This window comes from Callorhinchus milii, unplaced genomic scaffold, assembly GCF_018977255.1.
Source record: "Callorhinchus milii isolate IMCB2004 unplaced genomic scaffold, IMCB_Cmil_1.0 Scaffold4, whole genome shotgun sequence".
Lineage (NCBI taxonomy): Eukaryota > Metazoa > Chordata > Chondrichthyes > Chimaeriformes > Callorhinchidae > Callorhinchus > Callorhinchus milii.
Window position 1 is genome coordinate 61,955,191 of NW_024704745.1, and position 259,989 is coordinate 62,215,179.

General features: G+C 40.6%; 1 protein-coding gene and 1 non-coding gene across 2 annotated transcripts; both read left to right on the top strand.

The window, feature by feature from the left end:
* Positions 1–23,505: 23,505 nt before the first annotated feature.
* Positions 23,506–224,159, top strand: LOC103173148 (PC3-like endoprotease variant B). Its single transcript, XM_042334413.1, has 14 exons — positions 23,506–23,554; positions 59,719–59,756; positions 65,967–66,049; positions 73,317–73,405; positions 75,931–76,103; positions 77,024–77,260; positions 93,004–93,104; positions 119,110–119,223; positions 203,128–203,238; positions 205,684–205,783; positions 211,696–211,881; positions 217,807–217,936; positions 223,835–223,998; positions 224,133–224,159. Exons 4-14 carry the CDS (start codon positions 73,348–73,350, stop codon positions 224,157–224,159), a joined length of 1,401 nt encoding a protein of 466 aa, XP_042190347.1. The 5' UTR covers positions 23,506–23,554; positions 59,719–59,756; positions 65,967–66,049; positions 73,317–73,347.
* trnat-cgu lies at positions 85,351–85,422 on the top strand. Its single transcript has one exon. It is a non-coding gene; the product is annotated as a tRNA-Thr (tRNA).
* Positions 224,160–259,989: the final 35,830 nt, after the last annotated feature.

A 259,989-nucleotide genomic window follows, 5' to 3' on the forward strand; every position in this document is an offset into this window, starting at 1 on the left:
GTATATTATTACCACTCGTTCTTCAAGCCGCCTCCATGTATTATACATTTGACAACAACAACTTGCATTTATACAGTGTCATTCATGCAGGATAGTGTCTCAAAACACGTAACAGCGGTGTGGACTGAACCCGGCACTATCAAAGAAAAAAGTCTTGAAGTGTGATTTGAAGACTGGCAAAGAGGGGGCAGAGGGAGAGATTGACGCAGGGTTTTCCAGAGCTTTGGGATGTAGTGGTTGAAAGCATGGCCACCAAGGTGGAGCAGAGGGGATGGACAATTTGCAGAAGACCTGGGCCAACTAGGAAGACCGGTGAGGAGTTCATTGGAAAAATCGGGGCGGGAAATGATGAAAGCGTGAATGAGGGTTTCAGCAGAGTTTGAAGTAAGATAGGGTTGAAGCCAGGTGGAGGAAGGCATTCCTAGTCAGAGACTAGGTAGAAAGGATAGCTGGAGATCAAACCTGACGCCAAGGTTATCTACAGGTTTGGCGAGTCTGAGGGATATTCTGTGGGGCGCTTTGAGATGTCTCGAAGATGTGATGAGGCGCTATATCAAATGTAAGGATTATTATTATTGATGGGAGTCCAGAAGGATGGATTCCCTTTTTTTCATGTTTAACTGCAGAAAGTTAGCATTCATCCAAACCTTGATGTCGGACAAACAGGCAAGAATAACAACAAATTACATTTCTATAGCGCCATTTACGTCAGGAAGATGACTCAAGGCAGTCAGAACATCGGTAGGACTGGAGTCATGACCAGAATAAGAAACATAGATTTGGGTGTCATCTGCATAAATGTGGAAGTTGATCCCACGTCTGTGGTTGATATCATCAAGAGGCAACATGTGAGTGAGAAAAAAGAGGTGTATACCATAGGTGACCATGCGAGAGTGGAAGGAGAAACCATACTATATTCACATAGGAAGTGACCTGATTCTAAATTCTACCTCTGCCACTCAAACTGTTCACAAGATGTTCTGAGTGACTCAGAATAGTTGTGAACTTAATGTGCTGGAAATCAAGGTTGTTAAATACCGGAGCTCTAGTGTACTTCACTACATCCCTGGGGGCAGCAACCTTTCACAATGTTTTGATGTTATAGGCACAATATAAATTTAAGAAGTATTATTATTACTTTGAACAGCTAAAGAAAGAATTGTGCAATACTGGGGTTTAAATACAATAGAACAGCCCAAACATCCCATTTGCGATCGCATCAAACAATGTCAATGAATCCAAACTTTTAAGGCTGAAATACTTGTTCTGTGCCCAGTGCAGGTCTGCTACAACTGGTACAAAGCTGAAGTGATTTGAAAAGTGACTCCTTCTACACTTCTCTTACACCAAATCAATCTCACAAAAGTGGAATTCTGCTGCAGATTTTGGATTGATTTAATGCAGTAACATAACTATCCTATAAACCTCTCTAGTTCCAATCAATCGTACAGATTCCAAGTTCCAACTTGAAAGGAATATAGGAGTGAAATTTTCATACATAATCCCTATAATAATCCCTTCAAAATAAATAAATAAAATAATAATAATAATTTGGTCACTCAATCCACGACTGTTTGTGGGACATTGCATTGGCTGCAGCGTTTCGCCCACAAAATATACAGTCAATTCACTTTACAGTATATTTTGTGAAGCACTTTAAAACATCTCAACGACATGATAAGGTGCAATATCAAATGCAATGATTATTATTATGATTATACTGTATGTAGCTCAGGTTTGGGCACCATACCTCAGGAAAGATGTACTGACAATTAGAGAGTGTGCAACACAGATTCTGCAGAATGGTACCTGAGCTGAAGGGATTAAATTAGGAGGCAAATCTGGGCTATGAACCATTGAGCTAAGAAGGTTTGAAAGGTGACCTGACTGAGGAGTTTAAAATATAAAAGGATTTGACAAGGCAGATGAAGAGAAATGGTTTTAGGTGAATCCAGAACAAGGAGACATTATCCTAAAATTAGAGCTAAACTAGTTGAGAGTGAAATCAGGAAACAATTTTTACTCCCAATAGAGTTGGGGAAATGTTGAATTCAAAAAGGTGTAGATGCCAGGTTGACTGAAATATTTAAGAGAAGCAGATGAATATTCAGTGGATAGGGATATCAAGGGATATGGCGAAAGGGCAGAGAAAAGGTATTAAGTTACAGATCAGTCGTGATCTAATAAAATGGGTGAAACGGGCTCTAAGGGCTAAATGGTCTACATCTGATCCTACACGGTCACTACACTTTACAGTAAATACTGCAAAACACTTTGAGACTGCCAACTCTTGAATTAAAAAGGTGCTATATAAATTGTATTGTATTATCTTATGGCCTCAAGTATTTCTTGTGCTAACACAATGAAAGTGTTATGAAATGCTCCGAAACTGTTTACCCCATATTGGATTGTTAATAGATTAAAATAGATTTTTTTTTAAAAAATTCAAGTACGTTTGTTCACTAATAATCTTGCCAAAACACAAATGCACTCATAATTCTACCATAACATTTCCTGTGCCATTTCTCAAAGACTTTTTAAAGATATTTAATATGTGAATCGTAGTAACCTTCTATTAACTGTTAAATTTGACTATTTTGTCAATTTTCATCCTGTACACTATATACTGATGAAATGTTAATGGATGTTCATACGTGTTATAACTGTGACTATGAACCTGAGTAAATATCATTTAAAGAGTTTGAAGATATCACAGAATTAGATTATGTGTGTAAATGGAGCTTATCTTAACAGTTTATTCAAAACAATTAAATCACGGTAATTGAATATTTCAAATAAAATTATAGTAATACAATGTTTTAAATATATATATATTATACCCTAGAACTGAAATGACAATCCTCAGGGGCTAGTATAACAATATATGTGAGCAAATATAGCTGTTTTCCACTGTTACAAACTGTGAGCAGTTTTATTCAGTGAGGGATGGAACAATAGAGTGGTTACTTATTGTAGATTACCATTATACATCCATTAAATAAATGCTGACAGAAAGCCAGAAACATGAGAATATATACCTATAGAAGTTAAATAATAATTGCATTTGTTCAACATATGTTGCCTCTGAGTCAAAAGTGTGTGGGTTCAAGCCCCACATTGGGACTTATAATCACACAGTCTAAGCTAACACTCTAGTGCAGTACTGAAGGTGTGCTGAATTGTCAGACATGCTGTCCTTCGGATGAGACGTTGAATTGCGGTCCCATTGTCTGATCAGGTGGATGTAAAAGATCCAAAAAGAGAATGGAGTTTTTCTCTCCTGGTGTCCTGGCCAACAATCCCCCAAATAAAATTGGTCACTCACCCCACTCACGTTCACAAAATACACAGACATTGCACTTTGCAGTATATCCTGTGAAGCACTTTGAGATGTCTTGATGATGTGTTAAGACACTATATCAAAAGCAAATATTATTATTAAGTACATTAACATGTGGTTAGAAGTAGCGCTTCCTGAGAATTCTGAATAATGGTAGTGGCCAAAACCAGATGAAATACCCCCCACCCCCTAAAAAAAAACTCCTCTCTGCAATGAGGCTATCAAACCTATTGGCACTTTTCTGTTCCTTGCACTGGGGTGAAAATTGTTGTTTATAATTGGTAACATACGGTGATAATTATCACAGCATTGAAAATAGGCTCAATGTGGTCAGTCATCAACTAAAGATGGTAACACCCTTCACCCTCATCTCCAAAACCAGCCTTTCATGTTATTAAACTTGCTGGCCCATAGATTGAGTATTGCAGAGCTAATTCAGTGGTAATTCATGCATTACAGGTGCCAATAGTTCTCCTGACAGTGAAGTGACCATGATAAAACTATAATTGTGACATTCTACAATATATTCAAAGCCACTTTCTTTGGAAAAATGTCCACATTGTAAAAATTCTCACACCTGCATTTGCCCCTTCAGTGCTATTTGCATATTGCATATGGTGTTTCTTTTCAACTATTTGCAAAATCTATGTAACTGTAAACTTCCTACTTCAATTCCTACCAGCTGAAAATCTATTTGACTGTGTTTCAACACCTTTGCTCCCACCCCCACCCCTTGGAGCTCAGGCTCCCACTCAATCCCTGTAAAGTGCTTTAATACATTCTCCTAACGAAAGGGACAAATTCTTGTTGTTCATCTTGGTTTTCATTTTTCAACTCTTCTTTGTCTCTGTTTATAGGCCATTACATTAGTTACATATTAAAATGATCATGTTGAGGGCAATGAAGATCTATTTTCGGTTTAATAAGTTTGACTTACTGTTTAAACAGTGACAGAAACTACCACGTTCTAGTTGTTGCCTCATTTAATATCCAAAAATCCTGCAAAAAATTTGTATAAATCTTCAATTAAAACACGGATCAGAATTCAAATCATTCATTGTGGTTAAATGTATCTGTAGCATGCACTCAGTTATAACCAAAGCTATTGAAGGGCAAAGCATAATTCACACCATGTATTATTTAACCAGGGTTAATCATCATTAACTGTTTCCCTAATTTGTGGCTGCACCTTGAGAGATAATCCTAACGCAATTTTAAACTTACAGTTTGAATATGATATAATTTAGATTTATATACCACCTTTCACATCGGGAAGAAATCTCAAAGTACTTGACAATGCTGGATGGGTACAGAGCTGAGTTTGGGAGCTGAGGGGGGAATGGGGAAAGATGACTAAAGATTGGTCAAATAGATTTGTTTTGAGACATGCCTAATTGGAGGAATATGGCACTGAGCCCAGATCAGCCAATGTACTTTCGACAGGGATGGTGTGGAACAGAAATTTGATTCCAAAACTGGAATTCTTTAATTTTGGATGTTGAATTGAAGAACACTTCCAGTTTCAGAATCCTTATGATACTAGTAGGAATTGAAATGTCATTACCACATATATTAGAGAGTTGGGCAACATTACAAATAGATATTGGGAGATGAGCATCTAAAGAGAATTTCTGACAAGTAGATAATAAAATACATGACACATTTGACTGTCCTTTAATTTTAGAATTGCAAATCAGAGCAGAATCATAGAATTTTACAGCACAGAAGCCTATTGTGCTTTTGTCTGCTCTCTGAAAGAGCTATCCTTTTAATTCCCTCCTGTGTCTTTCCCCATTCCCTTTTATATTCTTTTTCAAATATTTGTCCAATTCCCTTTTAATCATAAGATCCTGCTTCAACCACTGCTTTTTTGTAGGGAATTCCATAACTCTGTGTAAAAAAAAATATTTTCATCTTTCTCTTTACTTTTTGTTGGTGGTCTTAAATTTATGCCCTCTCAGTACTGACTTAGCAAACAGTTTTCTATTTATCTTATCAAAACCCACTTATAATTTTCACCACTATTAAATCTCCTCTCAACTTTCTCAGTTCTGATGAAAACTTGCATGGGAAAATGTTAATTTAACATCGCTGTGTCGAAAGTGGGTGATGCAAGCTCAGAGCTTCGGTTCATGTTTGAATGATTAAGATGCTGGTGGATTGTTAGGATAGTAGCTATACCCATATAGTAATGGACGTTGATCAGATCTCAACACAAATAAACACCAGAGTCTGCAGTAATCATTTCATAAGCACAGCACTTTTGTATGTGTAGTGGGAACATTACTGTCAATTGCTCAAATCTGTCTGTTGGTACAAAATAACCTTTACAGTATGTTCTCCACTTGAGCTTCATAATGTTTATGATAGTTGGCGTTGCATATTTATATGATATTCTTAAACGTTTCATTGGATGGAAGACATGTTGTGGGCTGGGAGCTGGAGAGTTGCATAACAAGCACAGCTAAACTATCATTGTGTCCCTTTTCCTATTGAATCATTTATTTAGGTCCTATCTGCTTTGTGATTCAGGTGGAAGTGAAGGGACCATCCCCCACAGACCGATCGCACGTTATAATTGCGGGTCGTACAAGCAGGGGTGAAGTTAATGTGCACTGTGAAAAGTGAAAGATTTAATTGGAAGGAACTGGATTTATGAGTCTGCAATACTTAGTATTCCATGACTAACATTGGTCCTGTCTGTTTCATCACTTCAACACAAGCCATATCCTGGTCACATCAAATCCACAAAGTGTAAAGTCACTCCACTTTACAGTATATCAGCGAACAACAACTTACATTTATATACATCAAATTTTCCTGCAATTTTCTGCAAAAAATTAAAATTTCCCCTCAAATTTTGGCAAATATTTCCGTATATTGGCTCAGGCTCTGAGCAATGATTGGAAGCTAGGGCTCTTCAATCTTGAGAGATGACTCAGAGAGATCCTATAAACAGAGCTTTTTTGTGAATAAGAAATAAGTTGAAATAAAATGAAAAACATTGTATAAAACAATATAAAATGAAAAAATCAAGCACAACCACCACCACAGTGGTTGTTGGGGAGGCACAGCAGTGCAAGCAGTTTCAGGAGATGAAGAAGCATCGACAAGAGAGGTATTAATGTACTTTTATCCATTAGAAATATTTCATTTCTTTTTATTACATTAGTGTAATAAATGTACACTACTTGGAGAGGTGTATAGAATTTTAAATGGGATTGGTAAACTAAACCCAGATCAATACTTTAGGGTGCACCAAAGCAGTAAAACAAGAAGATAAAGGTTTGGAGTTGCAAAGGGCAATTTTTGGATATATAACAGAAAGTTTTTTTTCAATCCAGTGGGTAATTAACACCTGAAACAGGTTGCCAAAAAAGGGTGGTTGAGACCAGGACACTGGACTTGTTTAAAAGTCAGCTTGATGCTATGGGGGAACAGTAGGATGGTATTTTAGAGGTGTGAGATCAGATGGGCGGAATACCTACTTCATCCAAACTTGTGATCTTGTAAAATATAATTTGAAATTAGGGTTCCCTTGCTCTAACATTGTGGCAAAACAGTGAGTAGGTGTGGAGGAGGGGCTATATTTTCACTCAGGAATCCCTGGAATATAGCTAGTAAAGTGAAAATAACCTTTGCAACTGTCAAGTGTGAAACCACAGTATCTCATAACATGACTGCAGGTGTGGAGCTCAAGAGGGCAATGTATTTGCATTAAATTCCACCGTTTTTGTTTAACTGTAATGGCTCTTTATGGATTTTAACAGAATTTCCAGAGATTGAATTTCAATGCAGTGTAAAATTCACTTTATGGTTTGATAACAAAATGCATGTTCAAAGTATTTTCTCTCCATAACTATAATTCATAAGGACTTGTCTTGAAAATACAGTAAAAAAAACTAGCCGTGGGAATACCTTAAGCTACAAAAAGCCTCTATTAGAGTTTTGGGCACAGGAGAGTAAACTGAGATCTCTTCATATTCATCAACTAGGATTCATAGAACTTTCTGTTTGTGTTGCCATTTCCTGGTGGAGTGGAGATATTTTATTTGGCTAGCTCACAGTGTATGCACAATTGGGAACATTTTTCTGATTGGAATAAATGTGAGCGAAGAATGTTTCTGTTTATTTTTCTGCCTCGCTTTGTTTGAAATACTGGAGGTCGAAACCACATCAGTTATTTACTGTGGTGCAGTAGACATAATTGATGGGATGCACAGCGGATGTGAAATGTGCACATTTTGTCCGATCCCCTCCCACCCCACAGAAAAGTCTTGGTTCCTCTCTGATGAGGTTCAGCAATTGCCTTCACAAGACATCAGGCTTTCATTTTTTGGTCTTTGAAAGTTTGATCAATACTGCAGCCATGTGCCCACACAACAATTCATTTTAATATTAAGAATAATAATGGTAACATTTAGGTAGGCGAGCTTTCAGGCACTTTGCCCCTGTTCTCTGGAACTCTCTTCCAAAATCCTCTCCGCTTTAACCCACATAGAAATCTAACTCTTGGAATGGACTTCATCCCTCCTACCTAGTGTGAGCTCCCACTCTGACTGAAAAGGTATTTAAGATCTTCTCCTAGATGAAAAGAGTTACATTTGTGTTTTACAGCAGCTCTCTTCTCGTACTGTTCATAACACGTCTTAGTGCATCTAGTCTTCCCTTCAAATACCACTGTCACTGTCAAATACCACTGGTTGTGGATTTCATCTCAAGCTGGGGAGTTTCACTGGATTGAAGAGACAGAGAGAATCGGATCATCATGATCATAATAAGCACTGTAATTAATAAAGTGCCTTTCATGTCAGGAGGATGTCTCAAAGCACTTCACAGGATTTACTATAAAATGCATTGAGTATATATTTTGCAGGTAAACGTAGCAGCTAACATGTGCACATTAATATCACACAAACAACATCATAAGTGTCAAAGGCAAGGATTGTCTGATCTGTCATTCATGGAGAGCCCAGTATCTTTGAGTGAAATAGCACTGAAAACATTGTGAGAAATCTATACCATGAGAAACATCTCTGGCTTGAATACTTGTGTCTTCTCTCCAGCTCACTGTGCACACCAATGGAGAAGGCCATCTGGTCTATAAAATTGCAGAACCTATTTGGGATCTAACATGCAGTTTAAATTTAGAAATTTTTAATGTATGGATTTAGTAATTACCCACATGTGCCAGGGACGGATCTCTTTGATTCCTTTTCCAAACTTTTCCAAACAAGGAGAGAGGACACAGTCTGAATCCACTTTTCCTGTAAAATAAAAGTTCATAAGAATAAAAACACCAGCCTTAACTGTGAGATTCACAAAAGGTTTTATAAATGTTGAATCTGGAACTATGATAGTGACCTCATTGAGACCCAAACGCATTACTTTAGTCCGTGGTTAAGATTGATATCTTAATTGATTGTGTGGAGTCCTGTAGCCCAGTGGTTAGAGCACTCGCCTCTCAAGCGAGAGACCTGGGTTCAATTCCTGGCAGGGCGAAATGTTGGGCAAGTTTCCCTACTCCACCCACCTCTGTTTACCAAGCAGTAAGTAGGAACCCAATTGTTAGTGGATTGGCGGATCGCTTTTCCAGGAGTAATAATTCCTTCCAAAAAATAAATTGGTCATTAAATTCACAACCGTGGGACACTGCTGTGCACAAATGGCTGCTGCATTTCTCCCACAAAATATACAGTTAATTCACTTTACAGTATATTCTGTGAAGGGCTTTCGGACATTTCGGAGACGTGATAAGGCACTATATCAAATGCAATGATTATTATTATAGCTGAGCAGAGTTCCGGGGATAAATGCAGGATTGCCTATTTACTAATCCTTTGGCAAATTTGCAATTTAGAACTTGTTGTTTGTGTGTCTCTCAATAATCCATTGGCCATTTTCAGATCTTAATACTTCCCAGTATTTTGTGTGAATATTGCTGTGAGCAAATTGGCTGTCGTGGTCACCTACAAAAACTTGGTCACATGCATTTCACCCAAACTTTGAAGTGCATTGAGAAATTCTCAATGTTATAGGTGCTATATGTATATCAAATGCAAGCATAATTATTTTTATCATAATTTTCATTATATTAAATGGAAAAACATTGTAGAAAACTAGAGGGTGAAGGACTGATATAAAAATAGTTCTCTTGTTTACCTATTAATAAGGCAATCAATCATTCCTTTACATCTTGTACTACAAACAGTAGTTTTAAACCCCAGTCAGGCTCAGGAACTGACTATCAAGACTGCCACAGACGGTAGACTCGATTCTGACAATCCATTGTGAAGTACGTCACCTTAGAGCCAGTTCAGCTGCAAGGATACCACACTACCACACTTATTCATGGTTTTCATGGTAGTTCAGCAATTTATTTTGACAATAGGTTCTTCTTTAGATAATATTCTGTCGAAATAACAACAACAACTTGGATTTACATTGCACCCTCCACGCCGGACGGCGTCTCAGAGCGCTTCACAGTAACGGATCCCGGGACCGAGCCAGGGGGAGGGGGTTGGAAGGTAACCAAAGTGCTGAATTATGATGAAAATCCTAAATAGCTTTACATTATTTTTGATTTCTCTTTTTATGTTAAACGCTCTATAATTTCACTAACTCTCTTTCACACTTCATGCAAAAAAAAAAATTCTTTTTGCTGGCTTTGAGTTTCAGAATGAGCCGAGTGACTGATCGTTCTATGTGCTTTCCAGAGCGAGAGAAAAATGATCACATCCCCACAGCAGTCTTCAAAGTATTGCAGTTGGAGAGTGAAATGGGAAATGAACTGCGGTTCAATGACCCAATGTGGCCTAAGCAGTGGGAGCTGGTAAGCATTGCATCACTAGTTATTCATTTTTGACTTTTAACCCTCTAAGCACAAGCTTCTCATACGTTCCTTTCTCCCATACAAACATGCACACAAAAAAGTGGGATCATCACAAAAAAGTGTAATCATAAATCAAAATAAATGTGTTATTCTACTATTGTTGCTTCTTATGTGATGAGTCTTAAATCGGTTTCCATTTTATCAAGCAAATGAGCAGTTTAATTTGGCACCTTCCTGCTTTATTTTGTCATTGTTAGCAGAAGAAAGGAATTGCCAATGGAGTTTCCTCTCCATGTTTGCATTACCCCCATTTCTAGAAACAATAAAATAATTGGGATATTTGTCGAATGACATTCTAAGCAGTTTTGTTAAATCAATTATCATGCAGAAATTCATATAAAATTGACTCAAATAACTTATCGATAATATCACACAGTTAAATCCACATTTACCAATATCTCACAGTTGCAATTCCCAGTTGCTTATATCTCACACAGATATAATCTATATTTATCAATATCTCATGAAGCTTACAATTCACATTTCACACAGTTACAATTTTCAGTTGCTAATTTCTCATGCAGGTACAATCGACATTTGTTAATATCTCATGCAGCTGCAATTCCCAGGTGCCAATATCTTTCAAAGTTACAATTTGCAGCATTTAATATCTCACTCAGTTACAATCCGGTATACCACGTCTAATGCAGTTACAATTCACAATTCTTAATATTTCACAGTTACAAATGGCAGGTGCTACTATCTCACACTTTTGCTGATATCTCCTACAAATTACAATTTGTTTGCTGATGTACCCATGCAGTTTATAATGCACATTTGCTGACATCATCGTGAAGTTTAGAAATCATGCTTGCTGAGATCTCTTGAGTTCAGATGTGTTTGCACTTTATAATACACTTTACCTTTGTGTCCAGGCAGTCTGTGATCTGCATTTGCTAATCTTGTATGGTTTTTCTCTCTTTTTCATGATTAGGTACATTTCAATGGGCAATTTTTGCCTTCTGGTCCCTCACTCTAGTGATCATTCTTCATGTGAGAGCATAGACATTGAAAGCTGAGAAGCTATTCCACCATGAAATCTGAGCCTGATCATTTTCTCGTCATGGATTATGACTGTGTGAGATATTAGTCCTGTACTTTCCAGAAAGGGTCAGTAAGCAGAAATAGGGAGTGAAAACCCTGGCTGATTATTGCAGTTTATAATCCAGAAGATCATTCTCAAAGAGTTCACAATGTGGGTCATCTGATATTCTTCCAGCAGGTTATTATCTGTGTATCATGTGGTTCTCATCTGAGACCCAAAATACCATCCAGTCTTAGACATGATCACACAGAATTGTGGAAAATTCTCTAATTCAGTCTTAATCTGGAAATTTGCTCATTTTAAGAGCTGCAATAAACTGGCTTTCCCAGTCTCCTGTTTCATTGAAATGTCAACCTAGACTTGAGCTCAAAGTCTTGACTTTGGTTTGAACCTACAATCTTCTAAGTGCAGAGACGAGAGTGCTACAAACTGAATCAGGCTGATACATAATGAAACAATGCCATATGATATTTTGATCCAGTTTGTCAAATCTGGTACTAATAACAGAGTGTATTAATAATAATAATAATAATAATAACGCTTCCATTTGATATAGCACCTTATCATGTCTTCAAGAAGTATCAAAGCACGTTACAGAATTTATTGTAAAATGAATTGACTGTGTATTTTGTGGGCAAAACGCAGCAGCCAATTGAGCACAGCAGTGTCTCACAAACAGTCGTGCATTGAGTGACCAAATTTTTTTAAAATTTTTTTTCTTTGAAGGGATAACCCCACTGAGAACATTTATTTCCCAGAATTTGTGCAGCTGCATACAAGTGTGGTATAAACTAATCAAGTCCAGTATATCATAAATAATATGAAGAAAGTCCATATGGAGCTAGACCAAAAATAATCCATATCTCTGGAGAAAGAAAATCACCCATGTCTTTGGGGAAGAAAAATCTTGAATAACACAAAACATAATCTACAATGCTAGTATCAGAATAAAATCAATAGCATGCCTAACCTGTTGTCATCAAGCTTTTTTTAAATTTATGTATCAAGGTAGTGAGGAGGTTAATCTGCATGGTAACGTGGGTTAATATCAGTGGAGGATCCTTGGCGTGGGGGGTGCGGAGGAAGGTCAGGGGCCCTTATGACACCGCAATCACTTTGAGGTCAGCCAAACCGTATGTCAATCATTCAAAACTGACCCCAAATAACTTAATTACCTAGAAATTCATGATCATTTGCCATTATGAATCTTGTGCGAAGGCAACATGGCATGAGAGGATTGTTAACCAGAACAAAAACAGAAACTCCCTTCTCTTTTTGAATTGTGCCATGGAATTTTTAAAATACACCTGAACTGGCAGACTGGACCTCAGTTTAACATCTCATGCAAAGGACGGCATCTCCGACAATGTAACACACACCAGCATTGCACTGGAGTGTCAGCTAAGACTATGTGAATTCAACTCTTGACGTGGGGCACAATGTTCTGAGTCAGAGGCAGGTGTGAGACCAGAATGTTGCAGGAATATCGGTTATAAAATCTTGGTTAAAACTACCTATGGGATCATTATCAATTTCTTCAGGTCACTGATGAAACTTGAGCAGTCCCAAGTTTCTTTGTCTGTCCCAACTTTCAGCTCGAGTCTCCTTCACCTGCTCTTCATGCGACCTGCTCTGTTACAGATACAGCTCAATTTATGCAGGTTGAAAAGGGATGCACAGTATATGCCACTGCATATTTTAGCCTTATTACTTCTTCGTACAAAATAGTTTGAGCTAGAATGTGTGAATATCAGAAGATTGCAATCTGACATTTAATACTGTTAAAGAATACAAATCAGATCAATTCTCCAGGCATTGTGTTAACCCTTTCCATTGAAACTCTTTACACTGAGCTTTAAATTAATTTCAACTCTATTTTCAGAGAATGTTGTCACATTATTAGCTGTTGCTTTAATAGATGCTGCAAATTCCGGAAATTGTTTTACTCTACCAATGGACAGTGTAATCAACGAGGGCTTAATTTCTCTTTAATTTTAGTTAATATACAGTATACTTCGAAAATGCAAAATAGTTAGTCTTTTGTAAATAAATAGTCTATTTCATATTATAACAATATAAATGTTTGTTAAACAAAGATGTTAATTTTCAATGGACAATATTGACATTTAATTTGCATTTATTTTGGGGCAAAATTTTATTTGATTTTTAGCAATCTTTTTGACTACAAAACCAGCCGACCTTTGGGTCATAATTTCACCATGGACATCACTTCAGTATGCTGATCATGAATGCAATCCCACTGACAATGGGCAAGCAATTTCACTTTCCACGTGCACTATTTGAGGTGCAGTCTTTATTGGCATGAATACATAGCAATACAATACAATTTCTACAGTGCCTTTCACATCAGGAGGACATCTCAAAGTGACAATGGTTGATGGGCACCCGAGCTGGGGTGGGAGCTAATGAGGGTGAGAAAGGAAAAGAATGACCAAAAGTGCGGTCAAAGAGGAACATTTTGAGATATCCCTTGAACGAGGGGAGAAAGGGATTTGCGGAAGTCTTCCTTGGATCTTTAAAATAATCATTCTAAAGATTTAGGGATGCTTGCTTAGAAACATATAGTCACTACACGTCACAGAAAAAAACAATTGGTGAAGAACTTTGAAACATTTTCATGATAAGTCACAAGATCAAATACAAGTGTTTTTTAATAGTATACATTTAGCTGCAGTGAGAAAGATCTAAAGGAATTGTATTGAATTCTGAGTTTGATTAATATTTTTGTATTTAAATTAAGTACTTGTACAATTGTCACTAAAAATAAACAAATATGAATAATTCATCAATTAGATGCTATTAAAACTTCAAATACTCCCACTTAAAAAGATACTAAATATAAAAGTGATCTCTATTGTGGTTTTACCCTCAGCATTGTAACTGATTATCTATGAACCATGAAAGTTTTAGACATGTGTAACTGCAGACTGATATTTATAAGAAGGGAAATTGCTCCGACACATTTGAATGTATTTAAAATTCAGAATGAATATTGTTCCATCATAACAGTTACTGCAACAAATATAATTGAATTTTTCATATTCAGCCCAGTCATCCAAGCACGTTATTCGTTTGAACATGATCTGTTGAGGAGCTATCCCTAGCAGACCATTGATGATACAACTTCCACTATCAATCTAAAATACCTAATGCAATAATTGCCATGGCTTTCTCTTTCTCGCTAATTCAAGTCTTAGCAAATTCCCATTGTGGACTGTCTGTGGTTGAAGGAAATAGCATCAATGTATTTCAGACGAAACTTGATACATACAACAATAACAACAAATTACACTTGTATAGCGTCCTTCACGTCGGAAAGACACAAGGGAGAAAAGAAATGGAGGAGTATAGGAGGGGTGGAGTCTCCTGTAGAAAATAAACACCGGCTGGACTGATTGGGCTGAATATTGTGTTTGTGTGCTATAATATTTTATGTATTTCTTATGGCAAATCTTTTATATTTACTGCATGGTCATAAAAACACGAAGGGCCGAATGGCTGCCTTCTGCGTTGTAAATTTCTATGGTTCTAAGATTCCAAACAAACATCTTATTTAAGCAATGTATGAACATAATACTAGTAAAGGTTAAAGCACCGGTATTGTCTATATTTAGGTTTGTCAATATCTGGTCAATGGACATTCATTGGGTTTTCTGATTTTCTCCAAATCAAGGAGTGCTCTTAAATTTGAAGACTATTGGATTAGAGTATTGTTCTTTTCTAACTTTGGATCCAGGCAAATGGACTGGAATGCCCTCTTCCTGTCTTGTTGGTTCCTACGTCATTTTTGGAATGTGGAAACCCCTGGAGAGGCAGAGTCTATTGTAAGCTTCAAGAGGGAAGTAGGCAGGTATAATAAAGGCTTGATGGGGATAAGGCAGGACAGTGAGATTGAATGAGCAGCTTGCTCTGAGAGTCGGTGACTCAATGGGCTGAAGGTCATCCTCCTGTGATGTATATTTCTATGTTCCCATATTAGCTGGGCAACATCTATTTGTGGTATCATTGTCGGCTGATGGCCTGGATGTTGGAGTAGGCAATTTTTCTGTTTGAATTCAATCCAGAGTGGCAGGCTGAAACAATAGCAACAACTTGCATTTAAATAACACCCTTCACATTGAATAGCATCTTGGAGTGCTGCACGTTGGTGTGGTTGGAGGCCAAGCAAGAGAGAAGGGAGAGGGGGAGGTGACAGTCGACTTGGTCAAAGAAGTAAGTCTTAAGATGTGATTTAAAGATAAATAGGAATCAAGACTGAGGGACTGAGGCAGGGAGTTTCAGAGGTTAGGAGCATAGTATGGAAGTCTTCTTTCACTGCTAACTACAACAACAACTTGCAAATATATAGCGCCCTTCACGGAGGGTAGCATCCCGGAGTGCCAGACAGTCGGCTGATGGCCTGAATATTGAAGTAGGAGAGTTTGACACTGAGCCAGGGGGAAATGGAGGGGGCGATGACCGCAAGCATGATCAAAAAGGAAGGTCTTTAGATGGGATTTGAAAGTGGGGTCGGGCAATGTTACAGAGGTGGGTAAAGGTGGAGGGAGTCATGGCCCGGATGTGGGGATGAAGGACAGTTGAGGGTAGAACAAGACACCGAGGTTCCATATTTGCTCCGTGAGGTGTAGAATACATCCATGGAGCAGATCGGATAGGTAGGGAGGTGTGAGGGCATGAAGGGATTTGAAAACGAGTGAGAGGATCTTGAAATCGATCCGTTTGGTAATTGGGAGCCAGTGGAGCCTGGCAAGAACTGGTGTGATAGGGGTACAGAATTTTGTGTGGATGAGTACCCGAGCAGTGGAGCTTTGAAATAATTGAACTAAGAATCTTAGGTGAAATTAATTTGGCCAGCCTCAATCTGGAACTGTCTGCATTTTGCAAAAATTGGCATAAATTCATAATTCTCACTTTTGTTCCTTTTACACTGCTGGAAGTGAAGTAATTTCCCTTCAAGCAGAGGAGCAAAGGGAAGCAGGAAGCCTGATTTTAGGTTTTCTGTTCCCATTGGCAAAGGACTCGAATGAGTTCTCACATGTGCAGAACTGCAATATCTGCAGTGACTTTACACCAATTACCTTTGAAACTCTTTGAGATGTTTTAACGTTAAAGGCACTATATCAAATGCTAGAATTTTTATGATTTGCCACAGTTTGGCCCAAATGCATAATTGATCAAGATCAACTTGAATGCTATTTACTCTCCTCGTCCTCACTTGCCCACATAGCTAAGAATCAGCACATTTTATAAGAGTACAAGAAGACATGCTCTTCTCCTAGTCACTGATGAATATCAAGAGAGCCAGAGCAGAAAAAATTCTAGTCGATATCCCAGAGGAAACATTTTTTATATCCATTATCATCTTCTACCTGACAAAAGCTGTTTGACAATAAAATTGTCTGCCAAGGATTTAGAAATAAAAAATCTATTGTTTCTATCGTTGTGATTACAAATAGAAGCCACTAGCTTAATAAATCAGCAGTATAAACCTTCTTGGAGAATGATGTGACAGATGTGGATGTGCAGACCAGATGAGGCATTCATGGCTGAATCTCTTTCTCCCACCCATTGGCTGTACCAAGCACTTCATAATAATCCTGATATTTTTTGCTTATATGTGGTATAGTGCCTTTCACATCGAGAGGACATCACTAAGGGCTTCACAGGATACTTGTAAAGTGTAGTGACTGTGTATTTTGTAGGCAAATTTGGGGTGAATGGTGGAGGTAGGTTTTTGAAACATCAATTCACTCCAAGGGCAGATCAAACTTAAAGGGGTTAAGCTATCAAAAGGGTTAATCAGTTCGACTGCAAGTAATTACCAATATCATTTCATCTCAATTAATTGTAATTGTTCAATTGGAATTTTCCCCTTTACGCTACGTTTAATGCAGTTGTTGTAAATAATTTAATTCATAGTTTCCAGATAAGACTACAATGTAACAATTATTGGAGTCCTGTAGCTCAGTGGTTAGAGCACTCGCTTTGCAAGCGAGAGACCTGAGTTCAATTCCAGGCAGTGCGAAACCTTGGGCAAGTTTCCTTACTCCACACAGAGCCTAATAATAATCCCTCCAAAACCAAAAACAATTATAAATTGGTCATTTTCAATATACGACTGTTTGTGGGACATTGCTGTGCACAATTGGCTGCCTCGTTCGCCCACAAATATACAGTCAATTCACGTTACAGTGTGTTCTGTGAAGCGCTTTGGGACGTCCTCCCGACGTGAAAAGCGCTATATCAAATGCAAGGATTATTATTATTATCAGTTTGAAACTATAATTTCATCAATGATGCAAAGCATGTAGTAGACATTACTTTGGTCTTCCACCACTTGTAGAAAATAGGATTTGCATTCAGTTTGTTCTGAGCAAAATGTTTGTTTTGAGATAAATGTATACTGAAACCCGGGCTATTTGAACGATTGGTTTGGTTCGTAATTCCTGGTGTTTTACTTCACGTTACTATGAATTAAATATTGCAATAGGTTATAATTAAAACGCGAAATACAAATCTCCACACATACACCCACACCAAGGTTCCTCAGAAATTTATTTTGTAATTTTTAGAATGGGTCATATAAAATAAATCAAATTCAAGACTTTTAGAAGGTTCATAAGAACTGTATTTTTTAAATAAGCTTTTTGTGGACAACCACCACACCAGAGGTCAGGGTTTTAAATACGAACACATGCTATGAAGGAAACCATGCAGGAATTTTTTTTTAAATCTTCCTTGTTTTGTTAGTTTAGATTCTGAAAGAAGCTTTTGTGTGTAAAGATGTAACTCGAACCCAGGCCTGGAGCTATGCCCTGTGGTACACAGACCACTATTTCTGCCCGGTACCAGCGCGAAAGAGACTAACAAGCCTCGTATCTCCAAAATGACACCAGCTTTTGTAAGGTTTAATTTAATTTAACCATGGTGATAAAAAGGGCTTTTGTGCCATTCCCCTGCTTGCACTTAACAGAAAGGATCGAAGACTTGACTTGCTGCTGTTATTAGAAGACGATCCATTTTAGAATATCACATTGGTTTGATTCCAGCGTTTAAAACCATATTCTTTGATTGTTGTCCAGAAATCGCCCGCTTCCGTTTTTCAGTCCCATCTGCTTCCCTCTTGATGCCTTTATTTGTTAATATTTCCCTAACCAGCTTCATTGATTGCTGGACCAAGCTGCCAGAACAATAATTAAATTGGTCGTTTATAGCTGAGGTAGAGGAGGAAATTCACTTTGGTGTGAAAAATTGAGGCTTTCCCAACAAAAGTTATGGAAAAGCTACTGAACATAGATTTGTTTTGTTATATGAAAAAAAACAGCAATGTCAGGAGAGCTATTAGATAGCTTATCTCTTTTTCTACCTTGGCACGTGAATACTCCCAGTTCAGCGTGCTGTGTGTCAAATCTATCATCTGATATGTCAGCTACCATTATTCCCACTTTTGTCACCAATTTTGACCAAAGGGTGAAAAATTGCTGTCAATACACTGGGAAAATTATTGCTGAAAAAGAGAAGCCTGTCTTTAGGTGTAAGCCAAGGTGAAAACACAGGAAAACTCTCCTTAGATTAGGTCTTGGCTAAGAGAATATTGATCTGTATGCTGAAAATTGTTGATCCCTGGGAACAGATGACAAATGGTGGCAAAGAAAAAAAATCAAGTCTCTCGAAGGACATTCCAGCTGTACTGTGTTCACTGAAAGTATCTGTTTAGTATTAGTGGAACTTGTTTCTTGTCCCCAGCAGGGATTGAACTTGGCTTCTGCCAAACCTATTTGTTTTTTTGCACAGTTTTCCATTTCAATCTATTTTACGTGTTTGAAGTGTTGGGTTTTATTTTACCCGAGATTCCCAGATTCTTTTCCATTGAATTGTATCACATTTGATGAATAAAAATAATAATTTTGTCACTCAATCCACGACTGTTTGTGGGATACTCCTGTGCGCAATTGGCTGCCATGTTTCGTCAACAAAACACACTGTCACTACACTTTACAGTATATTCTGTGAGCGCTTTGAGACATCTCTAAGACGTGATAAGGTGCTATATCAAATGCAAGGATTATTAATTAGAGCTGCAGTTCACCTACAAAATACAGTCACTAAACTTTACAGTAAAACCCTGTGAAGTGCTTTGAGATATCATCCTTAAGTGAAAGGCACTACATGAAGTGCAAAGATTATTGGGGTCCTGTAGTTCAGGGGTTAGAGCACGCGCCTTGAAAGTGAGACACCTGGGTTCAATTCTAGGCAGGGCGAAACCTTGGGCAAGTTTCCTTACTCCATATGCCTAATAATAATCCTTCCAAAAAACAAAACAATAATAAATTGGTCATTTTTAATCCACGATTGTTTGTGGGACACTGTTGTACGCAATTGGCTGCTGCATTTCGCCCACAAATATACGGTCAATTCACTTTACAGCATATTCTGTGAAGCACTTTGAGACGTCTAGAAGACGTGAAAAGCGCTATATCAAATGCAAGGATTATTATTATTATTATTTAAGATTGAGAAGGGAGAAATTGAGGTGTGTGTTTATTTAGTTGACACGGGGTTTCACAAAGAAACTCTAGAAATCTTTCTGTCATTGTAACTGTTAAGAGTGTTGTATAGTGTTTGGAACCAACTACAGCTGTTCACCTACAAATACAAAGTCACATCACAGTAAAAATCCTGTGAAGCGCTTTGAGACACCTCGATAACATGATAAGGTGCTACATCAAATGCAACGATTATTATTATTATGATGGGAGGTTTTTCTTTCTACATAATGCAGAATGATGATTTAAGCGCAGTGATTCTAAATTGTCACATTAAAATAATCAGCCACTATTATTGATTAATGATTCAGTACTCCAAAAGCAATTATCTTTCCACCAGGTTTTCTCTCTGTTTATTAATTTTAAATGCATATACGGTATAATTTTGTTTAATTTTGACCAGGTGCTTGATATAGATTTAAACAATGCTATTTTGACTGTATACATGTTGCACCAGGAATAATGTGAGAGGATTTTAACCATACAAGTGATGGATCATGGGGACCCCATGCATTCATTTGTGGTTACGTGTTCATGAATTCACATCTCATATGTGGAACTAACTGCAGCTGTAGTCAATTATGAATTGAATGATACAATCCCACCCCCTTTTTAAGTATTCTTTAAAAAGAAGTGGAATATTTGATGAAGAGATGCCTGTGAATGCTGAAAATATTTCTTTGCTTTGGAGGACATCAAGAAGGATCACTCCCATGATGGTTTCACTGGCAGAGGAGAGTGTAGCCAATTGTTCATGTTGTGTCAGTGACAATGATCTTAGACATCAATGTTATGTTGCATTCAAGATGTTTGTCTGGCAATAAGTTTCTCTGTAAATTTAATAATTCTTGCATTTGGTATATCGTTAAAAATGTCTCAAAGCACTTCATAGGATTTACACCAAAGTAAAGTGGCTGTGCATTTGTAAGTAAAGTAAATCTCTTTAATCCCCTGCCCCCACAATGCATGTTGTTCTGCAATTTGTTGTTTTAATGTACAGCTTTGTGTACCATTCAGAACTGAATATAACCATAAGCGCTTTGAGACAGCCCTTTGACATGAAAGGCGCTATATAAATGTAAATTATATTGTAAATACATTGTGTTGTATTGGTCAGGGGATAACTAGAGTTGAATTTCAGGGAGAGGGTGGTATTAGGATTTAAGAAGCTCTGAATGAGGGCTCCAAAGTCTCCGTCTATAAACCTACCAAGTTTTGATAAGTCCCCACCACCAAAAAGCAGTGTGTTTACCGAAAATGAAGAAGTCTTTTGAGTCACCACTGCTAGATTCAGGTCAATGGTAATTATTATATATAAAGCTTGCGTGCATGCATTTGTAGAAGGCACCAAGTGTAAACCATGTGTGAATGGTTTGGGACATCCTCCCGATGTGAAAGGCGCTCTATAAATGTAATTTTGTTGTTGTTGTGAATACACATGTACAGAGAGGTGCCCCTAATGATGTAATTTGCAACCAACCGCAATGTAGCGCTATCCCAGTAGAGTGTCAGCCTCAGCTACAAGCTCACATCCTTACGTGGAGGAGCTTGAACCTACAACCTTCTAACCTAGAGGCCCAGGTAATACCAGCTCAGTCAAGCTGGTACCCAAGACGTATGCTACGTGTCTCAGAATGAGTGTGGCACTAAAACCATGTCCATCCATGACTGCACTCATTTTAAAAAAAAAGGATTAATCAGATTAATTCCTTGTTACAACCCTTTGCTACAACCTATTCGATATTTACAGCAGTGTCAATAACCTCTTCCAGATTTAGTCTCGCCACTGAATATTAGGTAGAACTTCTTCTGAGCCTGAAGGTTTGTGGGTTCAAGCCCCACGTTGGGTCTCTGACCTCCCAAAATACAGACCTAGGCTGACACTTCAGGACAGTGCTGCAATATCAGATATGCCATCCTTCGGATGAGACGTTAAACCGGGGCCCTGTCTGCCTGTTCAGGTGGACATTAAAGATCCCATGGCACTATTCAAAAAGAGAAGGGAGTTTCTCCCAGTGTCCAACAATACCCCAGATAAAATTTCTCCTTCACTTTATGACTGCTTGTGGAACATTGCTGTGGGCAAATTGGCTGCCATATTTATGAACACAATACGGTCATTAATTTGACAGTAAGTCCTGTGAAGCACCCTAAGATGTCCCCCTGACATGAAAAACGCTATGTGAATTGTAAGGATTATTATTTTTAATTCAAGCACTAAAGATCCAGGGAACTCAGTTCATTTCAAATCAAGCTGATTCCCATACATCAATATCGATTTAGAGACACGATTTATGCCATTTCTCCACTAGCTCTCATCATAGACAATATCATATATTCTTAACTCCCCTAATACATTATATGGCATCATTAATCAGAAGCACCTAACACTAACACATTTCCTTACTTGTATCTCTCACAAATGTCTGTCACCCATTTTTCAGGGACCAGTTCTAGCTCTTCTGTATACTATACTCATGAATTCATGTAATTCCAAATTTAAAAAAAAGTACATCTTGTTAAGATACAGTGTAAATCTTGGCCTCTCAAATATGTTCATTATTACCATTGGCAATGATCATATTATAGATAAATAGTTATTTTAAATTTTAAGACAATATATTGCATTTTACATTTATAAAGCAACTTTCGCATTGGGAGGACGTCTCAAAGCGCTTGTCAGTTCTGAATGGGCACAGAAGGTTGTGGGTTTAAGCCCCACGTTGGGATTCAGAACTCAGTCTCGGCTGAAACTCCGAGAGATCACTGCATTTCTGGAAGGATCGTCATTTGATAAAACAGGTCCCATCTGTCTATTCTGATGGATGTTATAAAACTCATGGTACTATTCGAAAAATTGGATCATTCACTTCATGACTCTTTGCTACATTGCTGTGCACAAATTGGTCTCAGCATTTGCCTACACACTTTACAGTAAAATCCTAAGAAAAGATGTTTGGCATGTACTCCTGAAGTGAAAGGTACTATATCAACTGCAAGGGGGAAAGTTACGAGAGGTAAAGATGATGTAGAAAATAGAAGATTTATTTTTTCCCCATAGAGCAGTCAGTAACATTTAATTTTTGCTTGTAGAATTACTCTTTAAAGGATTTTCTCCAAGTTTCCTAATTATAAGTTACAGCCTTGCAGAACAGTTGATGTCTTTAGTTGTCGTCGGGGTAGAATTTTCAACTATATGTTAATTATCATATCACAGAGCCCAATTTTCACCCCCATCTTTCTAATTCACTGTATTGAATAAACAAAAGCCCTGATTGTCCTTTTGTAATATGATTGGTATTTCAGCTTGTGACAAAAGCTATGTAACAGTTGCGGTTAAGTCTTGTGCCATATTTCATTTGTGCTGGCAGCAAACTGGTAGAATATTGGATGAACTTTCTTTGATGCCTACCTCAGTGCTATTGTAGTTCTCATCAAATTCATTTCAAGCAGGTTGAAATCTGCTGCTTGCCTTGGGGAGGTTTTTGTTTTCAAATGAAATCATTGTTGTAGAGTTCTTGGCATTGCTTTGTCAAGCCTCCTGAGTCTGCTTTCACTGAAAACTATCTGTAGAATTCACATTCATCATTTTCCTTTGCAGTACAACAACGGTCAGACCAGCGGACCAAAGCGATTTGACCTCAACGTGATGCCAGCTTGGCAGAGACACATAACTGGCTCGGGTGTAGTTGTGACAGTCGTAGATGATGGTGAGTAAAATTCTCATTTTAAACTCAATAAAATCCGACCTTTTTCTTAAAGTCAGTAACAGGACACAGCTTCTGGATTGCAGCAGCACCTGCTGACATGAACACATCCATTCATAATAATCACTGGCCATTGCCCTTCAGTTTATAGGCCATAACATTTCAGTATTTGTCAAATGGTCTCAACGACCACCGGTCTGGTTCAGTCCCAAAAATAAACACTTGATATCATTGTCACTGCAGCAATAAATTATTATAACAATCTTCTGAAACACACTTCATGATCAGCACTTCCATTCAGCCAAAGGCTGAATCTAAGGCTTTGGAAAATCAATTTTCATTTTGAAATCTAGAATATTTGGGAATTGCAATATTTCATGTTTTATCATACCTGCTAGACAAATATATAGTGGAAAGATATTTCTGTTCAAACATCTTGTATGTATTTTGTATGCTGTTTATTTCACTACCCTGCTCAGCCGTGTAATCCTATCCTTGTTGAATGCTCCCTGTGTCAATTAACTATCTGACTGAACCTTTCATAAAAAATGGAATGGATTTATACGAAAACAAAAATAACAGATGTGCCAATCCCAAAACATGGAATGGAGCATATATTTTCACCATCACAAAATAATCATTGCTCAACTCATTTGATTCGCATAATAGTCCAGTTCTCCCATCAAAGTTCAAGGTCATCTCCACCATCTGCTTTTCCCCCAGATATATTTTTAATTTGTCAACCTGGTTCAGTTGGTCCCTGATGGTTAGGTTTAGGGTTAAGGTTATGAATTTGTCACTTCATGGCTGTTTGTGGGACACTGCTTTGTATCAAATGTAAGAATTATTTTATTATTTTGTGGAGTCCTGCAGCTTAGTGGTTAGAGCGCTCACTCCACAAGCGAGAGGACCTGGGTTTAATTCCCGGCAGGATGAAACAATGGACATGTTTACTTACTCAACACACCTCTGTTTACCTAGCAGCAAATAGGAAACCGGTTGTCAGTCGATTGGCAGATCGCTTTTCCAGGAATAATAATCCCTTCAAAAAATAATTAAAAATAAACAATAACAATAATTTGGTAACTCAATCCACGACTGTTTGTGGGACACTGCTGTGCGCAATTGACTGCCACATTTCGCCCACAAAACATATAGTATGTTATGTGAAGCGCTTTGAGACGTCTAGAAGATTTGATAAGGCGCTACATCAAATGTTATTCTGAGACAACTATTAGGACACAAACATACACATCCCATTATAAGTGCTCACCACCAAGAAGCAGTACATTTACTGACGAGGGGAAAATAATCCATGCTCTGCACTAAAAGGTCTTCAAATTTATCAACCAGAAAGGATAATCTCCTCAATGTTGGTTTCTGAACCCATTGCACCATTCTACAGTCCCATGAAGGTAGGATCTGTGTCTTCATTGGTGTGAGGCACAGTAATGGTACAAGACTAAATTGTTTCCTATTGCACTGATCTACAAAGTCGCAAGAAGTTCAGATGAAGAATACCCTTCAGATCATTTGATCACATCCTTCCAGGATATCAAAGATATTCACCCTCCCAGCTTTCCATCATAAAATCAAGCTATTTTTAATGATTCCAGTGTCTTGGCTTTCCTAGTGACCTGTTTCAGTTATTATTTGCCCTCTGGGTAAGGAAATACTTCCTGGTATTTGTACTGAAATTGCCATTTCAAATCCTAAACATGTGTGCTTTTGTCTGCTGTTTCAATACATCTAAAAGTATTGTTCTGAACTTACCTTCTCAGTCCTATTTAAAACCTTTTCCAACTCAAAAATGTCCTCTCTGAAACATGTCTTGATTTTTGAAAGCTGAAGAGCTCTAGCTTGTCTAATCGTTGCTCGTAGCTCATTCCTTTAACATTGAGGATCAAACTCTTTGCTCTCCTCTGCATCATTGGTCTTCATACTATGGACCAAATATTTATATTTTGGGTTGACAGAGAAGAGTCCCCCACAGCACATCATGGCATATTATGTCTCTTTTAATGAACACTATTTGAAGGCTGCATTGTCAGCTTGATATGATTGATTAGGAGGCAGATGCATTTCAATTTGCCAAAGAAAATGTACTGCATAAAGTGCATTGATTTACTTCACTGTTTTAACAGCTCAATTTTCTTTCCCCTGTACTTGCGAACTTATAAAATATTGGTAGTATATCAATTAACACTCTTTAAAGCTATTACTTCCATCTGCCTGGAAATTTAGAGGGTAAATATAAGTCTACAGTTGGTGTCATATTTAGCTTTAAATGCCTCAAGTTAAAAATTTCTGTCCATTGCTTAATTCTGGTCATCACTTACAGTCTGTTTAACAAAACATGCACTTACATATGACTGGAAATATACTACAAGCATCCCATGCATCTGCTTCCCCAAATTGATCTTCATAAATTTGAAGAATATGACTGTCAGCTTTGCAAATCCACAAATAATAATATAAATCAAAACAGAAGATGGTCTCCTGCAATTTCCTTTTGGTCATAGAATAAGGCACCAGATGTCCTTGGCATGCTGAAGAAGCTTTTCATCTCCTTCAGATTCTTCCAATGTCATAAAAATAAATGTAGCTTCTTTTTTGGAATCTTATTATATAATGTTTAGGTTTCCCACTGACCTGTGATGCCATCTGTGTAGCACTGATTCAGCTCCAGTGAAAGGCCTATTTATTCAGAGAAGGCAATGTTGTTTTAACAAGTGCACATGTGCCCAGAACCATGACTTGTTGGAGAATTGAGCACACAGGAACTGTGTCATTCTATAATATTAAGTTAGTCATTGAAATACATTATTCACTATCATAAAGTGGACTTTGCATTGGATTTTGTATGGTTTTTGTACATTCAAATATAAATGACACTCTTTGTTGCTTCTTAATTTTTTTTTCCCAACGCCATATCCAACCTTATAATCACTTACATCCCTGAGTCTTCTTTGTTAAAACCAAGACTCATCAAACAATCTCCTACTTCTATCTTTGCAAAACTCCTTCATCCTTCTCGAATAATCTGAGGTTTGTAAACCCGAGCTTGGCATTACCTAACCATTCCTTTTTTATTTATTTTGCTCTCATACTTATTTTGTTTCCATTTTGGGAGTGTTTAGCACTATGGTCTTGACCACTTATCTAGTTTCCTCAATTGATATTCACTGTTGTTGTGAAATTTCATTGGTTGGTCATGTTTTTGAGATCTTGCCATGTTCTTACAAGTGCCCTTTCTTCATTACAAGTGCATTCTGCTGTAATATAGGCTAATGCTCCAACATAGTCCTTGGGGTTTGCTGCATTGTTGGAGGTGCCACCATTTGGATGAGACATTAAACCAAGGGTCCCATCTTCCTGTTCAGATGGATGTTAAAGATTCCACAGCACTATTTGAAAAGAGATGGAAGTTTCTCCCAGAGTACTGGCCAACAATCCCACAAATAAATCGATTTTGCCCACAAAATATAAACTCAATTCAGTTAATTATTTATAATACAGCATATTCTAGTAAGCTTTTTGAGCTTTTTGATTTTGAGATAAGGCGCTATATCAAATGCAAGGATTATTATTATTATTCATTTCATGGAGGTTTGTGGGACATTGCTGTGCGCAGATTGGCTACTATATTTACCTACAAAATACAGTCGCTGTATATGCTTTGAGACATCCTCCTGACATGAAAGCCCTTTTACCAAATGTAAGCATTATTATCATTATTATTATGCCAGGTTCCATTAGAAATTAATTCAAGATACAGTAGTCTCAGTCACACTCTAACCACAAAAGAGACTGATGGGATATATTTCTGTTGACATCCTTGAGATATCTTTCATCACTGTGGAAAGTATCCAGAATCCAGTAATGTGAAGTGGATCTTGAGTCAGTGCATATATAAAAAGCGCAGGCAAAGGACATCTTTATTAATTATAGTTATCCTAGCATTTTGAACTTGAAGACATTTTCAATCTTCATCGGTCTCCACGTTATTATTAAAGCCATTCACGTAAATAGGAATTATCTTTGTACAAAAAGATTTCTATTTGACAAATACTTAATTGTTTGGAAAGAGAGAGGAGCCACAGGTCATCTTTAGAGTGATGTGACAGGTGAGTGATCCAGTGACAGAAATATAGAAATTCCAACTTGGGTCTAAATATATTCTATTTATGTAGCATTTTGGAGCATCCCGAATCTGGAAAATTGTTGAAAGCACATTCACCCACAGAATATACATGCATTCCACTTTACAGTATATACTGTGAAACATTTTGAGACATCCTCTTGATGTGAAAGGCATATTAAAATATAAGCATTATTATAATTCTTACAAATTTTAACTTTCAAGCCTTTTTTTCTGTTTATTGAAACTTACCGAAATACAGCTTCAAAATTAAGGCTGTATTCAAGAATTTGCTCCTAGGTGTAACATAGTGTAGTGGAGTCCTGTAGTGTATTGTTTAGAGCACTCACAAGCGAGAGGACTGGATTCGATTCCTAGCAGGGCGAAACATTGGGCAAGATTGCTTACTCCTCACGCCTCTGTTTACCTCGCAGTGAAGAGGAACCTGGATGTTAATCGATTGGCGGAACACTTTTCAGGGGGTAATAATCCCTTTAAAAAAATTTGGTCAATCAATCCACTACTGCTGTTTGCAATTAGCTGCCGCGTTTTGTCCACATAATATACAGTTAATTCACTTTACAATATATTCTGTGAGGCGCTTTGAAACATCTCAAAGATGTGATAAGGCGCTATATCAAGTGCAAGGATTATTATTATTATAAATAGGGTAATTCTGAACCTGAGTGGAATTTCTCCCCATTTATATTTCATGATTTGTACTGTACATTTGCTAACAAATGAAAACGTTTTCCAAATGCTTTACTTATGACTTGTGTTTCTTTAAATATAATGACATAAGATCATTGCACTTCGAAATGTGCAAAGTGGACAGTGCTGAGTAATGGGGTAAAGGATTTCAATTCATTTATGAATAATGAAGTTCTACTCCACATAGGAACAGGAGTAAACTATTCAACCCATCAAGCCTTTTTGCCCATTTTAGTAGTTCATGGCTTTTCTTTATCTTTCTGATCTTATTTCCCCACCTTTTCTCCATATCCCTTTGTTTCCCATTTCTCTATTGTTTTCTTTAGCACCTCAATTGATGTATTTTTTGCCTTCTAGAACAGCGCATCCCGTATTCCACACCCCACTGTTCTGAAATTTGTGTGGTCTTATTTCCTAGTTTCAGTAACCATACAGTGTGGATTCCAGTACTATTCCCGCATTATCTTAAATAACTAATTGGTATTGTTTCTTAAACTGAATATTTTTGCAACATTGATCAATTCTCCAACTACCTCCCTCCCTGGGCTACCAAGACCCTCATCCACAACTTTTTCATGTCCAGGCTTGATTATTTGAATGCTCTGCTTGCCAGATTCCCCAGTTCCTCCAAGCACAAGCTACAGACTATATCCACAAATCTGTTGACCACGTGCTCTTGCGCACCAGGCTCTATAAGCCTTTCACCCCTATCTTCATTCAAGTCCATTAACTCTCCATTTCCCAGTGGATCAAACCCAAATGCTTATCCTCACACTCAAATCCGTCATTGTGGCCTCCTGCAAACCAACCATCCCACTTACTCCCTCTGCTCAACTAACCACAAGCTGCTTCACGTCTCACACCCAATCTGTCCTATCACTGAATGAGCTTTCATCTATTATGTCCCCACCCTCTGGAACTCCATCCTACAGTCCCTCTGCCTTGCTCCCTCCCTCTCCAGTTTGGGTGACTAGTCAGCTATGTGAGACACATTGCGATGCCCACACAATGTAAAAGACACTATATAAAATGTAAATTGTAATTGCTGTTGTTTCATGTGAAAAATAAGTGATTAGCCAATTCGTATTGAATGGGTAAACTTCTTCTGATTGTCTATGCACATTTATCTTCCAGTATTTCAAAAACATTTTTGTTCTTTGGTCAGCTGGACATCCAACACATGCAGAAACCCACCGCCATGCTTAAAAGTCTCTAGACCAAACTATTGAGATTTCCACAAATGGAAGGTTTCCGTTTTAAAAGAAATAATAAGAGGGTTCTGAAGAAGCGTCAAGCCTAACAATGCAGCCCCTCTTTCTTACAGAGAAGCTGATTTTCCTGCTGTGAATTTCCAGCACCTCCTATTTTTATAATAATCGTTACATTTGGTATAGCGTCTTTTATGTCGAGAAGGCATCTCAAAGTGCTTCACTGGACATACTGCAAATTGGAGTCACTGTGTTTTGTGGGTGACACAGCAGCCAAATTGTACACAGCAGTCTCCCACAGACAGGCCAATGACCAATTTAATCCTTACAATTTAATCCTAACATTTTATAATCCTTGCCTTTTATGCTGGAAAGACGTCTTAAAACACTTCACAGGATTGTAGTGACCGACTGTGTATCTCTGTAGGCGAATGAAAGAAAGTTGCAGTCCTTGATCAAAGACACATTTCTTAAACATAATCAGCTCAACACCTTGGTTTGTGTGAAGCCAATTGAGTCTGTCCACAGTCATAGCCCAAACAATCTCTTTTTTTTGCAGCTTTACTTGTAATAACATCCATCATAGGGCCACACAGTGAGGTGTTGTTTAATTTGAATACTAAGAGGCACTTTAGGCCACAAAATGCTCTTTTTTCTTTCTCCTGTCTAACACAAAGGTGTAGCAGTGCTTTGGCAATTATTGCAGCTGAGCGAAGATAATGACGACTTTTACGACATATACATAAGCATCTGAACACTGATGGGAAATCAGTCTTGTTGCAGTCGGTGCTCAGTGAAATGACATACTTGCATCCAGCCTCTGATTTCAGGTCACCCACAAAACACACAGTCACTCCACTTTACAGTATATCCTGTGAATTGCTTTGAGACGTGCTCCTAATTGGAGAGGCGCTATACCAAATGTAAGGATGATATTCATGATGGGGTCTAAAATGCAGCTAATTTTGTTTTGGCCAGCTTGGTGTCTGACATATGCAGAAACCCATTATCATGCTTAAGAATATTCATACTAGATAGCATTCCACATATGTTTGCCACCTACACATGGAAATTTCTGTGTCTAGATTGGAAGGAGCACTTTCTCTCTCTCTGGAGGGATGCGTCCTGCTTACCTAGTTCCACAGCATATTAATTACAATTTAGCAAGAGCCAAGGCTTGGGGACCCAAGAGTGTGTGTTGGTGGTACTGCTAGAGTTTAACCAGCTAAAACTGCATAGTTTGCCAATTCGAACACTTGTCTGGCAAGTTTCCTGCTGCTTGTCCAACCAAGATCACCCTGCCTGTTAGGGCTTTGGTGTGCAGAGTTAACAGGAGTCGAGTTACAAAAATGCCTGCCCCAGTTTGTCCCTCCATGCCCTGCTGGCTGGTCTGTCATCAGCAGTGGCTTGGAATACTGAGACCTGCCTGGAACTCGACCATTTAGATCGCCATAGAGTTGACTCCATTCCAACATCCTGTGACAAAGCAAATCCCACAACTTTAGGCGCAAACTGAGAGCTTAATTTAATGTAATAAATTTGGTTTCTAAATATCACAAAATACTGTAAATTAATCCTTGCATTTGATACAGCGCCTTTCACATCTGGAAGAAGCCTCATAAAGGTTCACAGGATTTCACTGTAAAGTGCAGTGATGCTTTAACAGATATTCAAAGCAATAAAATAAGGTTGTTTCATTATTATTTATTATTTTATTAAAATGCAAAACTCAGTTCAATCAAGCAGCAAAGGGAGAGAAGGTGAGAACATTGTACAGAGATTTAGAACCTTAGGAGGCAAAGAGAAAACAAGCAGCCAACATTGTTTGCTGCTGTGTGGATCTCTGGACTTTGTCAATGCTCGCTGCTCATGTGAGACCTTGAAATGAACAGCAGGCCTGATGGGAGATGGCAAGCAGGAAATAAACACCTGGAGAAATTGACTTCAGTGGTGCCCAAGCCCTTGATAAATCACACACTGGGAGTTTGGAGAACTCTCACGTGGAAATCATCGTCTCTATCAAAGCCTGTGTAAAAATGAGCCCTCCTTTTGGATGGATGCCTGCAACTGCTCTTTAGAAACCATTAACTGAACATAAGTGGCAGATAGACATTGACTTCATTGCCAAAGCAAATACCAAGAGGAACTAGCTGATGTCTGTATTGCAGCTTCAATGGAAAGAGTCATACTTGTCATCTGAACAACAGGTTTTCTCTGACTCTACAGAGATGTTTACTGCAAACCAACATGCAGAGACATTATGGACTAAAATGCAACAATTGTAAACTGGATTTGACTCACTAATGCCGACTTCTGGTTTGTGAGATTCACTAAACACCAAAGTTCAATTCCCTAAACCAGCAAAGTCTGGGGTTTTGCTTGTTGGTCATTTTTTGGACTTTTGACAAATTGCAATGTGTCAGTTGTCACATTTGAGACCCATGCCCAAGTTACTTCCTAAGTTTCCTCTGCATTCTCTACTATAGGCATCCTGCATACTGAATTGGAAGGGAGCGTAAACCACTGTATTTGAAACAGTTTGTAAATAAATCTGTACTTATTCAGTCAGGACCACCCTGCCTACCTATTAGAGTTTCGGCTTGCAGGATGCTAATTGTAATTAAGGTTCTGATGAGAGAGAGAGGAAAAATCCTCTGCGGATAAGTAATTGTATGAATAAGTGATTGTGATCTGTAAATGAGAGGTTGGGCAAAACTAGCCATTTAAACCCATGGCATTGGCACGTAGAGAGAGCTGATAGATCTCAGTCATGACAAAGAGCAATATCTCTGCCAAGCCGGGTATATGAAGCCATGGAGCTGCAGTCAGTGGTCATATGGTTATTGTTTACTTGAGATTTGAAGATTAGTTTTTTTTATTACACTAATATTGGATCCTCTCTTCTTTCTTAAGACATCCTTCATAATATATGTAAGAGATATGGTTTTAATCTGATTTTTGAAATTTTCGAGTTTATTTAACTTCCTATCTATAATACAGAACAGATTCTGGCCGTTCAATTTAAACCAGACAGTGAAGAAGATTTGCTTATAAAGGTTACATTGCAGACTCCTATTCATATCACATTACATTATTCAAGGTGAGTATTCCACCACTATAAATATTGGTGCAACTGTAGTACCAATCACAAAATGCCTGTACCTCAAAGTCCTACATCAGTGTCACTTTTAGAAGCTTTTTATCAAATGTAAGGCTTTTACCATCTCCACCTGAGATCCACTATAAAAGAAAAATCTTTTTTTTAAAAAAATTGGCTATTAATAAACATCATAATGGAAAATACAATGGATTTAAAAAATTCAATGGTTCTTAACAGATTCCAAGTTATCAAATCTGCAACAAAACATTTGTCTCATTTTTCAACCCCTCCCCTCTCCCGTATAATGAATGTTAAATGCATTTAATACAGTTATTCAGATCTGTTCTGTTGATATTCAGAAACTACTTCAGCTTTCCTGTTATAGTTTGTAGTATTATCAACAGTTGAACTGCATTGCTTGCTATTATTCCTCATTGATTGATTAATGCATTTTAATCTCTGATAAAGGTGCAAGTATATTTGTATTTCCTTCTTTTATTTCAATTTTTTTTGCTCATTTACGTTCCCCAACAAAATACGCAATCAGTGGACTTCACAGTAAATCCTAGGCAGGTCTTCGAGATGTCCTCCCGACTTAAAAGGCACTATATTAGGTGCAAGGATTATTATTATTATGATTTTTATTATTACTTAAACTCCTCACAACAAATGTGTGAAAAAATTAACTCTGATAATTGAGACAATTTCAAAGCTTACATTTCGGAGTATGTTCAAAACGTTTTTAACAATAATCTCTTCTTTGTACTAATTTTTCTGTTTGCCCATTAAAGACAAGAGAAAAGCTGTGTAGAGTCCTCAGCGTCTATTTTCTGTAGAACCTTATTAATGTTTTCAGGCATCACAAAATAGGCGAGTCTGTGTTTGACTGAGAAAGATGCAGCACAGTCCTGTTGCTGTTCATTAACAACTGAACTATCTCAATTAAAAAGAGAAACAGTCACCTGCATACTTGTCCTCAAACTCTTGTGTGCACCTACCTTCAATATATGAGCAGTACAAAGGGTAATAATAGATGTCTATATAAAGTAACCAGTGAAACTCTACATTAGGCAAATCTGTCATCCATTTCCATTTTTTGAAAAGAGAAGCATAATCAAAAGCCTAAATCACAAAGACTTGACAGTAAGATTCTGTTGCAAATGATTCCTGAGTCGCCAGCCTGGGGAGAGGCTGAAGAAGTTCCCAGCAGACCTGATTAATTCCAGTTTCTCCAGCTGCCAGGGGAGCAGAGGCTAAGCAGTTTCACAGAAAGGAGCCTATTACCGCTACCAGGCTGAAATAGATCTAATCAACCAGCAGTAGCTCAAAAGGAAACTTTACAAGTTCAGCTCGCTGAGGCAGGGCTTTTAAAATGAGAGCTACAGAGAATCACACCAATTCCAGCATATTTCAGGAAAAAATGATTGTTTATGCCATTGTGAGCTTGCGTTAATTTACTCAATGTGACATAATTTTGTATTAAAAGTCCCTAATTCTGTTTGTTTTCCTTCCAGTCATGTTGCTGTGTATTTGCTTTAGGCTTGTGGCCATTTAGACGGGAACACAGTAAGTCAGGAATTTTAGTTTTGAGGCTTATTGGTTAGCTTCTAACTAGCTCTGTCCTTCAATTTACACTAACATAGTTGTGTCATTTGTCCTGGAAACTACAAAATGCTGAAAGGTGCGATTTGACATGAGCCCAATATTACTGAGTGTCAGTGTACTCCCAGGACTGTTAAAATGAAGGAAGTCAGCAATAAACTTCACAATTCTTTTAGATCACTGTTTATTGTATTTTTATATTCTTGTGAATTATTGTACCATCACCTACAAATGCACTGTCACTACACTTCACAGTAAAAATCCTGTGAAGCAGTTTCACAGTAAGAATTCTGTGATGCGCTTTGAGATGTTTTAACAAAGTGATATAGTGTTATGCCAAAGGCAAGGATTATCATCATCATTTGCCATTTATGCACCAATCGCTCCAAAATAATCTATTCATTAGTTGGTTTGAATGGGGTTTCCCATTATAAACATGTTGCAAAAAATCATAATTTTTAAGAAATGATGCATGTTAGAAATTTAGTGCTTAGTAATAGTGCAGTATCTGATTAGCAGGTAAAGCGTTAATTACATTTTAATCATTACGTGATCCTCTTCCTCCATATTGTTCTCAAGATTTTTGATCTTAAGAATCTTGAGAGATTACACTTTGTTTCTTTATTCCCTTTCAGTTTTCTGGCAGTTTTTACCCTATCTGAGGCCAATTGTAGCTTCACCCCCACAATCACCATGGCTGAGATAAGCTAACTCAATGCAGAGCAAGGAATTGAAATTGTCACCTTGTGCTCTGCTTGGCTCGCTTTCATACACCACCAGTGGCTCTACTGCGTAAGCCAACAGGCTCCATGGGGTGGGTGGGGGGTGGAGGTTGGAGAAGAGGTATATTGCACTATTTGAATTCCCAAGAGTGGCAGCAAATAGATTAGCCACTGCTTTCTGCTGATTATATATTAAGACAAGCACAGAAGTAAGGAAGAGTTAAAGCCAAAAGAACCCTTTAATGGTTTNAAAAAAGGATTAGCAAACGCTGTAATCAATTATATAACAATTGTCTTCTCCACCACGCTCCAATTGTTTCTTGGGTCAATGACTAATAAAGCAGTTGTAAATGTGTGGATATATATGGATTGTCTGGTTAGTCGTTTATAGTTAATCTTAAAAGCACAGTTGTGGGTGAAAAGTTCTATCATTGGATTCTACTAATGTTAGTTATGTTTCTTATGTTATACCAGTTTCATAGTAGCATTGAGATTTTCCAGTGAACATTTTCTCCCTATAATATTGCTGACCTCTCTGAAGAAGGTGACCCACGTTGAGGTCAGTGCCTGACAATGCTCAAGTGCTTCAACCAATTTACCAATCTTCGCCTGCTGGGTTACCAGCTATTTGACTAAGAGGAACTTCATAGCTTTTTATTTGAGACTTGAAGACTAGTCCTGCGAATTACACTAATATTCGATTCCCTCGTTTTTCTTGAGCACTGTATTGCATCGCACTCCATGATATTCCAAAAATGTGATGGAGTTGTGCTACATTGTCAGAGGTGCATCCTTCGATGAGACGTTAAACCACGGTTCATCTGTTCATCATTCAGCCGCATTTCCCTACAAATGCACAGTTACTACACTTCACAGCAAAATCCTGTGAAGCACATTGAGTTGTCTCGGTGATGTAATAAGGCAGTATATCAAATGCAAAGATTACTTATAAGTGGAAATCTGTTTTTTTAATTTTTCCATTTTATTTAATTTCCTACCTAAATATACAATAGAATCCAATCATGTTCTCTCCCACTGGCCTCGCATGTGAACTTTCCAATGGGGGGCAATATGTAGCGATCAGAAACCTGAAATTCCTGACAATCTAATAGCAGTAAAACACCTTTCATATTAAGTGTGAATTTAAGAATTTTCCAAAAATTCTTAAATTCAAAGGCAGTCATTTTAAGACTGAAACGAAGAGAAATCTCAGGACTTCGGAATAAGGAACCATGGCATTTCTTTCCCTCCTCCTAACTAGAGGACAATTAATTCTTAAATGCAAGTCAAACAGCCTTTTTATGTTTGAATAAATATTGAGGCAGACATGTAAGTTAGTACAAAAGAAACTCATTACTGTGAATGTCCATATAATCTGTATTTGGGTTGGATGTCAATTAATGTCCAGGCTAAACATGAATTTATTTTTTAAAAATAAAATAATGTGGTTGGACCTGCAACGGAAGTGATGTTCAATTATATTTTAAGTGCACTTACCAATACTTGGAGTTCACATCTTATATACTGCCTGTTACAAAGAGGCAGCTGAGTACAATAGACCCAGATAGAGAAACACTCTCCTTTCCTTTATTAAACTGGCAGCTCAGTGTCCTATTGAGCAAAATATGTTCCAGTTTAATACAAAAATAGAGTGGCTCATTTCCTTGCAAATTCCTTTAAAGTAATAAATTGCAGTCTGTGGCATAAGCAAACTTCAACAATGACCCCTCTTTGCTGAATCTCAGGCCGTGATTTACCGAGAAGCTGTATAATGCACGTTGTAATGTTTGTGAGACCCTGATGTGGGGAAAATAAAAACGAGTCTTTACACTGGTGAGAGCTTACACTGCGGCTGAGTGATGTTAGCAAGGAGTTTCCGAAGTGGGGTGGGAGAGAAAAAACATACATGTGAAATAGTTAATCTTCAAAACCAGAGCTGCTGCCCATCATAATCATTGGCAGTCAATGGTTACCTGTGTTCTTATTTTCACAATTGAAGACTGGCTATAACTCACTCATGGAACTGGAAAGAGTATTCTAACTTGAGACATTTAATACCCTCAGACTTGCTCAAAATGTGACACAGCATCGCTTTAGAAGGTGTAGGCTCACTTACGACCTCTGCTTATTTACTGAAGCAGGGTTGAGGAGCTCCATGAGAGAAGCTGTGACCAATGCAAAAGAACAGGCACTGGGAGCTGTAAGAATGACCTGGAACTGGTCAGCAATAAATACCACAGGGAGGAGAATGTAAGTCTTTGATCATCAAGTGGTGTTGCATTTGTTTCTTCATTTTTCGTTTTTCGACTGAAAGCATTTGACTCCTTTTCTCATGAAATCATCAGTGGAGTTGCATTGTGTTGTTTAAGGAACTGCCTGCACAGATTCTCGTGTGGCTAAGTTGCTCAGTTGTTAATAGTAAAGTGAACGATACAGGCCCCATGTTTAATCTCATGTTTAAGTTACATTCTAAGTTTGGATGCCACATTTGCACCACCTTAGCATCCTCTGAGCTAGAAAAATATCAGCCGGGAGTCTCTAACCTGAATGCGATTGAGTTAGATCAGGATGAATTCAACTGTGATGTTCTCCACAACTGAATAGGCTGACGATACTCACTATTTGGGTCACTTGGGTGAGGCTTTGCAGGGAAACCATATTTGAAGCATGTTAATCAGTGACTGGGCACAAAAGTCAGCAGAAGAGTTGAAGGGAAGTCACAGTGGTTGTGTCCCATTACTTTGGCAGACAACGGAAATTAGACCCAACTTCCCTTTGACTGCACTAGCTGTTGCCACGAGGCTTTCTAAGATCAGAAGGTTGCAAGTTCAAGGTTGCTGAGGTATTTGATGTGAGCTGGAGCAACATTTGGCCTCAGAACCTTTGTTTTAATGCAGGAGATTGGCTGGTTCCCCCCAGAAGCTGCAAGTGCACCACAGGGGCATCTGTGTTAAAAGCAAACCCTAAAGAAGTGCTTAAGAGAAGGCAGTTTCTCCTGGTGTCCTGGCCAATAAATCCCCTAAATAAAAATTGGTTAATCACTTTATGGCTGTTTGTGAGAATTTGCTATGCATAAATTGGTTGCTGTGTTTCACCCAGGAAATGCACTTTACAGTAAGATATTTAATTATGGTCTGGACTGATAACACAGATCAAGTCCACAGTCACAATACGTTGTATTATGTGAAGCACTTTGAGATGTCTCAACGATGTGATAAGGCTCTATATCAAATGTAAGGATTTTTATTTTGACATAGGGCATGAAAACATCAGCTTGGGTTCCTACTTTTGATTGCTATATGGAGACTACTGTTGAACTAGTGTGCTGTTTGGATGATGTGGGATTGGGCTCAGGTCTTGTATACTTCTAAGATAAGTCTGGGCTCATGTATTAAGCATGGTCACTTGTGTGAGGCAGTGGAGGGCAGGTGGCACTCTTGGAACAGGATCACTGCATAGAGAAATAGCGGAAAAAATAGTTTAAAAAAAGGTAAAAAGACAAAGTGATCTTGCATGCACCACCACCAGGGTTCTATGGACTTCATACTGTTGGTTGGCAGGAAATGCCTCAGATTTGTTCAACATTAACGTAACGCATAAAATCAAGCAGGGACTGCCTGAATCTATCTCAGCTTTTAATGGGTGCATCCTTTAAGTGACCTGTCAATGAATTGTTAGAAACAAAGGCTGCTGAAAAACATTCATTTGGCAACCTTTACAAAATATATTTGCAGCAATACTGGCCTTATTAACATGCAAGCATTTGCATTAGGTTTTGGGCCACATAAAAAGTAATATGCAGTGTCATCTTTGGAAGTTCTTTATTTGTACGGGATGATTAAGTTGGGGCCACTCATTTATCAGTACCGTTCATTTGTTGAAAACGATCACTTGTTATTAATTGATGTGATAGCAACACTGAGGTAAAATTAATGTATGTTCAGCAGAGGTCAGACTGTCGGTAGTGGGTAGCTATCAAATAGAAAGACGTGAGATAAATAGTAGCTGTGGTGCCACCATTGCACAAGAGATAACCAGGAAATATTAAGCGACACTATGGTGATATCTATCTTTATTGGCATGATTTAAAAAAAATTAATTCTGCACTATTGTGTAACTGGTGAACATCTGGTGTAAATATTAAATAATTTCATTGCATTATAACCTGCAATACTTGTTTAATCCTTGCCATTATTCTATTTGCAGAATTAATTTCTGGAATTTAGGTGACGGGTTTAAATTTTGGTCAGTCATACACTCTCTCACCCTTTGGCCTGCCTTGGATGTGCTAATCTTATTTGACTATGCCAAGCTGTTCTCTGTACCCTGTGAGTTGGTAATATACTCCCATCTCTCATATAGGCAGGCAGCAGAGGTAAAGAATGCACCAAGGCAACATGTTCTGTCTGCCTTGAACAGACTGTAATGAATTGCGCTTTCAGCAGTAAGACAGACAAATTTTTCTTTTAATCCAAGTATGCCAATGAGGAATTTGGTCCCCACACCTGTTTAATAATGACCGTGAAAATAAATTTGTCTATGTACGTCTGTTTACGGGTCACTGCAGAAACAGGGAGTGTAGTGCATTTTGCAGGCCTGATGTACATAATCAGGGTAATTGATATTTGGAGCAGCCAGTTTTCAGTAGCACAGGTTTGCTTCTCCCAGTGAGGCTATGATCTGTGTTATCAGTCCAGCCCATAATTAAATATCACTCTCTTACAATATGTTTCAGGTTCCTTAATGAGTCTGAACCAGAAGCAGTCACCTCTTTTCCCTCAGAGCTTTATTTGCTTGTTATTAAACAATATTATTGAGCTGATTGTATTCTCAGTTGTGTCGCTGTTTCCATAATCATATTTGATTTAAAGAATACTCAGTTACTGGCAGACTCGCCTTTTTACCTGAGGAAAGCTTTTTAGAGAAACAAAATAAAGGCATTTTAGTCCTTCCTAATTCCATTCGATTGCAAGATTTGTACCAAATGTAAAGGGGAAGGTTTTTTTCATGGTTGTTTTTCCATCACAAATCCCCCCACCCCACCACCATGCAGACTCCTGTGACTTTCATCATGACCTTGTGCTGTGTTGTTAAGGGTCCAATTTGCTCATTGTTCCATGCTTGCATAATTCCCAACCCCCCCCACCCACCTCCCTACACGCACAGACACGCGCGCACACACAGACACACACACAGACTTAAACCTTTGCTGTTTGGATCTGCTCATTTAAATTCTATGGGTAAGCGCTATTCATTTGAAGCTAGCAAGCTGTGTAGTTTCAGTAATTCATTCTAACCTCTTTCCACAGATTCCCCTCTCAACCCGCAATAAGCAATGTATTAAGTTTGCTCTGAAAAAAAATCCTTTCGCTTTCTGCCGTGTCACTTTTCCTCACAAGTTGCAGGCACGCCGCAGATTGGCCCTTTTTTTTTTCACATGCAGGTTGCCACGGTGAAGATTTACAATGCCAGTTATTCACACATCTGCCTTCCTTTTTTTCCTCCTCATTGTGAAATCCCCTGGGTGAAGGCAACCTTGATACCCAAACTCGTAAAATTCATGCAGGCTTATCGTCCTAATGCTGATGCTGTTTTCAGGCGCTCATTACCTTAACCAGCTGCTCTGGCACACACCCGCCAAGGCATGATGGGACCACAAGCCAATATGTAGACCGACAAATGCATTTCTCCCTGCAGTGATATCAGACGGAAATATCAAACATGGCAACATCAGGCATACCAGAGCCTTATTAAACAATACTCTCCCTCTCTGAACTGTAAGCCTTAAAATATTATTCTCAGGCAACAATAGTTTAACAAAAAAATATATTTTTGCTTTGAATAGAAAGTTTTAAATTGGGGGTCTCTCACTTCCAAACAATGAGCTAATTTCTTCCTGCAGTAACATATCATCAACTGGGAGGGCACTCTTGCAGCAATGCAGCCCAGTCGAGCACATGTAGTTGTTTCATGAACGAATACAAACTCTTCATCGGTGCATTGTTTTTCACGTCAGTACCCAACATTTTGAGAGCTAAACATCTGTTTGATGAATATTTTGCTTAAAAGAAATTTGCCCCAAGCAAGAAACTAAGAGCCTTGGCAAACACTGTCGTACACTGCAGCTTGTGCGTTTTAAAAGTATAAATCACCTGACAAACGTTGTGACGTGGTCAGTGACCGCACAGTATTTAACAGTTACCTGAGGCCACAAGTACTGCCTTGTTGCCCTGAGATCACAAACTATTCCTGCAACAAAAGCACTGTTCACCTGCAAAAGAGCTTGAAGAAAGCAAATCCTCGTTGTAAATCTGTTAAATGTAGGCCCATTTTGTTTAACATAGGGACTTCTGCAGAGGTTACCAGCAGCTTATGATTTGATGGTGAGACGCTCAAAAGCCTGGCAATGGTGACATGTAAACCTCATGGGGACAATACAATATACCTGTGTACCAGCATTAGCAACGACTTGTTTGCCAGAAAATCCTGTTTTATAAATTTTTATGCTGTATTAGCATTTGCCCAGAACCACCATTGGACTCTCTTCCTCTATGGTTTAGTTTTTATGGTTTTTTTTTGGTATCAATATCATTACTTCAGGAAGCTTCCTTTTCAGAGGAAAACAGTTCGCAACACATATCCTGTCCCCATTCTCTTTAAAGATGAGAATTACCATCTTGGACTTGATCCACAGGGAGATGGGGAGCCAATGGAGTCCAGCGAGAACCACAAAAAGCATCTGCTGCAGAAAAGTAAAATAATGTCATTCCAACAACGAGAGCTCCTCCAACCTGGGATTGCCTTTCCAACCCCAAAACAACTTCAAGGTGTTAAAATATGGGTTTGAGAGATGATGGGATACTGCAGCGATAGAACGGTAAAGAGAACAAAAGATAGAGCCAACGTTGAGGAGGAAGGGGGAAGAATTGGGAAACATTGTCAGCAAAGAAAAGGGTCACAGGTGGCGAATCAGAAACGTACAGAGGATTGCTACTTGCGGTCTATCTCAGTCCTGTCCTATATTTCTAAGAGAAAGATAAATCAAGCGAAACTGATGCCACATTGAAGAGGCAGGAAAAGCAAGGAAACTGAGAGAAAGAACCATTTTATCAGTAATTCAGAGAGAGAGGAAGGGTAAATGTAACCTCTGAGACAAGACATGCTGTGCACTGCACTGGCACTGATCCAGCTTGTTGACATTTTAACCTCTGTGTACAACAGTAGAATGTAAAATTCATTACTAAAGTACTGTACCAGGTTTCTGATCTGTGGAGCCAATGTATGGAAGTGAAATCACATAAAATATCCAGTCCTACATCCTCTTATTTGAACACTGGTTGAGTCTGTGATTCTGACTGTACTACAATAAACTCCTAATATCTCGACCCTGGCTTAATTTGTCACCACTACTAACTCATCCTGCTATCAATATCCTGGATGCATTTATTTTTTAATTTATGTATAATATGTATTATACTCCGGATAAATTGTCACTGAGCTTTATCAGGAGTTGATTATACATTTATACATGACAAATTTTATTATACAAAGAATCCATTGATCACTCCAAGACAGCGGAGTTCTGTGGCAACTTTGATGTTTAAACCCATAGTCAAATCACATAAGGGAACGTACAAACAGAGGCGAATGGAAACCATATGAAAATAGTCAAACAATTTAACAAAATAATAAATCATAACCAATTAAAAAGAAAAAAAATCATGATCCTCACAGTCACGGCTCTCAACAGATCTCCTCAGTGATGACACTCATCAGAACTCCACAGCATTGTTTCTTGTCAGATCTAATCAGTAATGGCTCTCATCAGATCTCCCATGGTCATGACTCTTCCATAGTTCCCTTGGCATTATTTGAAAAGGAAAGGGAGTTTCTCCCAGTGTCCTGGCCAACAGATTATTGGTCATTCACTTCATGGCTGTTTATGAGACATTGACATTGCTGTGTGTAAATTGTCTACCTGGTTCGCCTTCTGCCTTTTGGGTTTTAAGCAGGAAGTGTCAGAAAAGTTACCACAGGGATGAGTGACTTGTGGTGACCAAGTGTTCATAGTGAAGTTGTTTTTGATCCTTCAATGTCAGCTCTTCCTATCACTGTGAAGCAGAATTCACCAAGTGTTAGATTGTTCATCCACTAATAAGAAACGTCAGCTGGGTTTAGACCACAGTGAGACAGTTTACTGGTGATGTGTTGTTGCAGTAGTAATCAGCCACTGCACAGTCACTACACTTTATATAAATCCTGTGCACCAAACACTTTGAGACATCCTCCCAATTCTAAATCAAAGTTAAGGATTATTATTATAACCGATTTGACAAAGTGAAGAGCCAAAGGATTTAAGAACAGATATTACATTTTAAAACTCCCACATGCAGTTATTATAGGAGACTGCTTTAAACAAATTAATTCCCTTTTATAGAATTGAAAAATCAAAGCTGGAGAATCTTTACCTTCCATCATTCTTTCAGTCTCCTGGCTTTCTTGCTAAGTATATTTATAACGTTCTAAGTAATTTTTGTTGAAACAGTGACTATCATATTCAACAAGTGTGGCTCACAGTTTGTGTTGTCACTAGGCAACTGAGGATTTATTTTTCTGTAATTGGTTTTTAGATAGGATTGTTTTTGTGTTCAAGGTGAAGGGTCTCAGTGCTGGGAATGGAATTTCATTTTACACTTTTTGCACAGTGTCAGCACACTTCAAGGTCAGCTATGTGTCCAAGGTTGGAAGCTCCCTCTGCTCCACCCTCAGCAGTATGCCTTCAATCGCATGAAGAGTTTTATCTTATCAATCCTTTTGGATTCAAACCCAGGTCATGAGAGAAGAAGTCAGTGAAATCATCCCACACATGTACACAGAACAGGAATCTGTGCTCAGCCAGAAGGTCATCTCCTAAGTGCTACACTGTACTTTGATACAGTGTAGATGAGAGAGAGAAGAAATTCAATCTGCACAGGAAGTGATATGAGTGGTGGCCATTTTTTCAGGAAGTGGTGTCATCAATTGCGATTTTCCCCCAGGAAATGATGTTAGCATAATTTGGGGGGGGGGGGGGTAACAAATACAGAAATGCAGCCCACCTATTCCTGTTGTTCATACTTACCTGTTCACCTAGCTTTGAATCTGTTTAATACCCTGATTTACGCACTGACCAGATGTAAACCAATTAATCCTAAAATGATGTCATTTGTGTGAGTACTATTCTTGTTGAATTTTAAGGGCTGTACAGGACTGAAACAGGCCATTCAGTCCAATTGGATTGTGCCCATTGTTTATACTCTCATGTGAAGTTTCATCCTAATCCTCTTTCCCTTACCACTCCTTTCCCTTCTCCCCATGTAGGCAAATTATCTTTTTGTTGAACAATGAATAGAATAGTGCTCCATTAATATGTAAATGAAACCAGGATTTGTAGTAATAATCCTAATAGTAATCCTTACATTATTATTGAGCCTTCAGGTTGGCAGGACATCACAAAGCAGTTAACGTCCTCCCGACGTGAAAAGCGCTATATCAAATGCAAGGATTATTATTATTATTATTAACTACAAAGTGTAGTGAGTGTGTTTTTGTGGGCAAGCGTTGCAGATAATTTTGTCCACAGTAATGTCCCACAAACAGTCATGGAGTAAATTATTAATTTTATTTGGGGGATTGTTGGCTAGGACACCAGGAGAAACACCCTATTCTTTTTTTAATAGCGCAGAGGGATTTTTAACATCTGTCTGAATGGGCAAATGGGGCCTCGGGTTAAAATCTCATCCAAATGACAGCACCTCCAAAATTGCAGGATAACCCCAGTACTGCACTGGCATTTCAGCTTAGACTATATGGGTTCCATGGGGTTTGAACCCACAAACTTTTGACCAGGAAGTGAGAGTTCTACCAACTAAGCCAGGCTGAGATATCCTTACAGTATAAAGGGGATGTGGGGCAGGTGAGCCCGGAAACTCTGCAATAACCTCACACTGAGTTGTAATGCCAAAGAGGGACTTCTATGTAACTTTTTAGTTGACATTTAGAGGGCAAATATATCAAAGAAGAGATAGAATGATCTGTCAAGATACAAGGGATAAAGATTTTATTTAATTTTGTACAAATTCTGTCATTCCGTACAATAAACTAAAAGATTTTGAAGGTGAAAAGGACTAATGAGCTAAATATCTCCTTGCATCAGAAAAAAGATTTAAAGTGTATCTCCCCAGGGCTGTGTGCATCATGTCACCCACAAGAATACAGCTCCGCCCATTGCAAATGTTTGCAAATACCATTAAAGCCAATTTGAGGAAGTTTAATTTTGTCTCTGGGTTTTCAGGAGAGATCAGTTTCTGACATTTCCTGAGTGCTCAGAGGGTAAAGCAAGTCCTATATCGGTCCAGGACAGCGATTTCCTATAATTAGCCTGACATCTGATTGCATGTCTTGTTTTCCTCATCACGGCAACATTTTGTGCCAGGCCATACAAACCGATACTGTTTACACTTTCTTTAACATAAGTGCCATTCTATTATCTAATTGTACCTCACAAACCAGGCTGTATATTTTCTACTGTAGTCTCAATAAAGCTCAAGGGAACTTGATCTGATGCTATGTTTGCCTTCAAAATCAGTCACTAAACTTGACAGTAATTACTTCAGAAGCGCTTTATGTCATGGAATCTTTATACATCAAGTTGAACAGACAGATGGAACCTCAGTTAAAAGTCTCACCTGAAGGGCGGCACTTCCAACCATGCAGCTCACTTCCAGTACTGCCTTGAAGTGTCAACCTTGACTGTGAATTCGAAGTCCCAATGTGGGGCTTGTATATTTTCCATTGTGGTCATACCGTGGCTCAGGGGAACTTGATCTGAGGCTTTTGACCTATTGACTCGGAGGTGAGAGTACTACCAAATGAGTTAGGCTGACATACATGTGGCACTTAATACAATGAGGTACTTTTAACTCTAGTGACTGTTGTGATATCGGCGAATGCAGCAGCTGATGTTTGCCAGCAACATCTCAAAGAGGACAATGAGATCAATGATAAATGGATCTATTTATGCGGAATTTGAATGAGGGAAGATGAGGCCTCGGTCTACATTATGAGCTCAATTCCTGATCAAGGGATGGGATTGGGGGAGAGAGTTCCAACTTCCGGGAATTGTGGTTAAAAGCACAACTGCCACTGGTGGAGGGGAGGAGGGAGAAACAGGAGGCCAGAGCCAGCCAAGCAGAAGCAGTAGAGCGGGGAGAAAGCAGGTCAGAAATGTAGGAAAGTGCCAGGGCGTGAAGGGATTTGTAGATGAGTGAGAGGATCTTGAAATCAATCCGTCAGTTTTCTGACCAAAAGATTAAAATGCTACCAAGTGAGGCAAACTCACACTCAGAGCTCTGCAGTTATACTCTGTACTAATGGTGGGATGGAGAAAATCAGCCAGGATTCCTGATCTTGATGGTGATAGAATTCAGCAGGTAAGGAGAGGATCAGACTTTTTAAACTATTTCTCCCCTGGATGAATAGCCTGCACTCTCAAGGCTTACACTTAAAAATGGGCCATTGAAGCGAGGTACTAGAGTGTGCTTGTGGAACCATAGCCAAGTAGAAGTTAAAAGGAACCAAAAACTTTGAGGAAAGAAGAACACTGGAGGAAACTGGCGGAGATCAATTGCTAAATTTGGAACAAAATCAGGTTGCTCAGCGCAAAGCAGGAAGTTATGCTACAGGAAGTTTTTACAATGTCCATTTTGTACATTTCCTGTTAGAAATATACATCATGTCAACTTTGTCATGGCAAAAGGGTTTTATTTTCTCTTCAAATGGCTTGTGTTTGCTGCTCTTGGCAAGAAGCGGGAGCAGTTTCAGTGATGGTCAGTGATTTTCACAACACAAATTTGACAGAAGCTGGCGCTCTTTGTGCCCAGGAGCTGGTCTATAATATCTGAAGCTGTTTCTGCAATGCAACAGGACTGCAGCCATGCATGTTGAGCTCCTTAATTTCAAAAAGGATTGTTTTATTTAAGTGCCACATACACCACATTAGCTGGACTGCCACACACATCTTGCCAATGTTCTCTTGGCAGCAGCCCAAGGAAATGTCACATGGGATGATCACTGGGCAGAAACTGGGCATATTCATTCTTGCTGCCAAGCAAACAGATCCAACTTTAGCCAGAATAAGATTTAACAGTTGGTAGTACTCTAGCCTCTGAGTCCGGAGGTTATGAGTTGAAATCCCACATTAGGACTTGGAACCCATTTGTCTATGCTGACACTCCAGTACCTGGGGTGTGCTGCATTATTAGAGGTGCCTCGCCTAATGATTAGACGTTAAACCAAGGCTCCTCCTACCTATTCAGATAGATGTTAAATATGGCACAATTCGAAAAAGGAAGGGAGTTTTTCCTGGTGTTGTGGAGAAATCCTCCAGATAAAAAAATGATCATTTGGTTTATAACTGTTTTGGGGATATTGCTGTGCACTAAATTGACTATCACATTTGCCGACAAAGTACAGATACCACATTTTAAAGTAAATCCTGTGAAAGGCTTTAAGACATCCTCTGGACATGAAAGGTGCAGTATAAAATGTAAGGGTTATTATTATATAACAGCAGAAAGTTAGGAATCCAACAGCAACTTACATTTGATAGAGCAGGGTAGCGTCCCAGAGCACTTAATGATGTAGTTTGATGCTGAGCGGGGGTGTGGGAGGGTAGATCGCTGGAGGCATGTTCAAAGAGGAAAGTGTTTAGGTGCAAAAGGAGGGGGCAAGGCAGAGGGATTGGGGTAGGGAGTCCCAGAGGGTCGGGGCACAGTGGCTGAAGGCACAATCGCTAATCGTGGAGCCGAAGGCACGAGGGATGTTCAGAAAATCTGAACCGGCTGAGCAAGAGGAGTGGAGTGTGATTAGGTTGGATAGGTAGAGAGCTGCTAAGGCATGAGGTGATTAATAGGTGAGTGTGAGCATCTTGAAATTGGTCCGTTCAGTGGTAGAAGTTGGTGGTGCCTGGCACAGACTCGGGCGCTGGAAGTGTGGAGTCTGGTGAGGATACAGGCAGCAGAGTTCTGAATCGACCTATTAACAACTTACTGAGGAGAATTACATATAGTACAAGCAGCGTTGTTGCAAATATGTACATTATATATTTACATATAAATAGACGTAAACTTTACCCAGTTCCCAAAATAATATAAAAGGGTGTAATTTGCAATAGAAGGATTTGTAAACAGCAAACCCTGCAGGTACCCAGATGAGTCTCCACTTAGAGGCCAATCTTGGCTTCTACGTCTGTGAAATTGCAGCCTGAGGAGACTCTCGTTGCCCGGCAGGAGATCGGCATTGATTGTCTTCCGAGCAGAATTCCAGAGGATCGGCTTGACATGTATCCGCGTACCGGCAGGACCTGCTATTTACAAATCCCTTTTGCGGACACTGCGAATTAGACCCAAATGGAGGAAATTCCAGTAATTAATTCAAGCTGCAAATTCAGCGAAGAATCTTGCTAATTATTACACATAACTATAACCAGAAGTTTGTTCCTCTTTTACAATTCCACTGCACGATCCCAAAACTACCAGCAGTTGCCCCATGATATTCTACCCCTACTACTTAATCCCGTAAAATTATCCAACAAAAATACTTAGAAAAATAACAGTGTAGTAAGATAGGTAATAATAAACCTTGCATTTGATATTGTGCCTTATCATGTCTTTGAGACGTCTCAAAGCGCTTCACAGAATATACCATAAAGTGAATTGGCTGTATATTTTGAGGGCGATACGTGACAGCCAATTGCGCACAGCAGTGTCCCACAAACAGTTGTGGATTGAGTGACCAAATAATAATTTTTTTTGAAGGAATTATTACCCCTGGAAAAAGCGATCCGCCAATCAACTGACAACCGGGTTGCTATTTACTGCTAGGTAAACAAACACGTGTGGAGTAAGGAAACTTGCCTAGGTCCTCTCACTTGTGAGGCAAGTGCTCTAACCAATACATTACAGGACTCCACATAAATAATAATCATAATCCTCGCATTTGATATCGTGCCTTTCATGCCACAAAAGCATCTCAAAGTGCTTCACACAGTATACTGTAAAATGCAGCATATGTGGCAGCCAATTTGTGCGTTGCAAAGTCCCACAAGCAGCCATGAAGTGAATGACTAATTTTATTTCAATGCAGATTCAATCAAACTCCCAGGTACAGAACCTTTATATGACAACAGTAAGATTGACTAACTGTTGAACAACAAAGAAACGGATTGAGTCAAATGGGACTATCATTTATAATATATACGATTCAATGATCTAAAATTGGAAATGAATAATATATAGACTTCAATGATAGAACAGAATTCCCGCGGGAGAGGTGTTCATGATTACTGAACTGGCCAGAGGATTTTTTTTCATTACACCCAAACATTTCCTTTCGCCTCCAACCCCAAGGCAGGCCCAGGGCGTCTCCCTTTAGAGTGCAGAGTATGAAAGGCAAGGGGGCCACAGAGTTGGCTGTGCCCTGACCCACAGGGCCCTCCTGTCAATCATTTCCTACCCATCCCTGCTCCCTTTCACACCAGACAGCTGTCCCAATCGCTGTTAACCAGGTAACAACTCCCCAACAATAGAGGCCTCAATGCCTGGTCTAGACACTCTTTTAGCCACTTATTTGCTGTTCTTGGCAGCTGTTGAAGCATAAATAAGCAGTTTGCAATCAGAAAGCTGACATCATTGCAGCTCAGCTAAGAGAAATAATTGTGCCTATGCACTGAGCTGCTTTTGCCCCTATTTTATGACAACAGATTGGAGATGCAGATTGAGCAGCCTGGACTGGCCTCTGCTTTTATTTAGCAAAATACAATTGGAAAGGAAAAAAACCTTGCAGAGACTGAAAGTTCCAGGAAACTCATTTCTGCTCAGAGTAATATTTGAAGCTAAATATTTAGTGACTGATTTGCTGGTGTTCTTTTCAGTGAGACTGTCACATAACCTTGTTCCGATATTAACCCTGCTTTCAATTTAAGCGTAGCCAGGATGAGCAAGATAATTCCAATTGATTTTGATTTATTTCCAATTATTATTCAGCACTGCTATGCAGATCACAAATTAAAGGGGCAGCTGAGGTTTTGTGCAATGTTATGGCATTTGGACTGTCACAAAATACATTTGGCACTACAGGAGCTATATTGTGGTGTACAACCCAAATATTGTATTTTGATCCAGTACATTAGAATATAATAACAAATGGGCAAGTATTAATTTTTTTAAATCAGGACAAACGCATTTGAATTCCATCGTGGGAAAGAGTGGGTCGTTCTTATTTTCTTTTATCATTTAAAAAAAAACTTAATTTTTTTTAGTGCACACTGAGATCCAATTTGCAGATTGGGTTAACAGCCAATGTGCAAAATATGCATGTTAGGTTACCCATGTGCAAACACACACACAGGAGCTTGTATTGTTTGCACTGCACCTTATTCTGTCAGCTTGACTCAGTTGGTAGCAGTCACCTCTGAGTCAGAAGGTTGTGGATTCAAACTCCACTTTCGGGACTTTGAAGTCATAGTCTCGACTGCCACTCCAATGCAGTTCTGTGGGTGTGATCTATTGGTGGGAGGTGCTGTGTTTCAGTTGAAATGTTCAACCAAGGCGCTGTCTGCCTGTTCAGGTGGACTTTAAAGAGCCTGTGGCATTGCTCAAAGGAGTTTCTTCTGGTGATCTGGCCATCAATTAACCAGATAAAATCAGTCATTCACTTCATAGTTGTATGTGGGACAATGCTGTGCATAATTTGTCTGATTTGTTCGCCTACAAATACAGTCACTACATTTCACTGTAAAATCTTGTCCAGCGCTTTGAGACATCTCGATTGCGAGGATTATTATTATTATTGCTAAGCGCTGTGACACTAGGGTCTAATTTGTCTAATTTGAGATAAGAGTCCACGGGTAAAGTTTGCAGGTTGGGTTAACCATGTGCAAATGCATGTTTTACAGAGGGAACTCCAGGTTTCCCTGATATAAAATTGAAAAACAATAAAGATTTACATTGATTCTTTGTGTCCCTTGTATTGATTATTAGGGACATAGTTAAATTCACCTATGTGCATTACCCCAGAGCCTTGAGATGTCCTGATATGAAAGGCACTATATAAATGCAATTTGTTGTTGTTAACTCAATCCACAAATTAATAATAATCATCCTTTACAGCACCTTTTGCACCAGGAGAACATTTCAAAAAACTTCACAGGATATTATTAATAAATGTAGTGACTGCATTTTGTATGCGAACACAGCAATCAATTTGCATACAGCAATGTTCCTCAAACAGCCATGAGGTGAAACTCTGGAATACTCTTCCTCTTCAATTGTGCCTACAGTCACCTCTCCATTAGTTCTGGGACGATACCCTGTATGAGGGGCACTATATAAATGCAAATTGTTGTTGTTGTTGAATGATCAATTCTATCTGGGGGATTGTTGACCAGGACATTAGGAGTAATTCCCTTATCTTTACAAATAGTGATATGGATTCTTTAACATCTACCTGAACAGGCAGACATGTTTAACATCACATCTGAAGAACGACACCACCAAAAATGCAACAAACACTGTCATATCAACAACAACAACAAGATTCCATTTATAGAGCGCCTTTCACGTCAGGAGGACGTCACAAGGCGCTCTACAGTTGGGTCAGGACCCAAGCAAGGGGGAAATGGTCAGGGTGAGGGGAGGGAAGGGAGGGAGCGAGGAGGGGGTAGAGAGTCGAGAGGGGAGCTGAAGGCACGGTCAAAGAGAAAGGTCTTGAGACCGGCCTTGAAGGAGGAAAGGGAGGAAGCGGCGAAGGCACTGGGGGATAGAGTTCCAGAGCCTCGGGGCTGAGAGGCTGAAGGCCCAGCCACCGATGGTAGGGCGGTTGGGGCGGGGGATGTGGAGCAGACCGGAGCCAGAGGAACGGAGGGTGTGGGCAGGTAAGTAGGGGGATAGGAGGTCAGAGAGGTAGGAGGGAGCAAGGCCGTGAATGGCCTTGTAGGCGAGGATGAGGATCTTGAATTCGATCCTCTGGGGGATGGGGAGCCAGTGGAGGCGAGCGAGGGTGGGAGTGATGTGGTCGCGATGCCTGGTGCGGGACAGTACATGAGCTGCAGAGTTCTGAATGACCTGCAGCTTGTGGAGGGAGGTGCCGGGAAGGCCGGCGAGGAGAGAGTTCCCATAGTCCAGCCTTGAGGTGATAAAGGCGTGGACCAGAGTTTCAGCAGTGTGAGGGGTGAGGTAGTGCCGTAGTCTGGCGATGTTCCGGAGGTGATGGAAGGCGGTGCCAGTTGTGGTGCGGATATGAGGGAGAAAGGACAGCTCAGGGTCGAACAGAACCCCGAGGTTCCTGACTGGCTTTGAGAGGTGGAGAGTGCAGCCTTGGATGCTGATGCTGTCAGCCCCAGAGGTGCGGAGGCGCTGACGTGAGCCAATCAGGAGGGCCTCAGTTTTACGCACGTTGAGCTGAAGAAAGTTGTCTCTCGTCCAGGACTCAATGTCAGTCAGGCAGGCTGTCAGGACATCGGTGGTCGTGGAGTTGAGGGTAGAGGAGGAAAGGTAGAGTTGGGCATCATCCGCATACATGTGGAAGTTAACCCCATGTCTGCGGATGATGTCACCAAAAGGGAGCATATAGAGGGTGAAGAGGAGGGGACCGAGGACAGAGCCCTGAGGGACACCGCATGAGACAGTGCGGGGGCTGGAGGAAAAGCCGTTCGTGGAGACAAAGTGAAGACGGTGGGAGAGGTACGACCTAAACCACTCAAGGACAGGGCCTTGAAGATTGAGGTGGGAGGACAAGCGGTGGAGGAGGATAACGTGGTCGACCGTATCGAATGCTGCCGATAGGTTGAGGAGGACGAGGAGGCAGCGGGAGCCCTGGTCGCAGATGGTCAGGATATCATTGGTGACCTTGACCAGGGCAGTTTCTGTGCTATGGGCAGCACGGAAACCCGACTGAAGGGGTTTGAATGGGTGGAGAGCAAAGAGCACAGCTGGGAGGCGACAACTTTTTCAAGGACCTTGGACAGGTGGTGGGTTTCAGGGATAGGATGAGTTTGGTGACAGAGGGTGGGGAAACAGGTACGAAAGTGTGTAGGGGAGGATGGGTAGGAGTCGGAGTGTGGGAGGGAGGGGGTGGGGGGTGGGTGGAGGTTGGAGGGGAAGTGACCGCGGAGCGGATTCCCTTGATTTTGGATTCAAGGAAATTCAGCATCTCCTCACAGTGAAGGTTGGAGGAGATGACCTGCGCGGCGTGGCGGGAGGGACGGAGGAGTCGGGATGTGGTAGAAAACAGAAGCCTGGGGTTGTTCTTCGCCTCCAGGATTATCCTGGAGTAGAAGGAAGACTTGGCATAGACTGTGAGTTCAAAGTCCCAATGTGGGGCTTAAACGCACAATCTTTTGACTGGAGGTGAGGGTGCAAGCAGCTGAGCTAGGCTGACACACAATTTGGACCACAGAGTAGCCAAATATCCCTTTAAAGATGAATAATAAACATTAAAATGAAACATTAACCCACAATGTGAATTGTGTAATTTTAAGCATTTTACTTCGGGTGGAAAGGAGAGGGAATAATAGTAATAGTCTTTGCATTTGATGTAGCGCATCAGGAGGCTGACTCAAAGGGCTTCACAGGGTATACTGTAAATTGTGGTAACGGAATATCTTGTAGGTGAATAATAGTGTACAAAGTGTATGAAGGAATCTATGTTGCCGCCTATAGCTAACGCAAGGTTCAATTTTGTGAGTTCACAAATTAAGCAGAGAGTTCATCCAGATGTGTTGGAGGCTGACTCAATGGAATGGCATTTGACAAAGATCTTCTGTCGGGTTTCAATAGCCTTCTTTGACTGCAATTCTACTTTGGTAAATTAGAACTGAGATCAGGAATGGACTGAAGTTCACATGATCAAAAGAGAGATCTTGATGAAAAAGATTGTGGTGCCCATTTGATCCAGAATATCCAACCGATGGTGATTCCATCGCAGCATCAAGCCGCTTTTTAAATGAGTCCAGTGTCCTGACCGCACCACCCTTTCTTGTAACCAGTTTTACTCATTACTTATCCTCTGTTTCAGGGTTAGCCTCTGATATGTCAAGGTACCTGCAGGATTTGCCATTTATGAATCAATTTGTTATGCGTAAATTAGACCTTAGTGTATCTTTTTGTATGTAACCGCAGTTTACTAACTATACGTCTTGATGTCGCGACTGTGTGATTAGCATACTATGGCTAACAACATCATTAATGGGCTATTAAAGTTTATTACATAATACATTTTAATTAATATTTATTTGACAGGATGAGGTTCAGTACTGAACAGGAAATCACATTGTAACAAGGACCGAGGAGTGGGAAAAAAACATTTCAACGTTAATCAGCATTAAATAATATAAAAAGTTTAAAAATAAGGCTTTTTTTTAAGCAATAAAATGCAACATATGGTCAATACAGAAAGAAATTAGTGAAATATTGTGTAATTGGGGGCATTCTGAGAATGAACTTTGGGAAGGGGAGGAGGATTTCTCCTCTCTTATTCTTTCCGCTTTCCCAAACTACTATGGAATAAAATGGACAACAGTTGATAACATATATGTTGCATATACATTGAATCTTTTATGAAACATTGCCTGTTTATCACCTCTGCACCTTAATTTTTCCTAAGTGTGATCAGTAGAATAGATGAAAGGCATGATTTTAATAAATTGGATGCAGTGTCAAATCTTGGAGAGATCCTTAGGGTTTTACCTGAGGAGACATTCTAGGGGTTATATCTACTGTTGTTCCATGTAGTGCATTTGTTGATATGGACTAAACATTCATCCATCCTTTGGATAAGACGGATAAAAGGTTCACATTAAAAATCCTATAGCACTGTTTGAAAAGAGAAGGGAGTTTCCCCCGGTGTCCTGGGCAACAATCCCCCAAATAAAACTGGTCATTCATTTCATGGCTGTTTTTGGAACGTTGTTGTGCATAAATTGGCTGCCGTGTTTGCCTATGAGTGCACAGCCACTGCATAGAATAAATCCTGTTTGCACTTCAACAATGTCATAAGGTGTTATATCAAATGCAAGGATTATAAAACTATTATTCTGTAATTTTCTGTAATGTTCTATGATGCAGTATATCTGGGGCATTATAGGCAAACTGTATGGGCAATAACTGGTTAGATTTATATTAAAAAATGCATTCTGAATTCTATTAACTCCTTCATGTAGAATCTCTTCAAACAGCACAACGCTTGAGGTTATGCAATGTCATTCTCTAAATCTTTTGGTTTTTAATTACAGATAACATTGCATGTTTCATTCGCAAAAAATATCTTGCTAGATTGTTTCAGTTCTCTTGCCTCTGGGTCAGAAGGTTGAGGGTTAGAAGCTCCACACCAAGCATTGAGCTCTTATTTTAGTCCAGTGAATTATAGAGGGTGCACTGCATTGTTAGAGGTGCCATCCATTGAATAAACCAGATATTTTCTGCCTGTCTTGCTGTTCAGGTAGGCACCAAAGACCCCAAACTATTATTTTGAAGAAGTATATGGAAACTCCTGCTGTTCTGGCCAATACATCTTTCTCATGTACAACTGACCAAAAAATACATTTATTTAGTCATTCATTTCATTATTTTTTGTGTGGGACTTTACTGGCAAATATTAGCTGCACTATTTGCCTACATAATAGACGTTACACTTCAAAGTACCTCATTGTATTATACCAAATGCAGATGTCGTTATTGATTGAAGTCATTGACATATGTCCTACGGACTGGAAATCACTCAGAAACGGACGCCCCACCCCAACGCTGTCTGTAAGGACAGGTTGTGAATTTAATGGCTCATAGGTCGTGCCGTTGAAATGCTGGTTAGTGAGGGATCGCAACTTTTTACTAATGTTAAGTCAGCATTCCTGCTAACCAGAAGTGGAGAGTTGTGATCTGTAAAAAGCCCCCCAGTCAGGTGACCATCATAAGATGCGTGAACCCAACCAAATTCCACAAAATCCATAGCAACAGTGGGTTATTAGATTATGAAGGTTGCGGTGCAAAAAGAAGACCTGTGGCACTGAATAGGTTAAAACAACCTGTTCGCCCCATTGATAAATCTGTTGACTGTTGTTTAGGATACAGTATTCTGACCTGCAGGAAGCATAACACCATTTTTTAATTACGTGACTAATGTACAACAAGACCACTGCAGCTTTTACAAGCAAACTTTAGTTGCTCTGTTGTAATAACTAGAAAAGTTAATGTAGCTTGAACAAGGATCCTAATTGTCCCTGTCTCTGTCATATTTGTCTACTTGAATGGTCCTAAATACCACAGCGATTAATTAGTGTGGAGCAGGTATTACAAGATGTTATCATCCTTCCCAGACTGTCTGGGTGAATGGAGGGAGGCTGTAGATTGTTACAATGTTTCATCCGTGCACTTCCTGTAGGACAGTTTAACCAGAAGATTTAATATGTCAAAGTTAACTGCATTCACCAGCAGATTTTCACATTCTAATTAAAGATTAAGAACATAGTACATTACAGTGTGATTTGTCATACATGGCTTGTTAAATAGGAAACCTACCGGGATTCCGCAACATTTTCCAAACATTATTGAGGCTTTTAATGTGGAATAGGGAACAATTACAAGAGCAGGCTATTGACAGCATTGTAATAATTTGCTTATTTTATTGTTAAATGTTATAGAGTTCCTGCAATATCAATTTATTCTAATCCTTTATTCCAAATACTTTTAAATATGGGTATTTCTGCAATAGCATTCCAGAATATGTTTTTTTTTCTCAAAGCAAAATAGCGCAAAAAAAATTGCATGGTCATTTTTTTAACAAGAATATGAAATCGTAAAGGAGCTGGTTTGCTATTATGTTATTCTTGTGGGAAAAATGACATTAAAATACTAGGATCTTAGGATATGATCTGTCTCGCCACCAGTGAGCTTTCAACCATTCTACCCTTGCTCTTTGGAAATCTATCCTTGAATAGCTCCACCCTATTCTCTCTCTTTGCAATATTAAAATCTTAATTATGTACAAAAACAGTATACTTTGTGGATAGATTCTCTTCTTGAGGTGGACATTAAAGATCCCATAACACTACTCAAAAAGGGAGGGTGTACAATATATCACATTTCCTGTAACATTAATTACCTGTAGAGCACTTTTAGAAGTTTAGATATTGTAGAAAACATATCAAATAAAAGTATTATTATTATTAGGATTACTATTACTTTTATAATAATAATAATAATAATAATCCTTTGGTAAAGCGTCTTTGTGTTGGGAGGACATTTCAAAACGCTTTATAGGATTCACTCTGTGTTTTGTGGGCAAACGTGAGTATTGTACCAGTATTACAAAATAAGGCAATATAGTGTACACTCAACTCCGGCTAGCCGGACTAATGGCGGAGTTGGGGGAGATCTGGTCCAGTGAATCAGAATTTCCGACTAAGTGTAATTACGGTGCCATTGCCATTGTTTGAATCCCACAAGCAGAAGAAGAAAATAAGCTACTTTCTGCTCCCGGGGTTCGAAACAATCTGTGTTCAGCACAGGCATGATGTGCCAAATGGCCTCCTTCTGTGCTGTAATATTCTATGAAAGCCGATATCCCTGGATATACTGTAAAACAGATTGACTGTATATCTTGGGGTGAAACACGGCAGCCAGTCTGCACACAGCAACGTCCCACAAACAGCCATGGAGTGAGTGACCAATTTTATTTGGGGGATTGTTGGCTAGGACATCGGGGGAGAGAAACTCCCTTCTCTTTTTGAATAGTGCCATGGGATCCTTAACATCACTTGAATAGGCAGACGGGACCTTGGTTTAATGTCTCATCCAATGGATGGCATCTCTGACAGAGCAACAAACCTCCAGTTCTGTATTGGAGTGTCAGCTTAGACAATATTGGATGAAGATGTATGGGTGGGGCAGAGTGGATACAACTAGGATGAGTGCAATAGAAACTGAAAGGGAAGAACTGGCAAAGGTAGTGAAGAGTGTGGAGTGCATCTAAAGAGTAATCCGCCAGAGCATGTATCCACTTATCCCATCTCCCCAGAGCTGCCTTTATGAGCTAAGACAAAGCAGTTCATTGTGTATGAACATTGGGAACAGAGCAGCAATGACCAGGGGAAAGTGAAGCAATCCCCTTCCTCCATCAACCCTATCATGTTATGCTGGCCCTGGTTTAGGCCGATTGTTTTTCACTAAAACAGGTATCACCCATAATAAGGGTGCTTCACACCTCACCCCCAGGAGAGGGAGGAGAATCAGGAACAGGTCTTATCAAGTTACAGAACAACATAGGCAAAGGCATGGCTGCTTTCTCATTTCCTTGGGAAGTAATGCATAAGATAAATAATAATTCATACATTTGATATAGCACCTTATCAATTATCGATATGTTTCAAAGCGCTTCACAAGGTACAGTAAAATGTAGCAGCTGTGAATTTAAAGTCTCATACGGTAGCCAGTTGTGAAGAGCAATATCCCACTAACAGCTAATTTTTATCTGGAGGATGGTTTACCAGGACACCAGGAAAAGCACCCTTCTCTTTTCCAATAGTGCCATGGGATCTTTAATGTTCACCTAAACAATCTAATTTGAAGCATTGCACCTTCGACAATGCAATGTTCCCCTTCCTATTCAAAAGAGGGGAGGGAAATAGCTACACAAAAATAAACTGATCTTACTTAGAATGTGACTTTGCGTGGATGGATTTCTTTACGAATGATTTGTTTTCTGGCAGGGAAAAAATAATCAATTGCGTTGCAATTTAGGTTGCCATTCCTTTCTAGGGCTGCAGCAGGCAAGCAATTCAAGGCAATAATTTCTGCCAAGTACTCAAGTAGCTATTATAAGTGAAAGACAATAGATGTGTGTAGATGTGTGTTACTTCTAATTACTGCACAATTTCTATGAACGTCACAGCAATAAAATGAACTGCTCCATTTTAACACGGGTTTGTTTTCCTTTTGATACAATGTACAAAAACTGCCATAAACATTAGAAACATATCAAAATATTGCAGTGTTCAGGTTAAGAGAGACAAATATTGATTGCGTTCAGTATTGTCAGTGCTGGGCTTTGTTTCGCAAACTTACTACAGTAATGTCTCAGTATATCGTCCAAGACGGTGCTATTTCTTTCATGATATAGATTTCCCAGATGTATAATAAGCATCCTCGGCCTCCACTGATGTATTTTCATATGCAGAGCATGTACCCACCTAACCCATCTCCCTAGAGCTGCCTTTATGGAACCCAATCTGAGGACATTGCAGACAAAATAAAATTTCATTTTGATCTGCCCTCCTGCTGAGCATGTGACTGCTTTGTTTCAGCCAGCAGAACCAGCAAGCCAGAAAGGTATGTCCTGTTTTGCATGGCTGCTGGTATGGCTTGAGGATCACAATCAAGTCGTTCATGCTTCCAGGCTTCGGAAACTCATCCATATCCTGTACCGTCCTACTCTTTCCCTGTTCCATTTGCTTCTTTTTCCCTCCACTGCCTATCATCTACCTGCAGGGCAGAATGATGATGGGCCCAGCATAGTTGTTTTCTTTGGTGTACGCATAATGCCTCTGTGATTGTTATGTTTAACCTCCCCCCTCCTCCTTTTTCCTCTTCTAGGCATTGACCACAAAAACACTGACTTGAAGGGAAACTATGTAAGTAACGTCTGTGAGGGCACGCTTCAAAGGTTTTTAAGTTACGGTTTAATGGTTCATTCGAATGACTGCGAAACATCGATGCCTGTATCGGTTAAAAGTTTTTATAAAAGAAATTGATCTCATTTGATTCTGTCAGGAAAAAATTAAGAACGCACTAGGGCAGTAAGTAATACTGCAAAATCCAGTTAGTTACAGCACAAGTGGGGCTAGTAAATGTTTCCAATGCAAATGCTTTTTCATGTGTGGCTTTCATTTTCACAAGCATCACAAGCAGCATAACTGAGGAAAAGATAACAATCCTTGCATTTGATATAGAGCCTCAACATGTCGTGAAGATATCTCAAAGTGCTTCACAGACTTTATTATACAGTGTAGTGACCATGTAATTTGTAGGCAAACACAGTGGCCAATTTGTCCAGGGTAATGTCCTACAGACACCATGAAGTGAATGACCAATTTTTTTGTGGGGGATTGTTGAACTAGGATAAATTCTCTTCTCTTTTCATATTGTGCCATCGGATCTTTAACGGCTACCTGAAGAAGCAGATGGGACCTAACTTTAACATCTCACCTGAAAGATGGCAATACAAGTAAAAATTATACGTACTAAATGAAATACAGACCATTAATCAGTAAAGGTTGGCAGATGTTACCGCAGGGACAAAGACAGCATACTTGTCAACTGGATTTGCAAATGTTGCGTCCTGCTGGTAACCAGAAGCTCGTGATGGTGACCTGGGGGAACTTCACACTAGATTCATAAATATTGAATCCCATCGGTCACTGAACTGACCCCTGGAACTCAACTCTTGATCCAATCTATTCCCGGTCAACCCTCATGCTTCTCTTCCACATATTTGCAGTGAAGGCCTGAAATTTCCAGAAGTATGTCAGACCAGAGAAATGCTGACATGAAACTGGTTGTAGTACATGCAGGAATCTGTGCTCTGGCTTATTCAGCTGGTGGCTGCAATGCAGACAGATGTCCAGGACGTTCTAAAATCTGCTCAACTCTTTTACCTTGTTTTTATGCAGCACAGCACAGGCAGCAATTCCAATACCAGCTGCACAGAGCTTCGGGCTGGCTTCAGGACTGTGTTTAGAGACCAGAATCTTCCAGTATGGCTAGCCAAGAAATTGTGCAACAAAATATTTTTCCTAAATAACACTGGGGTGATTTCACATATGCCAGAGGCCTGAAATTCCTCTGAGATATTAAGATTATTTTACGTTAAATGTAATCTTGCATAGACAGGAAAGTTCGTAAATACAACCATAATTCGGAAGACGGTTTCTTTTTGGGTCCTGCGAGAAACTGACGATTTTAAGATATAAGACAAAGTAGCTTATATATAGCGCCCCTCATGCAGGGTACGATCCCAGAGACCTTAACAGTGGCGGAGCACGACACTGAGCTTGGGGGAGGAGTATGTCAGAGACACAGGTCAGAAGACGTGGAAGGTCTTCAGGCGAGACCTGAAGAATGGGAAGGAAGGGGCAAGATGTAGGGATAGAGGAAGAGTGTTCCAGCGTTCCGGGGAGTAGTGACTGAAAGTGCGGCCACCGATGATGCAACGGAGGGCACAAGGGACATGCAGAAGGCCGGAATGAAGTCAAGCGGAAGCGTGGGTTGGGGGGTAAGCAGATCAGGGATTTGAAAGCGAGTGTGATGATCTTGAAATCAATCCGTTCAGCGATAGGAAGCCACTGGAGCTTGGCAGAATTGATGTGATGGGGGTACAGAGATTAGTGTGGGGAGTATGCTGCCAGCGAAGTTTTGGATTAGCTGGATCTTGTGCACAGTGGAGCTGGGGAGACCAGTGAAGAGAGCCTTTGAAACGTTGAATCGGGAGATGATGCATTCATGGACGAATGTTTCTACTTTGGGATAAGATATAGTCAGAGGCAAGCAGTGTGGTTGAGGTGGAGGAAGGCAGTCCTGGTCAGGGACTGGATGTGGGGAAGGAAGGAAAGCTGTGGGTCGAACCTGACTAGGTTGCGGGATAGGCCGGGGTGGTTGAGGAGGTAAGAGACACAGGACAGAAGATGTTGATGAGAGTCAAGGAGTATGGCTTCCGTCTTATGAACATTTAGTTGAAAGAAGTTTGCGCTCATCCGGGCCCTGATGTCTGCCAGACAAGCTTACAGAACATTAGCGGACCTGGAGTCGCAGTTGGAGAAGTAGATTTGTGTGTCATCCGCATACATGTGGAAGTTTACGTGGATGACGTAAGTTTATGAGATGACATCGCTAAGAGGGAGCATATAAATGAGGAAGAGGAAGGGGGCCAAGGATGGAGCTCTGGGGTACACCACAGATTACGGGGCGGAGGCGGGAGGAAAAACTGTTTGAGGAGACAAAGTGAAGGCGATTTGTTTAGATAGGACTCAAACCAGGCTAGTGTGGTACCACTGAGGAGGTTGAGGGAGGAGAGGAAGTGGATGAGGATGGCATAATCGACTGTGTCAAACGCAATGGAGAGGTCCAGGAAAATGAGGAGACAGAGAGAGAGAGCCCTGGTCACAGATAAAGAAGGTGTCGTTTGTGACTTTGACAAGCTCCATCTCTGTGGCAGACACCAGACTGGAGGGGCTCGAGGAGTGAGTGGAGGGAGAGGTGTGAGCAAAACTGATTAGTGACAACGTGTTCTGAAGCTTTGGCAAGGAAGGACAGGTTGGAAATGGGACTGTGATTTGTGAAGTTGGAGGAGTCAAGGGTGGTTTTTTTGAGGAGGGGAACGATAAGAGCGGTTTGATGGGGGAGAGGAACAGAACTTGAGGAGAATGACTGGTTGACTGTGTCGGCCAGCAGCAGGGAGAGGAGGGGGAGTTGGGTGGCGAACTTGGTGGCGAAGGGGTTGAGGCAGCAGGTAATGGGCTTCATCTGGAAGATGGTGGTTGAGAGGGAGGTGGGAGTAATCGGGGCAAAGGAGTGGAGGGAGGAGGGAGTGGTAGGGGCTGTGGTGGAAGTAAGGGGTGGTGTAGACCATGTGAGGAATGTGGAAGGGGATGTAGGGAAGGAGATCCTCGAGCCATAGCTGGCGGTGGATTGTGAAGTCGGATTTGTGCCATCTGCACCCGAGCGTCTGAGTTTTAGTTTTGAGGGAGCAGAGATGACTGCTGTACAAGGGGGAGCGGGTAGAGACAGTCCTGGATTTTAGGGGCAAGGGAGTTGAGGGTTGCAAAGAGGTGATTGTTTAGGAGCTTGATGACTGCATCAGGATCGCTGCGGAAGTCCAAAGGGAGAAGAGATCGGAGGAAGAGGAAGGGTGTTTGTGAGGGAATCGGGTGGAAGCTTTTTCCAAAGTTGGAAAAAGATGGTGGAGGGCTTGGAACTAGTGATAGGGAATGCAGGAGGAGAGGTTAATGAGGAAATGGTCTGAGGTGTCCTTGTCTGTGATGGACAGATCAGAGATGTCAGGGATGAAGGAACCAGGTGGTTTGGGTGGATGATAAATAAGGAGTATTTATAAGGAGAGGGAGGATTGTATGTCACAAAGATGTCTCATACAACTTTACAAGATACACTCTAAAGTATTGTGTATTTATAGGTCAACACAACAGATTTGTGCACAGCAATGTCCTCTAATCATCCATAAAGTAAATGACCAATTTTATCTGAGGGATTGTTGGCCGAGGCACAGGGAGAAAATTCCTTCACTTTTCAAACAGGCGTTCGCTTACAAGATACACGGTCACTAAACTTCACAGAAAAAAAACCTGTGAAGCACTTTGCGATGTCCTCCCAACATGAAGTGCAAGGATTAATATAAGTAGCACCATGGGATCTTCAACATCCACCTAAAGAGGCAAACGGGGCTTTGGTTTAATGTCTCATTTAAAGGATGGCACCTCGAACAATGCAGTGCATTCCCATCACTGTATTGAGGTGCTAAGCCGGGACTGTGTGAGTTCAAAGTTCTGTTATGGCACTTGAACCCACAACCATCTGACAGAAGTAAGAATGCTACCAACAAAGCTAAGATGACACTTAAATTGTGAACAATAGTGGGTTGTATTTTCGCCACCTTGCCCAAGAGCACTAAGGTCAGTTGTAGCACCCTGTTCCTGGGATCTGCAAATTTAGCATGGACTAAGTATCTAGAGTAGGATCTTTCAGGTTACTTACTGAATAGGTAATGTGCTTAAACAGATTTGAATGCACGTTTTCATGAAAGACATCTTCCCCTCACAGAAAAGAGCAGAAATATTTTCTGTAATTACTTGCTGGTGAATTGCACAATTAAGGATTATAGTGCTCCCGAAGAAGAGATTTATTTGAAACTACAGTAAATCAACTTTTGGAAATATGAAAGCCATTAGTTCTAGAAAATCCTATTATGCATGTACAACAGAGCTTGTAATGTTACAAACAAATTAACCCTAATAATGCCCGTATCAACTTAATGTCTTTTCTCCTGAATGAGGTGTTCCATTACTCTTCAACATAATTTAATTATTTTTTCTAATTAGTACTTGGCATGAACCGTTACAACTTCTGTATTGCGTGTAAACAAATAAACATGAACAACACTTAATAGTAAATAGATAAAATAAATTTGCTATTTTCACGTCAAAGTAATATCGATCCTGGAAATTCCAAGTCAGTCTCTTACAAAGCTGCTTCTTCAAGAGCTAGGCTGAAGCATGAAATGTTCTCTTTGGAGTTTGCATCACTTTCTTCATTGAAATGCTTTTCAAAAGCTGAAATAGGACTCCCCAATGCCTCAGTAAGTTTATTCAGTGAGCAGCTGAGATATATAGACAGGTTTGATCCCCGAGCTTTGCAGAATTAGCTTATCTCAGTTCAGGTGGCAGAAGAGCACTGCAATTCGCCTCAAGTAACCGGATTAGAGAGGAGTGGAGTTCTCACGCACCGGCATGCTGTGCATGCTATGCTCACGGTTACTGGAAGGAGATCCCACTTAGATTCTTGAATTAAGGAATTCCATTTTAAATTACTAATAGCATTTTAGACCCATCCATCTCCGCATTTTGATGATATCCCCCCTATGCCATGTCTAAATAATTTATGTAAATGGAAAACCTCAAAGAACACAAAAATAGGGAGTGTAACTAACAGCAAAGAAGATTATAAGCAAATGCTGGAGGACATAAACAGACTAGTAGATTGGGAAAAAAGATGGCAGATGCAATCTAATGCAAAAATGTAGAGAAGTAATGTTAAATTTACATTGGTTAAACTATATTTGGAGAGCTGTGTGCAGTTTTGGTTGCCATACGACAGAAAGAGTATTGTAGGTTCAGAGAGAGTGCAGAGTAGATTTATTAAGATGTTTCTAGGAATGAATGAATGAATGAATGAATGAAGAAAGATTGGACAGGTTAGATCTTTTTTTCTTTGGAGATAAGGCAATTGTGAGGGGACCTGACAGAGGTGTTTAATATCATGTAAGGCTTTGATAAAGTGGAAATTAATAAGCTGTCTCCACTTATTGGTAAGACCAAACCAAGGGTGCATAAATCTCAGATAGTCAGTATCAGATTTAAAAGGGAGTTTAGGAGGAACTTCTTTTTGCCGATGGTGGTGAGAATGTGGAAACAATGGTTGAAACAGAAAGCATCTATATCTAAAAGTTTAGGTAAGTTATAATTGGCAGCAGTATACTGATGTTTTGCACCGCACTTCATGAAAAGATAATTTCAAAAGTTTGTGCATATTCCATTATTTGCACTACTATTTGTAAGCAACAAACTCACATAAAATTGATGCAATACCTAATGTTGCAAAGACCCTATTAATACACAAATATCCAGCAAAGTTTTTTTGTCATTTTTCTCAAGGTTTTCAATAATATGTACTTGTAAGAGTCTGTAAAGACTCAGAAGGCTTGAACTTCCACATAGTCTTATCCTGTAAGTCCATTTTGTCTTAAAATGTTAAGATCACCCAGAAAATATGGAAAATTATTGAGTTCACTCTTCATTTAGAAACTGATTCTTTGTTTCTTAAACATATCTGTTGAATTTTGGCTTCAAACTAAGACTGAAGTTAAGAGTTTTCCACGGTTCTGAACAATCTTACATTTTCAGACAAAATGATTTTATAGGCTTATACTAGGTGGAACATTGGCACTAAAAGGCTACACTCTGGCAGTCATCACATTTTCAAAGCACTTTGGAAGTGGTTAGTGCCATTAAGCTGTATAAAGGAAAGTGCTGATTCTTACTATTTTATTTCTACAGGACCCCCAAGCCAGCTTTGATTTCAATGACCATTTTGACACATTACATGATCCAATTCCTAATTCTTCAGACAAATTGAATGGGTAAGATATTTTAACTGGCTTACAGTAAATTGCTATCATGTGAATGATTTTGACTGAATTCACTGTGAAAAACTAGAATGATACAAAGGACATGTAATATGGGTGTAAAACTAGTGATGAAGCCTTCTTTATCAATGAAAGTATAAACTGTATAACCTATTTTTATTTATTTGTAATAAGCAAGAGTATAAGATGCTTTAAAATGTAAAAGCAAAGCTGATTTGCCAGTGGTTCATCCAAGTAAGTGTACAACAACAACTGGCATTTATATAGTGCCCTCCACGACAGGCGGCATCCTGGAGCGCTTAACAATGATGGAGCCCGATGCTGAGTCAGCGGGAGGGGGTAGGGGACCATAGGCATGGTCAAATAGAAAGGTCTTCAGGTGCAACCCGAAAATGGGAAAAGAGGGGGCAAGGCAAAGGGATTGAGGGAGGGAGTTCCATAACTTCAGGGTGAAGTGGCTGAAGCACGGTCACCAATGGTGTATCTGATTGATCAGTTTTTATGCTTAGTATAAAACCATGATACTAATCTTTTGATGATATTCATTCATGCTCTCACACAAGGCACAATAAATTCTAAGGTTGGCATGCATTACTGTTATTGGCCAATACATAATTTCTACCATTAGTGGCCTATATTGACCTGATTAGGTTCCATGCCACCGGTTATAACTATTTGAAAGTTAAATCTGCTGCGTTGCAGTCACCGGCATTGATGTCCTATTTGAATGTTAGACACCTGGAACACCACTGTGTATTTTGTAACCAGGGAAGGAAACATCAATACAAAATTCAGAGCATTTTCCCATCAGAATTCTGTACTGCTGAATTGAAGAATCTCCATAGAGCTATCGTACAAACATTTGTGCACATGAGCCATTATCATTAAGCTTTCACCCAGTCTATAGAATCAAGCATGTAGATTCAATGACAATAATTTGTATTTAAATAAAGTGAACATCATGAAGGATAACATATTGGAGCGCTTTACAGAGGCACAGTTGGATTCCATAGAAGGGGGGATTTGGCCCATTGAGCCTGTGCTGGTGCTATCTTCTCCTCTGAAGTTATCTGCTCTTTTTCCAAATCATTGCTTAACCCTATACCCTGTTTTTATTGGTCAGCATTAATGTTTATCCAATTGCCACTTAAATATTTTTATTGTCTCAGCCATTTCACTACTCATTCCATTTCCTAACTCACCTCAACAGGATGTTTCTTCTAACCTCTCGTTTAGTCTTCCAATAATAATCCTGACATCATGCCCCTTAGTTATTAGCAATATACGAACCAGGAATAATGTAAAACAACACTCTATTATTGAACATAACTCAATTGCTGGATATTTGTTAGCCAAGATTTAAATGAATTCTCCTGAACAGAACAGCTGACAGTTGCAAATTTAAATAGAAAAAATCTGAATGGTTACTGAATCTATTTTACGTCTTAGGTTTTAAGTTGAGGCATTTCTTAATGAGGTGCTCTGTTAGAATTCCCACTGACCAACAAAAACTCTATTAGGGAATTGGATCAGGTCAGAGAGGTGTTCTTGCCAGGCAGCGTGACATACTTCCAGTTAGCGGAAAGTGTTTCCATTCACATAGAATTATAGACAATGTTCTAGCACTGAAACAAGCTATTCACGTAACTTGTCTATGCTGATGTTTGTACTCCAAATGAGGGTCCACCCGTCCTAATCTCCTCTCCTATACCTAAAGCCTATGTCTATTCCCTTCACCCTCAAGTTCCTCCTAAACTCCCCATGAGATGTGCTTCTGGCTATCCTATATTTATGCACTCTCATTTTGTACTGGCCAACAATACTATTAATGTTCACTTTATCAAATCCTTTCATAACCTTAAGCAAGTTTATCAGGCCCCTCTCAATCATCTTTACTCCAGTGAAAAGCTCTAACCTTTCCAACCTTTCTTCATGGCTGTATCCACTACAGTATTCCTAATATATCTATGATGGATTCTTCCATTTCTGCAACTCAGATGTTTTATCCTGCTAATAAATACTTTGATTAGCCCCCCTCCCCACATGAAGAATTAAAAGTAGCAAAACCTACCAATGCACCTCACCTGCAGAAATGAAGGAAACCAGTTTCTAAAAGCAGTTAGCTTTTTAGATGGATGAAAAATGGCACTGAGCAGTTATGATGCAAGCATAGGAAATGTCAGATGTGGTAATTCAGACTCTACACTGGTTATCAGGCAGCAAAGAAGACATTGTAAAGACCTGGAAGTAGATTGTTCACCTCTCTTCTCAGCACGAGTCCAGAAAGCCAAAGGAGAGCAGGGAGATCTGACCTTGAAAATTACAAGCAGGTGTAAAAAGAACAAGTCCCCATTCATTCCCAGCAACTATATGAGACTGTTTGAATGTTGATTGTGAAGAATTTGCCTGTGGTGAGAATTTGCCTAAGTGCCTCATAGAAAAGTGCACTAAAATTATTTGTGTTTATTTTTCGCTTGCTTCATAGTGTTTGCGACTAACCACCTTTGCAACAATTTTACACTAATAATTAATGGGATTACTTATAATCTCTTTGATCTCCCTCAGTATTTAAATCTGTTCAAAGTAATTTGAAAATCAGGGTACAAAGGTGCAGGGAAAGACTCTTTCCTCTTCAATCTCTAGCAGGGTTCCGAAAAGGCTAGACCTCATTGATACCAGAGTCGAGGTTTGACAGGAATACACAGATCTATCCTGAACTCAAGAGCTGCATTGAGTAGATTTGAGACATCCCAAGCTTTCTGGGTGGATTATAACATGGAGTTTGCCTTGACAGGATTAGCACAACGCCATTTAATGATCTTCCATGTCACAGAGTTGTTTCCATTGGTTTCTTTCTGTGAAAATATCATTGACTAAGATGATGCAGTTGAGGGAAGCAGTTCTTTTTGCACTGGTAACCTGCATATGATGGGCTTGTAGAACATTTGCCAGACTGATATTTACTTCCATCAGTGATATATAGTCAAGGATTGACTAAATAATTTGCATTGTGTTGCCTCTATATAATTAACTGAATAATGTTTTAATCATGCCTGATGAAAAAAAATGCACTTATATTGTTCCCTTTATGCAGGATAGCATCTTGGAGCATTGCACAGTGGACTTGTCCTCATTCATGCCTTTGTCACCTCTACAGTCGACTTTTCAAATACCCAGTTCCACAATCCACAATCTTCAGCTCATCCAAAAAGTCACTCTGTAGCTTTATCTTCACAAAAGATCATATACCCATCATTCCTGTTCTTGCTAGGCTCCAATTACTCCTGCCTCCCAGTAGATTGACTTCTACATCCTTATCCTCACTTGAAAAATCCTTCACATCCTTGCTCTTCCCCACCTATGTGATCGTCTTCACCCTTACATCTTCTTGTTACTTCCGCTTCTGCAATGCACTCCTATAATAATGCAGCACACCCTGGCACTGCAGTGGAGGGTAAAACTTGTCTTCCACTCTTCATCGGTTAGTAGTCCAAAGTGTCTCCTTTGCTGTCATTTCTACCATTCTATGGGATGTAATTTGTGACATGTGAGGTATTAACTAACCCTGTTTTTTTGTTTTCACGGCCCCCTCACGGAGGCCACGCCACCCGGCTACACCTCCCACCACATCCCCCGCCCCAACCGCCGTGGGGGTGGTGTTGCCCTTATCTCAAGGACACCACTTGCCCTATCCCCCTACTCCACTGGCTCTTTCCCCTCCTTTGAGCACCTCACCCTCTCCCACCCCTCATTCCTCTCCCTTAAAATCCTCCTCCTCTACCGGCCCCCTAAAACCTCTCCCACCTTCATCTCTGACATTTCAACACTCCTCACATCTCTTTGCCTCTGCTCTGATCGCCTCATCATCCTGGGCGACTTTAACCTACACTTCACACCCTCCTGCTCCATCTCCACAGACTTCTCTTCCCTGCTCTCCTCACTCAACCTCTCCTTACACATAAACTCCCCCACTCACAGTCACGGCCACCCACTCGATTTGGTGATCACCCGGGGCCTCAGTGTCTCGGATGTCACTATTACCGACAAGGCCATCTCTGACCACTACTTCATCTCCTTCACCTCCTCCACCCCCCTCCCCACCTCCACCAGACCCACCACCATCTTCTACCGCCCTTGGAAGAAGTTACCCCCACAATCCCTAACCGATGCCTTGGAGTCCTCTGAACTCCTCTCCCTCTGGCCTTCAACCCTCACCGACCCCTCTTCTCCTCTCTCCCTCCTCCACAATACCCTCTCCTCCACACTCGATACTCTTGCCCCCATCACTTCCCGCACTGTCTCCTACTCCCGCTCCTCCCCCTGGTACACCACCCACCTCCGCTCACTGAAAAGCCAGGTGCGGGCTGCTGAACGCACCTGTGTCAAATCTGGCCTAACGGTCCACCGACAAATCTGGCTGGACCTCCTCAAAATTTACCGCTCCACTCTAGCCTCGGCCAAGTCGTCCTTCTACTCCAGGATAATCCTGGAGGCGAAGAACAACCCCAGGCTACTGTTTTCCACCACAACCCGACTCCTCCGTCCCCCCGCCACCCCGCGCAGGTCATCTCCTCCAACCTTCACTGCGAGGAGATGCTGGATTTCCTTGAATCCAAGATCAAGGGAATCCGCTCCGCGGTCACTTCCCCTCCAACTTCCACCCACCACCCACCCCTTCCCTCCCACACTCCGACTCCTACCCATCCTCCCCTACACACCTTCGTACCCGTTTCCCCACCCTCTGTCACTGAACTCATCCTATCCCTAAAACCAACCACCTGCTCCCTTGACCCCATCCCCACTCCACTCCTTATCTCCCAGCTCCACTTTCTTGCCCCACATATCACTGACATCATCAACCTGTCCCTCTCCTCTGGCTCTGTCCCCATTCCATTAAAAACTGCCATCATCACGCCCACCCTGAAAAAACCCTCCCTTGATGCGTCGCAGCTATCAAGCTACCGGCCCATCTCCAACCTCCCCTTTCTCTCCAAGGTCTTGGAAAGAGTTGTCGCCTCCCAACTGCGCTCTTTCCTTTCCACCCATTCTCTTTTCGAACCCCTTCAGTCAGGTTTCCGTGCTGCCCATAGCACAGAAACTGCCCTGGTCAAGGTCACCAATGATATCCTGACCATCTGTGACCAGGGCTCCCTCTGTCTCCTCGTCCTCCTCGACCTATCGGCAGCATTCGATACGGTCGACCACGCTATCCTACTCCACCGCTTGTCCTCCCACCTCAACCTTCAAGGCACTGTCCTTGAATGGTTTAGGTCGTACCTTTCTCACCGTCTTCACTTTGTCTCGACGAATGGCTTCTCCTCCACCCCCCGTACTGTCTCATGTGGTGTCCCTCAGGGCTCTGTCCTCGGTCCCCTCCTCTTCACCCTCTATATGCTCCCCCTCGGTGACATCATCCGCAGACATGGAGTTAACTTCCACATGTATGCGGATGACACCCAACTCTACCTTTCCTCCTCTACTCTCAACTCCACGACCACCGATGTCCTGACAGCCTGCCTGTCCGACATCGAGTCCTGGACGAGAGACAACTTTCTTCAGCTCAACGTGCGAAAAACCGAGGCCCTCCTGATTGGCTCACGTCAGCGCCTCCGCACCTCAGGCGCTGACACCATCAGCATCCAAGGCTGCACTCTCCACCTCTCAAAGCCAGTCAGGAACCTCGGCGTTTTGTTCGACCCTGAGCTGTCCTTTCTCCCTCACATCCGCACCACAACTGGCACCGCCTTCCATCACCTCCGGAACATCGCCAGACTACGGCACTACCTCACCCCTCACGCTGCTGAAACCCTGGTTCACGCCTTTGTCACCTCAAGGCTGGACTATGGGAACTCTCTCCTCGCCGGCCTTCCCGCCACCTCCCTCCACAAGCTGCAGGTCATTCAGAACTCTGCAGCTCGTGTACTGTCCCGCACCAGGCTTCGGGACCACATCACTCCCACCCTCGCTCGCCTCCACTGGCTCCCCATCCCCCAGAGGATTGATTTCAAGATCCTCATCCTCACCTACAAGGCCATTCACGGCCTTGCTCCCTCCTACCTCTCCAACCTACTATCCCCCTACCTACCTGCCCGTACCCTCCGTTCCTCTGCTCCACGTCCCCCGCCCCAACCGCCCTACCATCGGTGGTCGGGCCTTCAGCCTCTCAGCCCCCAGGCTCTGGAACTCCATCCCCCAGTGCCTTCGCCTTGCTTCCTCCCTTTCCTCCTTCAAGGCCGGTCTCAAAACCTTTCTCTTTGACCGTGCCTTCAGCTCCCCTCTCGACTCTCTTCCCCTCCTCGCTCCCTCCCTTCCCTCCCCTCACCCTGACCATTTCCCCCTCCTCGCTCCCTCCCTTCCCTCCCCTCACCCTGACCATTTGCCCCCTGCTCGGGTCATGACCCAACTGTGCAGCGCCTTGGGACGTCCTCCTGACGTGAAAGGCGCTTTATAAATGGAATCTTGTTGTTGTTGTTGTTGTTTTGGTGAGCCAGGTATCTGACACACACAGAATCCCATCACAGTTTAAGAGTCTCCAAACAAAAGTTATATATGGTTTTCATTAACACTGACGTTTAAAAAGAAAATCTGTCCTGTTGAGAATCAAGGCCATCAACCGGTCTGCAGTTGTGACTCTTGATTCCATCACAATGTTTGGGCAGCATTGAACTTCTGAATAGTTTTAATCTGATACTTGGTTGAGTTAAGATGGTATGCTGCTAACTGACAGTCCAAATCTACGATCTGAGCCAGGACCTGGCTTTGAGCCCATTCATTTTGACTGAGTCGGGGGAGGTTTCACACCCACAGATCAGCCAAAGTGTTTAGTTATCAACAGGGTAGAATTTTCAACAGTGTGACAATTAACACATCACTGATCAGACTTTTCATCCCTATGATCACTGACCTTACTCGTGTTGACATTGGGTGAGAAACTGTGATGCTCTCCACAGTTGAAATGTTTGAGGATTCTTCCTTATACCAGAGGGATTCTGACTCCCATGGAGCCAAACCTCAAAAACAATCACCATCTTTAAGAGAGGAGCAGAGAAAAGGGATAAAAATTGGCAAAAAAAGTTCTTAATTGTCCTTTTTTTAAAAACATGGAAGACTGACGAGGGCAATATAAAGTGTATTTTATTATTTATTTTTGGATTCAAGGCTGGAAATGGTTAGCTTTGCCTTAAAAAGATTAATAAAACACATCTGCAGAGAAATCACATGGACTTTGTTCTTCCTGTAATTCTTTACATGGATCATCAAGACATGGAACCAAATGTGCAGGAGAAGTAGCGATGCAGGCTAACAACAGTTTCTGTGGAGTTGGAATCGCATTCAATGCAAGAATTGGAGGTAATAATAATAATCCTTGCATTTGATATAGCGCTTTTCACGTCTTATCGACATCTCAAAGCGCTTCACAGAATAGACTGTAAAGTGAATTGACTGTATATTTGTGGGTAATTGAATTTTAAAGGAGTGCTACCAGAACCTGGACCCAATCTTGTATTGTTTTTCTGTCTTTTTGTCTTCTGTACTGGAGCAAAAACACCACAGTCACTGAGCATCACAAGTCTGTGTGCAAGTTGTTGCTGCTGGAATGCACTGGGTTGTGGTAATGTGCTCATGTGGAATGTCCCACCCCAGAAACGAGTGATGGAGAATTGATTGGTACACTTAAAAGGGAAACAAAGAGGTACTTTAGAAATAAGAGTTTAAGGGATATGGAGATACAGTGCTAAAATTCGATTGAAAATATAGCCATGATGTAACAAAATAGTAGGAGCAGAACGGATGGTCTGAACGACCTATTCCTATTATCTTCCTAAAGCTGCCATTGTGGATGAGGGAAAGGCCAATGATACCAAGAGTGAGTTAAATGTAGATTTGACTACACTTCTTATATTAATTCTTGCATTTAATATTTACAGTTCCTTATCACATCATCAAGCTGTCTCAAAGCGCTACACAGGATTTTACTGTAAAGTGTAGTGACTGTGTATTAGGTGAACTCAGAAGCCATTTTGCACAAAGCAATGTCCCACAAACAGCCATGAAATGAATGACTAATTTTATCTGGGCAGATTGTTGGCCAGGACACCAGGAGAAATTCCCTTCTCTTTTCGAGTAGTGTCATGAGATCTTTAACATCCATTTGAATGAGTAGACTGAAACTCAGTTGAACATCTCATCCAAATATGATCATTTAATTTTTTGTCAAATTATTAAAATTCAGTTATTCAAAATTTTTATTTCAGTGGAGTAGCTCAGGTCTGCGCACTTTTCCTTGGATTCTGAAAGGCCTTTTGTCAGCAACTTTCTCAATCTAAACCTGGAGTATGATCATTTCCAGCACTGACCTTGGTAGTATCCTGAACTCTGCTTCTTGGCCCTTCACCTTGGTTTCTTAATTCTGAGAGAATGATCTGCAACACAAAGTTCCAGTGCAGCATTAAAACACATTAGATCAGGGTTGAATCAATGTCATCACTCGCCAGTGGCTGTCACTGAGTTGTAAATCCCCTGGGACACTCACTTTGGAGCATTCATTTTGAACTTTAATGCTTCTCTCCGTGTGACTTCTGCTCCCATTGCTGCTGCGATTGTCACATTTCGTTTTAAATTTGTTTTGTTTTATTTGATTTATTTAAAGCATTACAACACCATGTTGCCTGCAACCCCAGTGATCCGATGATGATGATGAGCTTTTCCTTGGGAAGTAGGTAAGCAGGGTCTCCTTGTAGCTGAGCTGACTTCAAGGTGACATGCCGGGCAACAGAATCTTGGAATTGAGTCAACCTTCTGTCCAGGTCCCATTCATCCGGTTCCTGCACCAGACAGAGCTGCAGTACTTTAGGGCACTGCTGATGACAGACCAGACAGTTTGGCTTGACGACAGGAATTGGAGGGTCAAGGACTCTTCCCACTCAGATCCTGTAAACCTTGCAAGTCAAAGCCTAACCGGGAGGGTAGTTCTAGCTACACAAACATTGGGAATCTTTTCAGAGAATGCTTTCAATGGCAAGCTATCCAACTTAGTGAGTTAAACTCCAGCAGTACCCCAACACATACTCTGGAGCCCCAAAATCTTGACCAACCAGCTAAAACCGTAGAGCTTGCCATTGAAAGCACTATCTTGCAAGATTCCCACTGCTTGTCCAGGTAGGACAGTCCTACCCATTAGGAGCAAAGTGGGAAGAATATCTGTCCTAGTGATTGTCCCTCAAGGTCCTATTCATGAGCTAGACTGGCTGGTCAGTCATCAGCAGTGTTCTGAGGTACTGTGGATCTGCCTAGCTCGGGAACTGTAGTACCGAGAGCACCACAGAGGGTTGGCTTGATTTCCAGCATTCCATTGTCAAGCATGTCACCTTGGAGCCATTTCAGCTCTGAAGAGACCCTGCTTACCTCCCCCAAAGGAGGGTACCACTGTCAGAGATCAGCTTTGAAGAAACTCCTCATAGCGTTGGTTGAATGTTAGTACTCAAATGCAAAAAGCACCCATTGCAATAGACATTGTTAAACAATTCTTATCGAAAGGATTCCTAGCTTTGTAGCGAGAGATATGTCCACTGCTTCTTTTTTTGACAGTTATTGTATTTTGCAAGAAAAGTTTTTCCCATTAAATGTAAGAAATAATTTAAAAAATTACATTTTCTAACCTTTACAAATAAGGTATATGGTTGCATTAAATAATAAATAACAAAATAATCCTTGCATTTGATATCGCGCTTTTCAAGTCTTCGAGACGTCTCAAAGCGCTTCACAAAATATACTGTAAAGTGAATTGACTGTATATTTTGTGGGCAAAATGTGGCAGCCAATTGCGCTCAGCAGTGTCCCACAAACAGTCGGGAATTGTTTGCTTTGTGCTTCAGGTATTCGGATCTTGGATGGCAAAGTGACTGATGCTTTGGAAGCTGCAGCTCTCTCCTACAACAATAACTACATCGATATCTACACCTGCTGCTGGGGACCCAATGACAATGGAATGGTGTTTGATGGACCCAGAAACCTGACAACCAAAGCTCTGAAGGAAGGTGCAGAAAAGGTCAGAGATTTGGAAATGGATCCTTGTTTTGTGTTTTTATTAAATGCCGTAGCCATTGGTGGTCGGGCCTTCAGCCTCTCTGCCCCCACCCTTTGGAATTCAATTCCACATTCCCTTAGTCTTGCTCCCTCTCTTGCCTCCTTCAAGGTGAATCTCAAGACCTTCCTCTTCGACCACACCTTTGGCCACCCTCCTACCCACCCGGCCCTCCGACCCTCCTCATCCCAAATCCCCTGCTCGGTTCCAAATCCCTGACTGTCCAGCACCTTGGGCTGTCCTCCCGATGTGAAAGGCGCTATACAAAAGTATTGTACTGACTGTAACTGAAAAATTATTTTGGAAGGTGAAATAAATTCAGTGACTGCTTATGTGGTATCTATGGTAGCATACATTACAGTTGAGGATCTGAGTGTTTTTGTTGCAAATAAACTGTAGAACTAATTGGAATAAGGAGGTGTTCATTTTGACGGGATAGGGGTATTGTCAGAGCTAGCATGTTAAAGCTGTTCACTGCAGGTAACTGAGAGTTGCTTACTTAAGCTTGATATTCAGTGTTTTTAATTCTTAGCTACAAATAACAAACCAGAGTTATTGCAGGTTATGAGGGATATATTGCAGAAGAATATAATTCATTGCAAATGTATGCTGTAATTGAAAGATTGATAGACTGTTCATTTATGTGTTCAATAATTGCACTTGGATCCCCTTGAATAAAGTGCTAACATCACAGATAACTTTACAATTAATGTCCCAGTGCATTTGGAATAGGCGTACAAAAAAAAGTCCTAGTAAGTGAAAGATGCTATAATTGAAATGCTATAATCAAAAACACCTTGTGAATCTGGCAATCATTCATAACTGAATGTATTAAATAAAGTGTCTTTTGCTTAAGAAAAATCTGTTCCCTTTTTATTTTTTAGGGTCGCGGTGGCAAAGGAAATATTTTTATCTGGGCCTCAGGAAATGGCGGGCTGGCTAATGATCACTGTGGCACTGATGGATATGTGAACAATATTTATACAGTGGCAGTCGGAGCTGTCAGTAACCTTGGCCTCAGCCCCTTCTACTCGGAGGCTTGTGCAGCTGTTATGGCTGTAGTTCCTACAGGAGGGTCAAGTGCCTATTCATATTCTTTCCTAGAAGATGAGAACTCTTTGGTGAGTCAGTCTATTATATAAGCTAAGTGCAAGTGACTTGAAGTATTATATATTAAAAATGGAAGTATTATATCATCGGTATTGTTCTTCAGTATCCAATACTACTGTTCTAATATCGCCCTATGTAATCCAGATGGAGTCCTGTAGCTCAGTGGTTAGAGCACTCGCTTTGCAAGCTAGAGATCTGAGTTCAATTCCAGGCAGGGCGAAACCTTGGGCAAGATTCCTTTCTCCACACGCCTAATAATAATCCCTCCAAAACCAAAAACAATAATAAATTGGTCATTTTTAATCTACGGCTGTTTGTGGGACATTGCTGTGCGCAATTGGCTGCCGCGTTCGCCCACAAATATACAGTCAATTAATTCACTTTAAAGTGTGTTCTGTGAAGCGTTTTGGGACGTCCTCCTGACGTGAAAAGCGCTATATCAAATGCAAGGATTATTATTATTATTATTTGAGGGATTTCTCTACTTGTCAGTACATTTAATGGGAATTCTAATAGAATACTATAAATTAAAGCCCAGATGTTGAGACAGCCACCGCACTCTGTTCAGTTACCAAGGCAGGACAAATGTCACAGAGCTGGTATTTTATATCCAATCCCACAGTGACAAGATTCAGAGTTTTTCGAGTTGTGAAGACAAAACCAGTATCCTGTTTATATTAATGAATAAATTACGTACTAATTGTCAAAATTCAAAATATTTATACAACTAACGACATCCCAAAGCCTTAAATTCAGTCAGAGTTATAATACATTAAGGGACTTATGGGTGACCAACTTCTTATTAGAACTCCGTCCAACATACAAACCTATCTGCTAATCCCAAACACTCAGCATTGAAGCGCTCCGGAACGCTTCCCCACATGAAGGAGTCTATATAAATGCAAGTTGTTGTTGTAGTTAGCCTTCAGTCACATGTTGTTTTAGCCTGTAAAGTACAAAGGAGATACAACAACAACAACAAACACAGTATCTCCTTTGTTGTATTGAATCTGCAAGGATATTTTGGGTACAGATGTACCCTTATATATCTTGGTTTGTGAAGCATACTACATGTTCACTATAACGTATCCACTGAGGGAAAGGTACAACTGTGTGCATTATGCAATAGTGACGATGGGTCAATATATATACAAAGCTGTGCTCTGGGAGTAGAGCTCTCACAGGTTGTAGTGACCAGATGAACCTCATTTGTGTGCCTTGATTTCCTTATTAAGGTTAAGGAGTCCCTTATAAACACAGTACAATGTATAATACAATTTAATAATCATAATAATTCTTGCATTTGATATAGCGCTTTATCACATCTTCAAGGTGTCTCAATAAATTTACATTTATATAGCAGTTTTCACATTGAGAGGATGTCTCAAAGCGTTTCACAGACCTGGGACCCCAGTAAAACAAACTTCATGAAAGAATCACCTCCCAATTTCCCTCCAATCTAATTAAGAAATAAGACAACCTAGACCAAAATTGTTAAACCATTTCTAGATCTCCTATCAAGTGAGTTTGTAGAGATTCAACATAACCTCAATGTTGCCTCCTCCCAAAGCCAATCTCCTGCTGGGTAGGTGTTGAAGTTGATCAACAAAAACTTGCATTCATATAGCACCCATCATGCAGGATAGTGTCCCAGAGCGCTTGACAGAATATAACTAATCTTCTAGCCATGGCCTTCTTCAAACTGTCTCCAAACAGATTCTCTTCAAGGTCCTTACCTTTTCATATAAATCCCTTCATACCCTAGCACTTACCTTTCTTTCTACTTGTGCCACACCCCTTTCCCCCCCCCACCACCCTTCCGCTCAGACCTTATATGCATCCTCTGCATGTTACCATCGGTGGCTGAGCCTTCAATTATTATGCCCCCAACCTGTGAACTCTATCCCTGCTCCTTGCTCTCTCTATCTTCAAATCCCATTTTAAAACGTAACTGTTTGACTCCCCCTTACTTATTGCTCAGTGTCAAAACCCATTGACTGTGAAGCACGCTATCCGCTATCCTACGGAAAGGGCATTATGTAAATGCAAGATGTTGCTGTAGTTGTTCGCAACCGGGGCAATCTCAGCAGCCCAGCGATCTGGTCTCCCGACATGAAAGGCGCTTTACAAATGTAATTTTGTTGCTGCTGTTTTTGTTGTTGTTCATACTTTGTCAATCAGCTCTGCTGGTGCAATACCCCCACAGTCACCCATGGAGGTCAAGTGTCTAATTTTCTGCTTCTGTAGGTGCTAAACTGTGAATATAATAATAATCCCTGCATTTGATATAGCGCCTTATCACGTGGTTGAGACATCTCAAAGCGCTTCACAGGAATTTTTGTAAAGTGCAGTGACTGTGCATTTTTGTAGGCAAATGCAGCAGTTGAATTGTGCAATAGCCATACACAGCCAGGAAGTAAACAATCAATTTTATCTGGGGGAATTGTTGGCCATGACACTGGAAGAAACTCTCTTCTCTTTTAACTTCTAGCTAGTGGTAAATTCAGAGGCTGCAAGCTGTGGCGTTCCCAGCTGGGCAGTGAATTAATACACTGAAATGTTTTTTATCCTCTAGATAAATACTTGAAAAAATATTATAGAGTATGAGGAAGGGCAGGGGATTGGGATTGAAGTGATATATCCAATGGGATTAGAGCAGTTACCTCCAGAGCCAATTGGTCTCCCCTCAACATGTAACTTCAATGATTCTCTGTTTTACAAAACTGTTGCACATGGGCTGAACAGCCTCCTTCTGTGCTGTATCCATGCTGTGATGCTGTTTCAAAACACTGTACTCTTGTTTTTCCTCTACTTCATGACATTAACGCAGAGCAACTCAGCAGTCATAATGGCAGGAATCACAGTAGTAGCGCTGAGACAAAACTTAAGCTCTGAGGAGAGAAATAATAAGCTGGATATGAATAAAAAAAAAGAAAAGTTGTTTGGTCGTGTGATTTGGGTTGGGACACACATACTCTCAGAGCTTGCGTAGCTGTATAACGTGCGTGTTGATTACAGTTGCAGTTATTCTCCAGTTGTCAGTAAATTCGATTTTGCAGACAAATTAATCTTATTCTCTGTTGTAAATAAGGGAAACTAGTGACCAGTCATCATTCTGAGGCCAAATACTGCACCACAGTCTTAACCTGTAAGACTATTGTGTCTGAAAATTTAAAATGTTGCAGAATTGTGGAAAGTTCTTAATGCAATCATAATGTTTGAACTGGTTCTTTTTAAGAATTGTAGAAAACCAGCTTCCTGATTAAGAAGGCATGACTTTAAATTTTAAAGCAATATTGGTTTTACAGGGTATGACGATGTGGGATTTTGCCCTCAGACCTTTATGTCATGGATTCAGTTCTTTGTTCACCTCTTGCTGTAAGTGCTCTCGTTAACATTGCCAACAATGATCTGTATGTGAAAGTACAATTTCAAAGAGGGTATTGGTGCCCTAATACTTTCTCACGCTACAAATTCTCAATACTTCTTATTTTGAAACTTTAGCTTAGGACACTAGGTTAGTGAGTCCAAAACGAGGCGTCCAAAACTAAGACAGCTAGCAGTAAACTACTGTCATCACCCCATTCTGAAAAAATCCTCCCTTGATCCATTCCTTCTCTCAATTTACTGTCCCATCTCCAACCTGCCTTTCCAAGGTACTGGAATGATTTGTTACTTCTCAGCTTCGCTCCTTCCTTTCCCAACACACCCCGCATGAACCCCTCCAATCCGGCTTCCATTCTGTCACATTACTGAGACTGCCGTGGTCAAAGTCACCAATGACATTCTCTCCATCTGTGACCAGGGTTTTCTCTGCCTCCTTGTTCTGCTTGATCTCTGCTTGTTTTAACACTGTCAACCACTTTATCATTCTTCACCTCCTCTCTTCTCAGCCGCATCTTAATGACTCTGCCCCAAGCTGGTTTCACTGTTACTTAACAAACTGTTTTCACTTTGTCTATTCCAATCACTTCTCCTCCTGCCCTTGCACAGTCACATGGAGTGTTCCTCGGGGCTTTATCCTTGGTCCTCTCCTCTTCATTATCTTTTTGCTCCCGCTCAGTGATGTCATCCACAGGCACACAGGTAACTTCCACATCTGATGATACCCAACCTTATCTACATGCCTCCACCCTAGATTCTAGGACCAGTGATGTTCTGCCTGTCAGACATCAAGTCCTGGATGAGAACTAACATTTTTTAGTTGAACATTGACAAGACAACCTCTCCTGCTTGGCTCCTATCAGCGCGTTCTTACCCTAGGTACTGACAGCATCAACCTGCATGGATGCACATTCCACCTGGTGGAACCAGTGCCGAACCTTGGTTTCTTGTTTGACTCCCAACTGTCCTTTAAATTCTCCATCCATGCTCTGATCTGCTCAGCTTTCCCCCACTTGAGAAACACTGCCCACCTCCACCATTACCCCACCATTGGGGAGGACAAGTTCCCCAGGACTATGGGGAGAGCGCGGGGGAATGGGATTGATTTTGGTAGCTCTTTTCGAGGAGCCGGCACTGACACGATGGGCCGAATGGCCTCCTTCTGTGCTGTGTAATTCTATGATTCTGTGATTCTTCCCTTGCAACCTGTGTCCATGTATTTATCACATCCAAGCTAGACTATACCAACATAACATAACATAATGTGTAGGAGCAGGAGTAGGCCATTCAGCCCTTCGAGCCTGCCCCACCATTCAATCATAGCTGATCTTCTAATCTAACTCCAGCTAATAACCTAACCCTGCCTTATCCCCATATCCCTTAATCCCTTTTGCAATAAGAAATCTATCTATCTCAGTCTTGAGTATGTTCAAGGACTGAGCGTCAATAGCCCTTTGGGGTAGTGAGTTCCATACATTCACCACCCTTTGAGTGAAGAAGTTCTTCCTCAACTCAGTGCAAAAGGGCTGGCCTCTGATTTTAAAGTTGTGACCCCTGGTTTTAGTTTCTCCAACCAGGGGAAACAATCTCCCACTAACTACTCTATCACGCCCTTTGATGATCTTATAGGTTTCTATCCCCTTCATCCCTGGTACTAACCTAGTAAATCTACGCTGCACCCCCTCCAAGGTAAGTACATCTTTCCTTAAATAAGAAGATCAAAACTGCACACAGTATTCCAGGTGTGGTCTCACCAGGGCCCTATACATTTTGCTCCTCAGTTCTTCCCACAGCAGTTGCAGATTATGCAGCCCATAATGTTAAAGAATGTTCTTTCCCATACCAGGCTCCGCGAGCCTATCATCCCATCCTTGCTCAGCTCCATTGGCTCCCCATCCTCCAGCAGATCAAGGTCCTCGGAGAACATCTTGAAGCTCTCCACATAAATTTGCTGTAAAGTGCAGTGACTGCCTATTTTGTAGACCCTTGTGCAGTTGCATGTGCTGAGTGACATAATTAATCCAGGGCCATGTAAAAACTACTCTAAATCAATAGATTGCTCTATTTATATAAAGCAATACAAATAAGCTTTGTCATAAGGCCAGAATAGGTGAATGTGGATTGATGTTGAGTTTGATAAGTTTGAAATCTAAACCAAGAGGGCGATGAAAGCAGATAATGCTATTTTAATTCAACCCATGCAGTTGTCACATTATCCAATTCTTTTGGTTTCAATTTGTGTATCCTCTGTCAAAATAATCAACTGTTGTAAGCATTAATATGCCCTATTAGTGCTAAGCAAATGAGTTTTAATTCAAACATTCTGTTCATTCAATTGAAATCAATCCAAGCTTATTGAACCCTGACCCAGAATAAATCTATTAAAATCACTTTCTAGTGTTGAAATGAATGGGGAAGTATATATACGTCAGCTATCAGAGATGGAAAAATATTTTTATTTGAAACTTGTTTGTGCTCTTCGGTTTACAGAGGGAGTAAAGTCAAAGCCCAACACATCACTAGCTCAACCTGGCTCATTTGATGGATCTCTGGCTTCTGGGTGAAACGTTTGTGGGTTCAAACCCCACATGATGGAGGGGGAAGGGTGACATTCCAGTGCAATGCTGCATTGTTACAGGGGTCTTCCATCTGCTTGGTCAACATCCCTTGGCACTATTTGAAAGAAAACTGGGTTTCTCCAAGTGCCCTGGTGAAAAATACCCCCCCAAAAAAAACAATTGGTCACTCCATGGCTGTTTATGGGACATTGCTGTGCGTACATTGGCTACTGCTTTCACCCACAATGTCACATCACTTTACAGTATAACTTGTGAAGCAATGTGGGATGTCTCAGCAATGTGATAAGTCGCTGTGTCAAATCCAAGGATTATTATATTTCAAAAGTATTCACAAACCGCTGTGTACTTTTATATACGTTGGTTGAGAGCAGGGTCAGGTTGTTGTCCCATAGTTAAATAACCTGTCAACATTCACCGTTAAGACACACAAGTGAACAATGATACCTGGAATTAGAAACTTTTAGGTTGTCAGTCAAGCTGTACACATTCGAAGGAAACAGAATAGAGTATAGTGGAGAAAATAGTTGGAAAATAAATCATGTTTCTTCTTATTTTGTGCCTGTATGAAATGTCCTGCTTTGCTGCCTACTTGATAGGAGCTGCCATGACTATGTGGGACCCTACAGTCCTAGTAGATTCCTTAGAGTTGGTTTCTCCAATCTTTACACTGACGCAGAAACATTTTGCATTTAGTATCTGCACCGACCAGAAAAAACAAACCACAAGGCTGCCCTAAAGAGCGATATTCAAGTGTCAGCGCCTGTGCTTGCTGTCACTCCAGCACTGTAACATAAAAACAGAATAAGAGGAAGCAGCTGGCTGGACTATCATTATGAGAGTAAATTGTGCTTTAAGGCTCATACAGGAACATTTCACTACACCTTTGACTACCTGACAAAACCAATATTGTATGATGATTATTAAACTTTCCTGCAAAGGTGACAGTAAAAAGTATATTTTGTTTATGGGCAAATCATAAGCTTTGCTGCCTGATTATGTCTGACTGACCCTCTAGATGCATGTTAGAAAATAAAGAACTAGATTGTTGAGCTACATCTGTTCAGTATTTAATGCCTCCTTTTACCAGCAGTTCAGCTTGATTTATACTTCCCGTTCCCAATCGTTCTTGCCAGGGGCTGAGGAGAGAGAGCTCTGTGCACACAATCCTTAGTGCATGCACAGAGCCTTGCTAACCGGTCTGGAAGCTGCTCACTTTTTAATGTTAGTAAGAGCTGGACTGTCACCAGCTTTTTATTAGCATTAAAAATGGTCCCTTAAAAGTTTTTGGGTGCTCCAGTCTTTAGAAGTCTGAATTGATTGAAGGTGCCTGCATTTATTGTACAGAGGTGCTATTTTGCTGCCAAAACCATCTCTTCAAGGTCATTTCTCCAAGCGGGCTGCAGCACGTATTGCTTTGCAATCGCACTTCAAAGACAAGAATTTTCTCCCCCCCTCCCTGCTTCCTCTCCTCCACCACAAAATTGTTCATGTTCTTAGACATAAGAGCATCATTTTGCCCACAAAATATACAGTCAATCCACTTTACAGTATATTCTGTGAAGCGATTTGAGACATCTTGAAAACGTGATAATGCATTATATCAAATGCAAGGATTATTATTATTATTGTCATAAATTTAAAATTGTTAGGAATTTTCAAAAGTGAAGCCGTGGTATGGTGTGTAAACACTGGCTTAGACTAGTTGTGGCAAATGGCATGTTTTCATGCTGTAATTTGGAAACAAAATCCTAAATTCAATCTTAATAAAAAATCATAGAATTATACAGCACAGAAGGAGGCCATTCAGCCCATCGTGTCCATGCCGGTTCTTTGAAAAGACCTATCCAATTGAATCCCATTCCCCCACTCTCTCCCCATAACCCTGCAAACTTGTTCTCCCCAAATAATTATCCACTTCTCTCTTAAAAGTTGTTATCGAATCGGCTTCCACCCTCCTTTCAGGCAATGCATTCCAGATCCGAAAAAATTCTCCTCACCTCCCCTCTGTTTCTTTTAACAACTATTTTAAATTGGTGTCCTTGGGTTACGACCCACCCACCAGTGGAAATAGTTTCTCTTTGTTCACCCTACCCAAACCCTCATAATTTTAAAAACTTCTCTTAAGGATTATTCTGTGGAGTCCTGTAGCTCAGTGGTTAGAGCACTCACCTCGTAAGCGAGAGATCTGGGTTCGATTCCTGGCAGGGTGAAATGTTGGGCAAATTTCCTTACTCCACACGCCTCTGTTTACTAAGCAGTAAGTAGGAACCCAGTTGTTAATCAATTGTGGATCGCTTTTCTGGGGGTAATAATTCCTTCAAAAAAAATTGGTAACTTCAATCACAGCTGTTTGTGGGACACTGCGGTGTTGGCTTCTACGTTTCACCCACAAAATATACAATCAATTCACTTTGCAGTATATTCTGTGAAGCTCTTAATGTCATCTCAAAGAAGTGATAAGGCGCTATATCAAAAGTAAGGATTATTATTATTAAGTCTCCTCTTAACCTTCTCTGCTCCAAGGAGAATAATCCTAGCTTCTCTAGCCTCTCCTCATAACTGAAGTCCCTCAATCCTAGTAAATCTCCTTTGCACTCTTTCAATGCCTTGACATCCTTCCTAAAGTGTGGTGCCCAGAACTGAACACAGTGCTCTAGCTGAGACCTAACCGGTGTTTTATAAAGGTTCATCATAACTTCCTGACTTGTATTTTTGCTGCTATTTATAGCGTGGGCTTCTATTTTGTTTACAAGTCCCTTATGTGGCACTTTATCAAATGCCTTTTGAAAATCCATATAAACTACTTCAACTGCACTACCTTCATCCACCCTCTCCATGACACATCTCTTCCCAAACCGTCTCCTACTCACGCAAATCACCTTGGTACACCAGCCACCTCCGCTCCCTTAAAGCCCAGGCACGTTCCACTGAGTGCACGTGGCTTAAATCAAACCTAACTGTCCACTGGAAGATTTGGCTTGACCATGTCAAATCCTACCACTCCGCCCTCAACTCCACTAAATAGTTGTTCTACTCCAAGACAATCTTGGAGGATAAAGACAACCCCAGGCTCCTCTTCTCCATCACAAACCGACTCGTCCGCCCACCCTCTCACACCTCACCCATTCTCACCTCAAATGCCAACTGTGAGGCATTGCTGGACTTCCTCAAATCCAAAGTCGAGGGAATCCACTCAGCTGCCTCTGCCCCTGCAACTACTGCTAACCCCTCCCCATCTCTCCCTCCCACTCCAGCCCCTACCCATCCCTCCACACCTCTGAACCTGTCTCTCCCTCCTCTCTCATCACCACCATAACCCGTATGAAACCCACCACCTGCTCCCTCAACCCCATCCCTACCCCCTTCCTTACCTCCCAGCTCTACCTCCTTGCCCCTTTACTCACTGACATCATTAACCTCTCCGTATCCTCTGGTACCGTTCCCACCCCTTTAAAAAACACTGTATTCACTCCAATCCTCAAAAAACCCTCCCTGGACCCTTCTCTACTCCCTAACTACCACCCCATCTCCAACCTAACCTCCCCTTTCTCTCGTGCCACTCCCTTCTCAAACCCCTCCAATCGGACTTCCGTCCCGCCCACAGCACACAAACCACCCTGATCAAAATGACAAATGATATTCTGTCCATCTGCAACCAGGGCTCCCTCTGCCTTCTCATCCTCCTTGACCTCTCTGCTGCTTTTGACACTGTCAACATTCTATCCTCATCCAACGCCTCTCCTCTCACCTCAACCTCCACGCGCTGTACCTCTCACATCTGTACTTCATCTCCTCAGATGGCTTCTCCTCTAGCCCCTAGACCATATTGTGTGGCATTCCTCAAGGTACTGTCCTTGGTTCCCTCCTCTTCAACATCTATATGCTTCCTCTTGGTGACATTATCCGCAGACATGTGGTCAACTTTCACATGTATGCGGATGACACCCAACTCTACCTCTCTGCCTCAACCCTTGACTCCAGGATCACGGCACTGTCAGACATCAAGTCCTGGATGAGAGCTAACTTTCTTCAGTTGAACGTGACCAAGACCGAGGCTCTCCTGATTGGCTCCCGTCAGTGCCTCCTCACCTCAGGCGCTGAAAGCATCACCATCCATGGTTGTACATTCCACCTTGCTAAGCCAGTCCGGAACCTTGGCGTCTTGTTTGATCTTCAACTATCCTTTCTACCCCACATCTGCGCCTTGACCCGCTCTACCTTCCCCCAATTCCGCAACGTTGCCTGGCTCCGACACTGTCTCACACCGCCGAAACCTTCATACACACTTCATTACGAGGCTCGACTATGCAAACTCACTGCTTGTCGACCTTCCCAACTCCTCCCTCCACAGGATGCAGATCATCCAGAACTCTACAGCTCGTGTCCTCTCCCACACTGGGCTCCGCAACCCTATCACCCCCATCCTTGCCCAACTCCACTGGCTTCCCATCACACAGAGGATACAGTTCAGGATCCTGGTCCTCACCTTCAAAGCCCTCCAGAGTCTTGTTTCTCCCTACCTCTCCAACCTCCTAACCCCCTACCACCCTGTTTGTTCCCTGTGCTCAGTGGGCTCCGGCTTGCTTCACATCCCCCGCCTTGCTCGCCCCACTATCGGAGGGCTGGCCTTCCGCCACTCTGCACCCACCCTCTGGAACTTCATCCCGCAGTCTCTCCATCTCGGCCCCTCCATCGCCACCTTCAATACCCACCTCAAGACCCTCCTCTTCGACCGTTCTTTCAATCTCCCTGCTTCCACCCCGCCCTCTCCCCTCCCCCGACCCTCAGCTTGGGTCTGTAACTCTGTCTGTCAAGCGCCTTGCGATGTCCTCCCGACGTGAAAGACGCTATACAAATAATTTTGTTGTTGTTTGTTGTGCATCCACCCTTTCCATTCCTTCATCAGAATGTGCAAGTTATGCAACTACAACAAATTTACATTTTAACACACGACGTTCCACATTGGGAAGTCATCCCAAGCTGTTGGACAATCCAGGGTATGCATCAAGCTGGGGGTGGGAGCAGTGTGAGGTAGTGGGGCCTGAGGGGGATTGGAAAGATGACCGAAGGAGCGGTCAAAGAGAAAAGTAGGAACCAAGGGAAAGGGTGAATTGTAGACTCCCGGATGGAATTAAATGAAAAGGGCAGCTGAAAAAATCTGCAGATATTATGCAGCACCAAAAAATAAAATTGTGTTCTAAATTAGTCCTTGCGCAGAATTTTGGAAAACAGTCTTAAATTAAATTAAGTCTAATTTTTAAGTGTTTGCCAAAATTCCACACAACCTTGAATTTTAGGCCAATGGTCTTTAAGCCTAAGAAATGTCAGGCCATCAATTTATTTTCCCTTCTGCTATGATAGAGTTCCAATAGTGATGGACACCTTCCAGTTCCAAAGTCAAGTGGGGGTTATTTATGTGTGAGCTTCAACAGTGTGTTGGCATGTTATTAAACCAAGGAGGACATGGTTCACAGCTTAGCCAGTTTCTCTCGTCACTCAGACATTCACATTCCTGCAATGGTCTCTGGATAATGATCAAGAATTGGATCCCTCACGGATTTTCCCCAGGACTATTGTAACACTTGAACTGCTGACCATTTTCAGATAATAATAATAATAACAATCCTTGCATTTGATACCATATCGTCGAGATGTCCCAAAGAGCTTCACAGGATATACTGTAAAATGGATTGACTGTGTTTTATGGGAGAAACGCAGCCAATTGTGCACAGCAATGTCCCACAAACAGTCATGAGCTCAGACCAGGATTTGAACCCATGACTTTCAGGTCTACGTAGATGAGTTCTCACCTAGTTATACATTTACACATTGGGCATTGAAAGAACCTAAAATCAGAATTTATCCTGTTTTTCATAGGAAAACAGGAGGCCATTCAGCCCATCGAGCTTGTTCCATCAGTAATTAGTGCTTGCAGATCTTTTAATTCTAAAGCCCTATCCTTTCATCATAATAATAATAATTTGGTCACTCATTCTATGAGTGTTTGTGGGACACTGCTATGCACAATTGACAGCCGCGTTTCACCCACAAAACACAGAGTCACTTTACAGTATATTCTGTAAAGCGCTTTGAGAGATCTAAATGACGTGATAAGGTGCTATATCAAATGCAAAGATTATTATTATTTATTATTATCATACCCCTTAATGGTAATAGGGAAAGAAAGGGGATTGGGATTAAGCGCTATTAGACACTATCCCATATGAAGGGCTCTATTTTGATGCAAGTTGTTGTAGTTAATATTTCTATGAGCCTCAAATGCTCTGGGATGCTACCCCACGTGAAGGGCATTATATAAATGAAAGTTCTTGTTGTTGACCTAAGATATGCCTATCTTTTACTCATCCAGATTGATTTGTAAAAAAAACACAATAAAATGAGTGCATCAGAAGAAGTGTGTGTAGCTTGGCTCAGTTGGTGGCACTCTCCCCTCTGAATCAGATGGATGTAGGTTTAAGCTATATATCAAGGCTAAGCTGACTCTCCAATGAAATCTGCATTGTTGGAAATACTGTCCTTCAGATCAGGTTAAATACAGTTCCTGCCTGTTTAGGGGAACGTTAAAGATCCCATAGCACTATTTGAAAAAAGAAACGAGTTTCTCCTGGCCAACAATCCTTTAAATAAAACTTTGTAATTTACTCATGGCTGTTTATGGGATACTGCACAAAATTGGCCACTGTATTTGCCTACAAAATACAGTCACCACACTTTACAGTGTATGCACTTTGAGATGTCCTCTTGTCATGAAAGATGCTGTATCAAGTGCGAAGATTATTATTAATTTAGTGATCGGGACATCAGAAGAAATGAATGATGCTCAGGTATTTGAGGGAGGCTCCAGGAACACTTTTTCGTCTCGTATACTGACCACACCTTGTAACCTCGATGCAAAACCTTAGTGTCTTGTTCAACCCCCAACTATCCTTCAAGCTTTACATTGGGCTCTGCTTTCCCTCACCTCTGCAATATTGCTCACCTTTCCATTTCCTCTGCCCTAGAAAGCTGAGACCCTCCTCCAAACCTTCAGCATTTGCCAGTTTGATTACTTTAATGCCTTGCTTGCCAGACTCCTCAGCTCATCCCTAAATATACAACTCTGAAGTTGGGTCCTCTCCCACGCTAAGCTTTGTGGGCCTATCCACCATCTTTGCTCAGCTCCATTAGCTCCCCAAATCCAGCAGATTGAATTCAAACTTGTCCTCACATTCAAATACCTCCATGTCTCACCTCAACCCACCCTAATTCTGTGAGCTCCTCAACCCCACTGCTCCACTCACTGAACACTGGCCTGCTTCACATCCCCAACCAGCTACACCCAATAATGAATAACTAAATAATAATAATTTGGTCCCTCAAGCCACAACTGTTTGTGGAACACTGCTGTGCACAATTTCCTGCTGCATTTCGCTCACAAAATATGCAGCCATTTCCTTTTACAGGATATTCTGTAAAGCGCTTTGAGACATCTTGAAGACATGATAAGGCATTATTTCAAATGCAAGGATTATTATTATGATCAGTGGACCATTCTGGCTTGCTCTTTGAAACTCCAGTCACCTTTCTCTTCCCTTCCCTTCTCAGCTAATCTTTCCCCCCTCTCCCCACCCCACACCCCTCCCACCCCCATTTGGGCTTCAAGTCATTTGTGTAAAGCAATTTGAAAGATGCTCCTGATTTGAAAGTTGCTGTTTTTCAACACAATCTATGGAAAACCCCAGTTGGAGACATCATTAATTGTTACTAATCAAAATCCTACAAAATCCTGGAGGAATGAGACGTAATTTCCTTTGTTGCTGTGGTTAGTTATTGATCTCTGCTCAATAAGGCAAAACTAGGCATCTCTCCTCAAAGCATGGGAGATGTCTTTGGACTCACACACATCATAGTAACAAGTTCAGAGTTAGCAGAAACTCAGAAGTAAATTTATCTTCCCTATTATCCAGAGCTTGTATGATGTGCAGCAAACCCTTCTTATCTCCAATCCAGACCTAGTGTTAGGCCAAAAAAAACAGTGACACAAATGCAGGAGTATATTCACAAGTACATTTAAAGCAAATTCTGCCATGTTGGTTAAAGAAAATGGTTGCAACATCATAAGGACAGGAATAAATTGTATTACAATAAATGACCCATCCCAGTGTAAGATTTCACTGTGGTCATTCTTTTGTCTTTAATTATTAACATTTGCTAAATATAAATAAGATCTGAAAATGTTCCATTACTATAAAGTTACAATGCCCATGAGAATTACTGCGAGCTATTCTATTCTATGTGAAATATTATACAAGGGCAACCTGCTGATTTTGTAGTTCAAAAAAACTGCAATCTTCATTTATTCTGTTATTCCTAAATATGCACTTTATTCTCCTCATTTGGTTCAGGAATATAGTTTTTTGTTTGGCAGATCTGAGTGCTTTAGGTGCCAATCAATTCAACGTCACATTTGTCCCCAATATCAGCATCCTTCTTCCGCGCAGAGGTATGGATGCCAACTCTGAACAATACAAATCCTTATGAAACATGTAACACTGTATGGCATAGGGAATCTGTACAATTCTCAATGCTTATTCACTTGTTTATACACTGCACAATGAAGCTAAGTCCATTTGCTGACATTGAAGGTCGGTATTTGACCTCAAGGGAGACAAGGACTTCGGTTTAATTTCAGACTGCTTGCAGATAAATGTTTTCTTTCGTAGCAAAATATTTTCCAACTTTACAGACCATAGTGTATGTACTCCTGTGTGTAAAAGACGTTTCGTAGTGTCTTTCAAAATGTAACACTTCTGCCCAATATCATAGACACAGCTGACAGTTTATGGCATTTGAATGCTGCACGTTATAAACTAGAATTAATGTAGGAAATTGCAGTTTCCCTGAACTAGATGTTTTTCTGAAGTTTTGAAGTCATTGTACTTTGATGTTGAAAAGGTGTCATAATGAAGTTACTCTCAAATATAAGAAGCTGTCTGTTTATTGCAATATTTACCCTAATACAGTATATAAACATAAATGCATGAAGTCATTTTTAATCAAAATAAACATTTAATTCTTCAGCTCATTGTCTTCTGTTTTGGTCTATTCTTGTTTTCTCCTATTTTCTTTCAATCTTTAAACTTTTACATTGTTTCACTCTAATCTAACAATCTGCCTGCCCCACTCCTTTTCACTTTTAAAATGAAACTCTAAAACCTAATCCTTGACTTGTTCCTTCTATTTTCTGTTTTTTATCTCCCTTTGGGGAGCTGGGAGGATTTTGGAAACAAATTAGGTTTTGATTGCTTGAAAACTGTCTCCAAAGGCCCATAACTAAGTCCATTAAAAAAAAGGAGCCTGAATATTGACAGTTCGCATCAAAGATTAGGTCAATCTCTGACACAGAAAACATATCAAAATGGGACGGATCAGTAAACTTGTCCACAGTGTTAAGAGTTGAGGGAGCATTAGGAATCCTAACATATTTCTGTGTTCACAGTAGTATTTAATGAAAAATCTAAGTCACAATCCTACAATGGACATTAAAGGGTTAAACATTATTGTAGTCAGTGTCAGAATTAAAATAAGGTTACTTTTAACACATAACCGGCAAGCAAAAATTTCCAATTATTTTATGTATCTAACACAATATTTCATAGTAAATTCTGCTTGTATAAATGTTACGATTCTGTTCTTTTGCACTCTGTATTGTTTCAGTATGTGGGTGGGAATTAATTGGAAGCCTGACCTGGTTAATCGTACAATGTATGCAATTGCTTTGTTTTCTATAGGTGACAACTGAACTTGATGGTAAATGCACCAATACCTTCAAAGGTACTTCGAGTGCCGCTCCAATGGCAGCTGCTGTTATTGCATTGGTCCTTCAGGCCAAGTAAGTATAACACATGTAAATTGTTCTGGAATTTAAATACTGTATAAATAACAATTTATTTAGAAAGGTTTGAGAAAATTCTGATGAAAGGACCTTGGAACATGCTCTTAGTCATTCACACTTGGAAGTTTTCCTTTTCTCGGCCTGGAACAGGTTGTGTAAAAGGTGGTTAAAGCCATGACACTGGACTCATTTAAAAAGCAACATGATGCTGTGATGGAAGGATGGCAGGCTAGGTATCCTAGAGGGATGAGATCAGGTGGGCCGAAGGATCTTATTCATCTAAACCAATTTTGGAATCTTGTAATGAAGTAAGGGCTGCATGGTGTACTATACCAGTGTTAACATAATAACATAATAGAGTTAACCTACCTGCCTTGATGCTGATTGGTACGTTTGATTTCTTGCCAGAGCTGCAATAGTCCTTATTCTGGATTTAATTCATCATTACATTGTCAAGAAAGATCCAGCAGCTTCTGGATTGACTTGAGGTGTTACCTTCAGGATGTTGCTGAATGCTGTCCCGTATCCCGATCACTAATTTCAGAGCAAGTGATCAATTTGTACAGTCCATTAACATTGGGAGTTCTCATTAAGTTCTGGACGCTTCGAAAGGTGGATCTGTGAAAATCGTGATAAATCTTTCTATTCAAACAAGTACTGTTCAGAAAAAGAAGTTTTGATTTAGCATAAATATATATATATTTATATATTAAACGTTTAGGCACTTAATTGGACTGTTACGGATTTGTTATCCCCCAGTCAGTGGTGCTGCAAGATTCCACAATCACATGTTAACCAGTTGTGAAAATTGTTTTCCAGACCATAAGAGTAAAAAAGCCACTTGCAAACAAACCAGTTGAACAGTAGTCCATAAATATGGCAGTGATTGAGACATGAGTCAGTGTTCAGAGACCACCAGTCCATAATACCCCCCCATTCAAGTCAGTCCAGAAGTCTGTGTTAAATTGACTGATTTTAACTACATCCAGGCAGGGCGAAACCTTGGGCAAGTTTCCTTACTCCACACGCCTAATAATAATCCCTCCAAAACCAAAAACAATAATTAAATTGGTCATTTTCAATCTACGACTGTTTGTGGGACATTGCTGTGCGCAATTGGCTGCCGCGTTCGCCCACAAATATACAGTCAATTCACTTTACAGTGTGTTCTGTGAAGCGCTTTGGGACGTCCTCCTGACGTGAAAAGCGCTATATCAAATGCAAGGATTATTATTATTATTATTATTATTACAGTAGGAATAAGACACTACAATTTGCCTCATTGCCCCTGGGCTAGAGAGACAAAAAAGAACCACATTTCATGCTCCACTGATCGCCATTCAGGGACCCCTGCTAGACAGTGTGCTGTGGTGAGTAAGGACAGAGTTGGGCTCTTCTGTGATGCTTTTCCAACAGTCAAGTAGTCTGCCAACACTCACTGTCTGGTCATTTGGGCAAGGAAACAGAGAGCAGTTGGCATCTATGGAAAATTATTCCAACATGTCACAATGCCTTCAGGAGAGGAAGGAAGAGTATCGGAGATAACAAAAAGGGGTATACACGTTGCCAAGTTGCTAATGCCAAATATTATGATCAACTCATATAGTTAGTGGAGTCATGCAGCTCAGTGTTAAAGCACTCGCCTCACAAATGAGAGACCTGGGTTCGATTCCCAGCAGGGCGAAACACTGGATAAGTTTCCTTACTCCACATGCCTCTGTTTACCTAGCAGTAAGTAGGAACCCAGTTGTTAGTCAATTGGCAGATGGCTTTTCTGGGGTTAACAATTCCTTTTAAAAAAAATAATAATTTGGTCACTCAATCCACGACTGTTTATGGGACACTGTTGTGCGCAATTGGTTGCCGCGTTCGCCCACAAATATACAGTCAATTCACTTTACAGTGTGTTCTGTGAAGCTCTTTGGGATGTCCTCCCGACGTGAAAAGCGCTATATCAAATGCAAGGATTATTATTATTATTATTATATCAAATGCAAGGATTATTATTATTATTAACAGCTACTAATTTCAATGAACACTTATGTTTACACATAGTTTACACATGGTTTACACATAGTTTACAGATGGATTACACAACCAGCTAAGGAGAGTAACTGAAAACTTCAAGAAGAAAGAACTTGTATTTTTAAAGCATCTTATTATGAAGTCTTCAAGGATGAGATAGCTCGGGGACAGAATAAATACATTCCCACAAAAAGGAAAAGTAGGCCATCCAAACCTCCCTGGATGAAGAAGGTAATTGTGTCTAGAATGAAGCAGAAAAAGGAGGCGTATGAGAATTGTCAAGCCCAAGATACAGAAGACAACCAAATAGAATATAGGAAGTACAGAAGAGAACTGAAAAAGGAAATAAGAGGGGCAAAAAGATTACACGAAAAAAGGTTAGAGGGTTACATTAAAGGGAATCCTAAAATATTTTACAAACATATCAAGAAAAAAAGGTAAGTCAAAGTTAGGGTGTGGCCAATTAAGGACCAAGAGGGAAATCTTATTGTGGAGGCAGAGGGCATGGCTGATGTACTGAATGAGTACCTTGCATCTGTCTTCACAAAATGCAGCAGTATCGGAGAAGAGGGTAGAGGAAATGAATAGGATGAAGTATAAACAGAGAGGAAGTATTGAAAAGGTTGACTGGGCTCAAGGTAGATAAATCGCCCGATCCGGATGGGATGCAGCCTAGGTTACTATGGGAGGCACGGGTACAAATAGCGGAGGCTTTGGCTACAATTTTTCAATCTTCGTTGGACACAGGGATGATGCCAGAGGACTGGAGAGTGGCTAATGTTACTCCCCTGTACAAAAAGGAGCAGAAGGACAAACCTGGGAACTACAGGCCAGTCAGCCTAACATCAATAGTAGGGAAACTCCTGGAGACTATAATCCGGGACAGAATAAATCTTCACTTAGAAGAATATGGGTTAATTAAGGACAGCCAGCATGGATTTGTTAAATGCAAATCTTGTCTAACAAATCTAATAGAATTTTTTGATGAGGTAACGGAGAGGGTGGATGTAGGTAGTGCAGTTGATGTAGTTTATATGGACTTTCAAAAGGCATTTGACAAAGTGCCACAGAATAAATCTTTTGTAAGAAAAATAGAAGCCCATGGTATAAAAGGGACGGTGACAGCATGGATCCAGAACTGGCTGGGAGACAGAAAGCAGAGAGTTGTGGTGAACGGTTGCTTTTCTGACTGGAGGGAAGTGTACAGTGGCGTCCCCCAGGGATCGGTATTGGGACCACTGCTTTTCTTAATATATATAAATGATCTGGACTTGGGTATAGCAAGTACCATTTCCAAGTTTGCGGACGACACAAAATTAGGTAGGGTGGTAAACAGTGAGAAGGATAGTAGCCAACTCCAGGAAGACATAGACAGAATGGTAAAGTGGGCAGACACATGGCAGATGAATTTCAATGTGGAGAAATGCGAGGTAATGCATTTTGAAGGAAAGAATGAGGGGAGGCAATATAAGCTAGATAATACAATCTTAAGGGGGTGAAGGAACAGAGTGATCTGGGGGTTCATGTAAATGAATCCTTGAAGGTGGCAGGTCAGGTAGATAAAGCTGTAAAAAGAGCATATGGGATACTAGGCTTTATAAATAGGGGCATAGAGTACAAGAGTCAGGAGGTTATGAGTAACCTATATAAAACACTGGTTAGGCCTCAGTTAGAATACTGCGTCCAATTCTGGGCACCACACTATAGAAAGGATGTTAAGGCATTGGAAAGGGTGCAGAGGAGATTTACAAGGATGGTATCCTGAATGAGGGACCTTGATTATGAGGAAAGGCTAGAGAGACTAGAATTATTCTTATTGGAGCAGAGAAGGTTACGAGGAGACCTTATCGAGGTTTTCAAAATCATGAAGGGATTTGGTAGGTCAGAAAGGAAATAAATGTTTCCACTGGTGGGTGTGTTGGTCACTCGAGGTCACAGATTTAAAATAGTTTCTAAAAGAAGCAGAGGGGAGGTGAGAAGAAATGTTTTCAAGCAGCGAGTTGTTCGGAGATGGAATGCATTGCCTGAAAGGGTGATGGAGGCCGATTCGATAACAACTTTTAAAAACGCGGTGGACGGGTATTTGAGGAGAATGGGTTTGCAGGGTTTTGGGGAAAGGGCTGGGGAGTGGGATTGACATTACATTGCTCTTTTCAAAGACCTGGCACAGACCCGATGGGCCAAATGGCCTCTTTTTGTGCTGTACGATTCTATGATTATCACATCTCAAAGCACTTAAAAGTAATTCCTGTCAAATGCATTACTTTCGTAGGCAAATGGAGCATCCATTTTGCATACATCAAGCTTTTTTAAATACAGTACCTTGAAATGAGTGACCAATGTATCTGGAGGACTGTAGGCCAGGACACCAGGAGAAACTCTCTTTTCAAAGGATGTTTATGTCCATCTAAGAACAGACAGATCAGTTTTAATGATTCATCTGAAGGATGATGCCTCTGATATTGTAATCCTAATCCAAGCACATCTTGGAATTTGGAATATGAACTCAATGCTCAACATAAGGTTGAACACAAAAGCTTTTGACTCAGAGGCAAATGTTCTACCAACTAAGTCAAGTTGAATCTGAAAGGATGGTTCAGTTGTTCAGGTTGGAATACTTTGATGAAATGCAATCGGACCAAGTGATTTTACACCTAACTCTTATATGTATCTTCCCAACTATTGGGAGAGTGGGAGGGAGGATTGGTCTCTAGTTGTAATAAATCTATCAGCATTGACTGTGTGCTCTTATAAATGGCAAAATCTCATCATCAGTACTTAGACTAAGAAACAACAACAAAATTACTTAATTGAAGTTTGAAAGAAGGTTCTTCAGTCCATCTGATCTTAATTCAACCGAGCCTTGCATGTCCCAAGGTTTGGGGTTTGGGGGGGGGCAGGCGGATATGCTGGGACTTGATAATTATCACATTGACAAAGAATACGGTCAAAAATAGTCAATAATTATTGAGAGTAATAGAAAGGTGGTCTGATGGTTACCTGAAGGTTGAATTGAGATCAAATGAACTGAAGGACCTTCTTTCAAACTTCTTTTGTGATCTTGTGAACCTTTCTTCCTCCCAATTTCAGCTCAGATTTGACTTCTGTCAACAGGAGTAGACTTGATGGGTCTCTGAACCTTTTCTTTGCGTATGTTTTTCGTTACCAATTGTGGATCGACTGCTATTGCTGCAGCAGGGTGCCTGAAGGCATGGTCACCATTGGTCTCATGGAGGGGTCAGAGGATGCACAGCAGGCCAATAATAAGTTATTCTGCATGATATGTTGCTAATTGGATACTTCCTTGTCTCATGAATATATTTGTACCATAGACTAAGACACGCAAATGATCGTACTGCAAAGCATAAGCATCAGGATAGGGCTGACGCGAGCACAGTCTTACTTTCCACTGTCACTTTCTGGATTTCACCTGTAGAGTTTGGTGAATCAAGAAGTCATTTATAAAAAGAAGATTTTATGGAGGTTAGGAACATTATTCACTTACAGCCAGGTGGACGACTGCTTTAACCAGCTGTAAAACATTATTGTGAATGCTTTGGGACTTCATAAACAGGATTTTGGAGATTCTGTGGTCAGTGACCTGACATAACCTTACCAACTCCCTTTGAAGGCATTGAACTCTGTTAAGATGGCTCAAGGCATTCCCTGAGCCAGAAGATTCTGACTCGCATGCTTCCACAAACCCCAAATTAAACATTGCCCTTTGGATGGGAGCCTACTGGAACGATTCCCACAGGGAATCATGTGGGATATATACAGAATAGGGACACAATATTGAGCAGCATAGTTGAAGGTCAATTAATTTGCACTTAGTTTCCTTAATTTTTTTCCTGAATTCATACTGTTTCTATGCAATGAAAATTTATGATAACTTTTTGGTTTGATTTTATATAGGTTATATTAATATATATACACATGATACCAGAGTGTCGTAATTGAGTTGATATCAATAAGACCTGTTGATAAAGAAACCTTGCCTTGGGTCACATTGGTAAAAGTTATTCTATCAACTAAAGACACTGCTTGGGACATTTCTCTGTGCAAATTGGCTACCTCATTCGCCTACAAGATACAGTCAATACATTTTGCAGTAAATACTTTGAAAAGCTTTGAGACGTTCTCACAAGTTGAAAGATACGGTATCAAATGTAAAGATAATGAAATAAGTCACATTCAATTACGATTGCACAAATGTTTCTAACTTGGTCATGATTTCAGCGCTTTGGGATGACCTCCCGATGTGAAAGGTGCTCTATAAATGTAATTTTGTTGTTGTTGTTATTTCTGGTACAGGGGCTTGGAGTTGGAATACAGGGGCTTCTAGCTGATCCATTGCTAGAGCATCAATTTGTTCTCCATTGATATCAGTGCTGATGTCCATCAGAATTCCTAATTGATTAATTGCATTGAATTGTATGGATAAACCACCTAGCCTTAGCTGGCATTTGGACACAAGAAGCAATCATGAGTTCAAACCAATGTGTTCAAACTATTAGACATGGTCACCCAAATCCTAACTTTGCAGAATGTTCCAAAGCTCAAATAAATGAGGAAAATACATCTCGACCTGAATAGTCAAATCACCAGTCAAGGACTGAAGGTTTGTAATCACTATAGCAAAACAAGTTTTCATTATAGAGGGAATAAGAATATATATGAGGGTATCATTTATTCATCTCATAGGTGGCATTTTTGAGGATGTCTCTTATAAGACTGCAAATCATTTCTAAAGATTTGCCTATACGTGTAAACTGGAGAGATTTCTCAGATGTTTCAGCTCCATTCTTCCAAATAAGACACAATGCAGTTAGAATCATAGAATATTACAGCACAGAAGGAGGCCATTCGTCCCATCGTGCCTGTGCCGGCTCTTTGGAAGAGCTATCCAATCAGTCTACTCCCACGCTCTTTCCCCATACCCATACAGTTCCAGTCATTGTTGAAGAGTTCACCACAAGTCTTCACATTCTTACACTTTCCTTTAAGTTCCTGTAAGATTTCAGATAAAGTGGTTAGAAAACTAATTTATTTCTTAGACTTTATTAGGAGGGGTGTTTGATGCCTTAAGCAGCAGGTCATGTAAAAAACAGGATAGTGGAAATTGTACTATGGGCTCTTAATGATCCAGCTTACTTATTTCCATGTTTTCCTTTCTCTATATAAAATGTAATGTATGTATAACATATAATATAGTAACAGTAATCCTTGCATTTGATTTAACACCTTATCACATCAGTGAGATGTCTCAAAGTGCTTCACAGGATTTGCTGTTAAGTGTAGTGCCTGTATATTTTGTGGGCGAAAAGAGCAGCCAAGTTGCGCCTGGAACTGTCCCACAAACAGCCATGCAGTGAATGATCAGTTTTATCTGGCAGATTGTTGACCAGGACACTGGGAGAGGCTCCCTTCTCTTTTCAAATATAACATCTTTAATTCTGTTTAATGTCTTATCCAAAAGATGATACCTCCAACAATGTAGTGCTCTCCCAGCACTGCACTGAAGCATCAGCTTAAACTGTGTGTTCAAAATCCCGATTTGAGGTTTCAGCCCACAACCTTCTGACTCAAAGGCAAGAGTGCTACCAACTGAGCCAGCATGACAAAGCGGAATACATACATATGTATCATAAATGTAAGATAGGGAAATACATAAACTTTCATGTTGAAATAACTTGCTTTGAAATCATAATTTTTGGATTAGGAACATCTCAATGTGAAACATTCCACTGATACGTTCGGACCTATTATCTGTAATGAATAAGATTCACCATAAATTCTTAAACTACGAGCAAGTTATGTTACTACGGATTGACCAGTTAGAACCATAGAAATTTACAGTGTAGAAAGTAGCCATTCACCTATTGTGTCTGTGCTGGCTTTTTTAAAGAACAATCCATTCAGTCCCATTTACCTGCTCTTTTCTTATAACTCTGTATTTCACTCCTCTTTTAGATATCTATCTAATTCCCTTTTGAAAGCTGTTATGGATTCTGCCACAGCTACTTCTCCAGGCCTTACATTCTATACCCTAACCACTCTGTGTGTGAATAAAATTCTCCCAGCTCCCCGTTTATCCATTTGCTACTTGTTATTCTGTTCATTTTCAGTTCACATGCAGATTCTTTTTATTTTCTTTTTCCCATCCTCCTTTTTTTAATATATTTTAAACTTTTTTTTAACAACTGTTGCTAACTTTAAACATTTCATTTTACCTTTTGGTGTATTTCTTCATCTTCTAATGATCTCCTTTGAAAGAAGGGAACAAGGTTTTTGCAAAAAAAATAGTTTTACATTGGTTGAAAGAAGCCTTCATAAAATAGAACTGTGTCAAAATATGACCAAATCTGCCTCTGGTGTGCTTTCTAGATCTAAAGTAGGAAGAACAAGCAAATAAACTCAGTGATGGCCCAGACACCTGACAGTGCCCTTCTGGTGAACTAATCAATGGCACTTCAATAGCTAATGGTCTTAACATCCTGAAAACGGATGCATTTTCAATTAAAATACAAAGTAATAGTTTCTCCAAATACAGGATCATGATGCATTTTGGTTAAAGGCAGATAGCAAATCACCCACGGCACAGCTGCCAGGATAAGAGAATTCTGTGAAACTTCTTTAACCGACTTTTCAGACTGACTTCAACAAGCCTCCTTACATTGGTTTTAACTCTAAATAATCCATTTCATGATGGGCACTGATGTTAGGCAGTTTAAAATATAAATGTCCTCTCAGTCACTAGCCTATCTAACTCCACCAGTATTGATAGTTTTGAAGTTAAAACAACCTCAAATCATTCTGATGCTAATCTGAGAGTTGAAAGGGGAAAAAGTACTCAGGGAACAGTGCACGGAAAAGGGCAATGAGACTATTTTGAAATGAAATAGCATCACATTTATGAAACAAATCATAGCAGACACTAGAGAGGTCAGTAACTACCCAACTGAAGCAAGTCATGGCTCCAGAAACTGAGCAAGAGGCACAATGCTTTTGGAAAAAAAGGCTCCAAAGCAGGAGTTGGGCTTGCCAGTTGCCAAAAAAAAACGTTCTTCCATACGGTTAAACTCTTTTAAGGAATTCAACACAAAAGACAGAGAAAATCTGGGTTTTAAAAAGAGAGCTGTGACTTTTCTGAGAGAAATGTTCAATTGGGATTCACACAAATAACACATGCAAAGAAAAGCTTAACACGATTCTATATTCAATCCAAGTTCATCCTTTTTTTAATTATGTTTTTAGGTTAAGTTCCATCTGCCTTGTGATTCAGATAGATGTTAAAGAACAGTCCCCTTCCCCCCACCCAACCCTCCGATTAGCTGCCTATATAGTAGCTTTTGGTTCATTTTTAATTAATTTTATTTTCCAAAGCCCTTTGAGGCATTTATTTTAAATGAAAGGCACTGCAAAAATGCTCATTATTATTAAATCTTGTCTTGCGGTCCTACATTGCCCAAGTCAGAAACTTCTGACAAATATTTGAAAACATTCTGAGAAAATATTATCACCTTTCAAAGCCACACTGCAATTCCCACATTTTAAACCACTGTGACCAGAGTGCTCGTAAATTAATCCTAGAATAGCCATATCAAAAAAGCCAAGGATATAGGCATTAAGAACATTTGCTCCCGCAAGGTAAAGCACCTCTATTCTATGACCATTTGATGATGTTTTGGGTAAATATTAGTATAGTCCACATTATCTTCTCGTGCAGAGCTTCTCTGGCAAGAAAGTGATGATTGCACTCATTAGCTAAAGGATATAGGCACTGGTCCAATGAACACAGATCTGCCTTCTGATTTCAGCTATAAAATAGCAGTGGGATTCAGAAGCTTGACATTGTGGGTGTGAGAATAATAAGGCTGAATTCCATCTTTAGCCCAGTTGCCATGGATGCAGTTAGAGGTCATAGTGGCAGCTGCTAACTAGTTGCCATTTTACCGGATGTTCCCCTCCTGCTATGTGTTTTCTTGCACTCTAATATCTGAAGGTTTTGTGGTGTTTAATTCCTCCTACTTATTTGGCGTATGCACCTATTGAAAAGCATGATGCGTTTCCACCTACACGGAAATTTACTGTGGAAGGTTATGCCTCGAAAGAAGGATTTTTTCAAGTTAGATTTTTAAAACCTGCTTGAACGTGCTTAGTGATACTGTTAAGAATAAAACTTTCCGCTGAAAATCCTGATTAAAATTAAAAGGGCTTGAGATAAAACTACAGCAATGTGATATTTGCTGGAATTTTTGTAAAGAAGAGTTCATCAAAAACATGTATCCTTCGGTGATACTTATGATTATTTTACAAACCTAATATTTTGTCCACCTTTGGCTAACTTTAAAGAACAGCTAGAACTAAAATGAAAATGTAATATGTCACTGCAAATATTTGCATTGAGTCTGAGAAATCTTGCCTATGTTTACCTCGTAATGCAGAATGAGGCTTTTTGTGCATCGAGACGATATTTAAATTTTTTTAATATTAATTTAATTTCTCCTTTTATTCCCTTCCATTGTTCTGGAGGCAATGACGCATGAGGCATCAGCCCTCCAGTACTTCACCCAAATGGTCATTTTTCATCTGTGAGCTTAGGTACCCGTGTCAGCAGATGGCTTAACCATGAGGGTGAAGGAGAGGAAAGGGGGACATACAACTGAGCTGGTTTTGTCCTCAGTGAACATCCTCCCAATCATGCTTTCCAGTCCTGTAGCTCAGTGGTTAGAGCACTCGCTTTGCAAGTGAGAGACCTGAGTTCAATTCCAGGCAGGGCGAAACCTTGGGCAAGTTTCCTTACTCCACACGCCTAATAATAATCCCTCCAAAAACCCAAAACAATAATAAATTGGTCATTTTCAATCCATATGACTGTTTGTGGGACATTGCTGTGCGCAATTGGCTGCCGCGTTCGCCCACAAATATACAGTCAATTCACTTTACAGTGTGTTCTGTGAAGCGCTTTGGGACGTCCTCCCGACGTGAAAAGCGCTATATCAAATGCAAGGATTATTATTATTATTATTATTAGATACCAGAAAGAAAGAACTTGCACATTTATGGAGCCTGATCACATCAAAATATCTCAAAGTGCTTTACTGTCAAGTGTAAGTGACTATTTATAGGCAAATGCGGCACCTAATTTTTTTGCAGCAAAGTTCCAAAAACAGCCACGAGGCAAATGATCAATTTCATCTGGAGGATTAGTGTTTGGAACACTGGGTAAAACTCCCTCTTCTCTTTTTAACATGGGCCATGGAATCTTTAACATTCACCCAAACAGGCAGAGGGGAACTCTGTTTAATATGCCTTCTGAAAGATGACCCACTTGACAATGCTGCTTTTCTCTCGTGCTGCACAAGAATGTCAGCCTGGACTTTGACCTGAAGTTCCAACAAGTTGCTTGAACATGTTGCAGCCTTCAGGCCCAGAAGCGGGAGTGCAACCACTTTTGTGGGTATTTAGTGGGTGTTTCGCCCACAAAATACACAGTCTTACAGTATATTACTCTTTACAGTATATTCTGTGAAATGCTTTGAGACATCTCTATGACGTGATAAGGCGTTATATCAAATTCAAGTATTATTATTACTGTATATTATTATAGCCAACTGACCAAGAGCAGTATCACTGACAAAATTGTTCTACTGTTTAGCAGAGTGACACTGATATTTACAGATTCCTGAGTGTATTTTACACAAGCCCTCTTAAGAAAATCATTTTATTTAAAACCCAATTAAACTGTCAAGTGGACAATGTTCTTTTGATAAGCTTTTCTCAGACTGAGATATTACAACAGGTTCAGAAACTCCAGATAGGTCTCTTAGGTAACAGGCGCAGTAAGTTTGCACTTTTGCAAATACTATGTAATTTTGTTGAAACATGTTCTTCAATAACCTAGCCTTAAAGAAGCAACAACTCACACTGCTGATTTCAGAAAATGGTTGCACCTGACCCCGTCTAATATAGAATTAAGCAGGGTTGAATTGCTGTTCTGTCGGCTGGAAATAACAGTGGGTTTTAGCTCCTTGCTAGCTTAGAAAAAAAACATAATTGAATCAATATTAGATCTGAGAAAGAGCTGGACAAAACCATTCTCCTGTATTCAGGAATTGCTCAATCCTAAAACCTATTTTTTAACTATATCTTCTGTTCTTGGGATTATTGTCACTGGTAATAATTATCACATCACATGGCCCATTTCATCTCCTTCCCCCTACCCCGATGTGAAAGCTACTTTATCGCATATAAGATTATTATTATTGCAATGGAATAGAATTTGGATTTTTATAGTGCCTTTCACATCAGGAGGACATCTCAAAGCACATAATTACGATTACACCTCCAATCATGCTGGCATCCTCCTCCAGTAGAAGATTAGTAAATCCAACAACCAGGAACCCCAAATGTCTTGTAATCTTAGCCGTAAAATTATTTTCTTAAAACATCTTTAATTCAGTCTTAATTTCGAAGCTGCTTTTCAAAAGTGATTTAAAAATTTCCCAAACTCCTGAAGAGTCTTAAATGGAGTTTAAGGACAATGGTTTTAAGATCAAGACAATGAGGCATAAAATTCTCACCTAACATCTTTTAAGCAAGGGTTCAGATCACACAATCTGATTTTTTTTGTGATCTCAGTGGGTGGTTCTAAGTGGCTCCAGAGAAAATAAATTGCTCTTGTTCTTAATGGAATTTGTTATGTTTTCACAACTCAAACGTAGAAATCACTATTTTCTCAGCTCTCAAAACACGATACAACCAAAAACCCCTTCAGTTAGTTCCCCTGCATCCTGCTTTATATTTCCTGATCCCCTTTCATTGGTGATTTCTTCTAAAAGGGTATCCAACAAAATTAATCTCTCAAAACGTTTTGGAGTATTTTCTGACCAGTTGAGGACTAATTTTGATCAGTAAGATTATTATTTTAATATTTGATGGCTAAGTGTGCAATTTAGAGCAACTCTGTTATGACAGTCATCTGGGTCCAATATTTTAGATGCCATGTTAAAAGGGAGTGCAAAAAATGACTGACATACAGATTGTCAGGTTGCTGCTGTCTTTACGTCCTGCATGCTTTGCACAGGAAGCACTGCTGACTATGTGCACGTGAGCTATGTGCAAGAAGTGCCGCTGACCTCACTTGCTTCACAAAGTGATATCAGCAGCTCTTTCTGTGCAGACCGCACATCAGCAGTGTACAATAAGTAACATCTGCGGCAATCTAATAACCCAGAAGATGGCCATTTTTGAAAGCCAGCCAGTCCACACTGGAAGCCAGAAGTGTATTGCATGTTCAGTAACTGCTGTTTCATTGGGCACCCGTGTTAAAAGCGGGCGCATGTGAGATATTTAATAATGGGGTTGCCCGGTGGTATGAAATGTGCAGATTTAACTTACTTTCACAAGTTATGACTTGGAGAAGTCGTTCCTTGCATACATTAGAGTCCCAAGTTTTGCCCTATAAGTAAATTCCTGATTACTTGTCTCTGCAAGGGAAAAGGATACTCAGTGATGACTTATCAGGAATGACGAGTTAGACCTATGTATAAGTAAATAAATAAATTTGGCCGGGAAATTGACAACATGGTGACTTAAGTGGTAGTAGTAAATTAAGCCAGGGTTGAGTTAGAAGCTAAATGTACAATGCAGGTGGTTTTCATTCTAAAATATTTGATGTAATTTTTTGAGGTTCTTACTGCTTGAATGCAATATTCACAACATTATAATTTGTATCCCTGAGAGTAGATTTTAATATTGCGGTGACTGAAAGAATTCACTTCGGGGAGCTGTAATTGTCACACGTTATTTGATGTCCGGTAATGCACATGCCTGAACCATTTGCATTTTCAGAAAACAGCAATATCAATCTATGATTAAATGCTGAAAGTTTCCAGGATATCAGAAAAGGCAGCATGTCACCAAAAATGATCTTAACTGCTTCTGTTTTTTCTTCTAATCAGAATTTATTTTCCTTTTCCTTTATTTACTGTTGATATTCTGCAACTGATTACAGAGAAATGAGTTTTTTACTATTTACTGCAGCGCTGCGTACTGAGCAAACAAAAGATGCTGATGAAACACTCAGAACCCATTATCATGTAAATTGCTGCTGGCTGACACTGATTCCATCTCCAGCCACCATAATCTGGTCCAGTCCTATTCACTGGCAATAATTTTCATGATTACAGACTTTGAAAGTGACCAGAAATGTGGATTAGCTGTTACATTTATCTGCTTTTAGTACTTGACCCGAAATTGGAGTATGAAGGTTGCATGTAATCAAAATAAAAATATCGCAGCTATCTCTCTCTGCGTAAGGTCAATAAATATGAGTCACATCTTTAAAAAAATTCCACTCAGGTAATTTAGATGGAGTCTCCCAAGTGGAGCTGGGAAGAGCAGACAGATGTTTTGTTGTAGTAAGCAATGGAAATCTACTCAAAAGTGACTGCCATTGACTTCCAAGAACACCTGCAGTGCCTACTCCAACTTTTTGCTTTCGGGGGAGGTACGTGGGGTCACCTTAGAGCTGAACTAGCTCCAAGGTGATGTGTTTGGCAACAGAATGTTGGAATTAGGTCAACCCTCTGTAACTGTCTCAATATTCAGATTTGTGAACCGGGTGTTCCACAAGACACAAGGGAATGTCTGATGACAGACCAGACAGCCTATCTCATTGGCAGTACTTGGAGAGACAGGCCTATCTCTGAGGTCAGGGATTGACTGTAGTGACTGTTTATGTAGGCAAACACAGCAGTCACTTCTGCAAGTTAGGTCCCACAAACAGCCATGTAAAATTATTAATTTATGTGGAGGATTGTTGGCTAGGATACTGGGAAAAACTTCCTTTTTTCTACGAATACTGTTGTGGGATCTTTATTGTCCAGACAAACAGAAAAACAAGAGCATAGCTTAATGTTTCATCCAAAAGACAGCACCTCTGACAATACAACACTCCCAGGAATCCTGCACTGCAGTGTCAGCATAGACTTTGAGCTCAAATCCTATCATGGGGATTGAACACCCAACCTCCTGACCCAGAGACTAGAGTGCTACCAAAAGAATGCAGCAAACATACCATGTGTATGATAGCAGTAACTAGGAACCCAATTGTTAGTTGATTGGTGAATCGCTTTTCCGGGAGTAAAAATTCCTTCAAAAAAAAATGTATTCACTTAATTCGCAACTGTTTGTGGGACACTGTTGTGTGAAATTGGTTGCCGTGTTTTGCCCACAAAATATATAGTCAATTCACTTTACAGTATATTCTGTGAAGCGCTTTGAGACGACTCGATGATATCATAAGGTGCTATATCAAATGCAAGGATTATTATTATATACACGTAGGGGCTTACACATTGTTTGTGAATAAATATACCAGTCTTGTCAGTATATAATAATCCTTGCATTTATGCATTTATAATAAGATTTTCCATTATCAAGACATAATACCAAGCTTCGTAAATTTATCAACAAGAAATGAATAACCTCCTTAGTTGATTTCGAAAGCACAGTTCTCATAAAATAGGATGTTGGGAAAATATTTCTTGCTTAGGGAAAGAGAGAAGATACCAGTCAACCACTACCCAAGTGGTCATTCTTCAAGTTGAGTTCACAGACCAGTGAAATCAGTTGTAAGCCAAGTTTCTGCCTAATAATGTCCCTTTTGAATCTTGAAACTTTCTGAGGCACAAATTTCACAAGGGGTTAGTCTTATGGCCGCTATGTTACAATTTACGTTCATTAAGAATTTGGGGAAAACTCATGTATGGAGAAAGCTCCCTAGGGAGACGGTGGAAGCAGGAAGTGTTGATTCTTTCAAGAACAAATTAGATACATTTCTGTTAGGAAATAATATCTGGGGATGCAGTATATACCTTGGGACAAGACATGTGCATCTGACTGCCAAGATGGTGGAAGGTGAACTGGATGAACCTTGGTCTTCTTTCGTCTAGTAATTCTTATGTTCTTATGTTCTTATGTCCTAAGTTCAGTCTCAATTTGGAAAAGGATTTTTTAGGTCAAAATGAAGACTGAATTTAAGAATATTTCCCAAATTCCTCACAACCTCAAAGTTTAAGACAATCACAACAACCAACACAGCAAAATTATATTTATAGAGTGCCTTTCACATCAGGAGGACATACTTAAGTGCTGAACAGTCAGGTGTCGGGGCCCGAGCATGCGGGAGGGGTGGTGTAGGGGTGAGGGAAAGCAGAGAGGTGGGAGGGTGACCAATGGCACGATTGAAGAGAAAAGGGTCTTGAGACCGGCCTTGAAGGAAACAAGGGAGGAAGTGAGGCAAAGAGACCTTGAGATGGAGTTCCAGAGTGTGAGGGCAGAGAGGCTGAAATCCCGGCCAGCAATGGTAGGGCGGATCGGGTGGGAGACATGGAGCAGACCGGAGCCCGCTGAACAGAGGGAGTGGGCAGGTTGGTAGGGAGTCAGCAGGTCAGAGAGGTAGGAGGGGGCAAGGCCATGGATGGCCTTAAAGGTGAGGATGAGGATCTTGAACTCGATCCTCTGAGGGATGGGGAGTCAGTGGAGTCGGGCGAGGGTGGGAGTGATGGGGTCACGGAGCCTGGTGCGTGAAAGTACATGAGCTGCAGAGTTTTGATGATCTGCAGTTTGTGAAGGGAAGAGTTGGGAAGGTCGATGAGGAGGGAGTTCCCGTAATTGAGCCTTGAGGTGACAAATGCATGGGTGAGGGTTTCGGCAGCTTGAGGGGTGAGGCAGTGGCGGAGTCTAGCAATGTTGCAGAAGTGGTGGTAGGCAGTGCCAGTCATAGCGCGGATGTGGGGGAGAAAGGAATGTTCAGGGTCAAACAAGATACCCAGGTTCCTGACTGACTTAGTGAGGTTGAGTGTACAGCCATGGAGGCTGATGCTGCCAGCACCCGAGGTGCAGAGGCACTGGCGCGAGCCAATCAGGAGGGCCTAGTTCTTGCTGACGTTGAGTTGGAGAAAGTTGTCCCTCGTCCAGGAGTTGATGTCGGACAGGCAGTCGGTCAGGACACCAGTAGTCCTGGAGTTCAGGGTGAAGGCAGAGAGATAGAGTTGGGTGTCATCCAATGGTCCTACTGCTCCCAATGGTCCTAATGCTAAGATAAAGGTCCTAAGTCTAAAACCATGAGAAATTTGAAGTCCCTGATCAGCACAATTCAATACCACAGAATTGAATGCACTGAGACATGGGGAGATACACTCTGCTCTTTTTTAGATACAAAATATGTCACACAGATGAAGTTTAAATGCATTTGTTTCATATTAAGTGAAATTATGTGCCACAAGTTAAGGGCAAAATAGTTTCTTAATTCTGGTGCAGCATAACATGCAAAGTCTCTTTGGAAGGATTAAGCCTTGCGTTCTGTCAAATACAGTGCCTTCCAACCCAGCCAGCTGCAAGAGCCAGTGAACTAAAAAAGTTATAATTACTTAAGTGGATTTGATGAAGATCAGAAAGATGATTGTGCCACATTAAATAACAATTGTATCTTTAATGATATGTTGGACTACAACACAAACAGCCTTGTACCATTATGTACAATACAGTGTACCTTTCTAATTACTCAAGTAGTTTCCTGTTCCCTGCTAAGTTCCAATGCTTTCAAAGAGGTAATAGTTAAGTGGGGCTCTTCCCTACGCTCAGTGCAGCTGCATGGTCACTGATAAATTAGCTGATAATTGCTGACAGATTGTAGATTGATAATAACATTTTGTATTCACTATTTCCAAATACAGTATGCTTTAGATTCAGGCATTCAGATGTGTGCTCACTGTTGCTGAGACCCAGATGTGGCTGTAAGTTTTTCAATATATTATGAATGCAGGGAGAAATAAATCATTCTCCCGTTTCCCTCAGGTCACAGGAAACCTGAGGCCAGAAATATTTCATGGTTTTAGCCTTAAGACCATCGTCTTAAATATTATTTGTGCAAACAAAATTGGTCATTCATTTCATGGCTGTTTGTGGGACATTGCTATGCACAATTATTTCATTCATTATAAATTTTGGAAACCTCTGCAATTCAGTCTAAATTTGAAAGAGTTTTCTGCAGTTTTTGATAAGAGTTAAATTCTCATTGAATTTACCCAGGGAGCTTTGTGACAAATTTTCCCACCCAGTTTTGTTTTATTTTTATTTTTGACACTAAAATTAGACACTGAAAACCCCAAATGTGTTTATATTTTGTGGAAAACAATGACTTTAATAGTCTCATATATTCCATGCATGTGTAAACTCAGGAAATTAGCCTTCACCGTTTACCCACACAAACTAGAGAAATATGGTCAGTAAATATACACTGATGTACTTGCCAACAGTACAAAGGGTTAGTTTAATAATGTTTGACCTGAAGGAAGCTGAATAAATGAAAAGGAGAACCAGAACATGATAAATGAACATGGCTTAACATGAAGAAAGCTGCTGGGGGAGATTTGTCAACGTTAATACACACAGTCCTTTCATTAAACACAAGTATCTTGTTTCATACAAAAAGGTGCAGTCTATTTAAATTGGTATCATTTCCACTGTTAAAGTTTTCTTTCTCCAAAGATATTTTGCCGTTATCAATGTCGTGGTCAGATATTTTACCCTAGCGTATCAATAGAACCACCAGAGGAAGCCACCACACTCTCCTATTGCCATTCTTGATGGTAAATACCAAGGAGCATTTCCCCTTCCCATTTTGAATGAAGTCCAAGAAGCCAGGATACCAGTGTTGGAGTCCTGGATGCCAGCCTTCCCCTGCCAGATAATGAAATAGGCCAAAGGAAACACTTCTGATGTATGGGAAAATTCCATTCATAAGTGGCATCCATATGGAACTATTTTGTGGAGTCCTGTAGAGCACTCACCTCGAGAGACCTGAGTTTCATTCCCTCAGGGTGAAATTTTGGGCAAGCTTCCTTACTCCACACGCCTCTTTCTACCTAGCAGTAAGTAGGAACCCGATTGTTAGTTGATTGGCGGATCGCTTTTCCAGGGGTAATAGATCCTTCAAAAAAATATAATTAATTGGTCCCTTCGATCCATGACTGTTTATGGGACGCTGCTGTGTGCAATTAGTTGCTGCATTTCGCCCACAAAAATATATAGTCAATTCAATTTACAGTATATTCTTTGAAGCGCTTTGAGACATCTCGAAGATGTGATAAAGCGCTATATCAAATGCAAGGATTATTATTATTTGTCTGCTTTGGACACTCTTAAGCATAGCGCTGAGTATCCATATATGTCAGAGACACCCGGCTAACCAAAACAAGGTTAATGAGATTTTGTTCAGTAAAATCAAATCAGTAGCTTCTTGTGGCTCACCACTGAGTTTGGCATTGCCATGGGAAGTGAGGGCTCCGTCATTAGAGAGTGGGAACAGAAATGGGTTTGCCATGGGATAGGGGGAAGTGAAGGCTCCACCACCGGGTGGAGGGGTGATTGAATGGTAACAGGCAGGGAGGGGTAGTGAGGGATCCCCAAATCGGGAGGGTGACAGGTCTGCCACCAGCACTTTCTGATATATTTATTTGTTCTATTCATGCTCAGATTTAAGAGCAAAATTTAATGGACCACAGAAAATTAAATGTTCCCTTCACTATGATCGAAAAGGCATGAGCAATCCTCAGCAGTTATGCAAAAGAAAACGACAGCAACAAAATGTTTATACGGTATCACATGGACTGCCAATTTGACCTGTACATCGTGAAATGCCCATAATTCATTAAGTAATGCAACCAGCAGACTTTTGTGTGACTTCGGCCACCTTCCCACCCCCACCCCCCTGCCCTCCTCCCCTTCTGACCCCAACTCTCAGCTCCTGTCCCAAACCCCTGATTGTTCAGCACCCTGGGACATCTTTCCGACGTGAAGGGTGCTATACAAGTGTAATTTGTTTTGTTCTTTCTTTTACTTTAGCCGGTGACTGTGTCTGGGTCTGGTTTCAAATTTTCCTTGTTTCCAGCAGAGTATGAATACCAACAGATTGGTTGGGCCGAATGAACTGTTTCATGCTGTAATGTTCTATGTAATCCAATGACAATTCTTTCAAATTGGGAAGCCTTTTAATTTGGAAGTCCAAGGCCAACAGCACAGGACATCACCGAAGTTATAAAATGTAGAAGAGGTCAATCTAGGAGTTGTATTTATTTGACCCGGAAGACGCTGAATGTGTTGAAGGAGAGCAGAAGGCTTGAGAAATGAACACGGCCCTAAACAGGGAGAGGGCTGCAGTCAGAAGTTTGTAAAGGCCAGTAGATTGTAAGACAGAGAAGACTAAGGGAAGTGAGGAATTTCTCAGTATTGAGTTCCTGAGGAGTATTGAACTTGAGTAGCAACAACTGCAAGATTCCATTAGGTAGACTTTAGGTAGGCATTGAAAACATCACACTAGAAGTTAAGGAATCCAAATGTTTTGAATGCAGCCCAACTTCGTGCTTATCACTTCCAATCTGAACAAGAAGATTACTTGTGTTCTGTGGGAGTATGTATTTTAGAACATTTTTGTGCTTCAGCGCCTAGGGACGTACTCCCGACCTGAAAGGCACTATACAAATGTAATTATTTGTTGTTGTTGTTGTTACTTGCTGAAGGCATGTTTAATTGCTCCACCAGTTTGTAGCCTGGGAAGTTATGCTAAAAATAAAAAAAATCAAAGGACAGTTCTATAAGGACTATGCTCCCACTATATAATTCTCCTTTTTAAAAAAAAGCCCTCTCAAGTGAGCACTTTGCTATAACAGAAAGCAAGCGTCTTCTGTGGTAATGACTAGCAGTTTATAGCTTTCATTTGTTACATTTCCTCAATAGCAGTTGTGTTGAGATTAACTGCTTAAATGGTCTGCAGCTGGCTGTTATGAATTAGGGAGTTTAATCAAAGTATTTCTAATGTAGAGCACAATGATAATACACGGGGGAAGTACTATTTAAGAGATAATGATGGCTTCAGAAGATCACTGTTGTAATGTTCAGTGCGTATGCCTTCAGCACTAGATTTGTTTTTGTACTGAATATGCTTAATGGATCAGTGAAAACCTGCCTAATGTGGGATTGTTTGATGGGACTGACAGAGCTGGAATTAGCCCATTGCTGTTTACTGCACACAGCCATTAAGATTAATTGCTGCCAGATAATTTTGACTGTTTTTATCTGTAGGAAAGAAAGTGTCACTAATGGTTTTATAAATTGGCTTGCTCCTAATGGTGCTGAGCAGCCTGCGCTGTGAGGCGGCCTGTTTGTGGCCAATTCCTACCTGCTGATGTTCATGGTAACTGGCTACATTTTTACTGGGTAGTTCTATCATCTGCCAGTCCCAGCTGCATAACAATGGATGGGTGTGAACTTCAGCAAAAGTTTATTGCTTTTATTTTAATGGGGGTTAATTATCTACACTGAAATTTTAAACAGAAAGGCTTAATATTTATTTCCCAGGCCATTACCGACCGGTATTTTAGAAGTATGGAACAGGCTTTAGAATTTTTCAGATCTGGTTTGGAGCTAATCCTCAGCGAACAGGCAATTGGCTGTGGGGGTATGTCACATATATCTGTAGCTTTCTATCCTGTCTGCACTCAAAATACCTTGACATGCCTTGTACTACCAAGACTTTGCAGAACAGCACCAAGATTAACAAGGACTCCACAAGATATTGTAATCCTGCAAGTAGCTCCACAGTACATCTCCTATCTTAAAAAAGCACTCCAAAGGATAGGAAAGTTTACTTGTCTCTTTTCTGTGTTTTACAATAAAGTGTAAAAATATTATGGGAGGAAAAATTAAACCAAGTCTATGTTCTGGACTTCTTTCAAAAAAACAGGGCTAATACCTGCAGGTTTTCTGCTTCAAGAATAACTATTCATCTTTATTTTCTTGGCACTAAACTCTTAATATAAATGAACCATCCAACCATTTTGTTCCAATTGCATTTCTCCTCTTGTGACTTTGTTGTCTTATAATTTTCCATTAATATTAATCCATGTTCACATAATACAATTCTCAGAATCTGTTAATAAATACTAATTACAGGAGTTAATGACACCATGTCCTGCATTAAGCCTTGTTTAGATTCCAAACCCTTTGAGATTGTGTTTAGTTTGTATTAAGATTCCCCAGACTGAATGCAACTCTCTCTAGATTATTATCAGGGCTCCGCTGAGTTCATTTATTTATGTCTAGCTTGATATAGCTTGTCTAGCTTGTGGAGTCCTGTAGCTCAGTGGTTAGAGCACTCGCTTTGCAAGTGAGAGACCTGAGATCAATTCCAGGCAGGGCGAAACCTTGGGCAAGTTTCTTTACTCCACACGCCTAATAATAATCCCTCCAAAAAACAAAAACAATAATAAATTGGTCATTTTCAATCTACGACTCTTTGTGGGACATTGCTGTGCGCAATTGGCTGCCGCGTTTGCCCACAAATATACAGTCAATTCACTTTGCAGTGTGTTCTGTGAAGCGCTTTGGGACATCCTCCCGATGTGGAAAGCGCTATATCAAATGCAAGGATTATTATTATTATTATTATTATTATTATTATTATTATTATTATTATTATTATTATTATATACAGATTTACAATATATTCTGTGAAGCACTTTGAGATGTCTCAACAACACGATAAATCAAATGCAGGAATTATTATTTAAATATAAAATATAAAAGGAACCAGAGAAAGCCAATCAGCCCATCAAGCCTGTTCCATCAGTTCATTTGATCATGACAGATTTTTTAATGCCAATATTTTTCACCCTTTTATACCTCTAATACCTCATTTTCTGCCCATCTCTCTATTAAATATACAACAAATTTGCAGTCTCCCACAGTCATAGCTCTCAAAACGCTTACCACGTGCCAAGTGAGTTGAATTTTAAATTCTAATTGATGGCTGGCATTGTTCAGATTGTAGAACTACAAAAATGTTTAAACATTGTGACATTATTGCTAAACCACATTAATAGAAGGATGCTTCTAGTGTCAGTTTGAAAGATTAGAAAATAAATTAGTGTATAGTTTCAAGTACATCCCAATAGTGGCATTTCAGGGTAAGGGCCTGCTCCAGAATCATTACCATATATGTTTTACAAGATCACGAGAGTGGCTTGGATAAGTAAGGTCCTTTGGTCTATATGATCATATCTTTCTGGAATAACGGGTCTGTTTTCCCATTACAGCATCCAGCCGTTTCTTAAAGGAGTGTTTTTGGCCTCAACTACCTTTTCCAGCTATTATTTACCCTCTCCATCAGAAAATACTCTTTGTGTCTATCTTGTCAATGTGATTTTCTATTGGTAACTAGATAGGGTTCCCATTTGGATTCCTTATTAAGCAATACTTTTAAGAAATACCACCAGTTAAGCACTATCGCTCTTTTCTCTGTTAAGTATCTTTTTGCTCTTGTAGTTTATTTTTCAGTGCCAATCATAATAATACATGCATTTGATATAGCGCTTTTCATGTCTTCTGGACGTCTCAAAGCCCTTCACAGAATATACTGTAAAGTGAATTGACTGCATATTTGTGGGCAGAACAAAACACAGGCAGTAACATAATTTAAACCATTCTATATATGGTGGTTTGGGTAGCTGCTTCCAATATCTAAAGTTATAATCTTCACTTTGAGGGAATTATTGAGGTGGTGGCCAACTACCTGTGGAGAGAATTCAAAGTAGTATTGCCTAAAGGCCCAGTGAGATCACTTGCTCTTTCAGATGGTAATTTCATGTCGAATGTTAATGACAGAGCAAAAGAAAGAAACGCCACTGGTAACTATTAAAATGCTTGCCACGCTTACGTTAGCCTTGATTAGAAAGTCATTTGAGTAGTATTAAAAGGAAATACAACAAAATGTAATTCTATATTTTATTCTGCACTTGTGGTCTAAACAGAGCAGTTAGTGGTAAGCTACTGAATGTAAAATTTACCCAGCATATGAAGAGGACTTGAACTATTTTATTTTGGTCAACCGGTCATCTGATACATGCAGAAGCCCATTTTACTTATGCCTTTGAGATATAAATTCTACCTCATAATGTCTCTCTTTCTTTCTCTCTTTTTTCTTCCATTGTTATTGGGAAATTGAATCGAATTCTAAAATAATGTGATTTGATCAGTTTGACCTCCTCCCCGCTCATTGCAAAACATGGATGGAGATACAAAAGGATTTATAACATTTTGATCTAAAATAATTGTGATAATTTGCTGTACTCAATAGGATTCTTTATAGGAAATGATAATTTCTGGACAGACATCAAGAAATATTTCTTTACCCAGAAGGTAATTAAGGACTGGAACAGGTTACCATTAAGGGTGGTTGAAGCCCGGCATTGGAATGTTTTAATAAACAGCTTGATACTGTAAAGGGAGGACAGCAGTGTGGATATTTTGGAAAGGTGAGATCAGATGAGTTGAAGAATTGTCATCTGAACTCTTGTGATCCCTATAAGAAATACCCAATATTAACTGGTGATCTTGGGAGTTTATGAGTGCTAAAGTTACTTGTGTAATAAAAATGCATTTCTAAAATTGAAACCGCATTCTAAGTCATTTTTTTTTGCAATTTAATTCTTCCCTTTTTATAATTTTTTTTAATAAATGCGTATGAAAACTCCTTGTCTGCCCTATGGTAGCTGCTGTATATGGTCACTGCAGGGTGTAAACTATGCTTCGTAGTCTAGACTGTTTAATAAAGAAGTGGCAATAAGGGGGATAACTTTATGGATAAGGCAGTATTGGATTTGCCACCTGCCAAATTACTGGTAAATGTCTTGCTATTCACTCTAAGGATAATTGCAGCCCAGATCACCACACTGTTGGCTGGTGATGTGGGGCATGAATAATAGGATAGTTGCTCAGTTTACCACAAGTGATCCAATTGCTTATAAGCTGTGCAGCCACAAGTATGTTATGTAGAACGGACCAACAGTTGTAAAATGTCACGGCTGCAAGTCAATATCGTATTAATATTGGGCATGTCTGCTTTCATGGTACATTAGTGCGAGCACTATCTTCCACATAGCTGAAGCGATACTATCACTGAACAATCGTTTACTGAAACACTCCTGTATAGTTTTAAATATTTTCTTCTGTGTGTTTTCTCTAGTGTCTTAAAAGAAATAAAAGCTGTAATGTCTAGAAACATTCCTATTGCACAAAATAATAAATAAATGCAACCTGTTGCATTTTCATAGTTAATTTATAATAAAACTAGTTCACTCTGTAAAATGTCCATGCCCTTGCTCCTGAGTTACTAACCTCCCAACCTTTGGAACTCCTTCTGTCTTGGCTAGTCTCTATTTATCTTTAAATCCCATCTAAAAACCTACCTCTTCGACCAGCCCTATGATCACCTCCCACTTCTCCTCTCCACTCCTCCCTTGCTCAGCACTCAACCCCGTCATAGTAAACTGCTACAGACTTTGAGACTTTATTCTATGTGAAAGGCACTATATAAGTGCATGTTGTTGTTGAGTTAGGCTCCTTGCACGTGCTGAGAGAGGATTGGCTGGATTAGAGGGAGTTTTATCTCACTCTATATAAGTAAATCTTAAGTGTTATTTTTCTGTGTATATTTTTCCTATGGTATGGAGAAATCTTGGCATCCTGGTGATATAATGAGATCACAAGAGAGGTTCAGATGAGGAAAGCCCTTCGGCCTATTCATCCTTCTAGAAGGTTGAGGAGTCCATAACCAGGGGATATAAGGAAAGAGAACGCCTAGGGATTTAGGAGGAACTACCCCAAACTGAGGGTATTTAGGTTGTGGAACTCCCTTCAAGCCTCTCCTTTATGTACCTATATATGTCCCTCTTGAAACCCACAATGGACTCTGACCACTTTACCTGGCAAGGCATTCCACATCCCAATAACATACTGAGTGCAGATTATTTTCTTAAATTTGGTTGTGTATTAAGGTTGAATGCTACAGATTATGCTGAACTAAAGTAATCTGTTTAATTCAGTTTTATTTTTTCTCTTTGCTCCTCAGCCCCGATCTCACGTGGCGGGATGTCCAGCACCTGATAGTTAGAACCTGCAAAGTCTGCGATCCCATGGATGAAGATTGGAGCATTAATGGAGCTGGCTATCATGTCCACCACAAGTAAGAAACTGTGTCACATTGTAAAATGTTTTACTATATCAGGAGTCAGATGATAAATTGGAGAAGATGCATGAGGCTAAAGTTAAAAGTCTTCAATTATTATGCTGCTGATAGTTTCCCGCCTCCTATGCATTATTTTTCCAGAATTAACCAGGTCAGCATTTCTCATGAAATCGCAAATGGGATGTTAAATCATCCGCAAGCGGGCTCAGTAGTTTCAGAAACATTGTTGTCGCTCAATAATTTACATGTTTTGCATGCTGTGACCCCAGTCAAGGGAGAAGCAGCAGAGATTCACCCATATCACCAGCTACCCAAGGGTCCAGGGAGCAATTTATGTTACTCATGTACTGTATTTATTTGCACCTATTAAGGACAATACAATAATAGCCCAACACAATGGGAAGAGCTACTACTTAATGTTCAGTTCATTATATCCTGAGATAAAACCATCTTGCAAATTAAAGCTCAGTACTAGAGGGTTGGCATGATCCTCTGCTGATGAGGACATTATGCTAATGCCTTCAAAGGAAATAGACCACTTCATGGATGGATTAAAGGAAGTCAGATCTATGTGTTAATGGCATCACTTTTGGAAGCTAGTAAACAAAGTTCAGCAGCAATATAATGAGGCATATATGTCTATCCAAGTGGTTGTAAAGGATAACATTGACATTCTAAATCAGCAGTTTAGATGCCTGTATCGATCTGGAGGTGCCCATCAGTATTGCCATGGTCTGCTGTTACTCTGGCATGCCGTGTCCTCCACAATGAAGACAATGGATTGATATGGAGGACACTTTGTTGTGTGCCAACTTGCAGTAGGATGGGGAAGATGATCCTGTAGAACCAGAGAATCTGTAACCAGAGGGTGGGTCCAAGTGCAATTAAAGTTAATTGACAAGGTCTTCCTGTAGAATGTATGTTAAGCAGGATTTCTTCCACTGAGGCTTCATCCATCACTGACATCAACAAGCCAGAATCCCTTCAGCCCATTCCATCTGTCAGGAGAAACATAATGGCAATGACTTACATCACATTGTTGTCACTCAATCCTCGTTACCCAAGGTCTGCTTTTCTTAATCTATGACTTGCACATATGTTATCAGGCCCGAATCAATCCTCATGAACAGAAGTGCTCCATGTGCCTATTTGGACTCTCTGTGGAGCCTACATCAAACCTCAGTGCCCTTTGCAGTAACCAGCCAAGCCTTAATAATAAGAGACTAAGCAAATGGAATAAATCAACTATGATGATTTATTATCAATAATTTATTCCAGTGTGTATGGTTTACGTACCTTCCCTATGTGCCAATTACCACTTGGTAATGTGGATCCTGATTTATCCTGATGCTGACGCAATCTCCCTCTCCTGGAAGGAGTGAAGTTGGATGATGATGAGGTGAGGGTGGGAACAGTATTGGCAATGACTCACCAGGAGTACTCATACCTGTAGGTGTGAATATATCATTTCATCCCATGTCTAACTTGCTAACTTGGACTCTAAGGATTACTGGATCCCGACAGCTGGCGCTACAGAGGTAAAGGTTATTGAAGCAGAGGTAGCCTAAGCATCAGAAGTGTCTTTGTTTGTTGTTAACATTGCAGGGGGGTCAGTGCAGTACTCCTCTGTGATCTCCTTGAAGAAAGAACTGTGAATTTCTGTCAGCAAACAGAAGCCCCAAGCAAACAGAAACCTGCATCAATTGATCATCACACAGCAACATTCTTTATTAAATATTTATTTCTAGATCATCATTCCTTTCAGGATTGAGTCATTACTTTAGGATTGCCATCTGCCTTGTGATTCAGGTGGCCGTCACTGTTTCAAAACTTTTGCTCTTGGTCCCTCTCCCCATCCAAATTCACATCAGGAGTTCACATTAACTGTCTACTCATCTCATTGTTGTTTATAGGATGTTGTTGGGCACAAATTAATTGCTGTGTTTGCTCCATAATAACATTCACCTAATTGAGAATTAATCTCATTCATCAAGAAATTACTTTTACATGAGAGACGCTTGCAAATGTTATTATTGTCGTTGATTGACCTGTTGGTTCAAGGAAGAATACACAGCAGAAGCGACAGCCACAACTGCTGTGATACTATGAATAGCCTGCACAATAGCCTGTATCTGTGCAGCAGAAAATGACTCAATGCAGGCTCAGAGGGTGCCTGGTGGTCATCGATATGTGTCAACCATTAGTTCAGTGTTTATACAATTTCTATGAGCATTGTAAATAGCTGTGTCCTGAAAATCAGCCACCTCGATCTGTCCCTTTTGTTACAGATCCTTTGGGAAAGAGGTAGATGACGTTCCACCTCACCCACATGAATCGGGATATCTGGAGCCTGCTCCTCATCCTGCATATTGAATATAGTGTATGTTTCTGTAGATATTGTGAACATTATGGGCTATGGGGAAAGGGTGGGGGAGTGGGATGAGTTGGATAGCTCTTTCTAAGAGCTGGCACAGGCACAATGGGCTGAATGGCCTCCTTCTGTGCTATAATATTCTATGATTCTATGGCTCCCGTGCTGAACTTGCGTGGAGAAGTGTTTGGTCCAGAAGCTAAAGAGCGGAAGACAGCCGGGATGGCATGTGGACTTTTCTTATCTTGTTCTCGAGCTAATTGTTGTGTTTTCAGCCAATACTCTTCCTCTATCCCTTCGCCTTGCCCCTTCTCCTATCTTCAGATCATGCCTGAAGACTTTCCTCTTCGACCATGTTTATAGTCACCTCCCCTTGCTCAGGATCAGGCAATACCAATGTCAAGTGCTCTGAGACCTTGCCCTATATGAGGGGCACCATATAAATGCAAATTGTTGTTGTATTACAGCATCACCAACAACAAATTACATTTATATAGCATTTATATCATCTTTCATGTCATTTGGACATCCCAGGACACTGGATAGTCAAACGTTTGCACCCAAGCTAGAAGATGGATTTGGGAGGGGTGGGAGCCGGGGAGGGGGATGGGAGGGGGGATGGGGAGCCGAGGAGGGAGCCGGGGAAGGGGGAAGATGACCAAAAGAGTATTCAAAGAGGTCTTGAGATGGACCTTGAAGAAAGCAAAGGAAAGGGTGAGGTCAACAACAACTAAAAGAACTTGCATTTATATAGCGTCCTTCAAGTGGGGTAGCACTTCACAGTGGCGGAGTCTGACCCTGAGCCAGTGGGAGAGGGAGGGGGGAGGTGACTGTGAGCACGATCAAAAAGGAAGGTATTTAGGCAGGATGTGAAAGTGGGGAGGGTGGGAGCAAGGTGGAGGGATTGAGGTTGAGAATTCCAGAGGTTCGGGGTGTAGTCGCTGAAGGCACAACTACCGATGGTGGAACGGAGTGTATGAGGGACAAACAGGAGGCCGGGGAACAAACAGGAGGCCGGAGCCAGATGAGCAGAGGCAATGGGTGGTGAAGAGGAGTTAAGCAAATCAGATAGGTAGGGAGCTGCGAGGGCATGAAGGAATTTGAAAACCAATGAGAGGATCTTGAAATTGATCCGTTCAGTAATTGGGAGCCAGTGGAGCCTGGCAAGGACTGGTGTGATGGGGGTAATAATAAAATAATAATCCTTGCATTTGATATAGCACTCTTCAAATCTTCTAGACGTCTCAAAGCTCTTCACAGAATAAACTATAAAGTGAATTGTGAATTGACTGTATATTTGTGGTCAAAAAGCGGCAGCCAATTGTACACAGCAGTGTCCCACAAATAGTTGTGGATTGAGTGACCAAATTATCATTGTATTTTTTTTTCTTGTGGGATTATTATCAGGCATGTGGAGCAAGGAAACTTGCCCAAGGTTTTGCCTTGGTTTTGGAGGGTTTGAGGGGTTGATTGTGTCAGCCAGCAGTGGGCAGAGGAGGGGGAATTGGGTGACCAGAGGCTGAGTTGGGAGGAGGTTGAGGGAGCAGGGCTTCATCTGGGTGAGGGAAAGGATGGAGGGAGAGATGGGGGCAAAGGATTGTAGGGTGTGGGCTGTGGTAAGAGGAGTGGATGGTGAAGGAGGCTTGGAGGGGGTGGGAGGAGGAGGCAGCCAGGGTGATGTAATCTATCTTCAAGATAAAGAAGTCCAGGACCTCTTTGCACTTGGCATCTGAAGTGAGGTGAACCGACTCTGGGATGGATTTCCAAATAATCGGGGTGATAGGCTGAAAGCCCGACCATCGATGATGGGGCAAGCTGGGCGGGGGATGTGAAGAAGGCCAGTGCCTGCCGAGTGGAGTGAATGAGCAGGTTGTTAGGGTTCAAGATGAATCAATCGACATCTCAACCTTTCCCAATCCTGTTGACTCGGTTCCCACTTAGGGGAAGTAAAAAAATAGAGAAAATCAATCCATCGGGGGAAAGGGAGAAATATTTATTTGGAAAATTCCTACCCAACTCCCAAAGGCAGTCGAGCAATCTCCAGGAGAAATATGTTGAGAAAGAGTTCAGGCTCTTTTTTGGACCATAGGGTTCTTGCTTTCCAATTGCATTAATTTGTAGCAGCATTATCTGTATCCAGAACTCCACCAGTGGTTAGAAATAATCAAATTGCAACTGAAGTTTGCTGCTGTGCTGACTTTGAAAGCGGCAGGGCCTTCACAACAACAAATTGCATTTATATAGCGCCCCTCACACAGAGTAGCATCCCAGAGCGCTTGACAATGGTGGAGTATGACGCTGTGCCAGGGGGAGATGGATGGTCAAAGAGGAAGGTTTTCAGACGCAACCTGAAGATGACAATTTATCTCCTGATGGCAGCAACACATTGCTGGTGGCATGGTTAACATGTGGCAGAGCCTCTTCCCTTCCTTACCCAAGTAGCCATTCTTAATGTGAGAGCCTGGACTGTTAGATTGACCAGCACTACCCCAACTACACAATGCCCTCAACAAACCTCTGTAGTATCAACCTGTGCAGTCCACTGCCAAACTTCAACCAAAGGTAGCATTAGGTTTTGTAAGAATCTGCTTTTATACAATATTTGAACAGCTGATTGAATTTTTAAACGGCTGCAATGCAACAAATTGACACATTTTTATTTATATCTTTAATTTTTAAAAATTCTGATGCAAGCATTTTCCAGTTTAAAAAAAATTAGGTTTCATGTCTGTAATGCACAACCATTTCACAAAAAAACTGCTGGGAATTCCATCCAGCGTGTTAGTTTTTAATTGATTCCTTTCACTTTTCCCCCATGCTTAATATTTTACATTGCTCTCTGGTTATAATGAAATGATAGAAATCCATTTTGTTTCTGTTTGCACATTAATAGAAGTGTTCAGTAGCCTGCTGACACAAAACTAAAATCTTATCCTGAAAATGAAGAAAGTTAATGGCAAACAAACTAATGGTGTTAATGTCAAAGGCCATTTATTCATCAGCAACAGTATGGCCTTAGGAAATAGTGGAACAAAAATAAGCCAACGTTTGGCCACATTGAACTGAATTATCTGTAAATCTTTGATTTCTATTAAACAATTTACTGCTTTCTCTAAAACATTATCCCCAGTTGAGTTGCTCAATTAAGAAGAACTAATACATTATCCCACACAGAAGCTGCTCATTGTGAGCTTTCTGTTAAACCCATTGTAAGAATGACGCGCAGGCCAGATTCTGTTGCTGGACAGCAGTCAGGGTGTTTGGACACAGTGTTATTTAAATACAACGGTCAGTATGCGTTGGGGGAAGAGGTGAAAGCAGGTCAGATCAAACCTAACCCCTCCAGCTCTCACAGAATCCTGGGGAGGGATTAATTAATGTGATTTTCCTGCGTTTGCTGTTGTGATTGCTGAATAATGGCTTGCCAACAATAACATTTTAGCAAACCCCTTTCTCCAGGCCCATCTCATTTCTGCCTCCGTGGGGGAGGTGATTGATTGTGTAAGCATAATCAGAGTAGTAAACAGATTTGGGTCACTTCTGTAGGAAGATTAGTTCACTTCAAAGACAGGTGCTTAACTGTCTTAGTAAGTCTTAAATGAGGATTTCTGTACCAAAATGTTTTACCTAATTCAGAGGATTTGTTTCTGTTTCGGCTTTATTTTTAACTTTTAAAATTGTTGTATTGCTTCCAGTTGAATCAAAAATACATTTTGTTTTCTGGTAGGCAAATTTATTTTCTGACTGAGGTTTCTGCCAAGACTAGGCTCTATTTGCAAAGCTGTAAAAATTTTGTGTGTTGCAATTCCACCAGAATAGTTCTTGCAAAGCAACAAAGCAACAAAGGTTCTGCGACCAAAGAGTTATATTCTGTGGACTTTTGCAGACATTATATTAATTTAAAAAAATGATTCCCTTACAAAATAAAAATTGTTTTTTAAGAAAATTAATGAAAAAGTGGGCGAAGAGACAGAATTGTTTTTGTGATGGTATTCTTTGTTTTATATTTTGTTTAGTTCGTAAGGAGAAAGCTGATAAGTGGACATGTTTGGTGTTAGTATATTTTGTTCTCCATCTGCAGACCCCTGTTTTTTGGTCTATTTTTACGGGTAAATCTGCATAATTGTGAAGAAAGTCAAAAACGTTGAAGAATGGATCTGGACCAGACATAAGTGACGCAAGTTCTAAGTAGTACCCGAGGATAATGTTCACAATCACTGTCCCTTTCAAAGAGACATAGTTGTGTATCTGTCGTAAGAACAGAATGGAGCTGAGCTCTTCTTGTAGGCAGAAAATCTTAACAGACTCACTTTGATTTGAGGTTTGAAGGTCTGGTGGGACTTGATGTTAAACTGGGTTCCCAAATTCTGAGTTTAAAAGTGCAAAAAGTTAAACCACCAAGCAAGGACCACAGTAGTTTTTTTTAAAATGTATTTAGAGCCCCCCCCCCCCCACCCCTATTTCATTTTAATGGGAAAATTCTATTTATCATTTTATCTTTCCAGCTGACCATAGAATAACTGACCTTCTGATATTCTGAGTTGTTCAAAGTAGGTGCTGAAACATGCTCTGTTACTCTGCCAAAAGCAAATTCTCATGGCCTTTAATGGAGCTTTATTTGAAGCATTCTTTTTTGGAGCTTTTTTAAAATAAGTGTCATCTGAGCTTCCTCAACAATTTAGTGGGTAAATTTACTATATGGTGGGATACTGAGCCTTTTGATCTCAATTTCGATCACTGGTGTGGGCTGAGATGGTGGTGTTGTGAGATATAAATTTTCCTCTTTATTCTAGGGCTGAGAAGAAAAAAAATGATCTGGGGTTTTCTCTTCTGATTTCTATTTAATCCCCGCAAACAGAAATGTCCATCTTGAGTACCTTGAAGAATGCTGAATACATTACCACCCCTCAACCTTTTCAGCTTTAATGAAAGAGCCTTAACTTCTCAATTCGAAATCATACGAAAAATAAACCTACAGTTAATAGTGCAGAGTTTGTACCTCTTCAAAGCAAATATCACACCAAACCACCACAGCCTTTATAGTAAAACTTTGTAGTATATTCTGCTTTGTTCTCAGTGTGGTGATTCTTAGAAAACCAATTATGAGTGCCTGAACAGAGCAGACTAACCCCCTCCCCCGATGTGATAAGTCAGACACTGCTTTTATGTCAAACGGAGATTGTATGCAAGTACGCAATACAAAATGTAATAAGTCGATAATGCAGGTTACAAACACGTCACAATATTTCAGCACCACATGGGCTGAACATTGCCCCGAACAGCAGCAAGGAGCAAGATTCAGCAGCAGCAACAGCCAGGTAACCTCACCTTGTCATCTTTACTATTAAGTTGATGCAAGAATATATTAACACACGCCACTCTCCTCTGCATGTAACAAATCCCCACTCGATCCACTACTATCACACCAAACCCTTTCTGACTTTCCCAAAAATGCAGTAATAATTGTGCTATATCTTATGTCTAAATGCATTCTATTCCTCATTTACAAAAACAGCAAACAATAAATTACATTTGTATAGCACCTTTCACCTCGGGAGGACGTCCCAAAATCCTAGACAGTCAAGGATTTAATAATAATAATCCTTGCATTTGGTATAGCGCTTTTCACGTCGGGAGGACGTCCAAAGCGATTCAGAGAATAGACTGTAAAGTGAATTGACTGTATATTTGTGGGCGAACGCGGCAGCCAATTGCGCACAACAATGTCCCACAAACAGTAGTAGATTGAAAATGACCAATGTATTATTGTTTTTTTTGGTTTTTTGGAAGGATTATTATTAGGCGTGTGGAGTAAGGAAACTTGCCCAAGGTTTCGCCCTGCCTGGAATTGAACTCAGGTCTCTCACTTGCAAAGCGAGTGCTCTAACCACTGAGCTACAGGACTCCACACCCGAGCTGGGATTTGGGATCAGGAGGGGTGGAGGGCAGGGAGGATGGGAACAGGAGGGTGACCGAAGTTGCATCTTGAGACAGGCCTTGAAGGAGGCAAGTCTTCTAGGTGAAGGGACTGTGGGATGTAATTCCAAAGGGTAGCAGCAGAATACATTTAAGAATTTACAAAAATGCTACATTGTCAGATGTGCCTTTCCTTCGGATGAGAAGTGGAATAAAGTTTTTGTCTTGCTTGTTCCGGTGAACGTGAAAGACACCAACAACAACAAAATGACATTAGTGTAGCGCCTTTCACGTCAGGAGGACGCTATACAAATATAGCGCTGGACAATCAGTGCTTCGGACCCGAGCTGCGGGTCAGGATTGGAGAGAGTGGAAGGCAGTGGAAGAAGGAGGGTGACTGAAGGCACGGTTGAAGAGGAGGGTCTTGAGATGGGTCTTAAAGGAGGCAAGGCAAAGGTAGGGGGGGACCAAGGCCTTGGAGGACTTTGAAGGTGAGATCTAGGATCTTGAACTGTAACCTCTGTGTGATGGGAAAGCCAGGGGAATCGGGTAAGGATGGGGGTGATAATGTTGAGGAGCCTAGTGCGGGTGAGGACACAAGCTGCAGAGTTTTGGATGATCTGCAGCCTATGGAGGGAGGATTTGGGGAGGCTGACAAGCAGGCGTTTGCGTAGTCGAGCCTGGATGTTATGAATGCGTGTATGAGGGTCTCGGCGGCATATGGTGTGAAACAGTGGTGGAGCCGGGAGATGTTGCAGAAGTGTGGGAAGGCAGAGCAGTACAAGGCATGGATGTGGGGTAGAAAGGATAGTTGAGTGTCAAACAAGACACCAAGGTTCCGGACTGGCTCAGTGAGGTGGAGTTTGCGCCATTGGATGCTGATGCTGTCAGTGCCTAAGATGTAGAGGCGCTGACTGGAGCCAATCAGGAGGGCCTCGGTTTTGTTGACGTTCAACTGTAGAAAGTTAGCTCTCATCCAGGACTTGATGTCTGACAGACATTCTGTCAGTACAGCAGTGGTCCTGGAGTCAAAGATGGAGGCAGAGAGATAGAATTGGATGTCATCCACATATATGTGGAATTTGACCCCATGTCTGCGGATGATGGAGAGATGATGGAGGGTTCTTTGTTGTTGTTGGATGATGTTGGATGATGTCACCAAGAGGGAGCATATAGATGTTAAAGAGGAGGGGACCAAGGACCAAGGACAGAGTCCTGAGGAACTCTGCACGAGATGCTGCGGAGGCTAGAGGAGAAGCTGTTTGTGGAGGTGAAGTGGAGATGGTGTGAGCGGTAGGATCTGAACCATTCAAGGACAGAAACATGAAGGTTGAGGTGAGAGGAGAGGCAATGGAGGAAAATAAAGCGGTCAACAGTATCGAAGGCAGCAGAGAGGTCAAGGAGGCACTTTGACCAAAGCTGTTTCTGTCCTAATTGGAGGGGTTCCTGAAGGGAGTGGCGGGAGAGGAAGGAGCGAAGCTGGGAAGCAACAACTCATTCCTTGGAAAGGAAAGGGAAGATAGAAATGGGGCAGTAGTTTGAGAGCAGGGATGCTCCAGGAATGGTTTAAGGATAAGAGTGATGACTGTCATTTTTAGAGGGATAGGAATGGTGCCAGTGGACAGGGAGAGGTTTATGATGTCTATGAGTAGGAGGCCAAGGAGGTGGAGCTGAGAGGTAAGGAGAGGGTAAGGATAGGGTTGAGGGAGCAGATGGTGAAGGGTTTCATATGGGTTATGGTGGTGATGAGAGAGAGGGGCAGACAGTTTTGAAGGTGTGGAAGGGCCGGGGTGTGACACAGAAATGGGGAGGGGGTAGTGGTCGGAAGGGCAGAGGTAGCTGAGTGGATCCCCTTGACTTTCGTTTCAAGGAAGTCCAACATCTCCTCACAGTTAGCGTGGGAGGAGAGAATGGGTGAGGCATCAAAGGGTGGGTGGCGATGGAGAAGAGAAGCCTCAGGTTGTCCTTGGACTCCAGGATTGTCTTGGTGTAGAAGGACGATTTAGCGGAGGCGATGGTAGAGGGTAAGAGTTGATAAGGACCAGCCAGATCTGCCGATGGACTGTTAAGTTGGATTTGAGCCAGGTGCATTCAGGGGCACACACCTGAACCTTAAAGGAGTGGAGGTGGCTGGTGTGCCAGTGTGACCTCCGTGAGTAGGTGACATTTCGAGAAGTGAGAGGGGCAAGGGCATTGAGAGTGGTGGAGAGGGAGTTGTGGAGGAGAATGACTGAGGAGGACAGGTTATTGCGGGAGGAAGCCCAGAGGGGGAGGAGTTCGGATGACGCCAAGGCAGCGGAGCGAGAGGGATGGAGTTTTTTTTTGCAGAGCCAGTAGGAGATGGAAGTGGGTTGGATGGCGGTGGGGAGAAGGATTGAAGAGTTACGGAAGATGAAGTAATGTTCCAAGGTGGTTTTGTCGATGATGGTGAGGTCCAAGATGCTGAGACCCCGGGTAATCACCAGGTCAAGCAGGTGGCCATGGATGTGGGTGGCAGAGTGGATGTGAAGGGAAAGGTTGTGAGAGGAGAGGAAAGAGGAGAAGTCAGCGGAGATAGAGCAGGAGGGGATGAAGTGCAGGTTGAAGTCGCCTAGGATGAGAAGGCATTCGGAGCAGAGGGAGAGGGAAGATTGGAGGGTGGAGATGTCCGAGAGAAAGGTGGAGGAGGGTTTGGGGGAACGATAGGCAAGAAGGATTTTGAGGGAAAGGTTGGAGGGGTGGTAGGGAGTAAGGTGCTCAAAGAAGGGGAAGGTTCCGGAAGAGTAAGGGGACAGACTAAGTGGGGACCAGGAGCCACACAGCCATTACGGCAGTTAGGTCATGGGGTATGGTAGAATGTGCAGCCGGGTGGTGTGACCTCGATCAAGAGGGCGAGGTTTTTGATGTTTTCATCGACAATGAGGTCTTGGATGGTGAGCATTTTTCTGGAGAGGGAGCCAACATTTTGTAATTTGATAAGGAGGTGACAGCTGGTGGTGGGGGAATGGGCGAGACGAGGGGGGAGAGGGAGGATTGACAGGGAGGGTGGGGATAAGGATACAACTGAGGAGAGATTGGCCCCTGGGGTTAGGGACCGATGGGAGGTGGAGGATGGGACAGTCAGGGTGGCTGCTGTTGGACAGTCAGCGGGGTCTGCCAAAGTTGATGCGATGGAGGATTCGCAGGCTGGAGCAGAGGGAGGCTGTGGGAGTGTCGAGCAGGGATATGAGGCGGGCAGGGCGGTGGGAGAGAAAGGTTGAACGGAAGTAGTGGACTGTATGGGACAAGGGTGGAAGCATTTTTAGGAGAAGCAGCTCAACTCAGCAGCCAAAATGTGGACGCCAAGACTAAGAGTGGACCGGGGGGGCAGGGGATCAGCGCAACATGCAACAACAACAAAATTACATTTGTATAGCGCCTTTCAAGGGCTCATGCTTGTCAGATGTCAAGTGACCAACTAGTCCTATCCTCCTTGGAAGGAAGGTAAGTGGATATCCTTGGAGCTGCACTGGTTCCAAGGTGACATGTTTGGCAATGAAGTGTCAGAATCGAGCCAACCCTCTGTAGCAGTCTTAGTAGTCAAGTCCTTGAGTTAGGCGGGTCTGCATTAATCCAGGGTACTGCTGATGACAACCCAGCCAGCCTGGCTCATTGGCAGGATTTGGAAAGGCAGACTAATCACTGGGGACTGGGAGTCATCCCATTCAGCTCCTGTTAACCCTACAAGCCAAACCCCTAATAGATAGAGTGGCCTAGGTGGGCAAGCAGCGAGAAGCCTGATATCAATGACAAGCCATGCAAGTTTGGCTGGTTAGACTCCAGCAGTTATCCCAATGCACACTCTGGGTTCATCAAGCCTTGGCTTTTGCCAACGTGTGTCTAATACTCTCCGGGATTAGATGAGTAGGATGCATCCCTCCAAGGGAGAGAGTGTGTGTTTTATTCCAATAAACATCTCTGGAATTTCCATGTGTAGGTGGGATGCATGGAATTCTCAGTTTGGTTTGGTTCTCTTAAGCATGGTGATGGATTTCCACATGTATCACTGAACCCCCCCCAAAAAAAATTGTGTCCCAGTTAGTTGGTTGGTTGTAACTGTGGGGATAATATGAGCTGCCATAGCAAACTTTATTACATTTTTGACTGCAAATTAATTAAATCCTAAATATTGATCAATAGCATAGCCATAAGGAATGTTTATAATCAAAATGTTGCTGTCAAGCTGGGCAGAACAGATCACATAAACATAACTGTGTAATTTGAAATGCAACATAATTTACTGCGTGATGTTAGTAAATTACAGAGTCCACTGATTCAAACAAGTGTAAAGGTGACTGGTTACTAATAATCCTTGCATTTGATATAGTGCTTTATTGTGTCATTAAAATATCTCAAAATGCCTCACATGATTTTGCTGTAAAGTGTAGTGACTCTTTATTTGTGGATAAACAATTGCTGGCGATTTGTGCACTGTAACGTCCCATAAGCAGCCATAAAACAAACAACTCATTTGATCTGGGGAACTGTTGGCCAGAACACCAGGCAAAAATGCGTTTCTTATTTTGAATAATGTAATTGGATCTTTGATGTCCACCTCAACAGGTAGGTATTTAATGTAATAACAAACGAATTGGTGGCAATGCCAAAGATATTTTATTGTTCGTACCTATTTGGCATTGCCACCAATTTGAATATAAAACCTATATACACTGCTAGCCCTTCTTCAACGGATTTATACACATTAACTGGCCTTGTATATTTAAAAGTGAAATGCATTTTAAAATATATATATATTATATACACAGTTATTGTGTTTACTTCATAAACTTGTCAGTCTCTTTTCATTTTGGTTTGGACTGGACTGATTTTTTCATATATTTTAATATAGTTCGTCCCCAGCCATTTAATAAATACATCACTTGAAAATGTGCTGTGGTATTAAATTTACGGTGTATAAAATATGGATGAAGTTTTCGTGGTTCAGGTACGTCAAGTGTGATTTAATATGTCTCACTACTGTTATGAGGAGTAAAAGATTACTGGGCTGCTCAGACAACAAAGTAGTGACCTCTGATCCCAGGTTCAAGCCACTCAGCAAATATTACTGAGTGAAGCAATAGAAATGGAATAATATATAGATTTGCCATGAGGTAGGATTGATATCAATTTTTACATCAGGTCTGCTATCTAGGCTATGCAACAAGCTTTCTGTCACATTCCTTTAGTGTCTGAAAAATCAACAATTGCCACAAAAGTAACACTTGTTTGAAGGTTGATTTGCCCTGTCTGAAAAGATCCACTTTCTGCTGGCTCATCCTCTCTGTAGCATTTAAGACTGATTTTGCAGTTTCTGATTTGTTTTGTAGGTTTTTAAAAAAGGAATAAAAATTGATTCAGTTTTTACTGAATGTTCTGACTTTAAAGTTGGATGAAGCTCACCCATGATGTATTCACCAAAATAAGAACAAAGAAAAGAGAAAGGGTTTGCTTTGATGCAGTGTATCATGCAAATTGAGGCAGTTCTCTACCATTTCTCTTCTGTTGGGGATGGAGAAAACTTACTCCTATAATAGTAACTAGACTTCACTTGTCTCAAAGGGCTGCACATTGGCCGCTGAGCAAAAGAGAAGGGGCTGGAGAGTGGACCAGATGTGCGGTCCAAGAGATAAGGTGCGATTTAAAGATGGATAAAGGGGCTGTGAACCAGAAGGATTGAGACAAGGAATTCCAGAGGTTAGGCGTTGTGGCTGAAGGTATAGTAATAATCCACCATTAAACTATACTCCAGTGCAGTAATGGAAGAGCGATGTGTTGTCCGATGAGACATTAAACTGAAGTCAAGTCTGTTCAGGTAGGCATTGAAGTTCCCATCATGCTATTTGAAAAGAAAAGAGTTTCAACTGGTGTCCTAGCTAAAGATTGCTGAAATTAATTGGCTATTAACCTCATGGCTGTCTGTGGGGCATTGCTGGTACAAATGGCTGCTGTGTTTGCCTACAAAAAATAGTTACTACACTTGACTATTGACTGTAAAGTATTTTGAAATGTTTTAACATGACAAACTGCTACCTTTCTTCAGATTTGAAACATTTCAAAGTAGATGTGAAAATGATCACATTAAATCTGTTACGAAATGTTGCCATTCATTCGTAAGGAATTGAACAAAAGAGAGATTTGGAAGAAGATGGTACTTTGGCCCATTTGATCTCATCAAATGTTGAGGGCATCTGTTAAGACAAGGCCGGTGGTGGGGTGGGGGAATTGACTAGTACATTGCAAGAACGTTTATGTGTTTGCTCACAAACTATTCAGTCACCCCACTTTAGAGTATACCTTATATTATCCAGTGTATCTTAGCTGTAAAGGTCAATAGTACTTCCTTCCACCAAGAATAAGAACATTCAGCATAACATGATACAGATACTCAGAGGCTTTATAAGTCCAATGTGGTTTGCACTATATCAAATATAAAGAATATTATTTATCATTATTTAGCATCACTTTTTTGATTCGGAGGTGATAAAATTCAGAGCCTCTAAATCCATCTAGTGTGTTGAGAATTACGGCCAGTGCTGAAGTAGAGAGACCATCAATTAAGTTAAATACAAAATATACCACATCCTTCCACATAAAGTCTGCCAAGGACTATACATACATCTACACTACATGTGGAGTCCTATAGCTTAGGGGTTAGAGCACTCGGCTCGCAAGCGAGAGACATGGGTTTGATTCCCGGTAGGGCAAACCGTTGGGCAAATTTCTTTACTCCAGGCACCTCTTTTTACCTAAGTAACTAGGAACCCGGTTGTCAGTCGATTGGAGGATCGCTTTTCTGGAGATAATAATTCCTTCAAAATAAAAAATCAACTTGGTCACTCAATCCATGACTGTTTGTGGGGCACTGCTGTGCGCACTTGGTTGCTGCGTTTCACCCACAATATATACCGTCAGTTCACTTTACAGTATATTCTGCGAAGTGTTTTGTGATGTCTCGAAGACGTGTTATATCAAATGCAAGGATTATTATTATTATTATAAGAGTCCAGATATATATTCCCTCTCATACAAACCGTAATGAGAAGTAAACAAAATAAACCCAAAGTCACTATAGAGAATGATCACAAATCTCAAGACATTTTAAAAAACAGAGGGATTAAGGGATATGGGGATAGGGCAGGTAATTAGAGTTAGGTCTGAAGATCAGACATGATCTTATCAAATGGCGGGGCAGGATCGAGGGGCCGAATGGCCTACTCCTGCTCCTAATTCTTATGTTCTTATGTTCTTAAGACAGTTACCTGCCTTCTTCGACGTGACGACAAGTGTAGGTATCACATAAAGTTCTGCTTTGCAAGGAACAGATTCTGTACATCTATTCCTTGAGCTTTTATAAAGACACCACCTCTCTTTTTCCTTTTCTTAATCGATTATCCTCCTTCTTCTCTTCTCTTCTCTTCCCCACCCCCTTTCCCCCCCGAGTATTTTGCTATTGTTCCTTCTTTTGACAACGTGGTTCCACTGGCACCTTCTGGTATCTTGCTATGCACTCACTTTTCTCCTTGTTTGGGGCTCTGGTCAATTTTCAGCCTGTTCCAGTGCCTTGGGAAACCTCGTTTTTAAAGTGCAAATTGGGGGTTTCATTGGTGGTAATGAGATTATCAGACTGTGGCAAAAGATTTCAATATTGAGACTTTCAGTCAAACTTGCTGGAGCTGGGATTAGCTGTAAAGGTCAACCGTACTTCCTTCCACCAAGAATATGAAAATTCAGCATAACATGATACAGATAGTCAGAGGTTTTATAATTTCACCCTAAAGGATTACAACTGAATTACATATCCCATAGATACAGAGCCCTAGGAATGCTTCAGATTTCACTTCAGCAAAATCAGAATACTCTCCAAGATCCCAAACTAAACGTATCTGATGGATGTGGCAAACTTCCCTCCTGCTACACACAGTAATTTATCTTGGCGCCTACGCAGAACAGCTTAAGTAGAATTGAACTGGATTCTAGTTTTGCAATTTATAGGAATGTGTTTCCATTCATTGGTGATGATATAAAGGCATTAGTGGTGTCTTCTGCACTGTTCATTGGACCTACCCCCCCAAAAAAAAACCTGGCTGCAAAGAATATGTCATGTTATGTTTAAATTCAGATGGATAAAATCTGCTTTCAACGATTCTAAGTTAATTTGGTTTAGGAAATACAATCAAACTTTTTCTGGTCAGCCAGGTGCCTGACACCCATCACTACGCTTAAGAGAATCCAAATGAAACTGAGAACATTGACAACAAGATTACATTTGTATAGCTCCTTTTATGTCGGGAGGAGTCCCAAGGTGCTGGACAGTGTACAGCATTTCAGACCCGAGCTGGAGTCAGGGGGAGAGAAGGGAGGGGAGGGGAAGGGGGTGACCGATGGCGTGGTCGAAAAGGAGGGTCTTGAGGCGGGACTTGAAGGAGGCTAAGGAGGGGGGAAGATGGAGTGATTGGAGGATGGAATTCCAGAGGTTGGGGGCAGAGTGGCTGAAGGCTCTCCCGCCAACGGTGGGGCGGGTGGGTCGGGAGACGTGAAGCAGGATGGAGCCGGCTGAGAGGAGGGAACGGACGGGTTGGTAGGGGGTTAGGAAGCTGCAGAGGTAGGTGGGGTGAGGCCATGGAGGACTTTGTAGGTGAGGACCAGGATCTTGAACTGGATCCTCTGAAGGATAGGGAGCCAATGGAGTCGGGTGAGAATGGGGGAGATGGGGTCACGGAGTTTGGTGCGGGAGAGGACACGGGCTGCAGAGTTCTGGATGGGAAGGCCGACAAGCAGGGCGTTTGCATAGTCGAGCCTGGAGGTGATGAAGGCACGAACAAGAGTTTCAGCAGCCTGAGGGGTGAGGTAGTGGTGGAGTCGGGCAATGTTACGGAGGTGAGTGAAGGTAGAGCGGGTCATGGCTCTGTGATGCTGCCTTATGTGAAGGGCACTTTATAATTGCTTGTTGTTGTTATACTTCCTGGAGTTTTCTTTAGAAAAACACATCCCTACACCAATATTAGAAAACTATTAGACCCTAAGTTATCCAAAGGGACAGGATTTTGGTGAGGTTTTCAAATAATACAACATTTTTTTGTTGAACTGTTCAGTTCCAGTTCTCCCAATCGGAGGCCAGTGCTTGTGTTTTGCCAGGAAGTTCATATTGCATTTGTGCAATGGGTATAATTGTTTAAATTCTGGTTTTAGACAGAGAATGCAAATGAAAGAACCTTGTTATGAATAACGTTTATAAATGGTTAGGCCTCAGCTAGAGTACTGTGTTCAGTTCTGGGCACAACATTTTAGGAAGAATGTCAAGGCATTGGAGAGGGTGCAAAGGAGAGTTACCAGGATGATACCAGGAATGAGGGACTTCAGTTATCAGAAGAGGCTAGAGACTTTAGGATTATTCTCCTTGAACAGAGAAGTTTAAGAGGAGGCTTAATAAAAGTTTTCAAAACTATGAGAGGATTGGATAGGGTGAATAAGGAGAAACTATTTCCACTGGTGAGTGGGTCAGTAATCCGAGGACACCAATTTAAAATAGTTGTTAAAAGAAACAGAAGGGAGGTGAGGAGAATTTTTTTCACACAGCAAGTTATTCGGATCTGGAATACATTGCCTGAAAGAGTGGTGGAAGCTGATTCGTTAACAATTGTTAAGAGAGAAATAGATAATTATTTGGGGAGGACAAGTTTGCAGGGCTATGGGGAGAGAGCGGGGGAGTGGGATTGATCTAGATAGCTCTTTTCAAAGGTCTGGCACAGATACGATGGACCGAATGGCCTCCTTCTGTGCTGTATGATTCTATGAAAGTAAAATAGCACCATTTCACAGTATCCATCACCCTATGATCTCCATAGAAGAATTATACTTTGAGTCCTTCTCATATTATTGTTTGATCAAACACATTAGACCCACTTTGTCTAAATATTATAGGAATGATAATGAATTTTACATTTTTTTACCCAGCCATGAGGTCAGCATTTATGTAACCAGTCACTCAGAGGGACACAAGTGAGAGGTCCTAGATTAACTCAACTACCTAGGGGAGGAAGAAAAAGAAGTCGCATTTTATTAGCAACTGTAATGTCAGAACGTCTCAAAGCATTTCACAATGATAAGACAAACGAGGCAGTTATTCTGAGCACAGTCATGAAATGAATGATCGATTAATCCTGAGGATTACCGGCCAGGACACTGGGAGAAACTCCCTCTCTTCCCAAGATGTAATGGGATCTTTAGCATCCACCAGAACAGGGGATAGGATCTCAGTTTAACGCCTCATATGAAGAATGCCTAGCCTGCAAACTTTGAGTTTGAGAGCTTAGACTATGGAGAATCTAAGGTGCAGAGACCACATATTACTTGATACATTGAAACAACGTGCCAATGTGTAAAAGAGTTTCAGTGTAGCTTGAGGATTACCATGAATCTGAGTGAAGCCTCCATTTTAAAATGTAGCAAGGGACGTTATCATCAGGTACTTAAAGTGAGAATAATACCTTGGGCAATCCAGACTGTAAATTCTGGAAATGGAAGTAGAACGGAAAGTGTGTAAATTTGCTCTAATTCCAAATTCCATATCTAAATAATAACTGCAGCATTATTGGTTTAATGTGTATTCTGTGAAGTGTGTCTTGCTGCAACTCCTTATTCCACAGATTTGAATGTAAAAATGGCTTTTGTTTGATATGTACATAAACTGCTTATCAGAGAAGTGAATTACTGCGTTCAGTCAAACCAATGGAATAGTGAGCTCTACAATGTTTTTAAATAGAAGTATTTATGGAAAAATCGATGTGCAGTTCTTAATAGAATTTTATAGAGTTACACAGGATAATATCCGTTATATATATACGCACATTGTTGTTGTTGTGATATGGCATGAAAACAGGCAGTTTTGTCCGATAGGGGTATGCCAGAATTCACAAACCACACAACCCCCTATCCCTCTTATTTCCCTTTATTCCCTTCTCCCTCATGTATGCATCAAGTTTTCTCTTAAGTGCATATTTGCTTCAACCCCAGCTTCTGGCAGTGAGTTTCACATTCTCACCACTCTCTTTGTGAAGAAGTTTCTCCTAAACTCCCTTTTAGATCTACCACTAGCTTTATTTATATGCACTAGTTATAGACTCATAACCTAGTCGAAACAGCCTATTTATCCACTTTATCAAATACTTTCATAATCTTGAACACTTCTCTCAGTTAATCGTTCCCCCTTCCCCAATCGTCTCAAAAACAACAAAATTACATTTGTATCCTGCCTTTCCCATTGTGAGGACGAGATGTCCTCCCGACATGAAAGGCGCTATACAAACGTAATTTTGTATAGTGCAAATACAATTCAAATTACATTTATATAGCGCCTTTCACGTCCCGTCTGAACTCAGAAAAGACTGAAACCTGTCCAATCTTTCTTGATAGGTATAAGTTATGTGGAACGTCATGAAACAACAAGATCTAGTCATCAGCCGGGTATCTGACACCTATGAAAATCCATGACCATGCTTAAGAGTTGAACAATATAATATCCTTGCATTTGATATAACTCCTTATCACGTTTTTGAGACGTCTCAAAGCGCTTCACAGAATATACTGTAAAGTGAATTGACTGTATATTTTGAAACTCTTCATATATTAAGAGTTTCCAAATCAGACTGAGAGTTCCATATATGTATGCCACCTACACATGGCCATTTCCCTGTGTATGGAATAATTAAGTACTCACTTCGCTAAACAGAATAGAATTACCCAATAATCCATGAGTTTGTCAAGATTATGTGTGTGGGACAGCAAGCCAGTTTATTATAGCAATGATGTCTCTTTTCCAAAAGCCCTCACACAAGGACTTGGATTAACAGTTGAGAATTAATTACCCTGGTACGTGCCACAGAACATGGACCTCTTGAACATTAAGGTGGCTGACAGGCTGTTAGTTTCTCTGTATGAGCCCTTCTCCCACAATTAAGTCAGATGTCTGTTGAATACCTAATGTAGAAATTCTGAGACTTCTGAATGACACCTGCTCGAAGGCATTATCTGGAATCAGGCCTATGAACACTCCCTCATATATCCAGGGCTTGGTGCTTTCCTTAATTATGCAGAGGTAACCATCTATCACTCGATGGTTAGAGGGTATGAACGGAAGAGTGGTGCTAATGCTCACATTCATTTCAAGCTGAGGTGTGCTGCTCACCAAGCAATCCTTAAGGACTTACTGGCACCTGTTTACTCATCTAGTGAGCGCTCAACCCTGCATTTGTCAGATGTCAAATAATAATAGGAATTCATAGGACCAAAACAGACCATTGCGGTCCATCTAGCCCATTGAACAGCCCATTGTCAGTGCTATAACCTGGTGCAGGAATTAGCTTTGGCCAGTCGTCAGCGCTCCCCCTCTTGTCCTTTCCTAATATCCCAGTAGGTTCCAAGTTCTAGCAAGAGATGGACCTATGCCATCTGATTTTCCCCTCTCTAACCAGGCTCCAAAGGCCAATTGTAGTATTCCAATTGCTGCCCCAGATCAGGTAATTCAGCACAAACCAGGAATTGGCCTTGCAACCATCTGGTTTGCATTGGCCAGTACCTTTGTTCATGAGGCCACTGGGGAGCTCTGAGTAATTTTTATGACCAGAGTTGTTGCCATGCATTGTCACAATGCACATGGCTCCATTGACAGCTCCCTTTAAAAGTAATTTAAACTAAGTGGCTTTAACATTTACCTCTGTCTCTGCAGTAAACAAAGTTCTGAAGCCCTCTGATAGGTTTGTAACTCTGATATGTAGCAAATAACTGGTGTGCAATGGTCTGCTGAAAATCGTTTTATATCACATTTGAGCAGCACCCAGCTTTTCTCTCTTTTATTGGAGTCTGTTACCTGGTGGACAGGATCCAGAGCACTTTCACTTTCCTTTGACAGCAAACACTCCATCAAAGTGATTGATATGAGTGGTGAAGTGCACATGCAGTATTCCACACATTTGTATTAGATATAAAAACCAGTGCGTTCAGCACTGACTACAATCACCAAACATTTTTCAAGCAAATATTGTCACAATAGGATGGATTGCAATTCACAGCACAAGACCACAATTATCAGATTCCACCACTGAATACTTTATTGATCTTTTCATTAGCATGCATGTAAGTTTAATATTGCTGACTTTTAAATGTTGTCAAACTGTACCTAGACCTGGGTGATTGATGTTTATGATATTTAGTAGTGCGCATCAATTGCATTTTGCGGTGTATTTCTCTGGTGCATTGCTACGTTGAAAGCGGAGGAGAAATAGAAAATCTCTATAAATGCAGAGTGGATAGTTTTACTTGGATATCTCTGAACTTCTCTATGTCCATTCCCTTCACTCTGCCAATTCAGACCTGTGCCTCTTCCCTGTCGCCCCCACCCCTGCCACACCATTTCACCCCACCCCTATCACCCCCAACATTAATGAGCAAAACTTCAGCATCCTTGCCCTACTCTCTGAACCTCTCTGAACAATCTCTTCACCTCACATCTTCCCTAACTACTATGAAAACAATTCTAAAAAACGACCAGGCCCACAATTAGCCGGAAGCGAATGATTAGTTTCATCTGGGAAACTGTTGGCTGGAATATCAGGAGAAACTCCCTTCTCTTTTTGAATAGTGCCTTGGGATCTTTAACATTCATCTGAACAGGCAGATGGGACCTTGTTTTTTTGAGATCTCATCTGAAGGATGGCACATCCGACAATGTAGCACTTTTCCCATTACTTCAGTGGACTGCCAATCCCCAGACTCTGTGCTCAAGACTTGGAATGGGGCTGAAACCCACAGCTCTCTGACCTAAAGATGAGAATGCTATCAACTGAACCAAGTGAACATGTTGCTTATGTTGATAAGTGAGACTCTTTCATCTGATTGTTTATATTTGACTTCACTCCTGGCTAATGCCTAATCTCGCAGGGTCTTCTCTTGCATTTTTCAATATCAAGATGTCCCACGTGAATTTTCCACAACGTTTTCTCACATGGACTGCAAAGAATTACAATCCATCTGCCTTTGAAAATCATGCCCTTGATCACAGAGAGTTCATCTTTGTAATTGCAGTAATCCACAATTTCCTTGAAGTGTGACTGCTTTTCTTTTGACCATTCATTCCGTACAGCCTCTTGGAAAAATCTGCATCTTTCAGACCTCAGAAGTCTCCTGACTAATCTGTTCAAGTCTGTTCACCCAGTGATGCTGATACCATCAAGATTCAATTTTGTTACTTATTCACCACAGCAGCACTGACAAACTCTGGCAAACTTTACTGGGGTTTTGGGATAAGGTATTCTCTGTCTACATTCATTTTCCAGGTGTGTATATCACTCGTAGATCATGATTCTGCAATCCTAACATGTATGTATTCTCGGTGAAAAATCATTGAATAATTTACTAAGAGTCAAGTAACCAAATGTTACCATATTATGTATATTAGAGGAATGACTAACAAGCATAGATCACTATGTTTCCTTTCTCAAATGGAGTGTCTGTGTCCAATGTTGGTTGTTGATGAGAATGCCTAGGTTGCTGCTTTCAAGGCATTGCATTCCTTGGGTAATATAAGTCAAGCCTACTTGATCCAAAATTCCACCTAATCTTAGCCTGTAAGACTGTTTAAGTTGTGGGTTCTAGACCCACGATGGGACTTTGAGCTTATAGTCTAGGCTGTCACACCACTGCAGTGATGGGGGAGCAATGCATTGTTGGAGATGCCATCCTTCGGATGACGCATTAAACTGAGGTCCCATCAGCTTTGTTCAGATCCCATGGCACCATTCAAAATGAGAAGGTAGTTTTCCTGATGTCCCAACCAACAATCTCCCAAATAAAAAAAATGGTCCCTCATTCCATGACTGTGTTGGGGCATATTGCTGTGCACAACTGGCTACCACATTTCGCCCACAAAATACAGCCAATCCACTTTACAGTATATCCTGTGAAGTGCTTTGAGAAGTCTCGACAACATGATAGGATGCTATATCAAATGCAAGGATTATTATTACAAAATGCACAGTCACTATATTTTACAGTAATTCCTGTGAAGCGCTTTGAGACGTTCTCCTGATGTGCTACATCAAACGTGAGGATTATTTAGTTATTCATGATTCCCTCCTGATGCCAACTGATCCCAAGCTGGCGTATTGGGATAAATAGATTGTTGCATGCCAGGCATTTGCAAGCAGACAGACTGATTAAACCCAGAACAGGATAATCTGTTAATGGTTAGAGGACTCACTAGGACACACCTAACTTCCTTGGTCAGGCTGATGGAAATTCTTTACATGGAGCTGACATTGCTCTTAAAGAGCACTTGTGTTTTAATGAGACAGTGACATCGCCTGTATAGGGTACAAGCGGACGACTGAAATGAGAACACTGTGTACCTGGAGAATCTTCTTGCCCTTTTTTCAGGGTTAGGGTTCAGTTTTCAGGTGCAGTACATGCTGTAAAGGGGAGAGGATATCTCAGAGTGCACCTGTTTCATGCTTGAGGGACTGAAGCCTGCCCTGACCTGGAGTGTTCTCCCTTACCCCCCTCTCACAGGCAGGAAACCAATTAATGTTTAACTTGGTTCAGCTCAAATTGTCCAGGGAGTGATTTTCAAGCTATTTCAATCAGTTTCCACACTAAGTGTGTCATTGCAAAAATTAATTAAATCTGATCTGACTTCATTTAAATAACCTGAAATGTGCAATGACAGTTCTCAGAACATCATTTTTGTTTCGTTCATGTGATACGTGGCGAGGCTGAACACTCACCCACAAGGACACGTTAAGCCAAAGGGAATTCTCCACTTACATGTGCTGCATTTACACTGTACGACTGCTTTTCCACAGGTAACATTATTTTAACATGGCTCACAAATGGCCCATTGAGTGAAATTTTATTTATCACTAGACTGCTACATTATCGTTCAAATAATTATCATCACCTCGTTCTCAGGATATTACCTGAAAATTGTATCTGCATTAAAGTCAATTCCTGAGGACCCAGGTGAAATATTACTGATGTGGATTTACAGTGCACAAAACAAAATGAAAAGAACTGCCAAGTGTCAGCTACCTTCAAAGATTATCCAAGATAATGCAGCAAATAAGTACAGAATGATAAGAAACCCTGGCAGCTTTCCCTTTCAAGACGATTTAATTAGAGGCTGCTTTCTTTTGCTCAATAAAAAATGAAACCAAAATGGAACTAAATAAAATGTGTCTTGTTTATCAGTAGAAATTTACACAGTGTTCAGACTGCCTTTGTACTTAATCACCTTCTACACATTCCCAGTATTTCAGGTAAATGGAATCTTGACCTACAATTGATCCAGAAATTAAACACCATGCTTTTCATCACCAATGTGACTTAAGGATTACTCCTGTATCTGCAGAGGCTCTTGAAGCATATCTCTCACACTCTTAGATCTCATCTATTACGTGAACATTCTTTCACCTCTAGCCTCCAATGTCTTCCTGTCTCTTTTTACTTCGAAGGCAACCTTTCTGTTATTTGGTATTCAATAAATGCTACTTTGGGCATTGATCGTTTGAATTTTACTCCCTTGTTCCTTCCAAGCTTCAAATATATTTTCCTACATACTTTCCTCTCATCTACATCTTCACTACGATGATGCCAAAATACATCACAGTATTTCGTAATGTTGCTCATTCTCCCCCAGGATGTCAAGACTCGTGACATCCTGACTCCTGTTTACCTCACTCAGCTTTCCCTTCCACTTAAAATCTATAGATTTTCAAAGCCCAAGATTGGCATCACCAAGGCATGACTTCTTCTTGATTTATCTTATTCTCCCTCTTGCTCTTTTCAACACTGTTGCTAGTACTGTATTGCTCTGCTGCCCCTTGGCCTTTGAGCTGAATTTCTCAATAAAAAATCACTGCTTCGCTCTGCTGGGTCCACATTTCACAGTCCTTGTCTTTTTCTTCGACTTGGTGCACAGGAGAGTAAAGTCATTATATAGCACAGCCTGAGAGTTAAAAAATCAAGAGGCTTTGTTTAAATAGAGGATACGCATGGGGAAACAGAAGAAAACTTAGTTCATTCCACAAGTAATGGAGAACCTAATCATTCATGAGGGAGTTGTGAAGGTCTTTCTCATACTTACAATACAAACTAAGCTTTGTGTTCCCTGATATGCATTCTCTTTGTATACAGGTGTATTTTGCTGTAAATGAAATGATAATTTTAAATGTTATTTACACGTAATTGTATAGTAATGGGATTATATTGAGTGTCAGTGAGTTAATATTCCCCATTGTACCATATTGGCCTTCTCCCATCTACTCGAGTGCCTGCCTTACATCACTTAAGCAGAGATTAGATTTTGAATTCTTCTAGGCTTCCTCAAATTCGTATTATTTCAACATTGAACAACTGCATTGGTTTAAATATTTATCTGTGTGACTCTATAAAAAGACTGAAAAAGGAAAAATCTCCCCATGTTCACCTGGAGCCTCAGGCAATGTTACTTACTAATCTTAGTTTGAAGGCTACAGTCACAAGCAACAATTTGCTCAAGAGTTGCTCTCAGAACACATTGTACCTTAGAGTGATGGTATGTGGGTTTATGCCTATTATTCCACAGATTGTTAGCTTCTGATTTCAATTGTTCCCCTATGGACAATTATCATGGGATATCAGCCACTTAAAACACAATTTACATTTATATAATGCCTTTCACGGTGGAAGGACGTCCAAAGGCGCTTTTGCCCTTTCCCATAAAAAGGGGCAAAAACTCTAGTTGGTTTATTAAATCTAGTAAAACTCTAGGTTTTATAGAGCTAACAATGAAATTCTCTCAATAGACAACAAAGATAGAGAGTAATGAGTGCTGAATCCCAACTCTGGGAACAAGTGCAGCAAGGTAGATAGATCATGAATAGAAACGAAGATATATACAGAGCAACAAGTCTGGAAAGGTTCACAGGCTGCAGGGAAAAAAAAACAGGGGTTCTCTCTTAGGGGAGCTATGTCAAAATGGGGGAAGGTATTAAGCAGGATGCCCAGAGGTCTGTACTGGGCCCTTCCTGTTCCTTGGGTAGAATTGAGAGGAGACTAAGTCAGTCAGTCAGATGTAGTCAGAGAGCAATAAATAAACTATCAAATGAATAGAATTAATGAAATTGGGAATGTTGAAAGTACTAGGCCAATAGAAAAATAGAATGGAATAGAGAGATTAACCCTTGACTTCATGAATTGATATCAAGTTGATTTAATGGAAAAAGTAAGTTCTTGCTAAGAAATAGGAGGGGAGAGGATAAGGTGAATGTGGTTAACATTTTTTGGATAGTTCTTGTATATTTCACTTATATAAAGCTTATTGAATTCTATTTAAAGAGTACCAATTCGAATTCAAGATCCTCATCTTCACCTACAAGGCCATTCACAGCCTTGCACCCCCCTACCTCTCCGACCTACTATCCCCCCACGTACCAGCTCGTACCCTCCGTTCCTCTGGCTCTGGTCTGCTTCACATACCCCGCCCTAACTGCCCTACCATCGGTGGCCGGGCTTTCAGCCTCTCAGCCCCTAGGCTCTGGAACTCCATCCCCCCGTACCTTCGCCTTGCTTCCTCGCTTTCCTCCTTCAAGGTCGGTCTCAAGACCTTTCTCTTCAACCGTGCCTTCAGCTCCCCTCTCGACTCTACCCCCTCCTCGCTCCCTCCCTTCTCTCCCCTCACCCTGACCATTTCCCCCCTGCTCGGGTCCTGACCCAACTGTCCAGCGCTTTGGGACGTCCTCCCAACGTGAAAGGCGCTCTATAAATGCAATCTTGTTGTTGTTGTTGTTGTACCTGTAATCCTATGTTGGAGCCCTTCTTTCTCAAATATTATAAAATGATTCTGCACGTTGTTCCATTAGCACATCATTAATTGACTACTTCACTTCTTAGGACTAGATTTTAGATGAAATGGGTGCACAATTTATTCAGCTCACTCGGTTGGTAGCACTCTCATCTCTGTGTTGGAAGGCTGTTGATTCAAGCACAACATTAGAATTTTGAACTCACAAGTCTAGGCTGACAATCCAATGAAGTACTGGGGATGTGCTGCATTGTAGGAAGTTCCATTCTTCAGATGAGACATCAAACCAAGGTCCCGTCTATTTGTTCAGCTACATTTTAAAGATCCCATGGCACTAATCAAAAAGAGAAAGCATTTTCTCCCTTTATTCTGGGTAACATTAGCCCCCCGCTCCCACCCCCCCAAAAAAAATTGATCATTCATTTCACGGCTATTTGCGCGACATTGCTGTTCACAAATTGGCTGCCTTGTTCAATTGGCTGTAATATGTATAGGCTCTTACCTCTACAGGTAAGCCCGGTAAAGCATTCTGAGACATCTGCCTGATGTGAATGGTGCTATATCAAATGCAAGGATTATTAGATAGTAAGATTGCACAACAGCATATCCTTTGTTGTGCAACCTCTCTGGTTGAATTGGACCAACATTTCTTGTAGAAAATACTTTGGGAATTTATTGCTGAAGGTTTGCTTTGAAGGTGCAGTGTTTTATATTCTGTTAACCCTACATGATAGATTGGGCTATATTTTATTTTGTTGAAGGGGTCCCCTCTTATCTGACTGCAGGACATTAATCAACTAGCAAGCCAAGAGGAAGAACAAACAAAAATAGATGTGATATGGAGTGTTTACTAATTGTGTTGCTTTTCTTTCTGTGTTATTCAGCTAAATGATTTTTAATTTTCATTCAAAATAAGAAGTTGGAATAGTAATTATAACAATCCTTACATATGGCATAACACCTTTCACATCAGGAGGAGGTCCCACAGTATTTCACAGGAATATACTGTAAAGTGCAGTGACTGTGTATTTTGTGGGTGAATGCCAATTTGTGCACAGCCATAGTGTATGTTCACTGTTATTTACTCTTTTTTTTATCTTTAAAATGTATCTAAATGTATCTAAATGTTGGCCTCCAGTACCTTGCTCAAGTATCCACTCTTCATTGTGTGCACCTGGAGAGATGGAAGGTTAGTTACTTAGCTGTATGGGAATATCAGAGCCACTTGCTTTCCAGCAATATAAGGAGAGGAAATGTGACTGATTTTTCAGTCCCTAGCCTGAGGGACGTAAATCACCCTCATACTGCTGCTCAGTTGAGAACTCAGCTAGTGAAATCTAGACCCGTGTGTATCTTGACCTAGCAACTTGCCTATGTGTACTTAGATATGTAGTATTTCCAAGCTTGGGCGCATCTGCAATCTGCATTGCTTCATAGAAATGTCAGTCCATTTGGAGCATTGTGCCTGTGCATCAAAGCTCCATTCCCGAGTTACCTCCAATTACTTTCACAGAAGGAACCTCCTTTAGACCAGGAGTTCCCAAACTTTCTGGGCTCAAGGTCCCATCGTGACATTAGGGGACACTCACACAATAAAGCCATAGAAATTGAGTGTCTTACTTAATTTGCAAACAACATTTTCAAAGAATTCGAGGGAAATAAATAAAAAGTAATGCCTACAATGTTAATGTAGATATCAGACAAACTCTGGGTTCTTATGTCCAATGAATAAGGCTTCAGTCACCTCATCCACCAATGGCCCTGTCTGACCTGATCAGTCAGGTTTCAGTGAGGAATAGACAGCTCCCAAAGTTACAGGAGCTGTAATTGGTCCACATGGAACAAGGGATGTGATTAGTGTGTGAGGGGTGGAGCTATGATTAGTCCACAGTGGGCCAGAGCTTAAGCCCCTCGCGATGGTTTGTTCCACTTGCCGCCTTGTCCATGCTGGGTTCCACACCTTGAGCACCTCTGACCCAATGCCTCATGCACCCCAGCCCTCAGAAATCATCTTGTGTCCCCCAATGGCTCTCGCTCCACCCTTTGAATTCTGCTGTTTTTGATACATGATGTTTTTCTCATTTTTCTACCACTCTGGGTTCCATTGGCTGCTGCGTTTCGCTCACGAATAAACAGTCAATTAACTTTACAGTATATTGTGTGAAGCACTTTGAGACGTCTCAATGACGTGATAAGGCACTATATCAAATGCAAGGATTATTATTATTGATAATAATCATTGCATTTGATATAACACCTTTTCCCGTTGAGAAGACAGGATGGCCCTTCCAACGATGGGAGTATGGGAGTATCCACCTAGTTTATGTGAGTTCAAAATCAGAAGGTTGCGGATTAAAGCCTCACATTGGTGAGACTTTAATCCACATCCTTCTGACTCAGCGGTAAGAGTGTCACAGACTGAGCCAAACTGACACAAGGTGTATGATAGCAGAAATGTAACCCAGTCTCAGGCTTCTGCAGTTGCCTCTTTGTAACCGGTCTCCAGGGCAGACTGAGAACAATTTTTTCTCTGATTAATTTTCCACTCTGCAAAGTATCAGTGGCTTGAAATTTCTCAGTCTTTAAGATTTAAGACTATGCAATTTTTACATTTGTTGTTAATTGGGAAGCAGGTTTTCCACAGTTTTTACAAAGAATAGTTCTTAAACAGAAGTTCAGGTTCCAAGTTAAGACTGATTTTAATAATTTTCCAAAATGCTGGGTAATCTTATACTTTATTACAGTGGTCTTATGACTAAGATTGTGGAAATTTCAAATCTCTAACCTGTACTTGGCCCCTCACTATGACTAAAATTCCCAATTTGTGGACCAAACTCTGTGGGTGCCCTCTTTTTGCCATTGAAAGACACGGAGTTGAAGTAACTGTGCTGCCTGAATGTTTTAGTCATTTCTTCTGCTTAAAGCTTCAGGAGGTGCTGATGACATTCACTTGGTTCGTTGGTATGTTTAGCCATTTCTCGGAATGGCCTGGAGCAGCCCAAGCTGTTTCCAGTAGCAACTGTGCCTTTTATCACTTCACCCACTAAGGTGCCTGCAGAGCAAGCAACTGGGCTCTGTTTGGAATTGCGGCAATAGCTGCCATCAACAGCAGTTTATTATCATTGAAAATCACTGCACCGACGTCAGGCACAGGAGGGAGAGTTCAATGAAGTAATAAACAATTCCAATAATTACATACAAAGAATAATGAGGAAATTATACACGGAATTAATGTCAGGAGGTAGCTAAGTGATGGAGTTGGGCAAAGCGGAAGGTTATGTTGTTTTATCAATGCTACTAATGGTGATGCAGTAACAGTGCTAGGTTTATGTTTTTTTAATTCAATATTTTGAATCTGGGAGGGAATCCCTCCAACGCCTCGCCCCACCCTACCTCTGGGACCTCCATCAAACCTGCCGACCCAACCACTCCCTCTGCTCAGTGAAAATCCAACTAGAAATCATCTGCTGCATGTCGTCACATCCACCCACCACTTTTGAATTGCTGGGTCTCACTGGGACTATAACATTGTCCCCCCCTCCCCATGATGATCCACACCAGCGGGTTGACCATGCCACACTGACCGCCACCCCCGTTCTCTCTTAGTCTCAGTGTGGGCCTTTTGGCTGCCGCCACCGACCTGGTTCCCAAAATGCTCCTTCCCCTATCCTCTTACCCTCCACTGCTCCTCCTGCTCGGTCCTCCGCTCCCACCAACCTCCCCAACTCCTATCACTGCTTGATCATCCCGCAGCTTACCTCTGCTCCACCGTGCAAATCTCCATCAGGCCCACCATGACAGACATCGCTGGCTATCCAGCAGCAGCCACTCTGACTGCCCTATCCCCCATCCTCGCTGTAAGGCCCATTGGTTACTGACCCCGGGGGCCAACCTCTTCTCCCTCATCCACATTCCCACCCTCCCTGTCAGTCCATCCCCTCTCCCCAGTCATCTCCCACATTCCTCCATGACCAATAATCCTCTCCGCATCGGCCTACAAAACGTCTGCTCCCTCTCCAATAAAATACTCACCATCCAAGACCACATTGTCAATGAAAACATTGACATTCTCACCCTCACCGAAACCTGGGTTACTTCAGGCAACACCTTCCCCCTGAGAGAGGCCACACCACCCGGCTACACCTTCCATCATACCCCACGACCTAACTGCCGTGGTGGCAGGGTGGCTCTCATCTCCCGGTCCCCACTCAGCCTATCCCCTTACTCCTCAGGAACCTTACCCTCCTTTGAGAACCTTACCCTTTATCACCCCTCCAACCTTTCCTTCAAAATTCTCCCTATATATCGCCCCACCAAGCCATCCGCCACCTTCCTCCCCGACATCTCCACACTCTTATCTTCCCTCTCCCTCTCCAAACGCCTCCTCATCCTAGTCAACTTCATCCTGCACTTCACCCCCTCTATCTCTGCTGACCTCTCCTCTTTCCTATCCTCACTCAACCTCTTCCTCTACATCCACTCTGTCACCCATATCCATGGTCACCCCCTCGAATCTGGTGATCACCCGGTACCTCATCATCTCATACAATACCATCGTTGATAAAGCCAACTAGGAAATTCACTTTATCTACCTCCATACCTCAGGGACTGACAGCATCACCATCCAAGGATCCACACTCCACCTCACTGAGCCAGTCCAGAAACTTGCTGTCTTGTTTGACCCTCAACTGTCCTTTCTACCCCACATCCATGCTATCACCCACTTTGCCTTCTCCCACCTCCGCAACATCGCCCAGCTCCACCAATGTCTCACACCGCAGGCCTCCGAAACCCTCATACACACATTCATAACATCTAGACTTGACTTTGAAAACTCCCTGCTTGTCGGCCTCTCCAACTGCACCCTCCATAGACTGTAGATCATCCAGAACTCTGCAGTACATGGCCTCTCCCGCACAAGGCTCCATGACCCTATCACTCTCATTGGTGGGAGGACCTGCAGCCACTCTGTCCCCACCCTCTTGAACTCCATCCTGCAGTCTCTCTGGCTCACCCCCTCCCTTGCCTCCTTCAAGACCCGTCACAAGACCCTCCTCTTCGGCCATGTCTTTGGTCACCCTCCTTCCCCCACTGCCCTCCACCCTCCCCAATGCCAACCCCCAGGTCCGAAACACTGATTGTCCAGCACCTTGGAACATCCTCCCAATATGCAAAGTGCTATACAAATGTAATTTTGTTGTTGTTGAACACTGGCCTGCTTTATATCCCCCAACCAATGCACCTTCCCATTGGTGAGTGAACTTTCAGCCATTCTGCCACTGCTCTCTAGACTCCATCTCGGAGTCTCTCCAAACTTCTCCCCTCCCTCCCCAATTTTAAAAACTGCCTTGAGACTTAGCTCTTTGACAATGCTTTCAATCCTCTTTCCCTCCCCAATCTGGCTCAAGTGCCCAGCCAGTTGTGTAAAGCACTTTGAGATGTCCGCACGACATAAAATGTGCTATATAAATATACATTGTATTGTAATCACGTTTCCTAGTTTTATTATCTGGTATAACCAAATTTACACATCAGCACAAAATACACAGTGAGATTGAAAAAAACTCTTCTGGAATGCCATAGCTTTCCCTGTGCCTTACTGGAAGCACCTAATTGCATAAACTACATCTTGTGCAGGGAAACCCATGTACCCATGTACATCATTCTGATCTGCAAGACACTGGCTTCAACCTGAGACTCAGTGAGACAAATTTGGGGATTTTATGAGTGAGACACAGGGTTTAATGCTGCAAGGTTCTTTTTCTGGTGGCACAACAGGCAGTAATAACAGCATTTCCTTTTTCTACCCCGATAACAAAAAAAGTAGATAACAAAGGCAAAACATGCAGCTACCCGGAGGTGATAGATTGTGTAAAAGGAAGAATGCCATTGGCTTTGCTGAGAAGGAGTCAGCCTCAGTGTAAATCTTAATGGTTTGATTCCTTTATGGCAGCAGAGAACCTCATGTTTTGTCAAAGGTCTCTGTGACAGTTTCTGCATGACTCACTCGCGCACTGCCGTCTTCAACAGGTTAAAACTCTGGGAGTGTATTCTCCACTGATTCATACATTTACAAAACTTGACTGGGTGATCTTACAATGGAAAATGTTGTGATAAACTCACAAGTGGTAAATATTTTAGCAATCAGAGTATTGTCGTTTTGTTTCGTCCTCTTGATCCATCAGCAACAACATAGTTTTATTCAGGTTTGAGGGTTACATAGAAAGAGATACGAATAATAATAATCCTTGCATTTGAGACACTTGATCCTTGATATAGAGCCATGTGTCGAGATGCCTCTAAGTGCTTCACAGGATTTTACAGATCCATATGAAGGCCACCACCTGCTGAATTGATCCTCTCTCTATCCAGCCGCTGGTCACCCAACTTTCCCTCCTCTGCCCCTGCTGGCAGGCACAGTCAACCAGTCCCCCTCCTCAGGTTCTTACCCATTCCATTCAAAACCGCTGTCATCCGCTCCACCCTTAATCCCTCTAACCTAGAAAATTACTAGCCCATTTCAAACTTGCCCTTTATTTCTAAAGTCCTTGAACATGCTGTTCCCCAGCCTATCCATCAGACTCACACTGAACCTGTGCAGAACCTAAACATCAGATTTGATCCCAGCTGTCCTTCTTGCCCCACATCCAGTCCCTAACCATGACTGCTTTCCTGCACCTCCATTGCATTGCCCACTTCCAACAGTACCTCACACCTAATGCAGCCGAAACCCATACATTCGACACCTCCCGCCTCAATTATTCCAGTGCACTCCTCACTGGTCTCCCCAGCTCAACTGACAACAAAATCTAATTAGTTCAAAACTCAGCCGTCCATATATTGATCTGCACCATACTCCATACCCCATTACCCCAGTCCTTGCCATGCTCTTCAGGTGCCCTATTACTGAATGGATTGACTTCAAGATCCTCACACTCATTTTCAAATCACTTCATGGACTGACACCTCCCTGCCTCACCAACCTGCTTTCTCCCCACTCCACTACCAGCTGCTTCCGCTCAGTTGACTCTGGCTTTCAGCCATTTGGAACTGTCTCCCTGATTCTCTCCGCCTTGCTGCCTCCTTCAGATATTCAGATCACACCAGAAGACCTTCCTCTTTGACTGGGCCTTCGGTCATCTGGCCCCTCCCCTGACTCGGCATCAAGCCCCATCATCAAGCCCTGTTTAGTGCTCCAAGACGTAGTGTCCACCTGAACATACACACGGTACATTGGTTTAACGGCTCATCCAAAGGGATTTGAAAGTCCAACAATACAGCAAATCCCCAGCTTTGCATTGCAGTGTCAGCCTAGCTGTGAGCTCACAGTCCCAAAATTGGGCTTGACCGTACAACCTTCTGATTCAGAGGCAAGAGCATTACCAACTGAGCGAAGCTGAATGATTGTTTTCTGAAAATGGAAATAGCTTATTATTGATTGATATAGATGGCCACAGCCTTCAACTCACTAAGATGGAGAAGTAGTTATTCCATGTCTGTTTCTGGAAGCCAGGTCTGTGGATTTTATGTAAGGACACTGGCCAAGGTGTCTTCAATGATCAGTGTTGATGTCTTCACTGAGGCGCACATAAAATAAAAATAATAGGTCTTTCTCTGCTTGATCTGTTCAGATAATAGGGCTCTTCATTTTAGCTATTGGCTTATGATAGATGATAATGTGATACATTTTGATTTCAACATGATGAGGATGCAGGAAGGAGGAAGAGCATTTAAGATAGAGCATTTGAACCTTGGGAAGAACAATAAAGAAAAGTTCAGAGGAAAGTTCCCATCTTAACATTTTTACAGAGACATAGCACTTTTCACATTGGGAGGACATCTCTAGGAACTTGACATAGCTGACTGGGAATCCAAGATGGGGGGGGAGGGGAATCTGGCCAAAACACAGTTGAAAAAATAGGTTTATAGCGGTATGAAGGTGATGATGGCGGGGACAAGTTGAAGGGACTCTGGGATGGAGATCCAGGATGGGGTGAATGGGGCAGGGAACATGAAGCAGGCTGATGCTTGCTGAGTGGAGTGAGGCTAGAGCAATAGGGTTGCAGGTAGTCACAGATGTAGGGTGGGGGTGAGACATGGTGAGAGGATGTGAGGACTTGCATTCGATCCTCTGGTAGATGGGGGTGATGGGTTGCAGAGTCTGGTGCAGGAGATGATCCGGGCTGCATAGTTCTGGATGGTCTGCAACTTGCGTAGTGAGGAGCTGGGGAGGCCAGCAAGCAGGCCATTGGAATAATTGATCCTGAACATGATGAAGAGGTGGATGAGCACCTCAGCAGCTTGGGGGGAGAGCCAGTGGCAGTGCTGGACAATATTGCAGAGGTGAGGGAAAGAGGAACAGCAGAGACCCTAGATATAGGGGATGAAGAATAGTTAGGGGCTGAATAAGACACTGGGGGGGCATACATGTGTGGATCTCTTATTTGGTTTGGATAATCTTAAGCATGACACTGAATCTCCACATATTTCAGACACCTGGCTGATCAAAAGAGAATAGAGAATACTGGACTCTCCAACCAGTAGAAATAATCTACTATTATAGTATTCGCACTGTCATAATCTTGAAGACCTCTATCAATCCATCCTCTAACCTTCTCAGCTCTCGGTTAATGATTTACAAATGCATCAGACTGTTTTCCCCTTTATTCTCATCATCCTACTAATGAAGTAAAAATGTTTCACGATTTGTATGAGGCACACAACAACTGTGTGATTTTCAAATGGATTTGTAACTAGCGAATTGGCAGATACTCACTGTGTTGGAGACCCACCCGCCAGAACCCCATACAGATTACAATCCATGAAGGTGGACTTTGACCAAAGGAGAGTCCTGGTCACTGAAAAGAGAGTAGTTTTGGAGAGTCAGTGCCCAACACATTCCAGTATTTGCACAAATCTTTTTTTACAAATTGTGGTGCAAAGATCACAAATTGGAGTTAACACTGTGTTCTGTCAAACTAAATCCCACCACTGGGCTGATATTCTGGTTAATGAGATGCAATCATAATGAGGAAACATCACTAATGGCTAATATCATCACATGTAGTCCTGTAGCTCAGTGGTTAGAGCACAAGCCTTGCAAGCGAGAGACTGGGTTCAATTCCCGGCAGGGTGAAACCTTGGGCAAGTTTCCTTACTCTACATGCCTGATAATAATCCCTCAAGAAAAAAAACAATAACATTTTGGTCACTCAATCCACGACTCTTTGTGGGACACTGCTGTGCGCAATTGGGTGCTGCGTTTCGCCCACAAATACACAGTCAATTAACTTTACAGTATATGCTGTGAAGCGCTTTGAGACGTCTAGAAGATGTGAAAAGTGCTATATCAAATGCAAGGATGATTATTATTATTATTATTACTACACATAAGAACGATAGAAATTTCTGTCTAAGTGAAGGTTAGATGGCAAAAAGTATTTTGAACAAGCTAGTATGGAATTGTACCCAAATCTTCAAGAGTGATGAGAGTCATCTTTCAATGGTCATTCAAGGGCTGCTGTGGGATTTCTGTAGCTAAAAATAATATGAGATTGAACCTTTCCGTTTCCCTCAGACTATACTAGAAATAAAATGTGCTGAATCTTTATCTCATTGTGGCTTGAAATATTTACTCTGCTCTTCAGAATATCATATGTGGAGAGGATGGTTTGACTGGTTGCTTCTGAGAAGCTACAAGGGAATTAATTGTTAAAGGGGTTAGAGGAGTGAGGGCTTACACTGGGCCTGGGTGACATAAGAATGAACCTCCTCAGAGCCATCAATAGATCTGAACGAGTGCCTGAACAGATTCAACACCTGAAATATACTGATTTGAGCTAATTTAAATTAATTTTGGAAATAGTCAAATTTTCTCTATTGAGAGTTCTGATGTTTTGTAACTAGAATAGAAATTGCACTGTGGCTGTACTCAGGATGTAGCTCCATGGATACGTGCCAGTCAGTTAAGTCAAACATCACCTCCTGGCTATTTGTGGGCCAAGGATTATAATAATAATAATATTCCTTGCATTTGGTATAGAGCCTTATTACGTCATCGAGGCATCTCAAAGCGCTTCATAGAATATACTGTGAAGCGAATTCACTATATTTCGTGGGCGAAATACAACAGACAATTGTGCACAGCAGTGTCCTAAACCAGTCGTGGATTGAGTGACTAAATTAATCGCCAATCGATTAACAACCGGGTTCCTACTTACTGCTCGATCAACAGAAGTGTGTGGAGTAAGGAAACTTGCCTAAGGTTTTCTCCCACCCAGGAATTGAACCCGGGTCCTCTCACTTGTGAGGCGAGCGTGCTAACCAGTACCCTACAGGACTCCACAAATTTACGAAGATTATTATTACGGGCGGGTAGGTAGGGGGATAGTAGTGTACAGTAGTTGGTGGTCAAGTAATCGACAACTACAACTTGAATCTCAGAACTTAATATATTTATACTTTACCTCCTCCAGTGGCTCATCGGGAAATTCTGTGCTCAATGTGGTACGTATATGGTTTGGTATCAGGAGTAAAAACATTCCAGAGACTTATTCAGTGAGTAACATAGACATACATCCAGTGAGTAGTGTAGCCACACAAACCAAGAAACACCATTGTTTGATCCATGTCTGTGCTGAACTAGCTAATAATAACTAGTTGAATTTGCATTTGATGTAGGTCTTTATCACGTCATCAAAATATCTTAAAAATACTTTAAAAAAGTAAACAAAATTTACTGTAATGTGTAGTGACTATACAGTTGTAGGTGTATTTAATGGGCTACAATTGGCCTCATCAACGCTGGGCAGGGAAAGAGGAAGTATCAGTCAGGGCTTCTATTTGTGACTGCTATCCAGCAGTTCCCACAGGACAACAACAGGCATTTGTACAGCTCCTTTCATGCAGGGCAGAGTCTCGGAGAGCTGGAGATAGTGCATATTGGAGAAGGACAAGATTAGGATCAGCTGCAATGTCCCCATGATTGAATAGCATGGCTGTTTGTGGGATATTGCTGTGCGCAAATTGGCTGCTGGGTTCACCTGCAACATACACAATAAACCCTGTGTCGCGCTTTGAGATGTCCTTCTGACATGAATGCGCCGATATCATTGTGCTCAACTAGCGATGATTCAGATGTATACTACCTAGAATTGGACACTTAGTTGGTGATTTTCCCTGTAGATAGCCAGGAATCAAACTCATACCTATAGACAATACCCCCACCCCCTCCATAGTCCATTCATAAATAGCTGCACACTGTAAATATAATAGGTGTATGTATAGATGGCGCCTACCACTGCCAGTAAATGTGAGTACCAATTGCAAGCATTATTATACCATCACAACAACAACTTGCATTTATGTAGTGCCCTTCATGTAAGATAACCTCCCTGAGCGCTTCACAAAGACAGAGTTGGATCCCAAATAAGGCACGAGGGGGAGGTGATCGTAGACGCAGTCAAGAGAGGTTTTTTAGGTGGGATTTATAGACAGAGAGGGTGAGAGATGGATCAGTAGAGGGAGGGAGATCCAGAAGTTAGAGGTGTAGATGCTGAAAGCTCACTCACTGATGGTGGTGCGGAGGGGTAGAGGACACACAGCATGGCTGACTGAGCCAAGTGTAGGAGGTAAGTAAAAGAGTGGGGTAGGAGAAGATCACAGAGATAAGTTACAGTGCAGCACAGCTCAATTGCAAGGGATGACCAACCGACCAGACTACCATAAGAAAATAAGGAAACAGACCTACCTTTGTTGTTGTGGGTCCAGCTGCAGACAAAAGATGCCACAATGGGTTTGAAAGGAAACGTAGGCCACCAAAATGCTCCAGTGTGCAGGGACACTTCAACCAGCACCTTGGGATATCCTCCCGACGTGAAAGGTGCTATCTATACAAATGTAATTTTGTTGTTGCTGTTGTTGTCCTTCTCATATTTTCCCTTGGCACTTTTAAAAGGACATTCTCAATTCTGCTAAAGTCTAATTTTCCTTACCCAGATCTGAGACGAGAGATTACTCCAGGTGTGATTCACTGAAATGGTTAGTAATGAGTGACATCATTCAACCATCGTACATTCAAATGTGAATTGGAGCGAGAGGAAAAGTCTTGTTTTTAAAACACGTGTGACGAACAAAAAAAAAACTTTGTGCTGTATTTTTATGGCACCCAAACTTATATTCGAATTCAAGATCCTCATCCTCACCTACAAGGCCATTCACGGCCTCGCTCCCTCCTACCTCTCCGACCTACTATCCCCCTATCTACAGGCACAAACCCTCCGTTCCTCTGGTTCCGGTCTGCTCCACATCCCCCGCCCCAACCGCCCTACCATCGGTGGCCGGGCCTTTAGCCTCTCAGCCCCCAGGCTCTGGAACTCTATCCCCCAGTGCCTTCGCCGCTTCCTCCCTTTCCTCCTTCAAGGCCGGTCTCAAGACCTTTTTCTTTGACCGTGCCTTCAGCTCCCCTCTCAACTCTCTACCCCCTCCTCGCCCCCTCCCTTCCCTCCCCTCACCCTGACCATTTCCCCCCTCCTCGCTCCCTCCCTTCCCTCCCCTCACCCTGACCATTTCCCCCCTGCTCGGGTCCTGACCCAACTGTCCAGCTCTTTGGGACGTCCTCCCGACGTGAAAGGCGCTCTATAAATGGAATCTTGTTGTTGTTGTTGTATGTGTCCAGTGTCTTCATATACCTCTAACCAAAAGCATTTCTGAGGCCCGATATTTCTAATGGTCTTAGCCTTAACATCATTATCATAACATTTCAAATTGTGCAGAATGTTGAGAAACTAAGTTCAGTTAATTGGAATTAATTTTTGTACAATTAAATTCAGCCTCAATTTTGAAGCCGTTTTCTTTCATTCTTATAAATAACTGGTTTCAAAAATGAAACTGCATTTAAGATTTTTTTTTAAATTATTGATTGATTTTCCATTTTACAACAATGATCATAAGGCTAAGACCATGAGAATTTGAGCCACTGATACGATAATGTCTACCGTGACCACATATTTTAGAAATCATTGCTGATTTTTAAATATGATGTGCAGTCAGATCCTGAGTCAGCCCTGTCCAAGCTTTCTGGGGTATATTTCTGTTAATTCAGTCTATTTTCTAACCGTGGATAAGGGCTGCATAATGCTGCATAATTTCATTATGTCCCATTGTATTTGTATCAGGATATATATCTCAGCAGCTACAAACTGCTCGATGTGCCGGTCATGAATCACTCATCACGTGACTTGGAATCACTAAGAGGCTATCCTCCATCATAGCCACAGCCCTTGCCCTCTCTGCAGTCGGTTGTCTAAGCAAGTATTAATAAAGGTCTACCTCTTAAAATTGCACTGCTCTAAATGGTCTTTAAGGGACCAGGCAGTAATCTCAAGATCCCTATATTTTAGCTCTAAAGTAGGACAGAGGAATTAATAAAAGTCCTTTCTGTGTAAACTGCTACTTGCTCTAAGGCTATATCCTGATGTCAGGGCATTGAGAGAATTTTAAATGCGCAGGATGGATTGTTTGTGTAAGGAAAGCGAAACTGGGGGCAAAGGCTAAGAGACTTGAGAAAATTGAAAGACTGCCAGGGATGCTGAGATGCAAATAGCAACAAAACAGGGATAAATGCTGCTGCTCACATATTCAGCAGTCCTGGCAAAAAAAAAAGGTTATTAATTTCACAAGGTTGATCTTACAGCTGGTAGCTCAGCATCAGTTTCTGTGTAATGAAAATGGTCTGAGTGGAAGATAAATGGTTCATAAAGTGGACCATTTAGATGCAATCGAGGCTCAATCTGTCCGGTGACTAATCATGTTCCCCCCAGTATAGCTGAATTCCAGTAACAGACTTTTTCTGCTGTTCTCGATGAATTGTAGTCAGGTCTAAGTTCAAGGCAGGCAGAGAATTATCTTGATTTATTAGCACACTGTCTGGCCATGCCATTCGCACTGCTGCGGCTTTGTGGGCTTCTGCCCTGTTGCTGTCTGTGTGTAATTTTTACTGCTCCCCTGTGACTACTATACAGCATCATTCCAGCTGCCGGAAAAATGGTCTGCTTCTGCACCTGTAATTTTTCTTCCTTGGAGTTGAAGGAATATAATATATCTCTAAAGTGCGTAATAAGTTTCTGAAAAGGTGTTTTTAAAACAAATTGATTACCATGGTTTATGAGGCCGAGCGAGGCAATAAACTAATGCCAGTTTAGATCAGCTTGTCTGGTTAAGAAGGCAATATAGGTTTGACTTATACAAACCTATTTAATAGGTGCTATAATTGTTTATTGTATGTTGCAGCTCCACCTTCTTAATAGGCCCAGTTTAACATATTTTCTCCTTACAGGAAATTAAATTAGTGTTAATACCAGGTGACAATTCTATATTTTGCCCAGTTTATTCGGATCAGCTTTTGTTCCGTAACAATGCTTTTGTTCCGGTTTATTTTGACAATGGGCACTCGCTTTCTCTGTCACGCTAACTGCATGGAAGCCTGTGACTATATTGTGAAACCAACACTGTCATAATACACATGATATCATAACAAAAATGATGATGAGTTTCCCCTGCCCAGCAAAAATCTCCTACAAATTCAAGACGTAAAAAAGCACAATAGTAACCATGATTTAAAAAAAAATCTTTTGAGAAGATCATCCTTGCATTTGAAATAGTGTCTTGCAAAATCAAAACATCTCAAAGCCCTTCACGGTAAATGCTCTTAAATGTAATGATTGTGCATTCGTGGATTTAACGTCTTATCCAAATGACACTTCAATACAGTGCTGTCGGAGGCCGGTATTGTTAGCACTGTACAGGACTGCGCTCCCACAGCACTGCACTGAAGTGTCCACCTGAACTATGAGCTCGAAGGTTCTGACGTAGGATTTGAAAAGCATTGGAGCCTGCACTATATGTATTCAAAGTCCCGATGTAGGGCTTGAACTCACAACATTCTGACTCAAAGGTGAGGGTGCCATCAACTGAGCCAGACCGACACTCAGTATTAATCATAGCGGCAAAAGATTGTGAAGAATAGGACAAAAGGATAACATAAAAACATAAAATTATTGAACCAGGAGGGGGAAATTTGGCCCATTATGTCTGTGTCACTGCAACCTGTTATCTCTGATTTTTTTGTCAACTTTTTTATTAATCCCACTTTTCCAGCTCTTTCCCTGTATCCCTTAATGTTTTTACTTCTGAGGTGCTCATCAGTTTATTGTTGAATGTTTTTTATTGATCCACCCTTAATAGCACTTGTGTTAATGAATTCGACATCCTAGCAACCCTCTGGACTATAGTGTATTCCTCCAACATTTTCACCATCCAGGACCTGCATATTCAAGAATGTTTTGGAGTGCAATGCAGACTCTGTATATAGTAGTATTGAGAGAAATGCCAATATCTAGTCTCTGCAATTTATAGCGCAGGTGGAACAGTGGCAACATATCTGTGTGATTGTTTTTTCTGGAATAACAGCGGTAGAAACGGAAGATCATCTGAAGTGTAAAATGCCACCTATTCTTAACCTAAAATTTGAGAATGTGAAGGAATGTGAAAAAATATCGTAATAAACATAGGATTAATTTGGCAGCTCCTTCATATTTTTCTCAACCTCTGCTACATCTCCTGCCTTTGTCTATACCTTAGGTCCAATGCAGCTGAAATCCTTATCCACGCACTCATCAACTCCTGCCTCGATTATTCCAATGCCCCCCTTGCCAGTCTCCCCAGCTACACCATTCAAACCATCCAATGAATTCAAAACTCTGCATACTTAATCCTTACCTGCACTTACCAATTGCAGAAAGGATCGATTTCAAGATCCTCACACTCATGTACAAATCACTTCATCCCAAGCATCTCCCTACCTCTCCGACCTGCTTATCAGCTGCCTCCAGCCTTCTGCATGTCCCTAGTCCCCTCCACTCCACCATCAATGCTTATAACCACTATGCTCGCAAACTATGGAAATCTCTGTCTCAAAACCTTCACCTTGCCCCCTCCTTGCCCATCTTCAGATTGCACCTGAAGACCATCCTTTTCGACTGTGCAAGCGAGAGACCTGAGTTCAATTCCAGGCAGGGCGAAACCTTGGGCAAGTTTCCTTACTCCACACGCCTAATAATAATCCCTCCAAAAAACAAAAACAATAATAAATTGGTCATTTTCAATCTATGATTGTTTGTGGGACACTACTGTGCCCAATTGGCTGCCGCGTTCGCCCACAAATATACAGTCAATTCACTTTACAGTATAGTCTGTGAAGCGCTTTGAGACGTCTAGAAGACGTGAATAGCGCTATATCAAATGCAAGGATTATTATTATTATTACAGAATATACTGTAAAGTGAATTGACTGTATATTTGTTGGCGAACGCGGCAGCCAATTACGCACAGCAATGTCCCACAAACAGTCGTGGTTTGAAAATGATCAATTTATTATTGTTTTTTGTTTTGGAGGGACTATTATTAGGCGTGTGGAGTAAGGAAACTTGCCCAAGGTTTTGCCCTGACCTGCCTGGAATTGAACTCAGGTCCCTCGCTTGCAAAGCAAGTGCTCTAACCACTGAGCTACAGGACTCCACAATGGATTTTATCATAGGTGAACAATAGATAACCTATAAAAACAGGGCAATGTAAGAATGAGGTACGCAGTCAACTCTCAGTACATTCTTTAATTGAAGACGCTTTGGTTGATGCTTTGCCACAGGGTGCCTGATAGTAACATAATAAAGCAGTTGTCTACATCCTCTGTTTTATCTTGTACAACTACAAGATTTTATTAATAACCCTTGCAGTTGATATAGCTAATTATCACATCGTCAAGACATCTCAAAGAGTTTTACAGGATTTTACTACAAAGTGTAATGACAGGATTTTTGTGGGCAAACGCGGCAGCCAATTTGCACACAGCAATGCCCCACAAACGGCCACAAAGTAAATGATGAATTCTATTTTATCTGGGAGATTATTGCCACGTGGACACATTGAGAATTCCCTTCTCTTTTCAAATGATTATAACAACTTTCACTTAGAAATTCACCTTCATGAATTGAAGCACTGCTAGGAACCAATAGGGAACACCGAGCAGGGAGAAGAGGAAGGAAAATTTAAGATCACAAAATTGGTTTGGATGAAGATGGCCATTTGACCTTTCTGATCTAATCCCTCTGTAACACACACCTACTGTCCTCCCATCACAACATCAAGGTGTTTTTTTAAATGAATCCAGTTTCCTGGCCTCAACCACCCTTCCTGGCAATCTGTTCCTGTCATTAATTACCCTCTGGGTAAAGAAAAACTTCCAAGCATCCGTCCTGAAATTGTCCTTTGCAACTCTAAATGTATGTCCTCTTGTTTTACTATTTTAGTACATCTTAAAATATTGTTCTGTACTAAGTGTGTACTAAAGTATTGAAGGTGTTGACTGAAGGCATAGTCAAAGAGATAAGGAAAGAAGAGGTAAGGAAAGAAGGAGCGTAGCAGAGGGATCTAGGGAGAGAGTTCCAGACAACAGGAAAATAGAAGCTGAAGCTTGAACTTCGGTGGTAAAATAATAATGATAAATAATCCATGTATTTAACATAGCACTTATCACATCACTGAGACATCTCAAAGCTCTTCACAGGATATTAGTAAAGTGTAGTGACTGTGTATTTTGTGGGCGAATGCAGCAGCCAATTTGTACACAGCAGTGTCCCACAAACAGCAATGAGAGTTACCAACTTTGTTTGGGGGATTATTGGCCAACGACACTGGGAGAAACTCACTTCACTTTTCCAATAATGCCATGCGATCTTTAACATCCACCTGGACAGATAGATGGGACCTTGGTTTAATGTTCCATCTGAAGGATGGTACATCTTACAATACAGCACACCTCCAGTACTGCACTAGAGCATCAGCATATGGTCCAAGCTCTGCGAGTGGTGTGATTCAAAGGTGAGAGTGCTACCAACTGAGCCAGTCTGACACACAGCATGATGGAGGAAGGGAAAATGAGGGATTAAAGAATGAGTAGCAAACTAGAATTGAAGAAGCAAAGACAGGAGAATGGAACTGGAGAACATAGCATAGCTTTTGGTATTGTTTGGCTTTTGCATTCTTTTCACTTTTTTCTGTATTTCTGAATTTCTCCATTATCTCTTTCCCAAAGGCATTGACTCATACTGATATACACACACCACAGTTGCAGCCCACTCTCCAATGCCTTACCAATAAACCAATCTTCATTGAATAGCAGCAAACTATTTAATTGTGGATGGCATTGATCCAAATCACTGTCTTACGCTGCGAGATGCACTTCGCACACCCACACAAACATTTTCTAAGCACGGGTCACTGGATTGTGTTCTAGCCATTTTTTTCAATAGACATTTGATAATCATAAACAGTTCAGTATATCCACAAAGACATTCTACTGCAAATACTAGTCTTTTACTGCATTATTCATTAAGTAATAAAACGAAGTTGGAGTAAAAAAAAAGCTTACTTAAGTTATTTCCGTGTGAGCCACTCACCACTTAAAGTCAAGGTCTATAACAGCTGATATTTTGTGCCACAAACAGAGTCATGAAAATTAAGTTGCAGCTGCAAATCTGGTTTAGTAGAAAATTGTTATGAGTAAAATGCTGCTACTGGGGCCAGATCATTGAATTTACAGACCAAATAATATATTGAAAATTTCACTTCTGAAGAAATTAGGTCTAAATAATTGCTAAATTTTGTTTCTTTTGAAACCTTTTGACTCCAGTAATAGAAAGTAAAAACACATTTCAGTTATTAAAGCCACATAAATTCCCAGACGTATGGGGAAGCTTTTAATTCTGGGCTGAGCTCTTTGGGCTATTTGATAGCACCGAGAAAAATAGTCTTCTGAATTGCAGCTTGGATTCGTGGGCCTACCTCCCTGGATAGCTGAGGAAAACATAATAAATAAGCAGTTTTCTTTACTCCAAATAGGGGAAATAATACATAATTTCTGAGGAGGACTGAAGCGTTAAGTAATTGTTTTCCTTCCTATATTGCACAATTGGTTCTTAATAAATCCTGAGGGCTATTAAACATAGAAAATATAATTACCTTAAGTGTAGCTGTGGCCAGAGCCAGTTGGGTTAGTTCTTATTATTTAGTGCTGACTATAATTTGTGTGGGCATCACAAACAAAATACTACCTATGGAGGTTATTGTGTTTTTGAGAGCAATCTAGGGTATTCTTATTAGTGATGAGTAAAGAGAACTGCTGCATACAGAACAAAGTACAACTCTTCGACATTTGAAATATATATATTTATATTTCTTTTGGATCTTTCAAGTCCTCAGTCGCTCAAATTACATGAAGTATGTTTTATCAGAGTCTTCATCAGATAGTTTGGATCTGGTTAGAGTAATGTATATTAATATCCTCGCCCCTTTCCATGGAGCTTATGTCATCAGTTGTTTTTTCAGTTGTGAAATCTAAAATTAGCGACTGGTTCTGGAATTCATTGGATATTTTAGGATAATTCTCTAATCATCATTTAAGAAATGATGGATGAGATCAAAAGGGTGGAAGAGCTTTTTTATCTGAACCCCTCTTGTGATCAGCAAAGTTACCTACTTTGACAGCAGATCTTCCATGGATATCCCATTATAAGTTTACCAACCAATGAAGAAATAGATGCAATACCCCAATTAGAATACCAATCCTGAGAGAATAACCTCTATGATTTGTGTCTAATAATTGTGTAGTTTATTTAACACAGACATATCAATACCTTTTGGCCCATACCATGGAACCTTGATTATCCGCCATAATCTCTTCAAATTCCCCTCATCAAAAGTTTTGGATAATTGAGGTTCCACTACACTGTGGTTTTGTCTTTCCGGAAATATCATTTGGAATTGCCACAGATAGTTGTACACATCAATAGCATTCCTTTTTGTGACAATCTAAAAGATAAATTACCACAGATAGAATTCAGGTCATTATGTTTCAACCAAATATTCTGAATCAAAGGTATTTTGAACAATAATTTGATGTGTTATTTTTCCCTTCTTCCAATTAATTAAAAACAGTTTTTTACTATTAAAGCCTGAAACAAATCTGCTAAATTCAAGTGCCCACCAAACCGTCAGATACAAACCATGTTTTTATACAATTACATCTAATGGTACATTTGTACTGCATTTTAGCATCAATTTGATGTGAAAATGGCATGGAATTGACACTGAAAATGCTGTGCTGATATAGCTCACGGCATGCAATGGCAAACAATTCATGCTTCTGGGTAGCTGCCAAAAATACCCTGAGAAGGTGGTTTTAATAATAACAAACTTTAATAACAACAACATTTGATATAGCCCCTTATCATGTCATCGAGGCGTCTGAAAGTGCTTCACAGGATATACTATAAAATGGTGTGACTGTATTTTGTGGATGTTTTAGATATAAATTGACTTACATTACTGCAGTGTAAGTGGTGCAAACTATTCCATTCCATTTGTGATCTGTTTCTCGGTGGCCACTCCTGACTACATTTAGACGTCTGACAGGGTCAGACTCCACCACTGTTAAGCGCTCCAGGACATTAGCCCACGTGAAGGGCGCTATGCAAATGCAAGTTGTTGTTGTTGTACATATTCTCACAAATCCCCAAACATGCGGGGCAGGTTTCATAATGTTCTCAAACACGCTCTGTGACTTGTGGTCAGCTCCAAGGCAACCTGTGAAATCTATGTACAGCCTCGTCCCTCATTGGAACAGTCTATGTTGTTTTTGATTTAACTACCAATATATATATATTTAAGTGAGTTCTGTCTTGTGTCCTCATTTTTCCCTGTCTCTCTCATTGGGTCTCTCTCATTGGGTCTGCCTTCCATCTGCACAGCCTGCACAAGATAAGGATTTCAAAACCATTGCAAAATAGAGTTATTATAAATAACAGAACAGTGATATCCAAGGCGGTCACACATTCAACAATAACAACATGCTATTTGTAAAGCACCTTTCACTTAGGGTAGCATCTCAGAGTGCAAAATTTCAATTCAACGTTTAAGATTTGAAGTGCAATTCAAGATTGACACCAGGAAGTATTTCTTTACAGAGGGCATTGAACAGTTGGAACAGGTTATTAAGACGGGTGGTTGAGTTAAGTAAATTGGACTGATTTAATACACACTTGATTCTGTAATGAGAAGATGGCAAGTTGGTTTTCTGAAAGAATGAAATCAAATGGGCCAAAGGGCCTTGCTCATTCATACTAATCTTGTGATCATCACCTCGGGATTCACAGCTGTCTCTGTCTGCACTCAGTAAAATCAGATTATTGTAGTGAGTTGATGCAGCCCCAATTAAGTTTCCTTATAGTAGCAACTGTCAATGTGCTTTCATTTACATCAGCAAAGGGTCTTTATATCGAACAAAGGAATACTGTGAGAGTTGGTCTACTTTTCCTTTCTGGTTCTTAATTATTATCAATGAAACTCAGCAGCTGTATATAAACAAAAACATTTATTTATATGGACTGCTCCTCAGTTCCTGACATGGCTTGTACCAGATATACACACAGGTAATTGCTTGGCCTATACACCGGATGGTGCTATTCTAGGAGTTTATTTCTCGACGAGCTGTTAACCTGCTTCATCAAAGCAATCCACCTGACTACAGATGATATTGCTGCGTGCAGACTTCTGTTATTCTCTATTGATCCTGCATTGTGCTCTTGCTCTCATAAGGATTATTCCCAATTCTTGCTCTCATAAGAATGACTCCAGTGTCCTTTAAGTTACCTTTTAGGAGGAGGCTATTCAACCCATCTAGCCTCTGGTGGTGCTGGCTCCTCCACTGGACTTACTTATTCTCATCTCAATTCCCTGTTCTTTCCCTTTAATTATTCTTCCTCTTCAAATGTTTATCTAATTCACGTTTAAACAGGCCAAACTTGTCAAGCCTAACTTCTTAATGCTAAGCCCTCACCTGTGCGAACATAACACTTCGCCCTTTCCAAGGCTCCGACCTCTTTTCTGTAGTGATTGCAGGGGGAAGAACTGCATGCATCCCAACTATCACCTAAACAATACTGTATCAATATAACATCACTTCCTTGCTTCTGTACTGTATATAAAACCCAGAACCCAGTGTTTGCAAGTTCTCATTCAAAGCAAAATACCCACATACTGCTCATCAGATAAGTTTACATAATTTTAGAAGTAGTAGTTGTAGGAAGGTAGCATGTTTCCTCATTTCCTCTTCAGTTTCCGGCTCCTATGACCTGCAGTGAAAGGGTTCACTGCAATTGAGCCCATGGGTCTCAAAGTGAGCTTTTCTCACAGAAGAATGATGCATGCACAGCATAAGGAAAGACAATTCAGCAACTAAACTAATCAGACTGCATCCAATTACCACAGGCACGTCACTTAACACATTATGGATCACAGTCTTGTTATCCATTGGCTGAGTACTGGTTTGATAGGTTATCACTGGACTTTGTGGTCCTATCACTGTGGTGTTTTGGTGTAAGATTGCCCGATGAAGAGCAAAGCTGAACGTCTGATCAAACGCTGATCAGCCATGTCATATCAATAACTTTCTCACACTGGATTCTGTAAATTGATCTTTTACAATTTTTCTCAGTGACACACTCTGTAACCAGCAAGATAAATCATTCTTCCTGTGGCTTTTTTATTGATTGCATGGACCTGTATAGAAATTACACCTCTCCCACTGTGCCAGGAAAATCCTTACAAAAGCGGACTTTTCTATATGAACACAAAAGTGCTGATGTGTTTGATGATTCAACTTCACCTACAAACTGATGACAATTCACCACAATGTGGCTTCTTACGTTTTATATTCCTTTCAATTAAGATAATTTTTATTTGCATGGTGCTTCATACTTTCAAGTTTATGGCCCATTTTAATCTGTGTTGAATTACTTGTAAGCACATTAAGCCATTCTTTTATGTGAATGGTACTATGGTACTGCAAGTTGTTGAATGAAACATTGATAAATCTACCTTATATTAATTTCAATGGAACTAACAAATTACAGAACGGAAGCAGACGATACTGAATGCTTCGCAGTGAATTAGGTACTGCAAACTGATCGATGGGTTCAGATAATATAAAGAGAGAAAAGGCTCAGGATTTATAAAGATTTTAAAAAATCTTTGAGTGCAAAAATCTAACCAAGACAGAAAATATTGAACAGTGATGTAGGTTAACATTTTCGGGGTAGCCTTTTATTTGAACAACTAGACTGAAGGAGCCTCTTTATAATATATTGAGGAGAGCACGTAGGAGCAGACCACAATAACAAAAAAATTATTTAAGAAATATTTAAAAAATAACTATTAAAAAATAATCCTTGTGTTTTATATAGTGCTCTTCACAGGATATTACTGTTAAAGTTTAGTGACTGTGTATTTTGTAGGCAAATGCGACACCCAATTTACCTACATCAATATTCTATGAATAGCCATGAAGTGAATTTTATTTATGGGAATTGGCCATAACACTGGGAGAAATTCCCTTCTCTTTTCGAATAGTGCCATGGGATATTTTAACATCCATCTAAACAGGCAGACAGGACTTCAGTGTAACACTTTATGTGAAAGACCAGCATCTCCAATGCAGCAACGGAGTGTCAGCCTGGACTGCGAGTTCAAACTTGAACCCACAACTTTCTGACCCAGACCTGAGAAATTTAACATCTGAGCCACCTAACTATATACAGAAAGAGGCAGATAATGGATCCTAAACAGTTTGTGAACCAAGTGAGAAGATGTCGGTGCATGGCCACAGAAGCGCTCTGCCAAAAGATTCCTATTCTCAGCCATGCTCTTGGGAAGGGGGTCTTGGGAAGGGGGCCTCGCTGGTCTTGCAGACTGGTGCATAATTTGCGAAGATCCACAGCAGGGAAAGGGAAAAGGTAATTCCTTGTGTTTGCATTCTTTAACAATTGGGGTTGGTGCACAATGAGTAAATATAAAGCTTTCTGCTGTCTGAAAATAATGCTGCAGAGAACCCATTAAAGACTTGAGTTATCAGTGACCTACTTGAGCAAATAGAGGTGACTGTGGGAAAAGTCATTTGCTTCCCAGCTGGCTTTCCAAACCTAATGAGTTAACAATTGAAATATAGGAAGTTGTTTCAAAGGTCAGGAATGCTACATTTTCACAATAGTACAGGGTTCAGGAATCATGACAGCCCTCAAAACAGCTGCATTGGAATCTGAACATTCAGGGAGATTTTTTAAAAAGCGCAGAGAAAAGGACAAGATCGGTGGCACAAGGGAGTGAAGGGTGATCTTTGGAATAGTACATGAGAAATTAGTTATTTTCAGATCACCTTGTTAGATCTGAGACTAGCAAAGGTCAGCTTGGTGGAACAATGAAAAGGTCCTGGGTTGAATACCACCAGGGAATTTTAACCTAGGACCTCCAGGTCAAGCATGACTGAATGAGAGAGAACATTGAACAGCAGTGTTCTGGGAAGGGAAAGTGCAAAAGTCAAAGGGTTAAGAAGGAGGAGTCTGTCAGTTATCAATTAACAGTCAAGGGGAAGGTCCTTTTGGAGTCACTGGAGGTTATGGACAGTTCTCAGGCTTATTCAATGAGACTCCAGTCTTTGACTTTTCACCGTCATATACTGGCTTGTCACTGATGATGAAACAAACTTTAAAGCTTTCTCTTTGGTCCATGGTTTGTCCTTGATATAAATTTCAGTGACTGCTTTTCTTAATCCTTGACACCGTGAGCTCTAGGTCTCAACATTGTGTGGTGGTGCCAATTCAATTGGAGGATGGGCATTTCACTGCAGGAAGAGGGCCAGTCACCCCGGGCCATTCTCGCTCAGCCTGGCTGTCAGTACTGCACAGTACTGGCAGATGTCTGAGAGCTGCCTGCCCTCTTGTCTAGGGTACAATGTGTTATATTAAGACATTGAGAGAACTACGGGGAGGAAAAAAAGAAAAGAAAATGAAGAGCATTTTATAAAAGTAAAGTAAAATCAAAAAACGTACAAATAAACTTCACCTGCTTATTAATTTGGTTTGTGTGCTATTCTATCTAGTTTCTTATTGCCACCAACACCCCCCTCCAGTTTTGTCCTCTGGTCCTGTCTTAGGATTTAGTTCCACAGGTACTAATCTCCCTCTGCTACATTGCCCAAGTGGTCACCTTTATTTGTGAGCTCAAGTAATGAATAATAAAACCACGACTAACAATAATCCTTGAATTCATATAGTGCCTTATCATGTCATTGAGATAATAATAATAATCTTTGCATTTGATATAGCTTTATTGAGACATCTCAAAGCACTTCCCAGAACATACTATAACCTGAACAGACTGTATATTTTGTGGGATACGCCCAAGATGTCTCAAAATGGTTCACAGTACAAGTATTTTGCAGGTGAATGTGGCAGCCAATCTACACACAGCAATGTCCCACAAATAGCTAGGAAGTAAATTACTATTTTGTTTATTGAGGTGATTGTTGGCCAGAACACCGGGAGAAACTGCCTTCTCTTTTTGAATAGTGCCATAGTGTCCTTAAGGTCCTCAGTTTAACATCTCATTCAAAGGATGGTATCCTAGCATTACATTGGTGTGTCAGTCCTGCCATGAGGATTGAACCAACAACGTTTTGACTTAGTTTCCGGCTAATAATCCCTAGATAATATTGGTCATTCACTTTGTGACTGTTTATTGAGAGTTGCTGTGTGCGAATTGGCTGTTTGTTCACCTAAAAACAGACAGCCACCACAGGACATTTTGATGAAATGATAAGATGCTTCATCAAATACAAAGATTATTATTACTGTTTATCCAGAAGATACGTAAAATGTTGTGTATTAACTAATGATGTTCTAGTTACTGATTTTATGGAAATTGTCTTGCTGTGTTATGAAGCATTAGTTTCCTTCATAACAAAGTTTTGACAGGTTAAATAGAGAGAATCTATTTCCACTGGTAGGGGAATCAGTGTCTAAGGGACATAGTTGTAAATTAGTCACAAGAAGAGCAAAAGGAGAGTTTGGGGGAAAAAATTCACTCAGAGAGTTGTTGGGATGTGGAATACCCTTTCAAGCAAGCTGGTAGACACAGTGTCCATTGTGGATTTTAAGAGAGAGGTAGATAGGTACATGAAAGATAGAGGCTTGAGAGGTATGGGGATAAGGCAGGGTAGTACGATTGAATGATGGTCGGTGCAAACTTAAAAGTTGAATGGCGTCCTTCTGTGCTGTAAATTTCTATGATACTATGATTAATTTCTGGGGACATAAGTGCAAAAAGGAACATTCACCTAAACAGTCACTGACTTTATAGTAAATCCTGTGAAATGCCTCTAGGCATCCTCCCAACATGAAAGGTGTTTTATCAAATGTAAGGATTAATAAACGATAATTTATTAATAGTTCAACTTTTTAGATAATTTTATCCACTAGGTGAACTCCATTGAACTTTCATATTTTTGGCTGATACTCATATCCATCATGTGTTTGTACAGTGGATTTTTATCTACTAAAAGATGGGCAGTAGTGAAATGTCATGAAAGCACTGGGACTGGTACTATTCAGTCATGCTTGTGTTGCTTCTGGAAAGGATGTACATCTATAGTGGAGTAGTGGTGGAGGAGTCTACACCTTCTTTACCATTTCCCCAGCAGAGGGTAATTTTATGGAGGTCAGACACATAGACTGAATGAAGAAAGAAATGTGAACAAAATACTGAAGTAATGGGACATTCACCAGAGGATAAAAACAAATTGTGACTGCAATGACTTTTGAAAATATATTAAATTCAATGCTAATTTGGAAGCCTGTTTTCTACAATGCTTCCAAATTAAGATCAAATTTAAGATTTTTTTTAATTTTAAGACAACTGTTTCAAGATTTTAGGACAAGGCCATAAGAAATATAGGCCTCAACTATCAAAGTGTTGTGTTCCTTATTGACCTTTACAAATCCTAGTTCTTTGCTTTGCATTGCAATAACACTTGCAAAGTGAGCTGGTCAGTGCAGGATTTGTACTGCAGTGGGGATTCAGAGAATAATGTGATTAATCAAGCAATGACTGCGCCTTTAGAAATGAAGCCTCAGTGTAGTCAAATAAATAGACAAAGAGAAGTAAGAGAGAGAGACTCAGAGACACAAATAAATAGATATTGACAGACAAAGAGAGAGAAAGAAACAGCAACAGATACACAATGGACACATAGGGCCACGGAGCAAGGAATTTCAAAGATAGATAGTTGTGTCTAAAATGTAGCAATTGGTCAAAATTACTGAGTCAGAAAGTTGTGAGTTCAAGCCCCACCTCAAAACTTTGAGCTCATAGTCTCGGATGGCACTCCAGTATAGAGAGTGGGGGGATGCAGTATTGTTGGAGGTGCTGTCCTCCCATCTGTCTGTTCAGGTGGACTTTAAAAATCCCATGGCGCTGTTTGAAAAGAAAAGGGAGTTTCTCTCAGTGTTACTGGTAAACAGTCCCTCAGATTAACAATTGGTCATTTACCTTATGGCTATTTGTGGAACATTGTTGTGCGCAAATTGACCTAAAATATACTGTCACTGCACTTTACCATCCAGAAGCCTGTGTCCTCTCCTACATCAAGCTCCACGACCCTATCACTCCCATCGTCGCCCGACTCCATTGGCTTCCCATCACACAGAGGATATTGTTCAAAATCCTGGCCCTCACCCTCAAAGCCCCCCATGGCCTTGCTCCCCACTGCGCACTCCTAATCTCCTACCAAGCTGCCCGCTCCCTCCACTCAGAGGGCTCCGGCCTGCTTCACATGCCCTACCTCGCCCACCTTCAGCCACTCTGCCCCCACCCTCTGGAACTCCATCCCACAGTCCCTCTACCTCACTCTCCCCCTTGCCTCCTTCAAGACCTGTCTCAAGACCTTCCTCTTCAACCGAACCCTCAGATCGGGTCTGAAACACGGATTGTCCAGTGCCTTGGGACATCTCCCGACATGAAAGGCACTATACTACATATGTAATTTTGTTGTTGTTCTTGTTTACAAAAATCTCTGTGAAGTGCATCGAGACATTTCAATGTGATAAGGCACAATATCAAATTATAGGTGTATTGTTAGTAAATAAAATCCCAATCCACAAAACTGGAAAAGGCTGAGAGGCAGTCTGTCAGCAAAACACTGCCCCTGATCACACACCGGAAGTTTTGGATGAGTCTCTTTTGCTGCACTGGGTGACATTTCCACTCTTCCAGTCCGTTAATCAAAGCTGAAACTAAAAGACTACCAGTTAACTGTGAGGCCAACGCAATCCATTGTACTCAGAGAAGGAGCATTGTAAAAAAGTAATTGATCCTCTTTATAAAGACTGAAACTTTAACGGTGTATTAGATGAAGACTCTGTCTCCAACACCAGATAATTAGAAGCAATGCAGGCTTTGAGGTTGGCAGTAAAATAGAGTGAGCATCTGAACCTTTGTTTCACACAGAACAGGATTTAGTCTTGGAAAATTTAGTCATTTTTCAGAAAAATGCGTGACTCCGCTAATACTTATTTGCAGCCAATATGGTAACTATTTACATACAGATAGAATACAAATGATGCAATTTTAAACTGTAGTGACTGTGTATTAATAGAAAACATAATACTCTTCATTAGTACCATGTGCCTTAAACCACACTGAGTGTACTTTCTGTTAATACAAATTGTGCTTGCAAGAAAGGCAATAAAGGCATCTGAAGGTATTTCTATACATTTCTGTAAGAGAGCCAAAGATTCTATATATGAAACCATACATTGATGAATGTAAATTAGATTATGAGTGAGGAGAAGCACAAATTGTGATTGACTGAGAGCCACAGAAATGTGGTTTTATTCAGCCTTTTATTGTTTTATATACGAGAGCATCTGCTGCAAACTCGAGCAAATTGCAGACAGACACAGAAAATCAATCCCAAAATTGTGTTAAAAATGCACATACTCATAATATGATGGCAATAATGAACTGCTAGGTGTGCATTTGCCCATAATGGAAAGCCGAAAGGTTATCAGGTAAGTAATCCATATTTAGAGAGGGGTCACCTATCTCACACTGAAACTAGATGTTTTGATCACAACCTTAAAGAGGTAAATTTATTGCTGAAATGAGTCATTTTTTATTGAGAATCCAGGTGAAGGGGCAAGATTCATAGTCAAAGACATTACCAAGGCTCAAATGAGGAGATGTGAAAAATCATTTTTCAGATAAGATGTTAAACCGAGGTCGTGCCAGCCTATTCAGGTAGACGTTACAGATCCCATGACAATACTCAGAAAGAAAACAACAACAACAGCAGTAACTTGCATTTACATAGCATCCTTCACAAGGGACAGTGAAAAATGCCAAAATATGACGCATAGCCAAAGAGAAAGTAGGCACGGTCAAAGAGGAAAGTCTTCAGGTGCAATCTGAAGGAAGTTTATCCCAATGTCCTGACCAACAATCCACCACAGAGAAAAAGAAAGGTATTCACTTCATAACTGTGGAACACTGCAGTGTGAAAAATAGCTGTTGCGTTTGTCTACAAGTACACAGTCACTACACTTTGCAGTAAATCCTGGGAAGTGCTTTATGACATTTTGTCGATGGATAAAGTGCTACATTGAATGTAAAGGTTATTATCATTAAGTCAAGATACAGAAGGAATAGACAAGGGAGAGGGAGAGAGTAAAACAAATTAATAGGCAACATTGGAGGATTTAGCAAAGTTTCTAAAGAGGATAATAATAACAATAATCTTTGCATTTGATATAGCGCTTTTCACGTCTTCTAGACATCTCAAAGCACTTCACAGAATATGCTGTAAAGAGAATTGACCATACATTTGTGGGCAAAACGCGGCAGCCAATTGCGCACAGCAGTGTCCCACAAACAGTCGTGGATTGAAAATGACCAACTTATTATTGTTTTAGAGGGATTATTATTAGGCGTGTGGAGTAAGTAAACTTGCCCAGGGTTTCTCTCTGCCTTGTGTGGTGCACATCCACAGATATGAAGATATGATACTACTGCGGTTAATCCAATGAGATGTATCTCCCAATGTGGAATAAACGGCACTGTGCCATTACTGTACAACAACAACAACAAGATTCCATTTATAGAGCGCCTTTCACGTCGAGAGGACGTCCCAAGGCGCTGGACAGTTGGGTCAGGACCCGAGCAGGGGGGAAATAATCAGGGTGAGGGGAGGGAAGGGAGGGAGCGAGGAGGGGGTAGAGAGTTGAGAGGGGAGTTGAAGGCACGGTCAAAGAGAAAGGTCTTGAGACCGGCCTTCAAGGAGGAAAGGGAGGAAGCAAGGCGAAGGCACTGGGGGATGGAGTTCCAGAGCCTACGGGCTGAGAGGCTGAAGACCCGGCCACCGATGGTAGGGCGGTTGGGGCGGGGGATGTGGAGCAGACCGGAACCAGAGGAACGGAGGGTACGGGCAGGTAAGTAGGGGGATAGTAGGTCAGAGAGGTAGGAGGGAGCAAGGCCATGAATGGCCTTGTAGGTGAGGATGAGGATCTTGAATTCGATCCTCTGGGGGATGGGAAGCCAATGGAGGCGAGCGAGGGTGGGAGTGATGTGGTCGCGATGCCTGGTGCGGGACAGTACACGAGCTGCAGAGTTCTGAATGACCTGCAGCTTGTGGAGGGAGGTGCCGGGAAGGCCGGCGAGGAGAGAGTTCCCATAGTCCAGCCTTGAGGTGATAAAGGCGTGGACCAGAGTTTCAGCAGCGTGAGGGGTGAGGTAGTGCCGTAGTCTGGAGATGTTTCGGAGGTGATGGACGGCGGTGCCAGTTGTGACGCGGATATGAGGAAGAAAGGACAGCTCAGGGTCGAACAGAACACCGAGGTTCCTGACTGGCTTTGAGAGGTGGAGAGGGCAGCCTTGGATGCTGATGCTGTCAGCGCCTGAGGTGCGGAGGCGCTGACGCGAGCCAATCATGAGGGCCTCAGTTTTGCGCACGTTGAGCTGAAGAAAGTTCTTTCTCATCCCGGACTCGATGTCGGACAGGCAGGCTGTCAGGACATCGGTGGTCGTGGAGTTGAGGGTAGAGGAGGAAAGGTAGAGTTGGATGTCATCCGCATACATGTGGAAGTTAACCCCATGTCTGCGAATGATGTCATCAAAGGGGAGCATATAGAGGGTGAAGAGGAGGGGACCGAGGACAGAGCCCTGAGGGACACCGCACGAGACAATGCGGGGGCTGGAGGAAAAGCCGTTTGTGGAAACAAAATGAAGACGGTGGGAGAGGTACAACCTAAACCACTCAAGGACAGGGCCTTGAAGGTTGAGGTGGGAGGACAAGCGGTGGAGGAGGATAGCATGGTCGACCATATCGAATGCTGCCGATAGATCGAGGAGGACGAGGAGGCAGAGGGAGCCCTGGTCGCAGATGGTCAAGATGTCATTGGTGACCTTGACCAGGGCGGTTTCTGTGCTATGGGCAGCACGGAAACCCGACTGAAGGGGTTCGAATAATGCATGGGTGGAGAGGAAAGAGCGCAGCTGGGAGGCGACAACTCTTTCAAGGACCTTGGACAGGAAGGGGAGGTTGGAGATGGGCCGGTAGCTTGATAGCTGCGACGCATCAAGGGAGGGTTTTTTCAAAGTGGGAGTGATGATGGCAGTTTTTTTTTACTGTACAGCTCTTATTACTGATGGGCAGGTCCTGACATGACTGATGGACTGACAGAACAATACTCGCACAGGATGATATAAAACAAAAGTGGTATTAGGAGTATTCTCTGAAAGGTATAAGGGGAAATAATGTTGCTTGAGCAGTGACAAAACAATCTTCAAAAGAGAAGAGTTCCAACTCATAAAGAAATGAAGGAAGCAAAAAGATAAAATAAGAAACAAGAGATATAGACTCCAAGGTCAACTCTTATTCTATACATTGGAATCGATGTGTCTAAACGTCCACAATTCTCAGCTATCTCCACTCACTTTTGCCTTTTAAAAGGGAATTGGATAGATGTCTGTTTCTGTAACACTCTGTGATTTTACAACATGGCTCCTAGTCTTGGAAGTTGCCCCCCTCTCACCCTCTCTTGTAACACATTAGGGATTTTACATGGAGAGAGATGTATTGCAATGGCCAAATGGCCTGTTTCCATACTATATATTTTTTTGTTCTACTTAATTCTAGCTTTCTTCACCATAGATTTAATTCCAACCTGAAACCATGCACACAGTAAAAGGAAATTGATGCATGTCAATCAACAAGAAATGATCTTCAACAGTACTGGCCAATAAAATAAAATTAATGTTACGACTACTATAGCTCCACAACCATATCACTTAGTCTATCATTATATGACAGTCTAAATCTGTAAAACCACTTTTTCTTAAATCCTCCTTGGCAAGAGGAACAATCCTCCTTGACTCCATTCAATGTCTTCTCATCTGAAGCTCCGACCACCTTAACCTCCTCGGGCTATGACTCAGACTCACTAAACATGTGTGCATCCTAGGCAACCAGTTTGATCTCCAGTTGTTTTTCCTACCATACATCCGGACCCTGACCAGAACCTCTTTCCTTCACCTTCGCCACATCACCCACTTCTGACCATACCTTACACCCCTTGTTATGTGGTTTTAGCTGGTTAGACTCCAGCAGTACCCCCAATCCTATCTCCATAGTTCTGTTGTTCAGTTGGAAGAGCAGACAAAGCTGTCAATGCTACTCCATTGTATTTAACAGGGGGGACACATTAGTGATCCAATATATCTTTATGTCTTATTAGTTTTCACTTAACAGGAAGGAGTGCTTTACTGCTTTGAGCCACTGCCTAACAACTCATTTAACAACAATTGATGGTACTTTCAGGGACGACACCTCCATTTTTAACCACTCTGTTTCTGCTCTTTTAAACTATTCCCTCAAAATTTTGTCTTACAACTTTTCTCGCTGCTTTCAAAACCCTCCAGAAAATGAAGGCTTTGACTGTGTCTTTGGTCAGCATCCTTACGCCCATCCCCCTTCTTCTCACTCTGCTGAGTAATCCCCGTTGTCTTTGTAAAGAGCTTTGAGACATTATCCTGTGTGAAAGGCGCAGTATAACTGTGAGTTGCTGTTGCCGTATTCAGAGCCAAATGTCAGTTGTGCCTCCTGGAAGAACCAAGTCCTTTTGGTTGTAAATCCAACATTGCATGACTGGAGCTTTATTGTCACTTTTACTTGTTTAGGGTCACACTCCTCAAAGTTTATAGCTGCACTTACATTCTGTGGATTTCTCCAGGTCCCTAGGTTCTCCACTGATTCAGTACTCTACACATGTAACATGCTGCAGAGTGAAAACGCTTCATTCAGTGATCACAGAATCCCCCCCCCCCCTCCCCAGCTATCTTCTCATCTGTATTATATGGAAGATTAAATCAGCTTGAAATAAAAAGAAGTCAGAAATAGAGCTCTAGCCTCAGCCAACTTTATCCAATTTTACCCTGTCCACGTTGACTTTGTGTGTGTACTGATCTCTACCAGGTATTGTGTTACTGTCTAAAATTGTCATTTCTTTTGCATATTTGTCTACACAGATCACAATTTGCTCAAAGACTTGGTTGTCATCTCTCCATGGCTGCTCATTTTCTCTTAAATGTGAATCCATTGCTATAAAATGCGTAAAGCTAAGAAAAACTAAAAAGCAATAGAACATCAGTCTGAAACCAATTTTTCACTTGAACGAGCAGAGAACTGTTCATTATGTGTCACATAGTATCACACGAGGAGTAAATATTTATATAGGTTTTGTGTAACAATTGGAAACAAAAAATGTAAATATAGTGTGTGTTGCTTTTAATATATGCAGTTATTGAATAATAACAGACTATAGAATCCATCAAACTCTTATGCCCAGTATTAATAATATGATTGTAAAACAAGATGCACTGCACTGAATGCACTCAATTACTCTAGTATCACCATCGGATTGTATGTTTTTTGAGAAACAAATCACCATGGGTTATTCTTATTCCTTCACATCTTCCTACGGCATTGTTAAGCAGAGTGCTTCAGAGAAGCAGAGCACTCCATCCTACCTACGAAGGAATGAAGGACCAGAAACAAATAGGAGATAAACACATATCCACTCTGCAAAGAATTGGCTCTCCTGTGGAATAAATAGGAGTAGCATTGACAGCTAATGTTAAGTGGTCCATTGTCTCATCCTCCGGTTGAACAATGTCAGTACAGATGTGAGACAATGCAAAAGAATAACCTGACCTTTCCATTCCCATGTTTCACCCACAACATATACTATTAATTAACTTTACAGTATATTCTGACGTCTAGAAGACGTGATAAAGCACCATAACAATACGTCAAAGCATTGTTGATGATAAACCAGCCAGCCTGAATCATCAGTAGGACTTGGAGGAGTCGACCAGTAATAGAGATTTTTTCCTGCTCAGCTCCTATCAATCCTATAAGCCAAAACTGCAACAGGAAGGGTGATCCAACCTGGATAAAGTGAAGCTGGTCAAACAGTATGCTCAACTGTGCTAGAGATATATTTAGGCATTGGCTAGGGGTATATTTTTGGTGTCCAACCAGTTAAAATCGCCATTGAAAGCACTGTCTGACAAACATTCCCACTGCTTGTCCAGCTAGGACCACCCTTCCCATTACGGCTTTGGTTTGCAGGGTTAACAAGAGCCCTTCCAAGTGTTGCTAATGAGCTAGGCTGGTTAGGCTGCAGCCGTTTCTGCAGTGCCCTTGGAGTACTGCGGACCCGCCTGGCTCAGGAATTGGACTACCAAGACTGCAACAGAGGGTTGGCTCGATTCTGACATTCCATTGCCAAACATGTCACCGTAGAGCCAGTTCAGCTCCAAGGAGACCTCGCTTACCTCCCCCCCAAGGAGGATAGTCACTAGATGGTCATTTGACATCCGACAAGCGTGGATGGCAGGAACTCCCTATGAGCTTCCAGTTGGGCAGCAAAACTCAGCATAAAATGTGTGAGAGCATTGCCATCATCTTCCTATCCACAGCTCGGACACACATCGCTTCCCATTGAGTGATCATTTCACCAGTTGGAGGCGCAGAGTTTAAGCAGCAGCTGCTTATCTCTCTCAAATCTATCAGGGTGGATTCCAAGCATTGGAAGTGCAAATATGGACTATTGGTAACCCGTCCCACAGCTGTTTCCCCAAACCTCAACTGCTATCTGATGGACATCTGCTTTCATTGCGGTGGAAGGACCTTTACAGAATAGCTTGTGATATTCTAGCCACCTCGAAGTCCTCGATGTCTAAGTCCAATGCCGCGTACCAGGCTTACTCAGCACAAGCTGCTTAATCCAGGTCTTCCTGCGAAGGGCCTTGGCAAATAGACATGCCCATATGAAGCCTACTATTCCTCCATGGTGCTTAGTGACAAGCTAGTGTAAGCCGGAATCCTCCCTCCCTGCAGCTGCTTCCCAAGTTTGTCACAAATCATCCTGGCTAACAGCCTTCCAGATAAATGATCATTCACTTCTTGACTATTTGTAGGACATTCTGTATGCAAATTGGCTGCCGTGTTTACTCACCAGTATCTAGTTACTACACTTGACAGTAATAACTTTGAAGTGCTTTGAGATGTTTCGATGTGATAAGGTGTCATATCAAGTACAACGTTGATCATTATTTTCAATGCAGCTGTAATGTTGCTTGAAATGTTGTAGCCTCATGTAATGCAGTCGTGTATTTCTACTGTTCAGAAAAGCAAACGTCTGCATCTGACCCATGGCCTTGAATTACTCGTTCAATTCACCGGAGAAACTTGTGTGCCCACAAATATTTTTTTATGAGCCTCTCATGGTGTGTTTAAGAATAGAATTTCAGATGAAAATCAATCAAGCCCATTTCAGCCTAAGACCAACGAAGTGCAATGCAAAAACAGATTTACAGCATTTACATACAGTTTATGTATGTTAGGAGGAAAGTGGTTTCAAGTCAAGATGCTCTTGGCATTTTGGAAGAAATCTGAACTGTTGTTCCATGCATTTAAAATCTAAAAGGAGCAAAAGTGTCCAACACATAGTGCGAGGAATAAAAATTGATTTTCTGTTTAGAAAAATCCAATCTCACATGTTAGTTGTCCAGTAATTTTTAAATGGTTTCAGTGCAATGCATTTCACCTTGATGTGTATCTTACTGCCCATATTCCTATTTGTAGCTATTCTGCTCACTTCTATTAACTGTGCACTTTAATTGCAAATTCCTCTTGAATGTTATGTTTTTTCTGGGTTACACATTAACTACATGGGCACTTGTGTGTTTTCGCCACTTCCTGTGCAATGTTTTGGGCATCAGTGTAAACTTAACGGGGGACAATGAGGTTACAAACATTCCTTCCTACATTCCCACCCCCATTACAAATAAAATCAGTGCTGAAATCCGCCTCCCCTCAGGAAAAGAACTGAATTGAAATCCTGCCTCTGCGTGTTGCGTGTTGATGTCTATGGATTGTGGTCCTTGTGTGGTCGGTTAATCAGCAAGAATGAGATAACTGAACAGTCAATATGTAATTAATATTTAATTACCTGTATTAACTGTATAGTTTAATTTACACAACGGCTATCTGGCTGCTAATTGTGCTGCATAGATTCCAGTTCAGTGTTTGTTTCTGACAACCGCATCGCACTTCATGACTGGCGAACAGTTTGTCCGTTTCAGAGGGATCGACTGTGGTCGGAGTGTGACACCGCAGAGCCTAATGCTGCTGCTGCTGCTGTGTTCGTGCTTCTTCACTTAACTCACAGAGGATGACCGTTCATAATGCACTTAAATTGCAGTCAGTGTCCCCCCCCCCACACCCCACCCCACACACACTCTCTCTCTCCTTTCTCCCCAGATGTTCAGAAGTCACTCACAAAGGGTCACACACAACAAACTGCAATCTCCACACCCTTCACACCGGCTCTGCTCATCGTAAAATAATAAATAAATGCACTGAAAATGAAAGCAGCCCAAGTGCAAAACTTAAGGAAGATGAGCAGCACAGGACTCTTGGTCAGCAATGGGGTGCATTTGCGACCAGTGGCGTAATGTGACTGATTTACAAGAATTTAGCTCAAAGTGCTAACCTGACAGTTACAGAGAGCCGCTTTGGTGGCGGAATCGCTTTCGCCATCATATTAGTTGCCTCCACTATTAAAGCAGTGCGGTCGATAATTGGAATGCTTTTATGTCTAGTGGTTCCGACGAGACTCTCTTAGGTCATGTTCTGCACACAGCTGAACAGTCGCAAATAATTTAAGCTGCGAAAGTATTGTTCTCCGGGTATTGTGGGACAAGGACAGTTCAAGGAAAGTGTAGTCTTGAGCCGACGACCTGCTGGTGTGTGGTGAAATAGGGAGGCAATGACACTATGCATTGCATACAATTAAACGTAGTTTGCACAGAAATGTCAGTCCAGAGGCAAGTTTCCACATGGCCGTGCTTTATGAGCTTTATGTAGGAAGCACCAGTAGATTGAAGTGGTGCAGCTGAAGTTCCTGAGGATGAGAAGGCAGTCAGCAGTTCATCCAAGTTACAGGTTCCTCATACACTGTGCGTCATGCTGGGTTTTTATAGCTCCTGGCTTTCAAAAAAAAAAGCCTGTTTCAAAGAGGTTTGCGCTAGACTGGGCATTGCAGTTTAGCTCTGGAGATATTGTCGCTACTGATTCAGTGGAATGCAATTAGGAAACCTAAATTAAGTGGTAATGGAGAACCAGCTCTCGAAACTGGCGTTGCCACAGCAACTGCTGCTTACAATACAGCCTCCAGTAGTTTTCCCACTTTATCTGCAAAATGCACAATTGAGCTTTGAAACAGCTCAGTGCTGAAAAGCGTACTGTAAACAGATGTTTGGTCAGAGTTTCACCATTAAAAAAAAGAGTGAAGCATCAAACAGAACTCGCTTATTCGTGCAATTGGTTTCGAAAAAAAAATCACCTGTGCAAATACTTTTTAGAAGGACATAACTCAGACGATGTGTGATTATATATTTTTTTAAAAATCCAAGATTGTTCAATGCAAACAATACAAATTATGATGTGTTCAGATTAGTTCATAATGAATGAATGAATGAATGAATGAATGAATGAATGAATGAATGAATGAAGCTGGACGCAGAATGATTTTTCATTGTGATAGCTTAAGCAGCAATGATTACTTTAGCCTCAAACATTTTAAACAATAAAAAGTTTTGTCTGTTCAGTGTAACAAAGCAGAATTATTCTCCACTCAACGAGAGACTTTTAACATCATATAGTCCAAATGGAAACGTACTATAATTTAGGATACAGTGGATAACTAACTCCTTCTATTATGGAGCCGATCAATAAAGACTGTAAAAGGATATGGATCTTATTTGGTATGCAATGAAAGTGACACAAAGTGAAATAAGACTTAAACATCTGTCCTAAGTATTTTGAAGTTGTTTATCAATGGGAGTTGCTCGGGTAAAAGCACATTGAAGCTGCATTCAAATTGATTCTTTTTTTTTCTTTTTAAAAAAATGTTCAGGAAAATTAGTTAAATATTGTTTATAGGTTAGACTTTATGTGACAGCCATTGCAGATTGGCAAAAGGAAGGTGGTCAGATCCTCAAAAAGGGTAAGAGTTCCGATCGCATTACTTTGATGGCAATTCCAAACTATAGTCAGACGCAGGTCACTTATTGTTAATGCACAAAAATGTCCCAAACAGTGTCTTTTTTAAAAAAAGCCTTCAAATTATACTAACTCATTTTATTGGCTCGTAAAACCAATGAACTCGTAAAAAGGTGTGACTGTGGTCGTGTTCAGCACATTTATTGAAAACCATGAATTTTATTGGGAGGCTAGAATTAGTCAGATGTTGTTTCAGGTTTGTTTTAATGCTTTTCTGTATAGACCAACAAAAGTGGTGCAATTGCAGCTTATTAGTCCGTGAAAGTGCTTTTAACCCTTTGAGATTGGCAGGTCTTTTGCAAGTTCTACAATAGGTTCATGTTTTGACACACAACAGCTGCAGTGGCTTGATCATTAACCAGAACTCTCACACCCTGGCTTTACTGTGGCTCATGATGCAGCTCTCTTTGTATCCTGGGATAAGTCAGCTTTTGGATCCGATCTATCTTCCACTTCCCACAAAGAGCGCATCCATTTTGGGCCAGTTTAAAAATCCTTACTGATAGCCAGCACTTTATATCGCTGTTCATAATAATAATAATCCTTGCATTTGATACAGCGCTTTTCACGTCGGGAGGACGTCCCAAAGCGCTTCACAGAACACACTGTAAAGTGAATTGACTGTGGAGTCCTGTAGCTCAGTGGTTAGAGCACTCGCTTTGCAAGCGAGAGACCTGAGTTCAATTCCAGGCAGGGCGAAACCTTGGGCAAGTTTCCTTACTCCACACGCCTAATAATAATCCCTCCAAAAACCAAAAACAATAATTAAATTGGTCATTTTCAATCTACGACTGTTTGTGGGACATTGCTGTGCGCAATTGGCTGCCGCCTTCGCCCACAAATATACAGTCAATTCACTTTACAGTGTGTTCTGTGAAGCGCTTTGGGACGTCCTCCCGACGTGAAAAGCGCTATATCAAATGCAAGGATTATTATTATTATTATTTGTGGGCGAAATGCAGCAGCCAATTGCGCACAGCAATGTCCCACAAACAGTCGTGGATTGAAGTGACCAATTTATTATTGTTTTTTCTTGAGGGATTATTATTAGGCGTGTGGAGTAAGAAAACTTGCACAAGGTTTCACCCTGCCGGGAATTGAACTCAGATCTCTCGCTTGCAAAGCGAGTGCTCTAACCACTGAGCTACAGGACTCCACATGTTTCAAAGAAACATAGAGTTTTTCTCCTGGTCATCATGATTTATATTCCCCCCTTGTTCCAGATTTCGCTCCCCACTACCCCACCTTCAAATTGTCAATTCATCTCATTGTTGTTGGTAACACGTGTTGTTCCAAGTTAGATGTTTGGTTGCCTGTACAACAACATTCATTTCATTTCTAATTATTCTTAGTTTGTAAAACATTTTGATGCATTCTCTTCATGTGAAAGGTTTTAATTAAATGCAAGTTGTTTGTTATTGAATACTAAATACGATTTTGGAGCCACCAACTGGTACTGGTTTGACTATCAAAGTTTAATTTTGCCGTTGATTGTGGAATGTGACCTATTACATAGAGTTTCATTGAGTGATACCACATGGAACCAGGCCACTTGGCCCAACTAATCCATGCCACTGGAAAAGCATGGGACATCCTCCCGATGTGAAAGGTGCTGTACAAATGTAATTTTGTTGTTCTTTATACACCACATGAGCCCCTAGACCTCCTATTATCCTCACTTATTCCCTTCTTCCTAATGTACCCATCAAGTTTTCTCTCAAATATATTGATGATATTCTTGACTTTGATCAATGAGTTAGACCAGCCAGAGCCTTGCCCCACTCTACCCGTAAGCTGTCCTTCAACCATAACAACCCGAGGTACTCCATTTTCTCAACGAAAACTGCTGAGTGTCCTGCTTAATGTCCCCCGCTCTATCTGCCCCACCATTGGTGGGTGGGCTTTTAGCTATCAAGCCCCTCCTTCTGCAACTCAATCTCTGAATCCCTCCAACTCGCTACCCCCTCCACTCATTCATGATCCATCTCAAACCGTACCTCTTGGACCACGCTTTCGAATTACTTTCCCTTCTGAATGTTGAAGTTCTTCATTATTCCTTTCTTTTGTTTGGGGAAGACCAAAGAAGCTCACCACCACCAATCCCACTCCCCTATGGGGGAGGTGTTTAAATCACGTCATCTTTCTTATTTTCGAATGATTTATGCCACTAACCTATTTTATTCACAATGATCACTAAAGAGGAAGTAAAGAGGAAGAAAACCCTTTAGTTTATTGGATCCAGAGTATTCTGGAAGGATAAGATCCAATTGCAACATAAAACTGTTTCTTCCCATTGTAGCTAAAATTAGTCCTTTTTTTTACCTTAACCATCCTTCCTAGTTCACCTGTTAATTATCCACTATAGGAAGAAATGCTTCCTAGTGTCTGTCCAGAAATTATCGTTTTGCGGATTTGTTTACAAAATACACACAACACTACCCTTCATGGCAAATCATTTCAGGTGCTTTGAGACATCCTCTTGATGTGAAAGATGCGGCATTAAATACATTATTATTCAGAATATAGAACCATTGTTCTGCTAAGATCAAAGCGTTAGAAGTGCTTAATACAAATTTCTTGCAGATGCTAACTGCAAATCAATAGTAATAATAATAATAATCCTTGTTTTTGATATCGTGCCCTATCATACTGAAATGTTTGAGCGCTTCAGAGTAATCACTGTTAAGTGTAGTGACTGTGTACTCATAGCTGAACATGACAGTCAATTTGCACATAGCAATGTCTCATGAGGTCAATGATCAATTTTGTTGTATTGTTGACCAGAACATCAGGAGACACTCTCTTCTCTTTTTGAATAGTGTCCTGGATTCTTTAACGTCCATCAATAGATTGGACCTCAGTTTAGTAATAATAATAGCGCCTTATCACATCTTCAAGACATCTCAAAGCACTTCATGGGATATACTGTAAAGTTGATTGACTGTATATTTTGTGCACGAATGCAGCAACCAATTGTGCACAGCATGTCCCACAAACAGTGGGGAATTGAGTGAACAAATTATTATTACTATTAATTTAAATTTTGGGGGGAAAGGGATTATTATCCCTGGAAAGCGATCCAAAGATTGACTAACAACCTGAATCAATCTACTAAAAATAAACAACAAATTAAAGGGTAAGGTCCCACCATTAGCAGGAGGTCCTTTTGCCACTCTGCCCCCACCCTTGCCTCCTTGAAGACCCTCTTCGACCATGCCTTTGGTCACCCTACTTCCCCCAATGCCCTCCACCCTCCCCGATTCCGACCACCCAGCTCGGGTCCAAACCACTGATTGTCCAGCACCTTGGGACATTCTCTCGACATGAAAGATGCTATACAAATGTTATTTGGTTGTTGTTGTAAGATGTGGGGGGGGGGGGGGATAGGGAAATAATTGAGTTTACCTCATAATCATCTGCCATTATATTTTGCAGTATCTGTGGTATTAATATAAAATTTTTGGGGGTAGGAGCAAGGAAGGGAGTTGGTGGGGAGAGGGGGGAAGAAGGGGTTTCATGACTTGATAACATTAAATCTCTTAAGCGAGTTCTATTCCGATCAACCCCCATGGATTCCTCAAAATATCCCAATAAAATTTTAATTCATTGCATTGGGACACCCATCTCTAAGACTGGATTATCACCTTTCTGATTTCAGATGATGCAAACTTTTTTTTGGTGGGTGGGGAGAATCGGATTTGGGGTGATAAAGTAGGGCTCCGACTAGTCGCCTGAGGAGATTCTGTTTTTTTTAAGAAAAGTGTGTTTTTAAACATAATAATAATCCTTATAATCCTTGAATTTAACATAGCGCCTTATCACGTCTTCAAGACGACTCAAAGCGCTTCACAGGATACACTGTAAAGTGAATTGGCTGTATATTTTGTGGACAAATCGCTCTAACCAATTGCATGCAGCGGTCTTCTACAAACAGTCATGGATTGAGTGACCAATTTATTATTATTAATCACAGCAGCAGCAATCATATAAGATCTAATATTATCGCCACCAATTTAAAATGATTATTTGGCTTTGATTAAATGTAAACAATGGGGAATTTAAAATTCACATTCAATGTACACTGAGATTACGTTAAAAACACTTCAAAAATGTATCAAACAAAAAAGGTATGGTGATTGCTGTGACTCAGATTCAAACTGAGTTTGCTGCAACCACAATGCAGAGTATTAACCACTATAAGATCACAACTGTACATTTTCCTCCACAGTAGCTAATAAGTATAAGAAACAATGTGCAATTACATTTTGAGAATTAACATGTTATTCGCTGCTGCTGTGGATGTGTTTTCTCTTACCCATTGCAGAATGTTTTATATTTTAATGAGGTGTACAATTAGACAAACTGGCTTTTAATGCAGAAAATATCAATCCAAAATTTAGGGTCAATTATCATCCCATAGATATTATAAACAGAAACAACTGGATTTTGTGCGCACAACACGTGTATGAATGAGAGTGGAGTGGATTTGTGAATTCTGTTTTGATCGATTCTTACCTGAATTTCTAACCTAACTGGTTGGTGAGCTCCAACCTCTCAGAGTCTCAAAGGCTGAGGTTGTCGATTATTTGAGTTGAGGAGGTCCCAAGTGTAACTGATGTTGCCGATCATGTGTATTTAATGTCCAACAGTGTCGTGCTCCTGGACTGGAGTGTCATCCTAGACCATGCATTCAATGTTTCTGGCGTGAGACTTGAACCCACAACCTTCTGACCCAGAGACAAGAGTATTTATCACACACGAAGAGCTACCAGGTGAATCAAACACATCCTATTGTGAAGTGCTTGGGGGAAGTGCTCATTATAGTTCCTAGGAATCAGGCGGTGAGGAGATACAAGCTCACAACACTGTAGAGAGTCAGAAGCTTCCCCAAAAGAGGTCTGATGAGAAGGGCATGTTGTCATAGGCTGTTCTCATGCACACTTCGGCCATTGGCTAAGAACATCGCTGCCAAAAGGGAGATTGTATAAATGCACAGTCCTTACTCTTATAGATGATTTATCAAATGCAAAATCTATAAAGCAGACTGAATATGATCTCAGTGCTTCATATTATTAATCAGAAAGAGAAAGAAAACCCAAAAGATGGGTTTGGCCCCAATGATGTTCCACCACTGCATGGTCATCCTGCACTGGTCATCTTTTTAGTCTCTATGAATGTGACTACCAGGCTTCTCCAATGCAACAATTTGTATTCACAGTGATGGGTTTGGACAATGAGCCACAAAAACAACAACAACTTGCACTTATATAGGGCCCTCCACACAGAGTAGCGTCTCAGAACATTTAACAGTGGTAGAACCTAACTCTGAGCCAGGGGACAGGGGAGGTGGCCATAAGCACAGTTGAAGAGGAAGGTTTTCAGGTAGGACTTGAAAAAGGGAAGAGAGGAGGCAAGGTAGAGGGATTGAGGGAGAGTATTCCAGAGTTTTGGGGCACAGTGGCTGAAAGCGCGACCTCTGATGGTGGGGTGGAGGGTGCGAGGGACGAGCAGGAGGCCGATGCCAGTCAAGCGGAGGGTGTGAGGAGTGAGGAGGTCGGAGAAGTAGGGGTTGCCAGAGAGTGAAGGGATTTGAACACAAGTGTGACGATCTTGAAGTCGAGAGAGGTGTTCAGCACACCAATAGTGCTGAATACAGTAATAGGTATAGTTTAAGCATATTATACAATAGAATACAAATTTACATTTATATAGTGCCTTTCATATTGGGAGAACATCCCAAGGCATTTGACAGTTATGGCTTGGCAACCAAGCTGGTGGTGGGAGCTGAATGAGATGGGAAGGGAAAAGATGACTAAAAGCGCAGCCAAAGAGGATAGATTTGAGAGGGACCTTGAAAGAGGTGAGGCAGGGAGCAAAATTAAGTTTATTGTTCAAAATCACTTTACACATGACTATTAGGGTTAGCAGAGAGAAAGAGAGAATATTTTCATTTCATTGTTCTCCAGTTAGGTTCCAAGCTCAGTCCTAGTTATGAAACTGTTAACACAATCCATGTACACAGTACATGCCAAACTGGTAACACAGTTTTAAATGTAACACTGTTGACAACTTGATTTTAAAGGCAGCATTGATATAAAAAACAAAGCTATGCTAAAAAAAAACGGCTTGGATGATAAACAAACAGTCCCATTTTTATTTTGACTGCGTAATTATCAGAGCAAACTTTTCTCCACATTTTCATTAATAACTCTGCGATATAAGCACTATCTTTCGGAAACTTAGAGGACGCATTTGTTATGCTACATGGGAGAACGTATTAACAATGTGCTAATTAGACTCATTTGCATATTCTAATTAGGTTAATTACAAAATAGATTTCCCCTATAACTCAGGAACAGGAAGGCCTATCTCCATGAAAGTTGGAGGGTATATTCATTATGTTAAGAAGCAGCATATCAATGACTGCTGCTCATTAGACCTGCTTTATATATGCAAATCAGGTTAATTACTAAATAGAGTTTCTCCAATAAGTCAAAAGATGTTTGTCCTACCTTAATGAAACTTGGTGGTTGCAGCCATTATGCTGCTGGGGTAATATATGAATGAATGTGATTTCAAACTGCTGGCATTTATTTTGCGAAATAATATCTCTTGCACTGAAACACTGCAAGTCACTTGCTATGCGGACTGTATCTTGATGTTTGTGCATGCAGCCTTTAGATGTGGCAGTATGTCTTATTTTGCTTCTATTAGCAATTGGACACACTAAAGAAAGACAAATATAATAATAATAACCCATGCATTCGATACAGCATGTTATCATGTTGTTGAGACACCGTAAAATGCTTCTCAAGATTTTTACTGTGAAATGTAATGATTGGGTGTTTGTAGATGAATGTGGCAGCCAATTTGCACACAGCAATGTCCAATAAAGAGCTATGAAGTGAATGACCAACGAGACCCAGGCAAATGTTTCTCATACAAAAGCGAGCTTCACTGTGAAATATTCCTTTATCTCTGATACACTGAGCTCAGACTGAGAGGATGGAAGCTTCCTCCTTCTCCTCCCTTGTGAATTGGGTTTGGGTTATCTCAACCCAGTTTCTCGTAGGCACAAGCCAATAGTTCAAAGCAATGTGACTGTAATGAATTGCTTACAGCCAATAAGCTACAGGGGGAAAATTGCAGTGTGTGATGTATTAAATAACACTGATGGTTTCAACATTTGTGCCCAGAAGCCATGCAATGCCATACATTAGACTTCTATCTCATGGATCATAGCATTAAACTGACAGCGAGTAGGGTACTGCAGTGGATGCTGAACAAAAAGCCAGGATGATGGCGGGAATATCTGCCTCCAGCATACCTGAGGACTAGTTGATGTTATAATTATCCTAAAGTCACTTTTGTACCTTAGCTGTTAATCAATACATCACATACCGCACGCTCCACACAACAATGACAATTGAATTCAAAGAGCCCATAAGTGCTGCTGGTTTGAAAGTGGACCAAATCACTAATTAGTATATTATCTTGCGAGATGGCTAGATCTCAAAGACGTGATAAGGCTCTATACCAAATGCAAGGATTATTATTATTATTATCTGGCCTGGAAGTGTTTGATACTACTTTGGGCAATTGACTGTTGCATTTCACCCACAAAATACAGTCAATCCACTTTACAATGTATTCTGTGAAGCGCTTTGAGACGTCTCAATGAGATGATAAGGCGCTAAATCAAATGCAATGATTATTATTTTGGAGAGTGGGTGACCAAAGTTGACAGTGAGTGCCCATTCCATTACCAGATTCTGTTAACATTCATTTTAATGATGTACATATTTCAAAAATTTTAACAAATCCAATTTCAATGTAACTGCATGTTCTGTTCTAAATATTTAGTCAAGAGCATCGGCACAGTCACTTCAGATTAGTATCATGGACCCTCGTTTTCTGGGAAATACACGACTGCCTTTAGCAACTACTCTGGAGTAACTCCAACTTGATGTTTAAATGACATCAATTACAGATTCACCTCAAAGTCAAACCAGCTCCATCACAAGTGAAACTATCTCATATGGAATGAACCTGAGATTTTTTTTGAAATGGTCGGCCAAATGAGATCACCAATCTAGGATGCACATTGTTGGATGTAAGCTTGATATGGATTTTGGAGTTTTGTTTAATTCATTTTGGGGGCAAGAAAATTTTTTGTAGCACCTTCAGGAGAATAACTGAATCAAGTTCATTCCATGATCGATTGGATTGCTCACAAGGTAATAATCTTTGCATATGAAAGAGTACTTTATCACATTGTTGAGATATCTCGGACTGCTTTACAGGATTGCAGTATAAAGTGTAGTGACTGTATATTTGTAGATAAACACATCTAGCACAATCAGTGTCCCACAGAAAGCCATGAAATAATCAATTTTATTTGAGGGATTGTTGTCCAGGAGACTGGGAGAAACTCCCTTCTCTTTTCAAAGACTGCCATCTGAACATCTGAACAGGTAGACAGGACCTCGGTTTGACATCTCATCCAAAGCTCTGACAATGCAGTGCACCCTGAGCACTCTGATACCAGGGGGCTGCCAGTGCCCATGGAACCAGCATAATTTAATAATAATAATCCTTGCATTTGATACAGTGCCTTATCATGTCACCAAGATGTCTCACAGGATATCCAGTAAAGTGGATTGACTGTGTATTTTGCGGGCGAATGCGGCAGCCTATTTGCACACAGCAATGTCCCACAAACAGCCTTGGAGTGAGGGACCAATTTTATTTGGGAAATTGTTGGCCAGGACACCGGGAGAAACTCCTTTCTCTTTTCTAATAGTGCCGTGGGATCTTTAAGCTCCACCTGAAAAGGCAGATGGAACCTCCGACAATGCAACCCTCCACCGCCCCCAGTGCTGCATTGGAATGTCAACTTAGACTGTGTGATACCAAGTACTGATATGGAGCTTGAACCCACAACCTTCTAACTCAGAGGCGAGAGTGCTACCACTGCTCCAGGCTGACACACCTTCCAGCATTTGTCACCTTCAGGCAATAAGGCAGAAAATTGAGGTCAAATAGGGAATGGAAGAAAAAGAGAATTTATTCATTTTTTCACTCATTGTTTCCACTTTGTCTTAACTACCTAAATGTGAGCCTCGCTGTTCTTTATTATAAGTGATAAAAGCACTGAAGTATAAGAGGAAAAGTGGCATGTTGGGAGCAAAAAGTGAATGAGCAGTTTTCAAAATAACATTTCAACCAAAATGTTCAGTGTTAAAGGCTGGAGTGAGTAATTATGCTGGAAAAGATTATGAAACATGTGCTTCAGAGCTAAGCCTCTGCAGTTCAGATGCTGGTAATATTTATTTACATAGCAGGTTAATATTTGTGAATTTGCCTGGGAATAATACCTGACAAATGTACTGTTTGGGCTTTGAAATACGTGACAAGGTTTCCATAAAACCATTCCCAGGCAGCTTTCTATCCTGTTGCCCCCATTACTCTATTGATACTGTCTGTGCAAATAGTATTCTTTCATTCAAAAGAAGCCTGGATCATTTCTTAGAAAAGAATGGAATAGCAGCTACAGACAGGGAGCTGAAATGGACCGACATTGCTAATGGCAATAACAACCAGAAAAGGTACAGTTGAGGCCAGGAATAATGGTTGACAGCCCTTCAGACCATTTACTCTCATCCTAGAAATACACAGTCACTATACTTTATGGTATACTTTGCACTATACTTTGAGACATCCTCCTGACATGAAGGGGGCTATTATTAAATGTAAGGATCACAACGTTTTAGTCACCCTGTATAATTGTTTTGGTAAATAATGGTGTAGGGAGGAGCGAGCCTTGCATGTATTTGAGAATGTCAGCGCAGTCGTTATTTAAGAAATTAAAGGCTAATTACAAAATGGCTGTGTCACTTTGGTTGTACACCTCTATATATGATCTCTCATGTTGTTCTTCAAATTCTGGAAGCTTAAATTTAGGGGGAAACGTTTTGAATGTTCAACATTCATATAACACAACAAGCTTTTTTTGGTTTAAAACTTTTCTGCAGTACTTTTTCTTCTGTTCGCTCTTATGCTTCACGGGGATAGGAGAGTCAGTCCAGGATGCCTCCTGTTATACTGCTTTGAAGGTTTATGTAGCGAACAGGTTGCACATCGGGAATGTTTTTTAACTTTTGCAATAATTAACTCAAGGTTTTAGTCACTCAGTTAATTAATGTCAGAATCCCAAGGTATTTTTTTAAAGCGTAAAGTCCTTTTGTTGACTACACAAATGGTTGCACATGGTGTTCTGAACAGGAGCCAACTTTTGCTTGCAAATTATATTTGCTCTTTGCCAGGAAAAGTTGAGTGCAGTTTGCTAATGGCTGTACTGTTGAATTTGGCATCAATTGATAATTATAACAGAGCAGCCAAGTTACTTGCAACTTGGACCCCTCTTGCCACTTACCATGTTGAACCTGAAGGGTCTAAAGTTTGACACATCATGTTAATTATCCTCCATTAATTTGGTTTATTGTACCATCTCTTTTTTTTAAAAATGTATGTGTTGAGATGTTTACATTGGTTATCTTTTAACGAGCCCTGGTAATGACTTGCTGTTATTAGTTGCTGTTCATGTATCTGTGTGCTGGGGAGGCATATAATTAACACTGATAACATGTGAGGGGTATCTTGAAATCTCACATTTAAACAGAACTTTAAAAAATAATAATAATAATAATTTGGTCACTCAATCCACGACTGTTTGTGGGACACTGCTGTGCACAATTGGCTGCTGCATTTCACCCACAAAAAAATATGCAGTAAATTCACTTTACAATATATTCTGTGAAGCGCCATGAGACGTCTTGAAGACGTGATAAGGCACTATATCAAATGCAAGGATTATATATAATTATATATTATGTAACAGTTTCAATACATCACCCAGATTGAATCAATTTGGTGAAATGTTATCTCGATACAAATAATATATCAAGTCGGAATTTTAGTGGGTTCAAACTACAGAGGCTGAGCAGCCAAGGAATATGTTAAGGAAAGAAAAGGTGTTTCCCCAAGCTGTGGGAAACAGAATTGTGCTCCACTTTTCTGTGATCTCTTGTGGTCCCACTCCTCCTTGCTTAGTCCCTCTGCTCTAATGGGTTAAGCCTGCTCCACGTTCTGTCCCTCCACCCTTCCATTAGCGAGTGAGCTATCAGTCACTTGGTCCCACTCTAAAGAACTTTCTCCACATCACATCTTCCCTCTCTACTTTCAAAAACCTTCTAAAATCCTGCTTCTGACTACACTTTCAGACATCGTCCTCCGAACCTTCCATTGTCCATTTCTCATGTTGCTTGCCCTCCTGCTCCAACTCTGTGAAATTCTGGGACATTTTCCAATGTGAAAAGCACTATATAAGTGCAACTCGCTGTTGCTAATGATGCTAAGGCACGCTTGGCATATTTTCCACTAGCTCTGAGGAAATATTTTATTCAGTTTTCTCTGCCTAATCAGCCACACAGAGTCACAAAACTCTTTGTTGGCGGAAGACTCAAGATATCTTGAGACATATTTAGTCTGGTTCTTTGGCTGCCAGAATTTGCCAACCTTGAACCAAGTGTGGGTCTAATTAGTCCTGGTCAGCAAACCTATCAACAATTGAAGAATCACCTATAGGCCAAAATGTTCCACCTGCCATGAACAATATGCCTTTAGAATCAGAGTCAAAGTAGCTGCAAATAAGAGAAAGTAGCACCTCCTGCACCATCCCAGTCATGTAATAATTCCAAGAATTATGGAAAGTGGAATATTCAGCTGAAAAGTAGTAGATGAGAATAGATGGCTAGAGAAGATAGGACTAGGTGGGGAGAAGGCTCACGTGGAGTATAAACACCATCATTGACTAGTTGGCTGAATGGCTTGTTTCCATACTATGATATCTTACATGGTTCTGTGTCAGGTGAGCCATTTAAAGACATATTCACAATACTCACCAGGAAACTGGTTGGAAAAATGTGCAAGAACAGTTTCTAGTATAAATATATATGTTTATACTTGAAACTGTTCTCTGCACATATATATTTTTTGGTCAGCTGGAAACCATCACCATGCTTAAGGGTATCCAAACCAAGCTGAGATTTCCATGCATCCCACCTAAACATGGAAATTCCTGAGATATTTATTGAAATGGAATGTGCACTCTCCCTGGAGTGACACATCCTGATTACCTAATTACAAAAAGTATTAGGCGCATGGCAAGAGTTAATGCTTGGGGTTGTCAGAGTATGTGCTGGGGTACAACTGGAGTCTATCCAGATAAACCGCATAGTTTGCTATTGAAAGCATTGTCTGGCAAGATTCCTGCAGCTCGTCCAGCTAGGACCACCCTACTCTTTAGCTTTTGCTTGCAGGGTTAAGAGGATTGGAGTGGGAAGAGTACCTGCCCCCAGTGACTGTTCTGCCCTTCCAGGTCCTGCCAATGAGCCAGATTGGCTGACTCTGGCATCAGCAGTGCCCTGGAATACTATTTGCCCACCTGGCTCAAGAACCGGACTACCAAGACCACCGCAGAGGCTGGGCTCGATTCTGACAATCCATAGGGAAATATGTCAACTTGGAGCCGGTTAATTTCCAAGGAGACCCCATTTACCTATTAAATATAAATGTAGAAATTCATGTTTACAGAAATAATGAGTTGTCAGACCAGACAATAGAAGAAGGGCAGGATGTTTAACCTGGATAAAGAACTGCCTCAAATCTGGGAGTCACCGCAGGCAATCAATCATGTGGTCTGGCACCATATCCAGATGTTGTATAAACAAGAGTATTGGTTAGCTAAGCGGTGGTATCATTTGTATCATCGATGAATGGACACTGAAAAAAGCTCCTGCAGAATAAGACTATTTTCTCTAAGCAATCCCTGTATGGCGTATAGAATTGCAATATAATATTGAAAATTATTACAAGACTTGCAAGGCCCCAGGTGCTCATTAGACCTGAAGACTCCAGAAATCATAATTAATGCAACAAATTAGGATGGTAAATGTGTATGAACAAGGTAAGATCAGATCTATCAACATATCATCCAATGTTGGACATAATGTTACTCAGATGAGATGTTAAACCAAGGTTCCTACTGCCTGTTCAGATGAATATTAAAGATCCCATTGAAAAAGAGAAGGGAGTTTTTCCCAGTCGCCTAACCAACAATCCCGCAGAATAAATTAATTCACTTTATGTCTGTTTGTGGGACATTCCTGTGTGTAAACTGGCTGTTGCCTTTTACTACAAATACACTGTCAATACACTTCACTTTAAATCTTGTGAGCACTTTGAGACGTTTTGACAGTGTGATAAGGTACAACACCAAATGCAGTAAACTCCTTATAACTCATCACTCCAAGGAAAACAGGCTCAGCAACTAGTTATCCAGAATGGCTCATTAGGCATAGGTCCTCCTGGGCCTGAAGAGGGCACTGTGACTATTGTGGACACTTGGCAGAGGTTGAGTATGCATGCTGAAATGGATTGCAGAGGGCTCTGATCTATTGGAGGGCCATGTCATAGTCTATCTTGTCATAGGATAAGGCAGGAGGCGGAGCAGCCGGCTGTCCAATAGACCAGAAGCCTCTGCGATTCTTCGGAACATGAGTGCCCAACCTCCACCTAGCACCCGCCCAAGTCACAGGATAGGGCAGGAGGCCTCTGTGATGCAAGACGCCATCTTATAAGACTAGTTATCAATCTTACATTGTAAGTACATACAAGAATTTCTAGAATGCGGCTAGTTGCATATTAAACAGAGTGACAAACAACGAGGAGTCCCATATTAGCATTTTGCATGGGAAATAGACATTGACAGTATGGCTATGTAAGTGGTAGTGACTAGTTAAGCCAGTGACTTGTTATCAGGAGATTACTGTACAAGGATTATTATTATCGCTCTCTGCTTCAGGATTCCAAAGATCCACAACTGATTTGTTCCTAATAGGCTTAGTCACAATTTTCCAACACCTTTGCGGGTTTGTATCACATGGTATCAGTCTATGACTGTGCTCTTCCAAAGGCCAATCCTGTATGTGATTCACACAATTGTCTGATTACATGAATCATAAGACATAAAGAGATCAACAGAGCATTTTTGTTGCAATTTTCAGTATTAAGTTATGCATCAAGTTTAGAATGATGACGCCTTTACATTGATGTTAGCCAGTGAATTTTCAGTGTGTTTCCTTATTTTTTTGTGTGCAATGTAGCACATCATACACTACTGAAAATCCTACAATACCATAGAACGTCTGTTGCCGTGACAATTGTTCCTGTCTTTTTTGGAGAAAAATGAATGAAGCATGAATCACCTCAATCACCTCCTGAATACAAATGGACTTTGTGTTCTGAGTAATGCCAGTGTAATCTCCACTGGGATCTTGGGAACAAAACTCAACTCAACTGTGACTTTTGCTTGCACAGGTAAAAGTGCTGAGATTGACTGTTTCAGTCCATATCTAGAACAATCAACACAAGTCACTGTGACAACTTCTTTCCTCAGTCCAAGCTCCTCACAGATTGTTCTTCACAGAGACCGAGATGATTCCTTCTTGGCGGATGCGACCAAGGATTTGAAGCTCATCTGATCAGTTCTTCCTCCATTCTGCAGTTCATTTACACAGAGGACAATAATTCTGACTATAGCAAATTAGATTCTATGTGATTTTTAAAATATGCTCTCATTGGATCCCAGTTTCGTATGCAGTGAAAGGTTTAGACATGGTGGATAACTTGACTAATAATGAGCTGACTATTAATGAGCTAAATTGTTGCATTTCACCACCATGCAGATTATTTTTTTCACCTACATAAACATGATGAAGGATTGAGTCTGCCAATCCTGTTATGTGCCCGACTTCCAATTTCCCACCCTCTCCAATTGTTTTATCTTTGACTCACACTGACATGTGGCTTATTATTATACCTTCCGAGTCATAGGAAATTGAAAGAGAGATCTTTTTCACTCCTATTAGTAGAACAACAGGAGCTGTGCCATTAAAGCAAAGAGAATGAGCTATTATGACAGTATTATCTTTGTAAACATACAGATCTCAATACAGACGGGCCGAGACTACTTTATTTCACAGTTCCCTTGAAAGAAAATATATTACTTAATTTTATTTTAGATATGAAATCTTTTTAATAATTGCAGATGCTTAACAGATGTTTGATATAAACAGAACTGCGCTTTTAGTAATCTGACTAGATTACTGGATTGGTAAAGTGTGGATCAGCTAATGAATTTACTTAAAGGGAACATTTCCTCTGGCACTAATTAATACCACATACATTCAACAATGTTTATGTAATAGGAACTGACGGATAAAGGGATCATTGTATTAAGCATGTGGAAGACATTGAGAGCTTCTATCATACCTGATTACTAATATAGGCACACAGCTCATTCAGTAAATCTGAAGGATCTAGGTTTAGATGTTTATTATCTTGGGCTCCAGTGGAACTGTGATCATCCATCTCAGATGAGGTAAGTGCTTCAGGAATTGATAGAGGTGGTATCCAATGTATATATTTTTTTAAGTCAGCCAGGTGTCTGACACATGCATAAACCCACCACCATGCTTAAGAGGACCGAAGCAATACTGAAAGTACTGCATATGTACGTCATTCATGAAATCTTCCTGTATCTGAAATGGAATGCATACTCTCTCCCTGGAGGGACCCACCCTGCTTACCTAATTCTGGAGAGTATCAGACACAGGGTGGCAAGAGCCAAGGGTTGGGTACCTCAGATTGTGTGGTGGGTTTTTCTTGGAGTTTAACATAGTTTGTTAAAGTACTGTCTTTAGAGAGTACCGTCTAGCAAGGTTCCCGCTGCTTGCCCACCATGTCCAGTACTGTCTAGCAAGCTTGCTGCTGTTCAACCATTCTACCAAATAGGGCTTTGGCTTGCAGAGTTAACAGGAACTGAGTGGGAAGAATCTTTCCTGCTCCCAGTACTCCTTGTCTGTCCCTCTAAGCCCTGATAATAATAATAATAATAATGATGAGCAAGCTGGCTGGTCTGTCATCAGCAGTGCCCTGGAGACCTGCCTGATCCAGGACCTGAGCTCCCTGATTACCCCTTTACCCCTCAGAAGGACGCCTATGTATAGTCGACTTATAGGAACACTGCTCCAATTTGATCTAATTTCAGAGTTGGGTTACCTCCAATTTGCATGGCGTGCTTCCAGTTATCATAAAGAATTACCACTCAGATTTCTTAATGAAGATATACCATTAACAAATAATGCAAAATGAATCTCCAAATTCCAGGCATATAGCAATTAACAAGGCAAGGAAAAGTACCGATATATTACTTTTATTCTGAAGTGTAACATTTGAGCTATAGAATTTATTTAGGATTTGCGCAGTGCATTTTTGTTGAAGTTCACTTCTTTAAAGAATTTGCATATATTTTGATGATCTTTATTTAATTTTTTTGTTCCTTCGCTTCCTCCTATTCCCTCAGTTTGTTAACCACTTCCTTCCCACCTGATCTACAAATGACCAGGCTGCAAACAGCAAGACTATCCTTGAACAGAAATCTTCTCTTCACCTCAACTATGTGTTTTTTTCCATGGAGTCACAATATCTAGATTTGTCCAATCTCTTTCTGACATATATTAATTATTTGATTTAAATTGTTTGATAGCATTTAAAACAGTAAAACAGTTGAGTAATAAATATGAGATCTGGACAAATGTTGCCCTGACTCAGTTGGTAGCACTCTCACCTCTGAGGCCTCCACGGTCTCGCTCCCCCCTACCTTTGCGACCTCCTAACCCCTACCATCCTGTTCACTCCCTCCACTTAGACTAAGGGCTCCAGCCTGCTTCACGTTTCCCACCTTGCTCGCCCCACTATTGGCGGGCGAGCCTTCCGCCACTCTGCCCTCACCCTCTGGAACTCCACTCCACAGTTCCTCCATCTCACCCCCTCCCTTGCCACCTCCAAGACCCATCTCAAGACCCTTCTCTTCGACCGTGCTTTCGATCTCCCTGCTTCCCCCTCTTCCCTCTATCCTCCCCCACCGCAACCCCCAGATCGGGTCCGTAACTCTGTCTGTCCAGCGCCTTGGGACATCCCCCCAACGTGAAAGGCACTTTACAAATATAATTTTGTTGTTGTTGTTGAGTCAGAAGGTTCTGAGTTCAAGCCCTACATTGGGGCTTTGAGATCACAGACTGCATGACACTCTAGTGCAGTGCTGGAGGTGTGCTGCACTATTGGAGCTACCATCCTCGATAAGATGGTAAACCTAGATCACTTTTGTGCCTTCAGATGGACATTAAAGATCCCATAGCACTATTGAAAAAGAGAAGGATTTCTATTGGTATCTTGGCCAACAATCCTCCAGATAGAATTGGTAATTCACTTGACAGCTGTTTGTGGGACATCACTGTGTGAAAATTAACTGCCTCGTTCACCTACAAAATACACACTACACTTTACAATAATTCCTGTGAAGTGGTTTGAGATGTCTCAATGATGAGATAAGCCGCTATGCAAATGCAAGGAATGAATGCTTCATGAAATGCTCAAACTGGCTCAAAGTTTATAAATTATGACTATATCAATGTAGCCTGTGAAAAGGATTCAAAGGGAATCCCACATCTTTTACATTAAATAAATACATAAATAAATGAATAAAATAAATAAATACATTTTACATTGGTCATTAATTATAAAATTAAGGCCATCTGTAATTTCCTATTGACACATATTTACACATAGATTACACATCCTGCAAATTAGACCCCATATGTAGAGTTTAAATAAAACATGATCTCCAAAGAGGTAGACTACATCTTAAATCCTTTTTAAAATAACGACTGCAGGTAGCAGTGGATCTCACATGCAGTTGATTTCTAGATTTAAAGAAGATTCATTAAATAGTACAATCTTGAAAATTGACATTTAAGAGTGTTTCAATGATTGCACAGTCTGTTTCCAAATACCAACCAAAGGAACAAAGAGTAAAGTAAAAATCAGCATTCAATATTGTTTGCAGCTCAGTCTTACACTGAAATTTTGCCTTTGTGCCACACAGTACTTGTTAAATTTATACAATGTTTTGGTTGCAATACCTTTTTGTACTCAGTATGAGCATTTCTTTAACAGGTACGGTTTTGGGATGCTTGATGCTGGACGATTAGTGAAGAAAGCTCTTCGATGGACAAATGTAGGACCTCAGAGACAATGTGTGGTTGATTTTCATGCTGGTCAGACTCGGTAAATTGTTTAGATTATCAAAGTTTATATAGAAGAGTATTCTTAAGATAACTCTGTATTTGTGACTATTATACAGGCTGATCAAAAAGTGTGATAACTATCCTATTATCTAAAAAAAATCATAATTTCTTTAAGACTTATTAGACATTGCAATGGTATCACAACTTTTTGGTCACCTTGTATCTGCTGCAAAATACTGATATTTGAGATTATGTCACACAAAATGCTGAATATCTCACAAACATATAACAGACATCATAATCTTGTGTAATATAAACTTTATATTTACTCTGATCTCAACAGATTTCTTGTTGTTTTAACCTGTATATTCTAATTTTACTTATTTAAATAGTCCAGCAGTACACAAAGCATTGTAATTGCCAGGACAGTGGAATTGTCTTCAAAGACAAACATGATGGAGATAACAAGCAATCTATTCATCTTAGACTGTGAGAGCAGAGCTGGAAGCAAAGGTTTAAAATTAAAAAGTCTCAAGTGAGATTAGTGATAAGACGAACATTGTTTCATACAGAGGAGTTGATTTGTGAAACAGACTCACAACAAAGTAAGTTGTTAACTACTTAAAAAGGAATAGGAATCTGCCCTGGAATAGTATGAGAGGACCTTTTATGAAATACAGATGAAGAAGGCCAATTTGACCCATTTAATTTCATCCTTCCAGAACACCTACCTTTCTGTCTTTCTACTATAGAATCGAGCTACTTCTGAAATTAATTCAGCATCCTAACCTTTACCACCCTTCCTGGTTCTCCGTTCCAGCTGTTGATTTTTTTAATCCTTGCATTTGATATAGCACTTTTTTCACGTCGGGAGGATGTCCCAAAGCGCTTCACAGAACACACTGTAAAGTGAATTGACTGTATATTTGTGGGCGAACGCGGCAGCCAATTGCGCACAGCAATGTCCCACAAACAGTCGTAGATTGAAAATGACCAATTTATTATTGTTTTGGTTTTTGGAGGGATTATTATTAGGCGTGTGGAGTAAGGAAACTTGCCCAAGGTTTCGCCCTGCCTGGAATTGAACTCAGGTCTCTCGCTTGCAAAGCGAGTGCTCTAACCACTGAGCTACAGGACTCCAAATTTTTCTGTGTTTTTGTGTACTGCTGGACTATTTTTCTGTGTATAAGGAAATATTAAACCTGTATCCAGTTGTTCTACTGCCTTGACAAGTCTCAAAGTATTATGCTGGGTTTACTTTCTTAATTCTATTAAGCATTTTACATACTTGTAGAAAAATCATTCCTTTCAAAGTGTCTATCTTATCTAATGGTGCCTCATAACCCAACCCCTAACAGTGAGGATTAGCCATATTTTGCATTGCCTCTATGGCTTAAGTAACCTTATTTTGTGTCAAATAGAACTATATGTTGTATTCCATTTGCCATGTATTTCCATGGTCAGTACATTTGGACGTAGTGAAAAATGAATTTACTAACATCTCTAGATTGCTTTCACCTTTCACTTGGCAAGTTCTATCCCTTACATGTGCTTCCTATTTTTACTTCCTATATACAATATCCTGAATTTATTTGTGCATACTTAACTTCATTTGCTCAGGCAAGGCTAGGTTTGTACCCTGTTAATCTCTTTTTGTAAATCTTGGCTGCATCTTCTGATTCCACAGTCCGCCCTAAGTTGTTGTCATCTGCACTGAGTATGAATCAAGGTCAGTTTTGTGTAACAGGAACAGAAGGGGTTCTTAGATCATTGATACTGAAGAGCAACCTCTCAAGCTTAATTGTTCCCATTCCTTGGTCCATTTGAATCAAGGCTGAAAGGTGCAAGCAGAAGGAAAGCATATAGAAAATAAAAGGGGACAGTAACCTGGAATCATCCACTTGGTAATCCTCAAGAGTGACCCGATCACTTAATAATTAATCAATAACAGCAGTATGACATTTTGAAATGTAAATGTGATGGATGAAGGTATGATGCTTTCATCAGCAGAAAGCGATGTGACTCGAATAGGTAACTTGCAGTCCCGGCTAGCGAGTGAATGCATAGCCACAAAGGGAATTGGATAGCTACTTGAAGAGAAAATATTTGCAGGGCTACAGGGTAAGAGCGGGGAAGTAGGACTAGTTGGATAGATCTTTCAAAGAGCCGGTACTGGCCAATGGGAAAAATGTCCTCCTTCTGTGCTGTAAGATTCTATGATTCTATAAAGGCAGCAGGCCATCAAATAGTGTACCTAGCAGCTGGTAATTATTGCATTGCCCTGCAGATTCCTTTCAAGTCTTTTCTTTCCAGAAGAGATGAAAAAAAAACACAGAACATTTGAGAGATTCAAGGGGGGAAAAGCATTGGGACGTGGTGCTATCTGACAGTCTATGCAGGCTAAATGACAGAAGGATGACTTGTTTCCCTTAAACATGGCTGTTGCTGCAAAATGACTTTGTTTTACTCCTCCCCCTCTCCCTAGATCTATTGCTATTTCTACAGAACATCCGCTGATACTGAATCTGACAACGGACGGGTGCACGGGAACCGAGAATGAGGTTGACTCACTTGAGCACGTGCAGGTGAGAGAGCTGGCAACAAGCATGATTTCCAAGATATATCCAAAGTCCCAACAAATGAGGCAGGCGGCGGCTGGAACATCATTCGATGGAATTATTTTCTTTTAAAATATCTTTTGTTTTCATGGTTGAGTTACAAAGGATTAGAATTTTATAAAAAAGACACTGGGAAAATCAGAAGTCCTCATGTAGCTGTGAGAGGTTTCAGCACAACCTGAGAACCCATTAGTTTACCCTTTCCCTTCTCCCTATCCTCACAAAATGATGCCTGAGGGAGAACTGCAGAAAATAAATACAGCTATTAAAAGGGACAAATCTTTCTTTAAAATACAGTTCCTTTAACAAATGCATTTCTGCTATTTTAATTTTCCATGTTGGGTATCTGCACCGTCCACTACGCTTTACAATCAATCCTGTGAAGCGCCTTAAGACGTCCTCCTCAAGTGAAAGGCGCTTTATCAAATCCAAGGATGATTATTATTATTACTGAAACAAAGACAACAACTTCACTGAAGTAGGTTTTGTGAATCAGATTTTTCTTTAGGTATTTTAACTGAAGAAATGCGTAAAAACCAAAAACATTTCCTGAGATATATGAGGAATATTCTGAAACTCTTCTATCAATATGGAGAGTTTGTTGATAATATTTTTATATCATTGTCTAGAGTTTTTCTTGGTGTACTGGTCAGCGGTCTCACAAATAATAAATAAAATTGGTCGCTCACAACATGGCTGTTTCAAACATTGCTGCACGCAAATTGATTGTTGCATTCACTCACTAAATGCACACAGTCACATCACTTTACAAATCCTGTGAAGTACTTTGAGATGTCTCAAGGGCGTGGTAAGGTGTTATATCAAATGCAAGAATTATTATGTTTTGGCAGTGGTTACTGTGCTTGCTCCTCGCTGCTATTGCACAGTGACTTTAAAATATGGCAGCAAAATTCCCATTGCTAATCCATAAAATAACTGGCAGGCTGAGGAATATCAGGATCTGTGAGATCCAGATAGGACAGACTGGAAGATCCTTCCAGCAAATGTGTTTCTGTGCTGTAAGGCCTCTGCTTCTGGCCAGTAAGCTCCCTTTTATTCCGTTCCTCCTCAGATAACACAACGGCACCTAGAACTGTAGTGCAGGCCATTGTCTGATGTAAAATCCTCTGTACACTCTGCCAAAGCTGTGGCACTCTGCGCACAGTTTTAGAGTTTACACCTACTCAGACTATGATTTAATACCCCCATGCTTGGTAAGCCTCAGTGGCAGCAGAAAATCGTACAGTTCCCAACTTAATTGACTTCCAGCATCAATTCAGTGGCTTAATTGCTTTTTCAACATTGGGGTCAATTTTGCGGCACATTCGATATTTATCATTTCAAACGTGCCCGAGGCAAACTTTCCCCCCCATCCCCCCTTTTCTAACACGTACTTAGCGACGACATCTGTGAAGCTGGGACCAAAGCAGGTTAGCGCAATACCAGTTACTCCATTTGTTTAGTAAAACCCACTAGTCCAGTTTCATAGGCTTTGCTTTATGGATTTTGCTATTGAGAATGGTGTTGAAGGATCCATCTCCAATACATTTGATGTGATAAATATCAAATACCCCTAAGCTGCCCCCCCATTCCCCATCAGTCACATAAACCACAAACAGAAATTTGCAGCTTTTGTTTTAAACGCATAAAATGGTTTTATTATTGAAACAGGATATTACTCACTCTGCAGCATAACTACCAATAGGGGGAAATTACCCCTTTGGTACATTTATCTCTCTAAGTTTATAAGGGGAGGGGAAAGATGACCGAAAGCATGGTCAAAGAGGTATGTTTTGAAACGTGCTTTGGGAGAGGGATGGGATGGAGCAGTCAAAAGGACACTGGAATGGAGTTTCAGAGAGTGAGAGCAGAATGGCTGAATGTAAGTGAAAAATAGGACCGTTAAATTAAATCATTGGACTCAACTGGGTTGTTAAGAGCTGGGCAATAACTACATTTAATGTGTTGTAACCCAAGAAATGTTACAGGACTTATTTAAGATCTTCATCTTAAGTGGGCAGATACTTGGCCACGTTTTGCTTGTCTTTGCTTTCCAGTTTAACTAACAGAACTTTGTAGGCAGGTGGTAACTGACAAAGACTAAAATTTCTGATATATTCACAAAATCGGTTTGGATAATAATAATCCTTGTACTTGATATAGCACCTTATCACTTCTTCTAGATGTCTCAAAATGCTTCACAGAATATACTGTAAAGTGACTTGACTGTATATTTTGTGGGTGAAACGTGGCAGCCAATTGCGCACAGCAGTGTCCCACAAACAGTTGTGGATTGAGTGACCAAATCATTATTCATTTACTTTTTTGAAGGGATTATTATCCTCAGAAAAGCGATCCGCCAATCGACTATCAACCAGGTTCCTACTTACTGCTAGGTAAACAGAGGCCTGTGGAGTAAGGAAACTTGCCCAATGTTTCACCCTCCCAAGAATCGAACCCAGCTTCTCTCGCTTGCGATGCGAGTGCTCTAACCACTGAGCTGCAGGACTCCACAATGTTGAAGGCCCTTTAGCCCATTGGATCTCATCCTTCCTGAATATCAACCCTATCATCCTCCCATTACATCATCAGGCTGTTTCTTAAATCAGTTCAGTCTCCTGGCCTCTACCACCCACCCTGGTAACTGATTGGTGTCTGCCCTAAACATTGCCTTTCAAAACCTGAACCTATGTCCACTTGTCCTGTTTCCTTGGCAACAATGTTCAGGGTGTGCCAAGCTGACATATATCAACAATCTGAGGGAATGCTGGAACCTTATAAATGCTTTTTGGCATAGTAGATTGGAACATCCTTGTACTCCATGATACATTGACCCCTCTCACAAGTGAAAAATCCCATTTAGTCCCAACTGTTGGGTCTTTTCTTGGTTACAAATTTATGGGAAATGATGTTTCCACATGTGCAATATTGATTTTACTTTCACTCCACAGTAATATCTCCAGTAGAGGCTGTAGGACAAGCAATAATAGGTGCGCAATAATGGAACAATAAAGTGGTCTTGTTCAATGATGGCTTGGGTGACACCTCCATGGTTACAGGTCTGACTCTGACAAAGCTGGATTTAATGTTCGAGTCATATGTAAGGATGAATTTGTCACTGTTTTCAGCTGCATGCTTAATATAATGGTCCTACTGTTGCTAAAATGCAGGATAATTACATGTTGCTTGATGAACCACAATCATTTTGCTGGTGATAGAGACTGAGGATTGATATCAAGTGTCTGATGATGCAGGCAGCAGGCACTTATATTACTCCAAGGTTCCTATCAGCTGTACTATGACTACAGTGTATTCTATGAAGTCCTATTCTATACTCACAGTATTTTTATGGTAGAAAACCATGAGTGAATTTAATATTCTTCAAGAAGAATTTGGGATCACATTTGTAGTGCATGGAATAATTACACATTGAATAATAGTAATAATAAGTCTTGGATTTGGTGTAGAGTCTATAATGTTGACCGTCTCAAAGCGCTTCACAGAAAATTGCTGTAAGTGTACTAATTGTGTATTTTTTAGTGAACACTGCAGTTAATTTACACACAGCAAGAACCATAAACAGCTATGAAGAGAATGACCAAATTATTTGGAGAATTGCTGGCCAGGACATCAGGAGAAACTCTCTTCTCTTTCAAATCGTGTTATGGGATCTTTAATATCCATCTGAACAACATAACATAACATAATATGTAGGAGCAGGAGTAGGCCATTCGGCCCTTCGAGCCTGCCCCGCCATTCAATCATGGCTGATCTTCTAATCTAACTCCAGCTAATAACCTAACCCTGCCTTATCCCCATATCCCTTAATCCCTTTTGCAATAAGAAATCTATCTGTCTCAGTCTTGAATATGTTCAAGGACTGAGCGTCAACAGCCCTTTGGAGTAGCAAGTTCCATACATTCACCACCCTTTGAGTGAAGAAGTTCTTCCTCAAGTCAGTGTGAAAGGGCTGGCCTCTGATTTTAAGGTTGTGACCCCTGGTTTTAGTTTCTCCAACCAGGGGAAACAATCTCCCACTATCTACTCTATCATGCCCTTTGATGATCTTATAGGTTTCTATAAGATCCCCTCTAATTCTTCTATATTCTAGAGAATATAGGCCCAAATTGGTCAGCCTATCCTCGTAACTCATCCCCTTCATCCCTGGTACTAACCTAGTAAATCTACACTGCACCCCCTCCAAGGCAAGTACATCCTTCCTTAAATAAGGAGACCAAAACTGCACACAGTATTCCAGGTGTGGTCTCACCAGGGCCCTATACAGTTGCAGCAAGACTTCCCTACTCTTATACTCTAATCCTTTCATAATGAATGCTAACATACCGTTCGCCTTCCTAATTGCTGCTGCACCTGCAGACTAACTTTCTGTGATTGGTGTACAAGGACACCCAAGTCCCTCTGGACGCTAACACATTCCAATCTCTCCCCTTCTAAAAAATAACCCGCTCTACTGTTTTTGCTACCTAGGTGGATGACTTCGCACTTCCCTACATTATACTTCATCTGCCACCTACCTGCCCAATCACCTAACCTATCTATGTCTCGCTGCATTTTTTAATGTCATCCTCTGTGTTGACACTTCCTCCTAGTTTTGTGTCATCCGCGAATTTAGATATATTAACTTCAATGTCCTCATCTAGATCGTTGATGTAGATGGTAAATAGCTGAGGCCCAAGGACTGATCCTTGTGGCACTCCACTAGTCACATCCCGCCAATCTGAAAAGGATCCGTTTATCCCTACTCTTTGTTTCCTACCCATTAACCATTCCCCAATCTACGTTAATATGTTTCCCCCAATTCCATGGGCCCTTATGTTTTGGACTAACCTTTTATGTGGCACCTTATCGAATGCCTTCTGGAAGTCCAAATAGACCACATCCACTGATTCACCCTTATCTAGTTTACTCAAAATATCCTCAAAAAACTCTATGAGATTTGTCAAACATGACTTCCCTTTTGTAAAGCCATGTTGACTTGGCCTAATTATATTCTGCTCCCCTAAATACCGCACTACCACATCCTTAATCAATGATTCTAAAATTTTTCCTATCACTGATATGAGACTAACTGGCCTATAGTTCCCCATCTTTTCCTTTCCACCTTTTTTAAATAGTGGTGTGACATTTGCGATCCTCCAATCCTGCTTCCACCCAAGCAGACGGGAATATTACCCAAAGGACCGTATGACTGATAATACAGCGCTCCCCCAGTACTGCACTTGAATGTTGATTTAGAGAAGACTATGAGTCCTCATCCCCAGGCTATCCTTAATTCTGCAGACAGTCTAAGAAGATTGGTCCACGGGTTAGACAACTAGCTTGTAGCCTTCTACTGCCAGTGAACAGGATATGTCAACTTTTTGGTAATAAAAATCCTTAAAAGAAGTATTCCATTAACTGGCAGTTCAAGGCACGTAACTGAACCAAGGTAAAATTTTGATGCCTTGTTGCGATAAATTTACATTACATTTAACCCACCAATGGGCATCAATTCAGTGTGAACTTCATAGTATAATAATGGCATAAGTAGACTGGCAACCACTGGAGCCAGTCATTTCTGTTTAACACAATAGCAGCTGGTAGTGCCATTCAGCTCCATGAACTCTGACCCTTTCAGGAATAAAAAAAACATGTGTGTCAGATTGGTTGTCACACCAGGCATTGCCTGGAATGGTGATCCAACACAGATATGGAGTAGAATATAGTATAATTGCTGCAAAATGCTAATCATTTAAACATGGTTTGTATGAGCATTTTACACATCTAGCAAATCCCCTTTCTGTTCAGTTGCTGTCAGCGTCAAGCAGACAGGCTTGCCACAGTTAGTACATGCTTTTATAGTGCTTATACATTTGCAGGTGACTGTCAGCCTGTCAAGCATCTGCCGTGGTGATCTGAGCATCTTTCTCACCTCTCCATATGGTACTGTTTCCCAACTACTTGGAATCCGTGAAGCAGATAACAGCAAAGAAGGACTAACAAACTGGACTTTCACAACTGTGCATTCCTGGGGAGAAGATCCAAAAGGCACCTGGAAACTTACTGTGAGTAACTTTAGTTTATGTTTAGGCATAGTTCGTATGAGAATTTTGTAATAATTATTAATAATAATCCTTTGTATCATTTGATATAGAATTTTTCACTCTGGCACTGTATTTAAATTTCACCCCCAAAGCTTTTTTATTTCTGCTGTCATCCAGGCAGACAATCTATTTTTTTGGGGGGGTCAACCGGGTGTCTGACACATGCGGAACCCCATCACGATGCTTAAGAGCATCCAAACCAAACGGAGAGTTCCGTGCATCCCATCTACACATTGAAATTCCAGAGATAGTTATTGGAATGGAATGCATACCCTCTCCCTACAGAGACGCATTCCTGCTCACCTGATTCCTGTATTAGGTGCAGGTTGGGAAGAACCAAGGCTTGGAGACCCCATAGTGTGCAGTGGGGTACCGCTGGAGTCGAACCAGCAAAAAATGCATGACTTGCCACGATAAAATAAATACAGGAAACAATCTTAATTTAGTTGTTTTCCTGATCTGTGGTGTTTTAAGCTCCAAAATAGAGTTCTAAATCTAAAGCATTCTCAGTACTTTAGTTTACCTTGATCAGTTAGTAACAACTGATCAAGATGGTTCAGGTGACAATAAGAAACTGTATCCAGTTCGCGATGTCACCTGAACCCTTTTCAATTGGATTAGAGCTTCGGAATCATTCCCACTTCCTCACTCTCTTTTCAACACTATATAATATATTGTTTACGTAAGGAAATTTATTCAGAGTTTTTATGTAATTCAGGCTCTCACTTGTTCTCAGCTAGTACCATGTCCTTGATGCGTATTGACTCCCAAGAGGGAACTGATCATGCCTTGTGACAAATGTAGTTGAGGAGTTTTATTTTATCCTCAGATTTAGAAGGTACTTCATACTCTGATGCACATCGATGCTGCCTAACTTTCCGAATTCACAGTCCTACCTTCCTGGGCACTAATCATGACAGCACTGCCAGCCTGGCTCATTGGCAGGACATGGAAGGGCAAACCACTCACTGGGGATAGGGAGTCATCCCACTCAGCTCCTGTTAACCCTGTAAGCCAAAGCCCTAACTGATTGGGTGGTCCAAGCTGGACAAGCAGCGGGAAAGTTTGCCATACAGCAATAACAACAGTTTTAGCTGGTTAGACTCAAGCAGCACCTCAACGTACACTCTGGAGTCCCCAAGCCTTCTCTCTTGCTAACCTGCATCTAATAGTCATGCTATTCCACTGTTAAGCGCTCTGAGACGCTGCTCTGCGTGCAGGGTGCTATATAAGTGCAAGTTGTGTTGTAATACATTCCGGAATTAGGTAAGGAGGAAGCGTCCCTCCAAGGAGAAAGTACACATTCTATTCCAACGATTTATCTCTGAAATGTCCATGGGTAGTGGGATGCATGGAATTTTCAGCAAAAAGCAGAAATGAAAGTTAAGTCAGAGAAGAAGCAGCGACTGAAATAATCATTTTACGCCAGGCAGATCGTGCCATTGTATTAGTACTGGGAACCTTGTTTGAAAGGCTATCTACAGCAAATCTTAGCAGAAGAAGAAAAAAATTGATTCAGATAAGAATGGAGAGAGATTCCATTCTCTTTGAATTGCAAGCTGTGTAGATACTCAAAGATAAGAGTATGCAGATCATGACAGAATGCCTGTGATAGAGTGTCCATGCTGTTAGTCATTGAGCAGCAGGTTCCCATTAGAACCACATCCAAATGTAAGTCACATGAGTATGGCTTACTCTCCCTATAGGAGAAGGGCAAAAATCATGTCTCATAGTCTATCAAATATGGTGCAGCAAATTGCTTTACTTGGAAGAATGCTCCATGTTAAGAAGTAATTTAGCCACACCATTACATCCTTATTATATGCCAGTGATTGTTCCATACAAAAAGTATCCTGCACCAGAACATTATATAAAATTGCTGTGTAACATAATGTTGTGTAATTAATGCAGTTTCAGCTGTTTAAGTGCCTTCCATTTGCGTTCCAGTGGTATAATGGGTAGCCAGCATTCTCATATTTTGTACTATTTCTGTATTCCTTATCACTCTCATAGTGTAGCTTGGCAATCTCCTCAGGCCGTCTGCTGGCTGACAGGCTCCCATACCAGTTGGAGGGATTTTGCTGGCAGGAAATGCATGTTTGCATGCAATGTCGACAAGTATATCAGACACTGGACTGGAAATCTCAGTCAGCCTTCTGACTGAGCATCAACAAGCCTCACCAAACACACATGGGTGAGAAGGAGACTAAACAAAACTGCTCGGATAGCAGAACTAGGGCCAGATCTAATACTGAAGGACACGTTCCTCCCCGACTCCCACACAACACCACCAACAACCTTCAAAGAATTGAATAATAATAAATAATAATCCTTGCATTTGAAATAGCGCCTTATCATGTCATTGAGGCGTCTCAAAGCACTTCACAGAATATATTGTATAGTAGATTGACTGTGTATTTTGTGAGCGAAACGCGGTTGTCAATTGCATACAGCTGTGGCCCGCAAATAGTCATGGATTGACCACATTTTTGGGGGAAGGATTTTGACCACCGGAAAGCAATTTGCCAATGGACTAATAACTGGGTTCCTACTTACTGCTAGGTAAACAGAGGCATGTGTAGTAAGGAAACTTACCTAAGGTTTCTGCCTGCCTGGGAATTGAACCTGGGTCCTCTTGCTTGCAAGGCGAGTGCGCTAACCACTACACTGTGGGACTCCACAATAGAAAGAGATGACAATACAATTCAACGCATACAAAATGTAAACAGGTTTTGTTTTACCAAGTTTAAATTAAGCAAATCTTCAAGTTCTGGCAAACATCAGGATTTGATTAAAAGAAAGTGTATTTCTCTTGCTGGTATGAGAATGGAAACTCATTAACATATGCTCACCAATGTAAGACAAAGCAACCTTGGACCTCAGTCCAGCACTTTCATAGATTTGCTTGAAGTTGATGGATCACATCATCAAATACTTGGGATTTGAAGTGAATCCTCATGTAGAGTATAAACACTAGACAGATTGGATGGGCCAAATGGCCTGTTTTTGAGCTGAACCATCTATGAAACTAATATCACAATCACAATACTAGTCCCACCTACAGGAAACAAGTGACATGACTACCGATCATAATAATAATGATATGTGCATTTCATACAACACTTTATCATGTTGGTAAAAAGTCTACAGCTTCAAAAGATTTACTGTAAAGTGTGGTAACTGTGTATTTGTAGGCAGAGGTGGCAGTCAATTTGCACACAGCATATATTGTTATGATGTCTATAACATCAAATGCAGAAAAAAGGGCAGTTACAGTGATGGTACTGTCCACTGAAGGACCAGGCCACCGTTAAGTTCTGACAGAGGGACACATGTGATATACTGACCTATCAGATGCTAATGTACTTGCTATCCATGTCCAGCACTTTATTTCAGATCACTATTATACTGGTCAGCGTTTGTGCTCTTTTATTTCGCTGGTATCGCATTCACCATTTAGCTGAGCACTGTTGTGTTTTGCCATTTTGTTTGTTTTGCCCTCGGCCGCTGTTTGTTTAAGGCATCAGTTCCCATGAGCACGGGAGGAAAACCATTTGATATTCCATCTCTTTTATACCTTACTATCAAATGGGGGGGGGGAACTGTTAATTTCCTATAAATAACTCAGTAATTAGTATTTAAATCCACTGTTTAGGAGTTTTGTCAAACAGGGGTAGCATTTGCATGCCTGTATGCTTGAGATGACAGTGCATGAAATAGATTAAGGAACCTAGAGAGATAATAACCTGGATGTTTACTTCCTCTCCCAGACTGTGCTTAACAGTACGTTCTTACACCAGAGCAGTCATTATCATTCCTCTATCTCCACAATGTATTATTAATCTTGGGAAACTGACCATTAGTGCTTCAGTGTGTCTGCAGGACATTAACACAGTCCCTGACTGAGGGAACATTATGGTCAGTAATTCAGTGATTTTGCAGAAAGAAAACCCGACTCTTTCTTTCGATATATATCAAACAAAATGAAAATCGAGGTGTATAGGACCTTAGGGGAACAATTGTAAAGCTCAGAATGGAAATATTATCCTACAGGATCTGATCTATTTCACAGAAGGTATCTCACATTTCATACTGTGTGAAATGATAACAAAGAAGTTTCTGAATTATTGTTTAAAGCTCAAAGCTCAATATTGTTCGGAGGTTGCTTTGCCAAAATGTCTAATCTAAAATATACTGAGGTTTAAATAACAAATCAAATTCCAAATTTTTCTCCCAATTTTTTTCCAGAAGTAACCTAGATGAAATATGCCCTTAGGGTTAATTCTATATTTTTAATAAGGAGAATACACAATATAATACAATTTACATAGCACCTTTCAAGTCAGGAAGACATCTCACAGACCTTTAGGATATTGGATGGGTACTGTGTGTATTAGCATTTCACAACCTCTTATTGAGGATGAAGAATTACAACAACAGCTTTGCATTATATTGCAGTATATTGCAGCAAATAATCCCTCCCACCTCTCTGCCTTCCCTCACCCCTACACCACCCCTCCCCCATGCTCGCGCCCCGACATCTGACTGTTCAGCACTTTGGGACGTCCTCCCGACGTGAAAGGCATTCTATAAATGTAATTTTGTTGTTGTTGTTGAGATGTCTTAAAGCACTTCACAGTATATACTGTAAAGAGTAGTGACTGTGTATTTCAGCTGGTGAAACTTGGCTGCCAATTGCATACAGCAGTATCCCACAAACAGACATGGATTGAGTGATCAATTTATTATCATTATTTTTTGGAAGGATTATTACCCCTGGAAAGCAATCCGCCAATCGACTAACAACTGGGTTTTCTATTCACTGCTAGGTAAACAGAGGCATGTGGAGTAGGCAAACTTACCTAAGGTTCCACCCCAGCCGGGAATCAAACCCAGGTCCTCTCGCTTGCGAGGCAAGCGCGCTAACCATTTTGCTACAGGAATCTACTAACTCAGCAAGCCTGGCCCCTAATGGGTAAGGCTGTCCTAGCTGGACAAGCAATGGGACATTTGCCAGACAGTGCTGTGCTTTAAATATTGTTTTCAATCCGCAATTTTAGCTGGTTAGACTCCAGCAGTACCCAAACACACCCTCCAGAGTCCCCTAGCGTTGATTATTGCCAACCTGTGTTTAATACTCAGGTAAGATTTAGGTAAACAAGGTGCATCCCTCTAAGGAGAGAGTGCACATGAGAATTTCCATATGGAGGAAATGCATAGAACTCTTAGTTCTGGTTTGGATACTTAAGCATGGTGATGGGTTTCTGTATGTGTTTATCTTCTGCACATATACTGATATCAGTTTCCCTTTGCATGATTTTATTGACCTTAGATTCTGATGATTAAGATGAAATGGTTGTTTTATGTGAGAAGAGGATGAATTTCTGCTTATTAAGGTATGGGATCTCGGTGTTGTCAAAAGAGTTTTCCCACAATTTGCACCAATGTCAGAATCATATGTTCCTGCTTCTGCAATTGCGTGGCTTAGATGCAAAGTAAAACTCCATTCACACTGCCCCAGGAGTGTTAACCTGAATCTCCGAAATATATTCCCCACTGCACCAGTGTGGCATTTCGATTTTCCATGTCAGACACCTTCCGCAGTTTCAGCTGTAAGAAATCCAATTCAACGATGTTTGGTATCATTTTTCAAAGAATGTTGTGCTTCTGGCTTGCAGCACTAGGAACCCACATCAGTCTGCTCAAATCAATTTCATATAGAACCTTTTGCAAAGCAGATGAGAGGTGACACTCATCCCATTAGTCAGTCCTGGATCTGAAGCTGGGTCCCAGAGGTGAAAAGGTCATGTTCTAACACACCACACCTTACCCAGTCCTATATTTTATACATTATTGAACCAGTTGCTGACTTGCCTTTTTTTTCAGGTGAAAGATGATTCCGTCTACACCTTTGGCTGCAGAAGACGCTATTCTGAAACTACAGCTGGATTTATCACCCAGTTTAAACTGACGTTATGGGGAACCTACAGGACAAAATTCCCCAAAAAAGAAAAACGTAAGTGAATGCTCAGAATGGAACTAAGCATTCCAAAAGGTAATGGAGCTGTGATATACAAAAGTGGTCAAAGAGCAGATACACCCATTATTGGCACAATATGTACAATATGAGTATCAGCATCACATTAATTGAGAGGACTAATAATAATAATAATAATAATAATCCTTGCATTTGATATAGCACTTTTCACATCGGGAGGACATCCCAAAGCGCTTCACAGAACACACTGTAAAGTGAATTGACTGTATATTTGTGGGCGAACGCGGCAGCCAATTGCGCACAGCAATGTCCCACAAACAGTCGTGGATTGAAAATGACCAATTTATTATTGTTTTTTGTTTTGGAGGGATTATTATTAGGCTCTGTGGGGAGTGAGGAAACTTGCCCAAGGTTTCGCACTGCCTGGAATTGAACTCAGGTCTCTCGCTTGCAAAGCGAGTGCTCAACCACTGAGCTACAGGACTCCAGTAACCATGCTGGAAAGGAATATTACTGTATAATAATGGTGAATCTCATGGTTCTCCATCAAAGTGTGGTAAACATTGAATGCCAATAACATATCCTTTAATCATTTGTCATGAGATGATAAATTATGAAGTGCTGTAGCATATTGGTTAGAGCACTCATCTCGCAAGCAAGAGGACCTGGGTTCGATTCCTGACCAGGCAAAATGTTAGGCAAGTTTCCTTAATCCACACACCTCTGTTTGTCAGATCTCTTTCTGGGGGTAATAATCCCTTGAAAAAATAATAACAATAATTTGGTCACTCAATCCTTAACTGTTTGTGGGACTTGCTGTGCGCAATTGGCTGCCAGATTTTGCCCACAAAATATACTTCACTTTATAGTATATACTGGGCAGCGCTTCGAGACATCGCAATGATGTGATAAGGTGCTATATCAAATGAAAGGATTATTATTATTGATGCGATGTGATGGTGAGTACATGTTCGGAAAATGTCCTTAAAATTCACTGAATCCCTCATAATGCACACGCAGCCGACCAAAATGAAATACACCAGACCTCAGCTCAAAAAGAAGCATTCCATTTCAGCACTGAATCACTGCTCCGACAGCCAGAACACGAGCAATCTCGATCAATAAAAACAAACCCTGGATGAAAGCATTCTTCCAAAAACAAAGTTGTTCACCCAGCCCCGTCATTCAGGATAAGTTTTAATCGTATTTTCTGTCCATGTGATGGATCACTGGTGATAATTATAACATCACATATCACATTCCCCCAACCATTTTATATCAATTATATTTTAATTATTAATAGTCTTTAATTCTCTAGCTGTGTGTGCCAGCCTGGCTCAGTTGGTAACACTCTTGCCTCTAGGTCAGAAGGTTGTGGGTCAAGTCCAATGTTGGGATTTGGAATCACATTGGCTGACACTCCATTAGCTGACAATGGAGGGCTGGAGATGTGTTGCATTGTCTGAGGTACCATCCTTCGGATGTATCATTAAACCGAGGTACCAACTGCCTGTTCAGGTGGATGTTAAAGATCCCAAGGCACTATTATGCCACTGACTATGCAAACATATACAGTACCTGAAATATAACACACTTGAAACTCCACCGTACAATGCAAAATGCAGAGAACAACAGCAATCAAGATACATGAAACTGCAATACATGATGTGATATTACCTTAGAACTGCAGTAGGCAATGCAAACTGCGTGGAACTGCAGCACATAATACGATATATTGAAATTCCAGAAGGCATTGTGGGATGCATGAAACTACAAAACATAATGCAAAATGCTTAAAATCATAGCGGGCAATGCAAAATGCATTGAACCTCAAAGCAAAATGATTGGAACCCTAGCAGGAAATGCAATCATTTCGCCCCTAAAATGTTTCAGGCATTGATGGCCCTGACTCCCTTTCAAACATTCCACTGCTGATTTCATTGATGTGATTCTTAGTGAGAGTTTATTTGTTTTTATGAAATCAGAAACAGAATGTTTTTTTCAAAGGCTAAATATAACCAACATGCAGACACTTACCCCAATGCCAGTGAGCAAATGGCCAGTTTTTTTTATTGTGGAAGTGTTACTGCCTGAAGAGATCAGAGAGAGCTTGTTCTCAGTCTGTTGCAGTAGTTCTGCTGTTTTCTAACTATTACATTGAACTGACACATATTGATACCTTAACAGTTTGTTTGTTTTTTTATTCTGCATGTAACAATAGTGAAATATAGCTTTGTGCTGAAATAGCTTTTGTACCTTTGGTGAACACGTAGGGAATCACACCAAGCAATTTAAACATCAGGCTTTTAACAAATTCCTATTTGCGGTGATAATAATAATAATCCTTGCATTTGATATAGCGCTTTTCACGCCTTCAAGACGTCTCAAAGTGCTTCACAGAATAGACTGTAAAGTGAATTGACCGTATATTTGTGAGCGAAACGCGGCAGCCAATTGCGCACAGCAGTGTCCCACAAACAGTCGTGGATTGAGTAACCAAATTATTATTGTTATTTTTTCTTGAGGGATTATTATCAGGCGTGTGGAGTAAGGAAAAACGTGCCCAAGGTTTCACCCTGCCGTGATGGAGGGAAACATCTAAGTTAAAGGCATTACCTAGGCTGAGCAGAATTGTAATAGTTACTATTCATTGTTTATTTCATTAAAACAGCTTTGCAGGGGAATTTGAAGGAAATGCACATTTTTTGAGTTTGATGCAGTAATTTTTACAGTTAATTAATAGTGATTATGGCTGAATCTATTGCTGTCTCACGATGTGGCTGAGACACTGCATTTTAAATCAATACAGTACTTCAACGCTCAGTGAAATAGGGTCAAGAAAGGCAGTATTGCAGTTATTTCTGTGGACATGATTGAGAAACACAACCTCGGGTGAGCGTAAAGTGAGGCAGAACAACACTTCATCCTAGAACAGCTGGGGTGTGTTTTTTTCAGTGCCTGCAGTGTTTGTTCCTTCTGGTAAGAGTCTTAGATTGTCAGTTTCTCGCCACTGCCTGAGGCACGTAACAGGTTTGTTACTCTTTATAATACTGAATTAATTTAAGGTTGTTTGCAAGGGTAGCACCAAGTGTGGAGATTGAATCAGTAATTGAGTATCAAGCTGGTTGATAGTAGTGTTCACACTCTTCAGATGGTTTCATTGCCCTTAAAAGAGCTATGACTGTCTTCAATGGGATTGCTTCCTCTGTAGTTCTCAATGGTTTGTCTCATTTAACACTCTACAGTTAAAATGCAAACAGGCAAAAACTCCAGAAGGCATGCTTCAAAAGTATTATTTTTCACTTAAATTATTCAGATATTTGTTTTCATTTAAAAAAAGTACAACTCAAGTTTGCCAGCCAGTCATTTTAATTTTTGAATTAAGGCAACCAAGGGGGCTCGGTGACCATTGGCTCAGGTGTCAGCCTGGCTCAGTGGTAGCTCTCTCACCTCTGGTAGGAGTTTCTTCCATTGTCCTGGCCAAAAATCCCCCAACTTTTTGTGGGACATTGCTATGCCCAAACTGGCTGCTGCGCTTTGTCCAGAAAATACAGTCAAAACCACTTCCTGTGAAGCACTTTCAGGCATCTAAATGACATGATAAGGTGCTATATCAAATGCAAGAATTATTATTATGTCATTATTATAAGCTTGGGCAAAGAGTTAGGTTTTTGAGCAGGATTTAAAAACAGACAGAGAAGGGGTGAGTTGGAGCAGCAGGAGTGTAATTGCTGAAGGCACAGCCACTAATGGTTATGCAGAAGAGGGAAAGATTACAGAAGTAGAGAATTGAAGGGAGGCGGTTTGTATCAGCTGAAGCTTATGACTGGTGAAATTAGGGAGACTGGTGAGGAGTTCATTTGAAAAATCAAGTCAGGAGGTAAAAAGGTATGAATGAGAGTTTGGGATATGCTTGATGTGAAAGATGGATGGAGTCAGGCAAAGTGGCGAAATGAAACAAAGCAGTTTGATCAGGGACCAAGTGTGAGGAAGGCAGGAAGATTGAACTGAACACCAAGGTTGCAAGCAAAAACGTAAGTCGCTGGGAACACTCAGCAGGTCAGGCAGCATCTATGGAGAAAGGAAAGTGAGTCAACGTTTCCGGTCGTGGACCCAAAACATTGACTCACTTTCCTTTCTCCATAGATGCTGCTGACTTGCTGAGTGTTCCCAGCGACTCCTGTTTTTGTTTCAGGTTTGCAGCATCTGCAGTATTTTGCGTTTTGTTTAAACCAAGGTTGCAAACTGGTTTGGTCAGCCAGAAATTTGGAGATGTTGGCAGGAACTGAGGGAAAAGGCTTTACGCCACGTTCAAGTTAAACTGCAAGCTCATCTGTGCTTGATGCGGACAGAACATCAGTAGATTGTAGTCAAAAGTAGATTTGGGTGTCATCCGCATACATGTGGAAGTTAAGCCAGTAATGGCAGATGATGTAACCAAAAGAGAGCATGTAGATAAGGAGAAGAAGTGTCCAAGGGACTGAGGATCCAGCTGTGAGATACTTGTAGATTATCGTGGGAGGGCAGGAGGAAAAGCCATTGGAAGAGACAAAGTAATAGCGGTCATCTAAGTTAGATTAGATCCAGGAGAATGTAGATATCATCATATCCTGCAATTATTCTGATTTTATTTAATAGAGTATATAAATGTATAGAGTGCAAACTGAAAATAACAATCAGTCATCTCAAATGATAAGGGATAGAAACATGTGAGTGTTGCCAGATCATGATACTTTTTCCCCATGTCATAAGTGCTACACTTTGGGTTGAATCTTTGCTGATGTGTAAATTTCCTAATCATGACACACTCTTGTCCATTCGGTGAATGTACACAACAACAACAAATTATATTTGTATAGCGCCTTTCACATCAGGAAGGAGGATGTCCCAAAGCACTGAACACCACACCACAGACAGTAAAGTGCTCTCATACACCAAGTTCAGCAGATTCACTAAATAACAGTAAAATAGTCCCCCTTTATCTTCTGTAATTTCCTTCTGCTCTATTTCCTTTTTTTTTACATTTTCCTTTAGATACACAAGTACAGATATGTATGTATGAGGGAAAATATTGATCCAAGGTTAACTTTACATATTACCCAACATTTGTCTTGTTTAATTCCTGATTTTCTCTGCAACCTCTTATTTCCATTCTCCTTTATGCTGTGTTTTCTTCTGTTATAATTTCTCCTCCTCGTTCTCTTCAAAATATACCTTCAGCTTACTTGCTTCCTGCATGTTGTTTTCCCTCTCTTGCTCAGTTCCTAGTTTTCCCTCCTATCCTGCATCTTTTTTTCTCCCCCCTCCCGCCCAGTTGCTTTGGTGCATCTCTCTGCATTTCTCATCCATGTCTGCCTCAGGCTCTCACTTGCTCATGATATACTGTTGCAATATTTAATTTACTCCCTGCCCTGCACTGCCCTGCAGCAAATCCAGAGTTAACCAGTGATGTTGCCACAGTTTTTCTTTTCTTCAAGCACTGCTGCTCCAGCATTGCTGCTCAACCCTGCCATTAATTTTGGCAATGGCAACTTGATGTGTTTTTCTCTCTCCGGCGACACCATCATTTTAATGATGCTGATAGGCGACCGGGGTAATCCCAGAGAAATGATGAATTTCAAAAAATGCTTTCCATGTCTGCCCTTGTGATACAAATCCTGTAATATATAGATAGTGTGCCGCCAAATAGATGGGAGCGCTGATGCTAAATATGCAGGAGAGTTTTGCTCCGAGTTGGTCAATCACAGCAATACCAATTTTTCAACAGGATCTTTGTGCCTGGCTTATCTTAGTGCAGTAACACTGAGATGCTGCAGACATAAATTTGTGGGGATTATTTATTTCACTTAGCAGTTAAAATGAAAATATGTGTTGTAAGTTCACAGTTTAACACTTGAATTCTATGTTCCTGCACAGTGAAGCACTCTGGTGTCCTGTACAACCGATACAACCTGCAAGAAAGCCTCACAGAATTCATAGAAAACAGTCAAGTGAATTTAGAACTAGCTGAAGCATTTGTTTCTGAAAATATAAAGAGAGTAAATGAAGCTGATATTCCTTCAGTGAAAACAAAGAAAAAGGTAAAAGACATTTTATTACATCAGACCAATGATCAGGTTTTATTGAGATTTTATTTGTTTATAAAATATTGTGACATTCAATACACACATCTGTGGTCAATAATTCTGCCTTGTAAGTTAATTTCAACTAACAGAATGTTGAAGAGGAGAAGAGGGTTTGATGTACTGACACATTCTCTCACCTTCTGTACTTTCATTTCCTGTTTTATGACGTAAGGAGGAAATTATTTTTTTCAAACAACAACAACAAATGACATTTGTATAGTGGCTTTCAAATCCGGAGGTTGTCCCAGGCACTAGACAGTCAGGAATTTGGTCCCGAACTGGTGGTTGGGATCAGGAGGGGTGGATGGCAGGGAGGGTAGGGGTGACCAAAGGCGCGGTTGAAGAGGAGGGTCTTGAGATGTGCCTTGAAAGAGGCAGGTAGTGGGGCAGGGCAGAGGACTGTGGGATGGAGTTCCAGACGGTGAGGCAGAGAGACTGAAGGCCCGACTGCCGATGGTGGAGCGAGCCGGGGACATGGAGCAGACCAGAGCCTGCTGAGGGGAGCGAACGGACAATTCGAGATGGGGTTAGCAGATCACAGAGGTAGGAAGGAGCAAGCCATGGAAGGCTTTGCAGGTGAGGACAAGGATTTTGAACACTATCCTCTAGGGGATGCGGTGCCAGTAGATCCAGGCGAGGGTGGGGTTGATGGGGTCACGGAACCTGGTGAGGGAGAGGACATGAGTTGCAGAGTTCTGGATGATCTGCAGCTTGTGGAGGGAAGAGTTGGGAAGGCTGACAAGCAGGGAGCTGGCGTAGTCAAGCCTAAATGTAATAAACGTGTGGATGAGTGTTTTGGCGGCCTGAGGGGAGACACAGTGGTGGAGCTGGACAATGTTGCGGAGGTGGGGAAGGCACTGTGGGTCATGGCACCAATGTGGGGTAGAAAGGACAGTTGAGAGTCAAACAAGATGGCTCCAGACTGGCTCAGTGAGGTGGAAAGTCCTTACATGGATGCAAAGCAAAAACAATCCTTCTTTAAAAACATATACAAATGTTTGAAATCAGACAATACCGATAGAGAGCGTTTTCATGGAACATATTTCCTTTATTCCTTTATTTGAACCAGTGTATCTAACTCTAGCAAGTTAGTAAGATGTTAGCATTTGTTTTACTTGTGGGATTGTCACAAAACAGGATTTAGACTTAAATGTTTCTCTTTAGCAATTTAAGAGTGTGCAATTTTTTTGACAAATCTATAGTGTTGGGTATACAGTGTTGCCACTGGCTCTGTGTGGAGTACATGGTGCTAAAACTGTGTGGAGTGATGCTGTTATAGAGTGCATCAAACTGACAGGGGATGGTGGTGACATTGTGTGGAGTGCATGGTGTCAGCAGATTGCATTCCACACAGTATTAGCAGCATGCATTCCAGTATAGTGTCAGTTCATGCATTCCAGTACAGTGTCAGTGGCAGCTCTACCACCTCCAATGTCAGCACCAAGGATTCCAGGAAAGTTTCAGCACCGCACATTAATAATAATACTTCCATCTGATATAGAGCCTTATCAGGTCTTTGAGACATCTCAAAGAGCTTCACAGAATATACTGTTAATGGACAGTATTTTTTGTGGGCTAAGCATTTTTCACAGTATTAGGATCACACACTTCAGGAAAATGACATCATCTTGTACTCTAAATAGTGTCAGACCATGTACTCCACGCAGTGTTAGCATCATAGAAGGTTCTGCTTCAAGGGTTAGTTGAGGAAGGGCAGCAGGAGACTCATGTGGAGCATAAACAAGGCATAGACCAGTTGGGACGAATGGCCTGTTTCTGTGCTGTATATTCTAATGTATTCTAATATATACATACAACACAATGTTAGCATCATGTACTCCACACACTGTCAGACCATGCACTCCACACAGTTTCAGCACCATTCAATTAAGGACAGTGTCAGCATCATGCACTTCACGTAAGGTCAGCAGCATGCGCCCTGCACAGTTTCAGCACCATGAACTAAGGACAGTGTCAGCAGCATTGATCCACGGTGTTAGTTAGACTTGTGCACTCCAGAACAGTATCAGAACTATGCACTCTCAGACTAGATCAGCAACATGAACGATGTCAGAATAATTCACTCCAGACCAGTGTCTTAACCATGCATCCCACACAATGTTAGCAACATGCACAGGGCTATGTCAGCACCATGCATGACTAACAATTTCAGCACCATATAATCCACATAGTCTGAGCAGAATGCACTTCACATTGTGTCAGAATGATGCACTTCCCACCGTGTCAACAATAAACTGCAATACATTTTAGATTTATATAATGCCTTTCACAGTGCTAGATGGGCACCCACACTGTGGTGGGAGGAAAGTCTAGGAGAGTTGGGAGGAAAAGATAACAGAAAGCGCAGTCAAAGACGTGTGTTTTGTGACTTGCCTTGAAAGAAGAGAGGGTCGGAGTGAGGGAGGGCAGCACAGGCACGCCAAACAGTGTCAGTATCATGTACTCCAGACAGTGTCAACAACAATACACTGCAAGACAGATGTAGCACTCACTTTAATGTGCCTTAGCAACAGAAAAGCACCTCAGGCATTCGAACAGCCCTTCTGAGGGAGATTTACAGTTTACCTTATATTAGAGATAGTTATGCAATGTTGGTCCCATTGCCCCAAAATGTCCAAAATGCCTTGGGGTTCCTATCATGCAGAAAATGAACTTGAGTCCAGTTGATGGATAACACAAGGAGCTGGGTTCAAATCTGCTAAACTCATATTCATAAAGAGGAAGGAGATCTGCCTTCCACCAGCTCAGTTGAGATTTGAGACCATGATGAGCTCATGGCTGAAATGTCATTGTGATAATTAACTGGGATACTCAGAATCTAAATCATAATCTTTTGATCCAGCTTCTTAGAAGCTTTAAAGAACATCGATCTCCATTTTTCCTCCTAACACTGTCACAGACCATGGGTTTAGTTTTGTGACTATGCACAGTGCTTTTTGATGTTGCGTTCAGTATCACTGAAGTGATATTTCATAACACCAAACAAATATTACTGGGATAAGCTGCATGGAATCCTGACACATGTCTGCAATGTGGCACACTCGGGGAAGAGATGTTTTGCATCCAATAATTTCTCCCTTCTTTAGCAATATTACTGATTTTCCCAATAAACAAAACTCATGGATATAATTATTTTATAGGGAAAAAGACTGTCAATGCTTCATAAGGAAATTAAATAATTTATGGCATTTTGGTCATGCCAAACATGTGATGTGTTTAAGGGCCAACAGTTGCAATGGTGCTTCTGTTAATTCCCTTCCCTCCCCCCCATCTTGCTGCATCTTTGAAGGCGATGCAAAAATATGTACCCTTATAAATGGGGATGAAATAATGACACTTGTATTTACATTGTAAATTTAAAATCAGAAAAGGTGCTGGCTGCTGCAATAATAATACTTATATTTGAGATAAAGCCTTTCATGTAGGGATAATTTCACAAAGCACTCTCTCTCTCTCTCTGAGTCTTTAAAAGCCTCTTAAAAACCTGCCTCTTTGGTTGTGCCTGCAGTCAACTCCCTCCTCCCCACTTACCCACCCTACCAGATCCGCCATGATCTAATTAAATGGCAGAACACGCTCAAAGGGCTGAATGGCCTCCTCCTGTTCCTATGTTCCTACCATCTCAGTAAAGTGCTTCAAGCTGTTACCCTTGTATTTGACAAGGTTAATGCAATGCACAGTGATGATAAAAGTCTATCGAGCCCCTCTAACTCACCCAGTAAATGAGCTTCATGTATGGAATCCCCTCAGATCATTTATATCTCCTTGCTGCCTCTCTGCCAAGCAAGTGTTCTAGAAAATCTGGTGATCATAACACCATTGAAATCCTACTGTTGTTGTAGGACTAAGGGCTCAAATTCAATTAAAAAATCAACATTTTTAGTTTACAAGGGTAGGGACCATAAGGTTCTAGGTTTGAATCCCAATGGATCTGCTCTCCCCTTTACCCTTTTGAGGTCGGTAAAATGAATACTATGGCTCAAAATAAAATCTTCCTTGGGCAGGGAGGTAAACAGGGTCTCCCTGGGGCTGAACTAGCTCCAATGAGACACATCTGTCAAAGCTAGACAGGTCTGCTGTAATCTCAGGCACTTTTAATGGTTGTCCAGCCTGTCTGGCTCATCAATGATACTTGGAGGTGTAGACATATCCTAAACTCTTCCAGCCAAAGCCCTAAAGGATAGGGTGGTGCTAATTGAACAAGAACCATGAAACATACTGTATGGTTAACATTTCTCTCTCGTTGACACAGGCGTGCAACAGAACTTTGAATTCATATTTAGGGAAGAATCTTAGTGCATAACAGCAAAAAGCAAGATTCTCAGCTGATTTAACATTTACCTTAGCACTTTCCATTATAGGCTCCCTAGCAAGTTAAGAAGGTACATGCTTTCCTTTCTGTACCACATGAATATTCATATTCTTTTAATAATTACATTTTCTATAGATTGGGGGAATTTATGTTTGGCTCTTTGACATGAAATGCAAAGATATTCACACAGTTTTTCACCCTCTGTGAATAAGAAATCAAGGGATAACTTTAAAGTTGCCAGTGGGTTTAACAGATGGTGTGATATATTCACCAAAATTAAGAACATACCTTCAAGCACAGAACTTAAGTTATGTTTAGATCACTCATTGTATACATACAGCAATGCAAGTAGCAGGCTTCCATTCACTCACACATGTGGTTTGTTCCTTAACAGGCTTCTGTGAATAACTCCCCCAGCGCTTTAAGTTCAGAATTTGGAAAATATCTATTGCATCTCTGGTCTGCCTTCTGGAACTCAACTACAAGCGAATCGAATAGTGTAAGTGATAAACGTGAAGTGAAGGTAAGTTCTGTTAACATAACATAACATGTAGGAGCAGGACATTCGGCCCTTCGAGCCTGCCCCGCCATTCAATCATGGCTGATCTTCTAATCTAACTCCAGCTAATAACCTAACCCTGCCTTATCCTCATATCCCTTAATCCCTTTTGCAATAAGAAATCTATCTATCTTAGTCTTGAATATGTTCAAGGACTGAGCGTCAACAGCCCTTTGGGGTAGTGAGTTCCATACATTCACCACCCTTTGAGTGAAGAAGTTCTTCAGGGTTCCATTCACTCATACATGTTCTTTATGTTGTTTTCTCCCTCCATCCTACAAATGAATGAAAGAATGAGGAAGGGTCTTTAAATATATAGGGGGGAAATCCACTTGGGTTGAGGTTTACTTTATTTACTTAGTGTTTTAGACCGTGTGACATTTCACAAATAGTTCAAGTCATTCTTAGCTTTGAAGTCGTTTTTCTGTGGTTCTTAAATTAAACTTACAGAAAACTGGCTTCAAAATTAAGGCTGTATTTAATAATTTGCAAAACTCTGGATGCTCTGAAATGCTAAGAAAAATAGAGTAAATCTAGTTACAGGTGGACATTTTACTCCTCAAAGGACGAGTACTAAAATGCACAAGGGCAAAATATGAGGTTTGAGGCTGAACTCCTCTCCCAAACTTCTGAAGAATGGTTTCTCCCTCTGGCTCTTGTGGAAATTATTTGGCAACTTTTCTTAACTTAGTTTTGATTATTCAATCCTAGAATGGCTCCAGCATCTTGGGATGTCCTCCTGATGTGAAAGGTGCTATACATAAGTAATTTGTTGTTGTTTAATTTGTTTTCCACTTCAACCTTTTTACTTTTAAAATTACTTTTAAATACATTAGCCGGCAAATGACACATCTGCTTAACTAATTCCGGAAAGTACTAGGCACAGGTTGGCAAGAGCCAAGGCTTGGGGATCCAAGAGTGTGCTTTGGAGTATTGCTAGAGTCCAAACAGCTAAGACCACTTCGCTTGCCATTGATATTGCTGTCTGGCAAGCTTTTCTGCTGGTTGTCCAGCAAGGACCACTTAGACGGCTTGCAGAATTAACAAGAGTTGAGTGGGATGGTTCCCTGCCCCAGTGACTGGCCTGCTCTTCCAAGTCCAGCCGATGAGTTAGACTGGCTGTGCTGTCAACAGTTGTGCTCTGCAGTTCCACAGACATGCCTGGCTCAGGAACTGGAAAACCACAACCACCATGGAGGCCTGACTCAATTCCAACATTCTGTTGCCAAATCAAGTCACTTTGGAACTAGTTAAAAAACAACAAATTACAATTGTATAGCACCCTTTTGACGTTCCAGGGCATTGGACAGTTAAGGAGTTCAGCTCCAAGGAGACCCCACTTACCTCCCCAAGGTTTCTGGTTTAGCCCCAAATCAATGATTAAGTGCAGGAAAAAATCAACTGCATATTCTGTCCTTGCATATATTATCACACGCACACACACACACATTTAATTTACAGTGAAATAGTTAGTTGTATATATAACTATGCATGTTTACATCTCTGATTCAATAAGAAAGCCAACAATGACTAATCCTTCAAACACACTGAAGAAGGAAACTGTAAACAATGTAACATCATTGTTATATGTTGCATAGCGTGATAGTTAGGCAATTTAGAGATGGATCCCAGTGGAATGTGATCTGCATGGTATTACACAGATTATATTCTGTTTAAATTAGCCCAAGAGATAAAATGTCAGGGTACTTTTTTAATACATATCTATTAAATAAAACACAGAGGCACTTTGTTTTCTCTCAGCTGTTATTTTAATCAATTGCTCATATTAAATTCCCATCTTGGTAATTTCTGTATGAAAACAATTTAATATTTTAAAAGCAATTTGGCACAAATTATTGAATGAACCTTTTTTTGTAAGAGTGACCAGATGAAAACATAAACCAACAAATTGGGAGAAATTCCATCTGACTCTAGATTAATTCTATTCTAATGTCCAGAATTTGACAAATTCTTAAATATAGCCTTAATTTTGAATTTCTATAAATTCTGTGCGTTCAATATGGAGCAACAATAAATTGCCTCTTAAATTGTAAGACAGGAGCCCTGATGGCTAAGAACATGTGACAACCTAGAGCCTCAAGAGTGAGAATACTGGTTGATTTTTCCCTCTGAATTTCAACGATGCTGAGGTCCACAGTCAAACCCCATCACTATCATAACTGAGATCAGTAACTCAGCACAAAACTGGGTTCTTCTGGGGGAGTTTTATGGTTCCTCAGTGAGACAGTATTAACAATTGAGACATCTGGGAGCCCAGGGGTATAATCATTTACAAAAATGATAGAACATAGGAAAATATTATCAAAGCAATAAATTAAAATGTGGCAACTAGTGATAAAAGTTAACAGAAAAAAGTGTAAAATTCTGTTTCTATGCTGAACTGAGAACCAAATTTTCTATAAGATACTTTGTCTTAAAATTCAATATTGCACAGAATTGTGGAAGATTCTTAATTTCAGTCTTAATTTGGAAGCGATTCTTCAACATTTCTTTTTAAAAAAGAGAACTAGCTTCGAAACTAATACTGCATTTTAAGAATTGTTCCACAATTCTATGCTATCTTAAATTTCAAGATAAATGATTGCACAGACTAAAACCATGAGCCTCAGAAGACTCCAAAAAGAAGACAGACAAAATGTAACAGTTACACTCAAATAATACAATATGGTTTTCTGGTCCAGTCAAGGTACAGTGATTAACCTTAGTCTGCTATTTAAGACAGTGTGTTTCCTCCTCAGGCAATAGAAGGGGAGCGTAGTGAACCAGCATCTCCTCTGGTAGATGCAAGAGCGCTTCACGAAGGAACAGCAAATACTGGCCAAAGGTGAAGAAGCTGGAAAACATCAAAAGGACCTACAAGGAAAGAACCCAAGATGAGAATACATATGATAAGAGCAAATAAAAACATATGAAAGAGACAGTGGGGCTTAAGACAGAGATTTCAAACAGCATTCTCCAGTCAAGGAATGAGTGGGGATTCCCTTTAGTAAACGGACGTACGTCACGTTGATGCGTAGGAGCTCTCCTCTGGAAGTAGATTGTATCAGAGGGAATTCTCACAAGTCGGGGTGATGTACTTATATTTTGTTTCATGAAAGAATCCTGTTTGAAATTGTGACATTTTAGGCCCCAATGTCCAGTATACTTCTCTACTGAGGCCATATGTTAAAATGGTAAAAATCTGATCACTTGACATATCACAAGTATCCCAGCAACTCACAAAGCAGGCCAGCAATTGAACCTAGGAACTTCCTGGCTAGCCATATGATATCAATGAAACATATTAGTCACAAACTTCCATATTTAATGTGATTTGTAAGAAGTAGGACAATTAACACTTGATATTCAATTCAGACTGCATGAGGGGAATTTAGTCATCCCTAACCTTAAGCCTCTTCAGATGTCATGTTCCATCTTTAATGTGTATTCTCTATTCTTGGGTGTAAGTAATTATTACAAGAAGTTTCGACCTAAGAAATCATGGAACAAGAAAAGACTGTTTGACCCATCAATCCATTCTTCCCGTGGTCACTTGTTCATTTCCTTCCCTTCCCTCACCCACTGATCTCCTAAATTCATAGTTCCAACACTCTAACCTCCAATAATCAGAAAGCAGAGATGCTGCCATCCTTACAACAGTGTTGTCAATGGTAATATTGAAGAAGCTGGGTAATGGACTTTCAGCTTTTCACTACCAATTAGTGGGAAGATTGATGCTTCCCATTCATGGTAACAGGAACAATTCTCTTAGCTGACTACACTGCCCAGTCTGATTGTCAATTCCTCTGCTACCATAGCAATTCTTTCTAATCTAAGAGTTATGGCCAGATGTCCAGCCAATCGCTTGGCCCATGAGCCCACTTTGCCCTATTCAACTCTCTGGCCTGGGATAAAAGAAACAAATGAGGTTTGTGAATGAAGTTGTTTATTATTTATGAAAATTATTACTGTTGAGTCATAGAGAAAGTTTACCAGAGTGAATATTGCAGTGCGTGATGTGATCATTATCACTCATGCTGATTTTCATATCATTGACAAAAGTGGAAAACAAGGCCAGTCAATAATAAGCGTGGCCACTGGTGGGACCAGCCTCTTTCCCACCCCCATTTCACTTAGGTTGGGCTCAAAGCTGCCTCTGAGGGCCATTGACCTTACCACCCCATGGATCATGATACTGACGTGACAGTGAGCAGAATACTGGCTTAACCTTAACTGGCTTAACTTTGTTTTGTTGTTGTTGAGTATTGCCGGAATCCTGCTCCAGTGCCACTATCTATAGGCCAGCAAATGCACTGGCCACCATGGATCATTTGTGTCCAACCAAGTGATGGAGTGGAAGGGGATACCACCCATAGTTCATCTTGTTATTGGGTGGCCTCAACTCCCGTTCTATAACACAGCACAAGTCAGAATTTTCATCCCACTGTTTCTTTTTCGGAAGGGTTAACACAGATCTTTTGGTTATTCTAAATCTAAAGCATCGAAAATGATGGCAGGTATCAAATATGCAGCATTCAAATTAACGCTGGTTTACAATATGAAAAAAAATCATTTATAATATAATAGTTATGATTCAGTAATTTGCTGGTGTCAAATCACGATTTCTTCATAATACAATGATCTATAATTTAACATTAATGATGGGATTTGGCGCTATCAGTATTCCATGTAGTGTGTGGAGCTGAATTCCACTCTATAAACGTGATTTATAGATTACTGAAATCGCCCAGATAATGTTGGATAGCTCACATTGGTTGTTTTCTCCAACTTATCATAAAGAAACATTTTACTTATGTTATTCCCTCTTAGCAATTCATTTGAAAATAATTCCCCTTGTTCTTATTAACTGCTTTACTGCACAAGTCTTATAACATCAACGTGTTTAAGAATTTTAAATCATTCTTAGTTATTTTAGAAGCATGGTGAATGTGGAATTCTTAAGCATGTTACCACATGTGTCAGACACCTGGATTTCAGATATTTTTTCCAATTTCCTTTTTAAAATCTCAAATGGAATCAGCTTCAACCACTATCTTTAATAGTATCAGCAAAATCTGAAAAAAAGTTTTAACAGAGGTATCATAGTGTATAACTTGCATTATAGTATTTCTAGAATCTGCTGAAGTATTACGTTTTATTACTCCAGAGTAAGCATCGAGAGTAATATTTTTAAAGCTGGGTATCCAGCGGGAGAAAATCAATAAAAGTCCCAAAACGATGTCAGCAGATACATTTTATGGCTGCATTTCCCTACACAGTGAACTCCTAATCCAAGTCAGTCCACCTGGGGCAGGCACGGAGCAAAGGCAAAAGGCAGTTCTCAAGACAAAGAGGGCGGTTTGAGTGGTTGAGTCAGTCTATGCCACTTTCATACAACAAGATACTTGCACATCAACTTCAGATTGATATAGCTTGGTCCAGCCCAACAACCTGCCCTTCCTGTCTGTGCAACACAAGGACACCTAAAAGAGGAAGAGGGGAAAAATAACTTGAAGAAAGTGAGGGAAAAATGGACATTTTAATGACACCAACAGTAAAGGAGTTAAATTAATTGAATGTTATAACATTGGTTATAACATTGGTTGCTTTTCAGAACAGCTATCTTAGCAAAATTTATAAAGGATATTTCCCTAATGCACATTGTGGGGTGGTATTGCAAGCTTGTGATGGTGATAATAATATCGCTCAAACTGGTGATAATAAACACTTTAATTGAAAATTGCAGTCGGAGCCACCGGGAAGCCACTAGAGTTACCGGCCTCAGGATCGGACAGTATATGAGTGCCAGCTTTGCCGGATAATAATAATCCTTGCATTTGATCAAGTGCCTTATCACGTCATCGAGACATATCAAAGCACTTCGCAAGATATAGTGCAAAGTGGATTGACTGTGTATTTTGTGGGCAAATGTGGCAGCCAATTTGCTTACAGCGAAGTCCCATAAACAGCCATGGAGTGAGTGACTAATTTTATTGGAGGGGAGGGGGGGGGGGGAATTTGTTTAAATCCTTTGTTTAAAGCTCAATCAACCTAAAGGTATGAGGTAAGCCAGTAACCCACAACGTAGCATTCAATTGGCACAATCCACAACCAGCAATGCCATTGGATGGTGAGGGGTGCCTCCAGTTGTGCCAAAGTCAGAGAGGGAGGGGTCGATTCCCCTCGACCTTAATTCTTAATAATACGATAATTATCACCAGTTATCATTGTCACAACACAGGTCTCATTTTCACCCTATGATTTGCAAAAATAAATATGATGGATCCATTGCATTTAATTCAAGGTTCAGTAAAGTTGGAATCCGGCATAATAACCTCTGTTTTTATCCAATATTTGTACATCTGATGCTTCCTTATGCTTCCTCCTCAAGAAGGCAGGTTAAAAGTGTGTCTTCAATAACATTCATTAACTTATAATAACTCAGTAAATATTTCTCTTGAATAGCACAACCATCTAGAAGCTATGTATTTTTTGGGGGGCCAAGATAGTCATAACTTATTTCACTGTATAACCTATTTCTCCATTCTTAAGAATTTCTGTGATGAATTTGCTTTCTGTTTCAATAAAATGAACCCAAAAATTCAAGCTATAAGTTGCATGTGCGAAACACACTCATTTTCTAAATATGTACGGTAAGACTCAGACTTACTTTGGTTCCGTGATGTCCTGCCTATTTGTTCCTTGACATTTGCTGATTCCAATGGTTGACTGCAGATTTTTGTCACTGTGTAACAATTGAGACATATTCTGCCACTAAATTTGTTACTTTTTTTACCTTCCTCCTGAGGCTGTACTATTTGGCACAATTTGGATTGCTGTACAGTACTGGTCAGATTGCAAAACCAACATTTCCACTTCAGTAATGCCTCTGGGAGTGTAGCAATAGGACTCCTCAATGTACTTTGAATAAGCCAAGCCCGTTATTCACACTTCTTGTCCTCCAGTTAAAAGAAGTGCAGCGAAAGCTGTGCCAAAGCCAGGAATGTTCCAACAAGGTTGTCATTCTTCCTTTCTCCAGTCCATCACTTATCCAGAAACAAAGTGTGCATGCTGTTTACGAGAAATTGGTTTGCTGGCTATCTGCTCACACTGTTGAGTTGACTTCCATATCTCTTACTAAAAGATCCCACCACATAAGATCCAATAGAATGGTGGTATCAATGCCAATGTCATTCTGGATAAATAGAACAAAGAAAAAACATAGATTCTTAACTACATAAAAGTATGAAAGGAGCAAATATAGTTTAAGAAACACATTGCATTTTTATAGCAACTCGTCACATTGAACTGTCTCATAATCCTCTACAAGTAATTATTGTCAAGTGTAGTGATTGTTTTTGTTGGCAAACACAGCAGCTATTTGTATTGCTAAGGTCCCATGGTGAAGTGACCTATTTAGAGAATTGTCAGCTAGAAAATCGGAAGACACTCCTTTCTATGATAATAATAATAATACATTTGATATAGCGCCTTAGCGCTACGCTCCGTTCCTCTGGCTCCGGTCTGCTCCACATCCCCTGCCCTAACCGCCCTACCGTCGGTGGCCGGGCCTTCAGCCTCTCAGCCCCGAGGTTCTGGAACTCCATCTCCCAGTGCCTACGCCTTGCTTCCTCCTTTTCCTCCTTCGAGGCCGGTCTCAAGACCTTTCTCTTCAGCCATGCCTTCAGCTCCCCACTCGACTCTCTACCCCCTCCTCACTCCCTCCCTTCCCTCCCCTCACCCTGACCATTCCCCCCTGCTCGGGTCCCGACCCAACTGTCCAGCACCTTGGGACGTCCTCCCGACATGAAAGGCGCTCTATAAATGAAATCTTGTTGTTGTTGTTGTTGTTATTAGCACGTTGTTGAAATGTCTCCAAACGCTTCACAGAATATTCTGTAAAGTGAATTGACTGTATTTTGTGGGATATATAACGAGAAGACCCCACCTCATAAGATCTGATAGAACAATACTATCAATCAAACATCATTCTGGAAAAAGAATAGAAAAAATGTAGATTCTTAACTACATACAGTATGAAAAGAGCAAAGATAGTTTGTCTTCTATGACTAGGTGGCCTCAGAATCTTTCTGCAGAACAGCATTTTGACTGATAGGATTAATCATTTCCCTGAACCAAACTTGTCTTTTGGGTTTTAACTCAAGATACATATTGATGATCCAAATAGTGAATTATATTTTGAGTCCCAAAAGTGGGTACTCTATGATGAGAGGCTCACCTCTGAACTCTGTTTGCAAGTTCCTATTACGAATATTACATTTTCACAACCAATATATGTTGTAAGTGTGACAGCCATAATGTGTTAGGTATGGGTGTGACACCCTTAAAGTGTAACATTTGCTAATGTTAGACGAGTGCAAGACGAATCATAATTCCATTTGGAGCAGAATAAAACTTGCAAAGGGTCAAAATAAATCTGCAAAATGTTTGCCCAAGTTTCAAAAAGCTTCGATAGCCTACAGACATTTTAGACTTTGAAAGTATTCAAACATTTCCTCTGCCTCATGCCAATTTTTTTTGTTTACCCTTCCGGTACTTGGATATTTATGCATATGTAACGTTTGTAGCATGAGCTGAAAACCTAACTGAAAGAACTGAGGCCCCGTCAATAACAGTACCGTCCGACTCCTGTTGCGTCTGTCCCGCGGAGCACATTAACCAGCTGATTGGTTAATTTCTCTGCATGAGTAATTTTTCTGCATGAGTAATATGAACTCTGAATACAGTACTTTCAGCAGCAGAAATATGTCTTTGGGCACTGCAGCTGGTCCCAGTCAATCCTGAAAATACCTCATGTTGCTGCATCAAAAGCTGAGAGGTGTTGACATCATCACCATTGTCTTTCAACAAAACAAAGCTTCAACTCATAGAAGAAATGATGTCCTTGGGTGGCTTTAAGAAAATATTTCTTGGGCTGGGCTGGAAAAGGTGGGAGGCAGGTTGAGAGCCACTGATGGTCTGAAATTCCATTGCGTTTTACCCTGCGAGACATTTTTTCTTAAAATTTAAGACAAAGCAGACTTGTGCAGAATTCTTAAATTCAGTCTTAATTTGAGAGAATTCTTAAATTCGTTCTTAATCGTTTTTTAAAATCTGCAGAAAGACAACTTCTAAACAGAGACTGCATTTAAGATTTATCTTTCACAAATCTGCATGATAAACTAATAATCCTTACATTTGATATAGCGCTTTTCATGTCAGGAGGAACATCTCTAAGCGCTTCCCAGGATTTTACTATAAAATGGCTTTGTATTTTGTTGGAAAAATCTTAAATTTGTAGACAAAATGGGTTTACAGGTGGTCCTGAATCACTTCCTGAACAGCAGTATTGCCACTCGTAAGGTTAACCAACTCTCTGAACTTAACCTGTCTAAACTTTTTTTGAATAGTGCCATAAGATCTTTAACATCCACCTGAACAGGAAGACGGGACCTTGGTTTAACATCTCATCTAAAGGACGGCACCTCCAAAAATGCAGCACACCCCAGTACTGCACCATGTAAGAATTAGGCTTAACTTTGAATATGGTTTTATGGTTTTCTGTAGTTTCATAAAAGAATTTGCAGAAAAACTGAAGGCTGTATTTAAGAATTTGCCAAATTTGGGGAGACTGAAATACTATATAAATAGAGTAAATCTAGATCCAGTTGGAATTTCTCCCCACTCATATTTGTATAGTTGTTGCCATCCAATAACACAGAAAAGGTATTGAGCACATTCAAAACGGCTGACTCTGCAACTTGTTTTACTTGTTTTATTATTATTATTACTTCATGGAGGCAAATAAAAAAAAACAAAGAGCAAAATGTATGTTCATCAAGGTGAAGACAACAGTGCTGAGAAATGGAAATTCTCCCTCTGTTCAATCATTCCCACATCAGGTTAGATACAGAGTAAAGTTTCTGCTCTACCTTAACAATCTGTGTTAACATATTGTGTCAGCCTGGCTCACTTTTGCCTCGGAGTCAGAATCTGGTTCAATCCCCACATTGGGACTTAAACTTACATAAGTTAAACTGGCACTCCAATTCAGTGCTGGGATGGGAGGTGCTGTCCTTCAGGTGAGATGTGAAACCAGGTCCCATCTGCCAGTTCAAATGGCTGTTAAAGATCCCATGGCACTATTCAAAAAGAGAAGGGAGATTCTCCCAGTGACTTGACCAACAATTCCCCACATCAAATTTGGTCATTTACTATATGTTGTTTGTGGGAAATTGTTGTACGCAAATTGGCTGCTGCATTCGCCCACAAATACACAGTCACTCCACTTCACGGTAAATCCTATGAAACCCTTTGTGATATCCTCCCGGTGTGAAAGGCGCCACAGCAAATGCAAGGATTATTATTATTATAACATTAAAAGACCATTCCCTTCTGCACTAGTGAGACAACAGTTTGTCTGAGTGAGATTGTGTACTTCATGTAAGTAATGCCAAATTGAAAGTATTTTTTTCTTATGGAGTCTTGTAAATGAGGAACTACATAATAATAATAATAATAATCCTTACATTTGATATAGTGCTTTTCACGTTGGGAGGACGTCCCAAAGCGCTTCACAGAATATACTGTAAAGTGAATTGACTGTATATTTGTGGGCGAACGCGGCAGCCAATTGCGCACAGCAATGTCCCACAAACAGTCGTAGATTGAAAATGACCAATTTATTTTTGGTTTTCGGTTTTGGAGGGATTATTATTAGGCGTGTGGAGTAAGGAAACTTGCCCAAGGTTTCGCCCTGCCTGGAATTGAACTCAGGTCTCTCGTTTGCAAAGCGAGTGCTCTAAACACTGAGCTACAGGACTCCACGAGGCTTCCTAAGATCATTTCATTCAAGAACTCCCCATGGGGGGTATTGGGGAAGGGAGAAAGAGAGAAATTTGAACCCATCATTCTGGCTCATTTCTCTTTAACTCACAGAATTTTACAGCATAATAGGCTATTTACCCCATCAGGCCTGGCCTATCTGGCTCTCTGAAAGAGCTAGCTATTGATTTATTCTCACCCCTTTGCCCTTCTTCTGCGCCCTATAATATTTTTCCTTTTCAAATATTAGTCTAATTCCTTTTTAGAAAGTACTATGGATTCTGCTTCAACCATGATTTTGGTGTGTCAATCCCTTTCGTATAGACCTTATAAGTGAAAATAAAATGGGTATGTGCCTTATGCAATACGGAACGTGTGAAATGATTAGTCTGGGAATCAAGGAACTGTGTCTGGTCACCTAATCCAAGGAAGAATATTGTTGACTTTGTCGTAGGTACACAGGTGAGCAACCAAAACGATTCTGAAAATCAGGAGTTTATGTTCGGAGGAAAACCTAAGGAAATTTGGTCTGTTCTCTTAGGAAAGTTGGAGAGTTCAAAGTGACCTACATGAAGGGTTCAAGGTAATGAAGCGGATTGACAATGGTTACACAAGACCATTGTTCACTATGAAAAGTATACAGATACCAGGAGATACAAGTTAAAAATTATCAAGAGCAAGAAAAGATTTCTATATAGCGGATAATGCAAGTTTGGAATAAGTTACCAGAGAATGTCATTAAAAAGAATAATATAAATGGGTTCAAAAGACAACTACTGTAGATGAGTGTCCAGAGAAAGAGTGATTCAGGAATATAAATGAGAAGTTGATTTAAATTTTTAAAATGATAGGCATACTGAGCCCACTGGCTTTTTCCTCTATGTTAAAAAGTTAAGTATTCTTGCATTTGAATATACCAATACTGATTTAGCATTAATGATTCAAGAAATTGTCTTGGGTAATAAATATTGTCTTATAAATTATTCCACAGTTGATGCAAGTTTTTGGTACCTGTAAGATACTAATACACACAAATTTGTATTTTGGTGATGTTCTTTTCGTATACACCCAGTTTGAACCACTGAAATGTTTGTACAATACAGATTTAAGATCCTTAAAGCAGATTGATCAATGGGTCATCAGGACATTCTTTCCAACTTGACTTAGATGATCTTTTGAGAAGAGGAAGCTGAGTGTGAGAACCCAGTACTGTACTATGCACTGTACTCAAAAAAACATCAGCTATATCCATCCTTCGGATGAGATGTTAGACCTAGGCCACGTCTGCCTATTCAGATGGATGTTAAGGATCCCACGATACTACGTATTTGAAAAACGAAGGGAATCTCTCCCAGCATCTTGGCCAACATTCCCCGAAATAAAATTGGTCATTCACTTTATGGCTGTTGTGGGACATTGCTGTGCTCAAATTGGCGCTGCATTAGCCCACAAGACACACAGTCTCTCTGATTTACAGTATATCCTGTGAAGCACTTTGTGACGTCCCCCTGACGTGAAAGGCATTAAGCCAAATATAAGGATTATTATTATTACTAAATGTCTCTTAAATACAGTCAAAAAACAGATTCCGCTTGGCACAGTGTGATACCTGAAGTAGATCACTTTTGTAAGACCTTGACAGGTAATGCATTAATGAGCTGGTGGCATGAATATCAAACATGTTTAAGGCCCTGAAGGAAGATCAGCACCGTACAGTGCTGTGAGAAGGTCTTCGTCATTTTTCACCTCAGAATGGTGAACATCAGCAAAGTAGCTCTGTATCACCAGGAGAATACAATTTTAAAAGGGAGATAAGTACCTCCAACAAATAAAGTATTAAAAAAAACTAATTTTGTACATTTTAATTTATTATAATGATTTTGTAAATTAGAAATCAACTTTAATAATCAATTTTGCATTATATTATTCCATCAGACATTTTTTGGTAGAATGCTTAGCATCATACTTCTTAATTTTAATTCCTTTTTGACAGTCTAGGTTTCTGAAATTTATTTAATGTAGATAAAGGTTACTCAGATGCAACTTAATGATTTACAACAGAAATTAAAATGAAGTAATCTGTTCATGATTTTAAAAAGAGAATATTTGCTTATGTGTTGGGGAAATAGGATGAATGTAGATTTAAACATGAACACCTTGTACTGAATATACTATAACTTATTACTATTATAATAATATTACTATAACTACCAATGAATTTATTTTATTGATGATTTGGTTTATTGTTTGAACTATAGCCTTTGGAAAGCGATTTTTGTGTTGCATAGTGTTTTGTATCTGTCTAAATATTTTACAATGAAATTAAAAATTACAGTTTATTAGTTAAATTGTGTCTTTCTGAATAAAGCACAAATAACATTATTCAACTTTATAATGGTAAAATATTGTTGTTGTTAAGTTTTATTGAACTAAATACTAGAATACAAATGAGACTCAAAATCATATAGAACTCAATTATTGCCTGAGATTGTCTTAAAACGCTTCTAAAAATCTACTTATTCAACCACGCCTTAGGTCATCCCCCTCCTACACCATACTTGGGTTTCCACGCCATATCTGTGAAGCACTTTGAGATAGTATCTGACTTGAAAGGAACTATATAATGGTAGGTTGCTGTTACTGTTGAGTGTGTATGATAATGTGTAAGGGACTGTGCATACTGGAAATTTGAGTTGGATGAGATGTGGATGTTGTTCGTTGAGGTATTGTGTATGTAAAAGAGCATACGTGTGTATGTGTGCAGGGGCTTGGGGAAGTATATTGCTGCATGCATGTATGCATATAGACATTCATTTAATAGTGGCATCTTTGTCCTTCCTCACATTCACACCTCTTCCAGTTCTCTTTTTCCTGTGAGTTCTGCCTCACAATGCTAGAACTGTAGAATTTAACATCACGCTTATGCTGATTCTCCGAAAAAGCTATCCCTTTAGTCCCATTCGGTTGCCTTTTCCCCATAACCATTTATACCTGTTCTTTTCCTGTATTTCCCTCTTTAAAGCTAATATGGTTCTGACTCAACCATCATTCTTGCAAGGGAATTCCATGTTCTCACATTCATCTGTAAAAACAAATCTCCGAGCCTATTTTGGTTATGGCCTTAAATCTATGCCCTCTCCTTTTTTTTATTTCTTGTTTCTTTCTTATTTCTTTTATACTTCATCTCCTATGTTTCTGAGACGCCGTCCGGCGTGGAGGGCGCTATATAAATCCAAGTTGTTGTTGCTGTTGTTTTGTCCAATTCAATAGTTTTGTTTTTCTCTCCCTGCGTTTGTAAAAAATTTCCCTCTATTTCCTTTTTTTAAACAACATTTTTTTTTCACTCATTTCCTTGGGGAGGAGAGAAGTAATCTGTTCTGTGCTAATTCATTGATGGAAGCTAGACAATACTCGATCCATAAAGTAAGCTTTGTGGATTTGGCCATGTGAGGGGCTAACTAATGGCTAGTTTAAAGTTTAAACAACACGACATTAGAAAGAGAAACTGAATTTCTACTTTTAAACTTACATTATCAAACAAAGGAGAATAACATTGTGTCTATGTTGAGGAGTGCACTACTTGGAGGACATGGAGCAGAATAATCCTTAAGTTGTTTATTTCCTTCACGTACACTGCTGCATTTCTTCCCTCTCTAAAATAAAACTCTGAGCCCCAAACGGCTCATATTTCCTACACAGAACACTCTTCTGACGTTGTTAAGCTTTTGCTACTGCCCAGCTCACTTTCAGCCAACTCCCGGGTGGGTAGTCTAAACACAGCACGAGACTGCCCACAACCTGGAGTCTGTGCTGGTGCCAAGTCTTCAGTTATCAAATGCATAATACACACCACACATGCTTTCCTGTAGACTGGCAACAGACCAACCAGTTTTATATAAAAGGTTACTTTTTATGCCATTCCACATTTTAGGCTGTCTCACCTATTCATTCTGTTTTTAAAATATATACCTTTTTCACCAAACCAAAGTTTCAAACCATTCTTCTAAATCATACTTGGCCTCATATAAGTTGACTTTGGTTATTAGCTAAATTTTTAAATATCTGCTTAGTTGGAGCTTAAATACAATCAGAAGTTAAATACATTTTTTCAAGCCCTTTCAAATGCACAGAAACATCCAAAATCATGTCGGAACCAATGGCTTAGATTTTCCACTTAGACTCACCAGTCAGGCCGTATCAAAACTGGCAGTAATGTATTTTTCACTCATTTTCTCAACATAATTAATGCTAACGCTAGACTTAACGACCAAATGAATTTTCCACTCGGTTCTCAATAGTAATATCACCAACCATGGCTTAATATCTTCAATTTAGACCTTAATTAGAGGACATAATGGCCTTAAAGAGGAACTGCATACATCTGAATTAGCACATCATGCTAAATCTTACAAGGAGAGATATCTGGACACTTACTCATGTCTTTCAGTCATCATGGTTCTCATATTTTATGTTTTAAAACTAATACAAAGCTGTCCAGTAACAGATATTTAGTATATACTGTAAGTTCTTCCCCCAAACCAAGCACACGTAAATATACACACTTCAGTGACATAATAAAGTTCCACTTCATTGTATTAGGAATGATCAGTACTGCCCGCAGCTGACCATCTGCATTTGTGATCTCATTGAAATGGTTCTTCATAGATACAGTATTTCCTTAAAATGTACGCAGAGCCCGCAGTTTTAAATCCTAGAATAATAATAATAATCCTTGCATTTGATATAGCGCTTTTCATGTCTTCTAGACGTCTGAAAGCGCTTCACAGAATATGCTGTAAAGTGAATTGACCATATATTTGTGGCCGAAACGCAGCAGCCAATTGTGCACAGCAGTGTCCCACAAACAGTCGTGGATTGAAAATGACCAATTTATTAATGTTTTGTTTTGGAGGGATTATTATTGGGCGTGTGGAGTAAAGAAACTTGCCCAAGGTTTCGCCCTGCCTGGAATTGAATATGAGAAGAATCAGCAGAGACCAGTAAGTATATGGATATCTCATTTTAAACATACAATGAATAATAATAAATGAATAAACAAACCAATATTATTCTCCCTTAATAACTCCACAGATAAGATGTTTCAAGCATTATTGTCTGACTTATACACAGCAAGTTGGCTTTCTAATAAAATGCACAGTGATGGAAATTGCAATAAAGGGAATTACTTTTAATTGTTCATTTTGAATTGTTTGTAAAGTACAAGAAAGACATTTCACAAACAAGAAAGGGATAGAGAGAGAACCGCATTATTCCAAGGGCTTCACAATACTCAAGAATCAAATTAGGGTCTAACGAGTGGTTTGGGCTAATAATCATGAATTTGATCAATAGAAAGCATTACAGAATCACCTGTAATACTTTCATTGGTGGCTAATTACATCATTAAGAGTAAGGGTTAGAAAATGTTCAGCCCATATTAGACCTCATTGTGTGTCACACTAAACATGCACTGAATGTTTACGAACATATGCACGAAGTGTAGGAACATAGCTATTTGGATGGAGGGAACTGCTGCTCAGGAAAGTATCCACCAGAAAACTAAGAACAGAATTAAAATTCCAACCTACAACTATATTGGAATTAAGGTAAGAAACAGGTTACAATTCAAAGATGAAGATTGATTTATATGGTCTTATATATGTGGTAATTGCCTCTGTCAGGGGCCCATTGGTAGGAGTTTGAACAAAGTAAAATAAAACAAGGCGCTGATACATATTTCACCTAAACCATGTACAACAATAAGAGAAATAAGCAAAACTCCCAAATTCTGTCATTGGATTCTCCCTTCAGTTCTAGCAGAGTAAACAACAGCAACAACAAAATTACATTTGTATAGCACCTTTCACATCGGGAGGACATCCCAAGGTGCTGGAGACAAGGCGTAGGAAGGAAAGACTAAGGTCTATAAAACAACAACAAAATTACATTTATAGAGCGCCTTTCACGTCAGGAGGACGTCCCAAAGCGCTGAACAGTCAGGGGTTGGGACTCAAGCATGGGGGAGGGGTGGTGTAAGGGTGAGGGAAGGCAGAGAGGTGGGAGGGCGACCAAAGGCACGATCGAAGAGAAGGGTCTTGAGACCGGCCTTGAAGGAGGTAAGGGAGGAAGCGAGGCAAAGGGACCATGGGATGGTGTTCCAGCGTGTAAGGGCAGAGAGGTTGAAAGCCCGGCCACCAATGGTAGGGCGGGGGACATGGAGCAGACCGGAGCCCGCTGAACAGAGGGAGCGGGCAGGTTGGTAGGGAGTCAGCAGGTCAGAGAGGTAGGAGGGGGCAAGGCCATGGATAGCCTTGAAAGTGAGGATAAGGATCTTGAATTCGATCCTATGAGGGATGGGAGCCAGTGGAGTCGGGCGAGGGTGGGAGTAATGGGGTCACGGAGCCTGGTATGTGAGAGTACATGAGCTGCAGAGTTTTGGATGATCTGCAGCTTGTGAAGGCAGCTTGTATAGAAAAGTGTTCATTTATTATGGGTCTCTCTCACACCCACACAGACCTGCCACGTACCACCAGGAAGTATTTTATCAGGAAGACTTGCCACATGGCAAAGTACTGTGTAATAAAGTGTAAAGAACGAATGCAGAAAATGGAATGTTCAGATCGCAGGACCACTCAGGCTATTGGAGAGGAGAAGGAGAGAGAATCCATCCATCAAAGGGTCCACTAAGATGAAATATGATTCCTCATACTAAAGCTCTTCAATGCAGCAATTTCATTATTCTCATGGAATTTCACCCACAAAATATACAGTTAATTCACTTTACATCATATTCTGTGAAGCACTTTGAGATATCTCGAAGACATGATGAGGCGCTATATCAAATGCAAGGATTATTATTATTATTATAACCAAGAACCAGCCTTAGAAACAGAAATAATAAAAAAAGTCTCAGGTGGTTATCTAACATTGGTAAATCAGGAAGTCCAAACCATTCACATTTAGTGGAACAAAAAGTTGTAGCTTTTGGAAATTACTGCCCACAAATCCATAAATTGTTCCAGGAGAGCGTGATGTCAATGTTATTGGACTTAGTAAATGGAAGATACTGGTTAAGGAAATAATCCACTTGACAGTCTCTAGACACCCAAACTCATTTTCATTGAGATTCTCAATCTTCTTCGCTAGTTACTGAAATCTGAGTTATTGATTTCTGATGATCCATCTCAGCGTGGGTGACTGATTGAAAAGCTCCTATCATGTCACATTTAAACCTTCTGAGATTAACTCATAGGGAAGACTTATAGACAGTTCTCATCCACCACTGCAGAGGTTCATTAAGGCAAAGAATCAGATCTGCACCAGGATGTAAAAGTCAAGGAATGTGCCATAAACATCAAGAAAGCCTGTTGCTGTCCACTTTAAGGGGATTAAAGGCTGTTAATAAAAAAAGAGTTTGATTCACTAATTTGCGCTTTGGGATAGCCAAGTACTCTGTTGTCTAGCAATATGGTACCACCCCACAGATAGTCATAGCCAGAAGTTCTGAAATGCATTATTATATTATTTGAGGATAAGGACTAGATATCCTGCTGCCCTCATAGCTGGTAATAGTGTCTGTGTTGCAATTCTTGCTTACCTAGAGGTAACAGAAAAAAAGTAATGGAAAAGATAAGCCTATAAGGAACAGATCAGTTCCGTGGTAATTATCTGAAGTGCCTCAGCCCAATCTGTACCCTTGGAATCTAACGTTTGCCCCGATCTATGTGACCAAGATACCCTTTGCTGTTCTTCCTGCTTTGTTCCTTTCCTGGTGGAATCTGCTCTTAAACATGCATTTACAGTATATCCTGGGATGTGCTTTGAGATGTCCGCTTGATGTGAAAGACGCTATATCAAATGTAACCTTTTTTAATAATCCTAATAACAATTATTCTTACATTTGATATAGTGTCTTTCATGTCCAGAGGACGTTTCAAAGCAATTCACAGGGATTACTCTAAATGTAGTGACTGCATATTTTGTCAGCAGGCAAAATATGCTACTGTATTAATCATCCCTCAGTCCTCAATGTAAACAATTGCCAAGTGATATGCACTACATCCAAGGCTGTTTTAGTCCTCCTGCTCAGTATTCCTTTGTATCCTTGACATGAATGATGTGGATAATGAATGATCTTTATTCAGAATGTTAACCAGATTTGTAGACAACAACAAATTGGATTTATATAGTGGCCTTCATGCACAGTATCAGCATGACTCAGCTAGAAGCACTCCCACCCCTGAGTCCGAAGGTTGTGGGCTCAATCCCCATGTTGGGACTTTGAGCTGATAGTTGAGGCTGTCACTTCAGGGCAGTGCTCAGGGGAGCACTAAGTGGCTGAAGGATTTATGTGGGGTAGAAGACATGCAGCAGGCCCTTGCTTGCTGAGCAGAGGAGGCAAGCAAAAGACAGAGGGAAAAGACGAAGAACCAATTCCTACTTTGACTTATATGTATGAATGTGCTTTCATTGACAAGGTTAAATGTTCCATAAACAACTTATGTGTTTGAATTCTATGTATGTGTTTTAATGGTTCAATGTTTCAATGCAGAAAATTATTAATATAATTGTTTTCTCATTGCTCTTTTTGGGGCGTGCATATCTTTTCATGTGTTCTTATTTAGGAAACCACTATTCTCACTGACAGTGCACATCAACTTATATCCTTTCCACTTGCTCAATAGCAGATTTCCCTGCATCTTAAATACAATACAATTTATATTTCCAACAAATTCACATTTATACATCGCCTTTCACATCAGGAGTACGTCCCAAAGTGCATTCACAGTGTTGGATGGACATCCAAGCTAGAAGTGGGAGCCAAGGGAATTGGGAAGGAAAAGATAACCAAAAACATGGTCAAAGAGGTCCATTTTGAGAATGTCTTGAAACAGTAGAGGGAGGGAGGGAGGGAGGGAGGGAGGGAGGGAGGGAGGGAGGGTGAGTTGGTGAGACTCTGGCTGGAGTTCCAGAGAACAGAGGCAGAATGGCTGATAGCTCGCCTGTTGATGGTGGGGTAGATACCACAGGGGATATGAAGCAAGCCAATGTTCACTGAGCAAAAGGAACAACTACGTCAGTAGGGTTGCTACAAATAGGATACTGTATATACACCAGTGGGATGGCAACATAATCCTTATCCTTTGTTTACTTCCCATATCACGCAAGGGGAAAACCTAACCAAATGATTTCAACATTTCAATGATGCAACATTTCATACTAAGTTCTACTGTTTTATCTGAAGTTGGTTTGGTTATAAGTTCACACGGAAGATACATTTCTTTATTAAATATGAGACCGCAATATTTTCCAATTTCAAATTTGTACCAGATTTTCTTCGAGATATACATGCTGGGGACCATCTGTAAAACATTTTCTTTTTACTCAGTGTGATATTATGGTGGTATTCTATCAAAATAATGAGCTTTATTATTTGCTTTTAACTGAGCTAATACAGCGGAACAAGTATGAGAGAGAAGTAGTGTTTTCCACATACAAACAAAAATCCACACTACATCAGGAGCTGCCTGATTCAGCATTACTGACTGACAGTTTGATGAGATGGGGAAAGCAAGACGTTCAAGTTCAGTTGTAGTAAACAGCTCAACTTGAAATTGTGCATTCTCAGCATTCATTCAAAGACACTTTAATCCAAAGAAGGTGCTGCATTCTCGGATTCCAGTTGTGAGGCTCATCTGAAGCTGACTGCATAATGTACAGAAAAAGATTCTCAGCCTGAAACTGACTGCTTCCTGCAGCTAAACTGGAATGAATGTTTTTTTTCAAATGTAAATTAGAAACACAGAAATGATGATCAAGATTGAAGAGTTGCTAGTTTTCTCATAGGAGGGGTGTAATTTGCCCACTGAGGGCAAAACTAGCTGTGCAGAGAAAAAGAGAATAATTAAAAAGCAGCTCACCAATAGGGTAAAATTCCAACTTGGGTCTACATTTATTCTATTGATGTAACATTTTACATTGTCCAATTCTGACGTACCTTTGAAGTCAGTTTTCTAGAGTTCTTAAAAGAACTTAACAAAAAACTTCAAAATTAAGATTGTATTTAAGAATTTTGTCAAACTCTGTATGATCTGAGATGTTATGTTAAGAGGTTAAATCTGGACTTGAGTGAAATTTTACCTCCAAGTGAATCAGTTGTTATGGCACTACCTGAGTGGTATTGACTTATACAGACCAGAAGGTCACATGTTCAATTCCAGTTTGTCCATCTCTGCCACTATCTTATCCCAACGCAGCTGAAATCCCATCCACACCTTTATCATTCTCGAGAATTGACTCTTTCCAATGCCCTGCTTACCAGGTTCACTAGCTCCACTTAGAGCTCCACATCCAGTATCCTGCCCCATATCTTACTCTGTGAGTCCATCACCCTCATCCTCACCCAGCTCCATGAGTTCTTTTTACTTCCACAAATCAACTTAACTCCTCATCCTTACCTTCAAAGCCCTCCATGGGCTTGCTCCCCACTACTTCTTTGACCTCCTAAACCCCTACTATGCTGCTCGCTCCCTCCACTCAGTGGGGTCTGGCCTGCTTTACATCCCCCGCATCGCTCCCCCACCACTGGTGGGCGGGCCTGCTACCACTCTGCCCCCACCCTCTGGAACTCCATCCTGCAGTCCCTCTGCCTCGACCCTCCCTTGCCACCTTCAAAACCCATCTCAAGACCCTCCTCTTGACCGTGCTTTCAATTTCCCTGCTTCCCCCCACCCCTGCCCTCCACACTCCCCAACCCCGACCCCAGCTTGGGTCTGAAACTCTGTATGTCCAACACCTTGGGACATCCTCCTGACATGAAAGGCACTATACAAATGTAATTTTGTTGTTGTTGTTGTTCAAATTCCTCTTCGGCCTTGTACCACATTATCTCTGCGATCTCAGCCGGTAACCACGAATCAGGTGGCCTTTTTTTAGGTCAGCTCGGTATCCAAGGCATGCAGAAACTCATCACCATGCTCAAGGGTATCCAAGGCAAACTGAGAGTTTCATGCATGTCACTCACAGATGGAAATTCCCATACATTCGAATGAAATGTGCATCTTCTCCCTGGAGGGATGTCCCTCTCAAACCACTTCACAGAATATACTGTAAAGTGAATTGACTGTATATTTTGTGGGCAAATGCGGCAGCCAATGTCCCACAAACAGTCGTAGATTGAGTGACCAAATTATTATTTTTATTTTTTTTGAAGGAATTATTAGCCCTGGAAAAGCAATCCGCCAATCGATACCCTGCTGGGTATCGAACCCAGGTCTCTCACTTGCGAGGCGAGTGATACACAGAGTCACACAGAGAATACAGTTCAAGATCCTGATCCTCACCTTCAAAGCCCTCCACGGTCTTGCTCTCCACTACGTCTGCGACCTTCTAACCCCCTACCATCCTGCTTGCTCCATCTCGCAGTCTCCTCGCTCCATGCTGCAGTCCCTCCGCCTCGCCCCCTCCCTTGCCACCTTCAAGACCCATCTCAAGACCCTCCTCTTCGACCGTGCTTTCGATCTCCCTGCTTCCCCCGCTGCCTTCCACCCTCCCCAACCCCAAGCTCGGGTTCAAAACTCTGTCTGTCCAGTGGCTTGGGACGTCCTCCTGATGGGAAAGGTGCTTTACAATTATAATTTTGTTGTTGGTAGTGTTGAGTGCTCTAACCACTGAGCTACACGACTCCACTTGGGGTACTGCGCTGGAGTTTAACCAGCTAAAACAGTGTAGCTTGCCATTGAAAGTACTGTCTGACAATATGTGCTTTCAATGGCAAGCTATGTGGTTTTAGCTGGTGATCTATGATCTACTGTGACGGTCAGCCATTCCTTCCTCTCCGCCAATTGTGTGGGTTTCTGCCAAAATCCCTCTACCTCATTACTTTTTCTCCACTTTAAAACCCATCTAAAGATTTATCTTTTCCACTTTTCCACTGTCCTTTCAGCCCCCACTATTCATTTTCTTCCTACCAATTTGAGCTCTCACTCAGTCTTTGTAAAGCACCTGAGATGTTTTCACAACGTGAAAGGTGCTATATATAAATGCAATTGTCGTTGTGGTTAGCTCATCTCAGCAGGAGCAACAATTGATGTTCTACAATTGGTATTAGTACCTCAGGTTAAGGAGGGGAGAAATCAACCACACATCCTGCTTCTGATCAGAAAAGGGAGCATATCGAGATCTGCAATAACAAAAGAGTCAAGTCCAATTGTGGTCCAATCCAAGGTTGATTAGCCTCGAATACAAACTGGCTTGGCTCATGAATAGTCACTTGGGCGAGGCACCTGATGACTGTTCTCACAGTGCCTGTGCAACCATATTCCCATTAAGAATCTGCACCTTCAGGGGAGGAAATGGGGGAAAAACATAAACAACAACAACAACTTGCACTGATATAGCATCTTTCACGCAGGGTAGTGTCTCAGAGTGCTTAAACAAAGCAACTTAGGAAAGTAGATAGTGTTCCGTCTTATCATTTCAAGCAGATTGGACTTTGAGAGTTGAGAGACACCAGGCAAGCAGGAAGAGCTGCCCATTACTTTTAGTTACTGTCAATGGGTTCCTATTTGTGGATTGTGTATGTCAACCATGTATCAAGAAGGTGTCTGTAATTATGTAATTAATAAGCAATGAAAAGGATTGCAAAATTACCTGAACTAATTACAATGATCTGTAGTTCTGGCTTCAACAATGTTTACACATGGTTAGCATAACCATACATTCAAAAGATCTGTTGTATCAAGCTTGACATAACATAACTATTTACCTATCATGATATTTTTATCACTGCCTAGAGTAAGACAAAGCCAATTATGACAATTACATATTACCTAATATTGGTGATATGTTTCTCAAACGTCTGAGTCAGAACGTTGGGACTTGAACTCACATAGTCTAAGCTATGTTGAAGTGTTCTGGGATACTACCCTGCAATAAAGGGCATTATATAAATGCAAGTTGTTGTTGTTGTAAGTTGTTGGAGATGCCGTCCTTCGGATGAGACATTCCTGTCTCAGGAACTGGACGACCAAAACAGCCGCAAAGGATTGACTTTATTCAGATATTCTGCTGCCATGCATGTCACCTTGGGGCTAGTTCAGCCCCAAGGAGACCCACTTACCTCTCCCAGCTGGATACTAATATATAATAATTGGGCATACTGACTCGCACACATGTATAAACAAATCCGGATACACGCAAACACAAATCAAGTACACATGGTGTCATATATAGACATATAGTCATACATATTTGCACATGTTCATTGACACCCACACACAATCACGCATATACAATCAGATAAGAGTTGCAAAACTCAGACAGGTGGAGGACATCCAAATTTCAGCTCATCAAACCTGATAGGAAGGCTCATCAAATCTAATCCACTGGAGCTAACTATTCTGATCCCACCCCTACACTTTCCCCATAATCTACAGAATATACAAAGAGCCAAACTATACAATTACATACAAATCATCAGTGGGATAGAGTCACATACAATTAGATATTTGCACACATACCTTCCTGCATACAGTTACATGCGACTGCCTATACACCCATACTCACAAATACACATGCAATCAAGTTTGTAAACAATCTAGTTATTTACATACATATGTATCGCACACATAAATGTATATAGGAAGAAAACATTCGCACACATTTAAAATCGCACACAAATACAAACATTCAGATATCTAGTCTGGTGCATGCAAACCCTCTCACGTGCCAACACAAAATTCCCACAGTCGCATATGTTGACATATACAAACGCATACACACAGAAACATGCCATGAAACGGTGAAGCGGGCAAACATGCACATGTCCACGGGGGAACATTAAAGAACGTCAAGAAGTGCACAGAAACGCCGCAAACATAGATAGACCGGAAATACCCTCCCACAGAAACATTCACAGAGAGAGAATATTAAACGCACACACATCTGGACCCTGTGCATACATCTGGAACGCACAAAAACGTCTCTCTCGCTCGTAGGCAATAAAGGGTTTCAATCACATTCCCTCCCACAGATGTAGAGTAGATGAAAAGACCATGTAACACATAGAACACGTCACCGAGCATTAGCAGGCCAGACATGTCCCATGTGCGTGTGTATTAAACCCCAGGTCTAAATGCACATCTACAACTGGTATTCAAACACGTGCTGACAATAGGCAGATACTAAACCACACATAACTCAACACACTCAGTTACAGTCAGGCTTTCCTTGCTCCTCTTTGGTTCCCCTGTTTTTTTTCTGTTATTTCATCTGGGATTTTGTGACGTGGAGTTGATTTTCTTGATCTGGTGGTATAACAGGAGCGGGTAGATCCTCACAACTTAATACAAACAATGCCTTCGTCGGATATTTTTCAACCTTTTAAATTGCATTGTTTCCAGAGACGAGCACATTCACTGCGTTATTTTGCATAATGGTATCCAGTTATCCACCTCCACACAGAAGGCAGCAAAAACCTCTACACTTCAGAGGCAATAACTGTGACAAACGGCTCTCACGCGTGTGTTTGTCTGATAATCTTGGATCTTGGTGTATATTGTATCAATTGTCAATCCCAGGTTTAATTCATATCTGAAGCATAAACGAGACGAGCAAAATCAACTTTAAAGTTCCGTCGTACGAAAATCATAACAATTTAAGGTGCAAATTCTATAAACTTTCGAAATCAGATGGAGTGAGTTTAAAAAATCATGCAAGAAGATTTAATGTGATTTTAAAAAATAGACTTTAAAATAAACAATGTGGATTATGATTGAGTGGGCTTTAATTGTGTTTCCTCACCTAGAGTGTGTTCTGATATTTGAGTCTGTGTCTGAGTGTGTCTGCAAGTGTTTTTAATTGGGTATCTGTGAGTGAGGCAGCTTAAGTCAGTGTGTGTGTGCATTAGTTTAAGACTCTGTGTGTGTGTGTGTGAATGTTCGTGTATATGACAATGTGCATGAGCACTGAAGAGAGAGATTATGTGAGCCAGCGAAAGTTTACACATGACCATGTGTGTGAGTGTATGTATGTATGTGAGGGTGTATTTGTGGGTGAATGTGTGAATAGTGTGGAAACATGTTTGTTTATGAGTGTGTGATTATACACATATATATATAATTGTACGGGTTAACATATTTGTGAATGTTTATGAGAGAAAGTATTTGTAAGTGTGTATCTTTGTGCGTATCTAAGTGTGACAACATTTCTATCCATAGGTATAAGTGTGTAACAGTTAGTTAATGAATTTGTGTTTGTAATTCTGATTAAACGTATGTGTGTATTTCTGTAAATGGATATAACTAGAGTGTTGCACAATGTGTTTATCTGCGTTGGAAATGTGTCATAAGTAAAAAGGAGAATAATATTTTTGTGTGCATAAAGCACAAGTCTCCTGTGTTTAGCATGTAATAGTGAATGCTATGTGTGTATGTCAGTGTGTCTCCATATGTAACGGTGTTTCTTTGTAGGCATGAGTGATTGTGTTTTGTGGGTATGTGTGTTTGTGATACTGTTTGACTGAATCAATATTTGTGTGCATGTGTAACGACAATTATTGTGTGCGTGTATGTGTGTGTGTGAGAGAGAGAATATTCATGAGTCTATATGATGATATGTATTTCTATACAAATCAGTAAACCGACAATCCTTGCATGTGATAGAGTGTAACGTCAAAACCATGTCAAAACTTCTCAAAGCACTTCACATATTTTTCTGTAAATTATAGTGATTGTATTTGTACGTAAAGGTAGTAGAGGAGGCAACTTATCTTCACACACCAATAACCAGGATACAACTAAAAAGTGAATGACCATTTTTGTTTACATCTGGGGGATTGTTGGCCAAGGCACCAGGAGAAACTCCCTTCTCTTGTTGAATATTGCCTTGGGATCTTTAACGACCCTCAGAACAGGCAGATGGGACCTGGGTTTAATGTTTCATTCAAAGAGCAGCACCTCCAACAATGCAGTGCTCCCTCGGCACGATATTGGAGTCCCAGCCTGGACTCAAACTTCCTATGTGAATATACATCTATGTGCATATTTTTTCAATACTCCACATGAGGCAATGTTTGAGTGTTTGAATTTATGAAATGGTATACGAGATTTTATTTTTCTGTGAGTGCATGTATGCCTATTATTTTATATGAAAGTTTCTAATTAGATTTCTGTTATTTGAATATATACATTCAAGTTTCATATTTGTGTGCGTGGATGTTTGTGTGAAAGTGCGTATATATTTTCAGTTTTGTGTCAGTATTTGTAAGTGAAAGATAGGGCATGAGACTTTTAGCATGTCAACATGTCTATGGGAGTATGTGAGTATGTGTGAGGAGTATGTGTGCTTATATATCAGTGTCTGTATATAAATGAATATGTGTGAGCTACTGTGCTTGTATATGGGTATTTGTAACGGTATGAAAGTGTGTCTATATGTGCATGTAACAGTGTGTTTGATTACTTCTATGTGAAATAATGTGTGTGTGTCTGCATCCGTTATGAAAGTTATGACAGTGAGAGTGAGCCTCTGTGAGACTATTTGCACGAGTGTTGGTGTGCTTGTGTTTGTATGTGAGTGTGTGGGTGGAGAGGTATGGCATTATCAGTGTGTTCATATGTCTGTGATTTTTTTATGTGTATGTATGAGTGCATTGTGTGCATTGTGCGTTTGTATTGTGTGTAAAGCCGAACTAGCTAGAATGGCATTGCTGTTTCATTCATTCACAATCCTTCAGTATATTTATCACGATTGTAGTGGTATTTCTTATTTTTAAATAAAGTCGGAATAAATACAATTCCGTCCTTTCTCTTTAACTGGTTTGGTTATGGGCTTCGGTCGGTCTGCATGCTTCAACTGATTCTAATTTCTCACAAACAGTGGGTAAACTTATATTTCGTCTGGGTGTAGTCTGAAGACATATTAGTCGTTTAATTGAATTTTCCATTCCAACTGATTTCAAAAGATAACACAAAACAGGATAACGTGCACGCTCTGTCGAAATCTGCAAACAAGTGTGATTATTTTTATCCTTGTGTTATTGAGATCTGCAGTCCTATTTATGCTAGAGCACATTTTATTAATACTGTACATATTTATCTACCCTTTCACCCGGAGAGGCCTTAAATATGCGAATCTCTGATACTCGAGTCTCTGTGCAGTGAGTCCGGGACTGTAGTTGCAAATCGTTTAATATTTGAGTGATGCCATCTATTTCTGTGCCAACTAACCTAGGGGCCCTGTCTATTTTATGCAGATTTGCGTAGCCAGAGTGAGGGGCTGCGTGCAGAGTACAATATGTTTTGCAGCTCAGTAGGGATGCTTTGCCCTCGTTACAGTAATTTAGATTGTGTACGTTATCTGTGAATGAGTAGCCAGGTTTGCAACCCACTGGAAATGGTCTCTTCCCGCCCACCCACTCCCCTCCCCATACTTTTCATTCTCTTTCCAATGTGGGGATTAGCTTCCCTTGAAGCTGATGAACGGCAGCTGCAACTCCATATATGAGGCCCGTTTGGACGTTACCAGTTGTGCACATTTTCCTGACAATAGCAAGATGTTTGCAATTGGCTGACACCAATATAAAAACATTCCAGTAATCGCTGCCGAAGTTAGTTGGGTTCGCGTTAAGTGAAGTTCAAGAAGATAAGTGCTCTAAGATCGAGATAATTTTGTCTTAGTTTTATCTTACAGAACAGGTTACTATGGCTTTCAATTTCAGAGCAATCCAATTTTATTAGGATTTACTATCATTTGTGCGCGAGATTCCCTCGGGAAATAATGCTTTGATTAATGTAATCCTAGGCAAGGATACGCCACATGCCCAGCTCCCAGGGGACGAGCCCTGTTTGACAAACAAAAACAGAGCAGCCACACCGAGTGCAACTATAACAATCTGCACCCACTCACACCGTCACATACTGATATTATAACAATAAAAAGCAAAAGAGCAGCCACCGGAGCTCACAACTGCTGTGGTCCGCACCCAGACGCAATCAGCTGCGTGGTTTTAGTCTCAATCCACCCTCTGAGGACCAGCCCCCACCCCCCACACCACACCCCCACACACACACACTCACACTTCACACACACACACACACCTCTCTCACACACACACACAGACACACAACTAGCAGATACAGCAAGACACGCTGGCTTGTAAGTATTCGAAATGACACGCAATTACTTAAAAAAATAGATACTTTAAAACTTAGTACACCACTATGTATATTAAACAGAAATGTGTTCAACCATCACCAAAAGAAAGCTTGGTAAATATAAGAGTCACGTGTATATTCTGACCATTGTATGAAATAGAAGATGATGACAAACAGGAGGTACAAACCACTTGCACACATACATACTTACAATATCACATCCACGTAAAGTTTTATTGAATCAATAAAGCGAAATGAGGGCACGTGCGGCACATGGAATCATAAGTAAGACAGAAAAAGGCAAATAAAGTACCAATATGCTTATACCACCATTTACACCCTGTTTCTGTTTCAGATATGAACAGCACACACACAAACGTCATTCATAGCACAGAGCCTCTGGGATATATAATATACAATAAGGTGACAAGCACATGCTGAATTTAAAACAACTGAAATAAGTCCCAAGACAGATGCTGTGCTATCACTGTATGTACAGTTTAATGGCAAACAATTTAAATAGAGCCCAGTATGTAAGGACCGGTGAAAGACATATTCTAACATCAAAACAGCGTACAACAAAGCCCCCATAGCAGCCACACTGTGTGAGAGCTATTGCAATCTGCATCCAGACCAAGGCTTCACTATAGGCAGGGTTCACTTTCATCATCACATGTTATAAAATAACAAAAGGGGTATAGCTTTGCCATCCACATGCATTCCCTTTAATATATGGTAAAATTTACAGCACGATATAATAATAAAAAGTGACTATATTGCATTAAGTAAAACAATAAAAACAATCGAACACACTAAGATCCAGCTAATCAAGTCAGCGCCGGCCCTTCCCGACCCTAATCGGTTTTATTTAATATCAAAATAATCCATCAAAAATACTTCCCAACCGTGAGCTCCACATGTTGGTATTTGACTCGGTTGATTTTACTTAATATCAAAACCCAAAGGGTTGCTGGTGATGGGGTATTCCCGTACGTAAAACTGCTATAAAATACAACGTGATGGATATTTGTGTGCACTCTTAGGGTACGAGATTGGTGCATATTCCCATCCTTGTAATTAATACAATCTGTCGTATTAATATTCAAGAAGCATTTAAACTGTTACCGACTTTACATCAATATGGTATGACCTGAAAACGTGGCTGCGCGTATATATTTACTTGGGCGTTTCATTTTCTAGATAAAAAAAAGTTTATGAACATAACGATTTAAAATAAAACCATTTAAAAGCCATCACATTAAGAAACAATCAAGTGGGGGAAAAAACTCTCAGGTTGTTGGCACGTAACGCTTCAAATCGTTTGAAAAGATTCACTCAAACGAATATTAATAGTTGGTGTTAGTATTTAAAATGGTTGTTTGTTCATGTGAAATATTTCCTGTAAACATTTGCTGTAATCTGAAATTGAACGTTGCTCGGTATTGAAACCTAAACATAAAAAATATTCTCAGGTATAATGAACATATAAAATCGTAACAGGCAGTCTCAGAGACACGGAGCAGTTAGTCTCTGTAAAATCGGAATTAAGTTGCCAAACTCGATCAATCAACAAGTACAATTTATAATAAGCTGTAAGCAAATCCCTAAAAATCGTCCAGAACGCATTGCATAATGACATACATTTCTAACGAGTTTATCTGTACAAAACGCCACAGAAGTTTTTGACCGATTCCAGTCAATTAATTAATACTGTGGAAAGTTGTAAATTATAAAGCTGTGCATAATTTACACTTGTCAAACAAGTGGAATCTTACAGTAACTGGAAAGCACCTATCTTTACATCTAAAAGGTGCAATTGCAATAGCAATTTTGATTCGGCAAAACTGCTCCCCAGAGAAATCCCAAATACCTCCCTGCACTGACGTCAACACAGAGAGAATATGAACGTGTTCGTGTAAGACGCTCATTGCCAAGGAATAGGTTCAATCAAAAGGTGACTCGGAATGATAAATAAGAATGTGTCACAGTGGATCTTGCAACATAAATCACGGGGTTACAACATTTCTTAGGAACATAAGTTAATTTTAGGGAAGCAGCATTTTAATAAACAGAAA

What these genes read in the sequence shown, in the direction of transcription:
- LOC103173148 (XM_042334413.1), top strand. Translation starts at nt 73,348, where the DNA reads ATGCAGGCTAACAACAGTTTCTGTGGAGTTGGAATCGCATTCAATGCA. An exon ending in ATTCAATGCAAGAATTGGAG is followed by an intron (nt 73,406 to 75,930) that starts GTAATAATAATA and finishes TTTGTGCTTCAG; the next exon opens with GTATTCGGATCTTGGATGGC. An exon ending in ATTCCCCAAAAAAGAAAAAC is followed by an intron (nt 217,937 to 223,834) that starts GTAAGTGAATGC and finishes GTTCCTGCACAG; the next exon opens with TGAAGCACTCTGGTGTCCTG.